Here is a 238,098-nt window from a genome sequence, read left to right as displayed (position 1 = left end):
AGTATTTAAGAGGATAGGCTTTTTGAGATACTGAGATGGCTGCTGTAGAGTTTTAAATCAGTGTTAGTGGGAAACAGAAAACAAGTTAACCATGTTAACTACAAACAGGTTAACCAATTTCAAATCGTTTACCTTTTAAGTAAGAAAGTTAATCACTTGATTGAAGTAGGTGATTTGTAGCCGGCCGTAAGCAATAGCCAAATCACTTATTATAATTCAGAAAATGCGATTTCTATCTGCGCTATGACTAAAAAAATTCCAGCCGCCGCGCGCCCTTTTCGAAAAGCGCGCTTCTTCGGCGCCCGAGAAGAGATGTCCATCACTACGCGTCACTCGGTTGCGGACGTGTCACGTGACATTTCCGGTCTCGCTGCGTCACTATGCTCGCGCCACGGACTGACGTGCATTGATGGGCGTAGCTCCACGCGTGGCGCAGTGCGCGCTTTTCGAAAAGGACGTACGTCAGAGATCATTCGTTTCCCTATAGCGCCCAGTGTAGTGTTGTTTCATAAATTCTAAACAGTTATATGCCTATTACTAACGACCAGCTACAGATTTCTAACTGCAACCAGGAGCCTGACCGTCACATAAAGTATTGTGCGTTTTTATCGTGAAGACTTTCAAAAATTTCCCCGCCTCAACCGCTGGCTCTTTTGCGGTGAAACTGCACACAGAGCTTGCGTATTATGGTAACTTTTGTATCGTAGCAAGTTTGACAACAGCACTTACTGAGTTGAGCCGTGCATGATGCGAAAACGTAATCGTCTACGTAGAGATCGGCGAACCAAAACCCGCAGACGACGTTTTATCGCTGAAGGGCGGCAGTAGCGCCATCTGTTTTCGATAGTGGAAAGCGTGACGACAAAGCCGCCGAGACGAGCGTTGCAAACAATATTCTTTGAAAGGTAAAGCCTTGTTAAATCAGTTCTTCTGATATTTTTTCCGCTTAAATAAGCCGAAAATGTTGTAAGCGCTTCAGTTGAAGCAGACGAAACGGCCGCAACGGCATATTCAAAGGACCCGCGCTTCTTGCAACACTCGCCTCGGCGGCCTTGTCGTGTAGCTTTCGCCTGCCGAAAACAGATGGCGCCACTGCAGCCATTCAGCGAAAAACGTCATTTTCGGGTTTTGGTTCGCCGATCTCTACGTAGACGATTACGTTTTCGCATTATGCACGTCTCAACTATGTAAGTACCGTTATCAAACTTGCTACTATACAAAAGTTACCATAATACGCAAGCTCTGTGTGCAGTTTCATCGCAGATGAGCCAGCGGTTGAGGCGGGGAAACTTTTGAAAGTCTTCACGATAAAAACGCACAATACTGTATATAGAAGTTAGTTAATTAGCTTACTAGTTAGCATGATTCACATGTTTTCCGATGTCTGCCGACACAGTCAGGCTATTACAACGCCGCAGAATTCATTTCTATCTAAAGAAGCCTATTTCAGTAAACAGTGGTTGGTCATCGATGAAGCAACCGGTGTACTGACTCGACACTTTCAGGTAAAGACTCGCAATCCGGAGCGCCATGCGACAATTTTCATGGCACAGACATCGTAGCTACGACCGCGGCGGCTGCGTTTTTATGGAGGAAAAATGATAAGGCGCCCGTGTGCTGTGCGATGTCAGTGCACGTTAAAGATGCCCAGGTGGTCTAAATTATTCCGGAGCCCTCCACTGCGGCACCTCTTCTTCCTTTCTTCTTTCACTCCCTCCTTTATCCCATCCCTTACGGCGCAGTTGAGGTGTCCAACGATATATATGAGACAGATACTGCGCCATTTCCTTTCCCCAAAAAAACAATTATTATTATTAATATTATTATTATTATTATTATTATTATTATTATTATTATTATTATTATTATTATTATTATTATTATTATTATTATTATTATTATTATTATTATTATTATTATCGTAGTTACGGGCTCAGCGTGAACTTGTTTCTATAGTAGCTAGGAAAGATAGCGCTGCGGAGATAGTGGCTGGGCATTTTAGAGCATCTGCCTCGAATTCTGAGGTGCTGGGTTCGATCCCCAGTGCCCAGTGCCCACGGGTGCCCACTGGTTCTCAAATGGGTGCAAGGTTTCCCCCGTCTTGGTGCTCGGCTTTTCTGGAGTGAAACGCTTGGGAAAGGGTATTGGACCAAGCTGTTGCGTTGGCAGGCCAGTGATTTCGTTCCGACGTCAAACATCCCTAAATCCGCCTCGTTCGATAAAAGCCCACTTGTGGGCCTTTTTCGGTTGACGCAGTGACAACTCTGGGAACTCGCTTCGACTGTTGAGACTCGCATCTGTCAATTGAACTGTCCCAGAACGAACTCATTGGACTCTTGAAACTCCGAGGAACCTTTCACAAACTGACTCACGAATCGCCTTTTCAGGCTGATGGTGTTCGAAACTGGTTTTGCCTCCGTAAGGACGCCGCGGGGTTTGCGAAGCCTCTTCCAAGCGTACACGCCTGATGAACCCGGGTGCCGGGGCGGGGGACGCTTGTAGCGATTTTTACCGATGTATTGCCGGCGGTGGGTTCCGAACCAACCACCTTTCGCAGCCGAAAACGAAGCACAAAAACGAAGAAAGTAAATGTAATAGAACATTCCATCGATACGAATACTGATGGTGAATTCCCGAGCGCACCCAATTGCCGGTCCTTAAGTCCCTCCTAATGGCTGGTTGGAAAGCAATTTGATTTGTTTAGCTGGTGACTACATGATTTTCAGGATGCGACAAATTGCAGTGCCAACGTCATGCACTATGCGTAACGGCCATTAGGCAACTCTGCGGTTGTGCGCCGGAATATTAAGTACTGGCAAATAATTGAGTACTGAGTGCAACAGCGTCACTGGCCAACTCTAACGTGTTTGCGTTGTGCAGACTGGTGTTGAGAGCATTCTGGAGGGTTATTTATGCGTGAACATTAGAATGGACATGTCGCGGTGGACAGAGTGAAGCCCTAGGAGTTATGCCTTGCCCACCAAATTGTGAGCAAATTGCGCACCATGGCAGGTGGCAGCTAAATTAATGATTGGTCGCGATAGGTTGCTCGGTAAGAGCAACCTCGGTAGCACAAGCCCCACCGATGGCCGCGCCTACCATCACACATACTGGCGCGTCGCTTAACCGCTTCACTACTGCGTCAGGAGTGGCATGAAGATGCAAACTCATCTATTAATGTAAAGTAGAGAATGACCGATTTGCGGCGTTAAAAGAAGATGACGAGTACGAAGACGCTAAGAACGAAATATGAAAAATTTAAAAACTGCAGAGAATATTTACTCAATTCGAATTGGAGCGAAAGCGCGGGTCTGTGCTACATAGAAGACGACGGTGAGAAGGCAGTGCCGCGGGACGGAGCAGATGGAAGTTGATGAAGACGACGCTCTCCAAAGCACAGCCTGGGGTGAAGAAGAAGAAGAAGAAGAAGAAGAAGAAAGAAGAAGAAGAAAGAAGAAGAAGAAAGAAGAAGAAGAAGAAGAAGAAGAAGAAGAAGAAGAAGAAGAAGAAGAAGAAGAAGAAGAAGAAGAAGAAGAAGAAGAAGAAGAAGAAGAAGAAGAAGAAGAAGAAGAAGAAGAAGAAGGAGAAGCGCGAGAATGTGGTGCAGTTTAACACAAGGCGTGCTGGCTGCGGAGATAGCTGAGCGGTCTCGCTGAGCGGCCCTTAAAAGATATCTATTCGTGCAGCTGCGGGTCCGACTTGGAGTCATGGATATTGATTCAATTTCTTTCTCTGTTTTTCATGGTTTGACCCCTACTATGCTGAAGTTGAAAACCAGGCGCACGGCGATCGAAGCACGAGGTCCCGTTGTGAAACTTTCGCTCCAAAAGACGTCGGTGTGCGGTCAATGAGCGTACGTCGTAACGGCGACCGCTCAAGCATTTCCGGCGTGTCGTCCATGCGAGTGCATTGAGTTTTTTTATTATTTTTTTCCTGCAAAGCAGTTTTTTATCAAATGAGAAATGTTGTACTAATGGAAATCCTACCCCTGTACTTCGTCTATCATTACAGGATACTTGAACTTCCGAGAAAGGATTCTAGAAGCGTACAAACTAGAGCCACTTCTTCCGAAGGTAAGAATGCCTGTAAAATCCGGCGCCATAGTGAACCAGCAGACTTTCTTCCTCCCGCCATAAGTCGCTGCGGTGGGGCCTTTTGCACTTCCCGAAACATAGTGATCTTAGTGATTACGTCTGGCTTATTCAAGTACGAAAAAATCAGAAAAACCAATTGTCTGCATTGAATTATCGAAACGGAACGCCGTTCACGCGTTTTTTCTTTCTGCTTTCTGGTACTGGTCAAGCAATAAGAAATACTGAGCACATCGCTACAGTTGCTCTTGGGACAACACTGCTATTCAGGCACTTAAGTACCCGCCTAGATATCTAAAGGTCGCAGACCTGGCCGGATGACCACCCACTATGTCAACCAGACTGCGAACGTTTGTTGTTGTTTTTTTGTCTATATTGGCAACGATGGCCCCATGATGAACCCCCCGCCTAATATTTTTTTCTATCTCTTCTCTTCCTTCAGCCGCCGTGGTGGCTCTGCAGTTATGGCGCTTGGCTGCTGACGCGAAAGACGCGTGTTCGATCCCGGCCACGGCGGTCGCATTTCAATGGAGGCCAAATGCTATAATCGCGTGCACTGTGTGACGTCAGTGCACGTTAAAGAACCCCATGGCGATCGAAATTATTCCGAGCCCTCCAATGCAGCGCCCTTCATAGCCTGAGTTCTAATGGGATTTAAAACATCCATAAACTACCTTCTCTTTCGCCATATTTATTCCCCTCGAAATGTAGCACACTAAGTCTGGGTACCTTTCCTGCCTTGCCTTTCTTGTCTCTCTCTTGTGCCTCATCTTATTGGCAGTGGAGTGTAAGCTACAATTCGCGCTAGAAAATCTAATACCGAGGTGCCAAAGCATATCTGTTGAGTGGTTCATGCCTGTCACCTCGGCAATGGTGATGATAGCGTGACGTGTCAACAAGAGAAATTCAAGCGACTCGCAAGGCAGTTTTATATCGAGAAAACACCTTAAGCGCTCAATTACCTATTTGCTGGCACCAGAAAAAGCCTCCACTTCGTCGCTGAGTTAAAATATTGTAAAAGCTCTTCTCGGATAATCACGAATCCACATTACCCATCATCGCTAACATCCCGATAGGATGCCCGACCCTGTAAGGGTGTTCCTGACCTGCAGACACATCTTCGTGGCAGCGTTCAACGTATACGATGCACTTAATGCTTCGAAATAGCGCTCCATACTTTCCCGGTAAACTTGCACGCTTACCCGTACAAAAATTGATTTAGACTGTCTCTTTAGTTTACGAAGTCTACAGAGTTTCTATAGAGAAATCCTATAGACCAGTATAGACAGTCTATAGGTTTATAGCCACGCATTTCTAGTAGACTTGTCTATAGGAAGTCCATAGACAAATGTCTATTCACTCTAATGAACGCAGGTCTATAGACAGCCTATACACGATCTATAGACTTATGGCCATACACTTCCTATAGATTTCGGTCTATATAAAGTCTACAGGCAATAGTCTACTCGTCCAGTGACATAGGTCTATAAACTGTCTATAGACACTCCATTGGTATATTGCCTGGCAATGCTGCAGACCTTTGTCGATAGACTGCTAATATACCTTTGTCTACTAAACCATCAGTAGACCATTGTCAGAACAAGTCTTGAGTCACTGACCAATTGTCAAAAAACAGTGGACGTTTCGGAAACCCTGCGGGTTCCTTGTGTTCCTTGTGAACAAGGGACCCGTAGGGGCTCCCAAACGTCAACTAACTTTTTTGGGGCAATTGGTCAGTCACCCAAGACTTGTTCAACCATGCTACTACATTACCAGACGGCGGTGCGTCCAACCCTGATTTACATAGACCAATGTCTATATAGGCAGACAGTCTACAACCGTTGAAAAATGTCGTCACGGGGTCTTCAGAAATGACATGACGATCAATATAGTTACAAATTTAGTTTATTTCCCAGTTATCCAGACTTGGAATATGCAATACATGCACCATAAGAATACACTACATTAGAAAAATAATTGTTGAAAGTAACGGCCCGACTAGTGTTCTCAGATGCATTTTTGCGACCTGTTGTCTGCAGCCAATCATCCAGGCATGTTGACCTGTACAGCGCAAAGGAAAAATAATATGAGGGGAACTGAAAAAAATTGCATTCCATCTCGACACACGTACTTTACAGCGCAAGGCATATCATGGCTATCCCATCCTAGAAAGGTAATCTTGATCTTTTGGTACGGTTTTATGGGATTCAAAGACCCAAGGTGACTCAGGCCATGAGAGATGTTGGAGTGAAAGGCAGCGGATAATTTCAACCACCTGCGGGTTTTTACCGTGCACTGACATCGCATAGTACACAGGCCTCTAGCATTTAGCCTCTATCAAAATGCGACCGCCGAGGCCGGGATTGAGCCTGCATTTTTTTTTAGGTCACCAGACGAACACAGTAACCACTGGGCTATCGCGCCGTAAATATGCATAACAAATTCTAAGCAGTTTTCATAAAACATTGTAACTAAGAGCGATAATCCTTGGAGCACTACCTCTACACTGAATACCTACTGCCAATACTCATCTCTGTATGACATTCCTTTCACATTAATTGGAACAGGAGACTTCGAAGAATTGCGCCACATATCAGCATTGACTCGATACGAGCTGCTGAGAATGCACCCCCCTCCCCCCAAATGCACATTCAGTGCTCCTTACACTGGGATCCCAACAGGAGAATATTGCAACATTTATTCTTATGTCCGTTATTGAAGAAGCGCTTCAAAATATCCTGCGTGAAGCCTGGCACGTACGCCGGTACTCAGACGGGAACAAACCACGCAAAACCTACCAAGCAGACGCGAACCAGTTCACAGTTTTGAGCCCATAATTCGAAGCACAAAGAGGGAACAGCATACTCATGCATCAGTGCGCGCTCTTAGAAACAAGAAGCTTGCAGCGCTTGCATGCCGCGCTCATTATCCAGGAAAGAGAGAGAAAGGGAATTTTAATGAAAGAAAGGCGGAGAGGTCGGCCGGTGGTAACAGGGCCCTGGCCTGCTACTCCACACAGGGGAAAGGGAAGAGGAGGAAAAGGAAAGTGTGAATGAAGGCTGATGATGGCATAATACAATGAGTTTCACGGGTGATGTCTATGCACACGCACACACACACACACACAACACTGGCTGGCGCTCGCATCGCGGTTACTGGACACACATAAAACTCAAAACTGGTGTCTGCAACACAACACCGACACATGTCATTAACCATGTAGGTTGTGCACAGGCGGTCACAAACGAGTATCCAGGCCTGTTTCACACAAAAACTCTAGCTGCATATAGCGGCTCCAGCTGCGCCGTTTCAAAAGCAGACGTCAGCTTGAAACAACATACGCATCAATGTCCCGATGAAATGCCGTCTCAAATTCACTTAGTTTTTCTTTCAAGTGCAGCCCGAACAGAGCAGTAAAGAGGTGGTTTTGCATGCAGGTACCCTAACCTAACGCTGCTAAAAAATCAACGAATTACACGAACGCGCTCAAAGTAGTAGTTATTTAAATGAAACTATTAACGTCTTCATCAACAGGCGCAGACATAATAACATAGCGCGAGCGGAATTGCATTCGTGGCGCAAATAAGCGCCGAGTTACATTGGCGTTTTCGTAATGTAGCAGTCTGAGATCAGAAAAGCATACTCTGCCTCTCGCACAAATACTATTGGAGGAATTTGTGCACGCGTGAGCGGGTTTCATGAACGAGCCTCTCGGAACGAAATGTAGGCCATGTCTTGCCGAGGCGACCTTTTCTCGGCTTTCAAAATGAAGTGCCCGTAGGCCAGCGGAGGCAGCCAACGGCTAGGATAACAGGGATGGACGAATCCATACGTGTTTGTACAGACTGGCCATTCGCGCCAGCTACGACTTTTATTCAACAATCATACGATAAGCATTCCTCAAGCGCCGCTTGACTATACAAACCTTCCGTGTTCCGGTCTATAGCGTTACAAAGCATTTTTGGTGAAGCGTCGCTGTCGACGACGCGAATCGAGCTCAGACAGCGCTAACTAACGCATAGTGCCATTTCGGCTGTCATTCACGGGCTAAGCGATATTTCTGGCCGCGCATTTACATAGCAACACGAAAAAGCCAGAAGTCAGCTCGAGAGGAGCGGCTTATCATCACGGGTTTCGCACCGACTGCCTTTCTGCGCGTCAGAAAAGACTTAGCGGCACAGACATACGCGGCATTAGTGAAGAACCCGATGGCTTGCGATGCTATAACGGCGCTTACAAACGAGGATAGGAAGTTTGTCGCTGCGCACATAAACTGTTCTGCACACACAGCTCTGCTTAGAGTGGTTAAGGAGACCAAATGAATAAAAAAATTGTTGTGTAGGCTTACCGTAAATTGGTTGGTTTATGTGGGTTTAACGTCCCAAAGCGACTCAGGCTATGAGAGACGCCGTAGTGAAGGGCTCCGGAAATTTCGACCACCTGGGGTTCTTTAACGTGCACTGACATCGCATAATACACGGGCCTCTAGAATTTCGCTTCCATCGAAATTCGACCGCCGCGGCCGGGATCGGACCCGCGTCTTTCGGGCCAGCAGCCGAGCGCCAAAACCACTCAGCCACCGCGGCGGCTCTTACCGTAAATTGACCATGAAGTTGTATTTCGATGAAAACTTAACCCACACGAGAACACGCCGACGACACCAACACATCCGCACTCATAGTTGTTTGCAGCCCGAATGATTTTAAGTCGTCTCGCGGTAAAACGGGTAAAACGTGAAACAGAAACCCATTTCACGGTCAGTCGTATCTTTACCATTCGCAATCTTGCCGTGTGTAACTTTATCTGGTATCCAACACCACAGAGGGCAGTTGGTTTATAAGCTTAAATTCTCCACTCCCTCTTTAAAAGCCTTATTCATTTAGTGAACAAAAAAAAACAGAAAACTTACTGATTTGTCCATACGCGCCGCATCTCCCACCGAATAATATGTGGCACACTGAACATGCCGCCGCTTTGGCTGAGTGGTTATGGCGCTCAGCTGCCGGCCCGAAATATGCAGGTTCGATCCCGACCACGGCGGTCGAGATGCCCGTGTACTGTGCGATGTCAGTGCACGTTAAAGAACCCCAGGTGGTCGAAATTTCCGGAGCCCTTCACTACGGCGTCCCTCATAGCCTGAATCACTTTGGTACGTTGAACCCCCATAAAGCATAAACAAAAATTTTTGAGCAATAATTAAGAAGTTGCATAGCATAACGTCTTTTTTGCGTGTGTTCGTGTTTAGCAAACTGATATGGGCGACGTCAGCGTGTCGTCGGCTCGGAAGCAGCAAGTGTATGGGGAGGAACGAAGAAAAAAATACTGGCTTTGTGATTGTAGCGTCGCAGCCCTTTTTCACGTGAATGCAAACTGCAGAGGACCATGCTCTTTGAGACTGTTCTAACGCTGTTTCTAAGAGATGGGCACATCCTTACAAACAACGCTAGAAATACCCCCTTCGTTTTCAGAACGTTTCAAAGAGAAATGTAGAATCGCTGATGGAATGTTTCTGAATTAAGCGCGTTGGACAGCAATGATCGAAAGATGGAATAATGGAATTGCCTCGAGCAATTCCTTTAAGGGAGAGCGTTTTCGTTTGATATAATACAGCTTGGGGCACCCTTACTTCAGGAATGGCTGCTTTTCTTCACTTTTCCTGTTAGCATTAATCATTATTGAATTGTGTTCGCAATATACGTCACGGTATAACGAAAAGGAGCTCTCCAAGGCTCCTACCCTTATAAAAAATGGTCTATAGACAGTCTATAGACTTCTGATTGACTCTATTGCCTTCCTATAGATATATCTTTTTGTCTATTCATAGCCTATAGACTTTCTATTGACAAAAGTCTACTAAAAGTGTATGGCCATAAATCTTTAGATTGTCTATAGACTGTCTATAGGATTTGTATTGCCTATAGACTGTTTTTTCGGGTTTGTCTACAGGGAGTCTCAAGACTTTAAAGACAGAAGTCTATGGACAGTCTATAGACTGTCTAAATAAATTTTTGTAAGGGTAGAAACTGTACAGGAAGGCGTTGCATTGTCCTCAAATAGTATTTTTTTTAATTCCCGAAATAGTGAAGGAGGCGGAGGACTGTAGTCATAGTTGTGGTCACCCGATGCAGTTCCACTCACCATGCAGTGAAAAAGAAATTGGCATTGTTCTGGACTTAGCCGAGAGGCAGTGTATACATTGTCAAATAAAAAGATCTTGGGATTGTTACAGACTGGTATATAGACTATCTATAGTCCTCAAGATTATAAGGTCGTTATAGACTTTAGTCGGTAATCTATAGACAGTCTATAGACGAAAGGAAATTAAAGCAGTTATATACTTTAGTCTATAGATAGTCTATAGACCGTCTGTAGGCAAAAAATTAAGGCTGTTATAGACTTCAATCTATAGATAGACTATAGACCGTATATAGAAAGAAAGGAAATTAAGGCGGTTATATGCTTTAGTCTCTGAATAGTAAACTTAGACTGCCTACAGACAAAAGGAAATTAAGGCAGTTATAGATCTTAGTCTATAGATACTCTATGGACCGTCCATGGACAACGGAAGAGTAAGGCTGTCATAGACTTTAGTTTATAAATAGTTTATGGACTGTCTGTAGACGAAAGAAACTAGGGAGGTTATAGACTTCAGTCTAGATAGAAAAGGGCCACCTGTAGAAAAGGAAAATTAAGGCTGTTGTAGACTTTAGTCTATAAATAGTCTATAGAGAGTCTGTAGACGAAACGAAGTTAAGTCAGCTGTAGACTTTAGTCTGATCCCGAGTTCCCGGGTTCGAACCCGACCGCGGCGGTTGCGTTTTTATGGAGGAAAAACGCTAAGGCGCCCGTGTGCTGTGCGATGTCAGTGCAGGTTAAAGATCCCCAGGTGGTCGAAATTATTCCGGAGCCTTCCAATACGGCACATCTTGCTTTCTTTCTTCTTTCACTCCCTCCTTATCCCTTCCCTTACGGCACGGTTCAGGTGTCCAACGATACATGAGACAGATACTGCGCCATTTCCTTTCCCCAAAAACCAATTAAAAAATTTAACAAAAAAGACCTTAGTGTATCGACAGTCTATAGACCGTCTATAGACAAAAGGAAATTAAGGCGGTTGAAGACTTTAGTCTATTGAAAAATCTACAGACCATCTATAAAGGAAAATTAAGGCTGTTGTAGACTTCAGTCAATAGATCGCCTATAGACAAAGGAAAATTAAGGAGGTATAGACTTTTGCTTACAGTCTATAGACAATGTATAGACAAAACAAATTAAGGCAGCTATAGACATTGCTATATACCTAGATAGTTGTGCACCGTCTATAGTCAAAAGGAAATTGAGGCGGTAATAGACTTTAGTCTATAGATTTTGTGTGGACCGTTCATAGACAAAACAAAATGAAGGCGGTTATAGACAAGTATGTAAATAGTCTATAGACCATCTATTTACAAAAAGAAATTAAAGTGGTTATAGACGTGAGTATATATATATATATATATATATATATATATATATATATATATATGTATGTATGTATGTGTGTGTGTGTGTGTGTGTGTGTGTGTGTGTGTGTGTGTGTGTGTGTGTGTGTGTGTGTGTGTGTGTGTGTGTGTGTGTGTGTGTGTGTGTGTGTGTGTGTGTGTGTGTGTGTGTGTGTGTGTGTGTGTGTGTGTGTGTGTGTGTGTGTGTGTGTGTGTGTGTGTGTGTGTGTGTGTGTGTGCGCGCGCAATCTATAGACAAAAGGAAATTAAGGCGGTTATAGACTTTAGTCTATAGATCGTTTGTAGACTATTTATAGACAAAAGTAAAAGTCTGAAGGATGGCTATAGAGTCTATAAAAGTGATAGAAAGTCTACAGACCATTTTTGCAAGGGTGCGACCCTATTAGCCTCGGCTGCGTGGCACACGCGTGGACTGCATCCTTTTGTATGCATTCAATATAGCATGTTGGCTAGGGGTTATCCTCTGCTACCAATTATGCTATCGCTATTCAATTTCTTTTTCTATAGAATTACCGATCATTCAGAGCCTTTTATTGACTGCTCCAATTTTCCGCAGCAGGGGCACCCATTAAAAGCCACGCCAGAGGCCTGGGTACACTCAAGGAACAGCCGGCAAAGCAGCGAGAGCTGGAGGATGCCCTCCTGTGTGCCATCTGCCTGGAAGGTCGGCGCGAAATGGTCTTCCTGTGCGGCCACAGCGCATGCGCGGATTGCGCAAAGAAACTCAGCGTTTGCCACATGTGCCGCAAGACGATAACAAAGAAAATCACACTCTACCAGACGACAGCGCAATAAACACCTTTCTGGAGCGTTGATAACTCTGGCTATAAAATTTCTCTATTATCTGGAATTCCCCTCAAGATTGAATAGTATTCTGACACCTTCCTCAATAAAAAGCTTACATTATGCACGCCATTCCATAAGTATGTGAAGCGCAATATATAACATGTATTTTTTGCTTTGCAGTGTGCAGGTTCTAAAGAAGCTTTCAAAGTTCTCGCCCTCTATCGACGGAGTTCCTTTGGAGTGACCGATGTGCGTGCAAGGCTACACGAAGTTTACTGGTATATGTAACAAAAACTGTTTGACCTCGCACAAACACCTGTATAGGAGATGCGGTCGCGCCAGGTTCAAAATCGATAGCCAATGCACTATAATGGAAGGAATACAATGTGCCACCCTTACGTTTGTCATATTAAGAAGACTAGGTCCCACTGATTTCTTTTTAGACTGCTGCTGTAGCAGCCGCGCCCCGTCCAGCCCAGCAAATGTTTAGACCTCCTCTGCACACTAAACACTAATACCGTCCCCGGCTACGCATCTGTACACCCTAGGAATCCAGTACAGTACGTCACAATCATCAAAATAAAAAAAATACATATAGCGTGAAACTACAAAGTGATCCTGGATCCTGGCAGTTAACTTCGAAAATAATTCCAAACGGAGTTGTGCCAGCACAAAAATAAGAAAGAGAGAAAAAAATCAGCGCTCACTCTGATATAGGAAATGAGAAGAAAGAATTTGAACCGCGGCGTTTTGCGATCCCTTATATGTGCACTTGCCAGCGCAGGGAGTAGGCTTAGGGAGATCCCCCCCTTTAATAGCATTCTTGGCAGTCTGGATGTAAAGAGATTATAAAAGCAATCGTGATGGTAAAGATTTCTTTGTGTCCAAGAATGTGGCGTTTTCTCAGTTAATGGCGTGTTGCTGCTGTAAAGCATGCTCATCAGGAGCGTTGGCTAATGTCGCTTAAAAGAAGAAGAGAACACCAAAACAACGTCAATCAAACACGCACGCCCTCCAACGCCTTTGCAAAGCATGCTGTATTAAAGCAGCACACCATTAGCTCAAGCCAGCAACTGTTTGCATTAGCACTTAAAGTTTGTCTTTGGTCGATTGTCAGAACTAATCCCGACGGCACCTCGGCACTGGAGGTATTTGTGGGAAATAACCAGAGCTTGAGAAAGGCAAAGTAATATTTTGCGTGACTAAGGATTTAGCACGTAATTGAATCTATTAAACTATTGTGGTTGTTTTCAATTCCATCCCATTGCAGTATATTTGCTGCTAAAAAGTGAACAGCAGATTGGGAACCGAGGAAAGCCGATGGTATTTGCTTTCTAGAGTGACGGATATAGCAACCAGTCCTCGCGAAGGCGGCATGCACCTATTAGCTATCCGAGTACAAAATAATAAACTCCCAGACAAATTTCTTCTTCTGTAGGGCAAAAAATAGCTGCCTGCCCGCCTCACCGCCCCCCCCCCCCCTTCCACCCCTCCCTCCACTTTTATGCCTTGAAACAAAGCGCTCACTGCCATCTTGAGAAAAGCCGAGCTGTCAAACCATACAGGAGGAACAGGCACACACACGCAGGCACGCAATGCTCAAACGGCGAAGGTTTCAATGCGCAAGCCTTTAATGGCTCACACTCCCGATCGAGGTCGTGTCCGTTCGTTACATCACCAACCGGAAGTCACGACAACGGAAGTGAAGTCATACCGTGCGTCCGTCAGTCGCGCTCTTCAACTCAATGAGAAAAAAATCTCTGTGCCCGGTTGGATTCGAACCACCATCATTCCGTTCCGAGCCGAGTACGCTAACGACTACGCTACTTCCTGCGAACTCCTATGAAGTTCTCCTTGTCTTGGACGCTGGAGAGTGTTCGCGGAAAGGCGTCGAATCAGACGGAGGCATCCCAAACGCCCTCCGGTGTCTCCAGCATTTAAAGTTCACAAACAATTGTGTACTTAACGTCTTAACCGCACATCAGTGATACAAGAAGCAACACCGCGCCAAAAGCTTTCGCCTCACCGCAATTTAGGTCCACAAAGTGCCCCCATGAATTTTTTTACGGTGGAGAGACCATTACTACTAGTACTTCTAGCCTCGGCCTGCTGTTTCTGAACCACTCAAGGATAAGGTAACATATAGTATAAACACCAGAAATTTCACAAGAAATGAATCTTTCCCGTACAACTCTCTCAGTCTACAGAAGCAGTAGTTATTATTAATTTCTTTTTCGAGACTTTCATGCCGTAGGTTTGACAGACCGCACAAGGGCAGAATTCAGGTGTGCCTACTCCGTACTCGTGGCACCACTTTATTTCGTCCTCTGTTCCGCTTCTTGTAATAAAAGATGCGATTAAAGGCGCTGCTGATGTATATACATGTTTTCCTGTTTTGAATAACACCTGCAGGTTACCACTGTCGTTATACCTCTCTCTGTTTTCTTTTGGCTTATGCAGTGTGCCCGCCGTATCAGCGAAGGCTGAGGAGTGATCGCGAGGTTGGATAGTCATTCAGAAATTCCGCACATTTTCAAGTGCGGAAGGCGGAACAAAATCTCTTGGCGCAGGTGTGTCATCCTCTCGTCGTGTATCGGGGCGTTTGTTGCGACAGCACGAGCACACCGATTGACAAAGGTCCCTCGCCGTGCCTATCAGTGCCTGCCTGTCGCACACTGATAAATCCAAATGCTGGCGAGCTGTCGGTCTATTAAGAAACCGCTCCCAGTCCACTTCCCTTACTCGGCCTCGGGGAAAGGCAAGCAAATGTGTCGCCAAATCTAGACTTGATAATTGCTTCAGTTCGCATGCTGAAAGCAGAGCATCAAATTTCCTCTCATCTGCATACAACCTCTGAATGCGTTTATTTAATTGTTGTCTTTCGCCTTGCATGTGGGAGCACTTTGGTCCTCCTTGCGCACGGAGCTTTGTCATCCACACTGTGTTTGCCCATTGAATGCACCTCCTCGTGGAAGCTGGTGCTAACTGTATGATGGCTGAATATTTCTACATCTGGAAAAGCAGAGGAGGCTGATTTCCTGGCCACCAGAGAAACTACGCTGTTTCTTTTTTGTTCTACTGCCGTGGACAAAAGTTTGCAAGATGAGAATTTGCAGGTAGCAGTGAAATGTTTGATTGACACACTTAGTTCCGAATGGCCGACGTGGGCAGGGTGTCTGGTCCGGGAGTACGTTGGGTGATGCTACCGCTCTTGCTCGATCGAGGAGCCGGACTTTGTCCTCGAGGTGCGAGCTAGTCAGAACCCCCCCCCCCCCCCCCCATTTCGGGCGTTGGCTGACAAATGCGCATTATAATTTTGGGACTGGCGCCAGAGACCCGGACCTTATGCTATACACTGGAGATCTCGCCAAAGAAGTTGCCTTCCAGATCAAAGGAGTCAGGGTCTATGACATGTGGCTTGGTATATATGGGAATGAGTGCTTTTGTGGGGAAGTGTACTTCCTGTGTTTTGTTGAGGCACTTTTACTTCCTGATTCATTGCGAAAGAGCAGTTTTAGGTTTAATTTGCCAAGAACCGTAAGGCTTTGCAAGGTATCGACTGTTGGAAACACCTGTAAGAATCTTATGTTTAAAGTTGGAACTCTGACGGCGGCTGAACGTCCCTCACCTGAAGCCAGCTTTATTACCACAGCGGCAGCGATGGTGATTCAGAGGATCGCGGTATTTTCCACGCATTAAATTTGTTTTTTTTCTCACGTCAGAATGACGACCAAAAATATTTCAGATAGGGGAGGAACGCTAGCGTGAGGTGCATAGTTGCAGAAGTTGCAACGCCATCTCCAGATTTCAGATACTGGGCCATCTAGTGATGAGAAGTTTCCCTGCTACCTTCAAGCCGTGTTCCCATTAATGTTTGGACCGCGATTTATGAAAAATTGCATTAACAAATCGAAGTTTATCTTTCGGTGTGTCTAGCTGTAGAGACAGGCTTAGCTCGTATGGAATATATTACATTTATAAATTACATATTTTAGCTTCGCGCTGCCTCATATGCTACTGAGAGATCAAAGAAGAAATCGGGGTGCGTTATATATTTCCCGTTGCAGGAGAGAGAATTTATTTTAAAAGCTCGGAGGCCTTCTTAACCCCGTTCTTAAAGAAGAAAATGCGATATCATTTGGAATTTGGGCCACCCCAAAATTTTCCTTAGAAACCTTTCTTATAAATCCAATGTATTACCTAGGAGGGATTTTCATGATCGCATATTAGGCTGTTTAGTCTTAAAAACGGACGCTAGCATAGTTATACTTTCCAGATAACACGAAGTGACTGAACGATGCTGGAATGAGTGTGTTAGGTTCAAAACTCGCCGCTCTTCAATCGCCAGGACTCATCGCCTCGAACGGGTGTACTACAAGCAGCTGTAGATGATGTCAGTCGTATATCGCATAACGAGGAACATAACGTCATGCGGTTACCGCTTCATAGTTGTGCGGGCGACTTTCAGCCCGAAATACAGATGAACTGGCACATAACACTCAACCAGCAAGTTGCGGCCGTCTGAAAATGGCGCTTTTACGCTTTTTTTTTATGGAGGCAAAACGTTAAAGCGCTCGTGTGCTGTGCGATGTCAGTGCACGTTAAAGATCCCCAGGTGGTCGAAATTATTCCGGAGCTCTCCACTACGGCACCTCTTTCTTCTTTTCTTCTTTCACTCCCTCCTTTATCCCTTCCCTTACGGCGCGGTTCAGGTGTACAACGATATATGAGACAGATACTGCGCCATTTCCTTTCCCTAAAAAACCGATTATTATTATCATTACGCGCTCGGAAGTTTCGCTTTCACACGACTCGGCGTTATCCGAGCCGCGCGCGATATTCGTTGCATCCATGGAGCAAGGGCAAGTCAAAGCTCGCGGAGAAGGAAGGAAGTGCGGAGGAGAAAGAGAAAGGGTACCAACGAAGGAGGATAGGCGACCCAACTATCTGTTGTGAGGCGGCGCCACAGCAAGTGACGTCATGTCCTCTCCTTTCGTCATATCTCCCGAGTTACACTTGGTGTGTAGGAGCCGTTGTAGCCGTTGAGACAGTTCCAAGTATTGAACTCGCCGCTGCGGCCTCCCACGGACGTCTGGCGGTGAAGCCGTCAACGCAAGTCGTCACGAGGAGTTTAAAGCCGCCTAAACAAGCGGTGTAGCAGAGGTCCATTTGACAAAGGTAAGCAGATTTTTTAACACACACACAGAAAGATGTACAGGCCCCTTTAATTTTCTTCTTATGAGCTTACGCGAACTTTTCATTTAAAATGCGCATATGCAAGTTACGACAGCCAGCAAGAGCTTCATAGCATAAATTTTCGATGATATAAGGCGAGACCTTAGACCAGACGTTCGAAGCGGCATCGAATTCGTACCGCAACCGTATCTGTTGCACAGGTACGGCTAGTTCAGCCATGTTTACTGACATTTTGTCTAGGTTTTAAGAATACGCTGAGCAAGCGGCATCTAGCCCTACAGATTAATTTACTATTTCATTAATAAACACTTTTAATTGTTGCGGTGTAAGACTGGGGAAGCGGCGCGCTTGACAAAAATAACTTGCTTCATGCCAACCTCCCCTTGCTGCAAACGTGGGAATGGCCGCCAACTGTCGGCATCAGCCTGTTCGCCGGCCGCAGCGCTGTGCGATGCGATTCCGCTGCTCCGTCATTTGTCACGCTAATCTTATTTACTCACCGCTGTATCATTAGCTACGATTGCGTACATTCTATGTAAATTTGTTCACTTATTTCTTTTTATTGATTGCTTTCCTATTTTCTGCATGCCCAACATTGTGAGCTCACAATATAACCCACGTATTCACAAACAGACATTATGCTTCTACTTTCGACTCTTTCACTTAAAGTCGCCTTCAGGTGCATGCTTCAGAAACCCGACCAATTCCGGCACACATCGCCTCTGAATGGGAGTATCCCTTAAAGTAGCTCCGAATCTACCCAGGCAGCGCCAAAAATTGATTAATATATGCCTAAATTTATAGTATACCTTCAAGTAACGCTTGCTGTTATAATGGAATGTTATAACGCTAAAAATTAACAGCAAACGCATTATGTTGAATCGTAATCTTAGCTTTACGTACAGTCTATAGTTTATATTTAGATTACGTTTATACATAATTTTAATGTTTGTATGTAACTATAAATTAGCTATAAAGCAACATTATAAATATTACTCAAGCATTGTGTCTCAGCATTTTTGCACCGTTTGCACATAATTATGTAACTACGTAATGATGTTTGTCACTTAGCAGAACATTGCAGTTGCATATCAGAGATGATGAACGTTATATAGTGCTTCTACAGCTTCAAAATTTCATTAGACAACTTATTATATTACCTATTTACCACTCTCACACTTAGGACATATTTCTCGGGTGGTTATATAAGCAGCTCAGTGATGGAAGTGCTGCTCCAAACTGCAAAACAGGCATTTTAGTGACAAATTGCGCCTGACCTCGCAAAGCATGTCTAAACGAAAAAAAAAAACGATATTCGACCAGCATTACCAGCAATATCGCTGAAAGAGCGCCACACTGCCGAAAACAAAACCGAAAACGAAAGTGCGCCATCACGCACCTAGTCAGCTTAGTGTTGATTCGGCGCTTACATGTGTCCGGCCTCTTGAATGCGTTGGCCCTTTCAAACTCAAAGGGAGGTTCTGGAATATGCCGTATTTACTCGAATGTAACGCAAGCTTTTTTTTACCGAATATAGAAGTGACAAGTCGTCCCTCGCGTTACAAATCGAAAACATTATAAGCTGCAGTTAAATCTCCTTACGTGCGGCAACGCGAAAGCTGAGTACGGTCCGCCACGTGCGCCATCTGCGCCCCCCCCCCTCCAAAAAAATGATAAGCGTCTTTTAAAGCAATCAAAATCTTTGAAACTGTAAAGCAGACGGAAAAAGGGTGCACCTGTAACGATCCCACCCTTACTATGGGTGTGACAAGCAGGCTCTATCGGGAGGGCGCAAGGGTGAGAGTTGTAGGCACGGAAATCCACTCTTAAGGATGCATTATTATTTTTTTTTTGCAGTGTGTTTTCGATTGCTTTCCTCGGTATCGGTACATGACGCATTTTGCGGCGGGGTCACATTTTGCGTGCTGCCGCGCAACTGTCTTGGGATTCCAAGCGTGGAACCAGTTCCACGTTCAAGCAAAAATGCTTGCGATTTTTGCCGCCGCAGTGCGAAAACCTGTTTCGGGCGGTCGCGGCGGCTAGAGCGGTCAGAGCGACCAGGCTCAAACGAGTTGGAAATTTTTCTACCATGTCGTGCCGCTCACTAGCCTGAATGTGAAGCAGCCATAAAACAACGATTGGTTTAAATGTTGCTGACAGTGGCCACCGAAGTCCGCGAAGCACGAATCGCAGCGCTGTAGAGCGATTGGGTCAAGTTTCATTTCTACGACGAGACCTGTAAGGCGAAAAGGTGTATGCAGTGACAGCGTGGCAGGACTCCGTGGTTATCTTCCTATCGGCCTTATCTGATATCCTGCTCCCGACGCGGAGCACGACTTGTATAAAGCATTGTTCTCCTTATCTGATAAATTTTTCTGCGACTCTATTCAATATGAAGGGGTATGTGAAACTTTCCTGCGATAACGTTGGTAGCAAAGAACTGCCGCTCAGTGCTGAGCAATGAAGGCGGCGTTCCTATGAAGACCAGCCGAAGGAAAGCCGTTTTCGAGGTGCTTCTTATCGTAAACTTCTACTCAACTTGAGCAAACTGCGTCCTCTAAAAGAAATCGGCGGCGCTGAAATATGCACTGCAGACCGTCGTATCTACTTTGCGTCTGTGCTTGTCTAGACAGCCAGATGCGACAGCGTACGTGCCGAAGTAACTCATGCACATACGTACTATGTGCATGAGTGCACACTTGGTGACATCTGGTGGAATCATGCAGTGAGCGCGAAATAATCACAACTGAGCTAAAAATATTACGGTATCCGTGTTTGCTCTTCTCGCATGTGTTGAGCGTTTCCAAATACGAAGCCTCGTCTTCTATGAAGTCCCCGCCGTCGTTCTTCCCGCGATTAGAGGTACGTGCCGCACCTGCACGTCGTCGTGCGACCGCTCGAGAACACTCAAACGCCGTTGTGATTCACGCGTTCCAGGCGGCGCTGCGATCGAACAGGCAGGGCGCTGACGTAAGAATGTAAGTTGGGATTGAAAATTGGTCAAGTGTAAAATTAATAGAACTGAGACGTAAAAAATACAAATAATTTTTTTATTATTATTGCTATATACGGCAGATTAGTTAGAAAAGATTTTAGAAAGAAATATCGAGCATGGTAGCACCTGCCACCACCCCTTTTCAAAGAGTACTCTCCTAACATGCATGCATTCATCTATCCATCCATCTTTTCTCGAAAGTGGGCAGCTACTGACGACACCGCTGTAGTGACACGGAGACCTCGTCTGCTACACTCTATTCTTGTTGACTGTAGCTGTAGTTTTCAGTTTCTGCTTACGGTCAGCCGGAGGAAAGGAGACGCTAAATTTAGCCCGTTTAAGCGTATAATTCTGTGCAGTGCCTGTTTACCGTACTGTGCTTTAATATTTCATGCCATTCCAACGGTTAATTAACTTTTGAAGTTATATATATATATAGGACTCAGAATGCAGCCATCGTATTGAAAACCAGCGCTACAAAACAGACAGAGGACGAGACGAGATACACGGAAGGCGCTGAACTTACAGTTTAGTTGTGAGTTCAGCGCCTTCCTTGTGTCCCGTCTCGTCCTCTGTTTTTTTTAGCGCTGGTTTTTAATACGATGGATCACCACGAAATCGCCCAATCCTCAGTCCTTCTTCAGAATGCAGGAATAAATCTTTCGCTAACCTCGCTGACATGGCACATACTTATTTTTATAAAGGCGGATTACATGAGACCAATTGAAAACGGATTAAGGTTGGCTTTTGGAGCGGACATTAAGCATTTCTTACACTTTAACCTGTCTTTACCAAACGACGACTTATCACGTTAAGGAAAGGTATACGGGGGTTACGTGAAAAATATGAGAGCATCAAAACACTATAAACATAAGCAAGACAGATTATCAAAATAAGAAACTGCATATTAGTAAAAACAATGCCCGTAAATTATACGCACAAAACACGGCGCCTTGTGTCACAGAGAGGGAAAGGTTTGCACAAGAAAGCCTTCTATCAAGTTCAGAGAGGCGTGTGCATGCACAGTCGAAATAAACAGAATCGTGCCCAAAATACGACAAAATGTTTTGTCTTTTTGTCACAGTGATAGACTACTTTGTAGTATAGAATTATTGCATATAGTATTTTTCTGTCGTAGTTTTCTGTCGTCTTGTAGTTCTGTGGTACCTCTCTAAACCTACTGAAAAAAAATTATGTTGTACAAAAATTTATGTTGCAACTACTAGTTAATGGCTATAAATACTACAAAAAAATCCTGTTATGTAGAGAAAAAATCTGCTGCTGTTTTTATCGACTGGGTGGGTCCGAGTGCAGGTTACACATCCCTAGCAGTGTATTTTTTTTTATGAAATCAAAGTTTGAAAGCAATAACTGCATTGTAGGAGATGGCAGCACAACAACTACCGGCTGGCTCACACGAAGATACTAATAAACTTCATTGTGATTTTTTTTTTCAGCCTTCCAACTTCGCAGAAACCACTGGTTTAGATGGCTAGCGCAGGAACACGAGGTGAGTGCACCTAGTATATGCATCACGAAAAGAAAATCCCTCCTTGTTACCTCCCACAGGCGTTCTAAACTCATAGCATTTATGAGTCAAGAGGACATCGGCACAACTATGACAGCACAAGGAACAGAACGCTCATGTGTCGTTTTCTTGTGCTCCCTTCTCTTGCATCATGCATCTATTCGCCCAACTATCTCTCATCTAAAGCACTCGTGAGCAGCACCAATGAGAGAAACTGGAGCAAAAGAGTTTGGCCTTTAAACCTGATCTGCTTTTCCTCCCAATATGGCTTGGAATCAAAGCTTTGACTGAAGTTGACGGAACCACGGATTATTTAGCCGTCGACGCATAGTCTAAAATTAACCTGAAACAGATTACCGTTGGGTACCCTGCACCGCCCAAAGGGTAAAGCAAGTGTGCTATACTGCATTTTAAGTTATGGGATGGTGTACAGGGCTGGTCAGAAGTTTCCAAGGCACAAGGTCTGCTTTTCTTCTGCATATCCTGGCACTTAAGAGGCCGATAAAATTGTCAAGGTTATCAGAGGTCAGAACGATACTTCTGCTACCCTCTACAGAAATTTTGTGCTTCGGGGGTGTCGTAACTGCCTGTTTTCACTGCTCAAAAGCAGACCCTGTGTCCTGGGAACTTTTGACCGAGCCTGTACATATATTGCACCTACGTCACAGCAGCCAGCATGCTGTCGAACCCGGAACACTGCTAGTAAGTGCGCGTTTCGATGATACTTTGGCGGACCTTTAGCACAGAAATGGAAGGGCAAATAGAAACAAAAAATACATGTTGTCACAGCCATTCCCCACTAACGGTCCAGCCAAACTATGCACCAACTAGCCTGCGAGAATGATCTCGCAAGATACATTTCTATAATCCGCTTATCGAAACCTGTTTTGGCCTACACTGCCGAAGCTAGGAGGTGTGTCTTTGGTGTATTACAGCTGTCAGATTCCCAGGAACCTTTTGCTGCTCCTGCCGCATGCGGGACATAGTCGGTGCGCTATGGACGTGCGCAGCCTGTTCCAGTTACAACCTGTGCACCACTTGCTACTTTACTGGCGCGCACGAACAGGACCATATGTTCGAGCGGTATGATGCACCCGGCAGTAAAAGGTGAGGACGGGTCGCCATTCGTCATGGTTTTAATCGCCTGCACTCTAAACACAAATAGGACTGCATCGGAGTAAAAAAAGGGAGTAAGCTGTGCTCCACCGCAATCGCTTTTATAAAAGCGAGTACTCTGAAGGACAGCTTAGTCCCTTTTTACTCCTTTCTGTTTATAGTGTAGACCACAGCTTACTCCCTTTTCACAGTTTTCTGTTTAGTGTGTAGAGTACAGCTTACTCCCTTTTTACACATTTCTGCTTAGAGTGTAGCTCCAACTTAGCAAAACAGGTGTGTGGGAAGTATCCGTGGCGAAGGCTTTCAGACTTGGCTGCCAGGTTTTCTTGACCTCGTAGCAAAGGGTACAATTCAAAACAAAATGGGAGCTTTGAATGATCTCTGATATGAAATTTCAGGCACCTAGTTTTTCCGAGAACAACGTCTGTGATGTTTGGCGGAATTCACGGTGATCACGAAGATAACGACAACGAGAAAACAGGTAATTACGCGCTGCAATAATTTCCGCAAGTATTCATCAAGCATTTAGGTTTGTAATTCAAGCCAAGGTAGCGCACTGCAGCAGTGACTTTTATTTATTTATTTGCTCCTCAAAGGTCCAGGAGGGACATTACATGAGGGGTGGGCTGAGAAGACAATTAGCATGAATACAGATGATGTTCGAGGGCGGTTTTGAACCTGCTGCAGTCGATGATGGTTGCCACTTCGGATGGGAGGTCATTCCAGTCTCGGGCTGTTTTCAGAAAAAAAAAAGACTGGTGATATGTTTCGGTGCGGGCTTTCACAAGGTAGACGGCGTTAGGGTGACAATTACGGGAAATACGATGAGCGCGTGTGATAGGAATAACTTCATGATTAAAGGTATGGAAAAAATTTATGATATACGGAAAGACGGGCGACCTTGCGACGACAGGCCAATGTGGGGAGATTAAGCTGAGATTTTAGTGCCGAAACGCTAGTGTGGTATAAAAAATTAGAACAAACAAATCTTGCAACGCGATTCTGGACTGATTCCAGTGTGTCAATCAGGTTAGCAAAGTTAGGATCATAGGCGGAGCATGAAAACTCCAATTTCGACCGTACAAATGTTAAGTAAGCAAACAATTTTATAGAACGCGGTGCTAAGGCAAGGTTACAGCGCAGGTACCCTAAAACTTGATGAGCTGAATTCGTTACATAGTGAACGTGTTGCGACCTGGTTAGATTTTTACTTAAATGAAACCGAGATATTTATAAGAGTGATTTTCAGGCAAGGGTATTTGTTACTGGAAAATTTTATTACATTTTCTTTTCGAGAAGAAAAATCTGTAGATCTGCAAGAATCTGCAAGAGAAAAATCTGCGAGCTTGGAACACACATAGAGTAACATTATCGGGAACGGCACTCACATTCCAATATACAAACAGATGTCAACGCCCCACCAATGCAGTGAGGCAATGCTGCCTTAGTGCTTACGCTTCAGGATCATGTAGCAGCCTCTCCGCTCCAGTCTCTCTGTAGCAGTCTAGCCTGCTCAACTTTCTTCGAATGCTCAAACCCCTAGGCCACTACAAAGACGAACGAGGCAAATTCTGGCTATTTCAAATCACTCGCTATAAAGAACAGGTGGAAAGGAAACCTCAGTCCGCTCGCTAGCCATCGCTTCGACAAGAGCACTTGTCATCGTGGACTTCTAAATGTGGCAACGTTCCAACACGACCAGTTGTTAAAATGTTGGATAGTGGAGTGAGGCTTCCGTCCTACCCCTAGTTCATCCTGTGTTAGGAATGATCTCATCTTCTCCGCTCTTGCTACCATTGCTACATCAGATTCGATTTTCACAATGATGAATTTACACGTAATCAACTATTACTATGCAACCTTCCAATCGCACATTGAAAGCGATACAAATAACACCAGATAAGAGAGCATAAGAAATAAAAAGAAGACACAGCTGTTCGCTTTCTAGGTCAGAAATCGTCTATCAGTTGCTTCCAGATGTCTTGAAAAGCTATAGTCAAAATAGGCTTGAAATTCACACGTATTGCTGGTCAATTTACTGTCCTGCAGCCGAGATACATGGTGTCGCCTGTAATGGTTGCCGTCATGGCATCGTGGGCGCGCGATGGAAGTGCGCAGTGTGCTCGAACTACGACATCTGCACCAGCTGCTACATGGCGCACGAACACTGCGTCGACCACTTCTTCTTGCGATTCAATGCGCCTGGCAGCCACGGGTGAGTTTTTTTTTTTTAATGCATTCGTGGAATTTCACGTTCAAGAGTGACACTTTGTACTATGAAGCTCATCGTAATGGAGTACTATGGATGAGTGTTTACCACCGGACCGCCCCTAACGGTGTAGCGAAATCTGACTGCCAGCGCCATCTACACGTACTCTCCGATGCGGTGATCCAGGACCACAATGTTTGGCTCAGGAGCCGGACGCCGCAACCACTGATGCAGCACAGGCGGAGGGGGAAGTTTTGCAATAGGCGCTTTTGCCTTGTGACCTGGCTTGCTGTATTTTGATTTACATTGCCGTAACCACGTTAATTTTCTGGGCGCCGAAAAGCGCATGTGTACCGGGGTTGGAAATTTCGTGTGCATGACGTGATCTCTGCGGCAGACGGCTGCAGGCGAAGCTGCAGCATGAGAGTAAAATAGGAAAGTGGTATGGATTGCACATAGGAGACTTCGTGCCACTGCTCCGCATTGTATAACACAATTTTTTTTTTCACTTTCTTTTTTATGTGTAGTTTTTAAAACAAAAAAAAGTGGCGGTGGCAGTGTGGGACCGAACGCTGCGATCCCATTTCTGCTGTCGCGAAATTTAAGGACTCCTGCGTGCTCTGTGTTGTCCGGAGGTTTAAATTAATCCGTAGTTCTCCAGTCATAGCCCTTGCGCATGCTTTTGAGCGTCGAACCGCACACGGCACATGGCACTACCAGTTCCTTAGAAAGAGAAAGGATGTCTGACTAATAATAATAATAATAATAAATTATATTTATCTATCTGTCTATGAAATTCTCTTATCACTCAAGGATGCTCGTACCACCGAGGGGGGCCTCTGGAAATCCACCAACTGCGGGCACTTCCATTCAAGACAAGGACGTCAGTCAAGATCGGCAGCAGAACGATGAGGGTAAGCCCTCGCCGCGACCTAGTGGAGCTAGTGGTGCCTGTTAATACGATATTGTCAGAAGCCTCATCGTGAAAAAAAAACGTGGCCTTGGTCGTAAAATTCGCTGATTCGCTTGGTGGCAGTGACGTCAGCAAATCGGATAATTTCTATTGGCTGGAGGAAAGTCACGTCAGCAACAGGAAGTTACGTCGCCAGATATAACTTGCAGTAAAGACATCAACAGCTTCTAATGATATTGCATGCATTGCCAACATGTAATATAATCAGGCCTCCGTGACAACTTTGTTCCTTCGTAAATGATTGAGACAAAAGAAACGATCATTCATAATTCTAATTGGAAGTCGCATAAAACAAATTGAAGTGTCATATTGAGGCGAAACATTGCCATTATTCGTGCATCCGCCCACGACCACCATACTGGTATAATATTTCCGATTTCCTGTTAAAGGGGCCATGAAACGGCATTTATCGAGGTTTAGTAAAGCAGACGAGTGATAGGTACCCCATCATTGGTCAACCAAGCGTGAGAATTTTCGAGGAACATTCATAACATCGAAGGTATCGGCGATTAAAAATTATGTTCCTCCTCAAAATTCCTCCACTCACACTCCCGCGCACCCGAAAAACTAAAGAAAACAAGTAGACACTGCGCCCCGCCCTTGAATACGTCACGCCTCCGCAACCGGTTTGTTTATGGTGGCCGTGGCCGCTTATTATCACATCGGCGCCATCTCTTTTGTACCCGCCCCTGTAACTGCGAGGGCAGCTTCGGCCTGGAGCTCAAGGGTTAGCTTCACCGGGGCTACCACGATGAACTTCGAGCTCTGTAAGAATGCTGTCTGTAGAAACCGGCTGCTGAGCGCCGGCTATGGCAGAAACGACTCGTGGGCGGGCTCATAAGACTCACCTTGGAAAATTCAGCGCAACAAAGGGACGGGTACGCAGGAATAAGACACTGACGAGCGCTGCCTCACAAGTGCATGTTTATTAGAAAGGCTACGGAATATTAGGAAGAAAAATGAAAAAAAAATTAAACAAAGTGATACAAGGTTAGAAAACCAAGTCACAATAAAACAGAGCCAAGCAAGCGCAAGCAAGGCTGATCACTTAACAACTGATTTCATGTAGGCAATTTCGCTCTTAGAGAAACGTTGTGAGACAGCGCTCATCAGTGCCTTCTTCCGCGGCAGCGCACGCGGCACGAACCGCCTCTTATTATCGAATGGCAGCGAAGGGCTTCCCATTAAAAAAGCTTCTACAGCGTTACTAACAAACTGTTCCGGTAACAAGCAGGTGAGGAACCAAGCTTTCATTGCGGCGAAAAACAAGTGCGTGCTTAAAATTCACTTTTCGGTCTCTTTCGCTATAAACAAACCTTAGGCATCCCCTTTGCGTAAATAGGAGGGAGGGAATTTCAAGTCTTTTCTTTTCTTTGTTGCTCATGAATATCGAAACCATGCTTAGTAAGTGGAGGTCTGAAGAGCCTCTGTTTTTTTTTTTCAACAAGTGCAAATCGCACGGTCGCCATTACTGTGCGAGAGGAGGGGGGGGGGGGGGGCGGGAGCAAAAAAGGCGAAGTACCGTGAGTACATGTAAAGACGGTAAAACATATGAGCAGCAATACAGCCCAGGCCACTTGGAACATGCGAGACGGGTTTTTAAACCACTGGGCCACCGCTGCGGAGGGATATGGTAGACAAAAATCTGAATAAATTAACATTCTGTTTCATATATTACAGCTGCTAAGTTCCAGGGAATCGCTTGCCACTCCTGTGACGCGCGCAGCATACACGGCGCGCTCTGGGAGTGCGAAGACTGCTCCAGCTACAAGCTGTGCACCACTTGCTACTTGAATGGTGTTCACGACCATGACCACATGTTCGCGCGGTTGGATGCACCACGCAAAAGGCGAGGGTTGTCAGCATTTCTCACGATTTTAAGCACCTCCTTGGAACTTAGAACTTAAGCATTGCATGTATCCACGCTGAGGGCCTCTTTTTGGCCAATTTTGATTTCTTGATCGTGTAAAAAATGAAAACGCGAGTTTCTAACAGTTGTTCGTATACAATTTCAGGTACCAAGTTGCCCCGAGGGCCTCATCTGTCATGTACGGTGGCTCCTTGAGCGGTCATGAAAGAACTGTCAACGAGCGTGCAGGTATCTAAGAACGAGACGAATTTCCACAAGCATAGGATACGCACCCTGGCGTGCACTTCGAGCTAAACGTGGCACACGACAACAGTGACTCGGCCGCCTCAAGGTGGCATTAAGTTTAATACAAGGGTTTGTGTTACCAGCACAGGAATCATATTTTTCACAGCGAGAAAAATTCACAGGGGAAATCGGTACATTTTATTTGAGCCGGAAGCACGTAAAGTGTAACATCAATGGAGCAATGTGCACACTCCAAATACTTTTCAACAGTCGACACCTGTTTTAGACGATGCGTCATGAGCGGTTACGTTTTAAGATACTGAAGCAACGACGACATTCCTTAACGTACCGGCATGCACGACTGGCGGTTTCAGTTATAATGTGTGTTTAAAAAAATTGCGCACAGCAGACAGGGCATACGAGGAGGGAGGAACACAGATTATGGTTTATGAGGGTTTAACGTCCCAAAGCGACTTCGGCTATAAGAGACGCCGTAGTGAAGGGCTCCGGAAATTTTGACCAGGTTCTTTAACGTGCACTGACATCTCACAGTACACGGGCCTCTAGAATTTCGCCTCCATCGAAATTCGACCGCCGCGGCCGGGATCGAACCCGCGTCTTGCGGGCCGGCAGCCGAACGCTATAACCACTCATCCACCACGGCGGCGGAACACAGATTAGCTTAAACTTGTAACTGTACTAAAAGAAAAAGAAAACTACCCTAGGAACTGAAAACTCATCCACCACGGCGGCGGAACACAGATTAGCTTAAACTTGTAACTGTACTAAAAGAAAAAGAAAACTACCCTAGGAACTGAAAAGTGCTATCCTAGAGTTAACGGCACACAACATGCGTAAAAGCAAGCACGGTCTACGTCCCATTCAGAATCATATCAGTAGCAAAAAAAAATTGCTGATTGTTTAGCTCTGGTTATCCGTGGTCGAAGGCAAAAAGCTGCATCTCCCTGGCTACGTTCGTGGTCGAGCGACTGGCGGTCTCCACGACAGGCGTCGCCTCGAACACACCTAGCGTTAAGCTGAACGCATCAAAGTGCACCGGCGTTTTATGCAGAACCCACTTTGATGCCCTGCGCATGCGATTCCAGCAGATGTTTTGCCGCTTGACCGAAGGTCAAGGTCAACGGCCAAAGGTCAAAGGTCAAAATCGATATAATTTGTGTAACAGTCGCTGGTGTCACTGCTGTAGCTGATGTCATGTGCCGAACCTGACTACCACCAGTTATGTTCATGATTTGACCTCTAGCTACATTCAAGGTCAAACTTGCGGCCCCGCTGACGGCCCGAAAAGCAGGCTTAGTGAAGCTTTTAGCTCCAACACACAAAAACAAGACCTCATACATCCTAGCTGACCAAACACAAAGAAATATTTTTTTCTCCCCTATGCCGAGTGTTTTGCGCAAATTTTCCTTGAAATGATCGTTCACCACCTTGATCAGCAGTATGCACAAATGCGTGTGCATTTCGGACACACTTCGGTCGCACAATGCGGATGCCTTCATCTTTCTGCATTTGCGGCCTTACCGTGCGCAGTCCTGCGAGCCAAATCAATGTCATCCTTTCCCAACTAACACAAGCGTTCGTTGGGCTCTTCAAAAAATTTGACAGTGGATTAGTAGTCTGGGCTATACGAATAAAAAAACTCAGTTGAAAGGGGGGGGGGGGATATTGGTCGTGGACAGGCGCGGTACTTTGCCTTTGGCCACCCACTGCAGGCACGACGACCGCTGGCAGAACTAGGTGGCTCAAAGCAGCAAGGGCGAATACCACTTCTGGGGCACCATCTGTCCATTCAGAGTCACTCCCTGCGCGTTTCATATTTCCTCCTCTCCTCTTTTCTCTTAATTTTCTTCGATGCTTCAGGGAACCCGTTGCGGTGGCTAAATGTTTCGGTCTGTTGCCAACTTAGCCGCAGTACCTTGGTTCGAGCCCGGCCACGATGGCTGCGTGCTTGTATGGAGGAGAAAGGACTAAGGTGCTGTGTGCTGTGCAATGTTAGTGAATGTTGACTATCGCCAGGTAATCAAAATTATTCCGGAGCCCTCCACTACGACACATATTTCGCTCTTCCTTCTTTCACTCCCACCCTCCTTCCTTCTCTAACGGCGCGTTAGAGGTGTCCACCGAGACAGTTACTGCGCCCTTTCGTTTCCTCAAAACCAATTTCACGCATAAAGCGGACCATGAACAGCAGTTCTGTGAAAGAACTGGTTGCTTCGAAATTCAAGCTTCTTGCGTGCCTCTGAGTCTGTACAGTTGGCGCGGTCTAGCTCTTCATATTTATGCCCGACTCGTTTTTGCAGCGTTGGTCATTTGCTTTTTGCTTCGCTCATTTCATAGCCCGCGGAGCTGCCATATCTCAGCATTACTGCCGTGCACTGAAGGGCACAGTCATCGTTGGCCTTTGTGTCCTCCCTCTCAGTTCGGTGCGGTCGTTGCGGTGCCATTTTTTTTGGGACTATCTCTAAGCCTGAACAACGAAGGTCGCCGATGGAATTTCGTCTAATCGGACTAGTAAGGGTTTCGCCTTAGAAGAAAACAGCAGTAAGTTACCCGTCTAATATAATATTAATTCATTCATTCATAATTTCATTCATTCATTCATTCATTCATAATGCGTACGTCATAACATGATGTACGCATTGTGAATGGGACAGAGTATATTGAGGTCGGAAAGTAGACCCCCCCCCCCCCCCGCACCACTATTGTATCGCGGGTTGTGAATAGGACCATGGCTAAAAGTCATTCCATTACAAATCCTCTGAAAATCGAAAGATCCGAAAGCTGCTTTTTGAAATGAGCCGGAATCCCCGGGTTCGAACCCGACCGCTGCGGCTGTTTTTCGATGAAGGCGAAACACAAAAGGCGCCCGTGTGCTGTACGATGTCAGCGCACGTTATAGATTCCCAGGTGGTCGAAATTACTTCGGAGTCCTCAACTACGGCAACTCTTTTTTCCTTTGTTCTTTCACTCCCACCTTCATCTCTTCCCTTACGGCGCGGTTCGGGTGTCCACCGAGATAAGTGAGACAGTTACTGCGCTATTTCTTCGCTTCAAAAACTGATCTTCAATCTTCAAATAAACACGAAAAAAAGTCCACCGAATTTTCACGAAATAAAAAGCGAAAACATTACCTGTGGTTCGACTCGGCTGAACTTAGTTAGACAAGCGAAAGCTCTCTTAAGGTAAGCACACGCCACACGCTTTTATATAACGCACGGCGCTTCACGCGATTTGCGGCAGTTGCGACACTGCCGTCGGCTCCGCATACGCAGTTGTGGCGAGGCTTGGCGAGTCACGTGGCATGACGTACGGAGCCAAGCCTCCACTCCTCCTGGTTTCAAGGTCAAATTTCATAGCCTCATAACCTTAAGCTTTGCACGCGAGGAGTAAGTAGAGCTTTCGCTCTAAAAACTCCGTCCGCTCGTTTGAGTCAGGTCTATATTCCATTTTATCCGATGACAGTGTAGGTCGGACTAGGCAAGCACTGCTTACATGGACAGGACAATTTATCACTGTCCTATCGTCGCATCGTTTTTGCTCTGAGCCACTTCCCTCGCCCTACCACTTTCTCCGTGGCTTTCACCCCCTTACCTTCTCCGCTTTCCTCCTTACGTCCATGTGTCTACATTATTGGAACCCATCGCCGATTAAATGGCTATAAAAGTTAATGCTTCTTTTTATCTAAAATAAGAGTCTGCGAAAAATGTTGGGTGAGTTTATAAAATACTTCAGTGCACTGAAATAATCTGGTCACCAATATTCCCGAAATATTTCAAGGAAAGAACCATAGCTAAAGGCAAATAACATGTCACAAAGGCTCCTGCAGCGACTAGTAGTAGCAACAAACGTTATTTGGCTGCAAAATTAGGCCCCAAGGAGATCGGCTGCTTGTCGGGCCCGAGCCAGTTGATCTTTCACTGCGGAGCACTCCAGCCAGGCACGCCAAGAGAACAGGGGGAGAGTCAGGGTAAAGGTGTGACCGAAAGGGACAGAAATAGTTGTGGGACGATAAAAAGAACAAAAAATAAAGTGTCTCTGTTCGTGCCACTAAGTATAACAGAAGGCAGAAAGGAAAAGGCAGTCTCCCAGGTTAGCATAAAGGGAGGGACAGTTGAGAAGTGACGGATCTAGGCGGAAGTGGTAGTTGCAGAGACGCGACAGAGGGGTATGCGGACACAATCCTCGGCATTTTCTTGTGGTGAAAAGAATGGTGAAATTGCAGTACTACTGCTACAGCATAAAAATTTCACAATTATGTATTTACACATGATGAGACGTTACACAGCTTTCAAATCGCGCACTGAAAAAAAAACTGAAAACAAAATATATTACAGCGCGAACAAAAACAAGAAAAAAGCATCGTCGCATTTCCGGACAATTGCGGGGATTTATACATGCGAATTAGAGCTTCAAATTTTCTCAACGCAGTCCACAATATCACCTGCAAAGGTTGTAGTCATCGTGGCATCGTGGGTACGCGCTGGAAGTGCGCTGTGTGCTTCGATTACGACCTCTGTTCCGAGTGCTTCAGGGATCACGGGCATGACCTCGACCACGTCTTCTTGAGATTCAACGAACCCGGCAGCCCAGGGTGAGGCATTCTCGACTGCATGGATGGCACTTTACGGGCTAAAGCAACAATGTGGCTTACGAAACTCTTCGCAACGGAGGACTCCCAATGGTTTTTATTGTAAGCGTAAAGGCCCCGCGTAGCAGAAAAGCCGGTGTCGGCGTTGCCGTCGGCGTGACGGAAAACATGGGAGTAGTTGATTACAAGATACATAGATGGCGCCAGCCGTACCGGCGGCGCATCGGAAACACCTGACCCCCGGGTCCTCGTGTTGCGAGTCAGAGACGCTACCGCTATGCCATACAGACACATTCGCACGGATTTATTATAGTTGGGCTTTATATGTACGTCGCGTGTTCTTTCACTTAATGATTGTGACTATGAAAGACGAAACAGTGTCCTTGTCTGTGTGGGAAGGAGGAACCACTGTCGCGTCATGCCATTAAATGCGGAGCTGTGGTGTTCCCCATTTTTTCTTAACACCGAGCGGTATTTCACGCGCAGCGAAATATGCACACATGGAAAATTTAGCATTTCAGATTTGGAGCGATTTGAGTGCCACAGGCGAAGACATGAACCTATGTAGATAAAAAAAAATTGCTTAACGTTTCCTCTTCGCCAGGGCTGAGAACTGGCAGGGATGGTTGGGCCACGTCCCTTCCATACACCCGCTGCGCTGCTTACCTCGCGTAAATCCCGCACTCACCTGTCGCTGTGCATTGAGTTGGTGGGACGATTACCCTCAACAATCCCATTCACGCCACGATTTAAAAAACAAAACGGGAATAGATATAATGAGGATCCTTCGTATACAAGTGCTGCACGTAGCAGCCAAAGAGGTCTCTGCGTTATGAAGTGTGATCTTTATGGGTATTCTACACGGGAAGGAAGGATACATGTCTGGTAATAAATCTGTAGTAGTAACTTGTTTATCGTTCCAGGTTGCACGTAGTTCCACAGAGGATATATGAATGGAGACGAACTGCAGACACTTCCGCCAAACATAAGGATGCCTGTGGAACGCGGCAGGAAGACAAGCATGGTAAGGCGTCGGTGTGGGCCTATAGTGTTTCTTTATTCCTTTCATAGATTATTGACGAGGCGCCATTCAATCCCACCGATGGAAAACGTTTACGGCTGAAAGCAAGAGTAACAGGAGCTGCCTTCCTGATAAGACAGTGCCTCTCACAATGATATCTTCCTTTTATTTGCGAGGACTGGTCGAACATTACTTGGCGTATCTCTAATGCAAGAGTCCTGGCTATAGATATTTGCTAAGGGACGATTAGGGAGACCAAATATCGCGCATTCCGTACAGTGCAGCCATACACATTGTTTTCACTCTCATTCTGTAAAATGTCTTAGTGTTGGGAGAAGAAAATAAAACCAAAGAAATGTGCACGGTAGTATCTGGGAAAAGAGACTGGGACAGTTTGACGGTGCAGGAAATTTTCACGTTCATTATTGTCCACCTTGAAAAAGAAAGGAACAGCACGCAAGTCATACGATGGTGAGAAAGCTTAATGTAGCGTTAAAACGTCATATTCCGAAAAAAAAGTAAATCTAAATTATGGATTAGCTGGCGTGTTAGACGAACGATGTTGTTGCCAGTAAAAGTTCTTCCCTTGGTTCCAGCGCAGCCGATTGACTGAGTAACCCGGTGCCTCCTCTGCGCTTTTGCTTTCTTAGTGCCACAAAGCGTCGCTCGAGTGCTTTAGGTACGCCTGCTCATGGCTGCGCGTAGGTATAGGGGAGATTGACACATCGCTGCCTTTCTAAACTCAGCGGTGTGTATTGCCGCTTTTGCCCCCGTCTTGCCTTACACGACTCTTTCCACATAGCAGAACATACTGCGGGCCCTTCTCGGGCCCAAGCTATAGAATAGAATATGCGCAACTAACAACCCAGTTCTCAAACTTAAGTGATGATTTGCCGTTTTCTATGCTCTTGCTATCACCTACAACACCAGTCCCTGCTAGGGTCTTCTAGGGAACAGCAGTCCCTCCAAGGGGACTCCTGTTCAAAGTACAAAAAAAAATGAAAGCGGACAGACATTGTCTTGTATTTTTTTGCCGAGTCAGTTATCATTTCCCGCCATTTATTCGTTCCGTTGATTTCTTACAGCGCGAAAGCGAAAAGGTAGCCCTAACGGAGACCGTTGTGGCCCGAGTAAGCTGGCGAGAGAACTGCGGGAGCTCAAGGAAACCCTACAATGCGCCATCTGCATGGAAAGAGAACGCAACGTGGCCTTCCTGTGCGGCCACAGTTCGTGCGCGGATTGCGCCAAGACACTCGAACATTGCCATATGTGTCGCGTGCGCATAAGGAAGAAGATCACGCTCTACTAGACAATCACGTAAAAAGGGCGCTCAACGTGCAAACTGAATGCCAAATGAATGAACAGGTCACTACTGCGCAGCTCAGAATGAGCATTCGATCTTCCAACCTTCCGTTTTCCTTTACAAATAGTGCCCAAGAAAAAAACAACGGTCATACGGCGCATTAAGCCCGGGATACATGGAGCGTTTTTTGGTCGATTTTCGCCCGACGGCGCGCATTTGACGCCCGGTCTCGAAAAAAACGCCCGCCGCCGCCGATCTGGCCCCGCCAGATATTGACGCGCGGCGTCCGGGAAGACCGGAAGCGGCAGCCGGAGCAAGCCAATAGCAGCGCAGAAAGCCCGCTCTTCCGGTTTGGCCGCCTCCGCCGCAGCCGCCGCCAACATGGCCGCCATGGCCGACGAGCTCTACTGTGTTTATTGCACGAAAATGTTGTTATCGTGAAAATAAACGCTTCACGAGACATGAAATGTCACTTTTTTTGGAGAACACGACCGAATCTTGGATCGAAATGCCCGCTTTTCCTCCCTGAAGCGAAGGTGCCTAAGAAAACCGCAGCCGATGGTAGCCACGGCTGAGCGGGCATCGAAAGGTACGCGACCGCATGCATTCGAGCACGCAAAACCTTGTAGATATCTATGCACGCGTGCTGCAATCAGTACAGTGGTGTCTAAATGAACAATTTCGTTATTCTGAATAAGGAGTCAGCGTCGCTGCTCTCAAAGAGCTCCTCGCTCAATGGTATTTGCCACTTGTTGATCATATTGCTTTCGCGCTGAGAGATATGCGGCGGCGGGCTGTCGCTTTTTCGCTCCATGTATCTCCGGCCGGGCGTCGCGCCGCCGCGACGTTTTCTGCCGCGCGAACATCGTCGGAAAAAACATCGCATGTATCCCGGGCTTTATGGCCAGCTTGCAGGCTCTGACTTCCATACTTCACCAGCGGACAGCGCCGACGAAGGAGGCATCGCGGACAGAAGACGAAGCAGACGAAGCTCGGGCTGGCGCTCACGAACGCTAGTCTTAGCATCTTTCAGTAATTTTGATGTATTGAATTATCTGATCTTGTGTCCCCCTTTTTTCTTTCCTCGATAATTAATCTTTGACTTATTACCGAAAGCACAACTATTAGCCTGGCACCAGTTTAACCTCTTCGCTTGGCCCTCCTCATTGAACCCTGACCAATCTCCGTTCGTGGGCATGTGCCATGCCAGTAAGGCAATAACAGCAACAACTGAGAAGCACCGTTCTAACAAAGATTCTGGCAGTCCACATTAATTTGCCGCCTTACAGTAATAAAATGAGCTGAATTGGATATAAAAAGTGTCCTGCAAGGTACATAGGCGCTTTAAGATAGGTGAATATTTTTTTTCTTTTCTTCAGGTAGTGTAAATTTCAACATTTTAAACCCTGTTTCTACAACACCACGACGGGTGTTCTAGAGCAGTCGTATGACTCTTTCTTTGTGGGAAGAGGATGTGCGCCTTTGACGCCACTTTAAGCAAATTCATAAGCTAATTTCAAGAGCATTAGCTCTTACTCATCACATTCCGAGATTTCGTGGTGTCTGCTACCACCCTTAATCACAGCGCCATCTGTGGCAGCAACTACTCATCACGTTTCGAGATTTCGTGAGGTCTCCTATCACCCTGAGATCAAAGCGCCATCTGTGGCTGCAACTAGAAAACAGCGCAACTCACATTAAGACTTGTAGCGCCATCTACAAAAGCATTGTAGAAACAACCACCTGCCTCGTGCCAATGATGGCGTCACTGTCCAGTATGGTGGATATAGGTGGAACTGTGTGAGCATGACGTCAGGGACGAAATAACGGCATAGTTTCGGTTCCTCGAATCCAAGATGGCGGCCATTAAAATTGGTTCTGCACTCTCATCCCTTAATGGTTGATCGCGAAAGGTTGATCAAAAAGTGAACGCTGTGGCCCATTGCTGCAGTGACGCGGGTCTGCGACAGCGTTGTCAGCGCTAACGCATGCAGCCCACATATCTCACCACCGCCGCCACGGAGGCTCAGTAGTTATGGCACTCGGCTGCTGACCCGAAAGACGCGGGTAAAATCCCGGCCGCAGCGGTCAAATTTCGATGGAGGCAAAATTCTAGAGGCCCGCGTACTGTGCGGTGTGAGTGCACGTTAAAGAACCCCAGGTGGTCCAAATTTCCGGAGCCCTTCACTACGGCGTCCCTCAGTTGCTTTGGGACGTCAAACCCCCTAAACCATAAACTAAGCCACGTGCCTCAAAGCGTGTTTGAGGTGTCCACTGACCCAGGGAGCCAGTTCACCCTTCCTTCTCAACAAATTCATTGGAGTCTCGAACGTTGTCAACGACAACGCCAATGTACACAATGAACGCCGACGGCCTACAAAAACAGAGGAGATCGCTCGGTTTCTGCGGGGACTCAGTGACGTCATAGCTGTCACGTGGTTTCTCCTCAGTTCAGGGTCAAACTCGCGCACACTTGGAGGGAGCTACGGAGGAGAGCAGTAAAGCTTTCGCTTCAAAAAACGCGCTGTGAAGTGCAAAAGAGACGGTCCAGAAAGATAACGACAACACCCTGCTTGAGCGCACCCACCCAAACTAGGGTGTCTAGATGCCTGCCCCGCTCCCCTGGCCATCGAGGCACCCTAGCCCAAGCATTCTCTTCTTGCGAACGCCTCCCATCGCACCAAATCATTTCAAGGTGAGCCCCGAATTTATCTGTGCGGGACCAGGGGCTACCTAAAGAAATTCCATTGCATTTCAAGAGACATTTAGGGGATATCGAAATTTGTCAAAACGAGTTACGTGATGAAAATATGTAATGTGTACCGGAAACAAAGATTTTACCAGCCAGAAAATCGCTTACAGCGACACGTTGCGCCGCCACTTTTGGATTCGTCTTACTGCGGCTGGTCTGGTTTTTAGGCGCTTTTTAACGAATGCTATTCCACCGTCAGTCGGCAATTGCCGTCGACTTAAGAGGAGAAAGCACGGCGCGCGTAGCCAGAAATGTAAAGAGCTTCACAATTAAAACTGGCAGTGGCTTAGCTCGGCTGTGCCGTGATATACGTAGCAAGAGGTACGTTTCTCTGGCTGAGCTTGCTGCGGTCACTGTATGTTTAGCAATGATAAACATTGGGCATACACATCTTTTAATCATTTTGCTTGACAGAGACGAAGGCTGCCCGATGATCTGTGAAAGTAACATGCAGTGGTCTCAATTTTGTCTATACAGTATTTCGTGCCAAGTGCCAGGAGACAACCTCAGGAGCGGAAGACAATCTTATCTTGTCTATACCGCCGTTGAGTAGGGACTGGACTCTTGTTCTGTACCCGCCGCGGTGGCCCAGTGGTTAGGCCGGTCGGCTACTGATACGGAGTTCCCGGGTTCGAACCCGACCGCGGTGGCAGCGTTTCGATGGAGACGAAACACAAAGGCGCCCGTATAATAATAATTAATAATTGGTTTTGGGGGGAAAGGAAATGGCGCAGTAACTGTCTCATATATCGTTGGACACCTGAACCGCGCTGTAAGGGAAGGGTAAAGGAGGGAGTGAAAGAAGAAAGGAAGGAAGAGGTGCCGTAGTGGAGGGCTCCGGAATAATTTCGACCACCTGGGGATCTTTAACGTGCACTGACATCGCACAGCACACGGGCGCCTTAGCGTTTTTCCTCCATAAAAACGCAGCCGCCGCGGTCGGGTTCGAACCCGGGAACTCCGGATCAGTAGTCGAGCGCCCTAACCACTGAGCCACCGCGGCGGGGCGCTGCGCAATGTCAGTGCACGTTGAAGATCCCCAGGCGGTCGAAATTATTCCGGAACCCTCCACTACGGCACCTCTTTCTTCCTTTCTTCTTTACCTCCCTCCTTTAAATATTCCCTTACGGGCGCGATTCAGGTGTCCGCCGAGATGCGAGACAGATACCGCGCTTTTCATTTCCCTAAAAAAAAACAATTTTTACTCTCCTTCTCTGCATCCATCTGAAAAGTTGGGATACAGCCGCCCATTACATTTCCGCCTTCTATACGAAATGCTGCGCATGCGACGCGCGGTTCGGGTGATAGAGCGGCGTGCGGCGAGGCGGCGACGAAGACCGCTGCGCACCTGTGCAGTCTCTCTGGTTACCATGGTAACGTCGCATGCGTACAACTGCTCATCCGCGTGATGTCATGCGCGGCTCCGACGGTGGGGTGGGCGCAGGGCCACGGCGACGGCGAAGCGCACGCCGTACCTGCTGCTCCTGTGCGGTTGCCATGGTAACGGCGCATGCGCACAACTGTCCTCTCCAATGTACCGCGAAATGCTCGACTGGTAGCCCAGTGTAGCTCTCGCTACAAAACACCGCAAAACAGACGAGGCAGGGAAAGGCTAGACGCAAGAACTAGAGCTGAATCATTAGCCTCGCATGCTGTTCGCTCAGGCTGCGCGTTACTGTTGCAGGCAGAAAGTTGAGAAGCGGGAGCTCTCAGCGGCATTCACGCTCTCCAGTACTTGCTAGGCAGCCGGTGAAGTTGTTTCGCTGTCACTTCAGCCACCGAGTCGGCTACTGTGTGCATGCTGCGGGCGTTTTTAAATTGTAAAGTGTATGTATCCCGTTACAATACGCGCTCCTGCAGACACAAGTATCCATAACTGCATAGATTCAAATATATTAGTAACCCCGTTGATTGTCCCGGAGCTGTTGCTGAGTGCGCAACACGACCAATGTTTCGTAGGGTAGCGGATTCAAACCGCCCCCGGCTTGGATTGAGCCAAGGTTGACTGTGCTACTGAGGAAGCCGACAGGTCAGGGGTGGACGGCTAGAATATGTCTGCGCCTCCGCTGGTGCAGTGATGGTGTCCGGCTGAGTGCGAGAGGTGATCCACTTAATCCAGGTTAAGTGGTTTATAGGAGACGCGGCTAAGGGTCCTTTTTTCCCGCAGTAGTTGGATAAGAAAGTTTCTGGGTTTGATAGAGGCCACCATTTTCAGCGCCATTACGTCAGTGCCGCGTTTTGTCACGATGAAAAGATTTCACTTTCTTCTGATGCTCAAAGAATATAGCCCAGGTAGCCAAGATCCATGAGGCATATGTGGGCTCTACAATGTTGCACTTATGATCACATGGTCCGGGTGTTCCTCATGAGGGTGAGTTGTATGGGGTGTAGTTATGGATGTGCTGGCGCCTTGCCCGCCTAAGGGGAGATTTTTTATTTTACAATGGAAGCTGTCAGCGGACCATTCTTGGCGTAGTTGTCATAGGCATTCTTGAAGCTTATCACGTAACCAGCCTTGGTCACGCCATGGACAATATTCAAGTTCTGACGCAAGCTTTGTATTAATGACCATGTAGGAGATGTTCATAGAGTATTGAGATTTTTTTGTCGTCGACCGAAACTTTGCTCGAGGCGGGAGACTATACCATGTTCTAAACAGCAACCTCAACCTTGTTTTATTCTTTTTCCTTGTCAAACACCTTTCACTGCTTGATGATCTATTGTAGTTGTTCACTGTTCATTCTGCAGTTGTCTACATCAGACACTTCGTGCGGCGTCCGCAAGTCCGTAATATAGCTTGTGGAGCCAAGAAAACGAATTGCCGGCACAGCATCAGGTTTAATATCCATATGTATGGTCATCTTGATCACCAAAGCACGAAAATACGATGTAATTCCATCGGCGTAGCTGCTTATGCTGCCACTTAGGCCACTAGACGTCGAGAATACAGTCAGGAACATGTCCAGAGCATGCAGCCCAGGCGTTCTTGGTAAGTTTTTTCCTCTCCACACTTGTATGCTTCGCCCACCGCAGCAGGTATATTTTGATGCCGTTCGAAGTTGCCCGCGTTCAAAGTTGAGCTCGCCACATACGTGAGACAACAGATGCAATGGGTTACCAATTCTTAAAGAAACAAAAGAGGAGAGACGAGCATTTATGCGGATTAACTCTTGATTGTTTAACCATTATGGGCCTGTCACACTAGGCCAACAGTCGGCTGATTTGGTCTGCCAAAACCATGTCGTCGTGATGTCTGGCTCTATGTCACACTGCGCCGACTAAAACAGTAGGCCGACTGTCGGCGTCGGCGCCAGGTCTCCCTCAAGACGGCAGTTGGCCGATGGTCCGCCAACTCCCATTTCACACTAGCGAGAAAACGTGCGAGACCTCCCGCCGACTTGGCCCTTTCTCGTTCTCACTCTTCTTTTGTCATAACCAACTATGCGTAATTCATGGGCCGGGACGCTTCATTTTTAACTCTCTTAAATAAATCCCACCATAATAACACAAACTCCTTAACAATCGTGATTATGAACCTAGATTGAGTGCAGCCCAGTACTGAGCGGCCCTTATTGCTGGGTCAGAAAGGCACGGCTCGAAAAATAAATCCAGTCGCTCGCGGGTAAACAAGGCGGGAGAGATCATTTAAAACTAATATAATAAAAAGAAAAAAATTTCCGACCACGCGGATTCGAACTAGGAACTTCTGGGATGCGAAGCTACTGCTATACCCACGACGCCATGGAGAACAGAGGAGTTCGCCGCCTTCAGAGGTGCTGATAAGAAGCACTCCGCAGTGTGACGCTGGCGACAGAAGTAAAGCAGGCAATTTATGTGCGAAAACTCGGCCGGCGCGCTGCACCGGCCGCTGCTTGCGAATTGCAGCCCCACTGCAAGCAGGGACACACGGAGCAGCAAGCATCGCTGCGCCGCTCGACTCAAGCACTCGAGCTTTCCACCCGCAGCGGTCGGATTGCTGCTTGGCTTGGTGTTGAAGTTCGCACCATAAAAGACAAAATAGCCATATTATCATAAAGACCGCCTGCTATACATGAGCAGCAACAAAGCATGCTTGCGCTAGTAGCGAGCTTTCGGCAACGGCGCCGCCAGCGGTCGCGCCAGGCGACGAACTGCGCTGCTGCCTGGCGCAGCGGACGCCGCTTCGCAAGTAGCCTGCGCTATAATATCTCTTAATATCGTTTTGCTGTTAACAGTATAATCTCATCATAAACTGAAATTATGGTCAATTTCCGCGACACCTTCGCCTGCGGAGCTAGCGGACCGCTGCGGGCGACAGGCGAGCCGGACCGGAACGGCGGGCCAGCGGCAGCTTGCGAGGCGATTCTGGGGAGAAATTTTGCTCGTATCAAAGTTGTTGCTTTTATCAGCAACTCGGTGTATCATCAACTCGGTGTTGATAAACGATCCTCACAAATGATACATTTGACACATTTCTGTGTCTCTGCGTTTATTGCTTACGTCAAAAACAATCTTAAGCTGATTTTTATTCCGGCAGCGGACGGGATCCAGACTGGCCTGCCGGCGAGCAGGCTCGGTTTACTTCACGTCCGCACCAAAAAAGACAAAACAGCCATGCTCTCAGAAAGGCCGCCTGCTATATTCGAGCAACGACAGCATGCCTACACAACAGCCGCGCTTTCGGCAACGACGCTGCCTGCGGGAGCGCCAGGGCGACGAACTGCGCTGCTTCCCGGCTGCCGTGCTCGTCGCTAAGCCTAGCTGGTTTCGCATCGATGCCGCAGCTCAGGGCACTTAGGAACTAGCCAGCACCGTAATAAAGAAACTTCTGTAGTCACCCCTTTACTGCCAACCTGTCCCATAATGAAATAAAGTTATGCTCGATTTCCGCGATGCCTGCGGCAGCGGATCTAGCAGACGTCAGGCGAGCAGCACGAACCTGCAGCAGCAGCAGGCGGCTGTAGGAAGAAAGAAATTTGCTTGTATCGTGGTTATCACTTCAACCAGCACCTTGACATTGGCCAACGATCCTCAATAATGATACCTTTTTGGACATTCATCTATCCCAGAGCATGTTATGAACGTAAACAAACAGTACTATAGTGGAATCCTGTTCGTGTCTGGTGAATGTTTTAGCTCGACGATCGATCTCGCGACGACACGGTCGGCAGACTGGTTTTGTCGGCGTCGCGGGCGTCAAAGTATGTCACACTACGAAGACATCTGGTCGTCGGACGCGTTGGTGACGTTGTCGGCCTAGTGTGACAGCTTGGTCTGCCACAGACACGGTCTGCCGACCCGGTCGGCCGATAATCGGTGTCGCTGTCGTGTCGGCGTCGGCGTCGTGTCGGGCTAGTGTGACAGGCCCTTTACAAACGCAGCATTCTTTAAAGTTGTTATTAACTTGTCATGACCACAATACAGTTAACACACGAAGGACTTGCAACAGAATTATGGTTTCATACAATTATAACATGTTACAACATAAAATTAAAACGGTTCCTGAATGCTGCGCATGCTCGAGATAAAAATAATTGGTTTTAAGGCGAAAGCCTTTAATGGCTCATACTCCCGGTCGAGATCCTGTCCGTCCGTTACATCGCCAACCGGAAGTCACGACAACGGAAGTGACACACTTTGACCTTGGCAGATTTGCACCAAAATCGATGTCCAACCTAATTCGACTACGACGAACACCATGGTGACCCCCCAAATTTTGTCCGGATCACCCCAGAAATTTGCCCTTGGCCGATGTGCACCGAAATCGATGTCCAGCCTGATTCGAATATAGCAAACACGATGGTGACACCCAAATTTGGCCCGGGTCACCCCCCGGAATTCGACCTTGGCCGATGTGCACCAAAATCGATGTCCAGATTAATTCGACTACAGCGAACGCCATGGTGACCCCGAAATTTGGCCCGGGTCACCCCCGAAATTTGACCTTGGCGGCAGCTCGGGCCCTAGAGCCGACTGCTCTTTAGCTCTCTAACGTAGAGCAGCCGAGCAGGGCAACCTCCCAGCTCTCTCGGGTAGGTGAGGGGAAAGGGGGGTAAGCAGGGTTAGAGGGATACTTACTTGGTGCTGGGTTTCCAATGATCATAAAGTGGAGCCCCGTGTTGAGGCCTAGCATTGCTCAGCGGTTTGCTGAAGCATATCCCTTCCCCAAACCGGGGAAGCTGGAAGCATTCAATTTTCCGTAGTGGGGTAGGCGTACACGCCAGCCCCTGCCTAAATTTGAAGGAAGGGAAGGAGTGCTGTAACTGCCTCACTTCACGATGGTCACCTCAATCGCGCCGTGAGGGAGAGAATGAAGGAGGGAGTGAATGAAGTAAGAAAGTGGCACTGAAGTGGAGTGCCCCGAATATTATTTCTACCACATGGGGTCCTTCAGATATCGCACAGTGCACGGGTGACTTTTCCGTTTTGCCTTCATCGAGCATTAGCTGCGTCACAAACGGCTGCCAGATTCCAAAATTTCCGTTAGCGGTTGTGACCAGCCTGTTGTGAAAAGTGTCCGGTAACGATGGTGACGACACACCACGGGACAAAAAAAAAAGAAAAGAGGCCGTCTACATTTCTCGAGAGGGAGAGAGTGGGAGGGGAAGGGGAGGGGGATACAGGGCATGGTCACGTGGATAGCCCCGGTGACCGTGAACAGGGCCGCCTATTGCCGCAGCCATCGAAATCGCTTCGGGGCGTATGGCCGTATCACTTTCCATCACCGTCTGATTCTTTAAACTCGCTTCCATCCGCACGAGGCACAGATAATGGCCGGTCTGGGGCCAGGCCAGAAATCAAAATGGACCCTACGGTTTGGCCATAACCCCCTTTTAAGTTGTGACATGTATAATTTTGACTTAAAAAATACTCTTCGGCTTAACCGGCCCAGTGAGGCCTTAAGAAAACCAGTTCTTTTTTTTTTCTAACGAAAAACAGCGATGGTTAATTGCTAACTTGAACATACGAAACGTTCTACAAACTCCGAAAATGGTTAGACACTGTAACATGAAAACAACGGAATTTATGAAATCAACGCTCTAGGGATCGGGAAATGGCTTTGTGCAGCTAAATGCTCATGACGAAAAAAGTGCAGAAGAGAAATAGACACTAGTATTGGTGGAAAAATCTTGATGAGCAAGAAAATGGCGGTACACACGATACTGAGTTTTGTTTGTGAAATGTTTTTTTTTCTTTGCATATTTCTGTGCTCTCTATCCGTTTCTCGCTCACCTGTTCTGTGTCCAACCGCTATAAAAAGAGAAACACCAGTGAAGACAAATCAATCTTGCAAAAGATCGGTCCGCCGATCGATAAGCGGCGGTAAAATGTTTCCTTAAACGAAGCGTGAACTTCGCTATATGTTTTTTAGCAGTCAAGCACATTACATTCTCGCAACGCAACAAGCACACAGAGGTTCCAAAGGTGCTGACGACCAGGCAACGAAAACCCCTGAGACAATCAAGCTAAACACATATATACTTTCGCATGTTTACACGGTTTAGCTACGTTAAATGTTATTTTTCTACGGTGAAAGGATTTCCTATTGCAACCCCTGCATTAAAAGAGACCGTTTGTGCATTAACTACCCGTACATAAATGGCCGCGTCTAGAATGCAAGCCAATATGAGCTACACAATTTCTGAGCTCACAGAGGTCCTCATATATTTGCGTTAAAAAAAGACAGCAAATTCTTGGACGTTAAATATATCCGCCTAAAAAAAAAAGAAAATTGCGTTCTGAAATAAACTTCGAAAAATGTCCACCGAATTTTCAATAAATGAAAACAGAAAAGTCCAACATATACATATTACACCATTTTCAGGACTATAGTCCGCAGGCTATAGATGTTTGGTTTTTGTGGAAAGGAAATGGCGCAGTATCTGTCTCATATAACGTTGGACACCTTAACCGCGCCGTAAGGGAAGGGATAAAGGAGGGAGTGAAATAAGAAAGGAAGAAAGAGGTGACGTAGTGGAAGACTCCGGAATAATTTCGACCACCTGGGGATCTTTAACTTGCACTGCCATCGCACAGCATTTGGGCGCTGTAGCGTTTTTCCTCCATAAAAACGCAGCCGCCACGGTCGGGTTCTAACCCGGAAACTCCGGATCAGTAGTCGAGCGTCCTAACCACGGAGCCACCACGGCGGGTCTATAGATGTTTAAAAACTGAAATTTTGCGCGGTGCAGACTATCTATGTGTGCGAACGGTACATGATTGCATTTTTTAAGATCACTTGTCAGAGCCAAACGAGCAGGCATGGATATCAGGTGGGACAGCTGCAGTAAGCAGGGAATGTGGTACCGACTGTGAAAATAAGATTTACCGCTCGTACTATGGCTTTTGAAAGAGGGGCCCTGGAATTCAACGGTGGTGTGTCGTGATTCGCCAGGTTTATAAAAATGAATCGTCTGAGTGTTCAACAGCGCACAACTGTGGGTCGAAGTGAGCCAGAAGGCTTCCACTCACAGGCGGGGCTGTAAGACTGGCACCGTTTCTATATTGCTCGCGAATATCTAAGAAACTCATTTTAAGGCGAAATTTTTCCATGCGGGCTATACACCGGGAGCGGGCTGTAGTCGGGAAATTATGGTACACTCCACCAGAAAGTCGCGCCCTTCTAAAAACTACAACTTCGGAAGTTTTGCTATAGTTTCGTTTTCACGCGAAACTGCGTTATTCGAGCCGTCAATCCGCTTGGTTCCACTCTTCGAAGCGCAGGGAGAACGATAAGGGACACTACGGATGGGGTTAGGCGGGCCAAGATCCGGTGTCGAGGAGGCTTCAAAGGAAGCGACATCATGGCCTCATAGTTCTTTCCTTCCTCCATGACACGTCACTTTTCATTCGACCGCTCGAGTTCCCTCCGTCCGCTAGCTGACCGCTGTGGCGGATGGATGTTGCAGCGATGAGTCACTTGTTGCCTCATCGGTTGAGCGCAGTAGAAAAGGCCCCTCTGGCCTCCCACTGGACGCCTGGCAGTGCTCCGGAAGCGCAAGCCCCGACGAGGTGCTCAAAGCAGCCTGAAGAAGCGGCGCAGCAGAGGCCTCTTTGGAAAAGGTAGGTGGATTTTGTCGCGCAAAAAAGAATCTACGGGCCTTCGTATTTATATTGTTGCGCGCTTAAGTGAAGTTTCCGTTTAAAATAATAATAATAATAATTGGTTTTAGGGGAACGGAAATGGCGCAGTATCTGTCTCATATATCGTTGGACACCTGAACCCCGCCGTAAGGGAAGGGATAAAGGAGAGAGTGAAAGAAGAAAGGAAGAAGAGGTGCCGTAGTGGAGGGCTCCGGAATAATTTCGACCACCTGGGGATCTTTAACGTGCACTGACATCGCACAACACACGGGCGCCTTAGCGTTTTTCCTCCATAAAAACGCAGCCGCCGCGGTACCGTTTAAAATGCACATTAATAAGTTAGCATACACCAGTTGCTACAGTTATAAAGAGCTTCATGGCATAAAGCTTCGATGATGTGAGGCGCAACCTTCGACCATACGTTCGAACTTCTGTCGAATCCTTACCGCACCAATATGAGTAGCAAAGGTGTGGCCAGTTTAGCCATTTTTACTCAGTTTTGGTTAATGATTTAAGACTACGTTGACCTGGCGTCATCTGAGCCTCATAGCTCGATTTACGCCTTCGTTAAGAAACAGTGTTGGTGGTCCCGGCGTAAGACTGGTCTGTGCTGGTACAGTGGCAAGTAAAAAGATTAGCTCAAGTCAAGGACTACCGCAGGGATGGAATGAAAACACGTGGCGCTGTGGTTAAAGACTGCGCCAGTAAGAAGACTGCAGCATCGTTCTCATTCTTTTCTAAATTGAAGTTCAGGAAACAGTTATCGCCAGCGATGAATTATTTATTCATTCCGCGTGCGGCATTTTGCCTGCTACTCTCGGAGGTCAGTTCAAAATAAAAAGGGGGAGCCGGGACGTTTAATCCGATTTAATAAAAAGTCGGCCGCACAGCACAATAATTGGAAGTTTCTAAGAATGGTCGAAGCGTGTAGATCGATTTCCGGTGGTGAAACAAAAACGAGCTCAGAATCCTCTTCAGTGCTAAAGACGCGATGAGATATCAACTGGGATGTAAGACACTGAGCATTTCCTTTCCTGGAAAAACAATTTTCGTAGCACAATTGCGACGCAACCGTTGGTCGCACACCGTTGCGGGTGGTGTCATACTGTTTCTCATTGTGCAAAGTATACGTCTCTTACTCAGACTGAAGGCTAGCTCGCGAGCGGTATTCAAACAGTGCCTAAGTGTTTCACTCGGACCTTTGTGGATTCAGCTTTTGTGAAATCAGCGTTCGTAGACGAATCTTGAAAATTAATAATAATAATAATTGGTCTTTGGGGAAAGTAAATGGCGCCTGCACCGCGCCGTAATGGAAGGGATAAAGGTAGGAGTGAAAGAAGAAGGAGGTGCCACGGTGGAGGGCTCCGGGATAATTCCGACCACCTGTGGATCTTTAACGTGCACAGATATTGCACAGCACACAGGCGCCTTTGCGTTCCGCCTCCATCGAAACGCGGCTGCCGTGGTCGGGTTCCAACCCGGGTACTCCGGATCAGTAGCCGAACGCCGCAACCACTGAGCCACCACGGCGGGTCGGAGGCGCCCGTTTCTCAGTGCGCACCCTGCGTCGAGGTCGAACGTTCACGAGCACACAATAATGCTTTCGTCTTCGCACCACGTAAGCAGTCTTAATAATAATAATAATTGGTTTTGGGGGGAAAGGAAATGGCGCAGTATCTGTCTCATATATCTTTGGACACCTGAACCGCGCCGTATGGGAAGGGATAAGGGAGGGAGTGAAAGACGAAAGGAAGAAAGGGGTGCCGCAGTGGAGGGCTCCGGAATAATTTGGACCACCTGGGGATCTTTAACGTGCACTGACATCGCACAGCACACGGGCACATGAGCGTTTTTCCTCCATAAAAACGCAGCCGCCGCGGTCGGGTTCGAACCCGGGAACTCCGGATCAGTAGCAATCTTAAGTTCCCTCTGATTTTTTGTTCTTTATTTAAAGCATACTTGCAATGAAGCAGCGATAAAAGCGCAACAAAAATGAAGACGTAGCTGAAGATATAAAACCAGACACGGCCGTCCAATGCCGCTCAGGTTGTCTATCACTTATGCTAACCTTTTTTCTTTACTCGCACAGCAGGCACTATTAGCCGCACTTGGGCATATTTCCTTTAAATTTGATTACTTGTTTATTTGGTTGTTGACTAGAATTCTAATTTGTACCTGGTAGCGGGAACTTTATCAGGCTCCACGAAGAGTAGACATCATAAAATAAAGAATGACCACTTGAGGAAAAAAATACCAAAATATGAAAACAATCGAAACGCGAGCAAGATAGAGTATAAAATTGACAAAGTCCGGAAAAGGCGCATTATGAGAAACAATGTCCATAAAGCACACGCCCAAAACCCGGCATCTTGTGTCACAGACACGGAAATATTTCCACAAGAAAGCCTATCTCGTTCAGAGAATTTGTGCCTGGGTTTTATTGCAGCTTTCCACTAGCGGTGTTTTCAGTGCAATCAAATTTTGAAACCAATAAGTGCAATTTGATTTTGTTTTCAGCCTACAAGATCCGCAGAAACCTGTGGCTTAGATGGGTAAGTACACCTTTGTAAGTCACATCTTGCTGCTCAGAGATTTCCGGCCACCATCTTGAAATCTCGGACGGACAAGAAACGTTCGAAAGCGAGTTGTATGAGGTAAAGCTCTTAAAAGCCTAATTTTGTCGAGCCACAGCGCCAAGGGCAACCGCGTTTTCGAAATTCTAAAAACCGATATGGCTATTACTTACGACCGGTTACAAATCTCTAAATCCAACTAGGCGCCAAATTCTACTAGTTAACAGGTTAATTATAAGAATTAGTTAACCAGCTTACTACTTAAGACGATTCACCGGTTTTCTGGTGTCCACCAACACTTGCAATACTATAATGAAAAGCCATACTTTTACCTCAAAAAGCCTATTTTTGAAAATGTCTGAAAGTGTTCCCTGAAACACCTTGTACATTATTAAGCGGTCAGAATTAATCCGGAGCCCTCCACTGAAGGGCCTCGTCGTCTCCTTCCATTCACACTATCCTTTGTTGTTTGCCGTAAAACGTGGTGAAGGAATCGACCTAAGTAATACAGGTACACTATGCATTCTTTCTTCTCAACGTCTCGGACAGAAAGTACCACCATATACCATGAAAAAAGTTGAAGTACATTTTTATTGCCTTCTGTTTATTACAGATCTGTTCAGAGGATTCGTATGTGACTCGTGCCGTCGCAACATAGTCGCTGACCGATATAAGTGCGCAGAGTACGTCAACTTGAACCTCTGCGCTACTTGCTATGAAAATAACATGCACGAGATTCAACATGAGTTCCGCTGGTTTGACAAAGCCGGCGTTTACAGGTGAGGGCTGTTCGCCAATTTTCATAACCTTAATCACCTTACTAGGACGCAGCAAAATAGCAGTATGGTAAGTATCCGCGTGGCTTCTAAGTTTGTTTGTTTTTTATTTGTCTCGTACCATAATAAAGAACTGAAATGAAAATGGGGCTTTCAATATTTGCGCATTTAAATTTCAGGGGCACACTTCCCCCACGGGCAGCAGCTATCCGGCGTGCCTGAGTTGTATTCGATCAAGATGCAAAGGAAATCTAGCATACAGGTAATTATGACCGGTACGAATTTCCAAAAGAATTCCTCTTCAATTTTCGCACAGTGTAATTCCAGCTAAGCTTGCCACACTGCAGCAATCTCTTGGCCTTTCCACAGCAGCGCTGCGGCATCGTGGGCACGCGCTGGAAGTGCGCAGTGTGCTGCGACTATATACACAACCTCCTCTCTGTGTGCTTTCAGAACCAGCGCGCCACCTCGACCACGCCATCTAGCGAATCAACGAGCCCGGCAGCCCACTGGACTGCATGGAATTTTGCATGAAAGAGAAACACAGTGGCATACGAAGACCGCCGTAATGGCGGACGCGACTTGATTTTAACGCCGCAGCGTTGAGCCTTCCGTTTTCCAGAAAATCTGGTGTCACCATCGTCCGCGATTTGCCCAGGAGAAGCAACCGCGCAGTGGGTCGCTTATAACCCGTGACCGTGTGGAGTCATCACAACCTGGCCATCGGATTGTTAGCGAATAGACCCCCGCCGCAGGTCGCAGTTAAATCAATCATTAATCCTGAGAGGTTACTCGGTAAGAGCAAAACCGGTCGCATAAGCTGCATCCTTGCCAGCACCTGCCATTGCAGAGCAGTAGAGCATCACTTCACCACTTCTAGCGCTCCTGGTGAAGTGGTAAATATAAGAGTACACCCAAGGATCTATGAATGTGAAGTGGAAAATGACGAATTCTACATATATGGGCATTAACTCAGTAAAGCTATAGCGTCATGCCGTAAAGGCGGAGCTTAATTGTCACCTCAAATTTTTTTCACCAACGGGCAGTCTGAGTACACGTGTGACTGAGCGTTTCGCCACCTTCGAAATTCAGCCGCCACAATTCTTCTGGAGACCGCGAAGTTTAGATCAGGCGCCGAACTCCACAGCCACTGACCCACAGCAGTGAGTGACGAGGGTATTTGTAGCCTCGCTTTGCGAACTTCATGGACAGAGGCAGGGGGCTTGCTCCCTAAAACGCTTCTTCAGTGCAGCAACATAAAACCCCCGAGATCGCTCATAACGAGGGAAAGCGGGAAAAGGATGACAGGATTTGTGCCCACATTCTATAAACGGGCGAAAGCAGAATTGCATGAACGATAACGATGACAATGAACACAGAGAATCCTCTGTCTGTGTCTTCGCGCCGCAGATGGAAGTGGATAAAGATGACGATACGCAGTGCACAGCGCGAGAGTGTATGGCATTTTAACACGACGCATGATCGGCTAATGCTTTGTACATAGCTCATGTACATAGAACATTGCTTCACTGTAATAAATACCATGTTAAAAAGAAGCAGCGATAGCCTAGTGCTCTTGTGCACTGGCCAGTCAAGCTGACATATTCGCGTCGCCGTGGTTGCTACCCCAACTAGTCGCGGCAGTATTTGCCTTATTTATTGCGGCGACGCTACAAACAGTCGCCGCGCCAACAACGCCGACACCAGACATTTTTTTTTTCTGACTGGGTAGTGGCAACGCTCTTGCGTTAAAAGAATTCTATACTATGGGTCAGCTAGCACGTTAGGCGTGCGATATTGCTGCCAGTCAAAGGTGTGTATCCTCGTTCGAACGCAGCCGCTAGCTGAGGAACCCAGTACCTTCCCCAAGCATTGGCTTCCTTAATGCCGCAGAGCACCGCCCAAGCGCTTTAGGCAGGCCCCCTCATGGCTGCACGTAGGTACAGGGGACACGAGACACATCCCTGACTTTCCAATTTCACCGCTTTGTCTTGCGGCTCTTGCACCCTGCCTTGCCTTACAGGATTTTTTTTTACTTAGCTGAGCATGCAGGAGGACATTCTCAGGCTCAAGATACAGATTGGTAGGTCATGAGCTAACTAATGCAGTGCTCTAACATTAGTCATGATTTGACGTTTTTTCCTTTCATGCTATCTCTTACGATTAATTGTAGGGACTGCTGTTCACAGAGTACGCAAAGATATATATATATATATATATATATATATATATATATATATATATATATATATATATATATATATATATATATATATATATATATATATATATATATATATATATATATATATATATATTTGGTTTTGGGGGGGAAAGGAAATGGCGCAGTATCTGTCTCATATACCGTTGGACACCTGAACCGCGCCTTAAGGGAAGGGATAAAGGAGGGAGTGAAAGAAGAAAGGAAGAAGAGGTGCCGTAGTGGAGTGCTCCGGCATAATTTCGACCACCTGGGGATCTTTAACGTGCACTGACATCGCACAGCACACGGGCGTTCTAGCGTTTTTCCTCCATAAAAACGCAGCCGCCGCGGTCGTGTTCAAACCCGGGAACTCCGGATCAGTAGTCGAGCGCCCTAACCACTGAGCCACCGCGGCGGGTCAAAGCTAGAGCAGATGAACATTTTCTCCGCTATTTTGTTGTTCCGGGTCACCCACAATTTTCTGCCATTTATTCGTTCCCTTCATTTCCCGCAACAGGAATGCCGAGAGCAAGGCCTGGTGGAGACCGTTGTGCCCCGGAGTAGCTGGCGACAGAACTGCGAGAGCTGAAGGAAATGGCGCAGTGAGACATCTGCATGAAAGGACGACGCGATGTGGCTTTCCTGTGCGGGAACAGTTCGTGGGCGGATTGCGCAGGGGAACTCGCAGTGTGTCGCCTATGCCGCGGGCACGTAACGAAGGAAATAAAGCTCTACTTGACAAGCATGCACACGAAACTGACAGCCAGTATGCTTATACTGAACAGATCATTACTGCGTAGTTTTCTAAAGGAGCGTTTGGTTTCAACATGGCCAGCCTGCAGTCTCTCTCACTGTAAGCTATTTACGCTAACTGCGCGTTAATTCATTGAATTCCTCAGATTCGAAGTTCCCGGGCTGGAACCCGACCACGGCGGCTGCGTTTTCATGGAGGCAAAACTCTAAGGCGCCCGTGTGCTGTGCGATGTCAGTGCGCGTTAAAGATCCCCAAGTGGTAGAAATTTTTCCGGAGGCCTCCACTACGGCACCTCTTTCTTCCTTTCTTCTTTCACTCCCTCCTTCCCTTACGGCGCGGTTCAGGTGTCCGCCGATACATGAGACAGATGCTGCGCCATTTCCTTTCCCCCAAAACTAATTATTATTATTTTCATTGAAAACTTAAGGCATTACTTTGTGCAGAATAAAATAATAATAATAATAATTGGTTTTCGGGAAAGGAAATGGCGCAGTATCTGTCTCATATATCGTTGGACACCTGAACCGCGCCGTAAGGGAAGGAATAAGGGAGGGAGTGAAAGAAAAAAGGAAGAATAATAATTGGTTTTTTGGGGAAAGGAAATGGCGCAGTATCTGTCTCATATATCTTTGGACACCTGAACTGCGCCGTGAGGGAAGGGATAAAGGAGAGAGTGAAAGAAGAAAGGAAGAATAGGTGCCGTAGTGGAGGGCTCCGGAATAATTTCGACCACCTGGGGATCTTTAAAGTGCACTGACATCGCACAGCACACGGACGCATTAGCGTGAAAGGAAGAATGCCGAATTGGATTTAAAGAGCTGCCTTCTAGGCAGATAAATGCTTGAGGATAGGTGAATAAATTGTTTTTTTTTTGCTTTTAAGCTTTCTTTCCATGATACCCCGACGGGTGTTACAAAGCCGTCGTTTTTCTACAGGCACGAACGTTGGAATAAATGCTCCTTTTTCTTGTCAAGACGAAGTGCGCCTCCCACATCCCATAAACAAAATTCGTTAGCTACTTTTGGAAGTTCGCGTTCTCTTTCAAGGTACTTCGGCAACACTTACAATAGCACCTTCACCAACGAGGAGCCGCACTAGTCCGAAAACAAGAAGAAATGCATTTTTTTTTTCTCTCTGCGCTTTAGCCACACTGAACCCTCCCCTCTTCCTTCTCCCAGGTGTTGATGTTGCCGCATCCACCCAGACATTGACTTGTCTCATACGATGTCGAAATGATGACATCACTGCGGGTTCTGTTACGGTGTACCGTGCAGGCGTTCGTGCATCCAAGGAAGCCTACATAAACTACATCGGCTACAGTACACAAGATGGAAGCCCAGGTGCCCGCGGCATGGCAGGGGCAGGCCATGGCAGTTACAGCGGTACAGGATACCCACAAGTAATAGAAACAATGGGTTAATATATAATTAGGGCTAACTTCTGCGCGATAGAACTGGTATAGGACGTCACCATGATCGCCACCGTAAAGGTAGGTCATGCCTCATTGATAGCAAATAAGCCACGCCAAATCCATCGGATCACCTGATCCCACCAGCCCACATAGCTCTCTGCTACCATAGGATGCATCGTCAAGCCCCTATGAATCCGGTACGCTGTGTAAAAAATAGGGTCAGCTTAAACAGTTATCCTTCAGTTGGCAACAATGTCCAGTCAAGTTTGAAAGACAGTGCTCATAATTTCATTCGTGCAAGATAATGCTGGCAGTTAAGCATTGCGAAGCACGAAATAGTATGCGAAAGAAGTCATTCGCAGATGGACACCGCCGCCACGTACCTGAAAGCGGGGTCCAGTGACCCAGGGAGCAGTCAAGCGCGTTTCGTCCCGTTTCGTTACTTCTGTGCACAGATGAAAGTTGAGGAAGTCGATGACGTGCAGTGCACAGCGCGAGTGTGTGCTCTTTCAAAACATGGCGTGATCGGTCGCGGCGATAGCATAGTTCAGAGAATAAAGAAAAACAACCGGATATAGCAAAGTGCCGTCGTTCAGTAATGTGGGAGTCCCATCGAAAGTGCTTCGCTGAGAATGAGATTAAGTTCATTCAACTGAACTTGCTTTCGAAGGACTGCAGCTAGGTATCCTCTTTTCGCAGCGATAGTTGTACAATATAAATTCGCAGGGTGAACAATGCTACCATCGCCGTCGGCCTGGGCAGTCAGTGTCGGCATTTTGTCGTGCACTTGGAGCATTCTGCTTTCACCTGATGTCAAAAAAAAAAAATGTAGCTCAGATTGGCCGGAGCCGTGAGGCAGATGTGAACTCAAAGATGTGCTAGTCATGATCGCCTGGTCCGTGCGGTCCCGATTATGGTGAGTGAATTTTATTGAACAGAAATGCGTCTGCTGAGCAGGGAAGATCAAATGCGCTCGTCGTGGTCTCGGCTAAAAGTTTACTGAACATTTCAACAAACTCCGCTCCTCATATTTCAAGGGAGTGAGGACGTTATTCGGTTAAACCCGTCTTTTTATTCCAAACGAATACGAACATTTTCGCACTAAAACATAGCGACTGCACTTGTGGCGTTCTCGCATGACACCACATATCATTAAAGCAGTCTCTTAACAGAGCTGCAGCAAAAATACTGAACATGATAAACATCTCAGCTCCCTAAAATATTACACGTGGGAGAAAAATGAGGAAGCAGTTGATAAACCTGCAGTCAGCAGTTGTTCTCCTGTTTCGAGGAAGGATAAATTTTTGTTCTTTAACTCATCTTTCCCTCGAAACATCGTCTCTTAAAAGCCCCCCCCCCCCCCCCTCATTCGGAGGAGAGTTAAATACTAGTTTTATTCTTGTGCAAAAACTCAGTGATGTATTTCATACTGCTCGTATCCGCATACACTGCGATAAAACTTGCTAGCATGCACATCCTTTGAAACAAAATGTATGAGCCGCGCAATGCGTTCAATACGGACGTGCCCCAAAACAGTATTTAAAAAAAATGTAACCGCCTCTTGCACACGCATCTAAAACAGGTTAATCTTCTTGGTGACAGCGGCGCGGCACAGATGACAGACCTCGAGTGAGGCAGCACATGAGCGACAAGTTCCATGACCGCACAAGAAGGCCACGGTGCGGGGTCGTTCCATGCAGATAGCACACTGCAGTATCGGGTCAAGCCAACCCAATTGCTTGCAACGGTCTTCATCGCCATCTGCGCTGCTTGATGTGCCGTCTCCTGTAGAGGTTGAAAAAATGGCTGGGGTTACACTGGCTTGAGTGTATAGTTATACGAGCGAAAGCCCTCTTAAGCATGGTCTCCACTGTCTCCAATAAAATGTCAAGGGTCAAGGTCACAGGCAAATACCCAGTCGTTGAGGAAGTAAAGCTCAGGAGACGCCCTTGCTATCCGAGCGACGCGCCAAAAAGTGTGCCGGCAATCACGCGCTTTCTCAAGGACTACAGGGAGTTTCGGGCCGGTGGCGCAGCCAATGGTAACGCTGGACGCAGCGACGTCGTCTGCTACATTGCCTGCGGCGCATGCGCAAGCGCGCCGAGACGGAGGCCAAGTAGAGGGGGTAACAAGGGGGAGCGGCTTCGCAAAGTGTGACGTAACCGTCTCCCATGAGTTCTTTCCTTCCTCCATGTACCCAGTGGTTAGTCGTAAGATCACGCGATCACACTACCATAACTTGGGCCATACCACCACGCAGTTGAGCTCGGTTTGAACTTGTGAGGCAGTGAAGGTAATTGCCGATGTGGTGCCCACTGTCTCAAATCAAACGTCAACGGTCAAAGGTGAAGGCTAGGTTCCCAATGTCGTAGTCATGATCACGTGGTTATACTACCATAGCTCTGGCCATACAGTTAAGTTCGCTTCGACTTTCTGAGGCATTGAAAGTCATTTTCTCATCTACATCGAAATCGCTAGTTGTACTACAAAACGAAAACGAATGAGCAAGAGACTGTTCAGAGAGTGTAAGTGATGGGATTTGGGCGGACGTCAGTGGCCTGATTGATTGCTTTTTAGCTGTCCACGCAACACTATCGGCTGCCACGTGGAAAATCGTGGCAGCAATTGAAACTCCTGCGCCGATACCGAACCTGCGAATTCGTCGCCAACAGCCTAAAAACGTCGCCACTGAACAAAAGCACTGACCACTGATCAAAAGCCATTGGATATAGAGAGCAGAAAGTTTCAGCATAGCGTTGCCGTAAAACTCTCTACAAGAGTAATGTCCACAAACCACCAAAGGCATAACTCTGGAGCTTTGCACGTGTGCAAAGGCGGCAGGACTTCCAAGTCTCGCATGGGAACATTTTCTTCTGTGTTGATGAGGTAGAATATATCTAGCGAAAGCGCGGAGGGGCACGGTACTACTGCTGTCAGTTTGCCCCACTGGAGGCCGACATGACTGAGAGCTTTCTCATTTCCGAAACGCCCAACTTTTTCCAGGAAATTTCTTATGGTGGCGCTAATTCTCTTCAGTCGCTTCCGCTTGCTCAACCGCTGCTATAACACGTTCTCAAAAAAATTTGAAGGGGACTCAAAAGCTCCGCATTGAGGTTATGACACGATAGCGTAATGGGTTATTTGTCATATACGCAGAGCGTCATTCTATACTTTGGAGTCCTCATAGCCTGCCTGGTGTAGTGGTGCCGCAGCTAACCGATGCGCCACTGCACTGTGATGGCAGGCCCTCCAAGCGGTGGGCCTTGTGCCGCCCAGGTTGCTCTACCCGAGCGACCGATCATCAATTCAACTGCCACTTGCCACGGTGGGTGATTTGCTCACTATCCGGTGGGCGGGCTGTGATGACGCCGCACGGTCGCTCGACCAAGGTGGCCCACCTGCCTTCTAGGCTGCTCTTTGGGGACCACCTGAGAGAGCCGTGCCAGTGATTTGTCGCTCACAACGCCGACATCGGACCTTCTGGTGAACGGGGCCTTTACCTCTATAAAACTACCGTTCTATAGATACTCCCAAAGTGAATAACGGAGGGGAAGCCTCAGGGTGCTCGCCAAAGTTTCGACAAGAGTACTGGTCTTCGTCTGGGCAAAGCCTTCATCATTGGCGGGATTTAGGTATGCCCCCCCCCCCCCCTCCGTGCGGCCTAGAGGACCTCAAGACCTGGGAGGACTGGGAGACCCTGCTGCACTCAGAGGACCCGGCCGTGCAGACCATCGCCACAGGCCGGGATGCCAGTGTTATGGACCTTAGGGACATAAACACTTGAGTGAAGTGGGGTCGTGCGGGGACCCAGGGGCATGCCCCGATTTCCTCTGGACAATAAAGTTTTTCTCTCTATCTCTCTCTCACTCCGGGGAGGATGGCCCGGTGAGCGAGAGGAGGGTATAAAGTGGGAAGCGTGCTAGGATGGGGAGGGTGCATCCGATAAGGCCTTCCTCCTAGGAATGAAAGCCCTATCTGAACCTCGCCAAGGATGAACGCTTTGCCCATACGAAGACAAGACATTCTGCCCAAACGTTGGCAAAAACCCCGAGACTTTCCCCTTCCTTTTTCACGTTGTGCGTGTCAATAAATCATCTGCTTACCCTCTCTACGCTGTTCTATGGGCAATTAAGTGCGTTATAACAAGTCACAAGAGTTTCAATTGCAATTTCAAGTCAACAAAGATCTGCTTCATCTGTACACTAATCTTTTTTTTGGGGGGGGAGGGGGAGGGGGGACGCCATGGCTTTGGCGCTTCTGCAGTGAATCCTCTGGAGAAAAGTTGAGCGGGTGTCGAAAATTTTACCCCTCAAAATTCAGCGTAGCCAAGCGCAGGTAACGCTTCTTGGACAGTGGCGTTATTAGCAGTACAAAACCATGGCAAGAGCGTTTAACCTACACATCGTGCAACACTTAGAGGCAGGTTCCACAGGTACCGGCACTCCAAAAGTGCGTTCTAGAAGACAGGACGCTTCCTATCTTCCTTGCCTGTCTCCGTCTTTGCAGTTTTACTGTGCGTTAAAATGAACACATACCTATTCGCCCAGCTGGCCATCTTGTCGTGTTGCAGGCGATTCCGTTACTTATCAGTGGCAGTTCGCAAGCCGCCGCAACACTGCAGAATGATAAAGTAAATAGAGAAGAAAACGTTGGTGCAGCAGGGTATGCTGACAAAATTTGGCTAATAAAACATACCACAATTCATGACGTAGTTTCAGATAGAAAGGACTACATGACAGTGCATAGAGATCTGAATAATGTTCACAGCAATGTGTTCTTTATAATGCTGCAGTTTCACGACTTTCCTCTCATGCTATGTTCACAATTAGTATGAAAAGCGCGAACTGGTTACTTGAAAACGAGGGGTGCAAAATAAGGACACTTTTGCTGTACTTTTTGATCTACTTTACAGCTGTTATAAGGCAAGTGATAAAAGATGCAAAGTTTTTAATTTGGTTTGTGGTAAATAGTGACGCCTGCCTTGTTGAGTCGTTCCTCATTGTGAATAAACCTATGCATTTTCTTCGTGATGTATATTCTAGACTCCTAACGTTTGGAAGTGAAGGTCCAAACCCTCTTCGAAGGTGCGCTCACCAGCACACAAGTTTCAGCCTTACAACGTAATAAAAGAACACCTCCAATACTTCTAAACGTTCCTTAAAGAAAAACTGTAAAAGCGAAAACTGTAACATGCCCTACGTTGGCTCTTATGTGTAAAGTCCCTCCCAAATCCACTGGACTAGACTACAGGTGGAACATTGCTAGCATAGGTCCAATATTGAAGTGAAATAAAACGCCGGAAGGAGAATGCGTTCTGTAACGATATACTACAATTATGGCGGTATTTTATAGATATCGGTAAAGAAATTACGGATGATTAAGCGCGGTTATTATAAATGCGAATTTGGTGCGCCAGCACTTCGGTTTTCACTTCGGTTTCCGTTCGAGGTTCAGTTTTCATGGTCGAGCAAGGTTCGCAGAATGGTCGGCGAAATCTGACTTAAGCTCCGCCTTAGCGATATGCCGCGATAACATTTATGGGTTAATGCTCATATGCGGAAGTGGTCATTCTGTACTTCACATTCATAGATACCCGGGAGTCCTCATACCCTCCTGGCGCAGTGGTGCAGCGGTTAAGCATCGCGCCACTGCCCTGCGATGGCAGGTGCTCCCAGCGGTGGGGCTGATGAGACCCAGGTAGCCCTTCCCAAGTAACCGCACGGCACAGAGGCTTCGGGCAGACATACATCCGCGACATCTGAGATTGGGGTTTTAGGGCTAGCGCATTGAAACATGCAGTCACACCTCGCAGACTCGGACGCTACGTTGTAATTAATCCCAACAGTTAGCTTTGTCTGTAATATGATTCTTGAGAGTCAAAGTGAGAGGCTTCGGACAGACATCCGCTACATCTGAGATTGGGGTTTTAGGGCTAGCACACTGAAACATGCAGCCACACCTCGCAGACTCGGACGCTACGTTGTAATTATTCCCAACAGTTAGCTTTGTCTGTAATACGATTCTTGAGAGTCAAAGTGGCGCTGTCGATACTGCGATATTAATGGATGCAATACCGTTCCGGGTCCTTCCAGAACACAAGCAGTGCCAGGACTGCATTGCTTTCGGCCATTTGCAGCGGTGTAACGCCGACGCTGTTCTCCCGCTGAAGGTCACCACCCATGCTTGCCAGAAAGCATGCCAACGCTAGACTGCTGTCCACGCCCGGCTCACGACACTGCAAGATTCTTTCGGCGATCTGCAAAGTTGATAATGAGGAGAGTTCATGGGGACGGCCCTTTTTTGTCACGCGCCAAATTAACGCTGTCGATTCGGCCAACCACCTCCTGATTCCCTCCGTTCTACACCTCTTAGCCAACTGATTCCTCTTGGCAAGAGCGCCTGACATCGCAAAACAGCGTTGACTGACCGGGGACCGGGAAGAGAGAGCCCTGGCTACGGGTGCCAACCTTCCATGTTTTTTTCATTTCTTTAAAAAAAAGTCAGTCCACTTAAGCAGTCAAACAATTTTGTAGTCAGTATGATACGAACCAAGAGGGGAATCAGCCGGGCCATTTGGCGCATGACAAGAAAAATTCAAAGCGCTAAGGACGGGACAAAGTGAAGCGTGTGTGTCTCCTTTCACTTTGTCCCATCCTTAGCGCTTTGAATTTTTTTTGTTATGATACGAACGTAGTGAAGAACAGAGGGGCAACGCAATCTGAATACACGGGCATCCCAGTATTGCCCTACACAAATATGCGGCCTCCTCGGCCGCTAACCCAACCACGAACCAAACTCGCGTTCAACACTTCAATGCCATAGCCACCGAGCCATCAGGGCGAACATGCGGAATCATCCGAATGTATCGACATCTGTACTTGTCACTGCAGTAGCGAGAAATAACTTAAATGACTCAAAGGATCTGGAACACGTAGGTTAAATTTCTGGATCCCCGCACGACCCCACTGCACTACACGTCTCGTTCAGCAACTGAAAGTGCTTGAAATTGCAGCAGAGCATACTAAACGCCCTTTACTCCGGTACAAAAGATGGGAGCGGCAGGTCTACACAGAATGGGTCCAGGAAGTTCAACCTACCGCTGTGATGGTCGGCGCGCACCGGGCACCGACTGAGGACGGTTGTAGTGCAGGCCGCGCCTTCAAGACCACGTGCATGGGCGTGTGGCCATGCTGGTCCGGCATGTTCACGTCTGCACCCGCCCTGACGAGCAGTTCGACGAGGTCGCAGCGCCCGCAGAGCGCGGCCAGCAAGAGAGCAGTGTGCTGTTCGCTGTTCTGAATGTTGACATCGCATCCGCCCTGGTACGCAAGAGTGGGAAACGTTGGTAACGAGCCTCTTCTGACGAGTTCCCGCGAGAACGGGACATATTAAAGCTAAAAGCTCCACTACGCTAGTCGCGCAGGCCGGAGAATCACCTTGAACGACCTTCAGCTCAACCACGTTAGCCGTGTATGACCGTATGTGGTACAGTATGGTGTCGAACCCTTTACCCCTGACTTTGACCCATGGCCTTTGACTTTTGACATTGGGTGACCTTTGGGTTAACCTTTGACCTTAAGAACCTCCAATGGGGTGATGTCAAGCCACGTGATGACATCCGAAGGGGGTCGTAAAACCATGTTATACCTCGTCATAGCCACGTGGTCTTGTGGGTACATATAGAACGGCTGTCTAGAGCGTGCAGCGGCGCTGCCAAGGACGAGCGTCAGACGCTTAGCAATTGTCCTTTCTTTTCGCTTAATTCCAGGGTTAGCCAAGCTAAGCCACTGCCAATTTTTTTATTGGACGCCCCAAAAGTTAAGGTGAGACTTCAATGGCGTCATCACAAGCGGTGGGCGTAGACCTGTTAAAGCTCACCGCTTAGAGCGGTGCCAACGGTGTTGACGGGAACGAGGCGCTACAAACTAGGTTCCTCGCTAGGTGCACACGAGTGAGTGTACAGCCTGAAACGAAAGGCTGATTGAGCGAAAGTATAACTCCTTCATTTTTCTTAAACTGGAATTGGAAAACTGGCTCTGCCGGAAAACGCGGATAAGAAGACTGACTTTAAAAAAAATTCTGCTGGCAATTGTATACATTTGTTATATACATTGTTATATACATTGTTATATATATTGTTATATACCTATACAAAGAATATACATTTGTTGCTTTCAAGCGTGAACTATACAAATGGAGCCTTAACCCTAGTATTTACTAATTCTTGGCACGTTTTTCTGTGCAGAAATTATGAAGTCAATATTCCACATATCGGACTTCACCTTTGGACAGACAACGAAAAAATAACTTCAAGTTTTGCCAATTGAGTCGAACAAAAACTATTGTGGCTCATTTGAAACTAGTCAATAGCTCTATAAATGCGTTCCGCCTAGGAACGCGGTGGCGCGGCGACCGCGTTTCGATGGAGACGAAATTTTGCATTTCAGTAGAGCGAAATTAATGCATTGCAGTAGAGCGCAATTGTTAAGGAAGCAAAATTACTCTCCTTACGACAACAAAACAGAAGTATCAAAACGCGCTATAGCCGCCGCGGAGGCTGAGTGGTTATGGCGCTCGGCTGCTGGCCCGAAAGACGCGGGTTCGATCCCGGCCGCGGCGGTCGAATTTTGATGGAGGCGAAATTCTAGAGGCCCGTGTACTGTGCGATGTCAGTGCACGTTAAAGAACCCCAGGTGGTCTAAATTCCCGGATCCCTTCACTACGCGTTTCTCATAGCCTGAGTCGCTTTGGGACGTTAAACCCCAATAAACCAGAAACCCATACGCGCTATCTCGCGCGTTTACGAAATATCTGCAGTTTCCCCTCTTAAAGGGACACTGAGGAGAAATTTAAGTTGGCTTGTATCGATAGAATAGCAGCTCCTGATCACAAAAACAGCACTCTTACTGAAAACAAAGCTCTTGTAATGTAGAAAATAGCAAGAACCAAAATACAGGTGTCGCCGCCACAGGCCAATCTCGCAAGTACAATCGTGATGACTTCCTAGGACAAGAGGCGCCACCTTGGAGGAATTTTCCTTACTTCATGGAAGCCACGAATCTCTGAGGCTGGCAAAGGAAGGTTGCGCACCGCACCGCTAGCCGTCAGAAATCACGGAGTCTGCGTTTACGTCACGTATCACACGTCACTCCGTTCTGAGACGTCATAAGAGTTGCCGTGGCGTCATAAGAGTTCCCCGAGTTTGAATCAGAGCGGCGGGAAAAACTTTTTCATCTTCGAATCCAAATATCTTTGAAATAAATGCATCTTTCGCGCCCGGACAAGCGGCAACAAAGCCATGAAATGCCGAACTATCAGATTTTGCTAACAAAAAAAAAATGATAGAGTTCTCGTCAGTGTCCCTTTAAAGGGCAGCTGAGCCACTTTTTGACAATTGCACGACATTCAAGCATTCAATTTCATATAGGTTGTAGGTTCATGCCAAGTTCTTTTTGACCAGCATTTAAAGGGGTGACGCAATGGACGATTAAATACGAGGCTTCTCCTCACAGCAACGAAAAGGTGCAGAAAAACATGGTGTGGCGTCACGGATTTAATATTAATTGGTTTTTGGTGGAAAGGAAATGGCGCAGTATCTGTCTCATATATCGTTGGACACCTGAACCGCGCCGTAAGGGAAGGGATAAAGGAGGGAGTGAAAGAAGAGAGGAACAAATAGGTCCGTAGTGGAGGGCTCCGGAATAATTTCGACCACCTGGGGATCTTTAACGTGCACTGACATCGCACAGCACACGGGCGCCTTAGCGTTTTTCCTCCATAAAAACGCAGCCGTCAAAAACGCAGCCGTCACGGATTGTAAGATTTCAAATTTACGCTGCCGTCATCCACACCGTGGCATGCGTCGTTGGATGCCGCCAGACGACGCTCGGTGGGCACTGCCTTCGGAGGCGTTGGTGTTATTCCCTCGATGCGAGCGTTTATGCTCTGGTAATGTACTGGTGCTAGAGATGACGCCATCATGCCCCCCCCCCCCTTCCAATTAGGCTCAGCGCGCTGTGGAGAAGCTTAAAGGTCATCGTGATTTTAATCGTTGATTACGTTGCCATTTCAAACGCTATCCCAAAAGGACATCGCATCTGTTAAATGGATGCTTCAGAAATTCGACCCCTTTAAGCTCGTCGAATCATAAATCATTAGCAGTTCGCCTTTAAGAATTCATCATTTTTGCTCACAGCGAAACAAGGACGGGACAAGAGACGAAAGACTAACACAAACAAGCGCTGACTATCAAATTGTTTTTTTTTATTGAAGAACGAAAGGCGTATATATACAGACACTGAACTGCTTATCAAGACAACAAAAGTTACCTGGAAGGCACGAGGGAGGTCAGATAACTCAATTCCCTCTCGGATAATGCAATGGAAGGGCTGCTGATACACATTGTACCGTTGTGGTGATTATAGAAGGCCTCCATTACCTCGCGTGTTAGTTTATCGCTGTGTCGGAACAGGATGAGCGTGTTCTTGTAATAAGGAACGCATTTGAACTCCTTGCTTCGAAAAATCGACTCGGCAAAGGGGTCACCTTTTGCTCTTCATTCCGTGTTTGTCTTTCGTCTCGTGTCCCGTTCTTGTTGCGCTGTGAGCAAGAATGATGAACACTTACAAATTCACCTAAATATCCGTCTTGCCTTTTAAGAATGCTCTTGAGAGGCTAACTTTGCGCTTATCAGAATGAATACAGTGAGGTTGACGTTTCATTTCATCCTACCTGAGTAAGCAGGGTCTCCACAACACGATAGTGGCCATTGACAACAGCCAGATGCAAGGCAGCGTCCCCGTCCGCGGTTTTCTCGTCCACGAGATCCGGGCTCCTCAGGATAATTTTTTCTGTTGCGCTTGACAAGAGCAGAAGATAGCACCCAAATGGTAAATTCGGTTCTTTCTTGACAAACAGCCCTCCAAAATTAAACTGAAATTTGAAAGCATTCTTAACCACGTTCTTAAAGAAGACAATGCGATTACATTTGGAAACTGGCCCGCACCAAAAATCCCAAAGCACCCGCACAAGTTTGGAACTATATGGCCGGACCAGAAAATGGATGAACACAGATTGGTGGGCAGATAGAGGTGGGTTAATGGGTGGATCAAGGTGGTTATTAAGAACAGTTAGTAGATTAAAGTGAATTAGTGGAGAATTAAAGTGTATTATTTCTATTGGAAAAGCTCCATGATGCAATAACATCATGCAGGCTTTGCCATACAGACAGCATGCACTTTGTGTGTTTGTAGGACATTTGTATGAGAAAAGTATAATTTTGTAAAAATGTACGACGTTTGTATTGCCGCGAATATTTGCAGTGTTTGTTCGTTTTTCAAATCTGCCGCCACACCATTTTATCGCTTTGTTTGCGACGCAAGACGCGACTAGATTTATCTCGATTGATCGCAGCTAGGCAGAGCTGATTCTACGTTGTTCCGGAATGGTCTAGTAACTTTGCGCTCTTTATCTCGAAAGTTCGCTATCAGCTTTAAATTGAGCACGGCCGACAGCGGCGGGCATTCTGTTCGACGACCGCCGAGCACGCTTGTCGCTTCGCCGCCGCCGAGTGATTCAGTCCATTTTGGGTGCAAGTCAGCCCCATAAACAGTTTTCTTTTAGAAGACCCTTTTGTCCGTCTTCATCGCTGCTTCGACTGCCATCACAGTATGATAACCGTATGACATTTGTGCGACAACCCTGTTATTGATTAGCAGGTGTAATACTGAAGATTAATAGGTAGCTTTAGTATAATCCCATATGATATTTCAATGAAAAATGCTCGAGCATTCTAACCTTCCAATTTTATGCTTTGGCGGTGCTGTGAGGTCACAGCCCTCTCGACCAATTCGAGAATTTCGTTACGGCGAAACCCGGATGTTTTTGCAAGACATCAAGCTAAATGGCATCGCATTAAAAGCCATCAACTTGTTTTCAAGCTAACAGTTTTCACTGAACAACATAAGTACAGTGAAAACATGTGCTGTGCATGTTGCAAAAAAATATGTTCGTGGCAATCAGTGCACCCACGGAAGTCATCGTCAGAAACTGAAAAAAACCCAACAAGTTCACACAATTTTTTCGTGCATGAACAGAGATAGAGAAAAGCCTAGTTGTCTGACACAAAGTGGACAAATATGTATATATATTACAAAAAGAAAAGCATTGGTTAGCTGAAGCGTAGCTATCACGAAGTTCTCTCACGAATCAACGGCAGAAATTGGGTTTCACGGCTGCACGGACTTATCAGCAATCTTCTACAAGCCTGCACCTGCAACTTGCAAAATTACAAGGGGGGAGTTGGTGTCGACGAAAAGAATGCAATGGTTTCTGAAATGGACGCTAAAAAAGCCATAGCCAGATGCACGGTCATAAATGTTCTCTTTATGATCACATCCAATTTGTCTAGAGAGAATTCGAAGGACTCTGCCTTTTGGCAAAATCACCCTTCCTTTCTTGGCAATTCGATTGGCGATGCGAATCGAATCGCAGAGGATTCTAGTACACGACAGCAAGGGTAATCAGTTTAGCACTAAAAGTGCACTGTTCGTCATTGTAGAGGCTCTTTATCAGCAGTGTACCAGTCAAGAACGAGCGCACTTTTAAATGAGACACCTGCTGGATCACTATGATCTATATCTGATATCTATATCAGTTTTTAGAATTTTGAAAATGCGCTTACCCTCGGCCCTGTGGCCGAACAAATTTTGGATATTTCGACGAGTTATGTGCACTGGAGAGGTTGCTTTGCCTGCAAGCTACTGGAAAGCGCATGTAATTTGGCGCGATGAAGCAAAAAATTATTAAGCCACAGAGCCGAGGGTAACCGCGTTTTCGAAATTCTAAATAATTGATATGAATATTACTTACGATTGGCTGCACGCCTCTTAGTATTTAAGGAGCCTAACAGTATTAGTTAAAAAGTGAACTATTCAGTAGTGGTTAATTAGCCTGCTAGTTAGCACGTCTTAGCTGTAGTCTGATGTTCTAAACAGCTGACAACGCTATGCTGAAAAGAGCGCTCTTCTTACTCAAAAGCCTATTTTTAAGAATGGTGTAAATGCTTAGGTGAAACACCCTGTACAGTGACGAACTTGCAAAATTCTTGAACACTACCAAAAAGTGGGATTACTTCGTACTCACAAATTATTCCCTTGGAATGCTGCACTGTGAAGGACATTGAAGCCTTTCTTGTTCATGACAGTCACATCGGCAGAAGGAAGACTCAGAAGGAGATTCACGATATCCAAGTTATTGCTTTCAACGGCTTCGTGGAGGACTGTGTAGCCCCACTTGTCCTGTTCAGATCCAGAATAAGAACGAAAGACAAAAATTACAGGATTGCATTTAAGTCTGCTTATGAGGGGAAATGCGAAAGCCTTTCCCTGTCCTCTCTTTCTCACTCCATTTTTCAATTTTTTTTTATTTTCAGTAATTCTTGTTTTTATTTTTATCTACGTTATTTTTATTTTGCTTTAGCTTTAGTTTTTATTTCTGACCTTTTACTTGCCATTTTTGTTTAATTTGTTTTGTTTTAATTTTATACCATTTTATATTTTCTCTTCTACTTTTGTTGATTTTATTTTTATTTTCCCTTATTTTATTTTTCAATTTTGGTTTTTTATTTCATTACATATACGTTGCTGACGCACTGTTGCCTAATCAACTTTTACATTTCTGTTTTATTTACCGTGCAACTTATGACTGACAGTTCTTGCAGACAGCTACCGTGCACAACTACCGTGCGCAGCTACCGTGCACAGCTACCGTGCACAACTACCGTGCAAAACTACCGTGCAAAACTACCGTGCAAAACTACCACGCAAAACTACCGTGCATAGCTACCGTCAACAACTTGCGTCTACAACTTCCGCCCACGCCACTCATTAGCCAAGAAAGGTTTACGCCTTGATACAGATGCCTTGTCAACCCCAACCTTACGAGTCAGTAACACTACACTGATCCAGCGATTAGAAATCACAAAGAACATAGAGAGAATTGTTAGTTGACTGCTCGCTGGACGAATGCTCGCTGGCATGGCCGTGCTTTTTAATGCAGTTTGCAATTGTCACTGTTGTAACCTCACGGCTCTGACACACAGACCAACTTCATCGCGACCATTCACGGGCTTTGTTTAAAATGTGCCGTCTACTCATTTTAATCGTTCTTGTCTTCTTGCGCAATCGTACGCACCTCGACCAAAAAAAAACGGATATCCGTCTGTGGCCCTGACAAACGCGCCAGGTAGATTTAAAAGGTTTTTTTTTTTTGAAAATATCACTTTATCGAGGTAGCCCGCACCCATGAATCTGGACGTCATGTACAGGCACGCTTTCTAGGCGGCCTGCAGTGGCAGCAATGCGCGTGACGTTATCCGAAATGCATAGTATTTTCTAGAACCATGACTGAGGGCTCTAGTGCATTTGAAAGCACTATCAATTAAATAACGCTGGTGATGTCAGTCCCATAACTCAGCAACTTTTGTGTTTTTTTCTTCTTTCTCCCAAACGCAACCCGCGCGTCGGTAAGGTTCGTTAAAAGCGGGCTCGACTGCAGTTCCTGCCATGAACGGAAACTGATTTAGGTATTTTTGCACGCCAAAGCTCGGCTATGAGGATGTTCGTAGTCAGTGGCGTCGGCAACTCCGGAGGATTTCTTCAACACTTCCAGATTATGATCGCATTATAATTCTTTGACCTCCCTGTAGTATTCATGGAAAGTTTTTCGAAGTAATGATCGAAACAAGTCTGAAGCCGCGAGAAAGAGGAAGCAGAAGCCGTATTCACACTACCCGCCACCCGGCCGCCGCGGTCGGGTTCGAATCTGGGTACTCCGGATCACTGGCCGAGCGCCCTGACCACTGAGCTACCGCGGCGGGTACAACGAGTATATAAACCGCATATTCAACCGTCAAAGGGCATTCCATTGGGCAGGTGTGTCAGCTTCTTCACAAGTGCATTATTGAAACCGGGAGATTTTTGTGTTAACTTCTCGATGCCTTTACTTTCCTCTCAAAATTATTTTCTCTCAGATTAATTCTTTGCACTGCTTTGTTTCCTCGATTTTCACTCCGATTTCCTCAATATCTCTCAAAATTCGTGATTTCCCTTTACTCTCAGATTCCTCTATATGAGCCGCTTGAGATAAACCTGGATGACTTTTTTCTGTTAAGATCTGCACCATACCTTGGCCAATCCCCCACCATGGGTAGGTGCCACCGTATTTGAGGCAACAACAACAACAACACTAAGCCATGACGCCACAAACAGTGTCGGATCTGCACCATACCCTGGCCAATCCCCCACCGTGTGTAGGTGCCACCGTATTTGAGGCAACAACAACAACAGTAAGCCATGACACAAACCAGCCACAAACAGTGTCGGCTAAACTGTCGTGCTGCGCGCGTTGAAAGGTCAGCTGGCGGCTACGCACGTAAAATGCAAACCAGCTTAGAAATTTTCTCGTTCACCCTGAACGGGTCAAATATCAACCGTCGTTGCTTCGCTGCGCCACAAATCCAGGATTTCCGGTAGACATAGGCGACGCGCAGGTCACGAAACGGCAAGATTTGATATCGACTAGGGTTGAAAAACAACCCTGCATGGCTGCGAAATCAGGCATAAAATATGAGAAGAGTAAGAAGTACAGCATTTGTCAAAAATTCGGAGCCCAGGGGGTTTGCTTCTAAACCACACTGTGTGGTTCGTAATGCATCTCAAGCGCTCCAAATTTCCTGAGGGCAAGGAGATTTCCGATCCTGCCATCTTCAATGGGTAGAACTTCCACGAATGATACAGGAGCCCCACTACAAGGCTTAGAAGCAAGCCCTCTGGGCTCTAAACTTTTGACAAAAACTTTACCTACGGTGAACGTTTCGCTAAAATGCATGCGCAGTGAAAGACCCGCGCAGCGTCGTCAAAATCAAAATTACGGCTACACTCAACCATAGTCACTCCGTTATCGTCGAAATCACGGCTGCACTGAACCACAATCGCACAGTGATCCTTATGCATACTTACCCCAGGGTCACCGAACTTGATAACAGGCATTGTGCGCGATTGTCGAGGCACATTTATGCGCTGACACTATTAACGAGAACAACGAACTGGCTGGGTTCCTTGAGACTATGCAAAAACCGAAGATTTTACCTGAATGTTCATATCCAAGGGTGCAGCATGGTTGACCAGAACACGGACACAGTTTAGAGATCTTTTACGGACTGCAATCATCAGCGCTGTCTCCTTGTTGTTGTTCACAGCATTGATTTCCGGTCCGAAACTGAGTACCTTGTCTAATTCATCTGGGCTGTTGCTGAAAAATAAAGCACGAATGGAATGACTCGATACAGAGCGATCAACACTGGAGATATTGCTCACGATTCGCTGCTGACGTTCCTGAACCAATCTGTACAGTATTCCCAGATATGCAGAATTCGTTACTAGGCCACATGATTAAAGTTTTACTTGGTTAAAGAAAAAGCAGCTTCCATAAATATCCGTCTTCCTAACACAGACATTATGGCAATGTTCCACGGCTATAACCGCACTGCATTGACCGGCAGCTGCGCTGGGAACAAACAGGAGAAGGGCATGAAAGAAAGGAAGCCACCAATCTATAATCTTCGTTAATGTTAACACACAGCGAGCAGCATCCCGACAAGAACTAACGGACGGCTAACTAAAATATCCAAAACCAAGACGCAAAGGCTAACCCTTTATACCGTTTTTTTTTTACTATTTACAGTTTCGTACTTTAAGAACTAGGAATCATACGTCTGTGCGGTCGGTCAAGATGGGTTTTACTGCAAGTCAGACATTATATACCTGGTAGAGCGTAATTTTTAAGTGATTAATCAGGTATATTTGGCTCATACACTTTAATTTTTAAGATTCAAGATTAATTGCAAAATTTACGGCCGTCAACATCGAAGGTAGCCTGAGTTTTTAATCTCTTAATCGTCAATGTGGTTCGAAATACCGAAAGTCAAAAATGGGCATATGAAGCCTCATTTCGAGGGCTTTCCCGCACTGCATGTATCTGCATTGGCGTCGCTGCGCATAGTATTGTCGCCAGATAACTCTTAACTTCTTTTATATTATCAAATACACAAACCGCGTCCATATTTGGTGCGTAAGAAATGCCAATTATGTCATTGTATAAATTATGAATGCGGGAAGGCCAACTCACCTAGCATTCAAATGCGTATTTTTGGCGGTCTATATTTTGAACCACATTGCCGATTTAGAAAATTTAAGAGTGAGGCTCACCTTTGGTGCTGACACTCTGCAATTTCGCAGTCCTTAAATGAAAAATGAAAGAGTTGATTAGTTAATTCTAGTTAATTTATTGCCCGTTATCACGTGCATGACGTCCGCCTTGCTGTACAGCCCACCTGCACAGACCATAAAGACGTCTCTCTCATAGTTTTTAAAATACATATCTGTAAAGGGTAAACAAAAATTACCTGCTATACACAGCCGCGTGCGTGGTGAACACAAAGCACTAGTATATTGGCAAACTGAACAAAGCAACCCAAACCATTAATAGACTGAAATGATCTCAAGATCTCTGGCGACCAGAAATGTATCGTGTACCTTCGTCAACATTTTTCTGTGTGCGCCTTACAAGCCTGAAGTCACTCACCTGAGAACAGCCCGATGGAGTGGCCCATTTCCGTAGCTATCTTGCTCTTCTAGACATTGTTTCCCCGCAGCCATTTTCCTTCCAACCTCCTGAATGTCACTGCTGTCACCACCTCCCGACCTAAAGCTGCAAAAAGAAGTTTCGTTATCATGAAATGAAAGGCGCGGTAGCTGTCTTACATCTGGGTGGACATCTCAACCGCGCCGTGAAAAAAAATTGGTTATCCGGAAATGAAAGCCTCGGTAACTATCTCCCTTCTTGGTGGACACCTTAAACTGCGCCGTAAGGGAGGGGAGGAAGATGGGAGCGAACGAAGGAGAAAGAGAGAAAGGGGCCGTAGTCGAGGGCTTAATAATAATAATAATAATTGGTTTTGGGGAAAAGGAAATGGCGCAGCATCTGTCTCACGGTGTGCCATTTTTTTTCTTCCGGTTTTAAAGGCGAGACAAACCGTTCAAATCAAATGTCACTATTTGTGCAACCTTCAGCGAAACCTTTAGCGCTCACCGCCGAGTTTCTTTCTTCGTATCTCGCTCTGTGGTTTCCTACTGTTGCTTTAGATCCACGTAATAAAGCATTGTCCAAAAGCAGGGCGCGTTCTATTATTTCCAATATTTCTGTAAATCGGGATAGCCCGCCATTGTCAGCCTAAAATGATGGCGACCACTCTGGCCGGGTGGTGGTGGTGATTAGTCACTGCCCAGAAATGGAATCACCACCAGAATTCGACGCGGACGAACCTCACGGCTCTCCTGCAATACCGTTGTTCACGTTTCCCTATTTGCGCTCCTTACTGCACTGACGGCCGCATCCAAAACGTGGGCCCCATGAAACTTGTTTAAAGCGAAAAGCTTCACTATGCTAGGTAAAGCAGTCACCCCGTAGGCCGGATAATGACCTTGAACAGCCTTCAGCCGAACCACGTTAGCCGTGTATGACCATATGTGGTACAGTTGACCCCTGACCTTTAGTTGACCTTTGACATTGAGTGACTTTTGGGCTGACCTTTGATCTTAAGAGCATCCGATGGGGTGATGTGAAGCCACGTGATGACATCCAGTGGGGGTGTCGTAAGACTGTGATACCAGGTCGTAGCCACGTGGTCTTGTGGGTACATATACCGGGTACGTGTCCCACTAACTTGAGCCAGGGGTTAAGAATTAATTATTAGATACAGTAGAGTGAAACCAGTTTCATATTTGTGACAGCCATCTTGCGCACCACAGCCAATTTTTGTTTCGGAATTAATAATAGTTGAATTAAATTTAAATATCTGAATTAATAAATATTGACTTAAGACAAACTGCATTTCAAGAGTTGTCGAGTAGCTTCAGAAACCCCCTTCCATTACTTACGATAAGGAAACCCCCACGTGTCTTTTTTTTCCCAGTTCCAAAGAAAGCCCGCGAAATACAACATAAACCACGTGACTAGCGCACCTGCGCGCCAAGATCGTGCTGCTCTCAAGCGTGGTTTGAGGAAAGGAAATCACCTGCAGCCTTGACATCGACGGCCCCGCAGCAGCGGCAGGCCGATACGTTGGCGGCGGCAACTCGCACCGTCGTGTGTGCAACTGACTGACGCAGACCAGAAACCGTTCGTCGCGCCCGATTCTTGTGCACGTGATAATGCAAGCTTCGTCAAACACCGCATGCACCTTGCGTCGAATTCCCATAGTACAACATAACAAAAATAATAAAATTGGGAGAAAGCCAGTGCTAAAGGCACCAAGTTTGGATTCTTGATAACGCGAAACAAAGCGAACATGAGTTGAGGGGGAGCCTGAGCCCGGTGGCCGACGTTCCTCTTCGTCTGAGCCCCGACTGTCATAAAAACGACAATCGTCACAAAGTATAAAATTATATTGAATTAATGTAGTATCAAATGTTATATGGGCAAATACCTGGCCTAAAATGAATGATTAGTCACGTTCTCTCCGAAGCAGAATAGTCAAAACAAGCATTGAAAAGAAAGTTGGAAACATCTGATCTCCGCCTTTAAAGGGACTCTGAAAGGGGCTCTGATTAAGTTGCGGTATGCCTGAGATGCTAAAACACGCTGCTTCACGAATATTATACAGCAACATTTTTTAATGCGCTTTTTGGAAGCTAAGCTATTTGTAGTAAAAATTTGAATTTCGGCATTTTGTGCACTTCTCTCTCCTCTTGTCACTTTTTGCACACTGGAAGGTCAGAGGTCAAGTACACCTCGGTACATACCTCTAAGACACTTCAAGTCAAGGACCAGAAAGCATTGACCAAGTCCACCTTTATTCATCTTGAACCAACAAGCCTTCGTGGCGTATGGGTAGCGTCCAAAGGTCTTTGGTTCGATTCCCACCTACACAAACCCAAATTTCTTTTCAGCTCAATTAGTTGTCCTTCGTTACAGGAACCCCCTTAAAAATTTGGCGGCAACCTCAACAAACTTTGACCAGTTTTTGAATTTCATTCATTCTTTGCTTCCATCGAGATTTGTCGCTCACGGCCAAATGCGAAAACGCCAGCTTTTCTGCGAGACAGAGCCCTTAACACTATTGCTTTATAACTGGCTGCTTAGAATCCTCGCGCCGACCGCCTTGCATGACACGTATCACAATGACGCAACAAAGGCGAGACTTGAACCTGGTCCATGTAGCCTTCTGATATGGCCGCTAGCCAACGCACCTATTTTTCCTTTTGCATGCATTCCTTTATAAGATGGCGTACAAACACTCACCTGACCACACTAGTCCGGAGCGGCCGACTGGTTGCTTCGAACTGAGCGTGAGACGCATAGCTGCGACCCAAGTCGCTGAGCGCGATATCGGTTTTCCAAAAGTGCTAACGGCGTCAATGCGGCATGAATTTGTGGCCAACCGGGATACAGGCCTTCGTGTTTGTGGGTCCCAAGCGGCGACGCTGAATCACTGCTTGAGCACTGTCACTGGGTGCGGGCCACGTCTGGTAGTAGTCGCGCTGATGACACTGCACAAACTGCTCGCGCGATGCAATGCCGCCATGAACAAGCGCGCGTGCTTTGTCATGCGAGGTTGGCGCTGAAGCCTGGCACAGCTTTGAAAAATTATCGTGAGGGCCGCAAACCGCTCACGTCATGGACACTGAGCGCGTGATTGAAACAGCTCGAGAACCACAAATCACGTAGGCCTGCATCGTCATCTGCCCCGAATGCATGCTATACATCCACGCTCTAGACCAACATATCTCGAAGTGAGCAGCTACCGCTGGGCGTCGCTCGCACAGTTTGTACTGAAGAAGAGGGCTTAGTCGGGCTGGTTGATACTCGTTTACGGGAACGACTGAACAGCGCTAGCAGACGGGACGGAAGAGAAGACCACAGACGCAGCGCATGTGTCTGTGGTCTCTTCTGTCCCGTCTGTCAGCCCTGTTAAGTCGTTTCCATCAATAGTTGGAAGTTTGGAGCCGCACGGTCGGCCACTGAGAAGCGTGATCGGGACTGCGCATGCGTCTAAGAACCAGCCGGTTTAACGGCAACCCTTATCTTTCGCGCAGTGTCCAAATTTATTTTTTTTTCTTGCTTCTTTACATCTATAAGGAACTTAAAAATACATTAAAGAGATGATTTTATGCGACAACTGGTCAGAAAGGAGTACTGTACTCGCTTATTCTTGGCGAGTAGTCATGACTGCACGCATGCAACAATCTGTTTGTTTTTGCGTTGCTTAGATCTAAATCTGTCGCGTGGTAGAACAGGGCACGGCGACCTTGCAGCTCATGGTTTCATCTGTCCAAAACTTGCAGGCAGAGTGCAAGAACGCAGATTGGAACCGACGAAACAGGAGAAACGCGCGCTGAAAATTAGCAGGCGGGGTTGCACAGGATGCGCGCACTCGGTGTGTTTCCTTAGTAGCTGGTTCAAGCTACTCGACATGCAGAAAACAAGAACCTAAATTCAGCTTTTCTGCAACCGCCGTGGGAGCTCAGTGGTTACGGTGCTCAGCTGCTGACCCCGAAGACGCGGGTTCGATCCCGGCCGCGGCGGTCGCATTTCAGTGGAGGCGAAATTCTAGAGGCCCGCGCACAGTGCGATGTCAGTGCCCGTTAAAGATCCCCAGGTGGTCGAAATTTCTGCAGCCCTTCACTACGGCGTCCCTCATAGCCTGCGTCACTTTGGGACGTTAAACCGAATAAAAAAAAAGGTGAACCAATAAGCTTTTCTGAATAAAGTGAAAAGCGGGAAACGCTAGGAGCAAACGCCAGCTTAGAGAAACCTATACCATTCCCCGCGCCGCTTCCGCAGGTACGTTAGCACATTTAAAATGCACTGATTATTGAAGTGAACCCACTCTTGTTATTAAAATGCCGCTCCATATTTTCTGCAGAAATGGCGCTTAGTGAGCAAAAAAGAAAATAACCTTTCCAGCTAAATTTTACTAATGTGTGATTACAACTCACAAAGCCACCGCTTGTATCGCTCACTGCTGGTGTATCAGGGCGGTAAGGTAAGTGTAATACTTATATTCGCATGGCATGGTATTCAGGTCATGAAAACCAGAAGTATAGGAGAATTTCGTTGTTGAGTCATGACCTGAGATCGTCTGGTAGCGAGGAATGTTAACCGCTGGAGAAGCCCCGAGCCTGGCAAACCAATCCCTCGGTCGAGCTACAGAGCTCGTGAGCCGATCTAAAAATTCTCATAAATTCTGTTGACGACTAACAATGATGTATGTGAGCTGTGACCACGGCCTTCGCGCTAATATTTTCGCACAACGCGGGCATTAAATCAGAGACAAATGCATTAGCGCACGATGTAACAAGAGCCACACTAAACGCTGCGCAGACGTCCACGATTTAGCAAAACTCGGATGCTGGATCGGCATCATAACGGCAGAAACTATCGCGCTTAGACAGCTAAGAATTGCGCTACCAAATAACATTTCCTTAAAGAAGAGGAAATACGTACTTGGTCTACGTGTCCCGATACTCTGGCCTCCGATGATTTTCACTCACTTGACGCTCCTGTCGTAACGCATCGGCGGAGACGCGGGTCCGATGCTAGAACGTATACATCGCTTTTTATCTTGGCGGTAAAACCGTATCGCAATATTTTACAAAGCATGAATTCGCACATGAATACGCGTACCATTCTGCGCAAAAATTCCGCGACCAGGGCGGCCGTTACTAGCGTGGGCAAAGGTTGCAAGTGAGGAAAGGTGAATGCTTGTACATGCTGCTGTCGAGATTAGAAAAACTGTCAGATATTAGCGATAGCACATCGACGAAACATTGACCTCTAAGATATGAACCCAGTCGAATGCAACACCGAACGACGGGTACGATGAATTTACCGGCTTTTGCTTGTCATGTAATGCTCGCGTAAAAGAGACATAGCTGTGGTGAGTGCGGTGTTCACTTTGGATTGGAAGACGCAATTACGCCAGCGAGCGCCACCCAGCCTTTCAAAAATTTCTTTAGACAGTTCATAGACCATGCTATAGACTGTTCATAAATTTTTGCATATAAAGTCTATATATATTCTATAGACAAATCATATAGGCAATACAAATCTTGCATATGCTCTATATATCGACCATATGCAGGATTTATGCTGGAAAAACGCTTGGACGTTAGCATTCGGTACCACTCTTTTGTGTTGACTTTTGGAATATTTGGAATTAGCTGGAGCTGCCGATTTTTTATGCTTCTTGTCAAGCAGGTCGCAGTTTACCGCACTCGGTTAGTCAGATTTGGATTCACTAGTTTAGCTATATGCTGGACGGCAGAAATTCAGGAAAAGCAACAGAATCAGAGGTATTTGAGAAGAGAAGCTACTGACAACAGCATCTGAGCAAAGGAACAGGGCACAAACACTTGCCTTCTTCGGCGTAGTCAATCGAAAATCCTAACTACTTCGACGTAAGCCCAAAAAAGTTCACCGGACGAGATCATGTGACTCCACATCATGGATGCACTCCAAAGGAGTCCCCGTAACACTTTCTCTTCGATTTCGGTTAGGAGCGCCTTTATTCAGCTATACAGCGCTTTTCTGGTTTCCTGGCGTTTTATTTTTTTTTCAATGCATTAGCATTAGAACACGATATCCGAAAAATCTGTCCGTCCGTCTGTCTGAGGCCTCGGATGGCTGGCGGCAAAGTGGTGAGGGAAATTTCTCTCGAGATGGAGAATGGGAGAGGGAAGGAGAGAGGGAGGGAGGCAATGGGTGGCAAAGACGAAAGAGGATAATCTCCTTTCTATACTCAGGAGAAAAAGGAGCGGGAGAGTAGGAGAGCGAAGACGACGAGAGGGTAGGAACCAACAGATGGTGGTGGAAGAGAAAGGAGAGAGGCAAAAACGGAAGCTTGAGTGAGTTGGTTATCCACTGAGTAGAAACAGCACTAATTGAAACTGGGACGAAGGTAGACGTGCGAGTGTTCGTCCTTGAGTATCTACTTTCGTCCCGGCTTCAGTTGGCGCTGTTTCCACCCAGGGCAAATGGGGTTCGCCCCGCCGCGGTGGCTCAGTGGTTAGGGCGCTCGACTACTGATCCGGAGTTCCCGGGTTCGAACCCGACCGCGGCGGTTGCGTTTTTATGGAGGAAAAACGCTAAGGCGCCCGTGTGCTGTGCGATGTCAGTGCACGTTAAAGATCCCCAGGTGGTCGAAATTATTCCGGAGCCCTCCACTACGGCACCTCTCTGTTCCTTACTTCTTTCACTCCCTCATTTACCCTTCCCTTACGGCGCGGTTCAGGTGTCCGCCGATATATGAGACAGATACTGCGCCATTTCCTTTCACCCAAAAACCAATTATTATTATTATTAAATGGGGTTCGGCGTGTCACACTGTGATTACTTGATTGCAACTGGAGACTGGAGTGGGATGCTGCGTGTCCTACAGTGACTGACGAACTGCATCACGTCATCCGCTCGCATGGTATGAACCCGTCAGCGGCTGCTCCGTCCGGGGGAAAACACTAATGCTAACGCATAATTTTCCGCATAAATCACATTGATCGTCTGTAATTTTTAGCGCACTATTACTATGATCTCCTCTCACCGATTTCGCCACTGTCTGTCTGGCTAAGCTTGACTTAAGTGGCCCCTCTAAGTGGCAATGGGCCACATGGGTTAAATGAACTTGTGGCGTCACCACAATAACCTGTCCACCGGATAGCGAGAAAACTTCCCACCATGGTAGGTGGCAGTTCAATTAAAGTTTGGCCGTGAGAGCAAACGATATATAGGTCAGACAGACGTGACACCTTAAAGGTGCACTAAAGAGGAACCTGAACTCGTATTTTTAAAGCGGAGACTCTATCTACACGTTCCCGGAATTCTTAGAAACTTCGAACTATTCTCGTGTGCGGCCGATAGTCCTAATTAAATCGGATTAAACGTCCCGGCTCCCGCCTTTTTTTGAGCTCCACGCAGTAGGTAGGCGGAGTCAACCAGCGCGTTAGCCAGTCCCATAGCGACTTCGCTTTCACTTTTATTTTCTTTAGATTTTTGTGAATAGACATGTTAAGTCACAGACAATATAGCCTTAAATTAGGCCCACGGAAATAAAAATACACGTGGACACTTTGATTTACGTATCACTCCGCCGATGGCAGAGCGGCAAGCTGTCACGGAACTGACTGACGCGTTGGTTGACTCATCCTACCTGCCGCGTTGAGTTCAAAAAAGGGCGAGAGCAGGACGTTTAATCCGATTTAATTGGGGCAATCGGCAGCACAGGACAATAATGCCAAGTTTCTAAGAATGCCCAGAACGTGTAGATAGATTTCCCGCGGTAAAAAGACGAGTTCAGATTCCTCTTTAGTGCACGTTTAAAGCCTTCCGTCACGCAAGGCATAGATGAAACCCTGTGACTCGACTCCGCAGAATTGCGTGGCCCCGACGATATAATAAATCAAATCAAGCAAGCGATTAAGCAATCAATCAAGCCTTCTTGACCTTGAAAAGTGCGTCTTGAACTTAAACCGAATTGAAAATCGAAGTGCTTAAGTCCATTTCACCTATCTTTGTCTGAAACCTGGCTGACCTTGGAAACTGAACCTCGAACCAAAATCAAAGTGAAAATCGAAGTGCGAGCGCTCCCGATTCCCATTTGGCCTAACCACGGCAAATCGTCCGCATTGCCCGAGTGGAATTCGCATTGTTTTGGATATGAGCTCATATTTGTGAGGTGTGATAATGCACCATTGTGATAAGGTTCCATCCACTATATCAGTCCGAACTGATCTCTACCGTTTTGACTGCGCTGTGCTCTCGCTTAATCATTTCGGTAGAATGCAAACACCATGACAATGCGTTGACGTCAAAGTGCGCGGCAGTTCCGCAGTAATTTCCCTGGCCAAGCTTGCCTAATATAATTGCCCCTACATATATTGCTGTAACGGTTGCATTATTGATGCGTACGATATATCGTTGAGCTATGACAAAGTGACATTGAATTCAGATGCATTAAAAACAATATCGGTGAACATGTCGCCTAACGTCTGTATCTCATGTTGTGTAGTCTCTTTTGCGGTTTCTTCTGTGGGGATTTAATTGGGGGTTCCGGCGTTATAATTAGCGAAACAATCGCGTTTAGAAAGCTCGAGACAGTGCTGTCATAATAATAATTGGTTTTCGGGGAAAGGAAATGGCGCAGTGTCTGTCTCATACATCGTTGGACACGTGAACCGCGCCATAAGAGAAAGGATAAAGAAGGTGGTTAACGAAGAAAGGAAGAAAGAGGTGCCATAGTGGAGGGCTCCGGAATAATTTCGACCACCTGGGGATCTTTAACGTGCACTGACATCGCACCGCACACGGGCGCCTTAGCGTTTTTCCTCCATAAAAACGCAGCCGCCGCGGTCGGGTTCCAACCCGGAAACTCCGGATCAGTAGTCGGGTGCCCTAATCACTGAGCCACCGCGGCGGGTAGACAGACAGTGCTGTCAAAATAATTTTTCAAAACAACTTTCCCCAAAAAGAAAAATATGTACCTACCTGGTAGGTGCCTCCGCTCTGCGTGGTTCCATGATTATCACTGAGTTTATGCTGCCCTTCGAACGCAATGGTTGGACATACCGGCCCTATGCTGGAACGCATAAATCGCTTTTTATCTAAACAATGCAAGGCTATCGGAACGGTTTCCACAATGTGATTGCACACCAACCCCCTGGTGCAAAAGTTCGAGGCCGACGTATCCGTTAATGGCATGGGCACTGAGGCGCCGCATATACTGAGCAGCATATACTGAGGCACCGTTATTGTTGGCACCCGATGGTGCAGAAATTAGGCAAATATCGGTCATTTACGATAACATATAGATGATTCATCAGCCTATAATACATAGAATCGGTCGAATGCAATGTACAGCGGCTTGTAAAGCTATAGAATTTATTCCGTTTTGCTTTGCACGTAATGCTTACGGGAAAGGAGGATAGGTATGCACGTCGAATACGCTCCATATTTTGGAACGGAAGACGCAGTGGTGTCAATTAAAACTCGAGGAAAAAATTGAAATTAAAAATTGGTTTTCAGGGAAAGAAAATGCCGCAGTATCTGTCACTATATCGGAGGACACCTGACCCGTGCCATAAGGGAGGGGTAAAGGAGGGAGTGAAAGAAGTGGAGGGCTCCGGAATAATTTCGACCATCTGGGGATCTTTAACCTGCACTGAAAATGCACAGCACACGGGCGCCTATGCGTCTACTGATACGGAGTACCCGGGTTCGAACCCGACCGCGGCGGCCGCGTTTCGATGGAGGCGAAACGCAAAGGCGCCCGTGTGCTGTGCGATGTCAGTGCACATTAAATATCCCCAGATTGTCGAAATTATTCCGGAGCCCTCCACTGCGGCACCTCTTTCTTCTATTCTTCTTTCACTCCCTCCTTTATCCCTTCCCTTACGGCGCGGTTCAGGTGTCTGCTGATATAGTCAGACAGATACTGCGCCAATTCCTTTGTAAAAAATAAAACAATTTTCAATTTTCGATATTTAACGTGCGTTGACATCGCACAGCACACGGGCGCCTTTGCGTTTCGCCTCCACCGAAACACTGCTATCTGTAGGCCTGCATGCCCAAGCCTAAAATCAATATCAAGAATAAACCGAATTAGCATTTTGGATCGTGAAGATGTCACTATACCTCTACCCCTTCTCTGCGGCGCCGTTGTCGAAAGTTTCTTAGACCTCAGCGCTGAGTGAGTGAGGATACCATGGTATATACGCGTCTGGTTCTATGAATGACAGCATAAAGTCGCTTGCAAACTGCGGCCCTATATCTGAGGTCAGTCACTTTTCCATGGAAGCAGAGGGGGCAGATTAAGCCTGCTGTTATCACCCCCTTTCCTCTCTATCTGTACCGCTGATGTGTTTGGCGGCTATCATGGGTCATTCTCTCGTGTGTATATTTGTGGAGCTGTTATAATGTTGAAGATTAGCTGCAGCTAACAACTGTTTACACTCCTTGCTGGTCTGCAACTCATTTCGTGACGTAAACGATGAACGTATTGTATGTTTCGGCAAATCGAACACGTATATTTGCAACACTATTTAGCCATCTGTGACTCCAACGGGTGCCAGTACATGCCTCATTTGCCACGAGGGTTACTGCAGAAAAAACAGGCTGTGTATTAGCTCAGCTAATCCAGGATATACAAAGCGAAAGCTGTCGGCGTTCGTTGAGTTCATTGGCGTTGACAACATTTTAGACTCCGATGATTTTTTCAAGAAAGGAAAGGCCATAACTGGCTCCCTTGCTCAGTGGACGCCTCAATCGCGCTTCGAGGTACGCTTATGGTTTGTTTTACGGGGGTTTAACGTCCCAAAGCGACTCAGGCTATGAGTGACGCCGTACGAAGGGCTCCGAAAATTTCGTCCGCCTGGGGTTCTTTAACGTGCACTGAAATCGCACAGTACACGGGCCTCTAGAATTTCGCCTCCATAGAAATTCGACAGCCGTGACCGAGATCCAACCCGTTTCTTTCGGGTCAGTAGCCAAGTGTCAGAGCTACTCAGCCACCGCGGCGGCGCTTTGAGATACTTGGCGGTGGTGAGAGAGAGAGATGCGGGCTGCATGCATTAGCGCTGACAGCGTTGTCATCTGCCCGGCTGGCTGGCCGGGCGCGCTGCCTATCCAGTGTGCGGAACGCACTCAGCATTAGAGACGCCAAGCCGCGTCTCGTTGCCCGATAATAATAATACTAATTGGTTTTTGGAGAAAGGAAATGGCGCAGTATATCTAATCCGTATATCGTTGGACACTGAACCGCGCCGCAAGAGAAGGGACAAAGGAGAGAGTGGAAGAAGAAAGGTAGAAAGAGGTGCCGTAGTGGAGGGCTCCGGATAATTTCGACCACCTGGCGATATTTACCGTGCACTGGCATCGCACAGCACACGGGCGCCTTAGCGTTTTACCTCCATAAAAACGCAGCAGCCGCGGTCGGGTTCAAACGCGGGAACTCCGGATCAGTAGCCGAGCGCCCCTAACCACTGAGCCACCGCGGCGGGTTAAAATTATTTCAGCGCTCTCCTCTAGGGCGCCTCTTTCTACCTTTCTTCTTTCACTCTCTACTTTATCCCTTCCCTTACGGCGCGGTCGAGGTGTCCGCTGATATATGAAACAGATACTGCGCCATTTCCTTTCCCCAAAAAACCAACCAAACAATTAATGTCTCGCTCTCTAACCAGGTTCGGCAGTAGTTAAACCGCAGCTAATATTTTTATCCAGCTGAGGCTCGGCTAGATCACGTGGTCAGGCAGCAGCCGCTCTGCGGCTGTGGAGCCCCGGCACAGCGACGCGAAGACGGCTCGGCGAAGTCACGTGATGCGTTGCTATGGCAGCGGCGTAGAAAGAACGTTCAAGGTCAACCGTGAGGCGACAACGTTATCGCCTCGACGAAAGTAGTAAAAGCTGTCGCTTTTAAAAACGCTCACTCTACTTCGGCGTGCGTAGAGCCCCTAGCTAGCGCGTCTATTAGCCAAAAGTGGGCACATGGCTTCCATGTCATGCATGCACTCCAGAGAAGCTTCCGCACCTCGTTCCATACGATTGCGCCCAGAAGCCTCTTGATTGAGCTACATGCGGTTTTGTGGATTGTTGGCTTTTTTTTTGCTCCAGAGTTCATATTAATCAGCTCGAAGCCATCGTTATAATTAGCGCCAATAGTTTTATTGCTGATTTTGCTGTTATCGTTACGGAGACCGTCCCAAAAATTCATGGCCCTTACGGCCATTTCATTTACCCAATTAGTACGCTCGCACATTGCTGGGGCAGGCCTCGGTTCGGTGCCGACATATTTGTCGACATATACGCATATATGTGTGGATATCTGTTGTACAAATAAATACAGGACCTCCTGCGATACAACTGATCCGGAGTTCCCGGGTTCGAACCCGACCGCGGCGGCTGCGTTTTTATGGAGGAAAAACGCAAAGGCGCCCGTCTGCTGTGCGATGTCAGTGCACGTTAAAGAAACCCAGGTGGTCGAAATTATTCCGGAGCCCTCCACTACGGCACCTCTTCTTCCTTTCTTCTTTCACTCCCTCCTTTATCCCTTCCTTGACGGCGCGGTTCAGGTGTCCAACGATATATGAGACATATATTGCGCCATTTCCTTTCCCCCAAAACCAATTATTATTATTATTACTCCTGCGATACGATACGTAGCGCATTACAGAGCCTGACGCTTAATGCCACGCTGCATTCATTTCACACAAACTATGCACCGTCTTTCTGGCACCTATAGCACATGCTTGTCGCCGTAAAGTATTTAACGTAATTAATGGGAGGCTAGGAGCGTTAGTCAACATGCTGCGCCGCGCTACCAACCGGAGAAGGTGTTGGATGGAAGAGGGCAGACGCTGCCTGGCTCATCTTCCGCCACGCTTTCGCTTCCCAATGGGCCTCTTGTCTTCTCGACTGCGGCGGCTGCGTTTTTATGGAGGCAAAACGCTAAGGCGCCCGTGTGCTGTGCGATGTCGGTGCACGTTAAATATCCCCAGGTGGTCGAAATTATTCCGGAGCCCTCCACTACGGCACCACTTTCTTCCTTTCTTCTTTCACTCCCTCCTTTATCCCTTCCCCTACGGCGCGGTTCAGGTGTACAACAGTATATAAGACAGATACTGCGCCATTTCCTTTCCCCAAAAACCAATTAAAATTATTATTATTATTATTATTATTATTATTATTATTATTATTATTATTATTATTATTATTATTATTATTATTATTATTATTATTATTATTATTATTATTATTATTATTGTTGTTATTATTATTATTATTATTATACTCGTCCACAGAATTTGTTCTCCGGAGGTATGGAATGTACAGTAATTCTGTATAAGAGGGCACACGTGAACGCGTGAACGCCGCATTTCGCGAAACGCTGCCGCCAAAAGCCGTCTAGAATGGGCGGTGGTGGTAGTGGTTTTATTAAAAAATTAATAGTAAAAAGGAAGGAAAAGATTTTTGCTAGCCCCTGCATCTGCCATCGATACTGAAGCACCTGAGCTGGGGCAGCGGAAATAAAGGACAGCAGGCAGAATGGAGAAATGAAATGAAAGAGGTGAGGGGACAGGAAGAGAGGATAGGGGAGAAGTAATATGTACGAACTATTTACACAATAAGAAATGTGTCCAGGTTGTGCGCGTGATTAGTTCATTTTAGAGGAAGAGAATGGGCGGCACCGGGCACCGGCACGGAAAGAGCAGCCAGCCACGCCTACTGCGCATGCACGTGTCGGCGTCAGCGCGTCGCGAAGTGCGGTGGCCACGCGCTCTCGTGTTCCCTTTCAAACTGAGCCCCCTTGCACTGCAAGAACTCCCTGTGCTATAAGGCTAACGCATTTGTGCTCAAGAAGTCAGCTGCTTAGGCTTGCTACGCGTTGAAAGTTTCCAAAGAACATCACCGAACCTGCACCGTACGCCTGCCACTTTAGGCTGCACCGCATCCTGACACCTGAGCTAGCCTGGGGACCGCTTCAAAGCCTACATGGATGGAAAAACTTTATTTTCGTCAGAGAGCATGTGTGGACGATTCCGTGTCAGATGGCCATCAACCCATGGCTGACGGCGACCTGGGTGGCCCACTCCACGGCCCTGGTCTGGACGACCGCGTCTGAGCTGGCCAACACGGCCTCCCACTGCTCGAGGGAAGGATCACGCATAATGTCCGCCGGTGGCGGTGCTATGCTACAGCTCCATAATATGTGGTCATAGGTTGCCAATTCGTGACACCATTTGCACTCCGGCTGAATGTCCGGGTAGATTTTGCTCAATACGTATGGGTTGAAGAAACATCTAGTCTGCAATCGTCGCCAGACGCGTTCCTGCGCCTTCACCAATTGCTTGTCCGGGGGTGGGTAAATCCTCCGCTCAAGTCTGAAATGATTAGTAATGTCATGAAAGGATACCAGCCCATCTCTCGTGGACCTTCCCGGGACGTCCAGCTCACCTACTCGGCTGACGAAACCTCGAGCATTCATGTGAGCCGTCTCGTTCCCAGGGTTCCCAGAGTGTGCAGGTACCCAGACAATTTCCGTCTCCGTAATCCCTCGCTCCGTGGCCCGATTCAGCAACCGCGCCGCTGTGACAGATATTATGTTCTGGCAAACAGCACGCGCCTTTTATCGATTAGTGGCTGGAACGACGTTATCTTTCGTTGTCGCGCATAATTTAACGCCTGGATTCTGCTCAGCTCGTCTCAACGTCCCGCCATCCTTCTGACCGCTATCTTCTTATCCAGCACAAAACTGTGTAGTATGTGGCCCGTGTTCCTGCGTTTAAGGCCCTCCTTGAAAAAAAAGGCAGAGATAAAAGTGGAGGGAGTCCACGCTTAATAAAAGTTATCGTGCGCTCAAGCCAATGAAAGAATACATAATTAGGTACTCAAACTTGACAAACCGGGGAAGTTTGAGAGAAAAAGCTCATTTGAATAATAATAATAATATAATAATTGGTTTTTGGTGGAATGGAAATGGCGCAGTATCTGTCTCATATATCGTTGGACACCTGAACCGCGCCGTAAGGGAAGGGATAAAGGAGGGAGTGAAAGAAGATAGGAACGAATAGGTCCGTAGTGGAGGGCTCCGGAATAATTTCGACCACCTGGGGATCTTTAACGTGCACTGACATCGCACAGCACACGGGCGCTATAGCGTTTTTCCTCCATAAAAACGCAGCCGCCGCAGTCGGGTTCGAACCCGGGAACTCCGGATCAGTAGTCGAGCGCCCTAACCACTGAGCCACCGCGGCGGGGCTCATTTGAATAAAGCGATATTTGGGCAGGAAAATGGAAGTTCTTATGCTTTCTCAAGGAGGCCAGAAAACCATCAGCAGGAACTTGTGATAGAAATATGACACATGGAACAAGGAAGGCTTTCTGGTTTATGGGTGCATAACGTCCCAAAGCGACCCAGGTTATGAGGGATGCCGTAGTGAAGGGCTCCAGAAATTTCGACCAAGTGGGGTTCTTTAACGTGCACTGACATCGCACAGTACACGGTCCTCTAGAATTTCGCCTCCATCGATATTCGACAACCGCGGCCGGGATCGAATCCGTGTGTGCCATAACTGCGAAGCCACCGCGATGGCCGCAGAACAAGGAAGGCGTTGTCCAAGCAATCTGACCTGCAAAAAATATTACAAAATGCACACGTGAACGCAACAGAAAAGACTGGGCACAGGAGAAGACTTGATAAGCGCATGTAAAAATTAAACAAAATAATGATAAAGGAAGAAAGAGGCGACAAACAATGACAAAAAAGTGCGGAAAAAGAGTTCTACTTATCGAAAGCTCGTCAGGGGACGACGGAAGGCGATACAAGAACCGTAGAAACATTCCACTTTGCTGCCGATATTTATTCTGCCGTGTGTTGCTCTGGCACGTGTCCTGTCCACTTTTCGCTGCTTCAATATCGGAATGTGATTCAGACTTGCTTAACATTGGTTACTGTAAATATTCTTGATTGTTTAAGTAGTGGTATCGAGTTCTAATATGCATGCTTTTTATGACAAAATTAAATGCATAGCTTAGTGCGATGTCTATAGCTCAATAAAAGAAAAACTATAAGCAATATACGAGTAAAGGACGGGAGAGCTGCAAACGGCAACTGCCACCACGTGTTGAATAGTACCCCTGGAATGAAGCAGATGAAGCATACACCGGAAATCGCATTAAGACGTCTGCGATAGCATGCCTGTGCAAGCTTTTTTAGCATGTCGCACTCGCCCGACTCACCCAACCCATGACGGAGCAAGACCTCTATCCGCACAGCATGGTAGGCTTCCGTCCCCACCTGTCGGCCCAGGACGCCATGCTCCAGCTCGCACAGGATATTTTTGACTCCCCATACCGGGCCACACAAAAGCTGTCCTCACCTTGGATCTCTCCAAGGCCTTTGATCGCCTAGACCATAAAGCGATCATGGCGGCGCTCTCCCCCTTGAACATAGGTGAAAGTATGTACACCTATATTCAAGCATTCCTTACTAACCGCACGGCCGAAATTCACTTCGGTCCCCACACATCCCATCCATACACCCTATAGTGGGGTTGCCACCCCCAGGGATCTGTCCTCTCCACTTTCCTCTTCAATGTCACACTCATCCCCCTTGCCCGCAAACTACAAACTATACCTCACCTCCGGAATACACCCTATGCTGATGATATCACACTATGGACCACCCATGGCAGTGATGGAGTCATAGAGAATACTCTGCAGTCGGCAGCTACCCTCACCCAAACACATGCGCGGAGTACCGGACTCTCATGCTCTCCGGAGAAGTCGGAGCTCCTCATACTCCGCCCCACAACCCGAAACTGCCCCACAGCCCCCATAACCGTGAAACTGGAAAACCGGTACATCCCGGAGGTACACACTCTCCGGGTACTGGGCCTCCACATCCAGAACAACGGGAAAAACACTCTCACCATCCAGAAACTGAAGCAGACGGCGGTGTCGATATTCCACCTAATCCGCCGAGTTTCTGGACACCACCGGGGCATGAAGGAGCATGACCTATGTCGTCTCATTCATGCCTTCGTCCTCAGCCGCTTTCTCTTCACGCTCCCCAGGCGAGGACGCGGTTGTAGCCATCACGAACCCCTCCTTACAACCGATTGCTACCCTTCACATATCCCCCTCTGCCACTTCGGAGGAGGCTGAAGAGGCCGCTATTGCCCTAGCCATCACGCGCACGGAGGCCCGGTATATACTATCGGGCTCTAAAACTGCCATACTAAATTTCGCCCGCGGGAGAGTTCACGTCCCTGCATTTCGCATATTGAACTCCCTCGCCGCACACCCGCCCCGCCACATGGAGCTCATATGGGTGCCTGCTCACTCCGGGAATCCCGGAAACGAGGCTGCCAACTCTTTAGCCAGAGAGAGGTTCTCTCAACCGGGCACGGCGGCCTCTGATCTGGGGTTCTCACGGGAGCCTATGCATTCCTTCAGTGAACTGACGCAGGCCTGCAAAGCCGAGCGTCGGCTGTACCCCCCACCCCATCCCTCCCTCGACAATTATCATCAGACACTTTGGAGGCGGCTCCAAACACGCACCTTACCTTCCCCTTGTATACGCTCGCGCTGGCACCACGTCAACACAAACCCCTCCTGTATCCTCTGCCACCATCCCAAAGCCGCTCTCGATCATATCATTTTCCTCTGCCCGGCGGATCCTCCCCCGCGGGGCCTGGAGAACCTTACCACTTGGGAGGCTTGGGAGACCGTACTGCCCTACTGCGCTCCGAGGACCCTGCCAAGCAAGCCATCGCCACAGGCCAGGCTGCCAGCGTCATGAGCCTCCGGGACATGAACGTTTGAGTGCAGTGGGGCCGTGCGGGGGCCCAAGGACCTGTGCGTCCTAAACTCCCCTGTATGTAATAAAGTTTACACCACCACCTGCGACAGCACAGAAATTGGTTTTTTGGGGAAAGGAAATGGCGTAGTATCTGTCTCGCATCGTGGCGAACACCTGAACCGCGCCGTAAGGGAAAGGATAAAGGGGGGAGTGTAAGAAGAAAGGAAGAAAGAGGTGCCGTAGTTGAGGGCTCCGGAATAATTTCGACCACCTGGGGATCTTTAACGTGCGCTGACATCGCACAGCACACGGGCGCCTTAGCGTTTCGCCTACATAGAAACGAGGCCGCCGAGGTCGGGTTCGAACCCGGGTACTCCGGATCAGTAGCCGAGCGCTCTAGCCACTGAGCCACCGCGGCGGTTTGCGGCAGCACTGCCTTCTTTACTTTCCCTTTTTTCCCCGTGAAGCACAGAATGTGTAACGCTTCCAGGATGAAAGTGTGCCAATAGCTTTTTGATATGGTGTTTGGGCCTCCGCTTATTTCAAGTGAAAACAACTGGACCACTTATATACTAACTATACTTATAAACAACTGGATATATTTGCTCCAACATATGAATGGGTCACCTACTGCGCATGTGTGATAGTTGTCTGGATGACTTGAATATACTGGTAGGCGCCGGAAATCTTACGCTATACCTATATCGCCAAGCTGCACGAGCAGTGTGGCATTTTTCCAGCATTTGGTGATAAGAAGATAACAGCTTCGTGACGAATGGGGAAACTGCGTGGCACTTGCCTTCGCAGGTCATACGTATTGCTTCTCAACGACACCGCTGGGTCAACTAAGCTCTGCAAAAAAGCTCAGTTCATACTTTCGCTGTTGGCGTACCCCATTCCTTTCACAGTGAACTCGCACAACGGATGAGCATTCATTGCACCACCTCTTGTCAAACCTTTGTTCCAGAATGGCGTATTACAGCACCTCGACGAGAAGAGCTGCTCCAAGGCAAGGCAGACAGCACGGTGCAGGCGAGTACTCCAGCCCCATGGCAACTTATAAGCTTTTCTATTTCTTTAACGAGGGGCAATGGCTGATACAGGGGGCTTAGTTTCTACTTTTCCAACGGGGTTTCCTTGCCGTTCCATCCCTGCACTATCGACGAGGGCAGCTGAAGTAAAAAAAAAAAAACTTTCGTCGTTAAGGCTTCCAGTCGTTCATGCAGTACCTAATAGAGAAGCACAGAAGTTGCGAGTAAGGGGTTCCCCGTTCATTGCCTTACTGCTTTTTTAAAAAAGCTTTAATTGCGAATGTTTCATACCAGATTTTTTTATTATTATTACGGCGTCAATTTGGACAAGCACGATGTTGCAGTGCGCCCTTCGCTTAACTGTTGTCAGTTAGCCGTACTTCTGCGCAAGAATTTCCTTGATTTCACTTCGCAGCTCTCCGGTTCTCGGGTGTTGTCTGCGACGACTGTGGTCAGGACGGAATTGTCGGCACCCGCTGGAAATGCGACGTGTGCCGTGACTTCGACCTATGCACCGACTGCTACAAGAGCAGCGAGCACAGCCAGGAACACGCCTTCTGGCGCATCGACATTCCCGAGGCCACAGGGTGAGCGTCCCTGCACATCTTCCCGTCGGATGCCGCAAGGAAGTCTAGCGATTCGAGCGTCTGCATGTCATTCTGCCATCCGAGCTTCTGCGCTCCTATCTTTGCATTCGAAAGAATGCGACCCTGTCATGCAGCGTGTTCATTTAGAGTTAGTCAGTTTGTATTGCTTGTGGACTGGGCCTCTGAAAGGTTACCTGTAAAGTTGCATCGACATTAATGCAAGAGAAACCTGCGCCTTCTTTCTTGTGTGTTAGCTGCGCCGCTGTTGTCTAGCATCATGCTCCAACTAGCCCAATAATCCGTTATTCTGAGTTTCCATGGTATTAGGTGCGTAAGCACTGATCCGATGGATACGAACCTCGAGCCAGATCGTCCGTTTTCGCGTTGTCTATTCGCAGCTGGACTAGCGCGAGCGCTACGTCCCGTGGCACTGTCTGCTCGTCGTCGTCTTCTATGTAGCAGAAATCGGTGCTTTCGCACTTGTTCCAGTGTAGTAAACATTATCGGTAGTTTTTAATTTTGACTTTATCGCGGTTGCAAATTAGTTTCTTTTAGTGCACGCTACCAGGAAGTGTGACTTCAGCGCAACACTTTAGTTTGTTCCTGCGCAGACCTGCGCCTTGAAACTGCATACGTTTTGGCGTCCCTATGACATGGTAGAACTTGCGGGTGCCGTAAATTCGCAACGAAGAAATTGGATGCACCGCGGATAACTTCTAATTGCTTGTCGATAACTGCAGGTTTTATGTACCTCCGAGACAGAGAAGCACCAGTTCCCGACGCCGACACACTTCACATCGCGAAGAGAGAGTTCTCCAAGAAAGCCGGCGGGTAAATCAAGCAGAAATGTTTCCGGTGAGATCTACGGGGCTTCACCGTCGACCCAGCTTCGACGAAGAGGCAGCGCACGGTGAGGGATGGATATTCCAGGATGGTGAGTCTTTGATACGTTTGTGTTTTAGAATGACATTTTGCAATTCAACATTGCCATGGTAACTACTAAATGGCAACGTGTATTTTTTTTTATCTTCGCGCGCTGCTTTGTGTTTACGAAAACCGCCGCAGCGGTTGCTAGTAGTATGGCCATCCGTCTCGCATGCGAGAGGTGCAGGGTTCGATTCCCAGCGCCTCCGGGTACCCACCGGTGATGCCATGTATGCAAGCTCTCTCGTGGCATGGTGCTTGGCTTATTAGGGGCTTAATGGTTGGAAAATTGGTCTCTGACCTCCTCCTTGTGTCAAAAAATGGTAGGGTTTTCATGTGGCTAAATCGAGTAGACGTGTGAAAGCATGCGTTTAGCCTGACTGCCTCATGGTTTTCCTTTGCTCGGTCGTCGGCACGTCTGGCGCCTATGTTGGACGAAGGTTAAGCTTATCTGATGTGTTCGTTCCGCAGATGGAAGTCGATAATGACGACGGTGTGCAAAGCACAGCGCGAGTGTGTGTTGCAATTTTACACGAGGAGTGTTCGGCTGCGTCGATAGCATAGTGCTCTCGTGCTGTGGCCAGCGAAGCTCATCTGTTCGCACTCCTATTTTGGTTTGGTTTATGGGGGTTTGACGTCCCAAAGCAACTAAGGCTATGAGGGACGCCGTAGTTAAGGGCTCCAGAGATTTCGACTACCTGGGGTTCTTTAGCGTACACTGACATCGCACAGTACACGGGCCTCTAGAATTTCGCCTCCATCGAAATTCGACCGCCGCGGCCGGGATCTAACCCGCGTCTTTCGGGTCAGCAGCCGAGCGTCGTAACCACTGAGCCACCATGGCGGGTAAAACCAAGTTGGGTAAAACCAGGTCAAGGCCTCAGTGATGACCCGGCTTTTGCAGCTATGGTCCTGAAGTAGAGCTTTCGCTCTAAAATACCCTATGCCATGGCGCTCTTTGGTCAAAGCTGTCCTCACTCCGTAATGGTACATCGTCATCGTGTTTACGAAAAGGATGGAACAAGACATGAAAGAATGTCGTTTCCTGTTCGGTCCTTTTCATATCAAAGCAGCGCGCTAAAGTGGAGATGTCAAACCAACTACCCCCAGTTGAAGCCTTATTAGCAACCAAGTTCTTCACAGTGAATAACACGCGTTAGACGGCATTGTACCAAGAGAAAGCGTTCTTTTTCTTTCTAACGCCGTTTATTCAAGAAGAAATCGTTCTATCACGTAGTTATTTCGCGCTCCATTCTACACCGAAGAAAAGAGGGCGCACCCGTCTATTTATGAAACTTCAGCGTGTTCCTCGGCCACAACAGTGCATAAGGGACAGGCGAACGACGGTGCTGGCGCTGACCAAAAAATGAATATAAAGTATAGAAGAATATAAAGTGATTGAAGAATGCGGGTGGAGCTGCGCTGCAGCAAACTAATCAAACGACGAAATCATGAACACGCATGTGCTTATCAAAGTCGGTCATCTGTTTTATTTGCAAGGTACCCGAACGAACGGTGACACATGTGCCCCGAAACTTGGTCATGGAATATGTTTGGACAACTTCTCGGTAAAGTCAATTGCAGCGTTTAAACATCGTCACAGATTCCAAACCCGGCAAGCATCCGCATCACTGGCACTGCAGCGTGAGATTGGAACAGAGTGACCCGTTAAATGAAGTTTGATCCTCTCATTCGTACGTTGGTGCCTCTCTGTGTCTGGCCATAACTCTTTCCGCTAGGCCCCATTGCCCGTTCGCATAACACCCTGACAGCGCCAGATGGCGCCACGTTCCCGTAAGCTGCTGCGTGCCTGCCACGTCGGGACCAGTCAGCACACACGCAGCTGACAGGAACGTGGCGCCATCTGGCACCCCCATGGCGTTCTGCGCACGCGCATTGGCGCCCCTCGGAAGCGGATCACGTTAGCGGATCGCGCTATGCTAAAGTCTCTATTGTCACTACGCCTTTTCTGTGCGATGTGAATCTTGTAGCGTCAGATGCCTTACATCCCTTGGTTTGCAGTGACGCTGCTCTTATGCAACATGGTTTCCGACGACCACACACGCACTTCCTACCTTGTGGCACACAATGCGCATTGCATCTTCCTACGACCGTGTCGTGTGGGTGGGAGGTGACGCAGCGCTCGCGACTTTCTTACCCCTGCCTTGCGCTCCAACTCCGCCGTTAGCCCCTCAGATGAGCAAAGCTTCTCTTTGGAAACACAGCTCTCCGATGTCTACTGAATTTCCCTGGACTGCCGACGCGGCCATGTTTAAAAAAGGTGAGGCAGGAAGTGGCTCCTGTGTCCTTCACCAGTGCAAATTCCTCGAGTTGAGGTAGGGTGGCGGTTCCCAATTTTGCTGCATAATCCAGCAAAATGTTTTCTTCTAGACACTAACCTAGGACTCAAAAAGAAAAACTGCGCGGAGTAGAAATGAGGAAGTAAAGAACTGACACCACTAGCTAACAAAGCATACTGCAGTGCTTGGCTAGATTTGAACAAAGCTTTTTGCCCATTACCAACTACCAACTCTTTAAATCGTCTGTCTTGGGCCTGCTGAGCCCTAGGTTGCGCGATAGAATTCTGGCCGTGGCGGCAGAATTTCGATGGAGGCAAAATGAAAACCGCCCATGTGCTGTGCGATGTCAGTGAACGGTAATGAACCGGAAGTTACCGAAATTAACCCGCGGCACTCTACTACGGCATCTTTTCCTTTATTTTTCGATCTTAAAGGTCATGCCGGCATCGGCTTCAAAGTATCGAAAATTCGAGAGCTATGAAAAGTGGGCGGGCTGGGGGCAATGTAAGGACCTGGAACAGTGAGGACTTCCAGACTGCAGTGTCTATTATGTAATGTTGTTTGATTAATAATTTTTTGTGAGGAAGCATAAATTCCTACTTTATAGGTTTTGACGTCCTTGGAAGCCTCTGGAACGGCATTGAAGATGACGTCTCCTGTGTGCTGCGAAGGTTTGAAGGGGAGTTCGACCGATATTGTCGCTACCCCGTTCTCGGCAGCCTAAACAGCGCCCTCGGTTCCTTAGGTGGCCTTGACTTCGAAGCCCCAATCGATGAAGGGTAAGTAGTGGTCGATGTTTTCCAACATTTTCCTGAACTACTACAAAGATTGAAAAGACGTTAAATTAGGCACTAAGTCTACAATCTCAACAAATGGATCAGATCCACAAGCGCACGACGTGGAAAGACCGGTACTTTTCAACGCTGTTGGTGACGGTCGTCAGAAGTCGACGCTCCTTATGTTAAAACCCCGTAGTTTCCTTAATATTTCATTCCTTCTTATGCCTCCAGTGACTTCAGGCATAACATTAAAATGTAAGCACAAACTGCTTACCACGCAGCCAGCAGTATTTAAGACCGTGTAAGGCATAAGGAAATGCTGTAAGGAAGAAATTACAAATCTACTTGTACCTTCGTTACTTTTTACGCTGTTTGTTCTTGCGGATTTTGTTTACAAAGAACTTATTTAAAGAATTGTGTGAGGCGACGCAATTTAGGAGAAAGGAGGAGAGCCACACGCCACCGGTGGGTTCTAAACCCACGACCTCCGCATGCCGTGTGCGCTCCAACGTCGCATTAAAATGCATGTGATTTCGAGAAGCTTGCAGGCAAAACAACCTCTGCAGTGCACGTAAGTCGTCAAAAAAGCCAAAATTTGTTGGGGCCCAACGCCGAGGATAACTGCGTATTCGAAATTCTACAAACCTATATAGATATTGCTTAGGGTGGGCTATACGCCTCTCAACAATTAAGGAGCCTAACTGTAATAGTTAAAAACTTCACTATTCAATGTTAGTTAAATCAGCCTCCTAGTTAGCACGTCTTAGCTGTATTCTCATGCACTACACCATGACAATGCTGTGCTGCAAAGAAAAAGCGCTGTTATAATTCAAAGCCCGTTTTAAAGAACTGTGGAGTCTAATATGAAACACCCTGTATACTGTGTGCGTTTTGTATGTTCCCGAATGGTTTCTTCTTTCGAGAGCTTTCAGTTTGACTTAGTGCCGCCGCTAGCGCTTCACGGTTTTCCAAGATTACGGCTTTGTACGAATATTCGCTCAAAATGCGGATAAAATCAGATATTCAGTTCCGTTTGATTATATCACTATTCGATTCGGTTTTTGTCTGCACTATTCGTATTCAATTCGTTTCGAAGAACTGCTCTTCGCAAACCACTATAATAAGGCAGTGCTCCACTCTCACTAGTGAAACCATGCACCGGCACCGTTAGAGGATTAAGTGACCTTTTAGTGATTACGTCATAAATATTAGTTACGACAGAAATGCTAGCACCACTGAGGCTATAGTACTGCGCATACTTCGCGGAACTTTCCTGAAAGAGCTGCTCCTGATTTTTTTTAAAGAATGATACGCAGGTTTTTTTCCTTTCTTGAAACAGAAAATATCGTAGATCAAGACGGTGCACATGCCGGCCTCGAAATAAAGTCCAGTTGCTTCCTAGAAAAGCAGAGAACGAACGATAAACTTAATTACAATAGTTGCACCGCTTTCTGTCGCACCAGTTTCGTCACAGTTTAGTGTGTTTCTGCATTAACAACCAGTAACGCGTTAACCACGACATGTGAGCTACCGAATAACTTTTTCATAGTCGCAGGACGGGCCTTCCCTCAAGACAAGGGTTTGATGGAGTACAACGCCACCGCGGCCTCCTTGATGAACAGGATGTCGATGTGATCTACGAAGAAGAATGGCAAAATCCACATGGTGAGAGGTTGTTTCCTCTAGCGTAGTTCTAGTTGTTTACGCAGAGGGCAAACAAGTCTCTCGCTTCCATGAACGAAATCATTGGCAGGATACTCATGAACCGCAAAAGTTAGAGCCACGGCCACCTCAGAGCTGTCAAGGAGGGCGTGACGAAATTCAACGTAATGTTGAACAGTGTCCAAACACAAAAACAACAAACCATACTCCCCTCTCACACACACGAACAAAAAGAACCTTCCGCCCAACAAGAGTTACCCCTGCATAGCATACAGTTGTATTCTTATAAACTAGACAGTGCTGGCTGTTCCACATTTGAACTCCGTGTTTCTAGCAATTTCTGCGCATAGTAGATGCTATTGTCTGAAAAGTTCACTAAGCGCTTAAATTGATTTTTCTTCTGGAAACGGAGGTGTAATATTTCTACCTAAGCAAATTAAATGATCGACTTCGTTAAAAGTTCGGCTTTTTATTGTTATTACGAAAAGAATAGCAGTTCGCAATGTTCGTGAATCATACGAATGCATATGTTCGCAATCATCTGTGGCAGCTAAATGGGAAACGATGATTGAGGAGGTCAATATAGAAATTTGGAACAGGGATCCTACTCTATCAGACACGGCCAGATTAGTTCAATTAGCTCACATAGCGTGGGGTTATTTTTCCTGACAGATAATTACGAAGAAAAACACATTAGCGTCTACAGTTCGGTTGAGGAAGTGTAAAGACTTCGATTCCTGAATTACAGCTGCTCCGCATCGCGGTACGAGGGACGGCATCGGTGAGACCGCCTTGGAATGCGAATGCGATGGCTCCGGTGTGCTCTGCACTGCGTGTTCTGTTGCCTCAAGTCTGAGCATGGATGATGATCCTTGGTACCATGTTCCTCCCAACGACGAAAGGTGCGCGTTAACTGTTTCTAGTGCGCGCTAACTGTTTCTAGTTCGCGCTAACTGTTTCTAGTTCGCGCTAACTGTTTCTAGTTCGCGCTAACTGTTTCTAGTTCGCGCTAACTGTTTCTAGTTCGCGCTGTTTCTAGTTCGCGCTAACTGTTTCTAGTGCGCGCTAACTGTTTCTAGTGCGCGCTGTTTCTAGTGCGCGCTGTTTCTAGTGCGCGCTGTTTCTAGTGTGCGCTGTTTCTAGTGCGCGCAAACTGTTTCTAGTGCGCGCTGTTTCTAGTGAGCGCTGTTTCTAGTGCGCGCTGTTTCTAGTGCGCGCTGTTTCTAGTGCGCGCTGTTTCTAGTGCGCGCTGTTTCTAGTGCGCGCAAACTGTTTCTAGTGCGCGCAAACTGTTTCTAGTGCGCGCAAACTGTTTCTAGTGCGCGCAAACTGTTTCTAGTGCGCGCAAACTGTTTCTAGTGCGCGCAAACTGTTTCTAGTGCGCGCTGTTTCTAGTGCGCGCTGTTGCTAGTGCGCGCAAACTGTTTATAGGGCGCGCTGACTGTTTATAGGGCGCGCTGACTGTTTATAGGGCGCGCTGACTGTTTATAGGGCGCGCTGACTGTTTATAGGGCGCGCTGACTGTTTCTAGTGCGCGCTGACTGTTTCTAGTGCGCGCTGACTGTTTCTAGTGCGCGCTGACTGTTTCTAGTGCGCGCTGACTGTTTCTAGTGCGCGCTGACTGTTTCTAGTGCGCGCTAACTGTTCCTAAATCGTTACTCTATTAAGATTGCGTGTGCTTCATAAATTACGTTCATTTCCGCCCCATTTCGATAATAAAGCTGCGTTTTTGTAGCTTTCATTCCTGGTACAGGGCGTTAGTGTAGCAACTTCTTCCTTTGGGGGGACCCGAACTAAACGGAACTGTTTTGAGTAGTTAAGCAGCGTAATTTGGCTTCAGTCATGCACGTCATTAAAGGCAGTTTCAATTTCGATCGACCACTTAGGGACACCAGAGAATTTAAAACGCAGGAGCTGGACACAAGTTGTAATGTTTGATGCATAGATATTTTTCTATACGTCGGTTTTACCCTCGGCGTTTTGTCAACATATGCATTGTTCCCGTATTCAAGTTTGCTTATAGTTTTTTTAGATTACCGTATCGATAGAATGGCTAGTGCGCAGTCAACTTATGAAGTCTTTGTATTCGTTGTTCCAGTCCAAGCTTTCCTCCGAGGCCGATATCCACTCGTCCCCAAGCCCGGGATACGTATAATGAAGTGCGACTTGAAGGCGAAGACGGACGTCGACATCAAGGAGGTTGGAGCGTTTCTTTTCTTTGTTTCTTTTTGAGCCGTAGTCGCTGTTAATACGAATGGTACCAAACCTATCACGACTTTTTGTGCTCTCAGTTCACGCATATGCATGCCGAGACTTACTAGCGGAGGTGCATACCGGCTTGCCGGTCGCCTCCTGCATACGCGCAGTGGCATGGGTGGGGCCAAGAGGAGCCACTACGCATGCGCATGAGGCGTCCGGTAAATCGGTATACGTCTACCCTAATACGTCTCCGGTAGACTTAAAACGTCTAGTCATCAACAAAACGTGCGCAAGCCACCACGAAGGCTGTGGTTACAGCGTTCGGCTGCTGACCTGAAAGACGCGGGTACGATCCCGGCCACGGCGGTCGCATTTCGATGGAGGCGAAATTCTAGAGGCCCCTGTACTCAGTGATGTCAGTGCGCGATAAAGAACCCCAGGAGGTCTAAATTAACCGGAGCCCTCCACTGCAGCGTCAGCCTGAGTCGCTTTGCGATATTAAGCCCCACAAAACCGAATCAATGAGACGTACGCGTTAGAGAATTTTGAATTTACGAAAACTCCAAATATGTGCTTTTGAAGGAAGTAGGACCCAAGGCAGCAGCCTAGTGTCTTTGGCACTGGAAACTTTGGAAGCATCCTACATGAAAGAGGTTGGCGCACGAAGCATCGGCGAGGTGACAGATTTCTAGGACACGCATGATCTGTTCAGCGATCCAACAAGTCATATGCAGCGCCTTTTTTTACTATTATCTGATGTTATGTAACGAATGCCTTATGTTATCTATGAACGCCTTTCTCATCGTTTTGTTGTTCGTAATTTGTTGTCCGTCTTGTACGTCAGTAAAACCACTGTGTACTTTACTGGCTTCATCGGTATAACCATGCACATTGCACGGTATTGATATAGGTATTCATACACATTGCACGTGAGAACGTCCACAAAATATCGTGGCGCTTTCGGTCATGTGAGCTAGTGGTAGGATCACGAGACGCTTTTTCGCTCACGGCTGGGATAGCGCAGCTTAGAGCTAGGATATAACTTCTTCCTTGGTTTATCTTGAGGTATGCAGACTTTTGTTGATGACTTAAAATTATTGATAGCATTATTCGTGCTCTTAGTTCGGCTACCTTCATAGCATACGCAATTAACAAGCACGGAGTATAAATTCTCGATGGTTCCGTTTTGGCAACAGCGTTTGATAATGTTAGTTTTGAAAGGTTAGCCCCAGGAAAGTCGTAATCATGAAGCGGTTGCAACTGAAGCTGCTAATTCCCGGTTCACCAGTGCGTTACCACTGTACTACATATATATACTATGTGGAGTGTCCTCACTTGTGAGCTTTGCTTACGCAATGATCTCTAGTAGCCTTGTTTGTTTTTTTCAGCTTATCTAAGTATTATTTGGAACCACACATCCGGTAGTCCAACGTGGGTGTTTAGGTTGGGGTGTTTATTCTCATTATCATTCAACATTTACACTCAAATGTGCGGTAGTAGTATTCTTCGTCTCAATGACATTGAATCGAATTTTTCATTGAAGGCATCGCTCGAAAGGCTGGCATAAAATTACTGTGCACTGTACTCCATCTCTCGGCTTTTATAGTGAAGATTACGTGCTTGGTCATTAGCACCTCGTTCTAGAAATTGGTGCGAGTATTTTGGGCATTTGAGCCATTCCCTGTGCCTCCGTCTCACCAAATTCGCTCATTGGTCCGTATCATTTTTTTTTCGTTGTCAGAAGGATCCGTTCAAACCAGTGCCCAAGGAGATCTCGAATCCAGGCTGCAAGAGCTCGAGGCCATCCACAACTGCGCCATCTGCTTCGAAAACCGGCGAAATGTGATCTTCACGTGCGGCCACGGTACTTGTGCTACCTGCGCAACGAACCTACGGACTTGCCACATATGTCGTCAGACTATCACCCAGAGGATTACCGTGTACTAGGCTAAAAACAAGTGGCTAGTTCGTACGCATACGATAGCTTACAGGCGTTAATTTTCAAGCTCTATAGAGGAGCGTGGCAACTGACGTTTTCCTGTGTAATTACAAAATCGTAGGCCCCTAGCTGTCAACTTCAGTTTGTGAATTTTCGTGTGTTTAAGAGCGGGAGGTGATTTTTTTCGCCCTCAGTGCAACTGCACTATTGTTAAAATCTACCAAGACATATTGCCCGCAATGAACTGTGCTAGGGCAATGTCGCCCTATGGATAACTGGCCTCGGAACACAGGAAACGAGAAATTGTACCGAATACAACACTGCCACATGTCCTGGAAGCTCCTCTTCTATATTTCGCGACGTTGCTGTGAGATGTTTCTGTGATAAAGTACACGATTTGTTTGCGTGTTCACTGTCTTCGCGAGCAGCTTTGGTTGAATGAGTATATATAAATTTTTTTGTCATGCGCAATACTATATATAAAGCATGTGAGCTGGTAAAACTAAGATTGTTTTCCTTGACCACAGGCTTAAGTGGAGAGCGGACGCCTTTCAATATGCGTTGCGTTTCAACAACCGCTACTTCAGGGCGCTTGAGCAAACCGATTCAGTTCATGCTCGAGAAAATGTTGCAGGGACAGCGGGAAATACCTGTTGCCAACCGTCTTATGGTGTTCCTTAAAGCAGTTTTTCTCCAAATGCATGGTTGCCACTTTGAAATTTGACAGAAAAGCTGCCTTTCCCTTTATACAGCTACATGGTTCGTAACACGCGGCTACTGTTTTTTCTGTCTTGTCACAATGGTTTGTTCTTGTTGGCACGATGTACTGTGTACAATTCACTTATTTTGGCATGACAAAGACGTCGTGCCGCAATATAAACGAAACATCACATCGATTGTTTTGTCTTCTTCCGAAATAGCTGTAGTCGGAAATTACGATAACTAGCTAGAGATATCACGAGGGAACCGTGTTACTGAAGCAAAATGAAAAACAGAAGAATAGTGGCCCAGGACCCAAAACACCCTCGAACGTAGCGCTCACTATAAAAGGCCCGCTACTGCGGTGTGGAGAGAGAGAGAGATAGAGAGAGAAAGAGAGAAAAGTAATTGTTCAATCCAATTCGAGGAGGCTTTCACCTGCAAGGCTAGGACAAGGCCAGAGTCCCTTGGGGCCCGGCGGCCGCCTGGGCTTGACTGATGACTTCTTTTTGCTTATCTGGATCCGAGCTGAACATCACTGCCTCTCATTTTCATTTCTAATAGTCGCTGCATTGTTTTCGAAGTGTGCATGCCCACATCATGTGGGTCATGTTTGCCTGTTCCTTGAAAAGTTTGCATTTACCTTTGTATCGCCGCGGGCACCATTTGCTTAATATGTGCGGATTCTGGTATGTGCCCTTCTGTAACCGCCTCTAAATTGCTGAGCTTGAGATCAGCTTTCGGCTTACGTACCCAGATTAAGAAATCATATACATATATACTTATTACGGAAGCTAAGTCACCGAAACCAAGGTGCAAAGGGAAATGTTTATTATTTTTTTATTTGTGGTGCTGAAAAATGGAAGAACAATACTTCAATCAATATTTTGCTTAAAGGAAATTAATTATAAAGCAACAGAAAAAACAACCATGCAGCCGGTGGGATCCGAACTCACGACCTCCGAATATCGCGTCCGGTGCCCTACCAACTGAGCTACGGCGACGGCTGTCCAATATGTTGCTTTCATGGGTATTTGTGTTGGCGTGTAAGCGAACCTTCAGAGTGTTCACCAGCGCCACCCTCATTCATAGCGTTTATATATATTGTCACCGACAAACGTAGCAGGCCGAAGGAAGCACAGCCGTTTACTTGGGCGAGGCTTGCCGAACCGCCGCGCTCATTGAAGACAAAGAAGACGTCCGGCCACGCGCTGGGAGACAGGTTCGGCTACCAGGTGGCGCCGGCAGAATGTCAGCAGTGTTGCATTGCCCCCCTCTCTACCAAGAGGCATCGACTCGATGCCGCACGCGGGAAAAAACGTACGTAAGGCGGAAAGTTAACGGCGCGAGTGTCTTCGTGGAAAGGGGCTAACGGGAGTAATACGGCTTCATTCGCGCCACGTGGACAACTTCGGACGTCGGTTGTCGAGACGACAGGACAGTTCCTTGAAGGAGGACCTCGTATGTCACCGCGCTGAGGCGGCGTAACACCTGGTATGGACCAAAGTAACGGCGAAGAAGCTTCTCAGAGCGCCCTCGCAAACGGATCGGACTCCACACCCAGACTTGGTCACCGGGTGTGTAAATCACCTCTCTGTGGCGGAGGTTGTAGCGCTCGGCGTCGCGTTGTTGTTGGCACCGGATTCGCTGCCGGGCCACTTGGCGAGCGGCTTCGGCGTCATGAACAAATTGGTCAGCGTCCACGACAGAAGAGAGAATAGGATCCGGAAGAAGCATGGCGTCCTGCATGGTCATGGCTTCGCGACCGCGCACCAAATGGAACGTAGTGAAGCGCGTCGTTTCGTGGAGCACAGTGTTGGACGCGAACGTGATGTAAGGCAGTATCCGGTCCCAGTTCGCATGGTCATCGTCGACATACATAGAAATCATATCGGCAATTGTCTTGTTAAGCCACTCAGTCAGTCCGTTTGTTTGCGGATGGAAAGCTGTAGTCTTGCGATGGCTGGTGCCACTGAGTCGAAGTACCTCGCTCGTAAGTACTGACGTGAAGGCGGTTCCCCTGTCAGTTAATACGACGGTTGGGGCTCCGTGGCGAAGCACAATGTTGTGAATGAAAAAATGCGCAACTTCTGCGGCGGTACCACGGGGAAAGGCCTTGGTCTCACAGTAGCGGCTAAGATAGTCAGTGGCAACAGCAATATACCGGTTACCCATGGATGACGCCGGAAATCGGCAGAGTAAGTCCATGCCAGCCTGTTGAAATGGGAGGCGCGGGGGATTAATAGGCTGCAGGAGCCCGGCTTGTTTAGTCGGCGGCGTCTTCCGGCGCTGACACTCACGACAGGTTCGCACGTAGCGGTGGACAACCTCAGCAGGCCTGGGCTAGTAGTACTTGTGCCGTATGCGCGCCAAGCTGCGGGAAAACCCAAGATGGCCCGAAGGAAGGTCGTCGTGGCACGAACGCAGAACTTCGTCACGAAGCGTTGTTGGCACCACGAGCAAATAGACAGTGTCCATTGGACCGTAGTTCTTTTTGTAGAGAACACCATCGCGCAAGCAAAACGAAGACAGTCCACGCTTGAAGAGTCGAGGTGGAGATGGAGCGGTTCCTTCGACGTCGATGAGGGACAGCAGATCGGAGTCGTCCCTCTGTTGGCGGGCAAGGGTGGATGTGGTGACAGCACCGAGAAAAGCGGAATCGTCATCGGACTCGTCCGTGGGCAGGGAAGTGGAGCGCGGGAGAGACAATCAGCATCACTGTGTTTCTGGCCGGACTTGTGCACGATGGTGACATCAAATCCTTGCCAGCGAAGGCTCCGTCGAGCAAGCCGCCCCGAGGGATCTTTCAGGTTCGCCAGCCAACACAGTGAATGATGGTCGCTCACGACCCGAAACGGGCGGCCATACAAGTACGGTCGAAATTTTGTAACTGCCCACAGCACAGCCAGACATTCCTTTTCCGTGGTGGAATAATTGACTTCGGAACGGGATAAAGTGCGACTGGCGTAAGCAATCACGCGTTCTAGACTATCCTGTGGGTGGTCTAGAATGTGTACCTCAACTCAACCTCGAAAAAAATTTGCCGACCTCACTCAATCTAGTAACCTCTTCAGTTGAGGTTGAGGTCTCCTTAGACGCCCTCACCTCACTTTTCCTGAGGACACTGCTGACCTCACTCAACCTTACTTCAGCCTCAAATTGTGAGGTTGAGGTCGGCTGCTCGACCTCAGAAAACAAACCAAAACAAAACAAAAACCAATTAAGAAGTTTTTCAGTTAAAAACAATTCTGAGAATCCTGTGAGACAGGAAAGCCAAAATGATGATGGTATTATTTAATATGGTGTAAACAGACACTATTGATGTGCACGCAATAGGACAAGCTTGTAATGTGGGGTGAACCCTCCGAGATTATATGGCCTGCGGGCAGGGGTGTCCCATAGGCGGTTACCACCAGTACGTCGGTGAGTACTTTATATGTGTCAATATTTGGCAACCTGCTTCGTGTGTGCTTGTTCGTATTGGAAGCCTCTTGCTCATTCACGCACGAACCGGCCCTTGACAAACACAGCTCTTCTGCACCATCTACCAGAAATTGGGAGGAGGAGGGAGGTATTCACGATACTATTTTCAGGCTTGAGAACACTTACCGAATATAAAGCAACTGGTCGTCGATGGAGTTTCCACTGCTACGGTTATGCAGACGCATATCAGTAATTTCCATTTTCTAGCTCTATCCGGCATAGCGAGAATGCTCTTTTCAGTCCTCTGTATGTTGCCTTCGAAAGCACTTAACAAGCTGCGACTTTAGTACACCAACAGAGGCACGTTGTATTTATGTCTGTGTAGAAGCGAGCGGCTTCTTTTTTTAATGCGAAAACATTAGATGGCTCACTTTCAAGGTCATATCCGCAAAAAAAATGTCCGCAAGAAACGGCGCCATGCGACGTCACGAGCCGAGGAGTCACGCGACGAATATGATGACGTCATATAATTAACTAATGCTAATTGATATAATTAGATAAGGTTAACACTAATTAGTATAATTAGTGATAGACTCATGTGAGTGTGACATCATATCAGGTCACGTGACAGCGATGTAATGTGCCATCAAACCTAGTCACGTGACGATGCTGTAATATGACATCACACCTACTCACGTGACAATGATGTAATCTCTCGTCATACCAGGCCCCCATCTACCCCCATTTCCACCCCTATTTCAAGATTCATATGGATCCCACATTACTACACATGCGCGTATGGTGCCTTACAAAGAGTGCCCACAACCAGGTCCACATTAATGACATTCGGATTGTCCAGCAGGTAAACGCGCCAGTTCTCATGTATGACATACTGCAAAGATCATGCAACGACACATGCCTTTGACTCTGGAGATGATGGCGATGATCATAATTCTAACAGTGTATCCCTATGAGCCCGGGGAAGTCTGATGTACCGCTACCGAATTAAATGTTGGCAGAATATTGATTAAATATTGTACATTACCCAGCAACCAAAGACAATTATTGTGCGGGAAAATAGGAATATCTGCAGCTAATAATTAAGGGTGGTGATGTTGTTTTCATGGGAGGTCAAGACCCTCCCCGTTTCCGCCACTTCCCGCCAGATGGCGATGGTAATGGTCTCGAAATCCTGCGAATTCTCCGATGACTCGTGAACCCGCGGCATTTTGAAAGAAAGGGCTAGGTTAAGTCTTCGAACACTGTGCCAACTATTAAATTCATACCGGTCAAAACAATTGGCCTAGAGTGGGCAGCGTGAACCGCTCTCTCTGTCAAGAGCACCATGACTCTCCGCTCAAATTTCCCCGCAGCGAAATCTTTTTCCGAGCCCCCAACCCCGAATAATAATAATAATTGGTTTTGTGGGAAAAAAATGGCGCAGTATCTGTCTCATATATCGTTTGACGCCTGAACCGCGCCGTAATGGAAGGGATAAAGGAGGGAGTGAAAGAAGAAAGGAAGAATAGGTGCCGTAGTGGAGGGCTTCGGAATAATTTCGACCACCTGGGGATCTTTAACGTGCACTGACATCGCACAGTGGGAAAAAAAACCGCCCAAGTACTCGTACGCTTCAACAGAATTATGGGTACCATTTCATCAACCAGTCTGAGACAAGCTGCTTTAAGTAAGTCACTTGTTTTCCTTTAAAACTGAACTAATCAATGGTAGGCCAGCATCCTCGACGTTTTTTACCCACGAGCATCTCGTGGGCATTCTACGAAGCCGTTTAAGGTGAACGATGGGTCTCTGCAAAATAGGAAAGATAAAGTGTAGTGCCTGGTCGTCTGCAAGGCAGGCCGCCAACCTAAGTGATCTCATACGAGAAAAGAAAAAAAAGGAGAATGATTAGAAACATACAAACAAAAATCGCACACTAAAACAGAAGCGAACAAGAGTGTGCCACATTAAACGTCATATAAGAAGGCTTGAAATAGCGATTCAACGGCACAGCGCGAGCATGTAATCAGTTCTATTCACACATCTTCATTAAAAAAATTAAAAGGAATCAGCTACCACATCACTATACATTCATTACAGTTTTGCATTTTTTCGCCGTTGTAACACCGCTATGCTGGCACGTTCGCCTCGTGTTGCGGTGTTTCGGCATGATAAGCGAATTTCCGAGAAGGAACAAGGAACCGGAGACCAAAAGAGGGGTTATTCGGAAGGATAAAAAGTAAAATTATATTTGCATCTGCTCGCTTTACGTAACGGGCATATACAGAATTAGTGTGAGATTCGAAAAGGGAAGTCACCGATCAAAAACTTCGACGATTTTATAGAGGTTTTTCTGGCTTTGTGCTTTTTTAATCAACTCAGCAGGTGTCCTTGTCATCAACCACCTGAATCACATTATCTCGCCTGTGCCGACTATTCCAGTTTCTGTGAAGTCAGTTTGTAATGTACTACAGCAGGATCCCTTTCACTCGACTGCAAGGCAAGAGCCGTGACGTCAGCGCCGGCAACGAGCATGAACACGACGCATTCTTGCTTGGGGCCATACGCGCTGCGACAAATTTATTGCGTGCTTGTTGGACTGAACTTATTTGTTTGCGGCATCAAACAAAGCAACCACGGGTCAATGTGAGTTACGTGCTTTGCGCGCTCCCGGGAGTTGAGTTGGCCGGCAGACAGCCGGTTGCTACGCCAGCGGGGCAAGGGGGAAAGAGAGTGGCGTGCTGTGATAGTAACACTCCTTCCGGGAAGACCAGAGGGGTGCGTCTTCCTGTAGCCTCGGACTGAACGGACATTACGGCGCGCAGCGCCGGAATATAAGAAAGAACTGTGGCATCCCGTTATCCACAGGGGAAACCGAACACCAAGTGTCATTTCATGAACACTGCGGTGATGCGCTGCAACTCCGCTTCGGAAGCGGCACTCGTGGGAGTAAGACGTGGCAACTGCAAAAAGCATCGGCCTCGAAATTTCGACCCCACTGAATGACGACCTCACTCAACCTCAAACTCACGCGTGAGGTTGAGGTCTGATTTGCTGACCTCACTCACAAACTTTCGAGCCGTCGCCGACCTCACCTCTACCTCACCCCACGACCTGACGTTGAGGTTGACCTCATGAGGTTCCCCACCTCTGGCAGTGTCCGCTATTTATGAATCTGTTTCGCTGCTGTCTGCTCTTCTCATCCGCCCCGAGGATAAGCTCTGCTGATTAAGGCCGGACCCGCCACGGTGGCTCAGTGGTTAGAGCGCTCGGCTACTGATCCGGAGTTCCCGGGTTCGAACCCGACCACGGCGGCTGCGTTTTTATGGAGGCAAAACGCTAAGGTGCCCGTGTGCTGTGCGATGTCAGTGCACGTTAAAGATCCCCATGTGGTCGAAATTATTCCGGAGCCCTCCACTACGGCACCTCTCTCTTCCTTTCTTCTTTCTCTCCTTCCTTTATCCCTTCCCTTACGGCGCGGTTCAGATGTCCAACGATATATGAGACAGATACTGCGCCGTTTTCTTTCCCCAAAAACCTATTATTATTATTATTATCATTATTATTATTATTATTATTATTATTATTATTATTATTATTATTATTATTATTATTATTATTATTATTATTATTATTATTATTATTATTATTATTATTATTATTAAGGCCGCTGACTTGACGCGACGTTACAGAATCTTTGCCGATCTCGACCGGAGTGTGACTCCATCGCACAACCAACGGCGAACGTCGGTCCGCTCATCGAGCTTATTATTATTATTATTATTATTAAGGCCGCTGACTTGACGCGACGTTACAGAATCTTTGCCGATCTCGACCAGAGTGTGACTCCATCGCACAACCGACGGCGAACGTCGGTCCGCTCATCGAGCTGCGAGAACATCCTAAGAGAGCGAGGAGTGCGCGTTGCGAAACGCCCTTTCCTCGTTGCTTGCAGAAGCGCGAGCGGATATAGGCGGCATACACAGAGGGCTTGTGTTTGTGTGTTCTTCGAAGGTGCTGCTCTCTTGCGGCAGTGGCGTAGTGGTCGGCTCGGCGGTTATTCCCGCGTGCGCTTCGCCTTCGGGCGGCGCGACTTGCTTTTGACTGCATTTATCCGAAGAAGCCAAAATACGTCGCCGCTGCATAAAAGCGATTGTTGTTGGGAGCCTGCGGAAAAGGTGAGCAACTCCCTCATGCTTAGCTCGTGTTTTAAGCTCACTTATTTTGCGCCAGTCATAACATCGTGTCCCTCCCTGCTTGTCGACTCGCGCCCAAGATGAGCTGGTAGAGCTACCGTTGTACTTTATTCAATGCTTTTTATTTTGATTCTTAGCGCGCTAGCGTTAAAGGCCCCGTGTCGCAGAAAAACCGGTATCGGCGTTGGCTTGGGGTGTAGCCGGAAACTTAGGACTAACCCACCGGTTTGTGAGGTCACAAATACATGACCTCGCGCGGGTAAATCAAACGTCCCTGTGGGATCACATTCTTTCTTCCCGTAGATAGAGTCGTGTACAAAAGATATATTTCAGTTTTTCGAAATTAACTTTTTTTTTACTGCGCTAAAATTTGCGCACGACGTTGATGGAACGACAATTTCGCAATTTTTACACGCTAGCGGGCAATGTTTATCACCATATTAAGCGACAACTTGTTCCCGCAGGAAATTTTTTTAATTATTTTCTCAGCTGCGTGAAGGTATGGGCGATCATGCTTTTTTTATTACAAAATGAGGTAAAATTTCGCGGATGTCTTTTCACAATAGCCTAATGCGACAGTACTTCACACGCAAGCCTTTTCCGGCAATGAGTGCTTGATTCCGCCCACTGAACATGCAGCCCAAGAAGTTGTCAGCGTATGTCTAGTCCATGTTTCTCCACTTCTGGAGCACCTCCTCAACCTTTCTGTTCGGCGCTGCTGGCATTTTTATCCCTCGGACGATGTGCGATGCTTATCCAAATATATTCAATTGAAATAATATCAATAGGCCGGCTTGGCCAGTCCATAAGGTCCACCATCCTCTTCTTCATCCAATTTCTCACAAGCGTAGAAGAATGCTTCTGGTCATAATTCAGTTGAAAAACATATCGAAATCCCAGATACTTGCGTGTCTATGGAAGCATAACCTCGTGAAGAATGCCCTGATCAACCTCTTTGCTCATGGTACCTCCACAACTTCACAAGTGGAGAAGCCCCTTGCCCTTACGTTCTCGCCTCTGCAGTTTAACGTGGGAAATCGACAACGAGGTCCGTATAAATTGCGTTTCGGGTGATGTATAGAACGAATTCCATCATTGCCGCTCGACAAGAACTTCAATCAATTCGTCTAATGAAATCGCACTTTTCCATCCGTCACCTATCCGCATCAGGTGTTCCTCTATCTACATCATCCTGAGAACACATTTCTTTTCACAGATGTGCGGGGTTTGAGCTCGGCTCCTGTAGTTTAGTTCAGCACATTGCACATGACGTCTCGCAGTCCATGTAGCTACTGTATAGACTGATAACTGGGCAAAATCTTCGCAAATGTCAATAACAGTGTGTGTAGAGCTTTTTAGGCACCCGCGAACGTCTTTCTCGACAACTTGATTGGTCGCTCTGTCGTGTCTCCTGCGAAGATCGAAAAGCTAAGCCTACTCTGAACTTATAGCTCTTCGAAACTCGTGAAGGCGTGTACTGCGCTTCTCTGAAATCCAGTGAAAGCTGATGGTATTCTATCCCATAGTTGCGGCCGCGGATAATTGATCTTTGAGCAGGCTTGATGACGTCAAGCAACCTCATACTTCGCCCAATGCTTATAAAAATATGCAGTAATGCAAACAACTACAGAATATGTCACCTGAAAATTACAACCAGTTATTAATAGTTTAGAGCAGATGAAACATGAACGCAATGGAAAGAACCCATGAAATAACCGAAATAGAAAACGAACTGAAGGCAAACAGTTACGCCCCCAACAACTGATGGATGAAAAGGACATTATTTCATCATAATATATATAAATAGAAATGGCAAGTAGGTCTTTTTATACCCAATTATATGCTGAAGTTACACTGAAAAATTGAAAATGTCATATCCTTTTGTTCACTACTGTATATTCTGCTCCCTCAGCACTCGGAACCAGCGCAATGGAACATAGAGTTTCTTACTATTAACTACAAGGAAAGCTGGCGGCGCTGCACCTGAGCAACCATGGGCGCTCAAAGCATCATGGGGCGATGAGCTACTTGGTGTGGAACAGTCGGTTGTTTTCAGAAACACACAGTGGCGTTACTAGGTTGTCCCGTTCCGTCCACGGCGCTGACGACTTTGTCGCAAACGTAGTGCGCGAAAGCCATAGTAGCGAAAACGCAACAGCACACGACGCCAATAAAAGTTTTTTTTTTTTTTGGTTTCCGAAGTGCCATTAAAAAACCTATTAAAGTGTTGAAGCGACAAAATTTTTTTTCAAAAACATATTCCTTTTTAAAAAATGCCTGTTAAGCACAAAATGTTGGCTTTTGTTGTCTGTAATACTTGGCCGCTAGGAGAGCAAGCCATCGCTTATTTTGGGCAAACTTTATATTTGCATGCTTTCCTGTTCGTTTGTTGCAGTTTAGCGACATGATATTGAATGTTAGGGCATTCTTAATTATCTTAATTAATTAATTATTCTTAATTATCTTAATCTTCTTAATTATTCTTAATTATCCTTCTTAATTATTATTAATTACCTTAATTATCTTAATTATTCTTAATTAATTTTTAATTACTTTTGGCCAAAAGTTGTGGTTCTGCAGTCGGTAGCTCTCCGCCCCATGATGCTTAGAACGCCCGTGTTGACTGAGGTGGTCTCTGGAAGCTCCATGCAAACTCCTATAGGCGGCCGCCAGATTTCCCTCTAGTCTATAGTAAGAAGCTCTATGCAGTTGAAGACATAAACTGTCTCTAGCGCACCCGGATTGCTCGCAAACGTCTTAAGGACGTTCATATATACAATGTAAAGTTTTGTGGTGAGAAAAAAATTCGAATCCCCGGCCCCTGGACTACGCGACGGGCGCGCCACAACCACTTTTTTTTTTCAACATGGTATTAATTACAATGATGCGACGCTTTATGTACATTAGCTATGTACAAACATTAGGAAAATGCGGCAAGTTAACACACCTAAGCACGAGAAAAGTCAATGCAGAGCACATAGCTAATACAACATATCCAAGCAGCAAAGAACTACAAAAAAGGCAATGAAGAGCACAGCATTAAGGTTGAGGGCCACTCCGGTTCGAACTCGGTCTGAGCATACGATTCTTCCGGGACGCGAGTTCTAGGAAAAACGTTTATTGCAGCTCCACCTCACTACTCAGTCGCCAGATGTCGTTACCAGAAGAAGGAGCATTTAGGCCTTCAATGCCCTCATACAATGTCAGGCGACCGGACAGCGAAGTGGAGCTACAATAAACGTTTTTCCTCGAACTCGTGTCCCCTGTGGTGTGCTGTAGTGTGTGGTGGTGTATATAGGGCGGTGCAGGGTGTGTAGTGTGTGGTGGTGCGTGGTGTGGTGACATCACACTCGCACATTACACTAAGAACACCTTCTTTATTAACTCTTTGCCAGCCCTATCTTCTTTTTCTGTTCAACCGCATTTCTTTACTACTTAATTTTTCCACTGCGTGGTGCCCATGTTTTAGTCGTTACTGCCCTCTGTCGACTCTTGTTGCACTCATCGCTAAAATTTTTTTCAGACCCATTAGCCGGAGTTGTTTGTCCGTCCTCTGACTTCAGCCGTGTTTGTGCCGTAGCCGCAGCATGACGTACTCCAGCGACGATGACGATGACTTCCCTGGTGAGTGCATCATTAAATTAATCATCGCTTTAGAGGCAACAATAGCAGCAATCAAAAGAACCGCGCTCTGAAAGGAAGCTGCGCATTTAGGTACGGCCAAGCCGCAGACGTTGAGCAGTAAAAACACAGCAACACAATATTTCGTGCTTTGTAATGCTTACCCGCCAGCAGTTTTTTTTTGTACTTTTTATAAAAATGTGGAAATGGCAGGTCGCTCTGCAAAACAATTACCAAACAAGAATCGCCTTTTTTCTCTTTAACTGCAGTTATTTCATTTATTTTCTTAGGGATGATAACGTAGTGTACGCTATTATCCCTGGCCCAGCACTTCCGCCACTGCGCTAGACGTGCCTTCCTTTGTTTGTACTCTACACTCTATACGAAAAGATATATACAGACGTCCACAAACTTGTCCGGAGCGCTCGAACGGGGCACTCTGTTGCGAATTTATGACGATTGTTGCTCCCTAGCGGTCTCGGTAAAGCTTTCTAGACATAAGGAGTTAAGCACGATCCATGGCAATGGACATGAGCGATAAAGTATTCCCCACGTCACTCGCAAAGGACGCAAGTCTTCTCCCCGGTTTGAGCGCTCTGTTAAAGGCAAGTGGGCGACTGTACATGACAGCGACCATATTAAACGCACAACAGCTTTGGAGTTGGATATCACTGGTTTGAGTAGCGCTGGGTGCAATGATACTCAAACGTACTGTTGGAGCTTGGCCTCAAATTTAAGCTGATTCGTGGGCTAGACTAAGGTCCGATACGCGCATGTAATTTTTCCTTTTGTGCAAAACTTCTTTCGCTAAAAACGTGGAGATCATTGTAGTTTTCCCATGCAAACTTTCCGCGCAGAGCTGGAATCAGTAGTACCTGAAATGTTTTGCTGGCCGAAAAGCTTTGGATCCAATTACGATGCTTATATTTTCTTACGGACACGTGATACCAAGGGAAAGCGTTGACTTTATAAAGCACGTGTTTGTGCGCAGGTTGAACACTAAGCTAGATTTTTTATTAATATTCATCTCAAGGCTATAAATTGCACGACCGTCACAATTGCCAGTAAATGCTGAAAATTACTGACAATACAAAGTAATCAGTTTGCCAAAAAATTTTTGGTCGTCTAGCGTCACCTAAATTCATCTAACTGATTATTTAGGACCACTTTAATTGAGGACTACAGAAATATTTTGCGAAACAGTGTTCAAAGATCGCAGAAAGGTTTAACGAACGAGAAGGCTTTAATTTCTTGCTGTTTGACGCACGAGTTCTCTAATTATTTCCCGCTGGCATTGCTTCCTTGCAGACTGCTCGTCTTGTGAGGAACTTGAACGATTCCTCCGCTCTCGTCACGTAAGCAGGAGGGAAAAGTGCTACGTCAGGCGCGCCATTCGTCAAGGATGCCCCTTGCCCCCTGAATACCAAATGTTTTACTGCCGGAACAGGTGAGTAAGCTTCTTTCTTCAAATTTAGATCCCCGCAAGTGAGTTCACTCTCGTGGGTGTCATTGATCGCACAGTGTTTCACATGCGTAGTCACCTTCTCTTAAAGGGTCCCTGAAATAGTGTGCACCAAAAGCAAGAAGAGTGAGACTGATATAGATATTGCACCTCTCATAATTTTCCCGCAAAATTTTTCGATTTACCACATCTGGCACCAGAGATGTCCGCGATTAAAAACGGCCCTCCGCATGTTTCCTCTGACTCATACACGGCGGAGGGCGCCAGAAAAAAAAAGTTATTGGGTCATAATAATAATAATAATAATAATTGGTTCTTGGGGAAAGGAAATGGCGCAGTATCTGTCTCATATATCGTTGGACACCTGAACCGCGCCGTAAGGGAAGGGATAAAGGAGGGAGTGAAAGAAGAAAGGGAGAGAGAGAGGTGCCGTAGTGGAGGGCTCCGGAATAATTTCGACCGCCTGGGGATCTTTAACGTGCACTGACATCGCACAGCACACGGGCGCCTTAGCGTTTTTCCTCCATAAAAACGCAGCCGCCGCGGTCGGGTTCGAGCCCGGGAACTCCGTATCAGTAGCCGAGCGCCCTAACCACTGAGCCACCGCGGCGGGTTGACGGTGAGGGTAAAATATGTGTTCTCAAGAAGAGTGCTTAGAATGTCTATCGACAGTCCACATTATGAGATGACAGTGCGTCAGCAGAGTAGCCCCGTTGCTTCTCTACGCTTCCTTTTCCTGTCGCTTTGCATCTGGTGTGCATAGCAGGAGGTCCTAGATTCATCCCTCCACAAAGCAGTCAAACTTCCACACCACCAAAGGCAAATCACTATCGCAAGCACTTACGAACCGCTCCGGACGCCTTCCAAAGGCAAGCGAGTACGTGCGCCACTAAAATCACTGAACAGTGACTTTAGTGCGCCACGGATTTGTGGCGCCCTCTATGAGCAGCTGCGCGTGGCGTTGACAAACGCCTGCCACGAGTCAAAAGGGATTAGGGCCTCTCACTTGCTGTTTTAGCGCAGCGCCTGAGCCTGGCAGTATAACACTTCGACGAAACGCTGCCGCAATGGCTGAGTGGTGTAAAGCAGCGGCCAGCGAAGATTATCCGTTCGTTCAGTCCCATGTTCAAACCTGCCTCGCGCGTTCTCGTGGCTATAAAATATGGGAGGTTGTTATTTATTAAAATAAGAGTCACAACAATACACACACAGATAGGCACAAAGGCACGCACGCACACGCATAGAGGTTCAGACACAGATGCGCAGAGACAGGTATACACAAGCACACACAAACACAGGCAAGCACACACACACACACAGGCACGCACAGACACAAATCAAACATGAGGCTAATGAAATAAATAAAATAAGTGACGCGGAAATTTCAACTGTCCGGGGTGGCGACCAGCCCACGGTGCCTTGTGCCACTGTGCCACTGCTCACTTGCCCACCGGGCTGCTATGGTAGGTGTTGTCATGTCCTCGTTTCACTTTTGCATGATTAAACGCACTCACCAACAACCACCTTAACCTAGTGGAGCAGCGCAACACCGAAACACATCATGCTAGCGAACATACCCGCATTTGGTCTAATTGCCCAAATCGAATGACATTTTTTTCTTTCTTAGTTTAGCTGCATTTTTTTTTCAGTAACGCTCCCTCCCTCCCCCCTGCCCCCTCTCCTCTCTCCGCCGTCATTTCCAGCCCCTCCCGAACGAATTTTCCGGTTACGCTATTACACAACAGTGTCGAACAACCTGCCCTACGCGCTCTGCGACAAACCGTATATCGGCAAGGCATGATGAAAACGGCAAGCCCATTTTTGCTCCCATGTGCGTATATTCTCGGCTGTTTCGGCACTTTGCTCCGTCAGAGGCCGTTGTACGGCCTGTTTTTCGACACCGTTGTGACAGATTTGGCCGGGTGCATGTTAAAGAACCTGAGGTTGTCAAACTCAATACGAAGCTTTTAAAATGAGCATATGACCCTACTATTTTAATACCCCTCCAAGAAAGCAAAGCTCAGAAGCAATATTTTACGTATGGCGAATGGAGTTCAGTGAGTCTGGTCGATATTTGGCACAAATTTCTACGTTACAACTAAGCGCAATGTGTAATAAAATAGGGATGAAATTTGAAGGTGGAATTGGCCCATACATTCATTTCACTTGATTGGTGTCTCACCCGCTCTCCTTATTTATTTTTCTATGCAATATTATGCTTAAACCGGCAAATGACGCCAGATGGAAAGGGCAAATCTACCCAAACGTGCTTTTCCTCTCTTTCAGGACACCTCTGCAAGCTTGTTTGTTTCCTCCACCACAAGCTGGGTACATTCCACCGCCACTAGTTGCGGGCCTTCAAGGAACCTCTCAAATGGATGCGGTGTTGCTTCTAGTGTCTTGGCGTAAGAGAATGTCTTAATACAAAACATGTCTGTGAAAATTGTTCAGGCGTGGGTGATGGGTAGCTATACCATAAAAGTTAACTTCTAGCGTTTTACAAAAACGCGATGGAAACAGAACACATGTACCCGTTGCGGGGGCTCAGTGGTTACAGCGTTCGGCTGCTGATCCGGAGTTCCCGGGTTCGAACCCGACCGCGGCGGCTGCGTTTTTATGGAGGCAAAACGCTAAGGCGCCCGTGTGCTGTGCGATGTCGGTGCACGTTAAAGATCCCCAGGTGGACGAAATTATTCCGGAGCCCTCCACTACGGCACCTATTTCTTCATTTCTTCTTTCACTCCCTCCTTTATCCCTTCCCATACGGCGCGGTTCAGGTGTCCAACGATATATGAGACAGATACTGCGCCATTTCCTTTCCCCAAAAACCAATTATTATTATTATTATAAAAGAACACATGTAGAAGAGAGACGCTACATTTGTTTGGTCCCGTCGGTCCCTTTGACCTTCGTGTTCTTCTAAACCGCTGTAGATGTTGACGCGCGAAACCAGTTCCCAAAAGCCCAAGTTGCCGCCTTAATGCATTGAATGTCATTCTATTTTGGTGCGCTGAAGAAAAAAAGCGTTGTTCTGAGCGTTAGTACGTTATTATGTTGGCACCGGCAAATACACGAAGCCCTTCGACGATTAGAGCCACATATTTGCTGAAATCATGAACGCGCTTCGCGCATTGATTCTAACGTTTGCCTGCACCATAGGTACTATCCTAATTACGAAACAATTAGCGCCACTGGAACCGGTGCGTGCAGATTTCCCGTGACTGAAGAGAGTCTGCCTCTCCCAGAATCCGAGCGAAGAGTTCAGAAGTGGCTTAAAATATTTTTTTCTTGACAACAGGATTTAATACGACTAGCTAATTAAAGTAGACGATGCACTTCGTCGGAAGTTTTTCATTAGTATTATTACTGACAAGTATAGGAGCTATACACCTCAGCTAAGGAAGGAAGAAGCGTTACATGGAACGCTGGGTACATCGATGGGGAAATTTTCAGTTCAAGACCTTCTCGATCAGACCCTTCTCTATCACAGCTATAGTCAACTTCAGTTTTTCCTAAGAGTTTCCTGAGGGCCATTTTTCCGAGCGGAAAACAGTTACCAAAAGCACATTATTGCGTGCGGTTCACTTGCAAAGACATAAATGCGCCGATGCCTCAATTGCAGTTGCTGAATCCTCGCATCGAGGAAGTGGTCGTCATGACCGCGATGACATCGATGACATCGAGTATAATGCGTCAAGGCAGAGCATGCACGACGATTCTTTGCACTTCGGTTCTACCAGTGACTCAAGGTGTGTTACTGTCATTAAACCATCACTGTATTAGAATTGCACGTGCTTTATAACTTCCATTGACTCTAGCGTCAATTTATATGTGGTCCTCGTTTTTACTTTCCGGTCACCACAAAGGCGACGATGAAAAAAGCCTCTACCTACGAACTAACCAATAACTGAACAAATATGCCATGTACTCAGATCACTGCCTCGAGCGAACGGTAGAGCGAATGACGTCATGCTCATTTTAATTGATGACATAGTTTTGTGGTCGCCGTCGGACTCCAACTAACACCGCTAAACCGGCCAACCTTACCTTTATACAGCTAGCACTGCAAGCGTTATCCAAAAAACATTATTCGACAGTGGTGGCTCAATGGGTTTGGCGTTCGGCAGCTGATCAAGGATTCGATCCCTTCAACGTCGGCTGTATTTCGATGGCGGCTAAATACAAAAACACCGGTGTGCTGCACGATATCAACGCACATTAGATAACCCAGGTGGTCAGAAGTAATGCGTAGTTGTCCACTACGGCGTCCTTCGTACCCCAAGTATCGCTTCAGAACGTTAAAGCTCACTCTGTACAATTTCAAGATTGTTTGATGCTTTCTACACATACTTTAACGAACCCCTCAATTCGCCTATTCATGTCGAAGCAATAATTGCATATTAGACTATTTTTTGCGCGGTCTGGGTTCACGCGGCTGCCAACCGGGATCCCAGTACGCTGAAGTAAGATAACTCCCACTGTACGAAAAAGTCTTAATTATAGTTAATTTCTCCCGTTCCAATCTTTCACGTTTGCTCATAGGATTCATTCCGAGGCCTACAGACACGGCATCTAATAGGGCACAGTACGATTAGATATCGTAGGAGCATGGTAACGTTCCGTTCTCACTGGTCAGAGCCCCAGCACCACCATTTGGCGATTAACTGATGTTAGAGCGATTACGTCATCTATTTTTCACCTCCGACAGACATGCTAGCACCACTAATGCCCTACTACAGTACAGAGTCTGCTAAAGCTTCCTGAAAGTGCTGCTCCTGTATTTAAAGGAACGTATTTTTTTTCCCTTCCTTATGAAATACATAAAAAATCGCAGATGAAGACGGCGGACATGCCAGCCTCAAATTAGAGACTAGTTACTCCCTAAACGGACAGAACGAAGTATAAACCTATTTCTGTTCATTGTACCGATTCCTGCAAGTAGCTCCAATTTCTTAACAGAGTACTGTGTTTCCGCATTAGCAACCTTACCTCATTGAACACGAGATAGGAGCTACCCAACCGTACTTTTTCGTGACTTCAGGACAAGGACTACCCCAAGGCGATCATATGACGAACTGCAGAGCCGCCGTGCCCTTCGAGAAGAATGGCGTCATCGAAATGGTAGTATGTTTTTTTTTTCTGTAGCGTATTTAATTGTTTGCGCAAATATAGATAGGAAACAGATCTCCCGCTTCACTGGGCTACAGCATTGCCAGGATACTTATCAACAGCAAAAATGAAAGCAATGGCCAACTCAGAAGTCAAGGAAGAGGTGAAGGTACCATATTGATGAACAGTGTATAAACCTAAGAACTAACTTTCCTACCCCCTCCCGTACACAGACGCACGCCCACCACAAACAAAAGGAAGCTTCTGCCCTACTAGTTACACCTGAAGAGCGTGCAATTGTTTTCTGGGAAGCTGAACTGTGTTGGCTGCTCTCCATTTGTCTCGGCACAGTGAACGCAGCTAACCGGTGGTCTAACCCAACGAGTGAAAATAGATTCGAATAAGGGCGAAGTTGCAATAGTGAGTACGAAGGTACGGTGAAGCATATATCTCAAAGTTGCAATAGTGAGTTTGAGATATCTGCTTCACCGTACCTCCGTCACCTGGGGCTGTGCAGGACAGATGTAAGCGCTGCACTGCTAGGAATAACTAGCACTCGGCATAGAGGGCTTGTTGCTACAGCTTTCATGAATGCAGCTTTGTCAAGAGTGTCACTGGCATCGAGAATAGGACATACGGAGGTTCGAAGAAACTTCATTTACAATCAGACTAGCAAGGGCCCAAGGGTGCAGTAGACTCTGGAGTACTTTCTTTTCCTAGTCACAAAGAGCTTGGAACAAGCCTTTAAACGTACGCAGAGGACAGCACAAATCAAAATTTTTGTTCTTACTAAAAATTGATTCTGTGGCCCTTCCTGGCATGATAACTTTTGTCCCGCAGCAAGAAGTTTATTTATTGCCGAGAAAATTGTACTTCAAAGTTTTCCCGCCACTCGATTCAAACTCGCGACGTCCATGCCGGAAAGGACTCCGTGATCCCCGTTTTGAGTAAATGGCGGCGTTGTCTGGCCTTAGGGACCAGCACCCAAAAACCTGTCTCAACCGTGGTCTCGACACATCGAAGTTTGGTTTCCTTGATTTTTCAGTGTGCTAGCACTAAGGGTTCTACTCGAAAAAAAAAACACTGTCTGTTTGTCTGAAAGCAGCTGGACACGAATAAATAAATAGACGCGACTGCGACACGCCTGTATTTAGAAACCGCGACGGCGCAAACAAATCAGATCAGCATATACGGCTACGTAGACACAAACTGAGATGATGATAATAATTGTCGCCGTCGGGCACCTAATTCAGGAAAATCGATTACGTTTAATAAAATCAGTAACTCAGTAAAATCGACAGTTGCGTTTTGTAGAATTCTCCTAGCACGCGTTTGTTCCGAGATATTCGCTTCCAAATTTACAGCTCGATCCTCGTAATTGTGCATGCAAGGCGGTCCACATCGGCGCGATGCCCCTACCGGTGTGACGCCGCGTCTCGTCTGACAACGGTGTAGAGCCACCAGTGAAGCTGATAGCTGCTTCCCTTTCACTTTCGGCTAACTGAATGGAACAAAAAGCCGATCCAAAAGCTGCGTCACAATAGGCAGGAGTTTCTAGTCCACCGCCACCGCACTGCATGTGTAATTGGCGGAAATCAGTGAAAAGTTTGGGGGCGAACATCTTGGAACACGCGTGCTCTACAATTCTACCAAATGGAGTCACCTAAAAATGCGACCTTCTCTATGTTCCTGATGCAGACCCCCTCTGGGAGCACTGGTTCAAAATTTTATTTGCACATCCTGGGTAATTAGTTTCCTGACGGTAACAAGTATAATCTCACATTGTATCCTCCTGGCCGCATAAATTAATCGAGAGGTGTTTTTCATACCCCACACAGTGCCTAATTTTAAGAAATCTATGAAGCTTAACTTTGAACACTCTGTATTTAGCTTCCATTCTTGCAGCAGTGGTGGTGGCGTTGGCGTTGGTGTTTATGTGCAGGCGGGATTAGCCTTGCAGTCTGTCTGTCGGCAATCGTCTTTATTTTTACAAGATGTGGCACCCTCTGGCGCGGCGTGGTTCCACGAGGAGCCAGCTGCGCCCGCGCAAGTAGCAAGTGTGGGCTTTACAGCTGCCGCCATCTCTCGCATGCGCATGTCACTAACATGAACTGCGCATGCGCAGTACGCGCTGGCGGTTTTCGTTTTCAACCAGTGGAGCTCATATTTCGGCAAAACCGCGAGTGTTCACTCAGGCTCACTCACTAAAGTTTACTAAACCTACGGGCTCATTTAAACTCACACTCACCGCGGCCCGGGCTCACTCGAACTCAAACTCATTTAGACTCACAACTCACTTAGGCTCACTCAGACTACACCAGTCATCCGGTATCAACCACCCACAGCGACTCACGTCTCACTCAGACTCACGACTCATCTAGGCTCACTCACTCATTTCAACTGAGTACTCATTTGGACTCACTCATTTCGACTCACTACTCATCTGGGCTCATTTCGACTCACGACTCATTTAAGTTCACTCATTTTGACGCTTGACTCATCTGGGTTCACTCATTCGGGCTCACACGCACATTTAAACTCACGACTCACCTAGAATCAGGAACCTATAAGCTAGCACATCGGGAAGCTGAATCGTTTTTACGCCGAACGGCCCTGGTTACTGCCCTAAAGTGCCAAAAATGATGTTAAAAGCGTGGTAGTTGGATGAGCTCTTAACTGCAGCTAGCCTGTAGCCACGCCTAGCTGAGAGGCCTAGAGGCCTGTAGCTGCCGCTTGCGGGACGTGAAGATCTAAGGCTGCTGCGTGTGTTCTGCAACCAATAAAAAAAATTGGCGGTGGTTTAACTTTGGTTAAACCTGGACTGACGCGATAGCTATAGATGGCCGAGTGGAACTTGCTCAGTAGAATTGCAAAGCCAGTCTTTCGCCGCTCCGCTTCGCTGGGCGTTCCTTCATCTTCGTCCCACTTGGCACGGCTTATGGGCACAGCTGTGGCAGCTCGGTTTCGCCGGCGCGCCGCGCCGCCGGCAGCAACAGCTGCTCCGCACCACGGGGCTGGTCACGTGATCAACCACGTGATCAGCCACGGCGCCGCGCCGCCGGCAGTTGCTCCGCACCACGTGACAAACCACGTGACAGCGTGGCGGTAGCGCCGCCACGCTGAAGGCTCGAAATGCTGCCGTAATGTAGCTATCGCCACAAAACAGCAAATGACCAACTAGAGCAACCGCGATACAGCAAGCCACACCTAAAATACAAAGAGACCAAGTGCGGCGACTAATCAACTTTTATTCTCTTTTACAAATGTTCTAGACTACAGCAGCCACAAAAATTGCATACCACGCAACAAATAAATTGATCCACATCATCACTCGACCAAAAGTGCATTCGCTTTACGAGTGCGCAGGAAACACGCATTTATGAACGTTACAAACTCATGCCAATTCGGCATCATGGATTCATACCGAGTCCCACATAACCTGAGTAGCTTTGGGACGTTAAACCCTCAAATACCCATAAACCCAAACTTGGGATCATGGGATTCTTCACCCTCACATCATGGATTTATTTGATTTGATAAGCCCACACTACCGGGCTGAGCACGACTCAGATCGCGATCTGAATATGAGCCCACTCTCACCGCGACTCAGGTCATGATCTTATTGTGAGTCCATACTCACGACTCAAATCGTGGTCTGAATATGAGTCTGAACTCGCTCATAACTCAGATTATGATCTGAAAGTGAGTCCGGGCTCTCTCACAACATAGATCATGATCTGAACGTGAATATAAACTCACTCACGACTCAGATCACGATCTGAAATGAGCTTGACTGAGCCCGATCTATTCGACTCATGAGTGAGTCTGGCGTCCTATGATGAAGCTGGAAGAGGAAACGCGCATGCGCAGAGCGGCCTCATAAAAAAAGGCGGATTGCTACGCCTGTGCGACTTTACGCAATGAAAAGTTTCTCCTCCCACTGTCTCATAAGGTCAGCATCCACCGAAATCTTAAAAAAAGTATGCTTCCCCGCTGTTAGCTGCTCATTTCACGATCCTTAAAGAAACAACGAAGACAATCAGAAGCTGGCCTTTATCGGTAGGGGTCCGTGTTTTAGAAAAAGAAACACATACAGACACGCCGAAAACGAAGCTTTTTTATGTAAAAGAAGGCCAAGAAACGAAATACAGGTGTCGCCATCACCGTCCGATTTCGCAAGTAAAATGGATGCGTCGACACTTTTTTTTTGGTGCGAATTCCGGATGCTGCGCTCAATCGCCATTCCCTTCAAAACAGCTGCAGCCTGTCCTTTTCGGTAAGGAGTCACGAGTTCGAATCGACTGACGGGAAGATTCTGAATCCGATTTTGTCGACGATAAATGCATCTTGTGCTCCCGGACAAATATCAACATAGCCAAAAAGAGAATCAGCTTTTGCTATAATATTGTGATGGACTTCTCCTAAGTGTCCCTTTAACCGTGTACGGAGCGCCTTCATGTCCGAATATTTTTCGATGTTGTGCCAGGAGTACCGCTTTATGGTGCCTCAATGCCAGCGCCGCCATTCAGGGTGGAGACAACTTAAGCGACGCCGCCATATTGAATCACAACAGGCCTCTCCCATGTACAGCGAAATGCTCGACTGTTAGCCCAGTGTAGCTCTCGCTGCAAAAGGCCGTTCAAATTAAAGCACTTTGAAGCACGCCGAGAGCATGAATGGCGCCGTTACAAGCGCTAGCGCCGCTGATCCCATGTGATTCAATATGGCGGTGCCGCTGAAGTTGTCTCCACCCCGGCGCTGGCTTTGAGGCACCCTAGTTCCGCTTAACTATACAGCGCCCTCGTAGAGCGCCTTCATGTTCTAATATTCTTCAGTGTTGTGCCAGGAGTTCCGCTTAACAGTACAGCGCCCTCGTGGAGTGCCTTCATGTTCGAATATTCTTCAGTGTTGTGCAAAGAGTTCCGCTTAACCGTAGAGCACCCTCGTGGAGCGCCTTCATCGAATATTCTTCAGTGTTGTGCCAGGAGTTCCGCTTAACCGTACAGCGCCCTCGTGGCGCGCCTTCATGTTCGAATATTCTTCAGTGTTGTGCCAGTAGTTCCGCTTAACTGTACAGCGCCCTCGTGGAGCGCCTTCATGTTCTAATATTCCTGCATGTGCTGCCAGGAGCTGTGCCTAAGCGTTAAAAAAACGATGGAGCTGTGAGTCGGTACTCTGCGCTCATACCACGAAATTTTGCGGACATTTAATGCCGCAAATCTGGAAATGAGTTTAATGCAACACAAGTGCTCAGTAATGCACAAAAGTTGTAGCCGCTCTTACTGGCGAATCAAGGCAGCTGCCACCCGTCGCGGTGACTCTGTGGCTTTGGCTTTAAGCTACTTATCTCAAGACCGCGAGCTCAATCCCGGCCGCAACTGGCGTATTTAGACGGATTATAGAAATAAAAAAAACGCCTATGTGCTGTGCGATGTCAACGCACGTTATAGAACCCGATGTGATCTAAATTATTCCGACGCCATCTTCTACGGCGTCCCTCATGAACTGGGTCGCTTCGGGGCGTTAAAACCGCATTCCAACCACAATCCATGACAGCTGCCAGAAAGCGGTGCGTGTGAGCCCGGTTACCGATATCGTTCCTTCCTCAGTCCTGGTTATCGTTCTAGTGTATTAATTAAAATGCCGGCAAGAACGCTAATATAAAATTAACTTGAACAAACCTCTACGCCGGTAACAAGAATGAAATGATTACTGTTCTACGCCTGAGGTTTACTTGCGCTGAACCTCAGGATTCTCGCACAACGATTCCGCCATGTTTTTATATCAGCGTATATAATATGCGGAACGCTTTAACAAATGCAGCAACACATTCGCTGAACCTATGAGCGCGCTTCGGGCACTTTTTGCCTCTAACAATTGCCGAAACCACGCGTACCATCTTATTACGGTTGGCAATTAGCGTCACTAGAACGGGCACGTGCTGAGAACCTCGAAGAGCGTACAGAATACCTCTTACAGAATTGTGCCGAAAAGTTCACAAGTTGCTTTAGTAGGTCAACGAGTCAACTTAATGGATAAATAAGGAAATTACCAACAGGCATGAATCTCTGTGAGTTATGGCCAGTTTAGTTCAATTTAGTTCAATTTCGCCCAGACTCCTTAGTGTTGGGTCTGTTTTACCAACCAGATAATTACAAAGGCACATTAGCGTCTACAAGTCGATTGCGAAAATGTAACGACTTCGATTCCTGAATTACAGCTGTTCCGCATCGCGGCACTGAAGGCGCCATCGCTAGGACCAGCTGGGAATGCGAATGCGATGGCTTCGGTGTGCTCTGCACTGCTTGTTCTGTTGCCTCAAGTCGGAGCATGGATGACGATTTTTGGCACTACGGTTCTCTCAACGACGCAAGGTGCGCGCGTTTGTCACTAAATCATTTCTCTATCAAGATTGCGTGTGGCTCATAATTTGTATTTGTTACCACTCCATTTAAGTAATATAGCTTTATTTTTGTAGCTTTAATTTTTAGCACAAGGTGACAGTGACTAAAACTTGTGCCTCTGAAGGGACCAGAACTAAATTAAAAGTGTTGTCAGGAGTGCGCAGCGTAATCTGACTACAGTCATGCACGTCACTGAAAGCAGTTTTAATTTTTACCGGGAACACAGAGACACTAGAGAATGTTAAAAAGCTTAAACTTTTGCGCAAGTTATAATGATAGATGTATGAATATTTTTCTGCTTGATTGTTTCACCCTTGGCATTGTGTCAGCGTATACTTTGGACCCTTTTCAATCATGTTATTAATCTTTTGGTTTCACCGTATCTGTGGGGCGGCTAGAGCACAGCCAACAAACAAAGGCTCTTTATTCGTTGTTTTAGGCTGAGCTCTTCTCCGAGGCCGCCATCCACTCGTCCCCAAGTCCGGGGTACGTATCATGAGGTGCGATCTGAAGGCGAAGACGCACGTAGGCGTCAAATAGGTTTGATCTTCCTTTTCCTTTTTTTAGCGGTGGTCCTTTTCAAAGCTGTAGTATTTTTCGAGGAAATTAAGTGGCGCAGTAACTGTTTCGCTTCTAGGTGGACACCTGAACCGCGTCGTAAGGGAAGGGATAAAGGAGGAACTGAAAAAAAGGAGGCGGCGTAGTTGAGGGCTCCGGAATAATTTCATCTAAATGTGTATCTTTAAAGTGCACCGACATCGCACAGCTCACGGGAGCCTTTTGCCTTCTGCCTCCATGGTACCAAACCTAGTCTGACTTATTGTATGCCTTCCCTTACGGCGCGGTTCAGGTGTCCAACGATATATGAGACAGATACTGCGCCATTTCCTTTCCCCAAAAAACAATTATTATTATTATTATTATTATTATTATTATTATTATTATTATTATTATTATTATTAGTATTATTATTATTATTATCATTATTATTATTATTATTATTATTATTATTATTATTATTATTATTATTATTATTATTATTATTATTATTATTATTATTATTATTATTATTGCATGCTCTTAGTATCACGGTATCGGTGCCAAATCATAGCAGTAGCTAAGCGCATAGTATCTGTAGTCCTCTCCTTTTGGAGCGTAGTGCTTCGGCCAAAGACGTATATACGCACGCACGTCGTAAACGTGCTGTGTTGTTCACCTATAAATTGTGCCCGCTAACACGCTGCGAGTTTGTGAGAACTGCAGATACCTGCTTTTGAATGAATCTGTATTCACACAACCGTGTCGCTTTGGCACTGGAACTGTAGGGCCCTCCTACATTAAGCAGATGGGTGCCCATTGCATGAGTGAGCTTGCATTCTTCTACGGACATCGTGTTATCTGTTCAGTGATCCAACGAGTGATATGCATGCAGCGCCTTGTTACCATTCTATTGTGGTTCGGTCAAGAAAGACCTAAGTTAATTTTGATGATGAGGGGGGGGGGGGGGGGGTGAACGACCGACGTTGGTATTCGACAGATCGGTGGTGTTGGTCTTGAACTCTTCTGATGGTTCGGTGATCCGGCGACACGTTGCGGAAAAGTCTGGACAACTTCTTCAGGACTTTATTGCACGGGCGCTGACAGGCGACCTGCCCTCCGATCTCTCGCGTTCGCGCCAAAAACTCCCCTTAAATCCCTTCGCCCAGCATTCTGGGGACTCTTTTTGCAACCAATAGGAAATGTGCTTCTCAGAGCTAATCAGGAGAATTTCGTTCAAACAGAAGGAGGCAATACCATGCCGGTGCATGCTCACGTTGTTGTTGTCTCGTGGGTACCGCGCGAATTCCACGAATATGTGTCGCATTTCCGCTTGGTTACAGCACCCAGACACAAAATCACTAAAAACGCCAGCGGAAGCTCAGGGAAACCGAACACCTAGTCCGAACCGCGCGCACTGCCCTGGTCGCGCTCCCCCCTTCTGCTGCACGCTCCGAGGCATCCGGCCCGTCCCCCGGTCCGCCGTTGAAAGCAATAAATTTACACGCGACCCCCTCTCGAAACCCCAGGGGTCCGCGCGACGGCCGCGCCTTGCGGCCCGAGCGCGACCTTACAAGGGCGGGCCTCCTCACTGCCGGTTAACCGCCGGTCGCCGCCATCTGCCGCGTTTGTCTCGGCGGCGCCGGGAAGGCGGCTTCTCGAGGAGCCCCGACAAAAAAACTAACTCATACAAAACCAAGGGGGCCAAGCCCGGTACCGACTTCGGGGTGCACGCGTGATCGGTCCCTGAACAACAGCTCGGCATCTTAACTACCTATATGTTAGCTATGAACGCCTTTCTCACCGTTTTGTAATCCGCCGTTTGCTTTCCGTGTCGTCCGTCAGTAAAACCAGACTGCGTTTTACTGACTACATCCGTATGACCATGCGTTAAACGCACTGTGTGAGAGCACGACTACAAAACATTCTGGCGCTGCCGTTGACGTGACGTAGTGTGTAGGATCCCGTGACGCTGCTTCGCCGCAGTGGCATACCGCACTGCTGCGATAGCGAGCTTAGATGTGGGATATTGCTTTTATCTTGCTTTGTATGTAGACGTTTGTTGCTTACGTATGCTTATTGATGTAATTATTCATGCTCATTGTTATGTTGCCTTCTGTGGGCTTGTTTAGTACCATACGAGATGAACTTGATGATGGTTGTGGATTTTTATGGAGCAAAAAGCGCCATGGCAAACATGTTTTCGTCTTCTCAAGGTCGGGTCAAAGACTCATTTCCCAATCATTTCACCCTGAATAAGCCGAGCACGAGTCCAGTGCAAAGCTTGTACCCAAATTGTATCGCCGATGGGTACTACGAATCTAACCCCGCACCTCCCGCATGCGAGGCGGATGGTCAAACCACTAGGCCACTGCTTCGGTGAAAGGAACAACCACCGAGTATAAATTCCTATCGTTTCTGATTAGGTTGCACCGTTCGATAACGTTAATTATGAGGGGTTAGCCCCAGGGAGGTCGTATTCATACAGAAGTTATCACGGAACCTGCTAAATTCCGGTTAACCATTGTGTTAGCACGGTATTCCGAATAAGCAATGCACAGTTGACACCCTTGTCAGCTGTACTTGCGCAGTGATTTTTAGAAGCCTTTTTGATTTCTGCTGCTTATCTGAGCATTGATTGCATGAAACCATACATCGAGTAGCCCAACATCTTTGTGGTAATTGGTGATGCGTTCATTAGGGTGTTTATTCCCATTAAGTATGGTCGCCCAACATTTACACTCGAATGAGAGAGATACTGGCACTCTGTCGCCCAAGGACATGGAATCTATAAAAAAAAGAGATATCGTTCGAAAGGCTTGCATAGGAATACTATGGACTTTACTCGTGCGGCTTTGCAAAGTGGATAGTGCAGGGCTTTTATTATTACCGATTCATTCAAGAAATTTGCTGCGAGTATCTCAAGTAATTTCGTCATTTCCTGTGCCTTCGTTTCACCGACATCGATCACTCGTCCGTATCTTTTTATTTTTTCATTTTTTATTTTTTCAGAAGGACCAGTTGGAGGCATCGTGCAAGCTGGATGCGGTGCCCAAGGAGATCTAGCATCCAGGCTGCGGGAGCTCGAGGCCATCTACAACTGCGCCATCTGCTTCGAAAACCGGCGAAATGTGATCTTCACGTGCGGCCACGGTGCCTGCGCCACCTGCGCTAGGAACCTCATGGCCTGCCACATATGTCGTCAGACTATCACCCAGAGTATCAACGTGTACTAGGCCAGAAACAAGGGGCTATGGTTCGTAGGCATGCCATGGCTTACCAGCATTCATATCTTAAAGGTTTACAGTTAGCTGTTGCCGCCCTTGACTGGATAGGAAACCGCGGCTACTGACGTTTTCCGATGCAATCAAGAAATAACAGGCCCCCTAGCTGTCCCATTAAGTTTGCCACTTCGCATGCTATTAAGAATGGAAGGGAATTTTTTTTTCAGATTCTTTTTGCATGACAGAGACTTCTTGCCGCAATAAAAATGTCACTGCACTGCGACCAATCAAGTGCTTTCTCGTCTTCCGACATCACTGTTGATTCTGAAATCACGAGAACCAGAATCGAAATGACAACGAGATCCTTAGTGGCGAAGGTAACAAATTGGCCCCGAACGTCGCACTCTTCATTAACGGGTCCCTGCAACGGTGTGTACCCCGAGTAAGATATGATAATTGCTGATAGGTATCAGACTGTCCACCAGCAGAAATTGACCTAGGTTATGTAGTACCGAAGATATCTGGAGTGAAAACGACCCCCTCAGTTTTCTCTCCCAAATCGTACACTGGAGAGAGCCAGCAAAAGAAAAAAAAATGATGGTCAATTATAGTAGTTAGGGAAAAAATGCGAATTAGGTGCGCATGCAGTGCGGTTTTCACTTCGCTTCCGGTGTTCAGATCCAGTGTTGACGCATGGCAGTTGTTCAAATAGCGATAATGGGTTAATCAACAAACAAAAACAAAAACCATCTTTTTCGCTCTCAAAAGGTAAGGTAATAAACATGACTCGTACAATTTGCTTCAATTCTGGCCCCGTTGAAATTGTGAGTGCGTTTAAAACACTTTCAGTGAGTTTCACAAGCAAGCGGCTTTGGGACGCACATATAAGCCATGTTGGCTTCAGTGCTTCCCGCGTCACTTTCCTGTTGTACCGTTATCGTCATATACTCCCAGTTGAAGTTAAACTACTGCTATTAAATCTCTGTTCATGTCCAACTTACATTACTGCCAACTCATGTGTGACACGTCCACGTCTACTAACATTAGGATACCTCACCGTTTGCAAAGAAAAGCTCTTCGACTAGTATTTAATCGTCCCTTGGACTACCCTTCAAAAGAGCTCTTTGATACGGCTAATGTAATAAACAGTCATCATGTTTTCAACTTTCGCCTTGCTCAATGATGCAAACAAGACATCAAACATAACATTCATTCTTTATCTAATCTGGTGGAACTTGTGACCGTTGTACCAATGTATTCATTGCGTCGGACTAGTCTGTACATTATACATTCCCCACGAATTATCTACGGCGCGCAGATGCTGCGATACCGCCTCCTGTTACACTTGAGTAGCGTAGCTGATAGCGGTTTTGAAATCGCCTCCTTGTCTAAAGCCGATTTACTGAATTTCTTCAAAGGCTAACTATACCCTCTTTGTTCCGTTCCTAGTGCATTGTTAAATCAAATGATCCCTTGCGTATCATGTCTTTGTTGGTTAGCATATAGGTGTAGCAGACACTGCGCGCACGTGTTTGTTCTACAGCTTCAAATCTGCAGTGTAATACGTACACTGCGAAATTTTGTTTGCTCTATGCCCCAGCCTTTTATTAGCTCATGCGACCAGTTAATGTCTGTAATTGTTATTAATTGCCACCAATTGGTCGTGTTGATCTCCGTGATTTCTATCTCTGCCTGTATATTCCTTGGTTTTGCTCTTTGTACTACTTACCCCGCCGCGGCGGCTCAGTGGTTAGGGCGCTCGGCTACTGATCCGGAGTTCCCGGGTTCGAACCCGACCGCGGCGGCTGCGTTTTTATGTAGGAAAAACGCTAAGGCGCCCGTGTGCTGTGCGATGTCAGTGCACGTTAAAGATCCCCAGGTGGTCGAAATTATTCCGGAGCCCTCCACTACGGCACCTCTTTCTTCTTTCATTCCCTCCTTTTTCCCTTCCCTTACGGCGCGGTTCAGGTGCCCGCCGATATATGAGACAGATACTGCGCCATTTCCTTTCCCCAAAAATCAATTATTATTATTAATAATTATTTGAGCCGCTGCCATTGTACCTTTTTACATTCGGCCCAGAAGCCTGTCAAGCTCACCAGAGCTTTTTCTTATGTGTTCTCTGCCATTTGTTCAGTGAAATAAAGATTTATTTATTTATTTATTGATATGTGAGATTGGTCCTTCTTTACGTTCGTAGATCCTTTGGAGTCCTTCTATCACTCCTGGCGAAGTGGTGCAGCGATCCAGCGAAGCTCCACTGCCCTTACGTGGCAGGTGCTGCCATCGGTGGGACTTGGGCTTCTTGGGATGGGCTGAGATCCAGGGTACTTTTCCCGAGCAGCCTCTCACAGTTAACTGTGCTGCCACCCGACACTGTGGGCATTGTGCTCACCTGCCTACCACTTGGTGGACAGGTGAGCAGCCTGCCACAAAACATGCTTCATACAAGCAAGAGACTGACAAGCACACTAAATAAAAAGATTCCAAATTCCATATTTGCTATTGAGCACTCTTTTGAAGTCCCTGAAGCCGACCTCCCCTTCTCCCTGCAAGCAGAGAGCAAGCACAAAGGCTGCATAAAGGCATAGCGGAAAGGGTGTTAAAAAGGGCTTGATTTGCCGAAATGGACTGTTCAGTCTGGCATTGAAACCAAGGAAGCGTTCACCACGCATTTAGAATGAAAGCATATCTCTACGATTGCTATCACCACCATCAGCCTGACTACACCCCTGCAGGGCAAAAGCCTCTCCCATATCTTATTTCTCTACTATTATGCTTTCTACTTAAATCGTTAGATCAGCGCATCAACTGCAAAATTTGCGGAACCTTGCCGTCCTTTGCACCCCACGAATCTCTATTCTCTGTATTTCCAGCTACTACTGCTACTGCTGATAGGAAGAAAGGAAGGAAAGTGCACTGGCCTGCCCACTGGCTCAAGCCGAGAAACGCTCGCCGCCGTGTGCTGAAAGTAGGAGAGTTAAAGGATAGGAGAGCAAAGATAGAAAGAAAAGGCTCGCGCTAATATGCACCGGGCCAATCCCGGAGGCAGTGCAATACCGGGCTGACCCGTGCCAGAGTGCGTCTAGCACTCTGCCATATTCCAAAAATAAGTTTAATATCCTGTGTCCAAGGACCCGCAGCAGATATTAAATTAGGTATCCGAGCTCTTTTTTCTTCAATGCGGCCAACTTGGACGCAAGTAGTTCAAGCAATCAGATGTGTTCATTGCGCCCTACGATCCTCCTTTCACCTGATTTGACCTCCTCGCCCGTCTTTTCAGGAGCGTTTTCACTCTCTCCACGCCTCCATCCTTTGAATTTTCCTACTTTGACCTTTCCTCCTTATCCTCTTTACACTCCCCGGTGGCTCAGTGGTTAGAGTGCTCTGCTGCTGAACAGAACACGGCTTCAATACCGGCCACGGCGGCCGCATTTCGATGGAGACGAAATGCAAGACCCATCTGCACTGCACGAGGTCGGTGCACGTTATTGGCGGATTAACGCGACGGACAAAATCGCGATTCGCCCTCGCAAATCCGCATGTCGTGACACTATGTCAATGATCTCCGCTGCTCAGGCTCGCTCCGCGAGTAGCGATTTGCGATATGGCCAGGAGACCTTTTCCCAGCTCCGATCCTTCACAGACGACACTTAATTTTTTTTTTATTTCTGTCGCGGAAAGTTTTCCAGCCGTACTCCCGGTACTGCTCCGATGTTAAGATGTACCCAAGCATGAACAGTGTAACATAGCCTCCTACCACTGTCGCTCTCTATATTGACGGCCATTGGCGGCTTTCATACGATGGCAATGTTCGGTCTGGTCCCAGCGACGAGCAGGTGCACATTCGGCTGCGCTCATGGTCATCTGCATCACCCCTATGTTAGACATTTAATTAAACTGCGCTCAGTGCGCAAGCGCCACTGGCCCCAGCAAGAGAGCCTCATAAATGGGGTTTAAGTTGGAGCAGAGGTGTGTTCTCTGGATGTACATATTCCGCGAATATATACTACTGGTGCCTGAACGTGAGAGTTTTGTTCTGTGTGTTGTACGCATGTCTGTTGGCCTTGATTTCAATAGACACATGTGAATTTCAATTGCGCAGTTTTATTTTTGCACATTAATATGTCTAGGAGTAAACATATTTCTCACACTGTGTATTTTACACCATTTATTTGTGAGTTATAGTTTGTTAATATTTCTGGGTGCAAAAATTTCCTGGGCTAAAAGGTCCAATTGGCTGGTTCAGTTGGATTCCAGCTGATCTGGAAGAAAAAACACAACTGGAACCAATTGGAATATTCAATTGGTCCCAATATTTTTTCTTGACTTGGAATATCTCGCTGCAAAGCAGAAAGTGCGTGTTCGCGTTTCATTTCAGCCTGACTGCACCATAGTATACGAGGCTGTTTCTTCCAGCATTCGTGTGGAGAGCTCGTCGGCTCCGTCCAAGTTCTCTCTTCCCAGCCTTCTCGTGTACGAGGTCAGCTGATAAAAGACCGACGACTTGACGTGACGTCACAGAATCGTTGCCGAGCTCGACCGGCGTGTGACTCCTTCGCATAACTGACGGCAAACGTCGGTCCGCTTATCTCACTGGGAGAGCATCCTTAGGCAGCGAGGAGGGGAGTGCCTTTCGTGACGGCACATGGACCGGATGCACAGCGGCCGTGTTACGCGCGCTTTCAAGGCCGCGCTCTCTGGCGGTAGTGGTCGGCACGGCGATTTTTACCGTTTTTACCCTAGCCTGTGCCACGCGTCCGGGTAACGCGGTGCGCGGCGACTCATTCAATAACCTGTTGCATAATTAGTCTTCTGTTGGTCATTTACCCACCCCGAGAACCTCCTATGAAGAACAATCTTTATCTTATACGTTACCTTCGCTGTTAAACTTATTAGAGCGACAAAATTTTAATCCCTCCAGAAGCCGAAACTCTCGCATTAAACGTTTTTGTCAACTTATTTATTTGCAAGACTAGACCGTGCCTTTTTATTCCCCTATTTAATTCACCACTGTTGCCTGTGTGTGTTGATTATTTGTATTACCTTTTTTTTTTGCCTGATTGCTTGCCGTCTTGTTTCACTGTGTATTACCCGTTGCTTTGTGATGCTTTTTTTTTCTTGTGTATGACTGGCCGTCATCTTGCTGTCATGCCGACTTGCAAGGGGTCGGGTCCTTGTCAAGCTGTCCGAGCTTTTAGTCCCATACTCCTCGTTTTCTAAGGAAATAAATAAATTGATTGATTGATTGATTGATTGATTGATTGATTGATTGATTGATTGATTGATTGATTGATTGATTGATTGATTGATTGATTGATTGCAGTAAAACACAATCTACTCTAAGCGCTTTAACGATTAAATTGAGTTCTGCTCAATTGAAGACGAGGCCAATCTTCAGTAACCTAAGGTTCGGAAAAAAGCCATTAGTTCTCAACAAAGTAGAACCTTTAATTTTGTTGTACTAATTTATTCATTATCACTGATCATTTGCAGGATTCTCGTTCAGTGAGGCCCTGAACTACATTATCGGTACGACCGGCGTAGGAAAATGGGAGGCTTTTTCCTACCTGACACGTGCACTGGCACGACTGGACAGCCAGTCTCTGGAGTGAGTCCTCCATATCCCCAGCTTTAGAGGGCAGATTCGTTTAAGGGCCTAAAATCAGGACGCTGTGAAGGCGAGGGCTTTTTAGTAACGGCCACTGGTCGTGTTCCCTTGAAAGGACACTGACAAGTTCAAGTTGGCTTAGATAGAAGGCTTAGAAGTTGGCATAGAAGCGAAGGGTTAAGTGCCGGACTATCAGGTAAGCTTTGTATCAATACTGCTACTGCTGGCGTTTGGCTGCTGAGCCCAAAGTCGGTGAATCGAACCCTGTGAGGAGCGGCCATGTTTAGAGGGAGGCGAAGTTAAAAAAAACGCCTGTCTGCTGTACGTTGTCTGTACAACTCTGGGTAGTATATGTTAATAACGGAGACTCTATGGCGCTTTCTTTCATAGGCCATGTGCAGATTTTATACATTATACCGCACCAACGCTAGTGCATTTTCTATAGCCTAATGAGAATCATAACCGAAACTAAACCGATTCAAAGATACTCAACGTCGTTGCCAACGCCACCAATTTAAATCGGTGTGACGAGAAAAAAAATGTACTAAAGGAAGAAAAACGTGATAAAGAACCTTTTGCGAAACTTGCACCAGATAAGTAGCCCTATGTGGGGAAATTGAAATTAGGGCCGTCCATAGGAGGCGATAAAGAAATGGCGAAAAATAAAAATATATGTACATAAACGACACGCATCATCGGGGAAATAAGCTTGCATAGGCAAGGGACAACTAAAGAAGTCGACTAAAAGTTATACTTAAAATTTATCACCACATACGTGCGGAAACGCCGCCGGGCAAAGTTCTCGCGCTCTTCGCTGGTTCTTCTCTACATGGGGATCGACATTTAAGCTGGTTTATGGTTTATGGGTGTTTAACGTCCCAAAACGACTCGATTATGAGGGACGACGCAGTGAAGGTCTCCGGAAATTTCGACCACCTGGGGTTCTTCAACGTGCACTGACATCGCCCGAAAGACGCGGGTTCGATCCCGGCCGCGGCGGCCGAATTTCGATGGAGGCGAAATTCTAGAGGCCCGTGTGCTGTGCGATGTCAGTGCACGTTAAAGAACCCCAGGCGGTCGAAATTTCCGGAGCCCTCCACTACGGCGTCTCTTATATCCTGAGTCGCTTTCGGACGTGAAACCCTTATAAACCAAACCAATCTCTCCTTGTCTGTAAGCCTGTGCACGCGTGTGTGCACATAAACGCTGCTTTTAGCTGCGCAGGTAATCTCAAAACGACTGTCGTACAAACAGCAATGAGACAAGCGCTGCTATCTTTATATCCTGCCTGTCCATCTTATCGCTAGTTCTATAACCAGAGTTGATAACGGCAGTTACATCGCCGCGCTATTTCTAGGACGGCCGCAAAGGTGTTTATTATATTTTTAAGGGGTTGTTTTTTTTTATTGGAGAGGCAATAGCATTGAAAGCCTCATCGGAGAAAAATCTGACGTGGCGCCTGCGTGCGCTAGAATATTGTTTTCAACGGGGCAACGCGGTTCGAAGCAGGACTGCTCGCGTCGCCCTGAATTCGTGGTTGTTACTGCGTTTTTCAGCACGTTCATTGACCATAAATGGGATGATCAATCTTTCGCTCCGTCTCAACTAGCGTGCCTATAAAAAAAAACGTATGAGCGATAAATTTGCTTTATTTTTTATTATTTAGAGGGACGATTCATCCGCTTCTAAACCTAAAGCATCGGTTTGCTGACGAAAGTGGTTCCCGCCTTAAACGCACTAAGAGCCAAATGGCGACACTGTAGGCTGCAGCATCCAATCCAATATCGTTGAGTCTTCGTTTACATACGCTGAGCTAAAGGTGGGATGTGACAAACGGCGTAACGTCCCACAAAACGTGTGTCTTTAGCCCAATATCGGCGTCAAATGAAATGCGAACAGCGGAGCACGTGTACAAAGGTCCATTTCACGCCGTCAGACTGTCGTCACCAGAGATAGATAGGCACGCTTATCTGGTTTAGGGATAATTTCGCTTCTGTTTTCTTCGACGTTCGTTTTCTGATTTTGCCGCTGGAGCGCCATGTGCAATGTTTTCTCCTATCGCAACTTGCGCAACGTGATAACGCTCGCAGCCAGGGCTGTAGATCGCATAGGCGAAACGAGCGCTCTTACATTCGCGGCCTCCAGCGCTTTGATTTTACTTTTATCCTCGGCGTGTTATCAGCTAGTTAAATAGTGGCTTTCTCGCTTCTAAAGGGGAGCTTTCCAAGACAGCTGGTTAGGTGCAAACGTGAGCTGTAAATCTAAAAATTGCAATGTGCTATGCTGAGGATCTTCGTGGGTGAACTTAGAAGCTAGAAGCCCTTGTTGGAACTACACGTCCTTCCATTCGAATCTAAGAAAAAATTGGCATCATTACTGTTTGCATGGGTACGGCAGAGTAATTGTGTTGTCACAAGATGAGCGATAGTGTTTGTTATCAGCGTCTGGCTGCGGCGCTGTGAACAAAAAGAGACCGAGCGGTTGCGTGAATTAAGAAAAGAACGTATGCCTTCTGTCGCGTCGCAATATGATGACCATTGCATTATTATTATTATTATTATTATTATTATTATTATTATTATTATTATTATTATTATTATTATTATTATTATTATTATTATTATTATTATTATTATTATTATTAGAGGAGCCGCCGCGGTGGCTGAGTGGTTACGGCGCTCGGCTGCTGGCCCGAAAGACGCGGGTTCGATCCCGGCCGCGGCGGTCGAATTTCAATGGAGGCGAAATTCTAGAGGCCCGTGTACTGTGCGATGTCAGTGCACGTTAAAGAACCCCAGGTGGTCGAAATTTCCGGAGCCCTTCACTACGGCGCCTCTCACAGCCTGAGTCGCTTTGGGACGTTAAACCCCCATAAACCAAACCAAAAGAACGAAGGCCATTTCTCGCGTCGCAGTATGAAGGCCATTGCATTAAAGCAATCCGACCTGAAGTATAGTAGGGTCGACATGCACATATGGCAGGAAAGGCACACCTGGTGTTGTCGGCTCTCCAAATCGCTGACGCTGCTCCCATTGAGTAGACTATCCTCGAGTAGACGATTTCTAATGATTGACGTCCTGGCACAATTGAAAAGCGTCCTTTACCTCACTAGCCGTAATGTTGGCTGTGTCCGCATCAGCGACCACAATAGGTCTCGATCTTTGCCGGCAACCCGCTGACTGTGCCAACGAGTCACGTTTCCAAGCCATCTCACACCACAGAATGCCTGGAAAATTCTGGTAACTGCAGACACTGGACGACCCGCCGCGGTGGCTCAGTGGTTAGGGCGCTCGACTACTGATCCGGAGTTCCCGGGTTCGAACCCGTCCGCGGCGGCTGCGTTTTTATGGAGGAAAAACGCTAAGGCGCCCGTGTGCTGTGCGATGTCAGTGCACGTTAAAGATCCCCAGGTGGTCGAAATTATACCGGAGCCCTCCACTACGGCACCTCTCTATTCTTCCTTTCTTCTTTCACTCCCTCCTTTATCCCTTCCCTTACGGCGCGGTTCAGGTGTCCAACGATATGAGACAGATACTGCGTCATTTCCTTTCCCCCAAAACCAATTATTATTATTAGACATTGGACGACTTGTTTTGACGCGTTGCTGCACGCCGTGACGGCAAAGAGAAACCATTCGCGCTCTTTTTTCGGGCCATACGCTGACGCGTGAATGTTTGATTCCAGTGTATTCGAGCTTTTCTGGTGGTAGTAAAGATACCCGAAACAAGCGATTCAGGAACTCTCGCGTTGGACACCGACCGGAAACCATTCGTTGTTTCACTGCTCGCATCGCAACCAGGCGCTGATATATAGCCCGACGATGATGGAAGCAAAATCTAAGTGCTGCAAACCAGGGAGCTACGAACGCTCGCTTCATACATGCGGGCCACAGCCGGTGCCGCCAACGAAATCGCGGCACGCAAGTTGAGATCGGTGGAAGGAGTGAACGTGGTGCTCCAGTGGCAAAGCGATAAAATTAAACACTGAGAAAACAGAAGCAAAATTATCGCAAACCAGATCAGAGAGAGGGAGTGAAAGAAAAAAGGAAGAAAGAGGTGCCGTACTGGAGGCCTCCGGAATAATTTCGACCACCTGGGGATCTTTACGAACCCGACCGCGGCGGCTGCGTTTTTATGGAGGAAAAACGCTAAGGCGCCCGTGTGCTGTGCGATGTCAGTGCACGTTAAAGATCCCCAGGTGGTCGAAATTATTCCGGAGCCCTCCACTACGGCACCTCTTCTTCCTTTCTTCTTTCACTCCCTCCTTTATCCCTTACCTTACGGCGCGGTTCAGGTGTCCAACGATATATGAGACAGATACTGCGCCATTTCCTTTCCAAAAAAAAACAGATGAGCGCGAATGAGCTCTCATGGCGACAGGCAGACAGAGTAAAACGAACCTTTGGCCACGCGTTCCGCTGTTCGCATTTCATTTGACGCCGATAGTATGTACGTAAGCGTGCATATGTTATCCTAGAAACAATGGTGGCCCTTAAGTAACCTTAAGAGTGGAATTAGATAGCACTGAGTTCAGATTTGCCGCAGCTTCTGTTGCAGCTTCTCTGTGTTTCTGCGTAAGTTTCTTTGCAATTTTCCGTTCATCAACCGCCATATTCGGGCTGTTCGCTGTCGTCAGATATGCTCTATGATGTGACAGTGCCGACATTTGAATCTATCACTATTTTTCTTATTTTTTTATTTCCATTCTCTCTATAGGTTGCTGCCTATAAGCTAGATTGCTCACAATCCGATGGGCAGGTTATGATGACATCACAAGGTTGCGTGACCTCTCGATTTAATTGCCACCTGCCAAGGTGGGCAGGTTGACGACGTCATAGGGCCATGTGATCACTCTGGACCTACCAAAGTGGCCTAACAGGGAAGGTTGAGATGATGTCACAAGGTCACGCGACCTCTCTCGACCAATCATCGAATCAGGCGGCCCTGGCGCGTTACATTGCTCACACAGCTGCGTTTGCAATGTGGTAGTGGCCCGCGCGGAGGGCGTTCGTGTTGATTGACGTGACTTTGTCCCGAAATTTTCTTGTCTGCTTTTCTCGCGCTTTCTGCGCTATCTTCGTTCAGTTACTGCCGCTGCGCAAACTCGGGCGAACGCAGAACTCGAGGCATCCTGCTCAGCAGCCTAGACCAGTGACGTCACCAGTGACGTGACGTCACCAGACCGGAAATGACGTGGCCATTCCGAAGAACGTCTATTATCTGGAAGGAAGTGACGTCACCGGAGCAGAGAGAGAGAGAAAAACTTTTACTTAGCTCGCAAATTTCAGTCGCGGATGGGTGAAGACCACGTTCCTCTGTGTGAAGCCTTCGCCTGCCAACCGTGGCAGGTGGTGGTCACTGAGACCAAGATGACTAAGAAGGAGAAGACTCAGAAAAGCGCAAGCTTATGTACAAAATAGAGAGCCTTCTGAAGAACTACCTGTGCAGCCTGGGAGAGCAACTTGGGTCTCACAAGACCTCACAAGGTCTCACAAGCTTGCTCCAAACAATATTGCTGAGCAGAACATTCAATTGCCGACAGCGACAGTTTTGAAGAATAAGGACTCTTTGTTTATCCAGAGCCCTAGCTGGGGCGTATTTGTCCGAATTCAGCATCATTATTGTCAACCCGCAGAATCGATGCGCCAGAACAACTTCTTCGGCGTTATTCATTCCATTACCCGTCAGAAAAGTCCATATTTGAGATCACGAATATTGCCCTACCATGTTCCTTACTTAGTATGTGAAACAAGCACTCGCTAACTTCGAAGGTCGCTGCCGCATGTGTTGTGATTTACCGTTCGTTTATGGCTATGATTGTTCACCCCTCAGTAACGCTGCACCGTACTCCGATGTGCCGTTTTGTCGTCGTGCTGTTTTTTTTCCTGGGTTTTTTTTCGTCCTGCTGTTTTGTCGCTGTGCCGTTTTGTATAGCGTGCTGTTTTGACGGTTGCTGTTTTTTCCCTGTGCTCTTATGTCGCCATGCCGTTTTTTCCTGTGCTGTTTTGTCGCTGTGCCATTTTTTCCCTGTGCTGTTTTGTCACTTCGCTGTTTCTCAGTCGGTCGACGAATTCATGTCAAGCCTTGCAAAATTCTGTTTACCACTAGCTCCTTTCTCTGAGGCTCTTCGCCCAATTGTTGGTCACAAGAATCGCATTGATTTTTTTTTTAGGGACTGAGGGGTGAAGGCACTCACCTCTCGATTTCAAGGTCAAGAAAGACAGGGTGAATTCTCATCAAGTGTATTCAAGACTGTTGGGATTCAGCGAAGAATACCTATTGAAACCACCGCTGCACATGTAAAAAAAGGCTAGTTATTACTTTAAGCATTCACTTTGAATTCTGATACGCACTTCGCTGGTTAAGTTGCATTGTCTTCTTGATTGCAGGCCCCTTTCCAAGTGACCTGTTTGTCATGCGAAATGCGCAACACCCGCTCACAGCACGATGGAAAATTGTCTCAGCCAATCTACAATTTTTGAACAAGCAAACAATTCTTGTTTGTTTTTTTATCATGCGACAAAAGCTAGATTATTCGTGAACGCTTTGTCCGAAACCGCACCGTGACCCTAACTTCCAGCACTTTCGATGCATAGATGTATAAGTGTGTACATAAATCAGTGTCACTCCCTGGTGTGCAAGTCGGAAAAAATTAGTGGGAAGGAGAGGAGGTGAATGAATACGGTGAGCGAATTGAGACAAATGTTCTTTGGACATCCTCGGACGTGTATTTGGTGCACTCGTAGTGCAAAGCCTAGTATTTCATCCCTCATTGCGTTCGCTGTAGCTGTTGCGCTTGGCCAAAATTCTTTCATATCAAAGCTTAGGTTGCCTATTGCAACGATAAAGTAGGCGGAAACAAACGCTCTTATCATCTCCCTTAGCCGCTTCTATTTTCTTTTTTGCTCTCAGCACTCGTCATTGTTTTCTGTTCGAAAGAAAGCACACTGCTTGATTCTACAGAAGCCCATAATGTTGCTGAACACACTCGCTGACACCTCTGAAAACAAAACATCGCCAGCTCTCTAGAAAGCCTTTTCAGGACACTAATTTTCATACTGATCCGGAGTTCCCGGGTTCGAACCCGACCGCGGCGGCTGCGTTTTTATGGAGGAAAAACGCTAAGGCGCCCGTGTGCTGTGCGATGTCAGTGGACGTTAAAGATCCCCAGGTGGTCGAAATTATTCCGGAGCCCTCCACTACGGCACCTCTCTCTTCCTTTCTTCTTTCACTCCCTCCTTTACCCTTCCCTTACGGCGCGGTTCAGGTGTCCAACGATATATGAGACATATACTGCGCCATTTCCTTTTCCCCCAAAACCAATTATTATTATTATTATTATTATTATTATTATTATTATTATTATTATTATTATTATTATTATTATTATTATTATTATTATTATTATTATTATCGAAGAATCTGTCTGGTTAGAGCTCACTTTAACTCGACATCAAAAACTCTTATTGGCAGCTTTCTATATTTCCCCTAATCTGCCTCCTCCTGCCTACGATGATGTACTACATTCTATTGAATATGTTATCACTTCTCATAGCAAGCACAAACTGCTCATTTTAGGGGATTTTAATACTCCAGGTATTAACTGGAATACCTTTACATATTCACACAACAATCATTATGTAGTTAGTAAGTGCAACCGGCTTTTAGATTTCATAGCTTTTAACACCTTGCAGCAACACAATTTAATTGAAAACTGTTGTGGTAATGTTCTTGACATTTGTTTATCTAATTTTGAAAATGTTCGAGTCTCGTCATCTGACATCTCACTTGCTGTGACAAATTTCATCCTCCAATTCTAATAACGGCTTCGGTTTCTGTCCCACCATCTGCTAATTCAAATCGTGCGGGGAATTCCCCCCGTTTCGCTTACGCACTTGGCGACTATGTTGGTCTCTTCGGTTTCTTCTCTTCTGTCGACTGGTCTGTTTTAGGCGAAATCAGCGATGTTGACGAACAAGTCAGTCGCTTCACTGAAATAGTTCTCAATGGTATGCGCCAGTACATACCTGAGCACACTCCTACTCGCAGCAAGTTTCCGTTCTGGTTTTCCAAAGAACTTAGAACAGCGCTGAAACTTAAGGAGCGGGCCCACCATAAAGCGAAACGCCCTGGGCTGGATACATGGGCGGATGAATTTCGCCGCTTGCGTTCCCTTTGCAAACGCCTGTACAAGCGGGATCATGAGTCCTATCTTGAATATTTAGAGAATAGTGCCTCTAATCGTCCTACAGAATTCTGGCGATACGTTCGCAAGCGTTCGAATAAATCTGATAGTCATATTCACTTAGTTGACTCTCATGGGAATGAAATTCGGAATGTCGCTGACGGCTTTGCTCAACACTTTTCCTCCGTGTACAAATCTCCACGTTGCGACTCCGTGTGCCTTCCAGCTGGCGCACATAATTCCGTTCTTCTCGACGAGAAGTTAGTAAGTGAGAGTCTTAAGTGTTTGAAACCATCTTTGTCCCCTGGACCTGATGGCATTCCAGCCGCCATAATAAAAGCCTTCAATAGTACCTTCGTCCCAGTTTTAACCACGATATTTAATAACTGTTTGAAAAATTCTGCCTTTCCCCGCGTGTGGAAAACGGCGCGTGTTTTCCCTGTCTTCAAATCAGGAAACAAATCTGATGTTTCGAACTACCGCCCCATTTCTCTTCTTTGTGCAACCTCTAAGCTTTTTGAATTAGCTTTGCACAAAGTACTTTCCTTCCACCTCAAAAATGTAATCATTCATAATCAGCATGGTTTCATAAAAGGTCGTTCTACTACAACTAACCTTGTGACTTTTATGACGTATACATCAGCTGAAGTCCTTCAGAGGAGTCAGGTAGACGCTGTGTACTGTGATTTGAGCAAAGCTTTCGACGTTGTTACTCACTCATTACTTCTTCAAAAGCTTCTGCTGTTTGAGATCGACGTTTCAATTGTAGCCCTCCTACGCAACTATCTTCTTGATCGGTCCTGCTTTGTCAGTGTAAATGGACAGACCTCATTTATTTACACTCCAACCAGCGGTGTTCCTCAGGGCTCAGTACTAGGCCCGCTTCTGTTCTCTGTTTTTATCAATGACGTTTCCTCCGTGGTCAAAAACTCCTCATTTATCCTTTATGCGGACGATATAAAAATGTTCAAGGCAATACATACTCTTCACGATTGCTTGTCATTGCAATCTGACATATCCGCCTTCTCTGATTGGTGCTTGAAGAATGGGCTCACTCTCAATTCATCTAAAACCAAGGTTGTCTCATTTACGCGTAAAACGCACAGTTTTCTCTACTCTTATTCTGTGAATGGTAGGCCGCTGCCCAGGGTTGATGAAATTAATGACCTCGGCGTACTTTTCGACCGTAGCCTCAGCTTCTCCTCTCATACAAAACGCATTGCTCTACGGGCTATGCGTACACTCGGCTTCATCTGCAGGCTTTCGAGAGAGTTTCGATCCCCACTTCCTTTCTTAAAGCTCTACCTCTCCATATGCTTGCCGCTTTTGGAATATGCGTCTGTTGTTTGGAACGGCACTTGCCAGTCGAACTGTGAAAAAATCGATAGAGTTCAGCTAAAGTTTTTACGCATATTTCAACATCGGTTTTCTTGCAAAACTTCCAGCTCTCGTCCCAGACGGAGTAACTCACTGCAGCTTCCTTCTCTTAGCTGCCGTCGCGTGAGGGCAGATATAATTTTCTTGTATAAACTTCTTCATGGTCACATTCTATGCCCTCAGCTCCTAGCGCGTATCCTTTTGCGTGTACCGCGAAAGAGCATAAGGGAATTCAGACCATTCCAAGTTTCTGCGCTCCTGCACTCCCTCTCCCCTCTGGACAGAATGCAAAAGTTGTTTAATTCTCTTTGTCCTCACCTAGATATATTCGAAAATTCTCTCCCTTCCTTTATTTTGGATGTCCGTGACGTTCCACTTTGAGCACTCTTTTTCTCATACATAACTTCCCCTTTCATGCATTTTGTCTTTACTACACTTGTGCGTTTGCACCGGTATTATATTGCTTTTTTCTCTCCTTAATTGTTCATCACGTGTACTTGTTGTCATTAATATTATTTCTTTAATACTGTATACTCACGCCTGATTGTCTGTAACGCGTTCACTTATTACGTTTCTTATTGTGTATGATTGTATTTCTAGTTTGTATTTCAGAGGTTTCATATTCGTTCATATTAGTATTGGCTTTATTCTTGTTTACTTGGCTTGTTACTTGGCTGTTATCGGTCGTTCATTCTCTTTGTTTATTGTTTCATTAGTTATTTATATGTCTGTTGCCTGTTCTAGCTGTTTTCATTTACCGCTGTTTTCGCTTTTTTGCTTCATGCTTGCTGTCACGCCTAGTTTATATGTCTTTTTTTTTTCTATCGCCTTGACTGCTGCATTACCTCCCCTGAGTGTCTTCCTTTGTAGTGAAATAAATTTACATTTTGTGCGTGTGAATGGTGTACCAGCACCAAGACCTTTGGGTTGTTCCTGGGCACCGAAAAATAAAGATTGATTGATTGATTGATTGATTATTATTATTATTATTATTATTATTATTATTATTATTATTATTATTATTATTATTATTATTATTATTATTATTATTATTATTATTATTATTATTATTATTATTATTATTATTATTATTATTATTATTATTATTATTGTTATTATTATTGTTATTATTATTATTATTATTATTATTATTATTATTATTATTATTATTATTATTATTATTATTATTATTATTATTATTATTATTATTATTATTATTATTATTATTATTATTATTATTATCATCATCATCATCATCATCACTAATTTTCATCGTCCTGAACGCTTAATGGTTTTCTACAGCTGCACTCAACTCCGCTTGCACTGTTTGTGGGGTTCGTAATTTTTGGGCGGTTATACGAGGAAGAGGCAGAAGAAGCTTAACGGGCTGTGTCTTTCGGTGCAATACCATGAAGAATATCAACGTGAAGGACATCAACTTGAAGAACGTCACCTTCAAACCCGCAAGAGAGCACGTTGTATGGCTCCTCGTCATATGCATGGTAAGCTTATGCAACCAATACCTACTCTTATTGGCCCTAATGCATGTGTGTCTCGCCCGCCTTGGTTAGGACGTGGTTGGAACAAATGCGAGGTTCGTTCATACTGCCGACGTAGCGTCGATAAAACGCAATGCCCCCACAGCGTCATCTTACGCAGCTGATTGACCTCGCTGGAGTGCAGTGCGTCACATTACGGTTTAGTAAACTCGTCATAGCGTGGAGCGGCATTACAGGGAAGGGACGGACGACAAACTGTACCGCTGAAGATAGACGAGGCTACTGTGCCGGCATCCGCCGAATAGCCCGTAGTGAATTTTTCCGGCCGTATGGCCCCGTTGAATGATTCCGGTCGCATCACGCCACACAGGCAATGAAACGACAGTGCCGGCATCCTTTTCCAGCTGTTTTGCCGGCAGAATACCGTGCTAAAAAGCTGCCGTAGCCGGAAATCAAAACTACCCCCCAAAAATGTCGGAATGCAACCTACAGGCTACACACTCCGTCGGGAAACAAATATTGATTTGTCCTGTTTTCTTTTTCCACTTATAAAAACAAAAAATAAATTTAAAAATCTTTCTCGAGGGGAGTTGTGCACGTCACGTGACAACATCGAGCCTCTAAGATGGCACTGCCGGCATTCTGATTTTCGGGCGATTCTGCCGGCTGCCGGCGATATATCCACTTCCTTGAACAATTCTTTCTTCATCCAAATCATGGAGAACAGTTCCACAGCGCTAAACAAAGACGAGCACACATGCAGAAGACAAGGACAGGACAGCACCCGTCCTGTCCTTGTCTTCTGTGTGCTAGTCTTCTTTTAGCACTGTGGAACTCTTCATTCATTCAGTATGCACCAACTAGCCCAGCAATTGGTTTTACTTGGCCAAATCATGGGGAGTGTATCGGATCAAGCATTACCCTTATTGTAAGCGACCTTTACTTCGTCGTGCATGACAGAAATATGAGGCACCATTTTAAAGGATCACGCTTTAAAACCTTCGCGCAGTAGAGCGTTTCTCGTTTCATCAAACGACAATGCATTTCTGTCGGATCACTTATAGTTCCTATTCTGAGCGATCTTTACCTTGTACTGCTCAACAAAGTTAGGAGGGATCGCTTCGAAGGATCATGCCTTCTAAAAGTGTTAATGCTCAGCTCTTCCGTGCGTCCTCTCTTTTGCTTGTCCTTTGTCACTTCACACCGCTGCCCAAGTAATGGTGAAAAATAAAACTGAGAAGCACGTGCCGCTCAAGTAATATTTTTCCTCACTTTGTCACAGTGCTTTAACGGATTGCCTGAGTCTTTCAAGGGCATTTTGTTGCTTAGGTGGACTTTTTTTTTCTCCCGTTGAGCGGGCACCGTGAAAAGGATGCCGAAGAGCTCGTCTGACATACGTATCAGTGGCCCCAACGCGAGGTGCTTAGGTTTTCTATGAAATTATCGGCAACAGTAAAATGTTTTCAGCGAGTATACTTCCTCCTCCTGGCCGCTGTGATTAATACTCGCTCGTCATCGTCCTTACAGGGTGTCAACTTCTTCTCCATCACTTACTACGTCTTCGGCTACTACAGGAATATATCGAGTAAGTTCATGGGGTATAAGCGCATTTGCTCCCTATAAACTGTAGCAGCGCTCTCAGCTGCTTCGTTCATCTACTCCTCCCGCACTTGATTTCGTTCTTTTAGTTACCCGTTTTTGGCGCCCTATTAGAGAGTTTTAGTTTCACGTACGTAGAGGCTTCACGTACGTAGAGCTCTGACGGGTGACCAGTGCGCATGCGCAGAACGCAAAGGGTATGCGCGAGTCTCACGTACGTACGTGAGATTCGGTTTTTTACGTTGCGGTCTTTGCGTTGCTTGCGTATGTAGCGTTGATAAACATGGCGGCGCCCTGCCCGCCGCTTCACAGCGATAACAGCTTCGTCGCTAATCCCTCGGGGCGATATCGTGTTCTAAACTGTTGTATTCGCCTTCGATTTGCCCTTTCTTACCCTCGCATAAGGTTTTAAGCGACAAATAGCTTTTGTTTTTCAGACAGAAGGGCGATTTTTCAGCTGTTAAGCCTGACAAAGTAGCGTTGGTCGTCGTCATAGCAACCGTCTCGCTATGAATGGCTTGGCTTAAAGACTTCTCTTGGATGATTTAGGCTACGACCAGTGTCTGTGTTCCTTAGTAGATGGCGCTAGGCGTAACGCGCGGCGTGTTTCGCGTACGTGTAACTATAAGGGTTTCAAACCACCTGCGCGCAGGCTACGTAGACTTCTCACGTTTGCGTACGTGAACCTAATATCAGCTGTAGTCCTAAAAATCCGACGTTAGTGTCAGAAGGGATGCGTGTAGTGTCAAGATGCGTGCCGTGCGCAAACTGAACAGCCTAACTGTTGATAAAGAGACTGCCGGAGCGACGACAGGCCCAGTAGGAGAGCAAAAAAATCAGACTAAAATAGCGTGGATTACCACATTTTCTTTTTTAGTGCAAGTTGTCCTCTAAGGCCAGTGAAACCATCTTTTCAATCAGTACGAGTCGCTAGGAGCGGAATGACAGCAGGCACCTATATATGTTGCAAGCGCTATTATTAATGCGTGAGCATTATAGGGAACATGTCGCGGAGAAAGTGAAGCCCTATAGGTGAATCCCTAGGAGTGAAGCCCTGCCCACCGTATTGTGAACAAACTACCCACCCTGACAGGTGGCAGTAAAATAATGATTGGTCGCGAGAGGTTGCCCAGGAATAGCAACCTGGACCGCACAAGCACCACCGATGGCAGCACCTGCCATCGCAGGGCAGTGGTGCATCGCTTAACCGCTGCAAGGAGTGTTATGAGGACTCCCGGGTGTCTATGAATGTAAAGTAGATAATTACCGATGTCGTGGCGTTTAAAGGAAGTTGACGAGAACTAAGACGCCAAGAACGGAAAATTTAAAAGAAAATTTTAAAAAATGGATGGGTGTTCAATGAGCGCAGTTCTTAACCACGACCGCTCATGCATTTTCCGCCGTGTCACCCAAGCGAAATTTGCCATTGAGTGTTTTTTTTTTCACGCTTTTCATCGTTCTAACGCTTACCATATACTATACAGCCAACCTCCCGCTATTTCTTGATGGATGTGAGTTGTTGCGGTGTATAGCGTTAACATGAGCTTGAAGAAGCAGTCGAACCGTCGAGCTTCTCGCTGGTAGTGGGATGGTTACTTTTCGACTGCTGCTGATAATGAATGTCGAAAAATGCGCGAGTATGTTGCTTGATGATTGCTGAATTTCAGACCGCTTGCTCTCTTGTACAGTGCGTGCTCGGCTGTTAGGCGGAGCAGGTGTAAGGCATATCTCTTATTAGCCACAAAAGGTTCCCTCTTGAAGGCACTTTGAATACTAAACAACTGAACCTCCTGTGCGGTGGGCCAAACGTATAGCCAGTTATTTAATCTAGAGTTTCCAAGCTCTCAATAAGCCTAGCATCTGGCGGTTACTCGTGAAGGTGTATTACTTCAGAATTTAACATTTTCACGCAGTATCAGGAATTAAAAATTCAGACAATCATAACTGATTACCTTTTCTAATAAATAGGCATTTTTCTAAGCGCCCAGGCAAATAACACTTATGCACGGCTTTTTTTTTTATTCATGTAGCATTTCCCTGTCCATTTCTTTTTTTAATTTTTCTCAGAGTATTCTACCCTCCATAAAATCTTACGTATCGATGCTTCTTGTGCGCGTCTCTATGCCTCTTTTTTCGACTTCTATCACTGGGCTCAGCCTCGCAACAACGTTATTTCAAATATTGCATGAACTCGGAATTCTTTTCACAGCGACAGCTGTAAAGGGCACCGTGCCCGTTTCTTCCGTGCATCCTGCCGTAGCACAGCGACACGCTCATTGGTCAGCACGCAATGACGTCATGCACGTCGCCCCAATGCGCCACGCTGTGTGGCCCGAACACAGTGACCACGTGAGTGACAGCATAGCGACGTCACGCGAACTTCACCCGAGAAGACATGTTATGAACGAACAATATATTCGCGACGGCAAATAGCTCTCTGTGAGTCTCGCCTTACACAGTGGTAACCATCCTTTGAGACTTTGTTGTTGTTGTTGTTGTTGTTGTTGTTGTTGTTGTTGTTGTTGTTGTTTCGTGCTCCCACCTCTCCTGCTTCTTCTTTTTGTCGCTGCAAATGGCGCAGGCACGGGCTTCTTCTACGACCTCCTGCTCGGCGCTGAGTCGGGCGTTGCTCTGGTATCTGACGTCATGTTGTTCAGAGTGCTCCAAGTGCCAGTACGTATACGAAAGAAAGCAAGGTGCGCAAGCGCTCTCTAGAAGGAAGAGATCTCGCACTGCTCACCCCATACAAGGCGAAGAAGTGAAAGCACTATATGCATCACTCCTCCCGGAAGACTTTAGAAAGTGTTAACTGTACCGGAATACTAGTTAGTTAGTTAGTTAGTTAGTTAGTTAATTAGTTAGTTAGTTAGTTAGTTAGTTAGTTAGTTAGTTAGTTAGTTAGTTAGTTAGTTAGTTAGTTAGTTAGTTAGTTAGTTAGTTAGTTAGTTAGTTAGTTAGTTAGTTAGTTAGTTCCCGGGCTAGAACCCGGGAACTAACTACTGAGCGCCCTAACCACTGAGCCACCGCGGCGGATGCTACTGATCCGGAGTTCCTGGGTTCGATCCCGACCGCGGCGGCTGCGTTTTTATGGAGGAAAAACGCTAAGGCGCCCGTGTGCTGTGCGATGTCAGTGCACGTTAAAGATCCCCAGGTGGTCGAAATTATTCCAGAGCCCTCCACTATCGGCACCTCTCTCTTCCTTTCTTCGTTCACCCTTTCCTTTATCCCTTCCCTTACGGCGCGGTTCAGGTGTCCAACGATATATGAGACAGGTACTGCGCCATTTCCTTTCCCCAAAACGAATTATTATTATTATTATTATTATTATTATTATTATTATTATTATTATTATTATTATTATTATTATTATTATTATTATTATTATTATTGCCGGAATACTTCTCTGTCTAGAAACGTGCCCCTACCCTGTCCATGGAAAGCGTCCATATTTAATAGCCAGTTCTAGGCGCGAATGGAATTTAGACGTCCCGGAGGATATTCGATGATACTATCTTTCGTCGTTTTCGCTTGGCACGTAACTTCATCAAACTTTTCGTAGTGTGTTTTTTGCTTTAGAATGACGCGTAAGCCATTAGTTAACATGAATCACCACGTGAAATTCTCTTACGCGTAGTACCTAACTTGTAATTGATTCCCGTGTAGTTTCGGTTTCAACAGTCTAAAGACCGTTGCGACGTTTACAGATTATAAGCACCTGATACCCTGAGGCATTCAGAAACTGCAGTTTAATAGCTCTTTGTTGACTTGTTCTCATGTCGGATTTTGGAGAAGTTCAGCGTAAGAGTTTTAATCAATTAAAACGACAAAGCAACGGTTATATCGCAGTTTTTTTTCCTCACATGGTCTCATGCTTACTTGTGGAGTCGCAATCCCCGTCTGGCGAATGAAACCCAAATTCAATCTACGCAGAAAAAGAATGGAATTGCAAGCTATTCATTGAGCGCTGACGGATTTCACGTGGCTATTCATGTTTGTCAATGTCGTACGCATCATTCCAGAGCAAAAAATAAAAACACACCTGAAAATGTGGTGTCTCCACTCCTTTATTTGTAAATGTGCCCAATGGTGTCGGTAGGAAAAGTCCAACGCTCGACAGTCGAGGTTGTAACGTTTGTCGCTTATCACGAACAACTGTAGATTCATGAGAAATTTTTGAACGGCTTGTCTGGAAGCTGAGAAGGAAACGAAGGGGGGGGGGGGGCTTATTTGCACATCTTCAACAATCCTAGTCTAGACAAGTGCGATCAGTGTGGTCTTATCGTGGCTAATTTTTCGCTTGTTGAGAAAGAAGGGGAGTACATACGCCGCTCCTTTAATCATCTTCATGATCGCAAACTGTTTACAGACAAGCACTAACACAGGGCACTGCGTGCTAGTGAACTTAATATTTCAAATCTTTCCTTTTAATGTTTCTTTTCGCAGGCCGACGCTGCTCTTGCGGGCCCAACTCCTGTAAGTTTGTCACAGACACTGTATTATTGTCTCTTTTCTTGTTATAGCAGTCTTCGCTGCTACGCCGCGTCTTCTGTCAGCAAGTTAAAGTATCGTCTTAAAGGAAGCCCACGGTGTAGAAAAGGCCGGATATTGTATGGGGTACACTGGAATTCAGTGGTCATTGACCACATATGCTTCGACCTTCAGCCTTTCTCAACAGCTGTCCCAGGCGAATGACTTCTTCGGCTGCTATAATCGGCTAATAGACGCACCCCATTGCATGTCGCGCAGCTGCCTTGACACCCTTGTGGATGTCAGCGCTTGTATTGATTGTGTCGTTAAAGCAGCGACGTAATATGGGAGTAAAGATGTGTTTTCTCATCTGCATGTTTCTCAGCTATATGGCCAAGTCATCTAGGCACAAAAGAATTTCAAAACAGACAAATATTCAGGCAAGCCATGTTTTTTTTTTTTTTGAAGCCTGCTCAAAATGTCATTATTTCCTTAAAACTTACGAAGGCAGGCAACTCAAAAATGCCACATTTAAGCGTTTAAAGGCATTTTTAAGCAAACGCCTGAATTTCCCAGTGCTAGCTACAAAACAGTATCGATGTCTTTATCCCCCTGAAGCGCATGACGGCGACATAGTGCCCAGTCGAAAGCATACCCTCTTAAACGGCGATATTGAATCAACGTGGAAGATTCGGGATTCACAGAGCGTTTGACGCTGCCAAACTTAGTACACTTTATGCTAAATGTAACAAAGAAAGGTTAATGAACCCAGCCAAACTAGGGCCTACAACAAGAAAGAGGCCACGGATGATTGATGCGATTATGTGGCAGAGTATGCGTCAGCATTAGTGTTCCCTCCTGACGGTGGCGGGTGACGCGATCCAGTCCATCAGTCGCCCTGTGACACCACGCTGTAGCCCCTCTCCACTCTCTCCACCCCTCGACTCTGATTGGCTACCATGATTTCCTTCTCGCCACTCACTGCCCCCATTGGCTTGCCCTTTCTCCACTCCTTTCTGCCCTCTTCCCTCCTCCTCTCCCTCTCGCCATTTCTCTCTTCATTATACTCTCTCCCCCGATGTTTCACACGCCAACACCAGAGGTTGTTTGCGTTGATGTGTACTCTAATGCTAACGCATTCAAAAAAGAAGTAACAAAGTCCATCACGTAAATCTTTTTTTTTATTCTTACGGATGAGAATACGAAGTGCTAATACGTTTTGCGGGTGTAACCTTGCGTAAGGAACATACATTTTCTGTATTTCTCTCGTAGAATCAAGCAAGCGTTTTCTATCGTTACCACTTATCTGCAGGAGAAAGTGGTGGATACCCTGCGCCAGTTTATCACGGTGAACACCGGAACCATCGCGGTCTGCTGTGTGGGCCATTTGGCGGCTTCATACTACGTAGCCGACAACGTAAGCACTTATAGCCCTTGCACCGCAGCGGTGGCCTAGTGGTTCGAGCATCTGCCTCGCATGCGGCAGGAGCGGGGTTCGATCCCCAGTGCCACCGGCTGCCCACCGGTGATACAATGGGCACAAACTTTCCTCTGGCCTGGTGCTCGGCTTCTGTAGAGTGAAATGCTTGGGGAAACGTCTTTGGCCGCACCTTGAGTAGACTAAAACACCTTAAAAACTAAACATTTTGACCGATTTGACTGTCTGGTTGGGTTTGAAAACTTATAATGAATTATAAAAATTATAAAACACCTTGTACTATGGCACTCTTTGGCCACAAATGCCCTTGGGCCATAAAAAATTCATAGCCCGTCTATAGTTGAAACGTCAGCGCTTCAATTCCACAGCAGCGCGTCTTGAGAGCATCGTAAAAAAATGGGAGCGTGCTCAGGTTGGCCTAAATAGTCATAAATGTAAACATAACAGTCAAATTTAGCTTTAACACCTCCCACCTTGTGATTTAAGCCTCTAAGACGCTTCGACTTCGATCAAAAGAGACATATAGGCACCGTGAGTAGGCCTTGCGTATACGTCGATGCAGAACGGCAATGTTAGAAACAAAAGTAAATGCACAGTCCGGCATCTTCATGGAAGAAGCAATATGTTGCCTACTGTGTTTAGAATATGACTTGATTGCTTGTCCGTTCAGCCTTACGGACTGTAACATGTTCACACTACAATTACATTTGCTAGCTGCCGTAATCAAATTCAAGTGCAGTTTTGTGGAAGGTATACCGGTGGGGTTTTCAGTCTGCCATAGCTTTGTCGAATAGTCGTGGTTTTCGCACGCGTTCAGAATTGTTTGAGAAAATGAAGGCCTCTGTTAGGTAAACGCACAAAAGATGGCAACAGACACAGAGTAGGGTTCAAATGGTAACGCTGCGGTATTTTTCGCTTAATTTAGGCTGCCTGTAGGCGGAACAAAAAGCCCCTAATTGTACAACTTTTGTGTGTCGGGAAGACCAGTCATCAGCAGTGTTATGCTATGTTTTCTTCCGTCTTTGTCTCACTGTCCGGATGTTTCACCTAAAATTTTCTGCAATTTTTAAAAATCAGGTTTTAAGTTGAGTGCTTTGACGGCATAGCTTTGCCAGCAGCGCAACGCATGAGAATACAGCTAAGACGTGCTAACTGGCAGGTTGGTTAACTGGCATTGAGTAAACTTTTTAACTATTTAATTCTGTTAGTCTCCTTATTTATTTAGAGGCGTGTAGCCTACCTTAAGTAATATCCATATCCCTTTTTAGAATTCAGGAAACGCATTCGCCCTCGATTCTGTGGCCCAAATATTTTGGCAAATTCGACGAGTGCGTCCTCTGGAGGGGTTACTTTGCCTGTAAGCTTTTCAACAGCGCATGCATTTTGGTGCGATGATGGCAAGGCGCTTTTGTGACGCCTACATCCTACTTTGGAGCGTCGTACCACACATTGCCTTTCCCACCTTGCGTGTCTTCCGGAATTAATACGCTACTCATTTCTGTCCCTTAGAATTCCATGCATAATTCCCCTTCCCGATGCACATGCACTATCAAGACCATGCCGTTCTCGTTACATTCTTCTTTTCGTCCATCCATGCATGCAGTTGTGTAACAATGCCATCAACAAAGCTAAGGCGAAATCGTTCAGGCCTTATGTTGAGAAAATTTTACACGCTCGATCACTGCACACAATGCGCAACTGACGGGTCTGCGAGCCACAGCACATGAAGTGGCTCTGTTTCACTGCGTTGTGTTCACGTTTCACATTCGTGCACGGACACACTTCTTTACAGGTTCGTGTGGCGGGAGCGCGGACCGCCAATGAAGCTGGGGCCCTGCGTGTAAGTGATGAGTCTATAGAGTTGCTCAACACAGCAGTGTTTGCACATGCCGCGAAAAAAAAATTGGAGGGGACACTTAAGCTCCGCCTTAAAGGTAGGACGCGATAGCGCAATGGGTTAATTTTCATATATGCAGAAGGCCATTCGCTACTTTAGATTCACGGGTCCCTGTGAGTCCTCATACCCATCCTGGTGCAGGGCTGCAGCGGTTAAGCGATGCACCACTGCCCTGCGATGACAGCTGCTCCTAGCGGTGGGCCTTATTAGACCCAGGTTGTTTTTACTGAGCGACCAATTATTAATTTAAATGTCACCTGCCATGGTGGGCAGTTTGCTCATTATCCGGTGGCCAGGTTGTGATGACGCTGCAAGGTCAAGTGGCCTAGGTTGCTCTCTGGCACAACCCGCCACAGTCATGCTAGCGATTTTTTTCTCACAACGCCGACGCCGCCAACGCTGACACCGGATTTTCTGGACAACGGGAGCTTTAACGCTATCGTGTTAAAACTTGTGATCAAGTCTGTTAGCATAATATTTGCCGTTGTTATAACCAGCGCTTGACTGGCACTTCAGTGGCTTTGTTTCTTTGGTCTAAAGGGGCTCCGGTTTCAGTTTGTGTCGTCTGTCGACATGTCCAAGAAATTCACTTGATATATTTTAGCCGTATAGTAATGCGAACTTCAGCGACAGCTGGGGTGCTACTAAATGCAGATGCTAATCGCAGTGCTCAATAACTCGGCGTGAGAGTGCAGAATGTCTAGGTATAAAGGGGCGTGGGTAGAGTGCCACGAATAAGCGCTACTGAGTGTCTTTTGCTGAGATTGCTGGAGTAGCTGCAGAGTTGGGGTGGAGGGGGTTGAGGTGTAGAGGCTTGGGGTATACTCTATAGGCTGGAGTCGATTTTAATATCGCTAATAATACATAACACTTAAGGTTTGTGACGGAAGCAATTTCTTTCTTCAAAACATGCTAAGTTCTTGTAGTTTTTAAGATCTTATCTTCGTTTTCAGTTTCTTCGAATTGCTAACCTAAAAACTTCCGGTGCCGCGGTTAAAAGCCTCCTTCCATTGCTAACTACACAAAAAAAAATTGAAAATTAGTTCTTGAGGAAAGGAAACGGCGCAGCAACTGTCTCACTTATCTCGGAGCACAGCCGAACCGCGCCGTGAGGGAAGGGTCAAAGGATGGAGTGAAAGGAGAAAGTAAGAAAGACGTGCCGCAGTGGAGTGCTCCGGAATAATTTCGACCACCTGGGGATTTTTAACGTGCACTGACATTAAATTAATATTATTTGAGATTGGAATATGTCTCTACGGCCAACAGTATAGCATTCCATATATTTAGTGATTGAAATCCACCGCAGGGGCTTGGGCAGCACACCGTTCCCTATTAGGGAGTGCGCTAGATGACGTCTACACCCTTTTTACTCCCATACAGGGTAATTCATGTTTACAGGCGGGCGTCACGCATGCGATCGCGCGTCACGCGCAGTCACACGTGGTTGCTCGTCAATCTTATTAGTAAGGCAGGGGTCCGGCGTAACAGGCGCAGCTAGGGAAATGGTCGAGGAGGAAAATTGGGCTGAGTGCGGGCACAGGTTGCATTTTAGTTCGAACAGAGGCAGAATTTTAAATTGCACTGCTTTTTCTTTTGTTTCCAACTTCACAGAACCAGTCATTCCTGCAGATGTCCATCATGTACGTCATTATTGCAGCCGTAAAGGTGAGACAGCGTTCCCAGGAAGAATTCGAGACAAACTTGTATGCTAGTTGCATCTCAGCATGATTCAAATTTCCCCGCAGCATTTGGAGAGCGCTTGTAAACGGTTCTGTTGATGGCACTTTACTCCATAGTAGTATGCACTCACTCACACCAAAGTGGCAAGTTGCGCTAGTTGGTATTAATTTATCTTGAAAAACTGAAAAAAACGCATAAATTTACAAGCTTCACGCTGGGCAGGTACAATGTTTAGGAACGTGCTACGGCCTTAGTGCCGCAGGCACAACGTTGAGAAGATGGTCGGTATCCGTCTTGTGCTTTGCCTGGCGTGCATGTGCGTTTTCAGCTGTTTTGCAATGACTCTTGTATTTGCATAGCCCAGTTTTTCCAGAATACATCGACAGGAACGCTAAAGAGAGTGGGCCAGAGATATAGCTGAGACAAGGAATAGAGCAGCGTATGGAAGTAGGAGAGCAGAAACCTAATAGCAGCAAGAGTGAGTAGCAGCGTAATGCTCAGGCCGCAGACACGCATCGATAACGCAGTAGTACAGCAGCTAGTTCCTATAGGAGATCAAGGAAAATGCGCGGTAACGGTCTTGTGACAACAGACGAGACCTCAACCACGCCGTTTATAGCGACGGGAAGTGCTGAGTACTGATACGACGGACGGGCGGACGGACAGAGGCAGACAAAGTAGTGTGGGCAAACAAAAATAAATAAAAATATTCCTTTAGACAGACAGAGCCTAAAGAGACAGTGCAGAGCTCTCCCACTCAGGCCACAGCTTGCTCATCATCATCGTCATCAGCCTGACTACGCCCACTGCAGGACAAAGGCCCCTCCAATTAACAGCTTGCTCATAAAGCCTGAAATCAGTCCCGGCCACACTACTTTTGTGACCTGTATGCATTTAGTTTTAAATTAAGGAGCGCGCGCGACTGTATGCACACTCAACAGCTGGCATCAGTACTGGAGTGAACTGCTAGCTAGGAGATGGACTGTTGTCAGAAACACGATGTCGACGGTAGAGAAGACGAACGGTACATGTATTGTGGCGTATACAGCGCGAGTACTTCTGCGCACCGTTCTGCATGCATACAAAGCGCTGCGCCTAAAGAGCCTTCCAGACGGCTTTGCGTTGTTGCTTGCAAAGTACATACTTGGACGTCACAATTAGCGACTGCTATCCTCCTGTAGAAACTGTTGGCCGCGTCCAAATGGTTGGCACTAGTACACATCAGAATATTGCTTAAAATTGTGCTTTGTGTTATTATCTATATATATATATATATATATATATATATATATATATATATATATATATATATATATATATATATATATATATATATATATATATATATATATATATATATATATATATATATATATATATATGACTGAATTTCTCCGAGACTGTCTTAATTGGCTGCTATATGCTTTCGCTTGGCCACCCGGCCGTGTAGCGCATATAAAACTTTAGACAACGTAAAAAGGCAACGAACAAAAAACAGAGGCTAGACAACACACGCGCTTGTGTTGGCTAGCTTATTAATTTGTCCGTTATCCTTTTTGCGGTGTGTGAACATGAACGCGTAGAAGCCCGCCCCGTTTTCTCTTATCTCGACTTTTGGCTTCAACCTTCTCTTCGCTATTCCAGAGTTTCATCTTGTATCACATCTACCTCTTCTACCAAGAATGCAAGACTAACCCGCCAACAAGGGGGCCCATCTTTGTTCTCAATCCGTTCATACCGATTCAGCAGGTGGTCGTAGTCCAAAGCGCGGCTCCGCCAAGCGCGCCCCAGACGTGCCGACCGGCCCAGGTGGCTCAGTCGCAACCGGCACCTGCCGCAGTTCTTGCATCGTAAACTGTGTCGTCAATAAATTCGCTCTGAAATAAAGCCGAATGTACACGTGGTGCATAAAAAGCCGCTTGTGCCGAGCATTACGTATACTTTGGCGGGACTGCAGGATCTGCGAAATCACACTACCAAAGCAACAGGTCTGCGTCCAGAAAAGGGAAGGAGGGGCTACACGTGCGCAGGCTTCAAGGACGGGCACGTGACTCGCATCGCCTGTGACTCGCAAGTGCCACCTCATAAAGCTGCTCAAGACAGGATCAGAAAGACTCGAAGAAGAGGTCAAGTAAACAAACGCCAAGCGTCTTTGTTGGCGACAGGTCGCGGTCCATAGTTTATGCTGCCACTCTTTACCCGACATGACCCTGGATAAGCAGTGGCCATAACGCTGCTCCCAACGTGTGGTTCTCGTGGTAGGGCAAGGGCTTGTTCTGCGGCTGCAGCACAAGGTGTGTTCGTAAGGTGGGTAGGCGATGGTATGTGGAGGTTAGGTGCGACCACGTTAGTAGGCCTAACCCCTTATCTGATTCCACTGGCCTGCTGTGTAACTCGTTGAAGAAATTTCAGCGCGTGATTGAAGGCCTATATACTGGAAGTGGAATAGTATGACAGAGAATTGATGCTTTTAATGCACGGTTCGCATCGGGCGTGGAGTTTAACCTCCTGGAACTGCGCATGGTCTATATGAGGGTAGCCGTTGTAGGTGGCTCCGGATTAATTTCAACCGCTCAGTGTTCTTTAATGTTCACTGACAGCGCAAAGCACGTGGGCGTTTTCGTGTTCCATCTCCATCGAAATGCGGCCGCCGCGGCCGAATTTCGATGGAGCCAAGGTTCTGCGACCTTGGGCTCAGCAAAGTCATTTTGCCGCTCCGATGTATTACTATTAAGAATAACGTCCAAAATTCTAGGAAGGGATTACACTTTACGATAAGCAGCGAGATGCTGGTAGCAAGGAAGTAATCTCGACGAGGTAGTGATGAGAAAATTACTAGAAAAACACATCTGACTATAGCGATCAGGAACATTAGTTCTTTAGTAGCTCCCCAGAGGGAAGTAGCACATACTTGGCAACGTGAAATGGCGACATTCCTGCAGAAGTGCCTACCGGATTTAGAAGTCGATGACCCTTTCCTCCTCGGGAAACCTGAGGCAGTGTCGGACTTCCTGCACAACGAATGCCCAGCTCATGTAAGCGCCTTTTCCGTCGATGTTAAAGATTTCTATTATTCCCTGCCTCAGAATACTGTGACCGCAGAAATCTACCAGTGCGCTTACCGTTTTGGCGTCACCATGCAAGTTTCAGAACACGTGTGGGATAGATGTTAGCAGGTTTTTATAAATGCTTAGCTTTTATTTGCAATCTGGTTTCACTAGTAATGAAGACGAGGGGTGTGCATTGGATTCAGCTTTTCTCCCATACTCAGCGACCTACTTTTGCCTTGTTATGACAGGCGTCTTCAAGCCAAGCTTGAATATGCGACCACTGTTAAGGCCATGCGCTATGTCGATGACTTTTTAGTTTTTTTATCGCACGGGTCACGCCCAGCAAACTGCTGCTCAGATTTTTGTAGCGTTCTGCATGAAACTTAACAACTTACAACTGACCATCGAGTTTCCTACTAACAACAAAATAAGGTTTTTAGGTCCGGAACTTGTGCTCTGCGATGAACATGTGCGCTGGGTTTTTTTTCACCGCGCTCCCGGAAGTCTTCTGCCGATTCAGTCGGCTCACTCAAAGATATAGTGAAGCGCGGAATTACCAAGACGTGCATAAAAGCCGCATTGCGCAGGTGTTGCATGCATCAAATCCAGACAAGCTTTGGCGCACAAGTGAAAAGGTTAACTACTGCAGGGTACCCTTGAAGTTGCTATCGGACTTAGCTGAGTCACTGATCGCAGAAAGAAAAATGCCCAAGAATGTGCACACCAACACTGAACAATCGCGTAAAAAAAATACCGCATGCATTCCAAATGTACACAAGGTGTCACACATTCTTAAGGAGATTGTGAGCAAATCTGGCGTGAGATTGCTTTTCTCGTACAGGTAAAAACTAGGTGGTATGTGCAAGCGAAGCAACCAAGAAAAAAGGAAGAAAGCCTGTGAAAAAAATTTGCGGTGGTTTTATTAGCTCTGGTTAAACCTGGAGTGACGCGATACCTACAGCTGGGTGAGTGGAACTTGGTCACGTGTCACGTGGTCAACCACGTGACGAACCACGTGATCAGCCACGGCGCCGCGCCGCCGGCAGCTGCTCCGCACCACGTGACCAACCACGTGACAGAGTGGCGGCGCAGCCACGCTGAAGGCTCGAAATGCTACCGTAATGTTGCTATCGCTACAAAAAAAAAAGCACCGCGAAAAGTTTCCCAACTGCTGCTCTGGTGTTGTTTACAAGATACCTTTGTCATGTGGCCTATACTATATCGGTGAGACAGGCCGCTGTATAAATTACTTTTTACGCGAGCGTGCGAAAGAGAAAATCAGTCACGCAAAAATAACAGGTCATAGATTGTACGGACTGCGGAGGCTGCGAAGCATTTCTTTACAAGACCACGATCATTGCCAAATGCAGAGACCAGACTTCACGGCTCATCTGCGAGGCACACAGCATACATGACTACGATGATACGTATTAGCCAGCCGTTGTTGCATGCCTCGATTCCGCAAGAGCTTGCCTATCTCAGTCAGGGACACCTTTTGATGGCACCCGATTGTGTACTTTCCCCGGCATGTTTGATGCTTTGTGTTTAGCTTGCCACGCTTCCTTTATATTTCTGCCTTCACTGTCGCAATAAATCACTTGGATGCTTGCCAGCGCTTGTGTCCGTGTTCTTCTCTGCCGTCCTGTCTGTTAGCGCTGCTCAGTCGGTTGCCATCATTGTGCCTGAGGTGCTGCCGCCGATCCCACCGAGTGCAAAGCGGCGGTTGGTTGGTTGGTTGGTTAGTTTTTGGGGAAAGAAAATGGCGCAGTATCTGTCTCATGTATCGTTTGGCACCCGTTGGACACCCGAACAGCGCACCCGTCGCGGTGGCTCAGTGGTTAGGACGCTCGGCTACTAATCCCAAGTTCCCGGGTTCGAACCCGACCGCGGCGGCTGCGTTTTTATGGAGGCAAAACTCTAAGCCGCCCGTGTGCTGTGCGATGTCAGTGCACGTTAAAGATCCCCAGGTGGTCGAAATCATTCCGGAGCCCTCCACTACGGCACCTCTTTCTTCCTTTCATCTTTTACTCCCTCCTTTATTCCTTCCCTTACGGCGCGGTTCAGGTGTCCAGCGATATATATGAGACAGATACTGCGTCATTTCCTTTCCCCAAAAAAACAATTATTATTATTACCCGAACCGCGCCGTAAGGGAAGGGATAAAGGAAGGAGTGAAATAAGAGTGCAAGCGACGGTGGCCTTCTTATTTAGGACACGGTGTTCCCGTGATGTGACGTTCCCAAAGATGGTGCAGATCGCCACGTGCTGGAAGCTCGAAGCCAACATCACTGGCTTGGCATGAAGGTGATCTGGAGAAACCGTTTCGAGATACAATGATTGTGCGGACCGTAAGATGGTTAAAACCTGCGCAGTGAAGCAAAATGGGCTGCTGAGCATTGTGTCCGTAGTGCTGCTGCCGAGCCCATATAATGTTTTGACAATAAATGCGGTTTTGAACTAAAAAGACGGCCTAGTTTAACCTACTCGAATGCTAGGAAAAAATCAAATGTAGGCGCTAAGAGACAAGCAGGGCAATGCCATTAACTATATAGATATGTAGCCGAGTAGTTTTACAGAGATCTAAACATTAAGCGAAGTAATCAGGGCGATAATGAGCGAGGCAGTGGTGCAGAGCAATTGGACATCCCACCAGTAACATAAGGGGAAGTAAAGGAAGCCTCCTTAGAAGCAATGAAAAAGAGGAAATCAGATAACAGCAAATGTGTTGAAATACGGTCGGGAGATATTGCTATAGGGAAACGACCGTCCCTGTATACGCAATGCCTCATGACCTCAAGCATAGCGGAATATCTTAGAAGAACACTAATACTCTAATAGGTTCTAGGCAACGGTCAGTAAGCTGGATCGGCGTGTAATTTTCCAAGGACTTAGAAAATTACACACCGATCCAGCTTACTGTCTGTTGCCTGGAACGTATTCACTGGGATAATCGCTAATAGAATCAGGACAACCTTCAATCAACGAGAGGACCAAGTAGGTTATCGTAATGGCTGCGTTACAGTTGACCATATTCACACTATTAATCAGGTGACAGAGAAAGGTGCAGAATATAACCAACCTTTATATATAGCCTTCATAGATTACGAGAAAGCATTTGACTCAATCGATATCTCATCAGTCATGCAGGCATTAAGTAATCGGGATGTAGAAGTCATATGTAAAAATAATGGAAGATATCTACAGCGGCTGCACAGCCAACATGGTCCTCCATAAAGAAAGTCATAAAATCGCAATAAGGAAAGGTGTCAGGCATGGAGTCTCGATCTTTGCAATCCTCTTTACTGCCTGTTTACAGGTATGCAGAGACCTGGTTTGGAAACAGCTGGGGTTAAGAGTTAATGGAAAATACCTTCCCTACTGAAAAATGTATATAGGTTTGAATGGGTCAGCAAATAGGATTATGGCACATTTGGTTTGGTTTTATAGGACGGAAGCCCCAAAGCGGCTCAGTCTATGAGGGACGCCGTAGTGGAGGGTTCCGGATAATTTCGACCACCTGAAACTCTTAACGAGCACTAACAACGCACAGTGCACGGACCTTTCACATTTTTCCTCCATCGAAGTGCTACCGTAGCGGGCGGGTTCGAACCCATGCCTTGCGTGCACTGTGCGATGTAAGTGCACGGTAATTAATTAACCGAAGTTACACGGAGCCCTCCACTAAGGAGTCTCTCAAAGGCTGAATCGCTTTGGAAGCTTCATCCTATAATGTTAAGCGAAATGTGTCATAATCCCAGTTGTTGACCTATACAAACCTGTACACATTTTTCAATAGGGTTACGTAATCTGCGATTCACTGATGCCATTGCCTTGCTATGCTGATGACACCTTCGAAATCAAGACGGAACGGACAGCATAGGCGTACCCATGTAGGCGTACACGAGGGGGGCACGTTTTTGGTAGCGCCGCTTCAAGTCTTCTGGGTAGCAGGGAATAAAAGGGGACGAAATTTGCGCACCCCCCCCTCATGTCTATTGAAGAGCCACTGCTTTCCTTGCATCGATCCTAATATGTGCACGCCTGGCTATGGTGGGCAGGGCATATAATGCGAGAAAAGATAACCGATGATCGTTATAATGTGGTTTGTGGAGTTTAAAGCGGCTCTGGCAATGGCTCTCAATAATGTTTCGGTACACCTATGGTGTTAAAGAACGCTGCTTCACAAATATCCTTCAACATTTCAACATTTTTTTTAATGCGTTTTCTGGAAGCTGAGTTATCTGTAGTTAAAATTCGAATTTGCGCGTCTTCGCGCCTTTCCCTCTTTCAATTTCAGCACGCTGAAATCTTTGCGCTTCTCCGCCGGCCTCGTCCACTCAGCCCGTAGGAATTCCCCTAGGGGCGGCGCTTCCTGACCCGCCGGTACCGCCGGAGTGGCCGCGGCCATGGTAGCTGGGTGAAGTGCGAAAGAGTTGGCGTGGAGAAGCAATGATAGTGTTGAGAAAAGCAGCCAATGATAAAGCAATAATTTTATGTTTCGCGGCAAAAGAAAATGCAAGCGCGATATTATTCCGACGCTACGAGATATTTTGGAGCAAGTCATTTGAACGTGAGCGTCCCAAGACATGTTTTCTTCGAAAAAAAAACTCCGAGACTTTTGACAACGGACACCATTTCAACGCTGGATCCAGCAAGGTTAAGATTGAAGGTTACGCTCGGCAATTTGTTTTTCGGGTGGAATAAAATTGCTTTCGCTTTCGAAACATTTAAAAGTAGAGAGTTTACCACGCTCTAGTTTGATAAAAGAGCAAATACATTGTTTGATGTATATTTCAGTTCGGTCAAGCTAGGTCCAGGAAATAAAAGACTCGTGTCATCGGCATATACGATAAATCTAGTATGATGACTAATGTTTACTAGGTCATTTACGTAAATGTTAGACAATAATGGGCCGAGAATGCTGCCTTGAGGAACACCATTCGGGAGACGTGTAAAATTTGAAGTGTAACTATTCAATTGTACTTGCTGCTGTGGATTTCCTAGTAACTTTGTAAAAGCATCAGAAATATGCCTCGAAAACCGTTGTGTTCTACTTTAGCTAAAAGAGTGGTATGGTTAATTCGATCGAAGGCCTTCGAGAAGTCCACGAAAATACCCAGCACATAGTGTTCTCGCTCAAAAGAGTCTAAAATGATTTCCATTTGTGTTAGTAACGCGGTCTCAGTTGAACGGTGCTTTTTAAACCCAAATTGCAGAGGCGTTATTATGTTGTGCTTAGCGAGAAAACTTTATTCTTTTGTGCATCAATTGTTCAATGCCCTTTGAGAAGACTGGTAGGATTGATATCGGTCTGCAATTGGACATGCATTGCTTTTGTCTCCTCCTTTAAGAATGACAGACACTTTTGCCATTTTTAAGTGACATGGAAAATTTGCTGTCGAAAAAAGAACGTTGATAACATGTTCCAACAGGGGCACTAAAATATCAATGGCATGCTTAATCGGTTGAATCTGCAAATCATCAACATCGACACACCTACTTGTTTTCGGAGACAAGAACACTTCTTTGATTTCAGGCACAGTCACAGGGAGTTCAACCGGGAATAACCGGTTTGCTACCCTGCACGGGGGGAAAGGGAACTTTTGCTTGGTTCAGCCTGTCAACCAATCAGTAGATGTTACAACACAAACATTTCTGTCTAGACAGTTTGTGAAATCACTTGTTCTGAATATTAATCACCATTTGTTTAAAGTAATTGTTCTTATAAGGGCCTTTTACCGAAAAAAAAAGAAATAAATACTTTTTTTTTTTGCAGCAGGTGAACATTTTTATAGCTCAGATATGTTACGATGCGTTGATGCCGTTTTGGGACAAATCGCTGATTCCACCCGCAGCCACTGTGCCTGCGACCCTCAAGTCGTGATTTCGACGTTCCGGAACCGTTGTTTCTCTCGCTGCGCCATGTTGCGCTTTTGACGAATTTCGGAATGCCACGTTGCGTCTTATGGTGACGATCCGCATGCGTAGACGCGCTGACAGCAGGGTTGCTTTTGTTTGTTTTGTGTTGATTCATTGCAACACAACTGACATGTTGACTCCTTCACATTATTGTATGCCTCAGACAGAGAAAAAAAAATTAAATACCAAATCTTAAACGCAGCTAGATTTGAGGGGAAGATATATTCATATTTAAAGGGCGCGCCGGCGCGCCGAGTGAAAACGTCGGCGGCGGCGGCGCCGATGCCTCAGCGCACACTTCTAGCCGCAGCCTCGCGATCTTTCAAATAAAGTTATATGCACGTAATTTTAATATCTGCTCGTATCCGCGTTCTGCGAGGCTTTGAGAAATTTTTCAGAAGGCTTCGCGTCAAAACTGCCAGAAAAGCTGACAATGAACTGGCATTCTGGCCACATTGTAAAAAGGTCACGTGCTGGGTGGTCACGTGCTTATTGCAGCCAAGATGGCGAACGTTGGACGGGGGAAGACGGTCACAAACCCGTTTTTTGAGGATGAAACTGAAGAAGATGTGGACGACTTCACTTTTCTCAACAGCGCCAAGAAAGCCAGTTCCCCGTACTCTCTCGGCACCGAGCAAAATGCCCGGAATAGCCAGTGGGAGCAGCAGCGGGATCAATTACTGCTTGAACGTCAGCAGCTGGAGGACAGCATATTACAGAGCTCCAACTCGGCCGTGCGCGTCCTGTACGACACGGAACAAGTTGGCATAGCCACGGCTGAGGTGAGATTTCCTCATATTGCACCACTAGCCTGATGTCTTAACGATGGACAGCGGAGCGGCCGCTCCGTGCGGCCGCTGTCAATAGCAGTCACTCGTCAGCTGTTCATTCGTACCTGTATATTTGCATTTGTAAACACCTTGTGAGTCGTTCGTACGCGTGGCGCATTTCATTTCACGCAACGTGGCATTGTTATGTACCGACCGGAGAAGTCGGTCCATGCTCAGGCGCTGCGGTATTTTATGCTTGCTGCAGTAATTTGGGTCGCACCGTTCACATTTCACTACGAGCTCACAATGCTTGTCTATGCTTGTCTTTAGTCTCCATTGCGCACTCGGGAAGAGTGCTGCGCTTTCAGTTGTCTGTTTTCAGGTTTTCTAACAAAACGCGACTCCTTCAGAGTTAGCGGCCCAAACTACGCCTCTCATGCGTGGCTAAACCGCCCTTCAAGACGGTTTCAAGTTACATGAACTGTGTTCGTCCTCTGCAGCACGGCGCGTCCGGCTTCTTCTGACAGCATTTGTGCGCATTTTCTTTTTCGCCCCTTTCTCTCGGTAGGAATTGGCCCACCAGGGTGAACAGCTGAGGAATGTCGACCGCAAACTCGACAACATTAACACGAATCTCAAAGTCAGCCAGAAGCACCTGAATTCTATGAAGGTAAGTGGCGTTTTAACAACCCTAGCATAGTAGCATAAGTTGACTTGCAGTATAACAGCGTGATGACTGCCGTGGCCCGAAAAATAAACCTCGACTGACATTTCGATGGAGGCGAAATGCTAGAGGCCCGTGTACTATGCGATGTCAGTGCACGTTAAAGAACCTCAGGTGGTCGAAATTTCCAGAGCCCTTCACTACGGCGTCCCTCATAGCCTGAGCCGCTGTGGGACGTTGAACTCGCATAAACCATCGACTGACATAACATGAATCAACTTATCCTACATATCCTACAGTGGTGCGATAGCTACGTGCTTTGTGTATATTCCTTTGAATAGGAACGCTCATAATGCATTTAGCATCATTCTGTCATCGAGGCTTTATTGTAATGTAACATCCTTTGCTATGTAATGCGAAAATTTTTATCTCCACAGGCTGAAAAACTTTGTCTGCATGTGCTTTCCAACATAAGAAATGTGTGCTCATCGTGACTGCTTTGCTTCTTATTGCACACAGAGCATTTTTGGAAGCATCAAGAGCTACTTTCGTGGTGGAAGCAGTGCCGATGCCTCCCGAAATGCGGGTGCCACTGCTGGTTTTGGAGACGAGGAAGAAGAGAGGCCCACAACCGAGCTTGAGAAGACACTGGACAAAGTGAAGCAAGATGGTAGTGCCTCAAGGCCATCCACTCACCCTGCCTTCCGCGTTCGAGGCTTGGATACCTCTGGATTTGGGGCTGGCTTTGAAGACGAGAAAGAGGACTTTGCTGCACCTGCTCGACAAATGCCACAAAAAAGTCGCACGGCTGAAATTGAGCAGAAGCTGGACTCAAACCTTGGTATGGAGAGCTGTGTTTACTTCGGTGCCACCTATAGATTTGCAACGATTGTTGGCCGATAAAGTTCTTGCTTTCGTAAAGCATTGAAGATTTGAAGGGTCACATTTTTTGCACTTTTGAGTTAGTTGCAATTTAGTGTTTTGTGCACAGCCTTATGACAGCAGTTGCAGTGACCACTTGCATTGAAGAAAACCTAAATTTATATTCAAATTCCCTCTTGTGATGCTGATATTTAATTGGATATGTAGTCACTGCCATTACAACCTGAAATTATCAGCCTGGTTACGTAGAAGAGCACAAGCTTGCTCGAAACCTGTACTACGTGTGGAACTGCCCATTAAGCCCAGGCTTCATTTACTATCACCGTGGAGGTAACCATCTGTTGCTTTGAGCAATGCCTTACTGATCATCTCAAGAAGATTTTGCATTCTGCACTTCAGTTTCAGTGTCATGACAGTTGCAGCACTCTGCCATTGCTGACCAGTATGGCTGCAATCTCGTATGCTATATAAAGAGCGCTTCTCACAAGTCATGCTTAGTTGAAAAGTTTGTTGTTCACTCGTCATTGAAAGGTACCATATACAATGTGCTTTCTTACATGCGAACATTGATCCATATGTGAATTTACAGGCTTGCTTCATTGATGTCTTAGTGCTGAGGTGAACTAAAGCTTTATATTTGTTAGGAAACCTTGAGTGTGTGTGTGTGTTTAATCTCAGTGTTTTAATGCAGTGTCCTTGTTTTTGTTGAGATTATGAACAAAACCAAAAAAACAGAGCGACTTGTATATTTTTTTTTCCAGAGCTGTCGTTGCTCTTCTATAGCATTGCTGGAAGATATAACATTGAGGCGACATGTAATGAATGATGACGTGGGTGCTTAGGGTTTGTTGTTTTGTTTCAGCTGAGCTGGACAGTGGTCTGGGGAGGCTGAAGTTCCTGGCACGAGGCCTTGGCAAGGAGCTTGATGACCAGAATGAGCTACTGGACAAGCTGACAGACAAGACGGACCTGGCTGAAGGAACCGTGGTGCACCAAAATAGCCAGATCAAACGGATTCTCAAGAAGTGAAGCATGTTGTTTGTAATGGCGAAGATGCCCAGACATCTGCTGAAGTTGACCAGTGCAAGGAAACGCCGCAGGGCTGTGCACAATAAGTGTCACAACGTTGTGCGTGTGTATGGATGGAAGCTGAATCTTTGAGTACTCTGAAAAAGTCTTTACTCGTCTTAGAACTTCATGTTATACTCACAACATAAAGGAGGTTAACAAGAGTGTGTGGGTATTGAATTAAACAGTCTGGATAGTCACTTGTTGGTGGAAACCTCTTGTACCTTGTGAGACTCTGCTCTCAAGTCTTTTTTTTTTTTGAGCGGGTGAAAGAGAATGTTGTGCTGAAGAGCAACTGTCGGAGTAGAAACAATAAAAATTTGTCATCGTGTTGTTTCAAACTGAAACCTTTCCTACGCAGTGTGAAAATAACTGTCACGTCTTATGTTTGTGCTGAGAGCGCAATGTTTCATATAGCTGTGGTTAGAGTTATAAATCTGTCCGTTACTTGCTAAGTTTTATGTCTGCGCAATAGCCTCAGTGGGTTTTCTCAATGTCTGCAGGTCCTGAGAGTCTTTCCTTTAGGACAAACCTGCCAATAAAATATTAGCCGCAGTGTTAGCCCCATAGCTGTAGCCAACAGTATTCCTTGTTTTCATCCTGTAATTAATTGAACTTAGTAGCAGCAGCAACTCGATTCTTTGTTTTCATGGTGATATTGTCTAGTCAGAGGCCTTCTGGTTACAGTAGTTTATGGAACACAATCATGAACATTGTTCCTTCTTTGGTGGTATATGTGTCTGTAGCAGAATGTGTTTCCCCACTATCTCCTAAATATTTCAGCTACTTGGTGTTTTGTGTTGAGATCATTTACTTAATCGGTAAGTAGGTCATCCTTATATTGTCGAACTTTCGTGCACATAACTGTGCTATCATGTGTCCACATATCTGTTCTATACTAGCAGCCAAAGCCACTGTGCGGTGCTGCATGAAAGCAGGTAATTGCCAAGCAGAATACGTCAGCAAGAGAGAAGTTCATATTGTTATCTGGCATTCAATTTCCTGTGTTGACTGAATACAAAAGAACAGTGGCAGATTATGTGAGTCGTGGATTTGCAATGGTTATTTCACCTGCTGTTGGGGCTCACAGTTCAGCTCGGCTCTTTTAAATCCTACGTTCACAACTGAAGCATAGTGGGATGGTATGTACTGAGCAACGAGCGAATGGAGTTATTAAAGATGAGGCTTCATCAGCTTCGTTAGCATCCTGTTATTTTAAAGGGACATGGAGGACAATTTCATCAAATTGTCTTGAGTAAGCACTGTTTCTCTGCCACTTCCTGGCCATCTTCACGTTCGGCAGCAAGAGACATTAATCGCTGGAAAAATTGGATTTAAAAAATGTCGCGCCAGTAGATTCTGACATCCTTACCAGAAAGGACTGGTTGCAACTGTTTTGAATTGAATAGTGGTGCAGCATAGCCTCTGAAACTTGCACCCGGAAATCATTGTCAATGCTCGCATTTCATTGCGAAATCAGCCGGTAATGGCAACACCTGTATTTCGTTTGCCTTTCCTACGTTGTGAAATCTCAGTTTTTTGTGAGTGAAAACACCGTACAGTTTTGTTTTGAAATGGCCTATTTTGGGTTTTACAAGTAGTTGGAGTTAAGGATTTTGGATTTTAGGCAAGAGTAGTTTCTTTGTGATCAGAACACAGTGTCTTGTCGATGCTTGCCAACTTAAATTTGTCCTCCTCAGTGTCCCTTTAACTCTTTGACATGATATGTAGAGAATTGTGTCCAAAGCAAACTCGCAGTTTTTTCTGGGAGCGGGCTGCACCTAGCAGAGATTTCTTTGTTTCAAGTGAATTGCACATCTTTTATGTCACAAATAAGGTGTTTCTTTTATGCCATACAAAAAATGCATTAAAAATACTTCGCGAAACAGTGAGTGGCGAAGCATGTCACCGACCATTTTTGTGCAGGCATGTTTTGCCACCATGTAGTAGCATATTTTTTTTTTTTGCAATTTAAAGCATAATGTGCACCTTACAAATATAAATTATTTCCTTGACCCTTCAGGTGTTCACTTGTTAAGTCGCAGCATTTCAGTATTGCTAATTTCTCCAGTTATGACGCTGAACAAAACTTTTCACATTCCTGCAAAAAATTAACTGCTAGTATTTTGCGATGGAAAAGTCCTGAGTATAATATTTAGGCACAAAAACATTTCTTTTCAACGGGAGCAAAAAAAGTTATGGTGGGCACTTAAGGTGCTTACGTGCTGTGAATGCAGAAGCATCCTTTGGTTTAATGTCCTTTATCCTAAAAAGACTACTCGAAAGCCTGTTACCTTAGCTTAAATGCCTTCAACCTAAAGGCCTTTATCATTGTCATTAATGATCATCATTATTTAGTAATGTCCTTTATCACTTCAAAACTGCTACTGTCTCGTCTAATATGTCATTTCTTCGTTGCCTATGATCACCCATTTTTATCTTATCGTCTACTGCTCACGTCATGCAAGGCCATAGTGATGTCATTGGGGTTTTTGGACCACTGCTACTTGACTACAATGCCAGGTTGCTTTGCCAATCAGCCACATTATGCTTTCGCATTAAGAATGGCATGTCAAAGGGTGAAGGAGTGGAACACAGTGTGGTGCTAATTACTATAAGACAGTCGTGCATTGTTTGCAGGGATTAACTAAGTTAAAATGTTAGGATAGAGTATATTTTCGTAAATGTGGAGAGATAACTCATCTGAGTATGAAGTACAAGATGGCACTACAGAGTGCTAGATAAATACAGTTTGAAGCAAAATGACTGGGAAAGTTCTTGTTCTGTTTTATTGATTCATGTGTTTGTTCATGATTCAATCTCTATGTGCAAGGCATGAATAATAGATGCAAGTTCAAGAGATTTCTTGTAAGCGTTGCGTGTCTATAAAAAAAATTGTAAGGGTCAACTAGAGTGGGTGCCACACAAGGTAAAGTGTGCTAGGCGTACAAAGAGACAAATGGATATGGCTTTTTCTGATAACGATGGTAAAGAACAACCAAGTATTTGTAAAATGCAAGGCGTAGTTCATGTGTAGAAAATAGTGGAAGCATGGCACAAAAGGAGAGGCAGACAGTGCAGCATTCATATTTTGTTATCTCTTCTTGCATCCTGTATCCATGCTGTTTTCCCAATGTGGTCTTGTGATAACTAGCCGAAATACAAACTGTCAAGCAGTGGCCAAATCCCTGATGTTGCTGTTTTGGGCATACAAACGGCTAACTGGCCAGTGACTGAAGGCTCCTTATCCTGAAACCCCTCCATTACGTTTTAGTTATGCAAGATGCAATGCAGAAGTTCACACACCTACGTAGTTTCAACCGTGGTGAAGGACCTTGTGTGTTGTTATGGCTTGCAGTGACATGCTAGTAGTAGTTGTTTTTGTTTTCTATATAAATTCCGTTTCTAATGATTGAATTTCTAATCTGCATGCAAATGCAGCAATGCTTTCTTGTTTGTGGGCAACACTTTACAAATGCTACAATGTCCAATTAAAAGGAAACTATTCCTGCTTTTCATGAGCATTCTCTGAGCATGAAAGGATGCCTGTGCCTTGTATATTTCAGTGTTCCATTGATGCATTCAGACAGCTGAGCTGAAGTACCAGTTCTCTGTCTTCTTTACAGATTGCTGCATGCTTGTGTGTGTGAAATTGTGTTCTTCAGAGCATTGTAGAAAGACTTCATGTCAGCTTGTTGTATGCTTGTAAACAATACCACAAAATGTGTGACATGGTTCAACTCCATTCATGCACAACTTAAAATGCAGTTAATCCATAGTCCTTCTATTCTTCCATCTCTATGTAGGCTTGTAGTTGAAAAATTCTTTAGTGCAGGCTCCTTAGACGTGCTTGCAATAAACCAGCCGTCTTTTTTTTTTCCAGCCTTGGTCAATTGGCAAAGTAGATTCAGTGAATCCAAAATCTTTTTGATCATTTTATGTGATTCGTCCACTTGCTGTTGAGGTGACGAGATGTTGATAAATGTGCGTTTGTACACTTCAGGCCTTGGCTGTAATATTTTGCCCTGGATATGTGATAGTACTGCGCAGAATAGGCATAAAAGGTTTTTGTAATCTGCGAGTACAATCCACTCTGGAAGATACATAAGCACAGAGACTAGGTGTGCTGTGCGTCTTTAGTTCAGGCTTGGACATGCTTGTTTCATCATGATCTTTTCCAAGCACTGCTAGTTTTCACTGCAGCATTCTCGTCACTGCGTGTAGTACAGGCTTGCCCTTTTTCAGTATGTGCTAGTCCAGAAAACTACAAATGCTGTACACTTTTTGTGCACAATTGTAATGTGCAAATTAGTTGAGATACGAGTGACACATCCTGTAGTAAAGCACTTCACACATCCTAATAGTAATTTTAAATTATCCTTGCATTAAAAGCTGCAGAAGTAGCTTTGTTAGTTTGTTGGACTTGTGTTTTCCATCTGTCCTGTCAGCAATGTGATCCATTACAGTCTACGAACCCAAAGAGTGAAGCTGGTATCAAATAATGTTGACTTCAAACAGAAGGGAGCCTTTTAATGCATGTTGAATTGATGGGCCATTAACGTCAGTTTAATAACCCGCCGCGGTGGCTGAGCGGTTATGGTACTCAGCTACTGATCCGGAGTACCTGGGCTCAAACCCGACTGCGGCGGCCGCGTTTCGATGGAGGCTAAATGCAAAGGCGCCCATGTGCTGTGCCATGTCAGTGCACGTTAAAGATCCCCAGGTGGTCTAAATTATTCCAGAGCCCTCCACTACGGCACCTCTTCCTTCTCTCAGCCACTCCTTTATCCCTTCCCTTACAGCGCACCTGGCTCAGGTGTCCACCGAGATATGAGACAGATACTGTGCCATTTCCTTTCCCCCAAAACCAAAAATAAACTGGTAGACCAAATTAAGTGAGTTGGAATTAGTCTGCTGCAGTTGCTTTTGTTCGTAGAAATGATTAAATGTTTTGTCAGCCTGCTCACTTCAACCAAATATTTACAGTGAATTTCACTTCGGAGAGAACTTTTGAAATTGCTCTGAATATACTGCACATAACTGGCAGGACGTGTGTAGCCACCTCAGGAGAGGCGTTTGTGCCGCAGACATAATAGTGGTTTTGTTTTCTGAAATACACCTAAATGTGGCAATAAATATCTGTCTGAAAGGCATTCAAAGCATTACACTTTCTTTTCCTGCTGTCATCTTCCAACGATGAATGGGAAAGCGTGACAAAAAGGGCTGAAGAAAATTTGTAACGACACCATGACTACAGTTACTGACCACCAAACAGCAGGCAGTGACCACAGATAAACCTGTATGCACTTTCTTTAGCACTCTTTTTATCATTTGAATGTCACCATTCAAAAAGAACCTGCTCGTAAATACCTGTACACCGTCACCACTCTGTCAACAGTGATTTGTGAATGAAATTTCAAACGCACGTTAAGAGTTCTCAAAAAATGCTGTGAATGGATTTTTTCCACATCTCTTAAACATACACCAACTTCCACGGCCGTAAACTTGCAAAGAGAGTGAAACAACACAAAGTTTTTTGTAATTTGAGGTTTATTATGCATTAAATAAATGCCTGTCGGACATTGTGTGTGAGTGTGTGACAGAAAGTCTGACAGGAGCACATGAGGGAGGGGGGTGCGGGGCAGGGGGACAACCTGAGAACCCTCAAAACGGGGGCGAGGGCTAATTGGGGCAAACCATTGGTACACTCCTACACAAAGTACAAATGGTCATCGTCGCAAAGGTGATTGTTCACCACTGTATATCACATAGGTCGCTTAAATAGGTTAGTACGCACAGGTCTCTCATGACAGCAACAGAACGTATAAAAGCGCATGCACACAACTTGCTTTCAAATGTTTGCACGTCAGTTTTGGTATCGGTTCAAATGTTGGCGCGTCAGTTTTCGTATCGGTGGACAGTCTAGTGTAAAAAAAAACTTGAAGGCAAACTGAAGTCGATCTGTAACGATAGATTACCTCGTTCTGAGGAAAAAGCAGCTGCCCTTACAAGAAAAGGTCAGAAATGAAATATGGGCATTTTCGCTACTGTTCATTCTCAAAAGCAAACTGCAGTGACGCCAAGACATTTTTCCGTGTGGATTTCTAAGGCTAGGCCAGATCACCATTCACTTCCAAAAAGTGGTCACGGAGTCCTTATCAGAAAAGTATTGACGTCAGGAGTTTGAATCAAGTGGTAGGAATAAGAATGCTCCATTTTAAATCAAATTTTCTCAACAATAAATGCATCTGCCATTGAATAAAAGTTGGATAAAGTTGCTCTCAGTGTCCCTTTAAAAAGGAGCACTTTTGCCTTATAATTAAAAAAATACACACATGCTGGGCTTTGTTTTTGTAGTTCAGCAATGATCACCACATACCTAATTTGAAGTCCAAACGGCATGTTTGGGGAAAAAAAAATGGCCTGCTCTTCCTCGACAAAATGCCACCTGCGCGTAAATCGTGAAGCAAGCAAAATCAGCGCATTGCAAGACCAGATGGGGCTTATGTACTGCATAACACTGTATGCTAAAACACGCCGACGTTATAATGGTTTGAGCTGAGCAAATGACAAAGGAAAGGCAAACACCAGGAAGACCAGCAGAAATAGCAGCTCCAACCATCACAACAACTCAGTGATAAATAAGTGTTTTATAAAGACAACTTCACCAGGCTCCAACTCACTGTGCAGCAGCAATTGTGCTCTCTGCACACTACAAACAGCAAGACATGGTGCTGTATGGCATCAGTGCCCCAACAGAAATGTAGTGCTGCACGGATACCGTTGGTGAAAGCTCTGCTGGCAACGCCTCTGTTTCTTGCCAACACGTGCACAGACAGTCCATTACAAGAGATTTATGCATTTGTTTTTCATGCACTGGTGAGTCTGTGCAGTCTATGCAGAATTCATAAAAAATCATAAATAGGAAAAAATGGACAGACAATCACGACAGCCGGTGACGCGAAATTTAAACCCAGCTCTTCACACACCACCTGCCACCACTGGCAGGTCACATGTTACGTCGACTACAACATGGAGCGCAGGAACAGGAATTTAAGAGCTGTGCTCTAAAACGTTTGTCACTCAACTAGAATAATAGCAAAAAAAACTAACCCTAAGGCAGTTTACAACAACATAGAGTCAAACCATCTTGATCAGTGTGGAAAGCAGTATGACAGTGTCTTGTAAAACAAGCTCCAAACTTGCTTTCTTCTTTCGACACATAGATTTGAAGCTCATAATTAAAACGGAAAGACACTAGTCAAACAAAAATTCAGATTTCTCATTAGCACGTTGATTCGACTAACAACCCATACATTAGCCACCCAACAACATGCCAGTGATGATCTTGCTTCGCTTCAGTACTGCTTTTTGGCAGTGTTGCCAAACACATGGAAGTACACGTCGACGGCAACAACAAAAAAAACACAAGCCCGGCATAACCCCAGCAAGTGTGAAAACAACCATGAAAAGTGTGCAAACATTGACAAACATACATACAAACATGTTGCCACAAAACACAAATAGGCAGATACTCTAATTCTCATACACACAATGGAGCTAAGACAAAGAGGTCAATTTTAGACTGCTACAACATGCACGCAACAAATACAGCATACAGTACTGCCACCATGTGACCGTATGGCGAACACGTCTCTTACATTTTTAAAACTTCTGCACTTACATAGAGATAAGAGCTACGTGCAAGAACAAGAAACTGTCGCCACAGACTTGACATCTTTGTAGACACGTGCTAAGAGCTGTTGCGCTTCCAGAATATGGTTCAACCACACGCAAAGCAACCATAAACACAGAGTGAAAACTTATCGCATGACATCTCAGAAGTGTTAAAATACTGCTAAAAAGTGCATGAAGTACAGTATGCCCACTAAAGCTAAAAGAAAAATTACAGCGCATTTAAACAGTGTGGCTGCTAGCAGCAGCGTGCCACACACAAATCGCCTGCGCAAAAAAGCTAAGTGAGAGTAAGATATGTGCAAGAGCTTGCCAAGGGCTATCCTGCTTACTTTCTAATGCGATGAGGCCACCTGGGGGAAAATATGTCGTACGGTCCTTTCTGCACAGGCTACTGTCTATTTGTATAAGGCTCCAATCGTGGCTTAGGCTAGTGTTGTAGACAGACACTGCAGTTGTTAGAGGAGAAAAGACCACTTTCTATTTCATTCGCAAAATCTTGTACATTCTACTGAGCAAACAACAGGACTGTGCTCTCATTCTATATGTGATATGATCCTCTCTTCCAAACTAGAAAATCGCGCCGACTCTGCAAAGCTATTCTTACCGGCATGCATAGGCTGCAGCACTGCTGTAAGTGCCACACATACAAATATATATACTTTGTAAAGGCCCTAAACTGTGCTGACTTTATCTGCTACTGAAATTTCTGGGCGTGCTAACTGAAGCAGATAAAGTGGCAGCACGCTCTAAAGGCTCGCTCTGGAGACCAATGCTAGACTGATCGGAAATGGGCTAAAAGATATGAAGCCTTAAAAAAATTTCAGAAATAAAAAGCAACATTTGACCTCGTAAGAAAGAAAACTTGAGCAATATCCATTGTTACACACCATTACTTTGTGGTCCAATCTGACTGGAAACACACAATATGGACATATCACACCTCAAGAGGGCCTACCGCTTTTCTGTGGCATATACCAATTAAGCAACGTAGTTTCCAATCTAATAGCAAGCTTTGCATTGCTGCTTGAAATATGGCATGGAATCAAGCATGTCAGCTCATTTGTACCTGGACAATTAGAGCCCTCACAAGCCTATTCAAGGCATCGTTTCTAATAACGCTTTCTACCAGAAAAAAATGTCTATGCAATGCCTACATACATGGATTTGCCGATAATGATCTCAATCACAAAAAGCCTAACTGCACAGCACCACTTTTCCTTCCTCATTTCTTTTCTAAACCTGTTCAGACGCTGTACCTGTGCATTCCTTACTCAGCGGCACAAATTTATGCTGGCCAGAAATGGACAGCACGAGCAGTCCTGCTCATGCACCAAACTGTACAGCACCTCTGTCATGTCTTCATCTACATACAAGCTTACTACATTCTACAAACTTTTTTTGGTCATGGGTCTTGCTTTGACCATCACTAGAGTCACCTTCTAGCCGTCCCTCTTGACTAAGGCAGTCTTTCAATTCTTCCACGCAAAAAGGCAACCGACTAAAAGCTCAGACACAAAATTCTCAGAAGCTTAACAGATGTCAAAATGCAATTCGTTAACGAGATTTCAAAGCAACCGACAAGCTCTCTTGGTGATGGTAGCTTAACAAAACATACACCCGCTCCCATACTCTTTTGCATCTTAACGTTCACATTTCTTAGAAAAATGAAAAGGAAGGAAGTATGAAAGAAGACAGTTTCAGGAACAAAGGAAAAGGGTTTTTGAAATTTAATACCTTGTGGAATCTTAGACCTGTAAAGCCCCGGCGTATCATGTATGACACAGACTGTAAAAATATGAATAGCTCATTGCAACAATGGCCTTTGCAAACATATTAATTAAAAGTCGAAGTACCAGCCATCAGATGTGCAGGAGGTCTCCCGGTATATATCGTATTGGTATGTGGGGTTTAATGCCCCGAAGAGAAATATGGCCTTTGAGGGACATCACAGCAGAAGGCTACGTATTAACTTAACACCGCCTGGGGTTCTTTAACCTTTTGTGGGACAATGGGATGCGTACGTCTGACTTTGTTCCCCATACTAAAGGGCTTGTAAGAGGCAGTGGGATGCAGCAGTCCCACTTATGCTGTGCTGCCACCCATCTTTAAGTTTCAATGACTTATTTAAAAATGGTTTCAACCGCATCCATTAGATGAGGTAATGAGTCGAGACCTTGAAACTTCGTTCTTTTTCTCGGGCACATTGCAAATTTTTTGCTCTATTCGATCTGGCAAAAAATAAAGTCAAAACGCCCGATGAGCGATTTCTCTACATAAAGAGGAACAATTCTAAATCACAATGTGCACTTATTTCAAAGATTTGAGGCGACAAGCAATAAAAGGAGAGTACTTTTCTTTTACCATGCTGGAAATAGTTGCATACTTAGCCAAGCCTACCGACTGAATTTTGAGTGGTAATTTTTAAACATTGTATGTAGAGTTTGTTCTTGGGTGCCAAATCATCAATAGCCAAACATTCAGAACCACCAGCAGCAAGAAGCCTTTCCGAATGAACATAGACTGTAAAAAAAATAGCTGAAAATGGTTGGCGTCCCGAGTACAATTCGGCTCGCCAGCAAAGAACACAATCCCGTGAAAGTTAAAGGCATAGATGCCATTGTTCCGCGACAGGAAAAGTAGTGTGAACAAGTGCGAACAAGTTTATGAAATGGTTAGAAGAAACTAACTCCGAGAGGAAACTTATGTAGGTCAATCGCAATGAACATGTCCCATTTTCTTTATCCCTATTTAGCGCCAGTGGGACAAATATGTCCCACTTTCTTCCACTGATAACTTGTACTAAAATTGTGAAATTTGGTGAGAACTTTTTCTGTGCACCTCATCAGCTCGCGCAATCAAAAATTTTTAATCAATTTTGCAAAATACATATGCTGTCCCACAAAGGTTGGTTGGCTTATTGGGGTTGAGCGTCCCAAAGCAACTGAGGCTATGAGGAACGCCGTAGTGGAGGGCTCGAGAAATTTCGACCACCTGGGGCTCTTTAACGTGCACTGACATTGCACAGTACACAGGCCTCTAGAATTTCGCCTTCATGGAAATTCGACCGCCGCAGCCAGGATCGAACCCACGCCTTTCAAGTCAGCAGCTGAGCGCCATAACGACAGCCATCACGGCAGCTTGCTGTCCCACAAAAGGTTAACATGTGCTGACATCACATAATGCACAAATTGATATTGTATTCCACCTCTGTCAAAATGCAGCTAGAGCAACCAGGATTTGATCCCGTGACGTTGGGATCAGCAGCCAAATGCCAAATCAACTGAGTAACCGTGGCGGATCCTCCTCGTACACCACTTACTGCGAAAGCTAATTCTAATCACAAAACAGCCTAAAATTATTATGGTCTTACTGGTGCAATGACAGGTAATGGTACAGTTTCAGTACTGTGCACAGTTATATCGTTCTTACACACTCACAAATCACCATAATTTGTCCTTTTACTTTTTCAGTAATCATTATTTCCTTAACCATTTTTTGTATTTCTGTTATGCAGAGACATCTAGGAATGAAATACTGGACACTTGTAACTTTTGCCAGATAATTTTGTTGCTTGGGCTTTACAGGGTTAAGAAGTATGATTGAATAAAGCAGGCCAAAAAAGCAAGAAAAAAAGTTTATAAATATGACATCTGCAAGAAGATTTATCTAACTCTCCAGACAGTAATAAGAAATAATAATAAAAAGTAAGTGCACTATAAGTGCACTTGCTATGAGGTATATCTGTGTGACACTCTCAAAGTGATGCAACACAAAAATGGCGCTTTTGAAACACAGCAATTAAAAATAATGCTACGCGACATACATTAAACTAAAATGCTTTTCAAAATAAGCAGGCCTCGATATTTTGGATAAAAGTGCTTCTTTCACAGGCGTAAAACACTCAAGAAGTCTGACAACTATGTTACACTTTCTGGAGATGTAACAAAGCCTGTACAATTCATTGACAGAACATGATCTCTAAAGTGGCTGTCTCCATGCAGAGTTCATTTTGACCCATGCATCATTTTCTTTTGGTGTAGTAAAACTTGCTCATAATATCTGATGATTCAAATTGAACTGATATATATGTGAACACAAACTGCAAGCATGCAACAATTTCCAACAATACTCCAACAGAAAATGGCATCCTCCCAAACAGCATTAGCCATGGTACCTTGCTGGAAAATAAACTAAATCAACTAACAGCAAAATGGCATCTACATGAACATGCCGCCCCGCAAAGCCGACGAATGAACAGTGCAAAATTTCCTTGAATATTCTGAAAGCAATGAAATATGGTGTATGTATGAGATTCTAGCACTGTGGTGACTTCTTGACATACATTTTAATAACTAACTATACATAAGCATTTTCAGAGGAAGAATAGTGGCAAAATGGTAGCTGCTATCAATGACATTGCCTTGTAGAACAGAAAAACTCTTGCTGATCAGTGTTGAACTGTTGAAGGTTATGAAGGGGCAAGTAATGGGATGCGACTAAGAAAATTATCTAAATTTTTTTTTTTTTCAACAGCAACTTCTCTTGGTTGTATAGATGCAGTATTGTGCAGCATGTCGTAAAAATGCCTTCTGCTGCTACTGTTCAGCAACTTCATTTACTCTTCTGAAACCGGACTAAGCACTACTATTCCATCTTGAGCAATAAGCCTATTCTATGTCGCCCTCTAAAGAAAGAGAAAACGGCACATTCTCAGCGAAAGGCTCAGAACATATCGCCTCCCCATTAGTACAGTGTTCCGCACACCGTTCGTGCAGAAAATATAAGCAAGATGAACATAAGCTGCAGTGGCACAGCAGAAAAGCTCAGAATGGCATCACGACTAACTCATTAACTTCTAACACTAAATGCTCATTCGTAAAGTTAACGAGCAGCAGTGCGTAATGCCTATGGCAGACAGGCAAAGCCGAGACACTGTGGAAGACTTGTTTGCACAAGCGATGCTGACTAGACCAATCTCTCATTCTTTTTTTTTCAAAGTTTTGCCAAGAAATGTAGTATCATAGCACAAAGGGAAGCGAGAGGCTCGTCTACTTTCACTATTCAAGTATAAGTTGGTTACAGGGCACCTGGTTCATTACTGAAAGCCCAATACTGCGCTGAGAAACATGCATACAGGAAGTGAACTGCAATACGCTGCATTTGCACCTTCCTACATTCCCGCTATCTATCTCGCACCAAACTGGCTGTACTGCTATACGGCCCAACGTGAAGCTGCTGCCCGCATTCTCACTGGCCTTGGAGCAATACTGCAATGAACACTCCTTCAACATGCACACATACCTTACTGTCTGCCCAGAAAAAAAAAATCATAAAAAGCAATTTGGATTAATTTTGTATTGCCCTGATAACTACATTATTCTCCCCGATACTTCTCCTTTACACAGCAAGATTCCCAGAATATTGTGAAATTTCCAAGTGTAAGAGACAAAGAGATATATAAACTCTACCTAAATTGTACATGCAGTTCTGAATGTAAATGCATGGCCTAGAAGATTGGTGGGACACAGTAGTTGCAGAGCAAAACATATCAGCTGGTAATAGCAAGAAAGCATATTTCCGCAGGCACCAATTAGGCACGATGCATTACAGCAGTTAGCAACTAACTACACTGCTGCTATAAGCTAACGGAGCAGATGAAAGACAAACTTCTGCTACTCGCAGGCCGAGGTGTAAGAAAAATGACGTCCGCTAGATGCCACTTCGAATCCATCGGCGGGCAGTGATATAGCAAGGTCCTGCAAAACTAACAGAGCTACGCACCCTGAATAGGCTTGCATACTAATATGCCCTTGGTAATGGCACATTCCTATCTGATAGCTGCTTATGTTACTAGGGCAAGAACAAATAGTTTTTGTGCTATCATCAGAACAGCACAAGCCTGCCTCATGCTGTCGCTGCATCAGTCCATCATAAAACAATAAGGCTTGAGGAAGTTCAGCTTTTCGATATTGATTTTGTTATCTCGAGCAAATAAAGAGCAAATCACAACAGATCGAGGAGCAAGACAGACACCTCCACCTGCAAAATTTCATTCTGCAATTTTAAAAAAGGGCTGCACTTGAGTAAAAATAAAATAAAGAGCACCACAAAATAAAATTGTCATGTTAAACCATCACAAGACATAAAGGACTATGAGCAAATAGTGCCCCATAAATACAAAACAAGGCAAAAGAGAAACACAGGACAAAAGAGAGCAGTTCATTCACAAAGTCGCGACAAGTGCAAATGGCTAAAACATCTAAAAGAAGTAGTTTACAAAGCGTACTAAAAACAAGTTTACAATAATCTTGTAGTGCTGTGAACTTTTTCGGCAGAACATGGTTTTCAACATGCAGAAGACCTGGCAAATTCAAACATCATTCCAGAACTATTGTACCATGCTATATACAGAATGCAAAAGAAATCAGATCTTCAGTCAACAAAATAAAGTTAAACATACACTTGCTCAAGCAGCAAACAAATCATTACACACACGCATGCACAAACAGCCACACATAACGTGCTGCTCAAGCTCCTGTCCGTGACCTTGATTTTCCAAAGCGGGCTTTCTTTCCTCACTGAGCACAGCTTTCGTTCAAGGACACAGCACAGCAATGCAGGCAAACACAAACTGCTCGCATGCCATGTAGTCCGCGTCTTCCACAAATGCGTGCAGATGCACTTCCCAACTACACACTGGAGATCTGAAAACTTGCACCCATATTTGTGGAGCAGCACTTGTGGTCACAGAAAAGCGGCCGTGGTCTCGACGAACTATGTCTACAGTGCGCGACGTGACCCGTGCGACATAAAGTCTTTGGGCATTGGGAGAAGCTTCGATGACCGCGCCACAAGGCAGGAGCGCAAATGCACACACGGTCTGCCAAACAGACCATCACTCGGTGAAACCTGCTTCAATCTCAGATGTCTCGTTCAAAGAAAAAAAAAATGTGCACAAAAGTTCGCGGTACAGGCAGTGTGTGTAGGCTGTAGGCTCAGCCTTTTGCGATTCTACTGATGCTTGGTGCTTTCAGACAGGACAAACGACAAGCATGATCTGAAAGAAGCAAAAAAGGAGATAGTCAGACTCAAAGAGCATAGTTGTATGGCAACATTCACACTAAGATCATTACAACATCTGGCATCACTGAGTGAAAAATCCTCAATTCCCATCAAAAGACAGAAAAAAAGTTAGGCATTCATTTCTTGTTAACTAGACATCGCCTATGCATATGCCTGGCAACTAATTCAACAAGCAAATTGCTATCTGCTCTTCACCACAAAGGTCTAAGACCTGAACCTTCAGGTGAGATGTAAAACTAACCCACAGTTTCCAAACCTGCAAGGAGACGCTGGACTTTTTGAAGTCCAACAACTTTGCGTTACTACTGTCGGATAAAACGGGGAAGTTTGTGGAGCGGGACAGTCACTGTAAGGATATGTCGCTAACTGCACTGGAGAAGAATTTTGCAGAGACCAACTTGAAAGAAATACACCTATAGCGAGTAAGGAAGCAAGCAGCAGACTTATGTGCAACTCTGGATCTGGGACATTTTGCTAAACATGTCAAGGACTGCAAACAGCTGAGCCTCACGCCATTGTCCACCATGAAAACACACAAGGAAGGGAATCCGTTCCGGACAATAATCGATGACAGGGAGACGTGGCAGAGGTGTGTTGCATGCTTTCTACAAGGGAACCTTTCAAGACCGCAGGTGGAGGACCCGTTTAAAGTCCAGGGCTCTGAAGAAGTCATCGCCTTCTTGAAGAAAAGCACGCCAGTTACCTGTGTATCAGTGGATGTTAAGGACATGTTCTTTAATATTCCAGTCACGGCTGCATTAAATGCAGTTGAAGAATGTGTTGATCAGTTCGGGGCAGTCAGGTTCCAAGATGAGTGTGGCATTAGTGTCTCAGGCTTCCTACAGTAGCTGGAAAAATACCTTAGTTCTTTGGTTGTAGAATTCGGCTTGAAATTATACGCGCAAAAAATTGGTATTAGCATTGGGTCGTGCACTGCTCCGGTCATGTAGGATATCTACATGACAAAGGGAAACTGGGCCTTGAAATCAAGGTTGGCACGGCTTGAATTACTGGAGGCGTTTTGTTTTGTTGATGATTTCTTGCTTTGTTCCCCTTTCGCAATTGCAAACCGATTGTCAGTATACAGTATAATTAGATATTTTCCTAGAGGTTTTTGGCGGGCTGGAATTCACGTTAGAGCTGCCACAGAACTCTGTGATTTGATTGATTGATTGATTGATTGATTGATTGATTGATTGATTTATTTATTTATTTATTTATTTATTTATTTATTTATTTATTTATTTATTTATTTATTTATACATACTGCTAATCCCATTTGGGATTGTTGCAGGAGGGAAAAAATAGGGTTAGTAATAACAGTTCAAAAAATACATCATTTTGGTGAAGATCGTAAAATAGACAACTAATAGTAAGGGTAAAGCAAAGGCACTGGAATTAACTATGGAAATACAACCAAAAATACGAGAACGCAGAATAACAGTACAACGAACTGTATCGTAACCATATCGAAACTAGGCAAATTAATCTCACAATAGGCGTCATGACAGAAGTTACATCGCAATAGTTCCGAAAACAATACTGGTAGTCTGTGTATACCTGAACAAAGTTAACATTACAAAGGCACACAGAATAGGAAGCAATATTAGCAACACAGAAAACACACACACAAAAATATTTGCTAATTAAGTACAGAGTTCTCGATAGCAGCGCTGAACTTTCCTAACGATGAGCTGCTAGTTATTCTTGGACATAGAGATAAAAGGTAGGAAACACATGTATTGGAAGTAGTTGACGAAAACAGGAAAAAGTTTCTGAAGTTATCATTCTGCGCACACTAAGTTGGTGAAAAAGGAGTGAAGCAAGTAAGTTTGGCGCAGTGTCTTAAGAAATTGTGTTCTCATCAGGTAAAGCGTAGCATCAAGAGGCAAAGTGATAGGCTAAGGATGAGTGGGTACCCTGACGCGCTTATAACATCTCTGGCTGAAAAGAACCTACAAAAGCTACTGGATAGCAAAAGACCGCAAAAAAAAGTATGCAGAGCAGGCTACTGGAGTGGTCGTCATTCCATATGTACATAATGTTTCGCACGGCTTAAAAAAAGTAGCAAACAGATACGATGTTCCCCTGGTGTTTACCGCACCCCGGAAATTAGTGATCCTTTGCCATGAAATGTATAAAGTGAGGAAGAAAGTTGCTAACAGTGTGGTATCGCACACCAAGAAAAGTTCGTAGAATGTGTTACAGGTATAGTCTATAAAATTCCCTTGTCATGCGGCATGAGCTACATAGGTCAATCAGACAGATGTCTAAACACCAGGTTAAAAGAGCACAGTAATAGCCTAGAAAAAATAACGAATCCTGGAAACCTTGGCCCCCATTGCGCAAATCACAAGTGTTCACCTTGCTTTGCACGGACTACAATTTTAGCTTGTGCAAGGGACAAGAAAGAAAGGGAAATGAAAGAAGCCTTTGAGATATGGGAGGCCGGTGAAGATGAGTGCGTAAGCACACCCTCGATGTTGTTATCATGTGAGGAGTTAGAACTAATCAAGAATCGAAGGAACGTGCAACACAGCCATTGGCAATGAACTGATTGTTTTAAGCAAGTGCATGAAATGTATTTATGTGCCCTCGTACTAGAATAAATCTTAGTTGTTAGTGCGCGCTTGTCCTGTACCCGTCGTTTCAGTTGTCGTTTTTTCCATGTGTAGCGCGTTATTTCCATCAAATGTACAACCAACTAGCCCACATTGCTGCCTTGCTTGCAACACACACTCTTTGTCTCAAGAATAATTGCAATGAATCAACGAGTTTCCCGTTAGAAAGGCATAGATACAAACCGCTTGGGGCCATAACTTATCTCCGCTTCTGAGCATTTCAAGTTCATATAACAGTCTGTTGCTTCTTCAGCAATCAGCAAGCCCTAAGCAAGACTGCAACTACCAGTGAGCACTGACTAATGCAGTGCCCTAATCTTTGCTAGCTCTTGGGTAAAAGACAGGTGTTGGCTGACATGTTAATATACATACAAAAGGTAACTTTCAACCTTCAGGAGAACTGTCTTGTCAAACTCAGGTTAGCTAAACAAGCAACTTGCACAAACAGGCTACTCTATCAAGTGATAAAGCTAAATAAAACGCTGATTTGAAGACAACTTAATGAAGATGCTTTCCCTCCAGTTTTCATAGAAATTTCAATTTAGTTTTGATGCACAGTTTAAAGAAAAAATGTTCTAGAATATACTTGACAGCTTTTTTTGGCAGTGAAAGGAAGGCTACAGGTGCGGAGCGTCCATACCTGTGTCGGTCAAATGTTTAGGGGAATTCTCCAAGGTGGAGTAAACCCCGGACCAGGACGAATTTTTCTTTAACTGCAAAGTTTCTGAGAAAGCTGTTTAGCTTTCCTTTGTAGCCGTATGGCTGCACTTGGGAGGATGCCGATCAGTAATTACTCCATACCTGTGTCACTCCGCCAAATAGTTCGGCCACACAACTGACCGCCTGGCACATTGCTCTCCCTGCGGTAGCTCTATTGCGTAGATGGAGCAGCTGGCACACCATATATCGAAGCTGCTTGCGACTAGACGTGTTAAGTAAATTTTTTGTAACCAAGAAAACTTTTTTCCTTGACTTTCGACGTTGAAAGCTGGCAGCTGCATTAGAAATAGTCCTTGAACAATGAATACTGACGATATACTATGCTTTAAGGGAAAACTAAAAACTGCAAGCAAGGACTACGAAAATAGGGCACGTTTCAGCTCCATAGCTTCCGACCTACTGCCGGAAAAAGCTGTTGCAGAGTACAACTGAAGTACAATCCACACTTCGAAAAGATAAACTTTCTCAGCTGACTCTATGCATAATTCAGACCTCAAAAGAGAGACGTACCTCAGAACCAGCAGAGCCCAGCCAAATGCGAGTGTGTTGCATGAGGTTTGTGTGTGTGCAGTGCAGTCTCCTTTCTTTTCCTGCCATCAGCCTCCTCAGTAGAGGAAGATCTTGCGGGTGATGGCCCTGCGGCACATGTGGCACTGGCGCAGGGTGTGGGCGCAGACAGAGCATGCCCCATGGCCGCACAGGAAGGCCACATTGCGCCGACGCTCCAAGCAGATACTGCAGCCCTGCCATTCCTCCATCTCCTGCAGCCGAGACTCCAGCTGCCGCAGGCGCTCCAGGCTCACAGCTCCTCCGCCGCCCAACTGATGCTGCCGGCCACCCGGCGTCGGCATCACTACTTTGCCGGCTGATGGAAAGTCGGAAGTATGGCACATGGCTCAGTTATGCTGGCTGCAGTTGCAGTAGCAGTTGGGGGTTAATAAAGCAGCAGCAACTCAGGCCACATTGCACCACACACAGGGTAGTTGTTTGCTGTGATTAGTTATGATCAAATATTTGGTTTGGTTTATGGGTGTTTAATGTCCCAGAGCAACTAAGGCTATGAGGGAAGCCGCAGTGATCAAATATTTGATGAGGACTAAATTTCGTGGCTTTAAATGTAAGCTTGCATATGAAGTGATAACTTAAAAGGCTGTGCAGTTAAACCTGGATATAACGAAGCTGAGAAAGGTCCGAAATTTTTTGTTACATGCAGGTTTTCGTTACTTCCAGTTTTCGTGTGAAAACTCGAAGACTGATCAGAAACAGATGTAGATGAAATGGCCTAGCAAACATGCTCACAGTAAATCTCCATTATGCGAAGTCGTAAACGTGGAGAGACATTTTGTAATCGTGTTGGTAACACAAATAGCCACCTTAACACGGGTGCGGCAGCCGCCACCACCGTCCCCGCCAGGGATCGCATGACACCACTAAGTGGGGGGGGGAGGAAGGAATGGGAAGTCAGAAACACCCACCTCTCCGTTAAAAAAAAAATTTCCCTGTTTGGCTATCCGCCATAGCCCTCAGACACTGACTCTTTGCCTCGGATTGCTGGCGCTCACCACCGTCCCCATTCCCACCGCGCGTCTACTGTCAGCGCCTGAATTGCGCGAGCAACCAACCAAGTGGCGGTGATGGGTGTACACTGCTCATGCCATGTGTTCTTTGCTACATCCCATCGTTTTGTGCCGCTTCTGGGCATAAGCTGATGCAGCGCCCCTTGGTGTGAGGCTACAAAACCGAAAGCTGCGGGAACAGCTGTGTTTACCACGGACAGGTACCCCTTGCGCTGGTGTACGGCGCGTCATGTCAACTGCGTTCGCTCGTTGTGGTCATAAACATTCCTCACATGGTGGTTCATATTTTACTGTCATGAAACTCGCGTGGTTTGGGCATATTTCAAGTAACGCGGCATTACTTAATGGACAGTCGGCATGGTGAGTTTGCTATATCAAGGTCGACTACTGCAACACCTTCGTTACATAGAGTTTGCAAATATACACGCTTCAGTGTGCGTGGCTTCGTAATATAGAGGAATTCGCTGCAAGGAGGTTCTTTACATCCAGGTTTAACTGTAATACAAAATTTTAATAACTCAACTGTTTAAGAATGCCAATGTCTTCAAGGAACTTCTACGTTTGCGCATACTATAAAATTGCGACCCTTACAAGGTGAGGAGAATAGGGCAGAGACAAGTTTGCATGGCATATCATCAATCTTTTGCACACAGCATGCATGGCAGGGGCCATGAAAGCTGAAGTCCTCTTCCACTTCCCAAAATTTGGTCGTTCCCACATGCATAGGGCTATTTTTCCCATACTCACAAGGCACCTCATCTCAAGGAAAGACATTTCAGTGCCCTTCCCGTCCTACCAAACATCATTATAGCCACTGCTGTTCATATGGCTAATTAACCTTTCCTGCCTGCATCACTCAGTGCAACTCACCGGCATCGACCTTGCGGGTGATGACCTCTTTGCAGGTGAGGCACTTCTTCATGCGTATGCTGCAGTCTTCGCAGGCCATCCGATGACCACAGGGCTCGAAGGTCACCGAAGCCGGAGACTCGAGGCAGATCTGGCACTCAGCGCCGCGAGGAGGCAGCTCGCTGGGCAGAGTCCCGCCACCACTAGCTGGCTCCAGGGCAGGTGCCGTCAGCGCAGTCGCACTCCTGCACATCAAGAGACAATGGTAGTCAGCATTCCTTACACACTTTTGATGGTGGGTTGACAACAGCCTTAGCAGTGTTATGATGCACCAGTCAGAAAAAATCTCTGCACACACCCCAGAAAACGTCCTGTGATCTAGCACAACACATCAGCCTGTAAGCAGTTCACCAAACAATGCTAACGCATCACAGAATTCGGCCAATAAAGGCCAATGGTCTGTGTTAGACAACAAAATGGTTATTGCTTTAGCTTCTGTATTGATCTTTGATGGTAGCTGCTGCCTGCATTGCTGTGCAGTGCTTCTGATATCATTACAGCTTTCAGTGCTAACGACATAGCCCAATGCCAGCACGTATGACTATGTATTTCTGGGCCATTAATGAGAAAGTGGAATGTGGCTGAGGATTCTACATATTGCAGTCCAGATTCTGCAACCTGATTACGATACTCAACCATTCCAAAGCAGAATCAAAAGAAACTGAACAAAACTCGGCATGTGCAAATACTAAAATTCGCAAATACGAAATGAATAGGAATATGAAGAAAAAAAACCTTTGAATATTGAATCAAATATCTATTGAGTACAAAAAAAAATAATTCAGAAAGTGATAAACAAGCAGATGCTGTTGCCCTTATTTTTTAAAAATACTGTACAGTCTCTGCAGCTGAATTTAAAAAAACTAGACTGACTCAGCACTTTACAAAAAAAAAAAATGCTGGGCACAAAAATGTATGCTACTTGATCTGACAGAATAACAATATCCAACCTGTAATGTGGTCATGCAGAATGAAATCCATGAAATGAAAAGACTGAAAACAAGAAATAACATAATGGCTAGCAAAACATCATTTATTCGGAGTTCAAGGGACCGCAAGAAATGACCAGGTTATCCAAAGATCGATTTATAAAATGCCCCGCGGCCCCTGTAAAAAAAAAAACTGGCAAAATTATAAAATTGCGGTACAGCCTTATGAGGCAGCTCCATTGCGCAAACATCGTATAAGACCGTGACGAGTGCCCAGTTCCCGCGTGCTGGAAGAACAATGCGAACGTAAGCGACGGGAGAATGCACACTGGCATCAGAATAGTAACACCGCTTCTAAAAATAAAAAATAAATGACTAGCGAAGTGCCAGTCAGTGTCTGAAAGCGGTGCGGAGCTGGGTTTGGATTATCAGGGAATGTGCAGGCTGATGGCTGCCATCGCCACGGGCAAGCGGCGAAGCTCAGCAACCGAAAATATGTGGCCAGGCTATTTTTTGGCCTAGCGACAGGGGCCCTCCAGTCGTTGTCGCACTGGCCATTACGCCCACTTAAGAAGTGCATGGGTTACAGTGCAACATGCAATAGGCGAGATTTTTACACGATCCCTTGCCGTGCTGTGACACCTCGACTCGCCTCTTCGGGAGCCTCATGCAAAATTCCGCAAGTGGGCTTATAGTAGACTAAAATGAGATGGCGGACCTCAAGCTAAGGAAGTTATGAAGGCAATGGGACGATTGCCATGGGTGTGGGCATTAAGTATGTGTCATATTACAGAAGGACAAAAAAAAAGCGTTCTTGCGTTAAAATTGTTCAAAGGGGGCTGTCATCCGTCTTGTTTGCAGCACATGTGATATGTGGGAAAGCCCACTTGAGGAATTTTGCACAAGGTCAAGCCTAGCGGCGTCAAAATGCGATCGGTTCACGTGGTAAACGATGCAGAAGAAAGGGAACAAGAACTTTGTATTGTGTTCCTGGAACTTTAAACTCGAATGAGGATAATTTGGAGTGAGTGTAGTGAGGCTGATGATTATGATTTTGCTATGGTTGAATTTATGAAAGTCGGCACTGTATACGATCGCTGGTGAGTATTATGGAATTTTCGAATATTCGGAAATTCTTGAATATCAATTTTTCAAGTACGAATATGAAAAGAAAATCAAACATTTCAATTCATATTCAAAATTTCGAATATTCGCAGGCCCCTAAGTTGCAAAACATTTATATGTGAAGAGCATATGTTCAGTGTCATTGCAGAGCTGAATGTGCCAAGCTAAGAGGTTGGGGAAGAATTCTGGCTCAACTACAACAGATGGCATGGCAAAAATTACCAGGGCACTGAAGTCTGCTTACATAGAGGAATGCAAAAGCATTTCAAGACGCCAATATGTGATCTATATTTAAAATTTTCATTTTACGCCACAGGGTATACAGCTCCTTAGGTCTAGTGCCATAGAAGTAGTCGTAGTAGTACTAAAATTAGTATTTTTAGTTGTCTGCGCCGCCCTACAGAAATATTCCTTCCCTTACAGCTGGCGCAGTTCAGTTATCGACCCAGATATATGAGACAGGCATCATTTTGTTTCCTTAAATTGTCCAATGGGCAAGGGCGCTTGTTCCGGCGCTTGGTTGGATGATGGGGCTCGGAGTCGCACTCTGACGGAACCACGGTCAGGACGACGCCGCTTCGGACCATCGCCACCACCAGGACAGGACTGCCGACGAGTTAAAGGAGTTGGGTGGTGGGAGGAAGGTTACGAGTGAGTTTATTTACATTTTTCGAGTTCAAAAGAGTGAACCGGGAGCTGGTCGATCACATGCCAGACTGCTGCTTAAATAGGGTCCCCTGTCCCCAGGTGCCTAGTTGGGGAATTTAGTTCATTTAAAATCCGTCCAATCACTGTGATGTCGATCACGTGTCCAGTCTTTAGGATCCGCCTACCAGGACGTCCCCAACAACACACTCTCGCCGCTTCTGGCAAGTTATGGTCCGTGCTGTCCCTGCAGCAGTGATGAAAAGACCGAATGGAGGCCCAATAAGCGCCGAAGGTCAGACACCTGCACTGCACAGCACTCCGTGGGAACGAAAGGCCGCCGCTGCACTTGTGCAGATGGTTCCACTTAGGGGAAGACACTTAGGAGAAGACGAGGTCTCTTGTGTTGCCCGACATAGTAGCGGCAATTGGGGGAGATAACAGCCGCTTTGTCGCCGCCGCAGCGTCGGAGACTTCGGAAAGAGGTCCGGTTGTGCTCAAACTGCAGCCATCCACTATTTCGGGTGCCACACTCCGATCAGGCAAAGCTCGGTAATTAGAACCAGCTGACACATGGGTCCATCTTTGTGTAGTCCTTGACGGTGGGCTTGGGAGCGATCACCACGAGTTGCTCGAAGCTACCCAGAAGAAACAGATGCCAACAAGCGAGACTTGCCGTTGCTGTTGCTAATTACTAGACGTGCTGTCACGGTTCTTAACAGCTTGTTCCGTGGACTCCTTGGCAACCCTGCAACATGCTGCTGCATCCAGCTTTTAAAGACAACGCTTAAGCGCCCTCCAAATTTTAATTTTTTTCTGATCTTTTTACATTTTGGTTTCTATTTTTATTTTTTAATCTGTTTTTATTTTACTTTCCACATCCAGGTGCTATGTCGACATCCGTGGCTGTTTTGACATCCAGGTGCTAAGTTGACGTCCGTGGCTATTGTGTCGTCGAAGTGTAATTGTTTAATTGCAATTCATCAACCAAATGTTTCCCACAGCAAGATCTCATCACGCACTATCTAAGACAATCAAACTTTTTCACATTTATCTTCACAGAATGACGTAATCGTGCGAAGAAAGTTTTGCCGACACGAAACACTAACACTGGCTATTGCGACATCAAAGTGTACTTTTCGTGTTTAATTAATTCATTACTTAAAATTATTCAACCAAATTCTTCCCACAGGAAGATCTCCTCACGCATTATCTAACACAATTAACTTTTGCACATATATCTTTATAGAACGGCACAATTGCGCGGCGAAGCTATGTCGTCGTCCGTGGCTATTGTGACGTCTAAGTGTAACTTTTGCGTTTAATTAACTAATTAAACCATATCGACCAAATTTTTACCACAGCGAGATTTCATCACGCACTATCTAACATAACCAAATTTTTGCTTTATTTTCACAGAACGACGTAATCACGCAGAGAAAGTTTTGCTGACACGAAAAATGGGACGGCTATTGTGACGTCAAAGTGTAATTTTATCGTTAGATAACTAATTATTATTCATCAACAAAATTTTTCCCACAGCAAGATCTCATCACGCACTAACACAATCAACTTTGCACATATATCTTTAAGAAACGACACAATCGCGCAGAGGAGCTATGGCGACGTTCGTGGCTATTGTGCAGTCGAAGTGCAATTTTCGCGCATAGTTAATTAACTAATTAAACCCCATCGACCAAATTTCTCCCACAGCGAGATCTCATCACACACTAAACAACAGAATCAAACTTTTGCACATTTATTTTCACATTACGACATAATCGCGCGGAGAAAGTTTTGCTGACACAAAACTCGTGACATAGCCATCTAATGCTTTCGCATTAATAAAAAAAAAAGCACTATACAAAACAAGACACACTCTACACCTATGCACAGCACAGTTTGTGATCCAGCTGAAGACCAGAGTTCTCAATGTATGCCAGTGATTAAATAGGTGGTGTCCAAAATATGGCGGACATTGCGTCACAGCTAAGCTCTGTCACGTGAATTTGGACTTCCGGGTCGTTCCTGCGGTTCTGTTTGTATGGGCGTTGCTTGCAGACGTGCGGTTTCGAGCTTTCTTTCCTTAATACCAACGCTCACATCGCTGAAAAAAAGGGTGTGGTGCGCTGCCTCCAACTGCAGCAACTTCAAAGCAATGGAATGCAACATGTTCCGAGTGCCATCAAGTAGTGAACGGCGAAAACAGTATGCCGTTGCGATCCGCTGGCTGCCTGCCTGATACGAGCTCCACGGACAGCTCTTGGCTTTGCTTCGAGCATTTTGTTGGCGGTGAACGTTTGAGAGCGTTGTAGAAGTTTGTTGATTTCGTTAAGTAGGCTGTTTTATCTCCTTGAGGAGCATCAATTTCACGCTCAGACAACTTCTGACACAGCCGTTCTCGCATGGCAGCGGTAGCACTGTGCGGTCATAGGTGTGCAGATATGTGCTGTTCAGCCTCTGTCACTACAGCTCGACAAGATGTTAAAGGACAGAAATATTTATTCCTCAGGAATATGGGCGCTCGACTACTGATCCGGAGTTCCCGGGTTCGAACCCGACCGCGGCGGCTGCGTTTTTATGGAGGAAAAACGCCAAGGCGCCCGTGTGCTGTGCGATGTCAGTGCACGTTAAAGATCCCCAGGTGGTCGAAATTATTCCGGAGCCCTCCACTACGGCACCTCTCTCTTCCTTTCTTCTTTCACTCCCTCCTTTACCCCTTCCCTTACGGCGCGGTTCAGGTGTCCAACGATATATGAGACAGATACTGCGCCATTTCCTTTCCCCAAAAAAACCAATTAACCAATTAATAATATGTGCAGCATGCGAGTTGCTCGAATTCAGAGCTAACACTTTAGGCCTATGCGATTGCAACCGTCAGCTGCTGAAACGGCGACACCGGCCACGGCGGGGTCCCGTTGCCTGACACTGCTGGTAGCTGCACATGTTTACGATCACTTTTTAGTATTTATAAATTGTTTTATGAGAACATATTTTCCAACTTCATGCCCAAAGTGAAACACGTTTTCACCAGCAGACCAGTCGATCAACATGAGCAAACAGCAGATGTGGAGAAATTACAAGTGAGCTCTTATGCTAAAGTTCCCAGTTTGTGTGGACCTGCACGTTGCAATTATGTTTCTCCGTTTCCTTTGTGCGGAGAGGAAGGGTGACGGACAAGCTGATCACATCACAAAGTGATAAGAATTATCACCACCACTCTTTTGATACTCTGAGGCAGTAAGTTATGAGAAGCTTCACTTTGGGATAATCAAACTTGAAAAAATATATATAGCAGTCAACATAGTCTATCTGTTTTTCACCTTTCATTGTACAGCACGTAGGAGAATTGGCATCTGAGACAAAGGTTATAATACTGAGCTGTCGTTGTGCAGCAAAGCATCATTTGAAAACTGTCTAGGTGCTAAACATGCATCTGAAGCAGATAAATGACGGTGACGGTGTCTCTAGCTTACTTGTGATGCATTGCATTATTGCATATACGGATATTGCACTGAATGGCTGACTTATTGAGAGGGACGTTGGTGATTTTGAAGAAGTGCGAAATGCTGCAAGGACAGCAGAGGCCGGTCTGGTGGTTGTTGGGTCAGTTATCCGTAAGGATAAACAGTAATAAACATGCTATAAAACTGCTAGTTTTAAAAGGCAAAGGAACAGATTGTGTTCACAGACATCCCAGATTTTTGGGTATCACCAGTGTCTTAGGGATGGTTTACCAAAGTCAGTTAACATTCAAGCTATGCCTCAGTGTTCACGACAAAACTAAAACTGGATGGGAATGCCTTTCGTTCAACATCGCAGAAGACTTCTTTAAAGGAACTTGTAGAAAATGCTGAAAACAACTCGGATCAAGCCTCTGTGTGTGCTGGAAAAGCCGAAGAATGATTTTTTTACGCTCTGTCATGCTATTTATTATAATTTACTATTTGACACTCAGATCTCCTGCATTAAACTCATTTATTACATGCTGTGCTGTATAATTTGTGCCTGCAAGAGTTTTTGCAAGACAAAGGTTATATCAGATGTTATTACCCACATGACAAGAAGAGTTTCCAATTAACAGCTGATGAGCTTTGTCATTTTGCAGTTAAACACTAAAGCTGCCTATGTGAAGAGTTAGTTCTGCTTTTGGCTGCGGGCTGTTTTCTGTTTTGTCTTTGTGCTTGACTTTATGATGTGGTGCCCGAAGCAAAGTTGTGTAGCAGGTTTTGATGCTTTGTTTTGACTTGGGGTTTTCATTAAGAAAAACACAAGACAAGCTAATCTTCTGCCCAGCTGCTTGTGTTATTACTTACCTACCTTACCTTGAACACTTTCCATACAATGCATACGGTTTATATTTCCACATTTCTGTACATATGTTATCAACAGCTGAGGTGGCAGCCATTGGGGACATCTGTCCTTACATTGGCTGGTGTTTCTTTGACTAGGCTCCGAGCACTAAGTTCACGACAGCAAAATGGCTACAGGCTCTTCTCTGCCTTCATGGGAAGCCACATTGATTTATTTTCTGAAGCTAGTGAAAATTTAAGAGATGCCATAAAAGAAAGCATCTATTTTAGTACTTCTTTTTCATCTACATAAAGCAGCAACGAGCATTGTGAAATCAAGATCAGGACATTCAGAGCTGCAAGTTACATGTAAATGGCATGTAATGTCCAGCACCACCATGCAGGCTGTGAAATGCATTGCGTGGTTAATTTTGAGTGTGAGTGAGGTTCTTGTGCACGTACCAAGGCCTCAGTAAATGGGCGCATCTCTCTGAATGCTAGAATAGCTGCTATGTCACTTGCCTATCCATGCTCTAAACGCACATTAGTACAGGTTCTCAGCCACAAAGTCTCGGCGCATGCTCGGTGCAATTCGTACTGGCAGAAAGAATACAGCAGGGCTGAAAATGCAACACATTTGTCATGCAGTTACATTTTTACATTACAGACGAACTGAAATTCAGTTGCTTGCGACAGCTGTTATGCATGCCAGCTTGTACAGTAATTATTCCATGAGCCACAGCAAATATTCGACACAAGCAGTTGAGCTGACAAGAACATCAATCGACAGCAAAACAGATTGTGCACCTTCGCTAAGGTTGTGAAGCATTGTTAAGTACAGACTTTTGGGAGGAGCTCAACGCACAGCATGTGCCAATTTTAGCGCGGCCACTAAAACGCGGTCTACCTTGCTTGCAGGCAACGACAGCTCGAACGGTGCTGCCGCGTGCCAAGAAACCTTTGCAGCTCTGACGCAGTGCACATGAATTTATTTATTTATTTATGCAAGTACCTGCAGCATCACAAGGGCATTATTGCAGGGGGGACAATTGGAGGAACATGTAACATGAGACATGAAAGCTTTGAAAAGACTAGAAATCACAAAATATTGCAAATTGTACGGTGTCACATCTAGAAGTGATACATGGGCAATGAGGGACGCCGTAGTGAAGGGCTCCGGATTAGTTTAAATGGGTTCTATGGCACAGCACATGGGTGCCTTTCGGGCTCCGCCGCCACGCGGCTGCCGCGTCCCGGATTGAACCCGGGTCCACAGACTCGGTAGCCGAGTGCCCTAACCACTAGGCCACTGCGGCTGATGTAGAAAAAGTACCTCAAGTCCTCCCAGAATTTGCATGATGCCTCGTGTTGATGCACCGAAGCGTGGCCTTGTGGTAGAGCATCCGCCTCACATTCGGGAGGTGCTGGGTTCGATCCCCAGTGCCACCGGGTATCCACCGGTTTTTAATGGGTACAAGATTTCCCCCCACCTTGTGCTCGGCTCTTCTGGGTGAGATGCTTGGGAAAAGGGTTTTGACCACAGTTGCTCTGATGGATCAGCGTCAACAACGTTAAATTCGCCTCTTGCGGTAGAAGCCCATTTGTGGCCTTTTTTTTTTCTCACAAAGTCGGACAGCCGAAAAGCCGGACTTGGGAGTTAATTCAAGTGTACTCTTCACTTGTTGCCACCTGTTTGCAGGCTGAGTGTTGCGCCCAAAGGGGCCAGCGGGGTGTGCGGAGCCTCCCCAAGCACACACCCCTGAAGAAGCCGGGCTCTGATGGATCAGCCATAAGTTCCGCCGTCAACAACGTTAAATCCGCTTCTTGCGGTAGAAGCCCATTTGTGGCCGTTTTTTTTTTTCTCACAAAGTCGGACAGCCGAAAAGCCGGACTTGGGAGTTAATTCAAGTGTACTCTTCACTTGTTTCCACCTGCTTGCAGGCTAAGTGTTGCCCCCAAAGGGGCCAGCGGGGTGTGCGGAGCCTCCCCAAGCACACACCCCTGAAGAAGCCGGGCACCGGGCCGGGGATGGCTTGTACCCATTTTTACCGGTGGGTGTCCGGCGGTGGGTTTGAACCAACCACCTCCTGCAGCCGAAGCGGACGCCCAGACCACTAGGCTACGACTGCGGTCACAGCTACTGTGCTACGTTGTGCGCAGCAGTGCGCTCGTATACGTAATGCTAGGCTACGGTTGCTGGTAGCCCATATATTCAGCGCCTGGCAGCGCGAAACCTCTCAGAAATATGTACCCTAACATATATTAGAGATCAATGTAGCGGCCAAGTAACAACAGAACTTTTTAGCGAGTGAATGAGGCGTCCTAAGCTTCTACACGAACAGACGACGCACGCCGAAATATTTGCACTTGCAACGCTTTTTTGTCATTAATTCAAATAGGAACATCGAGTGTAGACATAATAACGGACGTAGAGCACGCGCACCTTTTCTACAACTTTATTCGCGCGTATTAACACGTGAAGAGCCGAATTCAAGCTTGTCAATTCCGCATTTCAAGCAAAGCGCTGTACACGCGCATCTCGCCGAATGACCCGGAAGTTGGAGTACCCAGCATGCTTTGCGGCTCATTCAGATTGGACACCACCTACTTCAGATTCAAAATGCGGGCACCCCCCAAGGCAAGTTTCCGAGGCTAGCAGGCAGATAGCACTGCCATAGAATTTTCAAGCACTCTGGTTTACCACCATAGATGACATGAAAACCTGCAGGCCTAAAAATGTTAGACACATCCACATGCCAGATCTGCCATGCTAGGAGGAGAGTACTGCTGCTGGTACGACAGTGAGCAGCTCTGGTCGAAGCTTGAATGAGAAACCAACACATCACTCACTCCCGCAGGGAGCTCCAGTGCTGGAGCAGCTCTTGGATGGCAGTGCTGCCAGCGAGGTCGAGTGGCGTGCGCCCAGCCAAGTTGGCACGGTGGAGGTCGGCCCCTTCTTTGATAAGCAGGCAGGCAAGGGCCAGGCTGCTGCTGTTCTCTATGTCGGGAGGGGCTGACGAAGCCAGCTGACTGGAAATCTGTGCACAAGCCGTGAACAAAAGGTGGCCATCAAGATGTTGAATAGCACATTGCAAAAAGCCAGTGTGACAAAGATATTAAGCAGATATGTACCGTGGCTTGAAAAAAATACTATAAAACAATAAAAGCTCATTAATTCAAACTTCAAGGGACCAATAATAATGTTTCAATTGTATGAAAGTTCTAATAATCGAATAACCTCTGCAAAGCTGTCAAGGACTGCTTTAATTACAATAAATTTATTTGGTGAAAGACTGGGAAAAGTACACCAGCCTCTGAAGCAAGGACAGCATAGCAATGACAATTTTCCACGTTTACATAACTGTTTTATTGCATGCGAACTGTCAGGAGCATTGATGTAGAACTTCTTCAGAAACGTAAGGGGCTCCCCGGCATTTATCACGGTGTGACGTGGTGGAGCTCCACCGCTAACACGTTACACCCATCATAAGCGGCTCCATTTTGTGTGAGCAGACTTCCCCACACTAACTGCGAACAGCACGTGACGAGCACGCAGTTTCGGTGGCGCACTGGAAGAAAGGAATTATGCAGATGGAAGTGAAGGAAACGATCACCGGCACTGAAGCAGGGAAAAGAGCAGGCGAAGTTGGAGGAAAACACCAGCAACGTGTCATTCAGAGTCCGAAATGTCGGTTGGCTGGCTGATGCAGGCTGGTCAAGCAGTGCTCGCTGTGAGCTGGCACGAAGCTATGAAAAGTGAAACTGAAACTATGCGACCAGACTGTGCTTGGAGACAGGGCTGTCCATTTGTTGTCGCGTCTTCTGTTGCATGCCACTGTCAGAGGTACATAGGATGTGAGCGACTCTACAGCATAGAATTCAAGTTTTGAGTAAGGCTATTTCAACAACCTCATGCTATGCGGGTCATACCTGAACGCAGCCTCCATTCGGAAACCCTTTGAATTAACCGGTGCAAGACCCGTAGCATCCAAATTGACGAGCACACGATGTCATAGACTTACATGTGCGCTGGCCAGGACCAAGCCAGCAGTTCGAACTATCTGGATTTCTAAATTAATGGGCATCGAATTATCGTTCTACTGCAATAGAAATGTGGCGAGCAGGTGCAGTGTGACCAAAGCACTGTTCTAGGCCCAGCCCTTCAGCATAACATGTGGATGAATTTTCGTGTAGCAGAGTCAAACGTGTGCTCATCACTAGTACTACGACCTGCTTAAAAATATCACGAGTAAGGTGGTACCGTACAATTTCCGCTTCCCGTTCAAGAGTGAAAGATGAACATCCTACTGAGAATAACCCCGAGTGACCTGGATGTATGCTATTAGACTGCATGCTTCACGGTTTGAGCAAGCAGCCTCAGTCATCATCATCATCATCATCAGCCTGACTACACCCACTGCAGGGCAAAGACCTCTTCCACGTCTCTCCAATTAACCCGGTCCTTTGGCAGCTGCGCCCACCCTATGCCTGCGAATTTCTTAATCTCATCCGCCCACCTAACCTTCTGCCGCCTCCTGCTACACTTGCCTTCTCTTGGAATCCACTCCGTTACCCTTAAGGACCAGCAGTTGTCTTGCCTTCGCATCACATTCCCTGCCCAAGCCCATTTCTTCCTCTTGACTTCGACTAGGATGTCATTAACCCGCGTTTGTTCCCTCACCCACTCTGCCCGCTTCCAGTCTCATAATGTTACACCTATCATTTTTCTTTCCATGGCTCACTGCGTTGTCCTTAACTTAAGCTGAACCCATTTCGTTACCCTCCAAGTTTCTGCCCCGTAGGTGAGGACCAGCAAGATACAGCTGTTGTACTTTTCTCTTGAGGGATATTGGTAAACTGCCATTTATGATCTCAGAGACAATGCCATATGCACTCCACCCCATTCTTATCCTTCTAGTTATTTCCCTCTCATGATCCAGATCAGCTGTCACTACCTGCCCTAAGTATTCCTTTACCACTTCAAGCACCTCGCTTCCAGTTGTGAACTGCTGTATGTTCCCTTGCTAGGCCATTGAACATTACTCTGGTTTTCTGCATGTTAATTTTCTGACCCACTGTTTTGCTCTGCCTGTCTAAATCATTGATCATGCTTTGCAATTTATCTCTTGAGTAACTCAGTCAACTCTCGAGTGACCTGGCAGAATGCCATCACACAGCATGCTTCACGATTTGAACAAGCAGCTTCAGTACCTAGAGCCAACTCTCGTTGAATGTTACTCTGAGAAGACCGAAGATTTGCTCAAGCTATGAGGAGTTTGAATTAGGGGAGCCTTTTAAATTTTCAATACATGTCGACAGGACCAAAGTGCCAGTTCAAATGAAGTGGATGCTCAAATCAAGTAAGCTCGATTTAAGAAAAAGTCCATTGTACATTCTTTATCAGCTTTGCTTGACACAACTGAAGGAGACAGAGAAACGAACCAAGGCTGTGGCAGGCGCCTCGCCAGCGTCGGCGGGCATCTGCAGTGCCTGACGCTTCAGTAGGGCCAGATGCAGTGCGGTGTCACCGTCCTCGTCCTGTGCGTCAAGATTGGCCCCCATCCCAATGAGCAACTCAACAATGCCGCACTGTCCTTGGCTGACTGCCAGCAGCAGCGGCGTCTGCTTGCGGTTGTTGCGCACGTCCACATCACACTGGCCCTGTCCAGAAAGGAGGAAAGCACATGAATGGTTACAAGACTGGCGACTTGAAAATCTAAAACCGTAGCTTCTTAAAACAAATAAGATGAACAATGAGTAGTTTTAAAACCAGTGAGTACTTTGAACTTAACACTCGTACTTATAATTAAATGTCCGTAGTGAACCTCTGCGATATCCCCTTGAAAGCGACATTACAAAATAGAGGGGTACTCAAGCAAGTTTACGACAGCTAGAGGAACAGCTTAGAGGCCAGAAATGATAGTGCCATATTTACTCGCATATAAGCTGCACCAAAATTTGAAGAAAAAACAAATACGCATTTAAAGAATGGGTGTGCGGGTTATCTGCGAATTTTCTTTCTTGGGGGAGGAGGATCGGCTGTTGGCTTCACGGCAATGCGCGGCAGCCTCCCCCGTGTAGCCCGGCATCCCCATCGTCATCGACACTTGTCAAGCCGATGAGGGGCCAACGAAAGGCATAGCCAAATCCACATACATAGCCTATTCCTACCCATGCCATTGTCCATGTTTCCTCTATGCTCTATGCTCTGGGCTCTATGCCCAGTGGATGGCCGAAGGCCTTTACGCCCTCACTCCGACTGGACGCGTGTGAAGGCCCGATATTCCATTGCTGTGCCAGTGGATCATGGATGCATGGAAAGTGATACCGGCCGACTTGGTGCGTAAAAGCTTTAAAAAATATGCCATCAGTAACAGCTTGGATGGTTCCGAGGACGACTACGTCTTTGAGAGTGGCAATGAAGCCTCGGATGGCAGCAGTGAGAGCGGCGATGATAGAGAATCTGATAACCAGTGATGTGGTGGTCGTCGTTTGAATAAATGTTCTGAAAATGAAATGATCACCGAGTGTGCAGTTGTATCTTTCTAGCAGTCATTTTTTTTTTTTCATGTAAACGTGCAGATTATACACGAGGTTTTTTTTTCCGTGAAGTTCGAAGTTAGGGGTGCAGGTTATACGCAGAGGGAGGTTATACGCGAGTAAGTACGGTAACTGGAAGTACCTGTGTAAGCAGGGTCTCCACCACCGAAAAGTGGCCGTTCAGAGCAGCAAGGTGCAGCGCTGCGAAACCATCATCCTTCTTGATGTCAACAATCTGCCTTGTTCTTGATAGCAGCTTCTCCGTTGCACTAGGAAACAAATGCAGGGGACATTGCCATTGATAGAGGAAAAATAAAAGAGCAAATACACCAGCAAATTAAGAAAAGAAGACAACTTATGAGAACCATTCCTTCAGGTAAAGCAATTTTTACCTTAAAATGAAGCAGCAAAAGTGTATAGGCAAGATGACAATGGAGAGTTAATTAACGAAAAGCCGCAAGAAAGACCTGCTAATAAAAACGAAAGGGTTAAGGAAAAGGAGTAAGATGTCACCAACATTCACGGACAACATTTTGATGCTAAAATTCTACTCCTGCACATACACTGTGTGTGACAGCTGTCAAGAATCACAAAATGATGATGATGTGCACACAACTTGCTTGAAACCTTCCCTCCATTCGTTAGGACAGCTAAGCAATGGTTGGCAATGATGTGCAAGCTGCCAGCTGAACAAAAAGGTAAGAGAAGGGTTGAAATGCGGGCCAGTTGGTACATTGTAACTTGAAGAAAAAAAACAGTCACAAAAGGCAAGGGACATGAGAAGAGAAGGAGTCGTGTCCCTTGCCTTTTGTGACTGGTTCTTTTCAAGTTAAAAAGGTAAGAAACAAGCCTTTTAAAGCAAAAGTAAGATAAAAAGTTAAAAATTGCTGTGCAGTGTAAAGCTACACCTTTTATGCAAAATGAAAAAAGTTCACGATGACAGCGAGGTGCAAATACATGAAAAGTGGAAATTATTTCTCAATGATCCTTGTAACGGTTGGTTTGATTTTATGAGGTTTTACGTTCCAAAGCAGCTCGGGCTATGAGAGACACCGTAGTGGAGGGCTCCAGATAATTTCAACCAGCTGGGGTTCTATACCTTGCACTGACACTGCACACTACACAGGCATCTGGCATTTCACCTCCATCGAAATGTGACCACCACGGCCAGTATTGAACCCGCGTCTGCTGGGTCAGCAGCCAAACACCATTACCACTAAACCACCGCGGCCACTAGGCCCTTATAATGAGCTGAGCAGAAAAGATTTGCTGGTTGCACGACTGTGAGTGCTAATGAGCTTGCATTACTATAAACACACTTTTGTAAAAAGCCACACATTACTTATGCTTTCACTACCCACCTCAATGTCGTACAAGAAGCAAACAAAAGCAGCAAGACACAATAGAAAGGAACAGAAACATACATTGTAATGTGTGGACAAAGACTTACAAATTGTTGCCCTTCAGCGCTGCATGGTGCAGAACGTTGAAACCCCGCTTGTTCTTCAAGGAGAAGTCGATTTCTGGCACACTGATAAGCAGGTCAATAATCTCCACGCTATCTTTGCCAATTGCATCATGTAGTGCTGTGTCTCCAAATGTGTCCTGCATTCAACAGAGCAATTTCCCCAAGTGAGGCTCGAACAGAAAGAAAGTCTGATGTGGCTGCACAAGTGGACAAATTCACTCGGCTGATAAGCTTCAGTCGTAGGGAAGATCTGGAAGCTTTTAAAGAAACGGGCTATTATACCGAATTTCGCAAAGCACAGCAACAAAAAAAAAAAAGGAAAGAAAATTGGAGGGGACACTTAAGCTTCACCTTAAGGATATGACGCGATAGCATGACGAGTTAATGCTTTATGCGGAATTGGTGATTATCACCTTTACGTTCATAGGTCTCTGGGAGTCCTCACAGCGCTCCTTCTGCAATGGTGCTGCAGTTAAGGGATGTACCACTGCCCTGAAATGAAAGGTGCTGCCACTGGTGGGGCTTGTGTGACCCAGGCTGCTCCTCCAAGGTGGTCAGTTTGCTTACAATCTGATGGGCAGGTTGTGATGGTGCCACAAGGTCACGTGACCTTGGTCGCCCACCTAGGTTGCTTCTTCAGCGGGTGGCCACTTGAGCCACCCGAGCCACCCTACGCCACCCTATTTTTCACTAACAACGCTGATGCGGGATTTTCTGGGTAACGGGGTCTTTAATGCTGTCACATTAAACAGGAAATTGTATTATCACACATTAAGTGTATTCTGAAACTCTGTGCGCTTATCTTGACATTACCTTTTACTTAGACACTCTCCCATACTCCAAATTAACTGCTCACCCATCTGCTGCTGGCCAAAGCAAAAAATTTCCTAGGGAGACTCCCGAGGTCAGGCTTAAGCATGTAGTGGGACAGTAAATTCTCATTAATTCGGCCTTCAAGAGACCAGAAAAAATGTTCAAATTAATCAAAAGTTAGAATTAAAAAATGGCTGTAAAGAAACTGCCCAGAACAGTTTGCATCATATTAATTTTATCTAATGACAACGATTGTACACATCTGAGATGAAAACCAAGCAACAACAAAGACTTTTCACTGTTTTTGTCGAAGAATTGCTCCAGGCTCGTAAATGCCTCCGTGGCCCTTTCTGCAATGCAATGCAGTAGCAGTAATGCCTCTTCACAAACGACCCCGTACCGTCATATGAGGATGCTTAACTTCGAAGACTGCGAACAGTGCATGTCAGCAAACTGGAAGAACGGAAGAAGCACGTAGATGTAATTGAGGGAAATATGCGTCGGTACTAGAATGGCGTGACGCCATCCCAAAATAAAAATAGAAGACCAGTGATGCACCAAGCAGTGTCCGAAATAGCGTGACGGGCTGATGCGCATGCTTGATAGCAGCCACAGTATCGCGTGCAGTTAAGAAAAGCGAAACCGAAACTATGAGACTGAGCTAAATTTTGGCAATCGGGGACTTTCAATCATCACTGCACCACCATAGCATGCACGTCTGAGGTGCGCAGGCACCAGTGTTTCGTGCAATTTCACAGAGGTTATACTTTTCTGGCTGGCTACGGGTCATACCTCAATGCGACCCTCCCGTCCAAATTTACTGGTGCGAGCCCGGTCATGTTCGAATTAACAGGGGTTGGATTAATGAGATTTTGCTTTATACTGGTCCCAAGCGAATTTGAAGTGAAAAGTAATTTTAATCCAATAATTCTTATTCAAATGTATGAAATACTTCTAGCAAACAAGGCCATTACAAAAAAATTGCAGAGTCCGAGTAGATTCAGCCAAGCTGCGGGTATTACACACCTTGTTGCTGGTGCCTGTTACCGCCACAATTCATGGAGCTCTACGAGTAAAAAGAATTAGCATACAAGTCGGTTATTGTAACTGCATGCTGAGTAAAGCTGAAATTTGGGCGAGTTGGTATGCATTCATGGTGGGTGAACAGCGCAACAAAGGCGGGACAAAGGCAAGACAAGTGCCTTGCATGCCACATACAGTAAAATCTCGATGGCATGAATCTCACGGGGTCGCGAAACAATTCGCATCATCTGAAATTTTGTACCATCCAAACGAACAAAATTAAATGCAGAAATATAGAAAACGCATGCATGCAGATCTGTTTATCGCTGATAAGATTTATTCATGGCCGTGCAGCCACGCTAGTCGCAGTGGATATAGCACGATTAACGGTCACGGTTTCGGCGATGTGAAGGCTGCGCACCGCCACTCACTGCTCGCGGTGCATACAGCGCAATAAGCGATCATGATTTCGACGATGTGAAGGCCGCGCACTACCGCTCACTGCTCACAGTGCGTATCGCGCGATTAGCGATTGCGATTTCGGAGATGTGAGGGCCGCGCACCGCCGTTCACTGCTTGCAGTGCGCATCACACAATTACTGATTGCGACGTCGGCGATGTGTGGGCAGCACTTAGTGCTCAAGGGTGCAATCGCGGGTCGTGTGTTCGTATCAACCGATGTGGCGCGGGAGCGAGTTCGGAACATCCGGAATTCCACACGTTGTGCACAATGCACTCCGGTCACGGAATTTCACGAATTCGTATCATCGACAAATTTGTATCAGCCGTGTTCGTATCACCGAGATTCTACTCTACCCGATTTGCTTGAGCTGGCGGTCGTTTTCATGGATAAGTGGTAGGTAAAAACAAGAGCATATTTCCGGTTCCTCCAGTAAACTCCAAAGCATGCATCGCACCGGAATCCGAAACTACAGAACCACTGGCAGTTCGGTCTACCACTTAGCTGGGCAACAAGAGAGTGGAAGACATGGAAGTTGGCCGTTTTATCACCTTTGAGCAATGCCTCTGACTGCTGGTCATCACTACAATTACATCGCTGTGCAGCTTTTGCTTTTAGCTTCTCATGCTCTGTAATGCCAATCTTCAGAAAGTACACCAAATCGAAACTATTCGAAGCTAGAACTCCATAAACGTTATTCGCTTGAGACGAATACACCAATATTTCAAATACCAAACAATTGGACTGATTAGAACATTCAATATTTAAAATTTTCAAATACCTGCGCTAGCCTAATTGAGGTGTCACTAATTCGCAAGTCAGGAAAGCAACATGTGCATTGCTGTTCCATATACTGCTCTCCTTGAGAGAATCCGCACGGCCCACAGCTAGGCAAACCTTTTGTTTCACACTGATCTTTTGAATGCCACGTTTGTTTCTAGTTATTTTGAGCTTTACCAGAGATACAATGCACCAAGTGTATTGCGTTTTTCAGCCTATCTTCTATACTGTATATGCATCATTTGTTTTGTAGTAATCAGTTCCGTCAATCTACACTTTCTGCAGAAGTGGCTGGGTATGCACAGTCATTATCTTAAAGAAAATGTCTAGAAGAAATTTTTAGTTCTCTGCTAGCACTTGGCTTGTCCCTTCTTTTCTTGTTTTACAGCATTAAGTTTCTATCTCAAATGCAGGCAAAAGTTTTTCCACTAATTAACAGCTCATCTTGAAAAACTGTTTAGGGTTTAACCCTCAGGGTGCCACTGCCATCCGTGGCATACATGCAGTAATTCAGAGGCAGGGTGGGGATGCAGGAGTGGTGATGCAGCAAGGTGGCTGAGTTGCTGACCTGTATATTGATGTTGAGGATGCTTTGGAACTTGAGAAGGACCCGTATGCAGTTGGTGTGTTGCTTGTTGACCGCCACATGCAGCGCAGTGCACTTAGCCCGGTTGACGGCATTGATGTTGGCCCCCGCCTTCAGCAGGACCTCCATAATTGCAGGCTGGTTACTGCAGTGTGTAGAGTGGCAACATTTGAGCGCAATTAATAAAAAAGGGGTCAGAGAAGGAGGATTTTGAATTTCTGACGCAACCAAAAGCTAGCAGCAGTTGTGCATGTGGAATTAACGGTACCATCGGTTGGAAAACGCACAGCATCCCGCCGATTCCAGGCCCTGCCACTTGCGGTGCAAGTCTGTCACCTCAAAAGTCAGCTCACCATTACATGCATCACATGCAACATATACTCCATCTCAGTAGTTCCTTGCAGCACTACCAAAGCTGCGACGAGTGCAGAGGCGACATTCTGATGCTGCAGAATGCAGTGCAGTATAAAAGGGGCATAAGAAATAGTGTAAGCTAAAAAAAATTGCGTGCTTCGTAGTGTACATGTGCCAAACACTATTTCAAATCAAGCATTACCGTACGCTTGCGTTACATACGCCATATCTCAAGTTTAGCATGCACGGCTGTTATGGTCAATAACCATGGCACAGACTTGAATGGACACACCCGGGAGAGGGTCTGGCAAAAACAATCTCACTGGATGCATGACTCTGCATTTTTAACCATGGCACACTTTCCCCAAGAATGCTTTGAACCACACTAAGCGATGGCTGTAGTGACCATGAGGCTGCAACACCAGAATAAGCCAGCATTAGGCTCGCAACCCCCCAACCAGAAGGTGCAGCCTTCAAGCCGCATCCCCAAAAATAATACACCCCTATTGACCTAATAATGCCTGTCAGAAGTGCATTCAAAAGCACATCACACTGGAAGCAGATAGAAGAGAAACAGCACGATTGCATCCGCTAATCAAACACTGATAGTGGTACAGCATGCTATAAATTTTGAAGTGAAGCTCAAGCAGCTTTGATGAGAGGCAGTTTATGTGCCTTATCAAGTCACTGACAAGGTTAAAGCAAGCTCACCCAAACGCAGCATAGTGCAACGCTGTGTCACCGTCGTCGTCCTGGGCATCAACCACGGCGTCACACTGTAGCAGCAACTCCACGATTTCTCGATGCCCCTGGTGGCTGGACACCTGCAGGGCCGTCTTGCCAGAGCTTTTCTGGTTGACCTGAGGGTGGAGACAGCCGACATTTATCCCGCCTGTCCAACGACCACTACAAGAAAGCACATTTTATTCACAATATATCAACCTGCAAGTGCTATGAACAATACAGCCACTGCTGCATTGTTTAAAAGAGCACTTAAGCACTTTGTTGATCACAAAAAGACGCAATGAAATCGCTAGGGGTGCATTACAAGTGATGCCATCCCAGCATAATTTTTCTTCACCCATACGACAAACAAATCTGAGGAACATTGCCAAGGAACAAATTTGAGGAGCAATACTACTCCCCGTTTCTCTCAAACAAAATTTTTTTCTCTCTTGATTATTGAGTAAATAGTTTTTATGTATATTACCTCTCCCCCTCTCTTCCCGTCCCCTCACCTCCTTCTTTTCATTTCTCCATTCTGCCTGCTATCCTTTATTTCCGCTGCCCCAGCTCAGGTGCTTCAGTATCGATGGCAGATGCCGGGGCTAGCAAAAATCTTTTCCTCCTTGCTTGTTATTATTATTTTAATAAACCACTTACTACTACAGTTGAACCTCTATGTAACGAACCTCTATGTAACGAATTCCTGGATTTTACGAAATTTTTCAATTCCCCAGCACATCCCCCATTGAAGCCCATGTATAGGCGACCTCCATGTAACGAACTCGTTGCGGCAGTTGACCTTGATGTAACGAATCCGTGGCTCTGATCATCGAGCTGTATCTTGTAATGTTTTGCCCGAAATTTGACCGGGCAGTGCGCAACTTTAATGAATATTGTTTAAGTAAGTTTTTATATTAAAAGGTAAAGTAGACCGCGAGCAGAACGCTTGCAATCGCAGCAAACAAGCAGACCTCAGTGATGATGATGATGTTGAGCGCCGCTATCGCCGCTCCGTGGCAAGCGTAGCAACTTTTAAGCTTTCATTTTGTAGCTTGACACTAGGTGGCACTACTATGACAAATTTTTCGTGGTGTTGCGGCGCAGTTATGGTAAGCCTTCTTCGTCAGCGTGTTGACGTGTGTGTGTTGGTGTGTGTTTACGGTGTCGGTTCGTTACGATGAGTTCTGCTGTGAGGAAACGCAAAGTTTTGTTGCTTGAAGATAAGCTCTCGATTTTGAATGCGGTTACCGCCGGCGAAAAAAAGAAGGATGTCGCTGCCCACTTCAATATACCAGCCAGCTCCCTGTCAACCATTCTTGCTGCAGAACAAAGCATCCGCAGTGCGATGGAGTCGGGCACAAGCGCCCAGAAGAAAAGACTGAAGACGTCGACGTATGCTGATGTGGACAACGCCGTGTTTGCATGGTTTTTGGACAGACGAGCACAAAACGTGCCCATAAGTGGCGCGATTTTGCAGCAGAAAGCCATAGATTTTGCTTGTATCCTGGGCCACGACGACTTCAAAGCGAGTAACAGCTGGCTACAAGGATTTAAAAGCCGGCACGGTGTCGTCGGAAAAGTGGTATCTGGCGAGTCTGCCTCCGCAGACAGCGATGCTGCTGCCTCGTGGGTGGCCAAGAAGCTTCCCGGCATTTTCAGCCACTATGAAGCTGCCGACATTTATAATGCTGATGAGACGGCCCTGTTTTTTTAAATGTTACCGAGCCGCACGTTCTCACTGAAAGGAGAAGACTGCCGCGGTGGAAAGCAAATTAAACTCCGCGTGACGGTTTTGCTTTGCGCCAACACTGATGCCAGCGACAAGCGAATCCTGTTTGTTATTTTCCGCAATGCCCGATCCGGATGTTTTAAAGGAACAGGGCGGATGCCAGTAAAATATGTGGCAAACTCCAAAGCTTGGATGTCGCGGGCAATTTTTTACGACTGGCTGAAGGAGCTCAACCAAGATGTCAAGCGACAAGTTCGCAGCATTTGTTTGCTGCTTGACAACTGCTCCGCGCACCATGTGGAAGGCCTACAGCTTTCTAAGGTCGAGCTGCAGCATTTGCCACCTAACTGCACTTCTCTGGTACAGCCCTTAGACAAATGGGTTATTAACAGCTTTAAATGCTGTTACCGGCGTCGATTGATACAGAAGATGCTCCTGGACATCCGCCTTGAATGGCCAACAAAAGTGGATATCTACCAAGCAATCGAAATGCTTGCTGCGTCGTGGCAAGAGGTCGGATCACAAGTGATCACCAATTGCTTCGCCAAGGCTCAGGTAAATAAGGCCATTCAAGCTACAGTCACTGAAGACGAACCTTCAAGCCCACCCAAGGTCGCAGAAGCGTAGGATGATCTACGCATGAACGGTGGGGTGCCCGACGGTGTCGAGCTGTGAAACTTTTTGTTCGTGGACAACGGCGCCGTGGCTACGGAAGAGATGACTGATGCGGCACTTGTCGAAACCGTTAAAGATAGCCTTGAAGGTGACGGTTCGTCAGAGCCTGATACGTTTTGTGCTGTTCCCACCGCGAGGGAACTGATGGACGCGGTGGACGTTCTGCGCCATTTCGTCGGCTCGCAGGACGATGAAGCAGCCATGGATGCCTTAGTTTCCTTGGAGCGCCGAGTAGTGGCTTCGATCGGGCAAAAACAGCAAGCGAAAATTACGCAGTTTTTCTCTATTAAATAAATTCTTTGAATGGCGAGTTCACTTGAATTGATATCTGTCGAATTTTTATTTCGTTTTGGCATAATCCTTACCAGTCTTAACCCAAAACTGCATGTAACGAAAACCTGGATATAACGAAAAATTGCGAACTTTTTTCAATTTCGTTATATCCAGGTTTGACTATCGTATTTACACGATTGTAAGTCGACCTATTTTTTCAAACTTTGAAAATCCGAAGTGGAGGGTAAACTTAAAATCGAAACCAAAGCATTGCACCATAAATAAATGCGAGGCAAACGAGATATCAGGCACGCTACAGCGTGGTTGGATTTCTGCTGCACGGCTTCGTCGCATCACTCTTATTGCTAGCCTTGAGCAGCTGCTAAGTCAACGCGCAGAGCCGGCAACCCAGCCCCACGCGAGGCGGCCGATAGTGGCAGTTGACAAGCAGCAAACCAGCATCAGCCTATTCGCCACACGTGGCCGCAGATTGCATCTGCTGATAAGCGGCGGCGGCCCGATAACGCATTCTTGTTCTACTTTTAACGGGCGCCGTCCAAGTTTTTTTTTTGTTTACTTTCAACTGCGTACTCGGTGCTCAAGGGAGCGTCGATAGTTGATGGAAGGGCCGCTGTTCCAATCGCGGCAGCACTCCCATTCGGAACCGAAGTGGCGCCGGGGTGTGTCGATAGCCAATGGAAGAAAAGACGCCAATCACGCGTATTTTCTCTTTGGCTCTGACACATTCGACTACTGCCGGCCGCATTTCACAAGTTTTAATGTAGTGCCTCGTCGGCTGTCATTTGTGCTCCGTGTCCGGTAAGCGAACGGCACTCGTTCACGGCTACATTCAAGATGGCTATCATATTTTAAGCCGAAGAAACAAACAACTGCGCACCGGGCCCCAAGTTCGACATTCGCAACGGGTGATGCAGGTGTGGCAGCTGCAGCGAGGAAAATTTTCAGCTGTTCCACACGATGTCGTGATGTGGTTGTTTGCGAAGTGCGGGATTTCGCTGGACGATGACGTTAGAACGACGTGCTGTGGGACCGCAGCAGCGATCACGACGGCAGCGCTAGTAAGGACGATGGTGTAAATGTGGACAAGTTGTCCAGTGACCAACACATTTTCGTTTTGGAATCTACCCACGGGCACGGCAGCGTGCAGCAGCCGATAGCGGCTGGTGATAAACGGCGGCCGCTGGATAATGCTACCGCATTCAACTATTCAAGGCCAAGCTTAAACAACATCGAAGTTTGTTTTTTTTTCCGGAAATGTGATTTGGGGGGGGTCGACTGACATTCGAGTCGACTTACAATTGTGTAAGTACGGTACCTAGCACTTAGCTTAGAGCGCATGCAGAACCTACAAGTTCAATGACACTGGTAAGTGAAAAAGCAGCTCCTCAATACAACTGCTAGTGGGTGCTGAGGAACAACTGGAAACCAGTGAAACTAACATGGGCAAGGAGCATAGGCAAGCAACTTTGAGCAGGCTTCAGCAAACTGCTCGTCATTATGAAAAATCGCTCGTTTCAAAGTGCGGCGCCAGTGCATTGAGAGGGCTGCTGTTGCTCATTTCAACAAATCTTGTTAATTTTTGTGCAGTGATAAATTATTACGTAGTTTGGAACATTTTTATGGGACTTTTCCTGGGAACTTTGGCTCATGTTGAGCAGATTCCGGTACTCAGTATCCTCAAACGCTCGCTTGACCCTCTATGGCTGGGCATGAAATGATTATCCTGTCCAAAGCTGCCATCTTCTCTTGCTTCAGCTTGCCACCAACATGCATCGCCAATGTGGTGTGCATACCCAATCTGGATGCTTTGCAAGGTGGTCACGAACCACCTCCAGGTGGCCCTGGGCCGCATCCCGCACCAGTCGGTCCATGCTGCCAGCATCACTCTGCTGTTCAGCTAGCAGATGACTCAACAACGGATCTGCAGCGAGAACAGGCAGATGTGTCACCATCTGATGTGTCCAACTAGCATTTCACAGGCAACAGGGTTTACATCATGTTGTGTTCCAAGCTGAGCTTTATTGAAAACACTGAAAGCGGAGAGAACTTGAACTGATTTTACAGGTTCACAGCTACAACAAAACCATAGGTGTGGGTAGAGCACACCTGACATCACTGCCGAGGAAACCACTGTACACTGTGTGGTAGGGGCCTGTGGGGGAGGGGGTGGGGGGCGTACCAGGTAAGGGGGGACACTGGTATTTGGGACCAAAAAAATGACCCATAATTAAATTTTTCTGAAAACATCAGTTTTGAAGTCTATGGCTACCAGTTTTTTTTTTTTTCTTACAGAAACCAGTACGTATTCAGATCATAATATCGAAGTTAAATCGCAGTGTGGACTGAATATGCACAGGAGAAGGCAATAAAAACAGCATGAAAACTTTGGTCACCTAGTTGTTTTGGTCAATATCTGTGCATCTACAACAGATAGAGACGTAATTTTTTAAGCTAAAGGTGTAGTGTTTGCAATGTTCAGCTTCAATCAGGCTTCAAAAAGTCCTTGTTCTGCAAATTATATGGAGCAGACCTTGAATGTTGGAATACTGCATGAAATACCATGCCTTTGGTTATAAGCAATTTATAAAGCTGAATCACGCTCTAAAAAAGTAAGTTCTGATGACATCTCTGCAACAGCAAAGTGTTTTCAAGATTTCATAAGTCCCCAGGAAATGTTCACACATAAAAATTTTAATTACAGCAGGTGAGGACAATTTTTTTTAATCTCTTGGTTCAAACGTACTGCAGCCCCCGGACTAGAAGCAAATCAATGACATACTGGCGTGCTCTTCGCGAGTGTTGGCCGTCATGGTGTTGCTGATCTCGGTGGCCGACCCAGGCACAGGAACCACGCAGAGTGGATTAAACGTCCACGTCTGGCCATCCACGCTCACCCGCAGGTCGCCATCCGAATACAACTTTACTACTTTGCCCAACTTGCCCAGGCACTGCATAAAAGACAACTTTTGTAGATCAGCACAGCCCACAACTGCCAGCCAAATATTGAGATGTGCTCATGGCAGTCCAGACATCTTTGCATGACCATTGCACAGACCTGCAGAAGCCACAGCTAAGCTCTGCCAGCCATGGCACAAACTTTTCGATCAAGTTCTTACACTCTGCTCATGAAATGATGGCTCGACCCACAACCACTGTTGAACACATGTGCTATGCAAAACAGAGGCAAAAGAAAGAAAAGTTTTAGGGGGTTTAATGTTACAAAGCAACTCAGGCTATGAGGGACAAAACCAAAACCAAAAAGAAAGAAAAGGCAGCAAGGGGAATAAAGGAAGTGAAAGAAGAGAGAGGATAAAAGTTCATAAGAGAAGCAACTACGACTATGGCAACTATGGCTATGACTATGATAAATTTTGATGCAGCAGGAAAATCATTTCCATTTCCCTGGCAGGCAGCCAAACAGATGGTAACGCAAAAAGTGCCCATTTTTAGCCATGCGTTTTCCTACACCAACAGCATGAAGGATGATTCCAGAAGGCCCCATGTACAAAGCCGGCACTGGCATGTCCTCCAGATCACAGAATGACACCAGTGCCACATTTATGGTAAAATGGTCCTCTACAAACAACAGCATGTCTCTCAAACTACAATGAAATCTCTGCCCTTTAAAACTAGCTTTGCCGAGTGACAACAGATGAAACCACATTGACCACATCGAACGTTGAAGAGAAGAACACCACGTTATCTTTACTAGAAATGATGCCCCTACATCCACTGAGGCAGATAAGGCCGTCAAGTGAAACAATGCAACAAAAATGCTCAATCAAAACACTCGCATTTTTTTCTCCGAGAATGAAAATCAAACTAACCCGAGCTGCCAAAGCTAACACAAGCCATCGACTTTCTTACATCACTGATCGGTGCATAATGCTATCCTAACAGAAACCTTGTATTCTTAAAATTGCTAAGGATACGCAGAAAGAGCCCCGAGTGCTCTTCCTGACTCACCCCTTTCATGGCATCGATGTACTCGCCATGCCCAATTTGCCACTCCTTCAGCTTCTGCAGGTCGTCACAAATCCTCACCATGTCCCCCACAGAGAACATGACCACCTGGTAACCAGAGCAGGAAATGAAACAATGTGTGCCCAAACGAACTCCTACACAGGTGGGCAACATCATATATGAATCATATATGTTTGTTGTTCGGTTCATATTACATTTGAGAAATAGATATTGGAGAATTTCCGTATATTCGAAAATGTCTGAATATTAAAAAAAATGAAATACTACATCGAATTTCATAAATCTGACCATATCAAAACCACAATACCAGGGCTAATTATTTAAAGATTGAGTTTAAAGTGTTGGAGAAATAGTACAAAGGCATCCCTTTCGCTCCGCCCTTTAACAGCTGGACCGGTAACATTCAGACACCGCTACACCTGAACATCATGCAAAATTCCACAAGTAGGGTTTCCCACAATAACATATGTGATGAAAACAAGATGGCCGACCGCACTTTTCAAACAATCGGAACGTGAAAGCGCACGTTTTTCTGTTCGGTCCATAATGTGCTATGTGATTAACGTCCACACTCACAGTACTCATCCTGTCACCTCTACAAATCTTCTAGCGTGCACTCTGCGAGCTAGTCTTGGTCAACTACCGTATTCACTTGCGTACTTTGCACACTTTTTTTTCCTAAGACTGAGGCTTCAAAAAGAGGGTGCACAAATTACGTGGCGATTTTGCGAACACGTCCTAAAAGCTCTGCAAAGGTCATAAAGCGCAAAGTACATGGTATAGTGCCGCATATAGTCGACCCTGCAACTCGCGCCCCTCACTGGCCAAGAGAAAGTTGACTCCTAATATAAATTGACGCACATCACGCCCCCCCCCCCCCCCTCCCCCTCCCTCCCGCTGCGTCCGTCCCGGACCCACGTCATGTAATACCAGAGTCAGAGGCAAATAGAGATATCGGGCGATAAAACAGCGCCCTTGTATGTAGACCGGCTGAGTAGTGGCAAAGATAACAGCCAACGGTTCGGTAGTTTCGGATTATGGCTCGATGCACACTCCGGAGGTTGCCAGAAGTTTGCTCTCACAGCCGCTCCTACGGGGAATATGACCGCCAGCGACCGAGCCAGGTAAACAGCAAGTAATTGACTTTTCTTTATCAGAACCAATTTACAAATTAATTACTCAATTTTTCTGACACCACTCACAATTCGTAGCGCCACGCGGCCATGCCAGTCTTCCCAAGTATGCCGTGTGCGCACTCACATGCATGCTGGTGAGCTCGCACAGCAGAGCGCGCGAAATGTGCGAACACAAGTTTTTTTTTTTTTTTAAATCCGGGTAACAAATCAGAACACAAAATACACAAGTAAATGCTGTATAATAAGCGGGAGAGCCCACTTGTGAAATCTCGCACAGGGCTTCCGAAGTGGGGACCAAGGCACGGTGCCACGGTGTCATCATTGGGGCAAGCGATCGTGTCTATCCCGCCTGCCTATTGCATGGTGCACTGTAACCTGCGCACTTCCGACGTGCGCGTGACGGAAGACATAACGACGACAAGAGGACCCTTATCGCTAGGGCAAGAAAAGCCTGGCTGTGTATTTTTTGGCAAGAAAAACACACACATTAAGACATTGACAGGATGCAATTGCCAGGGCTGTAGCAAGAAGTATGAAAATTTAATATGACGTGGCTCTCCATTTAGCAGCTAACAGAAGAACACTGCCTATGGTGAACACCTCACGTTTTCATCCGCTTCCACTGCTAAGAATAAGACAGAGAGGCATTTGTTTAATGTACTGATTTGGTCCTGCACTGGATGTGAAGCATTTCTCACAATTCCATTCCGCAGCTTTTACTTCAGTGCAGGCAAAGAAAATGGGGGCTAATTAATCTCGATACTGCCCAGAAAAACTGTTACACCATCAGTTCACATAAGACATGAGAAACAACTAGTTTCAGCCCAATCAACAATCCAAAAAAGCAAATTATACTACAAATGCACATCGTTGGCACAAATAATGTACCTCCAATCACGCATACAAGGCTCAAACAACTTACACTTGAACTCGCATGCACAAACACAAAATAAGGCTTTCATGAACTATGACTCACTCTGACTTCCTGATATGGACACACAAAACATGACCACACTCAGGCTCAAACTGAAAAGCATTTAAAATAATGATTTCAAGTGGCATGGCCATAAATTCAGTCAATTCACATTCACACAGACTCGACTCGCTCGGACTCTAGGTCCATGTTAACGAAGAGTTCAAATGAACTAACTCCGGACTTCACAATGTCCGTAACAGCACCCACCTTTGTCAGGGCATCTGGGTGAAAAGTCCACCGGTTATTGGAACCCTCATACTGGACCCTGATATCCCCTCGCTCTGTCACACGGTGAACGGTGCCTATCTTTCCGATCACCTGAAAGGCACACACCCAGCAGCTTCATCTACATCCCTGTCTCTACTCAGACATTCTTTCATTAGTCAAGCAGCATTACCAAAGGCATGCACTTAGCGTTACTGCAGTTATAGCGCTACCACATGTCAGCACGGCAGATAGCAGGTTCTTTGTTGCACAGCTCTGGCAAACACGGATTCTGCTGGCTGGAGTGTTTTCAGCTGTCCATTTTCCTATTCCTTTCCTTTTTTCAAAATAGGAATAGTTACTAATCCCTTACCAGTAACTCTTATGGATTAAGCAATTTATTGACTCCAATGATTTTGTAAGAATGACTGTTTTTACAAGAATACAAGTTCTTTTCCAATATATCATAATCTGCACAACTTCCACATCATGTGTAAACAGTGCCAATGGCACTTAGGAGCCTAGGGTGTACAACAAATTCAAGCTGTGAAGGATCTGGAAAGTGAAAGTACCCTGCCATGTCCTTTCCCCGGCTAAAATGAGCTGAGAAGAAAAAGAGCAACCTCTCAAATAAAACACACACAGCAGGGAAGCACACATCAAGAGCAGCACAGACCTCGGACATCTTGGGATTCCAGCCTCCATGCCCATCCTGCATGATCTTCAGTGATTCGATGTCGAGGAGCACTTCCACCCTGTCTCCTACACTGAAGGGTGAGCGCTGCGGCAACTGGGCTGAAGAGGCACCTCGCTGTGTCACAACTGCCCTGTCCGGGGGGGAATCCGTGCCTGCATCGACCCATGTGCGCAGTGCGCAATGCATATCAGGGCCTGACCATGACCTTATGCCTGCTTCAAAAAGGTCAATCGTCTCTGCAGCATTCACAAGCATGTGGCACGTGTGCATCATTTCGTGCAACCTAAACCTTGATAGCAGCCTGTTATCACTGACAGGGCTGGCACGTCAGAGTTATTGCAGACCTACGCACAATCTTTTGTTATCCCATTCAGTTACCAGCTTGAGAAGCTTGCTGCTGATAAGCCGTGCTCCATATACCTGTAGCTTACGTTGAGAGTGTTTGTGCTTCTCCATGCCAAGTCAAACAGATCCTAGAGATTAAACTGTTTGATTTCCATCGCAAAAGATTGGATGCCTTGCCCGAGGTGTTGCATGACTTTGTGCGATATAAACCATACAATTCTTTACCACTTTATCACCGTCCATACACACTGATGGAAGAAATCGAAAGAAACAGCAATGTCAAAAAGTCTCACTTGCGGCTAAAATGATCCAAAATCCCCCAACTAATGCTTCCTCTTGCAGTTCAAGTGCTTCTTTGAGACCAAAAGAAAATTTTCAGAAGTTTAATCTAATCTAAAGACACTTCAGAAGTTGCTCTTGGTTTCAAAGCAAGATGTATTCAATAGAACACAAAGGCAAGAGAGAGAAACGGAAGAACGGAAAGGCAGGGAGGTTAACCAGGTGATGCCCAGTAGGCTACCCCATACGTGGGGAGAAAAAAGGAAAGAAAGAGCGGAAACAAAATGGGTTTAACAAAGGCAAGAAAGAAGCAAAAAACCATGATGGTATACTCCATGATAATATCATAATATTATTATTATAGTCTTTGCTGCTCAAAAACAGGAACCAGTGCCAAGGGAAACTATTTGCTGCACCAGTCTTTCACCGTTGCCAGCAACATAGACTGTAGTGAGTACGCTCTCCACACACCGAGAACAGGCAAGTGTTCCCGGTAGTAGGTGGGTCCCGGTACGTCCTGGATGCACCTCAGATCCACCTTGCCCAGGTGCCCCAGCCGGTAGACGTTCGTGGAGCCGGACGACCAGCGCACACTGGCCACGCTCCGCCCGGACTCCGTCTCCCAGCCCCGCACGTCCGTCACCGTGCCTGCCTTGCCTTCGCCCCCTGCACAGGACCCCGCTTTGTCACTTGAGGTCTCGATAAAATGCTCAGGCTGCCACCACGTCCATGCCGGCCTGAAGAGCCTCACCACACCAGCCAGCTGTGCACCAAAAAGGTTTTCCACCAGCTACTTGCTTAAAGGAAGACTCAGGACAACTAAATCCAATTTTTGTTCTCAGTAAAAATCAACTCTATGGCTATGTGGATGTTGAACTGGCAGAAAAAGACATCTTTTTAGCTGAGAACACTGGATTCAAGAATGAAACATTTTTACTCCCACCACTCGATTCGAAGTCATGACATCAATACCGAGACGGACTTCGTGATCACTGATTGGAAGCGAATGGCATGGTTCCTTCCCTTACAGCGCGGTTCGGGTGTCCACCAAGATGTGAGACAGTTACTGCACCTTAACTACAGCTATGCTGTAGCAATGTAAAGCTACAGCACAGCTGCAATTTGCCCTTGGTGTTCCTTTGATATGAAGTTTGCAACCGCTCTTCTTGCAACAAGGTGAACAATGGGACGTGTTGCGACAGTGGTAGCAGTTGCAACAGGTTACTCCTCCCTTCTCTTACAGCAAATTCTGTAGGCAGGCATGCTCTTTCAACACAACTTTGATGATCTTGCACAAGGTTATGCACAATGTGGGAGATACTTTGTCCTCTAATGTCATTACAGCATGTTATGATAAAATTACAGCAGCACACTTCCTTTATATGCTGGCTCATACCCTGAATGAAAAAAAAAAATAGTTTTTGATGAAACAGCACAGTAACTGTGGACACCTGAACAGCCTCCATAGGGGAAGGGATAAAGGAGGAAGTGAAAGAAGAACGGAAGAAAGAGGCACTGTAGTGGGAGGGCTCCGGAATAAATTTCGACCACCAGGGGATCTTTAACATACACTAACATTGCACAGCACACGAGTGCCTTGTGCATTTCGCCTCCATCCAAACGCACCCGTCACGCAGCCGTTGTGACCGGGTTCAAACCCGGGAACTCCAGCTTAGTAGCAAGCACGCTAACCACCGAGTCAGTGCGGCGGGCAATTGAATGATAACTCCAAATGATAAATCCCAGGCGTCCTTAATGTAATTGCTGCACTGCATAAATTCTGAAAATTGTATAGGCAACAAATATTTCAAGCCTCTTATTATGATACTATAAACTACATCTTCTAAATTTTGTCTAACCACCTCTATAACAACAACGGATTCATTGCTAGCGTGCCCTGCATGTAACTCAGGTCTGTACTACCTTGTGAGAAAATAAAAAATATTCTCTAAATCATAAGACCACTGCACCTAGTGTGAAAGGTAGTAATACTTTCATCCTAAGGAGGTACAGTATCAGGCCACTGTGGAGTCCTTCAAGTTTCAAATGGCAACAGTGGAGAAAGGCCAAAGCACTCACCGTCCTGGTTGCCCCAGTCCCAATCGTGTCCTCGGACAACCCTGGCACCGACGAAAATCCCACGCGCTTGGACTTTCACCGCACCCTGCCTCCTAGACATTTCTATCCTGCAGAGGCGAAAAGTTCACATTACTCTTCAGTGAAATCTGCACACTGAGGCAAGCCTCATTACGAAGCCTGAATAAAGAAAGAGACATTTTTGTGCCGAAGAGATTCTCTGCCATAATTTTAGCAAGGCAGGTAACAAACAGTACAACCACAGAAAATTATACCTATTTAAAAATACCTTTACAGTAATGCAAAGCACTGCAACTGGCAAGTTCAGCTTTTCAGTGAAGCACATGAGCAGTACGAGAGGAGAAAAAGAGATAAAGTCAACAAAAGGTTTTCTACAGCATGCACTTTGCAATATTTTCCTTGACCTCAGTTATACCTCAAGAAAAAGGAAAGTGGCGAAAACCTGACAATTCATGACGAACAAGACTTGGTTAACAGAATAACTTGAAACTAGTAGCCAAAGCTGCCAAGCATGAATCTTGAGAGTCTCTAGCAGGAAACTAGATACAAACAAATCGACATGACAGACTCACAGATACTGAATGCACAATATGTGTGAAACAAAAGCAAATGGCTTGGCAGTAAAGGCTTTGGCTTACATCACGTATGTTCCAAACACCCAGACAGGTAGCCCCTTTCACTCTCACAACCTTCACTTAATCACCCAGTAAAAAAAAAATGCAAGGGGCACCCTTTATAATAACAGGTTGTCCAGGTTATACTATAACACAATTATAATGCTAAAATGAAACCCAACTGCCCCCTAACGAACAGAGAACTTCTATTCTTCAAGAAAAGAATAAGACATGGGGAAGGTTGAAAACAAACCAAATTCAGCTAAATATCACACAAACTCAGACCAAACCAAAATACAACTAAGCTAACCAAAATATTCTATCAGCCTCATACAAAAAAAAAAGACCAAAAGAACTTGGAAATCAAAGAGCGAACTGCAGTTACCTAGCACACAAGGTAGTCTGGGAAAGATGCCAACTCTACTCGCATCTGGAAACCAAGTGGCCAGCCCTCGAGGAGCAAAGCGGCATTGATCGGTGCGACAACTTGGTGAGAGATCGCAAGATTGAAGAGCGGATGAGCAGCACGTACGACAGGCAGTGATAACAGACCAGGAACAGGCGCGGGTAGCAGCAGAATAATTAGATGCGCGAGAGGAGCTGCCCCCTCTCCTCCTTTCTCACAGAGTTTCAACCACTTGTGCAATCGACCCCGAACATTCCCTAGCTTTCGTTCCTTTGCCAACCAAAACAAAGGGATTTCCTCGTCGGATGTGCAACTGATCTCCGACAGATGTGCACAGGGAAGTGGGCACAAATGAAATGCAAAAAAGGAAAAGAGGGGGTGTGAAATCTGATAGCAAGAGGTCACGGCCAAACAAAACGTGCACAAAAAAAAAAGAAAATGAAAGAAGTGAGCACTTGCACATGCTAGCATTTTGAAGGAGACATTCATAAAAACAACAAAAGTCATTTGAGTGCTTGTTTATTGTAAGCTTTGAAACAAAAAATTAATAAATGACCCACACCTGCAGGCACCAAAAGATTTAGTAGCTGCTAATAGAAAGACTGCTTCTCAAAACTTCATTGTTTAATATGTCATGTGGTTTAAACGCACATGTCTAACTTTGTGTCAACTGGCATTTTCACAACCACAGAGAGGGAGCCTCAGTTGCTCCAATGCGGCGGAACTATGGAAGACCGCTCCTGGGTTCAGCCTATGTGGAATTGTGCTTGTTTTAAAATTTCACGACGTACTTGGCGCTTGTTTGCTGATAGAAGCAACTTCATAAGAACCTAACAGCCTGTTTTCTCGAGGGTGTAAAGCGATAAAACGAGATACAACGAAGTCATCGCTGTCTGGCGTTTGAAAACAGCCCCTGTGAATATGGTGCGGTAGCCCGTTGAAGTGGACTTTGGAGAGAATATAAAACAAATGACACCGATAATGAAGATCTTTACAGTGAGTGAATGACAAAACCAGAACCCAGCAGACAAAACCAGTAAGCAAGCCCCAGCGATTGTCAGTTTGCCATGCTCCTTCGCATGAAACAATCTTGAAAACACCGTAGCTAAATGGGCAAGTTGGTGATACATTACAAGGGGAACAGTGCAAAAGACGCTCTGTGCTTCTTCCCTTTTCACCCATGTCTTTCGTGCTGGTGCCTTAATAAACTGTAAAAGTTAACTGATAAAGCCGTGACTCTGCGCTTTTTCATGCTCATACATTTTATTAACCACGTGCTACATACAATGAGCATAAATTTCTAGTCATATGCACAGGTAGAAAGCAAGACCAATAAGGTCGCCTCTTTTCTCGAAGCAATTAACCGCACCTTGTGCCCTCAGTTTGTTCGTATGCATTGGATGGAAGGCACAAAATGAATGTAAGGTCGCTATGACAGAATACTTTTTGTTCAATTCTATTCTATTCTTATCATCCACCTACTTGCCTAACAGACTCCGGCAATAATAAAAGGCACGTAACTAATGTAAAGCCGCTATGACAGAATACTTTTTGTTCAATTCTATTCGATTCTTATCCTCCACCTACCTGTCTAACAATGAGCGCTTGTGCAATGGAAGGGCAAAAATAATCACAATGATATAGAATTTGAATGATGTAATTATATCACTATTACTCTCCATCATCCATGGATAAAAAAGCACACCATGTCACCATACACGCATGCTGTAAGGTCTGCAGTTAGAGCACAAAACTCATTGCGCTTAAAATGTGCCCATTAATCGTGTGGTCGGCAATGTTCTTCAACGTATAGCACCTCGCATTTACATAGTCCCTTCTAGTTCAGGCAAATCATCATTTAAGGTATATAGGCTTGCTGCGTGATAAAAACTCTGCTGTCACTGTCTTGCAAGCATTTCACTGCAGTGTGGAAACCTCCCATTCACACACACTCTCTATATTGCTGGTAGTAGAAAAATCACGAAATGACACTTCGCGGCTCTTCTACCTTACTAGCTTTCAGACATCCATGTAGCAGTGCTCCCAAGAAATACTGTACAGCAAGACTGTGACAACCACTCAGGGAAAAGAGCAAACAACATGGTTTCACACACGCTGGTGCTTTACATGCTGGGTCACAGTGTCACCACACTGTGGAGTCCATTCCGTGAATATCGCTACTAAACTTGCAGCTACAGCGAGCACTTCAACATGCGAGAAATTTCCAAGTAACATCCCCCACTTCCATTCTGCAAAAATATAGAACAAAAAAGAAGCAGCAGGCCTAATTCACAGCCATGTCTGCTGTCCTACTCACCACAAAAGCGCACTTTGTTTGCTGAGTAGTTAGCTGCACGATCAAGTGCACAGGACATTGCATGTATTTATTTGCACATACATTAATGGTGTTGTTCAAAGCCCACATTTATAGCCAAACAAAACAGGTGCTCTGGCACTTCCTTTTTTCAATCCCAGTACCTAATTGACAGTGAGCTGATTGGTCTAATTTTTCAAGTCCTTGGCGTCTCCTTTCTTATGAATTAAGATTAGATTTGCAGTAGTCCAAGCTTCTGGTACGGTCGAGGTCATAAGGCATTGCGTATACAGTGTGGCTAGTTTTTCTAGCAGAATCTCCCCTCCGTCTTTCAACATATCTGCTGTTACCTGATCCTCACCAGCTGCTTTTCCCCTTTGCATTGCTCATAAGGCTTTCTTTATTTCCTCTTTCGTTACTGGCGGAATGACGCACTGCTGTGCACTACTGTCTCCATCATTAACGTTCTGATTGCATTGGCTACTGTATAGATTTGTGTAGAACTCTTCAGCTACATTAACTATCTTATCCGTATTGCAAATGACATTGCCCTCCTTCTCTCTGAACGCATACATCTAGTCTTTACCTATGCCTAGTTTCCTTTTCAGCGCTTTTAGGCTACCTCTGTTCTTTAGAGCATGCTCAATTCCCTCCATATTAAACTTCCTTATGTCGGCTACCTTGCGCGTGTTTATTAATTTCGATAGCTCTGCTATTTCTATTCTGTCTGTAGGGTTAGACGCCCTCATGCTTTGACGTTTCTTAATCAGATCTTTCGCCTCCTGAGATAGCTTGCCGGTATCCTGTCGAACCGTCCTACCACCTACTTCTATTGCATACTCCGTAATGATAGCTGTCAGATTATCGTTCATTGTATCAACATTAAGATCGTTTTCCTCAGTTAAAGCTGAATATATGTTCTGCAGCGATATCCTGAATTCCTCTATTTTCCCTCTTACCGCTAGCTCGTTAATAGATTTCCTCTTTACTAGCTTCTTCCATTCCCTCTTCAAGTCCAAACTAATTCGAGACCTTACCATTCTGTGGTCGCTACAACGCACCTTTCCGAGGACCTCCCCATCTTGCACGATGCCAGGGTGAGCGCATAGTATGAAGTCGTTTTCATTTTTAGTCTCATCATTGGGGCTCTTCCAGGTCCACTCCCTGTTCTCTCGTTTGCAGAAGGTATTCATGATGCGTAAAATATTTTTATCTGCAAACTCTAGTAATAGCTCTCCCCTGCTATTCCTAGAACCTAACCCATAGTCACCTACTGCCTGGTTGCCAGCCTGCTTCTTGCCCACTTTTGCATTGAAGTCGCCCATCAGTACAGTGTACTGTGTTTTTACTTTGTTCATTGCCGATTCCACGTCTTCATGGAAGCTTTCAACGGTCTGGTCATCATGACTAGATGTAGGCGCGTAGGCCTGCACCACCTTCAGCTTGTACCTCCTATTCAGCCTAATTACTATAGCTGCTACCCTCTCGTTAATACTATAGAACTCCTCTATGTTGCCAGCTATATCCTGATAATTGAGGAATCCTACACCTAGTTCTCGTCTATCCGCTAACCCACGATAGCACCGTATGTTCCCGTCCTTTAGTACTGTATATGCCTCGCCTGTCCTACTCACTTCACTAAGCCCTATGACATCCCATTTAATGTCCGCTAGTTCCGCGAACACCACCGCTAGGCTAGCCTCACTAGATAAGGTTCTAGCGTTAAACGTTGCCAGGTTCAGATTCCAGTGGCGGCCTGTCCGGAGCCAGAGATTCTTAGCACCCTCCACTGCGTCACAGGTCTGACTGCAGCCTTGGTCAGTTGCTTCGCAGCCGCTGGGGACTGAGGGCCGAGGGTTAATTGGTTTGTTCATAGAAGGTTGTGGCCAAGTACTGCACCAGGGTGGCCAAATCCTGTTCTGGTGAAGGAGTGCGTTGTCGGTTCTGGTCACCGAGGTCAGGCCGCACCCCAGGGCTGCTTATGCAATTCCATCGACACGCAAAGTGCCAGCTATTTGCCATTTCGGTTAGCATTTGTTGAGCCTGAAGCTTCAGTGGACAGTGCCCGACCAGATTAATGTGTCCACTTCATTTTCGATTACACACAGCATTTGTGATTCACAGTCTTATTACACCCCGTCATATGCAATTCAGAGCTTCGATTGCACCAATTCACTATGCTGGACATACTAAATGAAAGAAAGGAAATAAATACTAAATGAATCCAACATAATACCAGCCAACAGGCCCCATGCGTTTCCACTGCTGCTGAAAACAACATCCTCTTTAATATAGGAGAGCTTACTAGATACATCAAAACCAAATCAATCATATTCTTAAATCTTGCTTTGTAAATATCACTCCACAAGATTTTGTGAGCAATGTAACCCAATTCTAATGAAGCTTTGTACTAAAACTATGCAAAGCGGATCATTGTTCGGCCTTCTGTACTTTTAACTTAAAAGCTCAAATCCATATCATGAAAATAACAAAATTACACAAATTTCAGAGTCAGTATGAAATGGTTAATGCTCCCACCTGTGTGTATTGCTGACCCCCCCCCCCCAACCCTGCCGAGTTTCTTTGTTCTTTTAAAAACATCCTTTCTCCACTCACTCTTCATTGGCTAGCTGACAGCACACATTATCTTCGTGCCTTCTTTCATTAGAAACGGAAATACAATTTTAAGATGGTGTGTGAAAACATTCAGTGATAAACAGTCTTGATCTATTGGTAAGTATCAAGATGTAGCTAAAAGAACTGTCTTTTTAAATATTTTAAGGATAAAATTAAAGCAAAATTTGAGTGCCTTCCCCCCATGCCCCCCCCCCCCCCCCCTCCAAAACAGAACAAAAAAAGTAAACATGTGGAGCCAAAAACTGGAAGCAAAGAAGTTCTAGAATATATTTTTTTCAGAATGAAAGTGCATGCCACCAGGCATGGAAAAAAAGTAAACAAGATGAAGGCTAGGAAACCAGGTTTTCCTTGGGCAAAGAATGCAAGGTCAGCCATTAACAGAAACAAAAGACAACTGAGAAGGCCACTGGTGTTGGCTTCAGTCTTGGAAACCTTGGAGAGCTGACCCTCCCACACTTTGTGGTTTCGAAACCCTTGTTGTCGATTGCAGCGTGATCACAAAGATGTGTGCTGGTTCATACCACTCTCGAAAGTGTAAGCATGAAACATTTTTGCACATCAGCATCTAGCATTGCACAAACACACCTGGCATCAGGCAATACCTGGTGCTGTACCACACTTCCCAGAATACCGCTGCAACACTTCGTTTGCAAGCTCTTTGTACGAGCTACTCCGCCACTCAACTGTTGACCATGCAGAGTTCCTACTCCACAGGACATCATCATTTCAAAGCCCCTCCAACCTTTTTCATGGCACAATAGTAACGGCACCACAAACAAGTGGATCAACTTTACTGCGCGGTTAATCTTAAAGCCTGCAGACTGCTGCCAACAAGCACTTCTTATTTAAAGCCAATGCAACAATACAGGACAACGTTGGGCAAGTGAATGACCAACTCACCCTGCAGAACCAGCCGTGTCGTAGCGCACAAAGGTGTGAGCCAGGTCGTGCTTGTCGGCCATGTAGCACTCGTTGCACAGGTCAAAATCATAACAACGCATGCACTTCCACCTTGTGCCGCTGATGCCTCGCTTGCAGCATGCGTCGCAGATGATGTTGGGATGTTTGATGCCTGCAAGACCGGCAACAAGACGAACGAGATGATATCAATGAAAACAAAAAGAAAATGCACACGTCGGAAATATACTGTTAGTCTCCCATTAATACTCCAAACCCTACAGGGTGGTAGCCACAGCTTCAGGTCAGATTTGCAAACAATACAAAGAAGTGCTGGTCCTCGTAGTTGGCGCAGGGCCAGCTACAACCCGACTTGTTTCAAATCACTTGAAACAAGTGAAAAGTGTGCAAATAACAATGAAAAGACCAGGTCGAGAAAAAAGAGGAGAGGGAAAGGGAGGGAAGAACAACTGGCAACCCTCCCAATTATTCAAAAAGGCAAAAGAGAAAAACATTCAACCCTGCACGTAACCTAGCATGCGAAAACTCCATAATACTGGAGGCACGAGAACATAAAAAAGGACTATGCACAAGACTGAAAGGAATGAAGGCCAAATCTGTTATACAAGGGCACTCAATCTAATGTCAAACTCCTGTTCAAATAAACTGCCACCACGACTCAGGAGCAGTGTAAATTCTGCTCAAAATGCAGCAGCATGTCTGCTACACCACAGGGGGAAAGATGGCAGAGTAGCATACGACACAAGTCAGAGAATTCCCCTTGAGTACAGACAGACATACAGTGTTGAGGAGCTGCTAGTCTTGTCACTGCACATAAATATAGGCACTCTTCACAACAGATGGTAGATAGACACGGCGCACAAAGTGTCAAAAGGAGTGTGGCGAAAAAAAAAAAATAATAATACTAAATTCCGCCCATGTAAACACGAAACAAGGACAAAAATATCATGAGATGCAAGAAATCTTCCACCCAGCAAAGACTTCCCAGCAGGCCGGCGAAAAGAGCCATCAATAGAGCAAAAACAGCAAGATGATGTCAACGACCTCACGGCAACAGTACAAGGAAGGACTGAAAAAGAAACGAAACCATAACCTCCATCATCAAAGAGTCCCATTATACGAGCAGACAAAGACCTGACCAGAGCCAAGACGCAGAACAAACCTCTCGCTCTCTCTGTCTTCAAATTCACAAAAACTGCAGCAGTCTGAGACCTCTGTTTCCAGTCACTCTGCAGACAAGAATGAAGTGAACAGGAATACGGTGGTGTGTGTGGTGGGAGAATAAGGAAGTAATGCCAGTTGGCCCCGTGCGTGTGGAGGAGGCGGGGAGGGGCTGGGAGGCTCGGCCTATCGCGGCCACACTTCCTATCTGGGCATCCCCGTTGCAGTGATAAGCGTGTTTGGAGAAACCCCGTTAAGAGCACTATGGCAATTCTTCCTCCCTCAAGTTGCACTGTGCCGCCGCACTGTGCGGAGGTAGCATGCACATACCACAAGGTACTTGACAAACTCCGCACACATTTTTCTTGGCGTATGGAACAGAAACAATGCAAATACACAAGTAAGCAATCTTTAAGAATCAATATTCATCTATTTATCGCAAATAAAGCCACACAAGCATAAATAAACTTTAATGCCTGATGTTTGTAAGGGATGCTTTGGCACCGTGAAAACCATTCCAGCAAAGTGATAAAGCATAGATGGCAGCTCTTAAAGAGTTCTTAAGCTATCAGTCACATCCAGTGGCATCATATCTCTCTATACATCTCTAAAAAATAAAAAGTATGGACACACTTGCCATCCTTAATTATGCTAGCTTGATATTCTACCTTGGGACACGATCAAAATGTCATGGTCAGGTAATTATTGTAAGCTTCATTAAATTATGACATTAATCTGATTATAAAACACGCCTTCTACAAGGTCATAATACTTTAGAACAGTGCTCCTGTCATCGTAAGACACGCATTGAAACTGAAGTTTAAAGCTAATAAAATTCCACATTTTATACTACAAACAAAACAAAACCACAAAACAGCCATTACGGCCATGGAAGGTTGCAAGGTCCATGTCACGGTTGAGGCCCCCCCCCCCCCCCCCAGAAAAGAAACGTTCAGCGACCAGTGCAAGTTCCCATTTTTGCACCTTAACAGAAACCAAACAGAAACACCTGTGCAAACAGATAACTCGCACTTATTCACGCACGATAACGAGCCCCCACAGATATTTTCCGCCGGGATAGATGGCAGCCTAAAAACAGCTGCATGTGGTGAAAACAGGGGAAAGCCCTCAGTTTTGACGCACACCTGTGAACTATGGAAACCCCCACAGAAAGACTAAGTGGCAGGCACCTTTGGCCAAAGTTTATGCACAGTGCTGACAGTACTGTACCGGCCTGAATTTTAATGGGTACCTGAGACAAATTGAAGTTGGCCTGCAGTGACTGACCATGGCATCCTAATGAAAAAGATACCACTCTAACCAGAAACAGAGCTTTTATAAGATAGAAGTTTGCCTGCAGTGACTGAATATGGCATCCTAATGAAAAAGATACCACTCTAACCAGAAACAGAGCTTTTATAAGATAGAAAAGATAAAAAAACGAAATAGAGGTGTCGCCATCGCTGGCTGATTTAGCAAGTGAAATGCATGTGTCAACACCAAATGTTTGTCATGAATGCTGGAGGACGCCAAATAACCACCAGTGACACAACAGGCCCAAGCTTACCCCTGGCCTGGTGCAAGCCTTTTCTGAGGTGGAATGCTTACGAAATAGTTCTCTGGCCCCACCTTGCTTGGCGTCAAAGACACTGCCATTCACCTAAAAATGACAGCAGCCTGTTCTGGCGTGACTAGTTTGAATCAGTGACAGTAAAATTTTTAAATTCAATTTTCTCAGTCATAAACGGGTTTTGGCTGTCAGAGAAACATTAGCCTAACCAGACAGAAGCCACTTTGATGAGACCAATGAATGGATGGAGTTGTCTGCAGCCTCCCCTTCTACTCGGCTGAAGGGGATTGAGAGCATAATTACGCACTAAACAGTATGTTACCCAGTGCAATAAAAATTGGTTTTGAGGAAATGAAATGACGCAGTAACTGCCTCACATATCTCCCTGGACACCTGAACAGCACTGTAAGGGAAGGGACAAAGGAGGGAGTGAAGGAAGAAAGGAAGAAAGAGGTGCAGTAGTGGAGATCTCTTCAGAATAACTTCTACCACCTAGGGATCTTTAACGTGCACTGACACTGACACACAGCACAGGAGCACCTTTTCCGTTTTGCCTCCAGTGCAATATGCCACCATTTCAAGTCACCCATGCCTCTTATTCTAGTGATCGTCAAATTCGAAGTTGATGCTAATACTGGAACATAAGAATTGTTGAACAAAAAAAGCATTTTTGTGTGCGCATCCAAGGTGTTACAGTCACACTGGCTTGCAAATGATAGTTTGTAGAACACATTACTATTACTACAGATTAGCAATGGATAAGCAAAAGGTTGCCTGCACCCAAATGTTAGCCCTGAGAACTAAAATGAAGGAATACTATCGCAGCTAATATCACAAAGCTGTCTTTTGAGATAAACTAAGCTCAAGGTGAGCAGTATTTCATGCAGTCTACAATTTGTCTTCATTCATCAAAAACTTAAAATGTAACAAGAATAATTTTCTCACTAAAATGAAAATGTAGCCTAGTACACCACTGAGGTTCAGAATATTGACATTTTAATGGTATAAATCCTGCTCGGCTCATACTGAAAGGTCAAACACCTTGCCGACAATGGCAAGTAACATAGCACATCTGCACATCATCTCCCTTCTTTTTCCTTAAACCTTTAACCATAGCCATTTCCAATACAGGGCATCACATGCACCACACACCAGCTTAGTGATTCCATGCCTTATAGTGAGGAAGTTATGCATTCACAATCAAATGCACCATCAAATTTTCAGACAGAATCCAAAACGTTAGCCTGCTGTAAGTATTGCCTACACAGTTATCGAAGATGACTGCACAAACTCACCAGCAGGAGCATTGTCAAAGACGCGCAGGTCATACGCCCCTTGGTATCCAACGCGGTAGTTGGTACGTGAGCCGGAGTCCCACTGGACCACCACAGTGCGGTCCGGTGACGAGGTGCTGCCAGGCTCGCCAATCTCCACCAGGGTGCCCACATGGCCTTCACCACCATCCTGGTTGGCCCACTTCCAGTCGGGCCCACGGACCACCCGCAGGCCCAGTTCCACAGCCATCGATGGCACAGCCCAACCACTCACACACCGCGCACAGCCCTCACTGCCCACACCACTATCTCCAGCAGAAGACACGGACGGTGCATGGTACCATCCTGCAGGAGAGCAAGCCGAGAGTAGAGGCACAGAGCTGGAGTTAAGAATAAAAAACAAAACAAAAAATAATTAGACTGGAAATAAAAAGTCCACCGCAGTTCATTGCAAAACATGACACAAGGCAAAAATATGAATGACACTGGTCAGGAGGTGTATCAGCATTAAAACTGATTCACTCAAGATAAATGGAGAAAATTGCATTTATGTCATGGTGGTTGCAGCAGAAAGGTTACAACGAGGACACAGGAAGAAACGAGCAAACAAACATGGACGAAGCTGCTTGTTCCTTTCTCATTCCTTTTTGTGCACTTATTATTACAACCTTTCTGCTGCAACCACCGTGAAGTAGGAACCAACTAGCTGTGTTGAACAGCCTTTTAACCCACATTTACAGCTTGCCTCAAATGTCTTCAGGGTACAGGCTTCAGTTGCAAACTTTAAAGTGGGGCGTTTACAAAATCCTTGACGCTCAAAAACACCAGAGAGATGAAGAGAGTACCTCCCCCTGCAAATATATGTAATTACTGGTGTGCCATAACTAACAAACTGTGTGGCTCAAAAGCAGACCCTGTGGCCTGAGGAGTTTTGGCCAAGGCTGTACATAATGTTACGCGATGGCAAGGACCACTCACAAAATATCACAAGAGCGCACCGCAGCGAAGTCATCGTTCTACAAAACACTTCGTCCTCAAAACGTGCGTAGCAATACTTTAAAAATGAAAATTGGCTGGACTTAACAGCAAAGTAAGTGTGGTGCATGTAACCACCAAGCTTAAGTAGAGAGAAGTTTTATTTCTTTTAACCATAACATAAGTGGCAATACCTACTCGCTTCACTACTCGAACACAAAAGACCTGTATCATGTCTTTGGTTTAGCTCACATTGATTCTTGAGCTAGAGATTTCATACTGAAGACTTCCCATCTGATGAAGCAGCAAACCACCAGCTCACGAAAAGTCCCGAATGAACACTTTTAGGCCCTTTGGATTGCTAACGGCTCAGAACATGTCATGGGGAAGACTAGCATAGCGAGAACATAATTTCAGAACAAAGTGAAAACAGCGGTTATGCCAGGGTCTGCCAGAACTGCAACTCACATGGGGCAACATATCATGACCACACGAGTTTACCTCTATAAGCTTGCACACCTGTTTGATCTCAAGAAATGTGCCACATTTTTTTCAGAAACGAAACTTGCAAAAAGGTAAAAAAAATGTATTTAGACAACCGATGTGCAGCCAAACAGCAAAGTTCACAAGCACAACTTGGTGTTTTGGTGCAAGAAATTTCCTGAATGAAGTTTTTTGATCATTGTTTAAATATGTTGCACCATTACAAACCTACGATATATATGCCTGCAGTTTTTGTATCCAATATATTGCAAAAATGTATATGTAGGAATCTGTGCTCTTAGGCAGTGCATTTATAAGGCTTGTATAAATGAAACCAGGCCACAAACTTGGGTTAACACCACATAAGTCCTTTCCTGCTGCTGAAGGAAGAATTCATCTATATGCTTTGAGTGTGCTTATTGAGTTAAGTGGCTTTGGCATGAGCTGCTCGGATAGAATTAAACCCATACATCTGCATATCCCCCAGCAAACCACTACAACTAAGTGTTGCTAACGGTGAAGAAATGAAGAAATACAGCCGCCTGGCTGTCCTATGACGAGTACATTTCCAGCGCACACAGGTACCAAAAAGGAGTATGACCTTGAAGTGTAGCCTGAAGTAGTTTGGTGTCATAGCGCACCTTTACAGCTCTATATATTGTTAAATGAAACTGAAATGCAATAGCAACAAATTTATACCGACACGACTACTAATTGCTTTCAGCAAAAAGAGATGCACTTGCTACAGCTACCCCAAAACCATGGCAGCTCAAGTAGAAGAAAGCTTACCTGCTGACATGTCATAGAAAATTCACACATGAACAAACCGTGAGTTTTATAACTCGAACTCATCAAGGCGCCGGGTGCTGCCGACGACCAAGGGGCGGAAACACACCGCTCATCTCAAATTACGGAAGGACTTGAGACCCACAATACAAAATTTGGCAAACTGAACCCGTACAACTTGGGAACACATCCGTAAACGTTAGTTGCTTCCCTTCCGACGAGTCGATCGCGTTAAGAGTGACCAATCGTTGGTCACCATGTCAACAAAAAACCCAAACTCACTGCAGGAGAAAAGAGTTGAACGCAGCCGCCCACACAGGCGCCCACTCGTGCAAGCGCTGCAGGTAACATTTGCAAGAGTGCAACAGCTTCCTACCCTGCAGGTAGACATCCTTAAATATGACTCGACCGCTGTTGCCTCAGGCTATGACCACTGACCGCAAGCAACCGAACCATGACGCGACCGAAGGTATACACCGGAAAGAGCCAACGAAATTATCTTTCAGAAGCTAAGGGCATAGCATCCAACTCACTCTTCAACACTACCTACATCAGCAGGAGCAGAGAGAAGATCCAACTTGAACGAAAAACTACGCTGCGGTTAGGTTCGCGCAAACGATGAAAATGTAAACAGGTTGCAGGGGAAAGTACTACGCGACACCGACTCCGGCCAGTGAGCCGACCGCTCTGCGGCGCCTGCGTTAACTCGACAGAGTAAACTAGGAAAATGAAGGTAAGAGGTTACCCACCTTATGGCTCTGTGACAGCGAAAGCCAACTGTGCCGGCATGCTAGCACGCAGCCACCGCTAACTGGAAAGCCGAAACCCTAGCTGCATTGCGCTCGCTGAGCCCGCTGACAACAACAGGAAGCCATGTTGTTTGGCACGCCGCATTACAATAGAGCACGCTCAACCAACCACCCGAGCTTCCGTTCGCGAGAGCGGGACAATGGCACGGGAAGCCTTGCTTGCTGAGGCTTCTGGAAAGCCGGCTTACGGGGGTAAATAGCTGCCGAGATGAATGGGAATAAAACTGCGGCCCTCGGCCCATGCTAGAGGCGGAAAAAACGAGCAACAGAGCAGACCGGCGAAAGGAAAACCGCGATTACTCTGTTGCAACAGTCGGGGAAGTACGTAGTACGCGTCGCGCCGCTGGTTTCGGTTTCAGATTTCGCGTCTAGATTTGCACAAGTTGCGCAGCACTATAGCGGCGCTCGCCCTTCCGTCGCCGCACATCACGGCTTCATAACGGCGTGTGTAGAGGACGAAAATAATAACTCTTCACAGTACCTTTCTTCTCCCTGTCTCAAACAGAGCCAGTTTACGCAAGCAGAGTTTATATACTGGGCAGATGTATTCTAATTTCTACTTTTCATGCACTCTTAAGATATTGCTCATTTCTTTTGGCCCTAAATTTTTGTCGTCACTGTCGAATTGTAGGAAAAGGAATCCAAGCATCTCACAATAGCTACAGCATTGCATCATCATTGGAAACAACTACTTACGTGCAGAGTTGATGTCCACGTGGCATTTAGAAGCTTTAGAGAGAAATATTTCACATTCTTTCATTTTGCACGTTAATGACGAATGATAATTCTACATACATCGAAGGGTGTACAAATGTTTCCTCC

At 46.0% G+C, this 238,098-nt stretch overlaps 7 protein-coding genes, 2 long non-coding RNA genes and 1 other non-coding gene across 17 annotated transcripts; 8 read left to right on the top strand and 2 right to left on the bottom strand.

The window, feature by feature from the left end:
- Positions 1 to 17,389: 17,389 nt before the first annotated feature.
- LOC144121042 (uncharacterized) lies at positions 17,390 to 38,156 on the top strand. 2 transcript variants are annotated; one of them, XM_077653954.1, is made up of 11 exons: positions 17,390 to 17,557; positions 22,028 to 22,080; positions 23,034 to 23,205; positions 23,613 to 23,695; positions 25,264 to 25,429; positions 26,237 to 26,337; positions 28,077 to 28,245; positions 28,412 to 28,494; positions 32,941 to 33,103; positions 34,024 to 34,124; positions 35,207 to 38,156. In XM_077653954.1, exons 2-11 carry the CDS (start codon positions 22,059 to 22,061, stop codon positions 35,428 to 35,430), a joined length of 1,284 nt encoding a protein of 427 aa, XP_077510080.1. In that variant the 5' UTR covers positions 17,390 to 17,557; positions 22,028 to 22,058; the 3' UTR covers positions 35,431 to 38,156. The 2 variants fall into 2 exon arrangements, with proteins under 2 accessions (XP_077510080.1, XP_077510081.1); XM_077653955.1 differs by lacking the exons at positions 17,390 to 17,557; positions 22,028 to 22,080; positions 23,613 to 23,695 and having other exon boundaries at positions 23,040 to 23,205.
- Positions 38,157 to 44,225: 6,069 nt separating this feature from the next.
- LOC144122255 (U1 spliceosomal RNA) lies at positions 44,226 to 44,385 on the top strand. The gene has a single exon (XR_013312866.1). It is a non-coding gene; the product is annotated as a U1 spliceosomal RNA (small nuclear RNA).
- On the top strand, positions 44,265 to 53,589 carry LOC144121043 (E3 ubiquitin-protein ligase mib1-like). Of its 2 annotated transcripts, XM_077653956.1 has the most exons (5): positions 44,265 to 47,218; positions 49,757 to 49,791; positions 50,426 to 50,591; positions 50,768 to 50,850; positions 53,309 to 53,589. In XM_077653956.1, exons 2-4 carry the CDS (start codon positions 49,788 to 49,790, stop codon positions 50,808 to 50,810), a joined length of 213 nt encoding a protein of 70 aa, XP_077510082.1. In that variant the 5' UTR covers positions 44,265 to 47,218; positions 49,757 to 49,787; the 3' UTR covers positions 50,811 to 50,850; positions 53,309 to 53,589. The 2 variants fall into 2 exon arrangements, with proteins under 2 accessions (XP_077510082.1, XP_077510083.1); XM_077653957.1 differs by lacking the exon at positions 44,265 to 47,218 and having other exon boundaries at positions 49,199 to 49,791.
- A 2,080-nt stretch (positions 53,590 to 55,669) lies between these two features.
- LOC144121041 (B-cell lymphoma 3 protein-like) lies at positions 55,670 to 167,299 on the bottom strand. 4 transcript variants are annotated; one of them, XM_077653952.1, is made up of 10 exons: positions 81,555 to 81,715; positions 77,523 to 77,614; positions 72,600 to 72,719; positions 71,105 to 71,267; positions 68,100 to 68,254; positions 65,688 to 65,814; positions 62,054 to 62,275; positions 61,031 to 61,212; positions 59,492 to 59,571; positions 55,675 to 56,741 (listed from the first exon to the last, which is right to left on the bottom strand). In XM_077653952.1, exons 3-10 carry the CDS (start codon positions 72,671 to 72,673, stop codon positions 56,530 to 56,532), a joined length of 1,215 nt encoding a protein of 404 aa, XP_077510078.1. In that variant the 5' UTR covers positions 72,674 to 72,719; positions 77,523 to 77,614; positions 81,555 to 81,715; the 3' UTR covers positions 55,675 to 56,529. The 4 variants fall into 4 exon arrangements, with proteins under 4 accessions (XP_077510079.1, XP_077510076.1, XP_077510078.1 ...); XM_077653950.1 differs by lacking the exon at positions 77,523 to 77,614 and having other exon boundaries at positions 55,674 to 56,741; positions 72,600 to 72,725; positions 81,555 to 81,720; XM_077653951.1 differs by lacking the exons at positions 77,523 to 77,614; positions 81,555 to 81,715 and adding an exon at positions 167,023 to 167,299 and having other exon boundaries at positions 72,600 to 72,725.
- LOC144121044 (uncharacterized) lies at positions 97,533 to 99,845 on the top strand. Its single transcript, XR_013312516.1, has 3 exons — positions 97,533 to 97,649; positions 98,395 to 98,548; positions 99,745 to 99,845. It is a non-coding gene; the product is annotated as an uncharacterized LOC144121044 (long non-coding RNA).
- On the top strand, positions 109,881 to 130,471 carry LOC144118309 (uncharacterized). The gene is made up of 9 exons (XM_077651276.1): positions 109,881 to 110,084; positions 113,683 to 113,726; positions 115,032 to 115,170; positions 117,472 to 117,590; positions 118,808 to 118,934; positions 120,227 to 120,306; positions 126,515 to 126,668; positions 127,138 to 127,238; positions 130,248 to 130,471. The coding sequence occupies exons 2-9, from the start codon at positions 113,690 to 113,692 to the stop codon at positions 130,469 to 130,471; spliced, it is 981 nt and encodes a 326-aa protein (XP_077507402.1). The 5' UTR covers positions 109,881 to 110,084; positions 113,683 to 113,689.
- Positions 146,997 to 156,687, top strand: LOC144118308 (uncharacterized). Its single transcript, XM_077651275.1, has 7 exons — positions 146,997 to 147,133; positions 148,658 to 148,715; positions 151,311 to 151,402; positions 153,173 to 153,202; positions 154,509 to 154,613; positions 156,427 to 156,474; positions 156,673 to 156,687. The coding sequence occupies exons 1-7, from the start codon at positions 147,041 to 147,043 to the stop codon at positions 156,685 to 156,687; spliced, it is 441 nt and encodes a 146-aa protein (XP_077507401.1). The 5' UTR covers positions 146,997 to 147,040.
- On the top strand, positions 158,149 to 160,082 carry LOC144118492 (uncharacterized). Its single transcript, XR_013312038.1, has 2 exons — positions 158,149 to 158,196; positions 159,856 to 160,082. It is a non-coding gene; the product is annotated as an uncharacterized LOC144118492 (long non-coding RNA).
- Positions 167,300 to 167,637: 338 nt separating the features above from the next.
- On the top strand, positions 167,638 to 174,104 carry Snap29 (Synaptosomal-associated protein 29kDa). The gene is made up of 4 exons (XM_077653948.1): positions 167,638 to 167,962; positions 168,519 to 168,620; positions 169,134 to 169,455; positions 170,359 to 174,104. The coding sequence occupies exons 1-4, from the start codon at positions 167,684 to 167,686 to the stop codon at positions 170,523 to 170,525; spliced, it is 870 nt and encodes a 289-aa protein (XP_077510074.1). The 5' UTR covers positions 167,638 to 167,683; the 3' UTR covers positions 170,526 to 174,104.
- Positions 174,105 to 181,880: 7,776 nt separating this feature from the next.
- Positions 181,881 to 237,368, bottom strand: mib2 (E3 ubiquitin-protein ligase mind bomb 2). 3 transcript variants are annotated; one of them, XM_077653945.1, is made up of 19 exons: positions 237,217 to 237,359; positions 234,245 to 234,603; positions 230,201 to 230,372; positions 223,312 to 223,418; positions 221,704 to 221,898; positions 220,588 to 220,760; positions 219,915 to 220,025; positions 217,578 to 217,682; positions 216,391 to 216,559; positions 215,405 to 215,532; positions 210,899 to 211,047; positions 209,816 to 209,978; positions 206,154 to 206,308; positions 204,846 to 204,972; positions 203,606 to 203,824; positions 201,014 to 201,201; positions 191,134 to 191,357; positions 189,197 to 189,551; positions 181,881 to 185,319 (listed from the first exon to the last, which is right to left on the bottom strand). In XM_077653945.1, the coding sequence occupies exons 2-18, from the start codon at positions 234,471 to 234,473 to the stop codon at positions 189,292 to 189,294; spliced, it is 2,874 nt and encodes a 957-aa protein (XP_077510071.1). In that variant the 5' UTR covers positions 234,474 to 234,603; positions 237,217 to 237,359; the 3' UTR covers positions 181,881 to 185,319; positions 189,197 to 189,291. The 3 variants fall into 3 exon arrangements, with proteins under 3 accessions (XP_077510071.1, XP_077510072.1, XP_077510073.1); XM_077653946.1 differs by having other exon boundaries at positions 184,729 to 185,319; positions 234,245 to 234,568; positions 237,217 to 237,368; XM_077653947.1 differs by lacking the exon at positions 237,217 to 237,359 and adding an exon at positions 237,018 to 237,036 and having other exon boundaries at positions 184,729 to 185,319.
- Positions 237,369 to 238,098: the final 730 nt, after the last annotated feature.

Source organism: Amblyomma americanum, chromosome 2 (assembly GCF_052857255.1).
Source record: "Amblyomma americanum isolate KBUSLIRL-KWMA chromosome 2, ASM5285725v1, whole genome shotgun sequence".
Taxonomy (NCBI): domain Eukaryota; kingdom Metazoa; phylum Arthropoda; class Arachnida; order Ixodida; family Ixodidae; genus Amblyomma; species Amblyomma americanum.
Note: the sequence above shows the minus strand (reverse complement) of the source record. Positions and strands in the feature narration are given on the sequence as shown.

Bases quoted from the DNA above. Each gene is read 5' to 3' on its own strand.
- LOC144121042 (XM_077653954.1), top strand. From the start codon at position 22,059: ATGGCTAGCGCAGGAACACGAG. The intron at 22,081-23,033 runs GTGAGTGCACCT...GGTGTATTACAG, and splicing joins GGCTAGCGCAGGAACACGAG to CTGTCAGATTCCCAGGAACC. The intron at 25,430-26,236 runs GTGAGTTTTTTT...TTATCACTCAAG, and splicing joins AATGCGCCTGGCAGCCACGG to GATGCTCGTACCACCGAGGG.
- LOC144121043 (XM_077653956.1), top strand. The intron at 50,592-50,767 runs GTGAGGGCTGTT...TTTAAATTTCAG, and splicing joins GACAAAGCCGGCGTTTACAG to GGGCACACTTCCCCCACGGG.
- LOC144121041 (XM_077653950.1), bottom strand. From the start codon at position 81,586: ATGGAACCACGCAGAGCGGAGGCACCTACCAG. The intron at 62,276-65,687 runs GTAGGATGAAAT...CTTGCGTACCAG, and splicing joins TGGAGACCCTGCTTACTCAG to GGCGGATGCGATGTCAACAT. The intron at 56,742-59,491 runs GTATGTGTTCAT...CAACCTCTACAG, and splicing joins ATGGCCAGCTGGGCGAATAG to GAGACGGCACATCAAGCAGC.
- LOC144118309 (XM_077651276.1), top strand. From the start codon at position 113,690: ATGACGTACTCCAGCGACGATGACGATGACTTCCCTG. The intron at 126,669-127,137 runs GTGCGCGCGTTT...TCGTTGTTTTAG, and splicing joins GGTTCTCTCAACGACGCAAG to GCTGAGCTCTTCTCCGAGGC. The intron at 127,239-130,247 runs GTTTGATCTTCC...TTATTTTTTCAG, and splicing joins CGCACGTAGGCGTCAAATAG to AAGGACCAGTTGGAGGCATC.
- LOC144118308 (XM_077651275.1), top strand. From the start codon at position 147,041: ATGAAGAATATCAACGTGAAGGACATCAACTTGAAGAACGTCACCTTC. The intron at 148,716-151,310 runs GTAAGTTCATGG...CAAATGGCGCAG, and splicing joins CTACTACAGGAATATATCGA to GCACGGGCTTCTTCTACGAC. The intron at 154,614-156,426 runs GTAAGCACTTAT...ACTTCTTTACAG, and splicing joins CATACTACGTAGCCGACAAC to GTTCGTGTGGCGGGAGCGCG.
- Snap29 (XM_077653948.1), top strand. From the start codon at position 167,684: ATGGCGAACGTTGGACGGGGGAAGACGGTCACAAACCCGTTTTTTGAG. The intron at 167,963-168,518 runs GTGAGATTTCCT...TTCTCTCGGTAG, and splicing joins TTGGCATAGCCACGGCTGAG to GAATTGGCCCACCAGGGTGA. The intron at 168,621-169,133 runs GTAAGTGGCGTT...TATTGCACACAG, and splicing joins AGCACCTGAATTCTATGAAG to AGCATTTTTGGAAGCATCAA.
- mib2 (XM_077653946.1), bottom strand. From the start codon at position 234,473: ATGGCTGTGGAACTGGGCCTGCGGGTGGTCCGTGGGCCCGACTGGAAG. The intron at 216,560-217,577 runs GTGAGTCAGGAA...TCTTTTATGCAG, and splicing joins ACATCGATGCCATGAAAGGG to TGCCTGGGCAAGTTGGGCAA. The intron at 203,825-204,845 runs GTACTTCCAGTT...CTTTCTGGACAG, and splicing joins TGGAGACCCTGCTTACACAG to GGCCAGTGTGATGTGGACGT.